Here is a 283945-nt window from a genome sequence, read left to right on the forward strand (position 1 = left end):
CCGGGTGAACCGCCCTGGTTCCCTCGCGTTTCTCATGCCAGGCCCATCGAACTCGAATCGACTACGGTCCTTCCTCGACTACCGGTTCCACCTATCTACCGATTCTCTACCGCTTTATCTTTATCACTCCTGGTCCCACGTCCTTACAAACGTGTCGTTTCACTCAACAATTACCTAGCACGCGTTCCACGGTTAATCGGATTAGCCAGTTTAGAGAAATCAGTCGCGTTCATGATTCCTCCGCAACGTCCAGCTGCGATTCGTTAAGTGGTTTAAATAGATACGCATTCGCGTTGTGAGACCAATTTTTATCTCGTTCACTGAATAAAATAAGAGCAATTAGAAATTGTCTAGAGTGGAGAAAGTGAATTTCATACGAGTTACGTTTCCAAAAGGATCGATTTAATTCAGCTACGCCAATTCGCCACGGTTGGTTATTTCCGCGGATAACAATCGAAGCTTTTCCCCGACCGCATAGTTGCATCGAGTTTCCAAAGTTGCATACCGAATACTTTCGCCGGTGATCACGTTCTCTCCGTTCGAACGCGGTGGTACGCGCGTTTAGAAAACGAGATCGCGATATTGTAACAGGAAGATCGCGATGTTTTCCATGCGCTAGCGATGCATCGCGAAACTTTCGCCGTCCTCGGCTCGGCACGCGAACTCCCGGGTACCTCGATCCGCATTATCCGTTCGGACAGGTACCGTTTGTTCGCTTGTTTGCAAAACGCTTTTCATTAGCGTTCAACGGACGATATTCTGGTTGTTTCGAGACAAAGCGCCGGGATGTAATGCATATCGTATTCGAGAACGCTCGGCTCGTTTTCAACGGTTGGACATCTGCTAACACAATCGGCGGTGGTTGCGCGAAAATCAACCCCCTCGAACAACGATAACGCGTTAAAAGCTGAACTCGAAAGTTTAGCCGGGCGAAATCCACCGCGGAATGGCCACGTGTGTTAAAGCATTCCCATTGTGCTGGAGCCACAGGTAGAGAAGGCCACAATTTAAAGCGTTCCTCTGCCATTGTCCAAAGCGGTATAATTCGCTTCCGCGGAACGTCCGTGATAAAAGCAAGCGCACCCTTTCTTTCAACCGGTACTACTCCGTTATACGACTTCCAGATGTCTCCGTAACGATACTGCCGTAGGTTCGCGAACACGTTGGCAAAGTTGACGTGAAACGAACGACAGGGAAAGAGAGAAAAAACGGTGCTTTTTCCTTGGGAATACTCTGCTTATCGCGTAACAGGGGGTGGTTATTGCGCGACACAATTAAAACACGAACGGCTTCCCACGTGAAACGACGTACTTTTTTCTCTGCAAGGGACGATGCATCTTGTTCGAACAAATAACCGAGCGGAAAGGCAACGGGGGTTGGCGAAGTTTAACCTCGGCTACGGGAAAGTTTAAATTCGCCTCCATGGTATATAAATACGGTTCGGCGACGAGAAACCGATATAAACGGGCATAACCGTGAACACTGGTTGCTGCCAAAACTTTGTCCATTACTTTCTCGATCCCGAGTTTCTCCTGGACTCGATTATCGCGCGATATCAATCTCATATATCGCGTCCGGTGCCTCGACCCAAAAGCCACGGTCGAACCTCCCTTATCGTGTCGACGGATCGATTGATTCAACAAAACTAAAAAAAAAAAAAAGGGGGAGAAAAATATTGAAACTCACGTTCGAACGTTATCAAAAGTGATATCGAAAATCGTTAAATATCCAATAGGCAAAAAGCTGCGAGAAAACGATGTACACACTCGCGCGATAGCCTGGCCTGCAACGGACGCAAGGGTTTCTTCCGGCGATCGTTAATCTCACTCAAGCCGGGACAATGACAAATAGAGATGGTCCATGAGGGACACTATATAAGTGCGTTTAGATGAGATCAGGGGGACCTGTCCTCCTTTTACTTGCCACGATCTAAACGTTCCACTATATTGTTCCATCCGCGCGATTTTCAAGTAAACGCCTTAAGAAACAGCAGATTTGATCGCAGCTAACTCGCGATACGTACCAGCTACGTGTATACAACGATCTCGCGGTCCATCGTCTCACAGAAGGACCAACGAGCGGACATAATTCCCCATTATTATTCGAGTCCAGACAGGCGAGAAAGTACCATCCAAACTTTGCGTGTCCCTTCGCTCTCGACCGCAATTCAAATCCCATCGCAGCAGAGCGGAATACGTTTAATCGATTTACCAGGCGACATCGGTTTCGTCGACATTACCAGACCGAATTCACGCGGTTTTATTATTCGCTGGTCTCTCTATGCAAGCCAGCGATCCAAGGGCCGATTGTTCACCCCGCGGTATTGCACCCTGGTCGCGTTTCCCGCCGTCTTGTTCGTTCCTTCGAGATCCATCGATCGGAATTGCATCCACGGAATCGCTGGCCTCTATGGCCGGGCATTAACGCGTGGATAAAAGGCCGCGAACGAAGTCGAGCATCGATTTTCACCCCCTAACTGCGTGACAATGGCGAAACGATAAGAGGGATGAATAACCATCGCGAGCATCTACGAGCGAGCACGAGCGTATTTCAATGCTAATCCTCGCGCAATTTTCTCGATTATTTTTAACGACGATTCGAACGGATTCCCCAGATCGGGGTAAAAATCTCCGTCGAAAGTGGAGCGACGATTACGTAGCTGCGATTCCAGCAAATTTCCATTCGTTCGCTGATATCGATGATCCTCGCACGACTACCGATCGATCGACCGATTTTTCACGTCCGATATCACGTTCGACTTCGAAAGGAAACTTCGTTGCGATGCGTAATTCGAACGGGAAACGATAGAGTCGGCGCTTCGATGAAAAGAGTGCCTCTCTCTCTCTGTCGAGGCTAGACGCGTCTTCTGATCCCACGTCGATATCGGTTCAATCGGCCAACCTTATCGCGACTCGGATAAAAAAAAAAGAGGAAAAAGGGAGAGACAGGAAAAATATCTGGTACACACTCCCGTTCGGATAAATTCAGCCAGATAAACTTGATCATTTCACCCTTTGAATTCGCGAGAGCTTCTCTTGCGATTCAATTCCCATCCACGTAAGATCACCTGTTTACTGATATCCTTGGGGTTGCCGCGTTAACAATAGGCTACAAATTACAGAGGGAATACGTAGGATGCAAACAGCTGCGTCCTATTTCCCTGGGACGAGGATCACGCGCGTCTCAAACGAATCAATCCGTCTCCATTGCAGCTGCACCGGCGGGATGCACCGACCGAGGACTAGGTGTAACGAACGATCGCGTTGCTACGTGGAAGTCGTTTAACCTGTAACGAGACGCCTATAAAGGGGTACTTTGATTCGGTGAAGAGAGAGGTCTCCTATCGAGAGACAACGCGTTTCCATGCGAGATTTCTCGGGGCTAGTTTCACGGCTCGACGCTGGGGCCGACTTCGAGAACCCTGTTGCTGAACGTGTCGCGCAAATTTCATTCCTTCGAGCCAATTTCAAAGAAACAAAAAATTTCCCTTCGTTCGAGAAATTTAATAAACCTGTTCCACCTTCTACGTGGATCGCGTAATTCGTTCGCGAGACGACTGGGTTGGTCCTTCGGAGCGTAATGAATTGCTGCTTCCTCGAAAAACCAAGTTCAGAGCGAGTCGCGTTTGGCAAAGAAGAACGACTTTTCGAATCGTCACTGTCGACGCTGTGCGTCTATTGAGTCTTCTTCAAAGCTCGATAAACATTTCGCAAAGAAATTTCTCGAACCTCCTGGAGCACGGGAAGGTTTTCCACGGAAAGGTACACTCTAACCTTTTACGAAGCCGAAATTCAGTTGACCCGATGCCACCCTCTTTCCGGAGATAAATAGAGAGCGCGCGTACACGTTTGCTTCCACACCCCTTTCCACGCAAAAGTGTCTCCGTAGACGCGAATTTATTTCCTCGAGCTCGTTTCTTTCCCCGCTAACTTCGTATTATTGCACAGCCATCGGTTCGCTCTTGCCTTCTCCTTATTTCTCCCTTGCCGCCCGCTATACGGTCCTCCACTTTGCTGCGCTCTGCCCGTCCATTTAACGCGAGTCGACCGCTCGATACTTCGAAAACAGTCTTTCGAGACCTCTACTTTCGTAATTACGAAACGGGACAAATTTCATTTGGAGAGCGATCAAACGAGTGGCGTTGCTAATGTTCACTGGAAAAAGGCGCGCCACCCCTTTAACGCGCGCCATGCGAGAAAGGCAACCGGCGGAACGTTTTAAGGGAGGCGAACAAAGTTCGCTACTTCAGAAAACGTTCAAACGATATGAATGTTCGAGTCGCAGATAATGCAGAGACTGTGACAGCCGTGGAATTCCAACGAAACTCCATGGAGAACGACGAGGATCCGTTTCTTAGTATTTCCGCAGGAACGAGCCGGAATGCACAGGTCGTATCGGCCATTCCTCGCCTATCAATCGCAGACTGCACACCGGTGGCCACGTGTGCAACACGGTTACGACTCGCGAGTGGGTCGTCCGTAGAAAACAATGAAACACTCGTGTCTTCTTAAATCGTAGTAGACCCGTCGCGTTCTGCCCTCCCCGCTTAAGTGGGAACCAAGTGGCCCGGAAACGGCGCGGTTCGCGCTGACACGAAAACAGACCCTAGGCCAAGAATCCACTCCCCGTCCTCTTGGTAACTCGGGAAACGTTCGTTACCGTGCCACGAGGAAGCAAATTGCGGACGTCGCCGTCGCGGTGTACATACGCGAGTGGAACCTTATAATTACGTCGACTTAATTGGGTACCAGGAGGAACGGGGCGATTCCACGGCGAAGGGGGATGGTATAAAAATTCATGGGACAGTCCGGTGGGTTTCATGAATGTTTGATCAGGGGTGAAAGTTTACGAGTCGAGGCGAGGCCGTCTAAGACGTTCCAGGACGGTTTCGTGGGACGATCCTCGCGGTGCGGAATCAAAGCGTTCTGGCGCGCGTCGAATTTAATTGCGGGTAGCAGCCGATTATCCGGGAAGCCCTGCAACTCGGCCGTTAATTGGATTCGACAAGGGGCCCGGCAAATTGAATTAGCGGACGATTCTCGGTTATTTACCTGTGCGTCGGACAATTCCCCGTCAGACGCGTCAAAGGCGGTTTCAACTTCAGCCACCTGGACTAGCCCCCATGCATCGCGACAATAGTAATCCCACGTTTCATACGTTCCATGGCCGTGAAGCAGAACGTCGAACACTCGACGGATGTTTTCCTTTACTTCTTTCGCTTCCAGGCCACGGTAGATATATCTCGCGACAGCAACGTCTGAGGTAATACGCGAAACAATCGACGAGCAGGTTCGATTGTACGGTCCCCAAAAAATTTCCACGAGATTTTAATGGGACTCGCAATTAGCGATACGCATCGTGTCTCGCGGCGTGTGTGCGACGCGCGAGAAAGAATCGTTCTCAAGAATGTCCCGGTTACAAAAGAAAACGACCTTTGGTGGCAGAATGGTCGGAAACGTCCTGGGACCCTTCCCAGGATGATGTGTAATTAAAGAAAGGCAACGCGAATCGCGCAACACCCGGAGATTCATCTTCCCAAAGCGACGGGAACGAATGATAACCAACACGGACGTTCTCGTCGCCGTTACCGAGGTGGATCGACGAACGTGTCGCGAACCGCTGCAAAATCGTCTGCTGCTAGACTTCCTCTTAGAGATTTCCTCCAGAAAACGAGAGATCGCGAGACGCGTCTCTCTCGCGATTTATTATTCCGAAAGTCGATCTCGGTCGACGCAAAGAACTCGTATCTGAAAGACGTTAAATAGGTCTCCGGTTCACCTGGGGCGATGAAACATTCATCTGGTTCAGGGAAAACGTACAGATAAGGTTCGCGCGATAAGGTTACGCCAGGCGGTCTCTGTTGGTCCCTGTTTTAAATGTCACGATCCTCTGTACAGGTATAAACTCGCGGCAACGGCTCTTATTACCTCGCGTTACGCCTCTGTTATCGTGAACCGTGTCGCGCTGGGGGTGAACTCAACTATTCCACCAGCCCATTTTTCCCTACCGCGCCCCTGCTTCCTTCTCACCCCCGGAATTTAACACTTTCACGTTTCTCCGAATAGTTTCCCCTCGCTGGTCCACCTTTTTCTCTTGGTCATGCACGGTACGCGGAACGGTATGCGCGAACCTTTTCCACGGTGCGACGTGAAAAATTCGAGCGTAACACGCGAGCGAGTCAACCGTGCTCGTTTCCGCGCGCGGAACAAAAACATTAAGGAATCGGTGCACTCGTTACGCGAGTACTCGATTTGCTCGCTGTGCGCTAGCCAGCGTGCGAAGGGTGGCGATTAAAAATTGTCCCCTTTTTCTTTCTATTTTCCCAGCTGGACGAAAATGTTTGCGCGACCCGTGAAAATGCGCGACGTAGCCCGGCTACCAGGAACGGAAACGGTTTTTCCGACCGTACCTCCGGCGTTCCTGTTTCAATTTAACTAACAATGGGGACGCCAAAAGAGGAAGAAAAGGAGAATCGAAGAGGAGACAGCGAGCTGCCGTTTGTATAGGTCAGTTACACAATAAGACCGCGGGGCTAGTTAAAATTAGTCGAGCGACTATTTAAAAAAAGTAAACCGAGCGCAACGGAGGCCGTTGTCCGACCTGTTGTGTACCAGGGGATCCTTTTTTTTCCCCCCTCGGCCCTCGTCGACGAAATTCTCTCTGCTCGTAGCACGGATCGGCGTTTCACCGCGCCACCCCCAGGGCTCGACCACCGGCCGCGTGGTTTCCGGCTAGCTTGATAATCGAGACAAGCCTGCGTGTCGCGTATAAAAATCGATATTAATTAAAATGCAATTTATTAGAGCAGTCGCGATGCGGGACGGGGGGACGTTGTACGCAATTATTTAAATTAGTGGTCCCAGTTATTTTTCGAATCAATATTCCCCGTCGTGCAGCTGGCGCGCGCGGCTCGTTGATTCCGCGAACGACCGATGCGTTTACGTGTATGCACGGGGCAAACATTCGATGCTATTCGTTTTTTTATCAGCCGAACGTTATGTCGTTTATGGAGTTTACGGAGATTGTTCAATCATTTCGTTAACGTGCGCTTTTGCATGCGCCACGGAACGAAGGTAAACGCGTACGGTATACGTTCGCGATCAAAGCGGATAAAATTATAGAGCAGCTTAATTATAGCTGGTACCCGCTGTAATTACTTAATTCCTTTGGCGTTGCTATTGTTGTATTCATACAACGGGGGACATTTTAATGAAACATAATACCGCGAGAATTAAATGAATCTAGCCCAAACGTGGAACAAATGTTATTGTTCTGCTAATGGAAGTTTAACAAACAGTGAACGTGGAATTAACCAGGCTTGTTTTACTTGGAAGTTGTAGAGGACACACGACTTATAGGTGTCAGCACTATGCGAATGAATTTCGTTCGTTCCCACTGTAGGAAATGTCCTCAGCGTGCGATCAACAGTCGATACGAAGACTTTGTTTATGAATGAGTAAACAGCTGTGTTGCTCTCCATTTGGGCACTGTGCGTCGGACACACGTTTTCTGCTACGATTATTAAATGGATGCGCCGATCAACATGCTTAGACCTGAAGAAATAAAAGAAAAATTGAGGAGCTTGTTGACATTGAAACAAAATGGTGAACTAGACACGGAAGAGAAAAAGGGACATGATTCTATATCGTACGATTGTTTGCGAAGCTATGTGTACCATCAGGACGAAGAAGTATTTACACGTGCAGTGTTTTTTTCTTAAATAACGCTACGTTTCTGTATTACAATTTTAACGTGTTCCAGATAAAATTAAACACGCTTGCCCTTGTGGTAGAATCGAAGAAGAGTACCCTGAAATTCACATCCGAAGAACTCGATATAATTTACTTATTTTTATGTGCCAATTTTAAGGAGAAAATAGAGTTTGTGCCTCTAATAAAAAAGGTGATTGTCGCGAATAAATTCCAAATTTTCCCTGCATCATAATACCTTTGTTTATAGGCTTTGAAGCGTATGAAAGATAGTTTGGCTGTTATGAGACGACAGTGTGTGCAAGAAGAAAGAATGAGGAATCATTACAAGAAGAATTGCAGTCCATCGGAGATGAAACAAGAAATACTAGATGAATCTTATAGAATATCTTGCAATTTAGAAAGCGACATAAACATGTATCGCGATACTTTCCAATCGTTACGAAATTTATGTATATGTGGTCCTGATGCTACGTACAATAGAAGAAGATGTTCCCTACAGATATTACTTTTAATGAAAGATTTACTAGATAATGAATTTGAACAAGTTACATGGAAGGCTGAACAAGTGGAAGCATTGTTTAACTTAATGTTATTGGATACATACGAGGGAAACAAAGAAATGTCTTTCAAACTAATAAAGTCAGTAGACCCTAGTCTGTTGCAATTGGATGACAAAAATTGTGTTCGCGATATTATCATGATTGCTATTGAGTTGGGTAATAGTATTAGGCCTATTGATAGTATCACAGCTGCATACATGCTGAAAGTGAGCATACTGTCTCCTATTGTACAGGATGTACTTGAAGATCAATTTGATCTAACAAAGTGGACCAAAGATGTACCAAGGATGACAGTGTTGCAACTGATACTAATTTTACTGAAAAAATTTAAGGTATTTAGCTCTGTGTATATGGTAACTCTGGGGTTTGAATTACTGCACAAAAATGGCTACACATAACTTATTATTGCAGAAATCTTTGGTTCTTGCAAAACAAAATATAGTTAAAACTATAACGAAACATTCCTTGTATGGATATCTTTTCTGCATCAGAAGTTTGTTACTCGAGTGCAACTTGAAAGATTTAGGGAAAGAGCCTGTTTGGCAAAACACTGTAGCAGAATTGGTATCTATATGTTTTGAGCTCAGCAATGCAGTTTCTTTGATAGTAAATAATTCTTCCCCTGAAGGGCATATACCGATGGATCTGAACTTGCAAGCTATCAGTGAAATATGTGGTTCAATACCTGATAAAGAAATAGTAACACCACAAATGGTGTTGCTTTGTTCTTGGCGTACCATAAAGGAAGTTAGTTTATTGTTTGGACTGCTTGTCACTGAAGCATCTATATGCAAAGATAATCCTTCTACAGGATTATTAAATGAAGAACAAGTAAAACTTCCCGATTTATACTAAAAAATTACTTAGTCCAAGACAGTTAAAAGAGAGTGCTTTTTCGATAGATTACCAAAATTGGAGAACATTTGGTTTCATTGCTTACTGAAACGAAACACAGAGGAGCATTTGAACAGGCACATGTGGGCTTTAGTCAATTATGTTCTCGTTTATGGCGTTTGAATGATACAAGCCTAAACCAATGGCCCAAGGTATGGTTGCATCAAATTTTTTGTGCCATTATTGGAATAAAAGAGAACTCTAAATTATGTGCAACAAGAAGAAGTGCAGGTGTACCTTTTATGATACAAGTAGGTAGGATTAAATGTTATAATTCATATAACACAACATTTTCATGCAGAATGAATCATAAGATCTTTACTCAAAAAACAGGCCATACTATCTACAGAACCTCGCAAACAGAAAAATATGCAGACTACAACTTTTGATTCTGTGATGAAAATTTTGTTAGGTCTCACACAGTTTGAAAGTGGAAACTTATTGGAGAAATTGCAATTGATGTACTCAAACACTGTATTTACACAGTATGAGAATCTACTTGAATTATCAAAGTGTAATATGAGTGAAAACAGTGCTCATGTTACGGAAATCAAAACTCATGCTCTAAATATTCTGAGAGTAATATTTAGACACTCCCACCTTGCAGAAGTAGTAAATAACTACATTGAAGATGGTTTAATAGCGGCGATCAGAAGTTACGATGGATCAACGTGGGCGGTAAATTATCAGAATATACTTTCATTTCATTATAACTTTATCTTCTAAATAAGTTCACTTTTACAGGAAAGGAATGCAGCAACATTACTTTTTAGTGCCCTTATCATTAGAATTTTTGGTGTTCAAAGGACAAAAGACCATATTAATCTTACTACAGACAATAAAATGAACTACAGGATGTTTTTTCAGAAATATCCCAACTTATTACCCTTCATCTTAAATGAGCTACAAACATTTGTGGCAATGGATAATACTCTTATAAAATCTAATGTACAGCCAATTTTATTGTTACTGTCACGGCTATATGTTAGTTATAATTTGGAACCCAGAGATACTGAACTGAAGGTAAACAGTTTAAAGTTACCTTGTCTAGTTTAATGATATACAAGTCATACATCTATTTCAGATTTTTGATCTTATAGACTTAGTTATGCAATGTGCAAGAAGTCCTATATTTGAAACACGTAAATTGGCTGCTAGAGCATTTGTATCCCTATTGACATCACAAACCATAGGGCAAATTTCCACAGTCATTGAGAAAATGTATACAGTATTTGCAAAGAATACTTATTCATCTTTGAATTTAATACATGGTTATATGTTACAAGTGAGTATAATACATCACTTTTATAAAATACTTATAATATCTTTAAGCAAATACTTTTTATACTATAGGTGTACGAGGTACTAAAACACATGAACTTTGACACTTTGCCTAATGTAGCTTGGGACAAATTTGTGAAGGAAACTACATGGATTTTAGAGAATTTAGAGCACAAAAATTCTAAGCCTCCATCTTTCTTACTGGCAACAGTTTATATAAATATTTGCAATGAACTATATCGAATAGAATGTCAAAATACGAACGAGTGGATATATCCTCCAATGATACATACCATTATTTCTCATCTACTATGGGAGAAACTAAAGCAAGGACCAGGACGAGAACTGTATAAATTAACAGTCATTAAATTCATTCGTTCTATGACAAGAGAAACTGTATTGCTCGAAAAATCCCTACCTATTGCGCTATATCTACACAATTTAAGAGTTCCCGAAACTCAAACTGTTGCATGGTTAACTGTTACTGAAATTATTGATGAAATAAACTACATGGATGAATCAACATGGTTACTGAATCATGCCATCAGTGAAACCCGTAACATGATACAACATTATTATAGATACAGTCCAGAACTACAAGATGCAATATTTGATTTCCTATATAACAGCTTAATGAGCAAGTCATTTGGTTTCTCGACAAAAATAGACATTTGTAAATTTGTATTAAATGAGATGCGAGTAAACGATAATAAGAGTGGCTATTGTGAAAGAGATTGTTACTTAAGATTATTAGGGAAATCGTACGTGACTTTATTCCCCATTAGTGAGGATGAGAAGGCTATTAATTTGGAATGTACAAGTGATGTACATAATAACTTTTGTGATTATCTATGGATTACAAGTCTAAGTGGACCTTTTAGAAAATCAGTGTTTGAAATCATGAAAGATCTCTTTTTAATGTGCTACAAATACGAGAAGTATCGATGTAAGTTTTAAAATGTTATTGAAATATTTGTATCACAGTCTAACAGAATATTTTACAGATGTACAGGTTCAATGGTGGACCACAGTCCTACAGTTGTTACTGGATAATAATCCTGAAGTACGATACGAGGCATATTTAATACTTAAATATGTACCAGTGAATTGTACAATGATTTTGCCCCATACAAATTTATTACTATCTAAATTTTCTAAAATAAATAGTAATCATCCTGAATTTGTTTGCGTAGTATACTTCTACTGGAGTATTGCGCTGCTAGATGATGCAGATTACGAAATGGATGAGACAGATGTAAGTAAATATAATTTTTAGTAAGTAGACGTCGTGAATGTAATATTGTTTCCTTTAAGGTTTTCAATAAGTGCACAAACTATGACTTTTTTGAACCTGTGGAGCTATCACGAATTTGTATCGAATTTTTACGGGAAAATATGCAACGTTACATAGACAATAGATTGCCGGACGATGTTATAGATTGGGTAAATTCCGTTTTGAACGTTGAATGTGGAAAGAATATTTCGTTCCGGACGTTCGTTGAAGACTATCAAAGCCGTATCCCCGTAATTGAATATAAATTACGTGACGTCTTAAATCCGACTTATAAAAATAAACTGCTGCAAATTTTGGCATACAAACAATTCAGAAACGGATTGTAACGTGTATTTTTATAATACGTTTGTACAAAATACACTCAAGTTTTTAACAAAGAAGACGACCACCATTTTTCTATTCAACCGGTATACAAATCTAAGCATTCGGTTTCGAGCGCTTCTTTATTCTAACGTATCTTACGTATACGAAAAAATGTTGGTTGTAAAGAAAGAATCTTACCGGAAATCCATTCCGCGTGATTAAGTTGTTCCACGCGCGCGAAGGAAAACACGCACAAGGTGAAAGAAACAGCGTTTAATCGAGAAGAAAAGATTTAGCCGTAAAAACGAGGTCCCACGAAATTTGAAATCCACAGATCGTAGGAGTAGTGGGGGGGTGGGCGTCGAGTGGGGGAATATCCCCAGGTGTGCGTGGCTAGAGACTTTAGTTGGACCGCTTGGCGTAGGTAGACGCCACTGTCGCGGCTCGACGTTCGCCGACTCGGTACGTATTTCGTGACATTGGACCGCGGATCCGTCGGATTTTCGCGTTTTTCGCGCCTCTGCGTCGTGACCGTCGAGTATTAGTGTGCGCCGACGATCTTTATCCGCGTCGAACGAAAGGCAGCATGTTCACGAGTGGACGGGCAGATTAAAACCGCAGTAAAAGCAGCTGAGAAGACAGTGGCCGTGCGTGTACCAGGCATGGAGTGGACTCAGTGCGCTCGTTTCAAATCGTTACGAGCCGTTACCGCAGTCCCAGTCGAGCCGAGGTGAGTTCCGGCGACGTAAACACGCGTGATCGGGCTTCGTGCACGTTGCTTCACACTCGTCACGAACTGTTAGTTCGTTACCGGTGAACACCGCCGTTCCCCTTCGGTTTTCCATCGTGTATGACCTACTTGTTGTACAAGCTGTCATCCCTCGATTAGAATATTCCCGTCCGAGACGTCGAGGTATCCTGCGAGCGAACCCTCCTTCGCTAGTGCCGCGCCACACGACAGCCTTTCTCGGGTAGGTTTTCATACAAAAAAAAAAAAAAAAACAGACCGTCGGAGAAAGGAGAGGCGGAGAGAACGGGGAACGAGCACGAAACGGAAAGATCAAGCGAGAGCAGCGAGAACAAGTTTGAAAACTAGCACTGCCAGTCCGTTGAACATCTGCGATTCCTAAAGTGCGTCCTTCCAAACACGGAATGTTAAATAGCCTTCGCACTTGATCAACTAACGGAGCCTTCTCGAATGATCTCTCTTGACCTGTCTCTCTCTCTCTCTCGTTCTCTCACTCTCTCTTTCTCTCTCCTCTCCTCTCCTCTCCTCTCCTCTCTCGTCCCTACTGCTTCTCTCCCTCTCTTTCTTTCTTTCTCTCGTTCTCTCTCTTTCTCTCTCTTTCTCTGCTTCTCCTCGAGGAGAAAGGTCATCGGTCTCAAATTCATCTTTTGTCCACGCCTTAGGCATACAAGTAGTAATGCGCTGCGACATATTTTCCGTTTCCTGCTCAAACTCGTTTTAAATTACCATAAGTAGTACGATACCTCTTGTCCCGACACCGATTGATTCTTTTTCGTGATCGGTCAAATATCTCAATGTCAAGTTGACTACCCGTTACATCCTCTCGTGTTCGATTCAACCACGGTCCCTGTCCGTCTTCGTTTCTTCGTTCCGTGGATAGGAAAATTGCTAATTCGCCTCGCCTTTTAATAATCTCCACGACACTTTTAACCATTCGCTGTAAGATGTTTATCGCAGGCCGTGGTGCGTTTCATTTCGAGCTACGATATTTGTTCATTAACATGTTACGTGTTGTAACATGCACTTACGTATGCATCTAAATTGCATAGTAATCGGAAAATGTCTGCAGTGAACGTTTTTTCCCTTTTCCTTTTTTACCGCAATTAACGATCATTTATTAGATTTGTAAATATCGTAAGTTTGTCTCCATTGAAATTTACAATTCTCGTACTATCGTGACTAGTTGAAGAATGTTTTTTGGCGCGTTTTTACGAGTCTCTCACTTGAGTCGTCGATCGCGACAGTTGTTTTTCAAACGTTATCCGTAAGGATTACGTAGAAAGAGCGCATTTAATAACGAGATCCATTTGCCATGTTCCGCTTACCTGGCGCTTTTAATAAATGATGATAAGGAAAACGACAGCGCGTTCGGTAGAGTCTACCATTTGCATTCTTTCTACGCGTACTTTTTCTCCCCGTTTTTCTTCGGGCATCCTACCGCGGGAGATACACGCTCACTTCCTTACTACAAAATTACGCGTATTAACTCTTTCCGTGGAATGCACTCGAAACGTTTCAATGGAAACCTAGCTCGGCGTTTCTTCCGTGTTTGTCAAACGAACGAACATCAATTACGCGAGAACGATGAAAATGAAAAAGCGACGCGTACGTCATTCTCGTAACGACGTATATAAATTTTAATCACGAACTTGCATACATCGTGAAAATCGTACGTATATGGACTCATAAAAACTGCTACCACCAATCGTATCAATTTCATACGCTGCATATTTTATACGGCGAAACTACACGCGACCAACGATTCAGCAAAATCGGTTTCTTAATTTCTTTACCATCTTAATTTTCATCCTTCTTTCGTTTCAGTTTTTCTATGGCGACGCGTGTTTAACGTCCCGCGATATCGTCTTACTTCGCATCGGAAATGTAGTCCAACCCTTCTTCTTTTCTGCTGTTTAATCCCGCGATCACGGGAGACAATTGGCCGTTCGTAGAGCAGGGGAAAGGTCGAATATATCTGCGACTCACGTGTCCGGGGTCTATTTGTTTTATCAAGCCCGCAGCGGCAACCTGCTCCTGCATTATTTTGACAATAACGCCGAGCAACCACGCGAACCAGACTCAACAATATAAGTAATTTATGCAAAATGCAAGCCGCGCGCTCGCCTACGGCCGCGCTCCGTGAGCGGCGTCCATTACATTATAACAAAACAATGTTTAACGACTATAATTGACCGTAACCGCGGCCCGTATCCGATAAAAATGAAAAATTCAAATTGCGCGGGATGCGTCGATTTGCATGTATCACGCCTCTCGTCCCGATTCGATTGCCAACGTGGCACCGTACAGATTCGCTAAGTACCGTAATGGCGACCCGTGGGAATTCATCACGCACCTGGAAAAAATACACAAATTTCTGATTTCAGGCAGGAAATTACTTCGTTAGTGAAATTTCATTTACTCGAGCGATTACATTGGATTTCATTTCTCGCCGCCATCATTTTCCCTTAGACCCCGAAACGATATCATCGGAGAGCGCGTTCGTTACAGTTTCCACGCTTTCAATTGGGAAATCATTAATTCAACGGCGCGTCCGTTCGATAATCATCGTTTCCCGCGTTTCTTGCGATTTACGGTGTCGAAATTCAGTTTTCGCGATGCGCGCCGTGGCTGCGCGGAACGCGAACCTGTTACGGGGCGATCGCGGATGTCAGTTTCGATTCGGCGGCGATCAAACGCGTTAATTGTCCATCGTCGAGCGCCGTTTATAAACCAGCATCCGTATCGCGCCGCGGAACCCCGCGTTCCCTTTCGTCTTCCGGTTGTCATTCGAACTGCGCGAGTCTGGTTTCCGATTTTACGACAGTACGCTACCGCGCGTTTTATCTCTGGTCATTGAACCTTCTCTACTTCAGGGAGCATAGCGCGAGTCTATTGCTCGATGCCGTTTTCTGTCTCCTTTTTTTTTTTTTACACGCCAGTGCTCGACAGTTGCCTGTATTCGAAATATCGCGACAGTGTCATCGTTGTGCGAAACGTTGCTCGCGCGTCTCGCGATCAGCGTTGGTCACCTAACCTAACTTCACGAGGTGAGAGCTTACACTTTTGCTTGTTTCGTAACCTTTTTCTTCTTTTGCAGCGACGATTTTCGATGTTCTCTTGCGTCGAGTAAGAAAATTCGAGTCATCTAGGTTAAGTATTCGATCGTTACCGTTCCATTGTTCGACGAACGATATTTCACCATTTCGAACCCGTTTCGCTATCATCGTGCCAACGAGCCGAGGCATCGGCGACGTGCCGACAAGCCGAAACCGCATCGAAAACATTGCTTTTTACCAGCCGTGTATCTGGTTACGGAAATCCAGGCATTGTTACCGAACAATGGAATATTCCGGTGGCTAAGAAAAAGGCGGCCATGTTCGTTATGCCGAACATAGGATAGACGAACGGTGGAATCGAATCGCGCGGCTCGGTACACGAGCAGCCCCGCGGTACGTGACAGATATCTTGAGGGACGTGTTCAAATTCCATCGGATGATTCACGGCTACGTGAATACAAGAAAACGTAGCCGAGATTTTTGTCTGGATGCTTGGTTAGGCTCGAGTACATTGGATATTCGATATCGCCGAGGAAGATATTCGAGCGAGATATCCCTGGAAAATCTAACGATCGCTAATTCCCTTGGTAACCTTTCCGTCTCCGTGTGAAATTAATTTCCATAGGAGAATCCAAGCCGTTCAGTCTAGAAACTCGATAGCCGTGCTCTCGTTTCCGGCGTAACCCTTGGAGTATATTGTTCTCATCGCCGTCTAATCGACTTACCTAGTCTAATGGTTTCGAGTGATTACCATGCTTCTTTACCTGCACCGGAAACGGTTGAGTGCCTTCCTAACGATTATTAATGTCTCTTAATGGCGCTTAGCTCGCTCGGTAGCTAGATCACCGCGATTAACTTCGGTAATTGTACTCGTCGTTGAAGTTTAACTCGTTCCAATGTATCTATCTGGACGCGGATGGTTTCCCTGTGATTTCGATGACAATGCCTCCGCATATTTTCTACCGCGGTAACATTTCTATTTCTCGTTGATTACCATTTAACCGCTGTTCCGATAGTGTACACCGTGTTAATGGTTATAATTTACGAGCTGCTGTTTGCAGTACCGTCCCACTGTTACACTTCGGAAGTAAACATGTATCTTTATGACTCATGTTCCCGTTTAACTGTCGGTACGTGCCAAGGACAGCGTGGAGTCGCGGGACGTCCTTGCCAATTTTGGAATCCCGATAAGCAAGTCTGTCGCCGGTGACAAATCATTCTAACGAGCGAGACTGTTTCGAGATATCGGTGACGTGGTTCCTCGGTCTCGTAACCGGCGACCTGGCCCTTGTCCATTTGGAAAATGCCACGAACCGTTGAAAAGTCAAGGTCTCCTCTTCTTCTCCTACTTTTAAATTGCTTCCCCTCTGCTCCATCTTTCTCTTAACCTCATTTAGCATTAGTCAGATTAATTTATTGCTCGGAATTCTTTGCTGTACTTTCTCGACTTCTAAATGTCTGTAAATTAGGTATATTCGTGGACACGTGCCACTGATACCGCGAAGAGGTCTCGTGTCGTCCTCCTTCGTACCATTTCTACGGAGACTTCCGTTCTCTCGTCGCTCGTAAAATTCATACCGTTTTCGAAAACGAAAAGTCGAACGATATTTCCAACCGATTTGTTCAGTGATGCGGGTTCGATTATTAGGAGATTCTGGTTAGTAGCTCATGGTTGGAACCGTGAAACGTCGGGTCACTCGACGACCCGCCGCCCATAAAATCGAATCTGACGTGCTCGCAATCTGGTAAACATTTGCCAGCTGTATTCAAACGCGTCTGGAAGTTCGGGATCGCGTATTGCCCGACACACGAGAAAGGGTCGCGAAACTTTCGCCGAGTCACCCGATGGCGAATCGCCCAAGTTTCCCTTGGCTCTACAGAGAATTTCAACTGTACCATATGCAATGATTCCCCGTGAAATTTATGCCCCTTTACTTCTAGCGGGAACTTCCAGTTCCGAGGATTAACTTTTGCCTCCATAAAACCTACTTCACCACAAAATTTCGCGGATTCACTCCTCGAATCGTGGTAAACTCGACGCATCGAACGATCTACTTTCTTCTTCACGCGCGATACCTTCTATTTTCGAAAACCAACCCTCGCACGACGCAGTCCACCGCTTTGCACTCGTCGAATGCCACGTAAATTTCCTCTCTCCCATTGTCCTTCGCGAAGGCTGCTCCTTGACCAAATGAAGGGATCTGGTAATTGCGTCGTAGGACGCGAAAGGGTTCGCCATGTTTTTCGGTTCGAGCCTTTCGTCCCTCGCGAGGCTGGATTATTTCCCGTGGCGTTTTCGAGGCGGGGCCCCGGTGCACGGCCTTTCTACCCGCAATTAGCATCGGCGATGTATTCGCGTCACGTATCCGCGGGATAGTTTCTTCGCACGCGACTCCACGCGAGACGTCCTTTATTTCGCTTCGTGTACGCGAACGGCCGCCGTTGAAATTGCACGGGAAGCAACACGACCAGCGGATAGAATGAGAAATAGAAAGATCTACCGCTCTTCTTGCTCGTACGCTTGATCTTGAAAATTCGTCCCGTTGCGTTCCTTAACCGGGTAGTCACTCGATCGTTCCCTCTCTGCTGGGTGTTCGAACGCGACTCCTCGATGACCCGTTATTTCTGACCCGTTCGAAGGTCCAACTTCGAACAGCTTAAAAGCTCCAAAGCGATTCTATGGAACAGATACGTTCGCGGTGTAGTGGAAAGTCTCCATCGATTCTGACGAGATTCCTGGGGATTCAGAATCTGACCGTGTATCCCATAAGTCAGTGGGATCGCGGTGGGACGACTCGCGGGCAAACAAGGAATAGAATCGGCCGGAGAGATTTATGGAAAGAGGCGTAACGCGACGGTGTCACGTAATCGAAGCCAGTGTTTTTCGGTGGAGCACAGGCGAGATCGTGGCTGGCTGGTCTCCACCGGAATTCAAAGAAGCTATCGGGATCCGGCGTTTGCATACAGGGTGTCGAATAAATTATCTCGTCCGCTCGCGTCTTGGAAGAAATCGGTTTCGTTCCGCGGGGATCCGTCGAGCCATAAATAATACATAACCGGGATACGGGCGGTTTGGCGCGCGCTGAAAAAAAAATAAAATGGGGATGGAACGTCGAGGGAAATGGAGCGTCGCGAACTAGAAAAGACGCGAGCCTTATCGACGCGAGCACAAGCTGTGACGAAAATCTTATCCGCTCGACATTCTCTTTCTCTCCTCAGAATTCGAGATCTTTCGCTAGCTTTATATTAGAATTCGCAAAAGAAAGTGAAATTTCAATTGTTCTCGAAGAAAGGTTTACTGGTTCTCTCGAACTCGTTCGAAGCTCGAACGCGAGGGTCTTACGAGGCTTCAAAAACCGCGCGTTCTCCACCGAACGACCGTTTGTTTCGAGGAAGAAGAATAAGAAGAGGCGTTCGACGTTTCCCTCGAATCGATGACTGGCTCCCTTGTGCCGCTCCTTTTTCCCGGAGAACCCTCGTCCCTCGTTTCGGCCGCGGTTTCCTCGTAACGACGATGCACGTAACAGTAATCGCGCGTGCAAGCGCCAGCCGGCATTACAGTTTGTTACGACCCGTTGGAATTGCACGAGGACGGGGAACACCGCACCGATAAACATCTCGCTTTTCCAGTACCCTGCCGAGGAAGGAAACCTTCCGTTCGCTTTCGAATCGAGCGAGGCAACGCCACGAGCCTGGCTCTCTTTCCAAACGCGAGAAGAATCAACGAACGGCCACTTGTTAAACACCAACTGAGTTCGAATGCCCGTGATTTATGGCGGCACAGTGGGAAGAAGGCGCGGTTAAGGCGGTTCGGTTATAGATGGGCTCCGTTTCTGAATTGCCTTCGATTAATTCGGAGGCGCTTCATTAGTCTTTTATATCAGGCTGGAAGTTCGAACCTTAAACTGTGCGAGGTTCCTCGAATGAAAACAGATCGGGGAGTCTTACTCTGGGGTAGGAATAATCCTGAGATCCCTCTGCAAACTCGTAATTAGTCGTTTCTGTACGATGAAAATACAGTAGCCCAAGAGTTGGTTATTTAATGCGAATTCTCGATCCAGAATAGAAGAGGGAGAGGTACATTGGGCCTTTGTGCTGGGAGAAGGGCGCGAGCGAGTGCGCCATCGACATTAGAACCGATGCCACCAAGGAGTCGCGGGCAGATTGAAGAGGACTTCCGTCGCGGCTCGTGTAACGCGAAAACCGTTCGAAAGTTAATTCGAAATTTATTCATGGACTCTGCGGGACCACTAGCTGGCTACGTAACGCGGGTACATGTGGCAGGATCGCTTATGCTCCTCTTGGTAGGCCTACGCGCGACGAAACGAGGGGTGAAGCGGCTCGGAACGAGAACAAACCGGCCTCCTCTATGAATACGTAATTTTATTGCGATTAAGAATTAAGTCCTGTCCGCGTCGATCGACCCGTCGCGTTTCCACGTTGCTGTCGTTCCGGCAGCGGCTTTTTTTCTTTTTTTTTTCTTCTTTTCATTAAAAATGGGTCACCTTCGAGTAGAGAAACAGGCTCCAATTTATGGCGTCGCGTTCGCCCGTTGCTCCAGATTCGATAAGTTCGCGGTGGTCCAGGAAAGTAAATGTTACCCCAGAGTTGGGCGGCGTGAACACAAGAAGGTGAAAGGGGGGAGGCCCCGCGGATTTTATCGGCGAGATTTAGGTATTTCGAGTAGGTATTCAGATTTATACGCGGAACACGCCGTTATTGCGGCCGTATATCTCGTGTATATCCGGAGAGGGCCACGGCCGCCACCGGCCGAGGAGCGTTTCTTTCATGAAAACGACAATCCCAAAAGTACACCGTATCGCGTGGAAAAAGATATCGCTTGCTCGTAAAACCGGCGATATTACGTGGCCGCGTCAAAGAGAGAGAGAAAGCAAGAGCGAGAGAGAAAGAGAGAGTACGTACACATGTGTGTGTGTATGTATACGTCGAACTTTCGATGAAAGAGACGAGTATAAATGCGAGTTTGCAGAGAGAACCGTGGAAACGCGGAGAGAGCGAGAGAAGGCGCATAAAATCAAGCTATGCCCGATACACACCGTTCGATAGATTTACAGCGTTGTAATAATAAAACTGGTAGAATACGAGGGTTGCATGGGGCTTTATTAAAACGTAGCGGTTTATGGAAGTTCGACCGGGATCGATACTCGCGCGGCGCTCGCGAATTCGTCGGCTGTTCCCTCGTCTCGTTCGGCTTCTCAGGCTCAGGAACGGCTCTGGATCCGTCGATTCGCATTGCTCGGAAAGCTGGATGAATAAAAATACGCTGACGTAACGAGGTAACGCGAGCGTGGGTCTGGAATCGAGAGGATCGTTGTCGATTACGACTGGGATTGCGTAACGTCTGTCAGCAGCTCGAAGGATGCTGCTCGGAGACGCAATTCTCTCTAAAACTATATCTGTAGAGAACTTGATAGCAGGTCTCTTAGCATTAGAAAATCGAGCGTCCGTTCGTTTCGAGTTGTTTATCGACGTCTCGAGGAAACGCTACAGGTAGTTTCCACGGAGGCGTCCCTCTCGTCGAGCGTCGTTCGCGGCACTCGCGATAAGACGAGCAAGCGAGTCGAGGGAAAAGAGCAAAGGCGAGAGAAAAAAGAAGTTAAGCAAACATAGACAAGAGAGAAGAGAGGGCGAGCAAAGGGCTCGCGACTTGGGGCGAAACCGCGGGAGCCCCCCGAGCGTTATTTCTGGAGGAAGATTCGGTTTCCGGCCCGCGGCACCAATTTGTATAATTGCTGTTTTCTCTGAAAGCAGCTTCGCCACGCTCCCTTGTGTCCAGAAAAAACCTGCCACCCCTTTCGCCCGTCGAAAAACGCCGAAAGACGCTCCTTTGAGTCGACGCTGGCGTCGATGCCTCGTCGCTTACGCGCCGCCCTCCTATCTCCTCCGCATCTCTCCCCTTTGTGATTCTCATCGGTCCATTATCGTAATTGGCAGACGAATCGATGGCTGATCGCTCCTAGTTTCGAGATACGCACGAAACTCTATGCACAATGGCAAAGTGAAGCGACGAATGATGTTTTTCGAAGAACTCAACGACTGATCTTCTACTGTCGTCTGCGGCGCGAGGGGTTGTGAAACAGGGGTTAAGGTTGTCGAATACGAAGGCGCGACTTAATCCAGAGTATATTCAGGGTCGCGCGCGAAACGCGTTTACGTATGTTCGTTACACAGGTAACGCGGTATCAGGTTCGTGAATCGACTGGCTATCTAAGTGAATAGGAGGCTGATTAGGAGTTCTGGCGCATCCCCCGAACTGGTAGCTAAGGGAAAGGAAGGCGGCTTCTCGTTATTCGTTATTTGACTCCGCGAGTCGGCTGATCCTATCGGATCCCGAATGCCGTCTGCATGGTTATATTATTCGCCAGCACCGATTTGACATTCGCTCCGCGAGCGTACGTAGCCGTTTTTCCCTTCAGGAATTCTATCTTCCCCAGCTCTCTCGTTTGGTGTTATCGGAGAGTTGAGCTTCGCGGCGAATTGAATTCGAGGGTAAATTGTACGGTACGTGGCGCAGAGTGGTGAGCGGCGGGGTAAATTGCTCGTCAAAAGGACGCAGAAAAGGTGGAGGACGGGACAATTTGGTAGGTCATAGTTGGGAGCTCTCTTCCTGTTCGCTGGTTGTCTCTTTGCGAGTGGCGGGCAGCGCTCAGACGTTTCGCTCGCGGTAATTGCAGAACGGAACGTTACACGGTCCACCCCTCCATCCGGTTTTTCATTTGGCCCCTTTTAGTGTCGACCTTAAAATAAACTTTGTAGCCCTGCGTCGTCGTCCTCATCGTCGTCTTCGTTGTCGTCTTCGTCGTCGTGGTCGTCGCCGTCGTTGGTCGTCGCTGGTCGTCGTTGGTCGTCGTCAGCGTCGACGTCTCCCTCCTCTGCTCTTCCTCTCCCTCTCGCTCTCACTTTCTCTGTATGCTTTCTCATTCTCCTCCGCAATCTCCTCTCCGCTCCGTTTGGTCTGTGCGTGTATGTGTGTGCGCGCGCGGTCCCGTCACGGCAAGTCAGCCAAAGAAGCGCGGCCGAAGGAAATGAAAGAGGGAGGGAACCGTCGGAACCGAGGGAAGAAAGAGGAGCGCGGAGCGCGGTTCGAGAGACATCCCAAAGAGTTACAGCTTTCAATTTAGTACTGCAAACACTCGCCGCGAGTTAATATCTGCCTTCCATTTCCTGGTCTAACCGAGTCAGCCTAGCCCGCGAAAACGAGTCCGTGAAACTTGTCACCGGGTTGTTCCCGCGAGAGGCGAGGCCTAGCCGGGCTGCTCTCCACGGTACGTCGTTCCCCCGAGTAAGACGATTACGCGGTCTCGATTAAATGTCGAGCGCAAATTTCCCTGGGATACTCTGAGTCCCGTAAAAATGTCAGACGCTCCTAGATACCGCTTGGTAATGGCGTAGAATCGCGGGTAATCGAACGCGAGCTCGCTGTAAGAGAGAAACTGTTCAGGAATTATCCGCAATGACACGGTAAATAACGACGCGGCGTCGCGTTATGAGAGCGTGGCACGCGAGGACGCGGTGCTCGTAGCTAAACGGTCTTCTGGTGCGTGTTGCAGGTCGCAGTGCAGCCGCGAGGATGTGAGGAAGGATGCACGCAGGACCGCGTGAGATCATCGTGATCGCCGGGAGATGGCCGCGACGCCCGTATCGACGTGATCCCTCGAGCGAAGAAGGGAACGCGAGGGACCGGGCACGACGTCGAGCGATGCACTGAGGGCCTCGGCTAACCGCGGTGGCACACGAAGCGAGGCGCAGCTAAGGAGTAGAGCAACGAGCCAAACCGCGAGGATGGAGGAGGTGCGCGGCTCCCCGGCGCGGCGGCTTTCGCAGATCCTCGACCCGATCGCGCGGCTCGCGACCGATTTCGGCTCGAACTCGGCCCCGTGCAGCCCGAGGCTAGGCGTGCGGGGCCACGAGGCGAGCACTGGCATCGTTCAGACGGGCCCGTCGGCAGAGCCTGGGACGCGCAGACAGCAGCAAACCGAGACGAGCCGCAGCGGGCTTACCAGCGGCCCGGAGAGTCCTCGACTATGGCCAAGGCAGTTCCGTCAGGCGCCGGCACCGCCGCCGCGACCCAGACACGGGAACAACGCGAACAACAACCACGCCGCGGGCAACCTCGCCGCCGGAAGTATACCGGCCCCGGTGCACGCCAGGGACTCGCCTTACGTGAACGTGCCGAATCTGTTGTTCCAAAAGGAGAAGGGGTTCGCGGAGACTGCGAGGAGCGCCGGCTACGTCGAGCTCAGGGACGCGAAGCCAAAGTGCACCCCGTACGACTTCACCTCGGAGCCGAGCGGACACGTGGAGTACGCGGACAAACGGACGTTCGCCGCGCAGACCGACTTCGACGGGACGTCCGGTTGCTACGACGCGAAGGATCTGGCCGCGTTCGCCAGAGCGAGGTCGAACTTTGACCCTGGACCGGCGCAACCCCGCGGTGGACACTTCGATAGAGCGTACTCGTTTTCCGGTAGACAGCCGGAGCATAGCGCAAGGATGTTCGCGGAGAATCGACTGTACGTGGAGCAGAGGAACGTGGCGGCGGCGGCGGCGGCGGCAGCGGCAGCAGCGGCGGCAGCGGCTACCTCCGAGGCGAAGAAGGAGAAGCTGGAGAGCAGACCCGCTTACGGCTCCTCCAAGAGCTTCGATGGATACTCGGCTGCGGTGGAGGAGCTTAATTGGCAGGAGAGGTGCCTCGAGCTGCAACTCGAGCTGCACAGAAGCAGAAGCCAGGCCACCAGGGTGCGAGACATGCTTCGCGAAAAGGTCAGTGTCTATTTGCCTTGCTCTTCTTCCTCTACTTCTCTCCGATCCTCTAGCTCCATCTCTTTGGCCACCGTCTCTAACTGTAGTCGCTCGACTTCGCGGCGCGCAACTCCAGGATCGAAGTTCGTTTTAGCTTGAACGGGAAAACCAACTCGTTACTCTCTGCAGTCACCCCACGCCACGGCTGAACCTTTAGAACCGGAACGCGCGTAAGCTCCGTTCGAACCGGAAAAGGTCGGGAGACCACCCTGAAAGCAGTCCCATAGATCGTTGACTAATTCCTCGAGAAATTCCCCTCGCTCTATCGAATACCTATCGAATGCTTCCCAGGCGGTTCGTAAAGTTACTCGATTACATCAGCAGGCGTGAACGGGTCTTTGAATCCCTTCCTGGCCGCGTGTCGCCACGGTTCGATTCGAGAACGAGACTGAACCGGTCCTCGTTACGATCCTCGAACAATTTATACCGTTCACGGCCGGTTTTATCCGACGCTCGACATACGTCAAACGAATCGCAGAAGGGTGAACCGGTCGACGAAGAGAGAAAGAGAGATAGAGAGGAAGAACGTCGGTTGGGTACATATGTCTTTAGTATGCATGGTCACGCGTTGCGATTTAACGCGGCCACCCTAGATAAGGCACATAGCCGCCGCTATGGAGGGCCGTGGAATGGTCTCTTCGCTTCTTGAAAACCCCTCGTGCCTCTTAGACCGAATTGAATCACTTGCCGGATGAGGAGGCTCCACCGGTTCAGGTTTAGGCTCTTCCCGGTCGGAAAGTCACACGGACGGTAAAATACCGAACGATTAGCTTCGAACTCGACTGGTATCGCACTCGTAGCAGCTATAAAATCAGCTGACGAAGCGGAGAGCCACGGCTACAGTTCCTTATCGGTTTGGTATCGCGCCTCCGAGGTGAAGCCCGTTGCGCGTTGCTTGCATCACTACCGGATCGTTGTCCTGATTGACGTAACGTTTGTTTACAGCACGCTTTGCTCGCGGCATGATTCGAGATTACTCCGCCACTCGAACCTCTCGTTCGATTCCATCCCGCGTCTTCGCGTTCCACGCTGCATCCAGCTGGATGCTGGCTCTATTATCAGCTGGAATCACCAAATTGGTATCCACATGCTCGCGTACGGCAGTCCGCGTTCCTTCGTTAATATGCGAACATTCGTAAATTTCTTGGGTGATACCTACGAATGCGCGAGTACGAGGATTAGATTATCTACCTCGAGGGCGCATTGCTTCCCGCGGGGCGCAATTTCATACGACGCCATACCCCGGGCAAGAATCCCTTCGGTTAGCCGAATCGATAAATAGCCCAGCTTAATTGCAATCCCACCGCGTTCTAACAAGCAGAAGTTACGACAAAGCGCGTAATCCGCGTCTACCTCTCGCGGAGAGCCTCCTCCACTTCCCGTGAAGAGGGGCTCCGAAACGAATTTCGCCAGCTCGACGGTGGTTCGCGAACGGATCGATGGCGTAGCCGCGTCGCGCGTACACACGCGGTGCAGTTTCCTGGAAATTGCTCACGTGCTCCGAGAGTTGACCTTTCGTCGCGTGACAAGAGCCCACATTCCGGTTTCACGGTCGCGCCACGGAAATAGTTCGGCTAGTTATAGGAACGGTAGCGGGTGGGTGGCGGAAGATAGCGGGAGCGGGGCAAGCCTAGGCCAACTCCTCGGCTATCCGCGTATCGCGCTCTTTAAAGCCTCTTCAAAGGGCACTGACGAGTAACGGCCTCGTAAAAAAATTAACAGCACTCGCGTGCTTCCGCCGCGATACGATTTCCCTCGCAAGTTAAAAGCCCTTCGAGTAACGTCGTTTACGCCGCCTCTACGGCGACCCCCGTGGAAAAACGGTAGCGGTAGGGTAGCGACGAGACGGCATCGAATGGCCGACGCGAAAATCCGCGCAGGCCAGTGCCGCGCCGCGGAATATTCGGTTTTCCGCGCGTCGAATTTTCCCCAGGCTTTCACGCTTCCTCCTTTGCTGACGTTTCCGCCGGGCGCGTCGAACGGTCGCGCGGCTGAGCGTTAATGCAGACAAACTGCGGCCGAAAAAGGGTGAGAACGGGCGAGCGCGTGTGTGCCTCTGTCGTGGGGGATGAAAACGTTGACGAGAATTCGGCGAGCGGTGCGCTCGCTCGGAAATTATACCGTCGCCTCCACGGGACCGCCATATTCCGAGGTTTTTGCCTGGCCTGTCCCTCGCGTTCCACCCTCCTTCCTTCCGGCTACGGTTTTATTCCTGCCCGCTGAAAACATCCAGTTAAACGGGAAATCGGTAAATATCGCGACGCTGATCGGACGCGTTCGTACGTGTCGATGGCCAGTGCTTTCGACGCCCGTTTTCGTCTCTCTTTCTCTCTTTCTCGTCTTTTTTTCTTTATTTCACAGCGCACGGGTGAAATTTTGACGCGCGTTGTTTGCGAATATTGATTTAGGGCGTCGGGATGATCGTAGCTAACCGTGCCAGCGGCAATTTGCAAGGGAAAGTGCGGAGGAAATGTTGTTGTACAGTGGGTGATGCGTTACTTTCGATGAATAAATTACACGGGTAACCTTTTCGAGGCGGCGGATCCAAAATGGCCGGCACTCGTCTGCGGAGCATGATGTTAAAACCGTCGAGCATTATGCTCCGTGGGAAATACGACATCGTTCAAGTTGATGCAATCTTCGTAAGAACGTCTTTCCCGGGCTTCTTTACGCGAGCGTATCTCTCGTGTTCGCCTTAAGTACCGTCTTGCCGTGGATTCCGGCCGACTGGCCCGAGTCCCGTCTTAAATCTTCGTTAGAATTTCTAATTTACCCACCGTCGTCGTCGTCCGAACTTGGCGATCCGTCGAAAGAAACGGTCCCCCAGCCAGTCGTTATTTTCCACCAAGCTTTTCCACCCCTTCTATCTGGTTCCCTTTGTCCGCAGCCCGTGCCTCTCGTTATTATCTCGTTCCACATCGCGGCGCAGCCCCTCTCCAGCTCTCCTCCGCCGTCATCTTTGTTCAACGAGTGGCGATGCGCTTGTTTCCGCAACGACGAGCGAAACTGCCGCGGCGGATGCAGAATCGCGGACCCGACGCCTGCCATCCGAGTTTCTGAACTGTGTCACGTCTACCACGCGCGCACTCGCCCCGTTCCACGTTCCACCGTCGCACCACGTTCAACGGTAGGAGACCCTCGAGCTAATAATTCAGACCAGTTGTTCGTATCGATTCAATTAATCTTGCCGGGCGCAACTATTGGGATTTAGCCGGAGTCGCACCGCGTGATACATCGCGTCAAACGCCAAACAAGACATCTATCGCCGGTACGAACACGCGAGCCAAGCGGTTTAACCGTGTTCGCCCCGTTCCATACCGTCCCGTCATCGATCTGAAAAACAGGTTCCCCCCGTCCCCGTTCCACGAACGGACGTAAATTTCGCTAATTTCCGCGGTCCGTTTCTTTCCTATCGGCAATTGACGTCGTTGCGTGTCCCCGCTCGACCTCGTTAGCGGCTCGCCGGCCGGAAATCTCCTCTCTCGCGCGGCTATTTCCCGTCCTCGCTACCGTTAAAAGGGTTAATTCGCGAAGGAACACGGAAACAGTCGGAAACGACGCCACGCGACAGTCTGTCTAACCGGCGACAGCTCGTTATCTGAGCGACGATGACAGCTCGAACCGGGCCGCGCCTAAGCAAACGTCGTACACGGACAGACACAGTGGCACGTAACTGGTACCGCGAGGGGATATTGTTCACCAGTCCTATTAATATTGCATTCCATCGGTAGCAGTAGCGCGCGGAACGGCCGCGTTCCACATATATAAAGGCCCCGTATCAATATTGATTCGGCAAGCGACGCCGTGAATGGAGGCTCCCGTGCAAACAGACGAGGCCTTCCGCCGCGCCGCGCGGATTTCTAAAGGCCGCCTCCTCGGCACGGGGTTGCCTCCTTTTCCACCGTTTTCAAGACCTATTTACGGATGAAACGGATGTTAACTCGCAGTCTCGCCTCCTCCGCCCTGTCACCCGTCAACGGAAAGGATATTGAAAGCCGAACGAGCGACCGAGCGAGCTCTGATCGGCCGCATCTCACGCGTTGCAATGGAATATTGAAAATTCAGGGCTCCCACGACGAGTATCTCTCTTCCTCCCCCTCGCTTTGTCGCCGCGGTTTCCATTGCCACGAGTCTTCTTCTTGTTTTCCACCTCGATCGGCTGAGAGGAGCGGCAGAGCGGGAGAGATATTGGTTTTATGGGCTGTATTTAAAGAGCGGACAGATGAATGGAGTGCATTTATACGGGGTGCAATTGTCGTTTCGATAAATTTATTCGACGAACGGCCCCGCGTCGCGAACGGGGACGTGATCCGCAGGGCAATGGTTCTAATGAAATGATTCGCGTCGCGGAACGCTTGGTGTCGTTGGATTTTCGGTGATCCTTCGCGAACTTAACGAGCCGTTTTGTGTGCGTCCCGACACCTTCGATGTTTGCGTTTGCGGCCCCATTGACGCGCGACCGCGGACAAAATTGCCCGATGGAATCCGCGCGCGAGCCGTTCGACGGCCCACAACTTTTCATTAAAATCGTCGCTGATGCGTTCACGCGCGAAACACCGTTTAACAATCGATGGTCGCGACTGTACGTTTCTCTTAAAAAAAAATATATATATATATCCGCGAGCCCGTTGCCACGCGTCTCCTTTTCTTGGAACGAACCGTTTTACGTAACGCGGTGGACGTCATCGGTAGCGAATAATCGTCGCTCTCGTGACCAGCGGTCGGGGAACGAATTTCAACGCCAAACTGGAAGACAAACGGAGGGGAATAATTGCATGACTCGCACGAATTCCGCCCACGAATCGAGGACGACGACGGTTTAATATCGATCACGACGTCCGCGCTTCCTACGTTTCCTCCGTTTTTCCTTTCTATCGGTTTTCACGTCCGTCTGCCTTCGAGAATCGCCTCCTCCTGCGACTTCCCTCTACTTCCCTCGATAGCACACCGCGAGCTGACTTATCGATGCCCATTGCGTTATGCAACAGAGTGAGAAAGAGAGAAGTGGAGAGAGAGAGAGAGATCCTCTATTGATACAGACGATGGTCCTGTGTATAACCCAATGCTCGCGGGACCTATACGACTCAGCCACCCGTTACATTACCGTGAAATATTCGCCATTACCTTGATTTGTATGCCTCCTGAACGGGTCCCCGCAGCGTGTCCGTCAGCCGGTTGATTCGCCAGCGCTCCGCGTTCATTAATGTTTCATCGTAATGGATCGGCCGATTATCTCGCGCGCGATCGCTCGCGTCACTTTCGATTTCGTCGCCGTGACAGGCGCGCACGGGCCAACAACGCGTTCCTTGCCAACGTCCCGTTCGCAGGCTAGAACCGATTAGCCCCTGGTAATCCGTCTCTCCTGTTTTTCTCTCGCACCCTCGGTTCGCCGGGGTTTCCGGGCAAATCCGACGTGCGCAAACAGACTGGTTGATCACGGGTCGAGGAAAACTCGCGTACGGGGCTTCAGGGTATTAAGAATCGTTCGTTCTCCGGCTACCCTCCACCCGGTACAAACAGACCACCACCCTTGGCGATCGATCGAAAGTCGCCGCGACTCGTCGTTCCCTCGAAGCTAGCGTTTCGTCGAATCGAAACGGCCACGAAATTTCCGTAGGACCGTTTATCGGTCCTCCTCGGCTCATTTTCTTCCGGCGCTCTTTGTTTCCTGTTTCGCGTCGGCTCAGACCTCGCTGGCCGTGCCCGCAGGGCATCAAGCCAAACGCGCGTCGCACCGAACGACGACTGCCAGCGTCGAGAAGGGTGCCTCTAATTGGTCCCCATCTAGGAGGCCGTCTCAAAGAGAGAAGAACCGTTCTCCCCCGTGGCTCCTCCGTTTCCGCGTGCATCGCCTCGTCGTCCCACCTTGGCCGCGCGCGTACGAACGAGGCGTGTATCTCTGGCTCGTTTTCAAACGGCCAGGCCCTTTATCTCGTTCCGTATCGTTTCCGGCGCCGCCTCATGGCGAACGCGCGATTATATTCATCGCCGCGAGCAACTTTTCGAAATTAATATCGGCGACGGCCCGTTCGCGTTCGACTTTGCCCCCGCCGTTTCTATTTTCGTGCCCCGTCCGCTCTCTGCTCGTTTTCCCGCGGACCGCCACCAGAAATGTCTTCCAGCTTCGCGAGGGACGCTCCTCGAGCCGTGCTGGCCAAACGATCCGGATATTAACCGAACGAGATCTCTGCGCGAGTTAGCAGGCGAGTCTCTCGAAAGTGGATCCACGGTGCGATTCAATTTTCACGCCTCGCGACCAACCCCCTTTCACGTTGCGCGTACAGCAGACCCGCTCGTGTCTTGGACGTAACCAGCCGTATCGCTCGAAACGAATGCACCGGTGGCTAATGAAACCGGAGAGGGTGGAAGAGATCGGAATCGTCGTGGAAACTGTTCCCAGGTCTGTAGTTTCGCGCGCTGATAACCGAGCAGCGTCTCCACCGTGTCGCATCCGCGCGACTCATTAGAGCCTCGGTCACCTGTATGCGTCGTGTAATATTTTTCACGGTTTACGTCTACGTGCCTTGTCCCCGTGGTTCCCCGCCGCCAGTCAAGCATCCCTCTTTCGCTTTGAGGCAGACAGGAAGGCGCGCACACCAAGAGCCGCTCGACTCTCGGTTCCTTTCGTGGCACGAAGCCCTCAAAAGTCTCTCCCTCGGCCCTCTCGTCGCGGCCACTCCGACGACAGAGGGATGAGTGCCGCGCGTACACACGTACACCTCACAGGGTGTCTCCTTTCAATCCGCTCCGCGGCGCGTCTGTCGTGGAAAGCTGCCTGGAAAATTGCTTTCTTGAGTGCTCGCGGGATTTGCGACCACTGTTTTACATGGCCTACAATCTTTTCCAGCATCCGCGTCGGCGTGCCAGTTTCTCCTCGAATCCGATGCGTCACCGAAAAATTTACTCCGTCAACTGGCAAGCTTTTTCTATTAATTACAATTTTGGTATCTACGCGCGCATGGATAGTTTGGTACGGGTAACGAGAGCGGTTATCGGTTCGAAGTTATCAGACACTCCGTATATACGGACACACGATTCGTACGAAGGGTCGAGGAACGTCGCGAGGGTAGGAGGAGCGAAACGGAAAATTACAATCTGCGAACTCCTCGTTGTAACCGACGACTACGTCGGGTTGCACGGCACCGGGAAGCCCGGACATCGTGTCCAATTAGTAGCCAAGGCAGCGGGAAACTTTAACGAAATTCGAGTTCGGAGAATTTGCGTCTCAATTAAAACTTCGCGTCCCACGACACGACGGGATCGTTCTCCACCGGGCCATGAAATCGGCCCGTCCCGAAGACATTCAACCCAAAACTTTCGCCACGATTTTTAGATCCGCATCACGGCTCGAGTCACCGTCCCTTGTACCGCGTCTCTCTCGAAATAATCGCTCGCTGACACCGGTGCCAAATCGCCCGACCCACCCTCCCACGCGGGTCACGCGCGAGCCACTCGAAAGTCCTCGAGGCGGCGTAATTTTCCACTATTTTCGACTGCCATCGATAACCTCTGCCAAAATGCTTTCTCAGACTTTCCGAATTTCCAATCCACCCAGTTCCACCCCTGTCTCGCAACCGGTTAACTCGTAACGGCCTCGCGTCGCAACTTATCAGTGCGAGAACGAGCTGGGTGCCGTTAATGCCGGTTACGCGGCCCGTGGTAAACGTAACCGTTTATCTTTCACGCGGGGTGGCGATCCGTCCTCTTAAACCCTAACCAGAGATAGGAGCGGGCTGCTTATTATCGCGGAACACCTCGCGCGTGTCTTCTACACGCGTACGATATTTCATTTCGAATGAGATACGAGTCGTGTGCGCGCCCACCGTCCCTGTTTCCCCCGGTTTCCCCCGATTTACCCCGGTTTCCCGTCTGCCGAGGATGACGAGAGCACGGGCTCCGGCCTCGAGACGGCTGGAATCGGAGTTGGATCGATAATCGACCAGCCTCGGGTGTCAACCGGAAGAATACGATGGGACGTGAAACGAGCACGAATCCGAGGGCACCCTACCCGCTGGTTTATGTATATTTTTGCATCGAAATCGGTGTCCCTTCGAAAAAATAGAGCCGTGAGATCCGTTTCCACGTGACTACGGCATCCGTTTCGTTCTCGCATCGTGGAATTGTCAAGCGTCGATCATTTCTGTCGGACTTGGAGAAAGTAGTTGGATTTCTGTTGCTCGCAGGAACAGAGTCGCGTCTTCCGTTCGCTGCCAGGTTCTCCTCGGAGTCGCGTTCGAGGTTGCAACCGGAAGTCCATCGAATTCGACCCTTTATTTGCGGAGCGGCACGCGAAGAACGGAGGACTCCAACGCGACTTCTCGATTCTCTCCCGTTGCCAGCGTCTACCAGAGCCGGCGCCACGACGCCGGGCGTCTCGTCTGCCTGGGAAAAGTTCCACGCCAATAAGCGACCGCGTCTGAATAAATCGAGCCCCTCTCCTTCGCTCTCTCTCTCTTTCTCTCTCGAACTGGACCACCCTCTGGCTTTTCCGCGCTGCACAATGCTGCATCGACGAAACGAGCGGACCTTGTATCGATTTAGAATAGATTTCTACTCGTTGTTTTCGTTTCGTCGTTCCTGTTTTGCTGCGACTCTGAGTCATCGAGTTTCCGAGAGCGCCGAAGTCATCAGGCAAGATTCTTTTCAACTTCGCCAGCGTGGAGAACGTCGCTCGTAAGATAGAGGTGACGCGAAACGGGGGCGTAAGGATCGGTTAAAATCGCTGGTACAGTCTCGTAAAGAGACGAAAGCTTCTCCTCGCCTGGTCTCTCTAGTAAATACGAATTAAGGGATGGGAAGTTTGCAAGTCGAGAAACTTGCGAGATGCGGAATCGTTTTTTACGGCTCCTGGATCTTCTCGACTCCTTAGGCAGTACGTTTTTATCACGAGCCCAGCGCCTCTCTCACGGTCGTTTACCGGGTATCTCGAGTCTTTTGATTATCGCTGGAGGTAAAGGGACCGCTGTCTGGTTTTTCGGGTTTCCTCAAGGAATTGTCGCGCATCACGTTGCACGCGATGTATACGCGTACTTTCAGAGTATTTTCTGAAAAGTCTGAGATTAAAGCCTCGCAGACGGCACGGTCTTCTTCTCAGAGGAATGATCAAAGCCCTGCTACGCTTCCTCTCGACGTCTCTTCCGGCTCCTGTCGGAGGAGAGTCCCTTTTGACCCAGTTCATACATCCGTTTGTAGTTCACCTCAAGAAACAGGTATCACTCCAATCTCAGTGTCCATTCGGTTCCTCGTTTGCGACGTGAACTCTGCCATCTGAATACTTCGCTAAATGCTCGTAAATCCCACTCGAGGGTTACGTTCAAATAACGAGCATTTTTTGTCACGCGACTCGAAACTCTGAATCGCGTAATATTTCTCCTGGAGAACACGCGACCAATGTCCCCAGTTTAAATGCCACCCATTTAATGTCCATATAAAACTCTCGTACAGTATCAAAGCCCTCGTGAATAATTCCTGGCGACGACTTTTACCAACGTCGAAACGATTCGGCGAACGCGAACTTAGGAATCGCGAAGACGCCTGTTCGAGCCGCTGATTAAGTATCCACGAACCGCAGTCCGTGTACCGATACGTAACGAGGTGTGCCGGATACGGAGCCAGTCGATTCCGCACGTACGGTCCACCCTCGACGCCCGTGATAAAACCCTATCGAGAAACCTGTCCACGATATCCCCCGGATAGTACACGACTTCCCCTGGTCTTTTGCGGGGCGACGAACGAGCGGCGCCACCTTTTCTACCACGGCCGATGAATTTCGCCGGTGGTTACGGCCACGAGGACGAAATTGGAAAGCCCTGGGTTTCCGGGATGAGGTCCGTGTACGGTTCGAGTGCCGCGGCGCTATATACCAGGATGGATCCTTCTCTGACTAATTTCCCGGCTCTCCGCCGGGGCCCTTCGCCCGAATCGAATCACCGTGAAAACGCGACGGATGAAAGGGCAATGGGGATAATTCGATACTGACCTTTCCCGTCCAGAGGTATAATTACGTTTTAATCATTCAGCTGCGTACCGATTTATTCCCATTCGCGTGGATCGATCCGCCGTGCTGGCTGATTTCTGCTAATGTTTTCGTTAATTCGTGATACTTTATTGAAAAGAGTAGAAGAGTAGAGAGATATACAGGTGTATTCTTGATTGATAATTAAGCTATACAAGTAGCTGGGCTAGTTTCAGTGGAGCGTGTAGGGGTTTAGAAATTTTCCATATGCCGGTGAAAATCCACCCTGAACGCCGACAGTCTCGACGAGAATTGATTAAGCCCGGTTTAACCCTTCGTTTGAACCCTCTGGTGGCTCGTAATCGTAAATTGGGGTAGCTCTCGCCCCGTCCCCATACATCGCCAACCGAGAAGTGTCGCCCTACCTCCGAGTGTTCTCCTTTAATTCCAGCCTGTACGCACCTGTACACCCTCTTTCGGACACGCCTGCTTCCGGGTGTTGCCGCCGTTACACGTACCGATTCCTCGAGCTTAAAAAATTTACAACGCGACCACCCCCAACCGCGCACCCCAACCCCGGTTCGCGTGACCACTCAACGTCCCGTCTTTTTCCTCGAGCGATTTATTCTTGCCACGGCGTCTCTGTGTTTCTTCTCTGTTTGCTCCTCGAGCGTAATCGATATTCGCCCGCAGTGCAGTCGCCAGCCTCGTCGACCTTATGAATTTCATCTCGCTAGGATCGCGGACCAGGCACACCCTCCCGAATCCCTGTCATCAGGGACCGTTTCGTTTCGTTTCGAGTAATTCTCCTCGTCGTCTGTCTCTTTCGCCGTTCTGCTCCCATTGAAACGAGTCGGGACGATTAGGGGTGGCTTTGCAATGCCGGTGAATTTGCAAGGCTTTTCCGGTCGAACGATGTCCGGTGGAATTTCGGTCAGCTCTCCTATCGGACCGTGCTAAATCCGCGACGCTGAAACCGTACGAACAATGATCGTCCGCGTAGAAAATTCGCGATTCGATCGTTTCTTCGTTAAAAAAAAGGACGAAGTATCTCGTTCGTCGCGAGGGATAGTCTCGATCGATTTCACCAGCGACCTCGCGATATCATATTCAGACGAACGGAGCATCGTAACGCTCGTTCCATGCCTCGGGATAAAAAACCTCCCTCTGGCTGGGCTGGGTATACGTCTTCGGAACTCGTTTCCCAGGAAACTGCCACATGTAAGCACCGAGGAATAATCCAACCCCCGGACTTTTCCACGCGTTCCGCCCACCGTTGTTGGATGCGTAAATCTCGAGGAAAAGCGTACCTTGGAGGAGGCGAGGAACGGTTTCACAGTCCAGGGACGAGGAGCGTTCACGAAGGTCTCATTTGACCAGACGTACGATAAAGCTCGTGTCTAACGGGCCGAAGACCTACCCCGCCACGTTCCATCGGCGGTCCCCCTCGCCCTTTACGAGCGGATTCTTTGTATAAGGGTTGCTCGTACGTCCTACGACGCCCCAGATAGCGCGATTCAACAGGCAGCAAATTGTGCTTGCGCCCGCGACACGCCGGGGCGAGGCTGTAACGAGATCGCAAACGGACGCACCCCCTAATATACTCGCCCGCCGATACGCCAGCCTTTCTCTCTCTCTCTCTCTCTCTCTCTCTCTCTTTCTCTCTCTTTCGAGCTCCTCTTCGATATTGCTCGACGAGAGCGTCACGAAAACAGAGCGTATCCCGTTTCTAGACGGAACCGTGTGTATCGAGCTACTCAGCACGGGATGGCTCGATGATACGAGATATCGGTGATTCGAATGGGTTTCCAACTGCCTCGTTTCCGTTCATTCGAAGCCGTGTCTAGGTTTTGATAGCCCCCAGAGAGAGGTATGGAACAGCGAGAGGTTTAGAGCATCGATTTTTATCTTCCCTCGTTTCCAGCAACCCCCATCGCTCGCGTCTCCTCCCGTAAGATTGGACGGCGAGCGATGGACACGCGTCAGGTGCACAGGTGTTCCCAGCCGTGAATGGGAGGGCGGACAATTCCGGGGGTAATTCCTCGACAGGCGCAATGTAATCTACTTTTGACGGGGAGCACTCGTCGCGGACGTTCGTTCGATTCGCGAGCGGCTCGTAAAAGCTGTCGCAGCGCGACCGATCGGATCGATGCGAATTTTTTTGTTGGCATCGCCGTTAGAGCGGCCTGTATCTCTGTTCGTGCTCTATTCAATGGCACCGAATGGCTGTCGCGGGTCGTCCATCGAACGGATTCTCCGCTAGCGCGAGCGACGCGCGGTCATCGACGAGCGCATTGTCGCGCGGATACGATTACGACGGGTTACCAGCCGGAACGAGAAGAATTGATATCGCGATACCCTGGCGATACGTTACGTGGATTGCGAGGAACGCGTTCGTGGCGTTATCGCGTCTCGCGACGGCGCGACGCTTTTTCGCATTCGAAGCGATCCGACCGATCGATAAATCCTCTCGATCGCGTCCAATTGCCTCGTCCCGTTGATGTTCGCGTTATTACCGTCGTACGCGTCGACGAGAGAATCGAACGAGCCAATTCGCCGGCTATTTAGCTACACCGTGTCGGAATAGTTACCATTTATATCGAAAGACCCGATTACTAAGCGAGCACGGTTTCATCTCGAACCGTCAAAGTCACTTTCCAGTTTTACCACCACCGTGAGCGTTTCACTTATCATCGTGGAAACTTGGAACGCGGTAGATCTCGCCTGGAAGCCCCGTCGAGATCGCCTCGACGTCTCTCAGAATACAGCAATTACATTTCAATGAGAAAGCCGATAGTATCGGAATCCACCCGGAGTATAACAATACCACTCTTTGTCTCTCCCTCCTTTATCCCGTCGCGAGCTATTTCTTCGTATCCCCGGGATCCACTTTCGGAATTCAACGCGATTCAATCCCCAAACGAGAGTTCAGTAACGCGGCGGGCGAGTCGCGCGACTAATAATCTCGCGGCGGGGCGAATATCTCCACGGAGGTTCCGCGAACGTGATAACATCCCCGTGGCAGCCGGAGCGGGGATTTCGCGGCTCGAATTTCTAAATAACCTCACGTTCGATCGGTTCGCGCCGGTTGATTTTCCACCGGTTTCCACGGGCGTTGGCAAATTTCCCCGACGCGAACGCCGGGAGAAGTTCCAGCGGCCGAGCCATTGTCTCTCGCTCTCCGTTCTTGCCTCGTGATCGATCGCGGTCGTTCCACTTTTCGCGAAAGTTGCTCTTTGTCTCGCCTCCGCGCGGGAGAACGTAAAGTGAAATGGATCTTGGTGGAAACCGTTCCTCCGCGTACGTGCGCCGCCCGTACACATCCGTCCGGCCGTCTCTCTACGTGTCTTTCAATGGACTGGTACTTGTTGAATTGTTAGACGTACCGTGTGCCCTCTCATAATTGAAGCGATTACCTCTCGTGGAAACGAGCACGCTATTCTTCTCGTCTCGCGTAACACTCTCTCAATCGCGTATCCGATAAATTTGTAATTAAAAAAAAAAAAAAAAAGGAGACCGCGGTCGTTCAAACCGCCGCTCCCACGTACCGTGGAAATTATGGACCCCAGCTTTCCAACGAGACTAGAGAAACTAGCTGGTAGCGCGATAGAAATATCAGAATCCGTTGATTCGATAAACGGATTCGAGTACTCCCAAACGGCAGGTTTCCACAGTAACAGGTGATTTTTCATTACGCGGGACCTGGGCCCGGTGTTCTTCCGGTCGGTGAGAGTAATGGAAAACCGGCGAGGGTAAACCCGTGAACTTTTCGACGGCTGGAGAGAGGGACGACGCGGAAATAAAAAGATCCTGGCCCGTGATTAAAAGCCCTTGGGCAACAATTGATTTTTCCCCCGTGTCCATTACACGCAGACACGCAAGCGCGCGCGGGCAAACAGCAGGTACCGAGGGACACGCAGGTAGACGGGAACCGCGGGCCTCGAGTGTCCGTCCCGTCGGCTCCACGGCATCGAGGCATCGACCGCCGGGTAAGTAAAGAGGGGCGAGAGTTTTCCACGAATTTGTACGAGGCCGTCGCCCACGATTCACCGTGGGAAGAGAGAGGACGTCGCCCGATCCGCGTCCGCGAATTGAAACGATTTTACTCGATACCAGTCGCCAGGCCGAGCGGGGACGTGCGCGGAATAGAGCCAGCCAATTTTTACGCCCGTCGAGCCGAGGACTTCGCCCCCGAAAAACCGAGATACTTCCGGAATTTGTTCCCCGGACCCGGTTCCCGATCAATTTCTGCGTGCTCCGTGAAATTTGCGTGTCTGGCGTCGATGTATATTTCGGTTGAACGGCGGTACCTCCTCGCGCGCGATTTCACCCTGCTCTATTTACACTTCTGTCTGGCTCTAAATTTCAGAAGCAAGTTGCGCGTGAACTTTGCAAGCTCCGCGTCTGAACTTTTCCCGCGGACGCGATACGATTCGGCTGGGGAAAGATTTCAGGTCGCGCTCCTCCGGTTCCGCCCTCGAGTCCGGGGTGTTGGCCAGGAACGGCAGAAACGCATTACGACCCGCTGTTCATCACGGGAAAACTGGGTTACCATTAGGCGGAAACAATGGCCGCGGCGATGGAGGGTCTTTTTGCGCACCGGTTCCCGCCAGGATGGAACGGTTCGATGCACGTGTCGCTAACTCGTTACAAGATAGCTGCTCCGCGGGCGCAGCTGTGCCTACGCGCGGACGCGACTCCATTCGACGTGGCCCGGACGCTTTTGACGCCGAACGGCGTCGCGCGATTGGCAGATCTCTCTTTCTCTCTCTCTCTCTCTTTCTATCCCCCTTTGCGCACCGCGGGGCCTAAAGCTCACGTCCGCCCGATCCATTTATCCCCGCGAGGGGAAAAAAAAAGGGCCAAGGAAAAAGCCCGCTTTTATTGGACGTCCGCCGTTCCAGCGACAGTTACATATTGCACCGCCTATAAAGCTTTTTCTCCTGCCGGCCGCGTTACGCGCGCCTTTTCCACCACGGACGCGATCATTCGCGGTTCCGGACGAACCTGGATCCCTGGCGAAGTCGAGCCAGTAATGGGTTTTCGCTACGTATGATGGAACGCTTTCGGACGGTTTAATCGCCGTGGTTTGCACGCGACTATTTCCGCTACCTGGACGCAACGTCTCGCGTTTACACCGATAGCTTTTACTCGAGCAAACTTACAGACGTCGAGGGACGCGAAGGATCCGATGCTGTATCCCGTTAAATCTCCTCCTCGATCTTCCCCATCTGAAGAAGTCGCAAATCCGCTGGTCTTGCATAAAATTTCGACAACCATCCCCTGGGTCCCCGATATTATCCCAGAGATCAAACTTGTTACCTCATCCTAAAGTCGTCGATGATCGATAACCGCGATCCTCCCCATCAACCGCAAATCCCTTAAATTCGGAATGGAATACGAGGAATACGGGGCTCGTCTTTACACGCTGGCGTTCAAGTGTTGGTAGCGATGAAAATTCGCCTTCTAGATGACTGTGGTCGCGAAAATTCCGAGGGTTCGCGAGATAAAGCTGGACGCCTCGACGCGAGATATTATTCAAGCGATATAAAATGCGCGGGTATAGGCGTGTCAGGGTTCTCGACGACCCCGCGCGACATCAACGCGGCGTTGGTTTTGTTCGCCGCGTTCTCCGCGGCAAAGGTATCGCGATGGCCTGCCAAGAGAAAACGTCGCGTCACCCGGCGCGGCGCGTTGCCTCTTGGGTTTCAAAGTGAAGTTTCCAGGCAGTCGCATGGAAACCACGAAAATAGGAACTGCGCCGACACGCGCTGTTTTCCAACGGGGCGAAGATTCGGCACAAAGCGGTGGTTACTCGTCGCAATGCGCGTTTCCCTTTCGCTTGGCGAGCTTGTTTCCAGCGCGCTCGTTACCTGGACTTTCTCATTTTCCGCGCGGGTTCATTAAACAATTCGATGCGGCCTCGGGAGCTCGCGCAGCACACCCCTCTCTCCCCTCGTGTGTTGATGGAACTTAAATTACGTTCTCTTGTTCAAATTCACCTCTGATGGATCCCGTAGACCAAGCATTATATTATCTTCCGAACTTGGAGAGTCTGTCTCTCGAGGCTACGCGTGACAGGTAACGCAGAAAAGTCACCGCGGGACTGCGAGAGGGGTGGTTTCCGCGGAACAAAAGGGCGCGGCGAAAGGAGAACGCGGCGCGTGTCCCGCGGGACTTTAACTAACCCTGAAATTAGAGATGCTCGCTCGCGGAGCGAAAGGGTCGGGTGAGCACGTATTCGCCCGGACGAAGGAGAGGCACCTGCGAGGGGCGAGCGTCGAACGCCGCGACAGAGCTAATTTTACAAAACGTCGCGTTTCGCCCAGGTAAATTATTATCGTACCGCCTGCTTCCGTTCCGGTTTCTACGAGCCGGGTCGATAGATTCAACGGCTCTGCCTCGCGTAGTCTAGGTCGGAGCGTGACCAAAACGCCGCGGGGGTGTTCGTGAAAGTTTCGCCCTCGGCCGCCTCGAGGGCTAAGCCGCGCCTGGGGGAATACAGGAGCAAGGTATTACGCGAGGGCCTGCTTTCTCCGCGTGATTCGTGAAAAGCTCGCAATAAAGTCCACCGACATTATTTATTAATTTCGTGCGTGCCTAACGGAAAAAGCCGCGACGCGACCCTCGCCCTTCGTTACGCGGAGAATGCGCCTGGGGGGGTTGAAGTGGCCGCGCTGGTTGCTGGATCCGCTGGACCCCATACATTCGACCCTCCTCTCGGTGAATAGTTTCCAAAGACCAACCGTAATACAGGACACCGGAGAATAAGCATTATTGGCCTTGGATCGTTACACTGTTACCCCGTAGAAACTACTGTCGTTGCCCAGGATTTTCTTAATTATCAGTAGGATACGCGATACGGGGTGAAAATCCGGACAATCTCGCGAAATATCGCGCGCAGTCTGGCAGTTATTGAAGGATTTAGTAACGCGTAGCTGTAAATAATTAAACCATCGTTGAAACGAATAGCAGCTGATCCGATTCCGAATCGTGTCAAGCGGCGATGATCAATTAGCCGTGCACCGTCTAGCATCGATCCATCGAAGATACTCGGCCAGTAGTGCCACCCTCTTATCTCTATCTTATCCGTCTCGTCCGACCTCGCGGATCTTCTTGACCCAGTGCAACGGAAACAGAGGACAAAAGCCGCGGCGCCAGGTTTTCTGCATCGTCTCGCTGTTCGTCCTCTCGCTCGGCACTCCGTGAAAACTGGTAAAAGTGGAACGTAGCTTTTAATATTTCATCAGTCGCTCGTTCATCAGTTCGCTCGTTCGACTCGATGGAACCTTCAACCGATACGATCGTTCGTCGATTTTCAGCAGTTCGATCGCACCGTGGTCGCGCCGTTGGTCTCGTTGGTTTCGTTGGTTTCGAGCGTTTACCTCGCTCGCCATTTCCCACGGGATAATATCGTCGCAGACGTCGTCGCGGGGAATATCCTTTTCCCGCGCGTCGTCCATTTTTCGGGCGACGAAAGGCTCTCGCGGGCTCGAAATTGCGGCTGCCACAGGAGGCCGGCTTGAAATGCCCTGGAAGCAAAATCGATATTTAATTTTAACGAACCCGAGGCCGCACAAAAGAATATTCCACGGCAGTCGGTTCTGTAACGAGACCGAGTCCGCCCCGTACTCCGGCTTTCACCCGTTCCTCCACCCTGTGGCTTTCTCAGCGGCTCGGCTCTTCGTCTTTGTGTCTGGTGTCTGCGTCACGGTGCCTGAACTCTCTCCTCGAGCGACCACCCCGCGCCTAAGGGAGGCGACGAAACTTGAACAAGCCGCGAAACTTCTGCTTTCCTTTCCCCCTGTTACGCCTAGGATTTACTTAATCCCTCAACGCGTCGCTCGCGCCAAAAAAAAAAGATAAAAAGAAACGAACCACGCTCCGTCTTCTCGCATCGCAAGCTAAATTTGACCAAAATTTCTTCGAATTTTTCCCAAGTAGAACGACAGCCACACGCAGCGGTGGGACGCAGCGAGCAATTTCTGCTCGATTCGCGTCCACGTACGCCTCGAGACGACGCGCGAGGCTTAGCACGCGACAAAGGGTGACTCGCGTCACGCGGTGTGACAAAAGTACCGCTCTCTCTCCAATGGGATCGTGCATTTCCCAAGGATTTCCAGGAGAACGGCCTCGAAAATTACAGGAGAGAAAGAGGGCTTATCCGTTGGTCCTCATCCCCTTGGAGCTGGCCGAGAGAACACGGGGCGGAGAGTGGACGAGTCCGTTCAGGGTCCGCCGTGGAACGACGTTGAAAGATCGTACAGGCTTCTTTCCACTCGTCCGCCAGACCCTCCACCTTTGTCCGGACCCTACCGAATCCTCTTTTCCCCTTTTTGCCTTTCTTTCCTCGCCGAGATAGATTCGATCGCGATAGTCTATACAGCGCCGCTGCAAACTTGATGGGACTTGCTTTCGCTCGAAGCCTCCGGTCCACGGAATTTCGACGGAAATCTGTGAACTCGTCCGGCTATTTTCCTTTTTCTAATTAAACGAATTCCTTCGACGATGATTCGCGTCCGTCTTCCGTCTCGACGCTGGAGAGCCTTTCAACAGCCGAATCTCGCGTTATTACCGCACGCGTATTCAATTTCCACGAGAGAAGCACGGCCTCGTCAAAGGAACGATCGCGTTCGCTCGATGGCGAGCTACGCCAGGGAGATTGAGAATTCCACGAGCGACGACGAGACGGGAATTGATCGTCGACAATCGGTCGACGATAAGTCGAGAGCCGGGGTAGCGAAAGTGAGGGCGCGTCGCGAGTACCGCGCAATGGACCAACTTTAGAGAGGGGGCTCTTGTTCTCCACCCTCCGAGTCGTACGTGAAGACATTTTCGAGGTACCATTAAGCCCTCAAAGGCGACGCTCCGCCGCGGAGCCGGCGGAGTAATTAATTCCTCGCGCCTAGAAATTTCGTTAGAGGGTCAGCCTTTGGAGAACCGGAGGGCACGGTTTCACCCCCTCGTAACAGCGGCTCCGGTATATCGCTCGTTTCTACGCGAGGAGCTCTCCACGTTTCTAGTACCGTGAACTTCGTTGAACTTGAATTTTTCTCGGAATTAATAAACCTCTCTCCTATTTCTTTTCTTCTTTCGCGAAGAGAAACGGTATCGCGTGCATGATGGTTACCCCGAATATTTCTTCCTCCGAGGCTGGTAATTTCAAGAGTCCGCCGTGTCGAACGAGAGGGTTAACAGAGGATTTGAAGGAGCACTCGCTTTATTGCGCCCGTTGAAGCGAACGGGTGACTAGATAAATTAAACGGCGGCAAAGGAACGAGCTGTTCACCCTCTCGCGGAGCAACGAGCCAGAGGGCGAAGGCTTGAAATTGCGATGGACAAGCATTTTAATTGCTCCCCTTGAAAAGAGAGAAAAAAAGAGAAGGAAAAAGAAGACGGGAAGGGAAATCGAGAGGAAAGTAACGGGGAAGCGGGACCGGCCAGCAATTTTCCCTCGAAGAACCCCTTTCCTAATATTCTCTCGACGATAAACCATTTAGTTTCCAGCATTCCGCCCCGGGTAAATACCGGGTACGCAGCCGGCACGTGGCAAGGTATACTTACAATCACTGAACAGTTCGTTTCGGAAGCGAAACTCGATTCGATCGATCCCCATCGCCCGCGGGCTTCCACGCTCTTCGACTTCTCCGTCATACACGCGCGTACGTTATACACCAGCTACTGCGCGATCCTCTCCGTTGCAATCGAGAAAAGTTCGGTCAAGAAAGACCGTACTCGGCGAACCTGGGGAAACGGGCGAAATCTCCTCGCGAGAATTTATCACGGCCGTACGAATCTCTCGACTCGAATCCAATTTTCGAGATATACGAGGGTGCGCGTTACACCTTCCTCGCAGTTCCCCCGCTCGAAATCATACCTTCTTCTCCTTGTTTACCGGCCGTGTAGCCGCGGTATCCGCTTGTCAAAATGAGATATACTGGCCGGCGAGGTGGCAACTTTCCTTCCGCGCGAAAATACTTCTCTCTGGGAATCTTTGGACCGAGGAAGACTTGGGGGGGTGCGTTGGTTTGGACACGCGCGAGCAGAAAAATAGATTCTTGCGGAAACGAGGAACCAGCGAGGCGGAGTGAGAGAGGCGGGGGTGGATGCCTGGATAAGCAGTCAATATATCGTGAGCTCTCCTCGGTCCTCTTCCTTTTACGAGAGCCATGGAATACGCTGATGCCGCACTCCATCCGATTCGATTGCCCTGATGTATAGACGCTTTTGTTTCCCTCGTCTCTGCTCCTCCTTCCTCGCTCTCTTTCCTTACCTTTCTCTTGTTCCTCGATTTTTTCTCGCCCGTCCCGGTGTGTCTCTAATTTTCCCTGGCTACTTCCCTCGATTCCACCACCGCGATAAATAACTCGGCACCTCGATAGCCGCGCAGCTGTCGCAGTCAACCCTCCAAGGGAGGCCCCGCGAAGACGGCCTGGCTAAGTCACTTTAACGGGATTATCGGGCTTTCTTTGCGCGCCCGTCGAAGGTCGGGCTTCTTACCGATTATGTGATCGCTTCTTGACTCGCTGTTCAAAGGGAATCTCTGTTTCCTCGACTGTCTTCTATTTTCTACGTTTCGCGATCCTTCTCGCGGCCATGCGTGTCGATCCACTCGTTCGTCTGTGATTTACAACGCTCTTCGACCCTATAGACGTTACGTATAGACGGTATAGATATTCGAAAACCTATGTTTTTGCAAATATCGCGTTATTTCTTCGAGCACGTAAGAAGTTTAGAGGCTTCCAGTTTATCGGTCGAGCAGAGTAACAGAGGAAAGGGTATGGAGAGCCTGAAGATACGCGAAAGTAAAGTAGGGAGGAGAAAAAAGGGGGAAAAAGCTCGGTTACTACCGGCAATTGGCCAGGCGAGCAACCGGTGGTAAACGGCACGGAATATATTAATTAGCCCCGCGGAGCATCGGGCGAAAAACTGGCGGAACGCGAGTTACGACGCTGCGGGTGCCTCGCGTTCCTCGCGGGAAGAAACGGAAGAAAGCGGGGAAGGCTGGCCTCGAATGCCGGCGTGCACGAGCGGCAAGAACCAAGAAGAACAACAATAAAACCCCCGGGATGTAATTTGTCATGGGGGTACGCGGCGAGCGGATGTACCACTCGGTCTACGCCGCGGAACTTTCCCCATTATTATTAACGCTCTCGAGACACGCCTGTGCCGCGGCCAGGCGAGCGCCCCCGTCCTCGCGCACGCAACCACCATTTTTCTTTCATCGCCGTGAAACCAGGGAATCCCGGCGACTCGTTCACCGGGCCACGATTCCGCGCGATACGGCTGAAAATTTCATTTCGCGCTCGCCACCGTGTCGGTAAACGCCGCTACGTCCGTTTCAAATTTTCATTCCTTCGCGGAGACGAACGTTTCTGCTGCAGCGGTTGAACAAGAGTAAGATAAGCTCTTTTTACGAAGCGTGGATAGGAGTAAACGATCGTTCGAATACGTATCGACGAGGTTCGAGGGTGTTCGAGAGGCGATCCGATTCGATGCCACCGTGACTGTTTATATTTTATGAACCGCGTCGAAAGGGGAGGAAAAGATTCGCGCGTGTTCCAGCAACCTCTGAGCACACAAAAGCGTAGACGCTGGAGAGAAGAATAGGGTTCAGGATTTAATAGAGCGGGAAGAGGAAAGCAGGGTCCTTCGTTTGCCGGACAATTGTCCTGATCGATCGAGCCATCGGGGTAGATTCTACCCTCGAAGGTCTAATAGCCAAACGGTGGCTTCCTGCACTGGCTTCGTCCACTTCTAACCGATGTACTTCTCCTTTCCGTCTCGCGCTAAATTCCAGCCTGGGAATCACGGCGATCGCTAAGCGAGGTACATCCGCCAGCCAGTGGATCCGTTCGACGCGCGATGCAATTTATCTTTCTCGAGCGTCGCGGAGAAATAAGAGGCAAGGCTGGTTCGTATGGCGAATCGATAAACGCAATTACGAGTGCACACGGGGTTGGGCACGCTACTCGTCTTGCGAGTAAAAAAGAGGCAACCCAGCCCCGGTGATTACGCGGGGATTAGCCGGTGGAGAGTGCTTTAAAAGCTTCCGACAGATTCGATTAACGCGGCCTTTGGCTTTTTCGCGAGCGCGCACGTCCTCCCGTTGCTTTTCGAAAAAGTTGCCAGCTACTACGGGAAGCACCGCCGACGGCACACGAGGCGGGGCCATTTAGCCCCCGGAGAAGTTATCTCGGCGAACTTTATCGGTTCCGAAAGTACCCTCTCTGCACTTTGCCTGGCCGTCTCCGCGACAGCTGCTTGCTCCCTCGCCGCGCTCGATACTCGGGACTAATACGCCGATGAGAACGGAAACGTAACGTTATCGCGGAAAACAACCGCGCTGCAACAACTTTTCCACCCTTGCGCGGGCCATCGATTCGCTAAATCGAGCCACGAGCGTAAGTGGCTCCGCTTTCGTTCCTCCGCGTGTTTTATCACCGATCGCGACCCCCTCGCGTGATCCAGAAGTTTCGGGTGGAGTCGTAGCGGACGCGAGGCGAAGGAAAACGGGGAATGACACGTGGGAATATATTAATGGGACCCGTTCGAACGAGAAGTCATTTCGACGACGCCAAACAATGCTCGCCAGACGGACGACGATGAAAACAATGGGACAGGTCGGCGTGATTAAAAAAAAGGAACGTAGGGGACAAGGACGGCGGTGATCATCAGGATCCACTTCGTTCCAGTTTAGAGGACTCCTCGTTTGCCAGCGCCCCGTTGGCTGGTCGTAAAAAAACCTGCCGCTCGTTAATTATTTTTTTTCCCCGGGTATTAAACGTTAAACCGTAGCGAACTCGATAAATCGAGCAGCCTCGACCTCGAAAGCTCGAGGTGAAATATTTCACATCGCATTAGGCCGGGGAAGGTTCGGCCAGCTCGATAAACCGAGACGCCTCGACCTCGATGGCGAAGATACTCCGTCGCGAGAACTCTCGAAGCCCGGCGAGATAAACTCGGGTGTTATTTAACTCGCGATTAGAAACGATCGCGTCGTGGAACGCGATCGTTGCGATCCCTCGACGCTCCTCGCGGCGCGTCCACTCTCGTGGCCCTTCGACGGGGATATAATTCAATAAATCACCACGGACGAAGCTAAAGGAGGAATTGGCCAGCGTAATAGGACCCGCGGGTGCCCTGGATATAAGGACAGTTTTAAATCGAGACAAAGGCGGAGGAAACAGAATAAACTGCTCGATGGGCTTTTTATCGAGCGATTTCGCTCGAGCCGGTTCCCCTCGGAGCGATAAGGGTCGATCGCAGGACCTTCCGAGTCTCCGCGTACCGCTCGATCACCGTCGTACCCTTCTGTTCGGCTAGCCCTCCTCGCGGCGCGTGAAACCTTCCAATCTAATTGAAAAAAAAGGCTTCTCGGTTCGATTGGTCAATTTCTTGCCCGCTCGATCCTCCTCTTCGTCGAGCGCTCAATTATTCCGCAAGGATACCAATCAACGAATACAAGGGTTGCAACTGGTGCGCGATCCTCTCCCTCGTCGCGTCCGTTGCGCGGGCTTGAAACTCGCGTTACTCGATCCTGTAGCCGTTCGTTACCAAGCGAAAACATAAAATTGTTATTAAAAAGTGGAAGAAAATATTAAATCGCGCGCAGCACGGGAACTTCCGCAGGATCTGAACTCATGAGCGCGGTCATTACACCGCGCTACATAAAATTCTTACCTTCATTGATCGTACATTCCGTTTAACCCGCTTTAATGCCGCCAGCAGAAAGGGAACTTAAACTTCCCAGCCACCTCCGTTCCACACCGCTCGCCTTCGACAAAAAAGAAGGGTTAAAAGCTTCTAGATGGACGATAAAGCGTAACGCGGATCCGTTGCTTTCGCCGTGGACGGTGGCTCGCGTGGCCAGCCCGTTCTTTGACCGATCGTTTTAATTATTTCCACGGGTTTATCCCCCGGTGAACGTGGAAGCGCAAGAGGAGGGTTGTGCACCGCGCAGATACCGTCCGTAGCTACGAGGACGCCGGCTCGTTTCCCGACTTCCTAATCGGGGGGAATAGAAATTCGAAAGAGGGTCGGGCAACAACGACGCTCTCACGGTTAACGAGGGCGTCGTTCGAGGTGCGACGAGCACCGTAGTTTATACTAACGGCGAGATTAGAGCCTCGGAAAACCTCCCGAGGAAAATCTCAGCCCGATAGAGGCTGCTGGCCGAGCTACAAAATCTCTGTCCCATAGCGCCCTCCGTGATTCACGGAGATCGAGCATTATCTCCTTCCGGTGTTGTTCCCCGAATTTTCTTCACGAAACCCCGCCGGATCATCCCTTAGTCTCCATTGTCCTCGTGGCAACCAGACCGCAGACATTTTCTGATATCCGATTCCAGAAGAATTCTTTTAATAGAGGCAGACAGGGAATTATCTTTGGAATAGAACCACTTTCGACGTTCAATGAAATTGATTAAAACAGTCAGAGGACTACTGTAAGTACGTCGTGGACTGGATGGAAAGTTCCACGGGGGGTTGTTCGAAATCCGCAGTTTTTGGCGGTAAGTAGATCGAGGTACGATCGAGGTCGGACGAGGTGGAGAGAATCGTGGCGCAAGTCGGAAAGTAGCGAAACTTGGGTCGCACGCGAGATTGCCTGGGCGACTGAACTCGATGTCCCCGACTTCCGGAGACCTCTTCGACTCCTTCACCGCGGAGGAAATCACGTGGAATCGAATATTGTTCCCACGGACGAGGGCTTATGATCCACGAGTCTCGAGTGGCAGCAGCAAGTAGATAAACCTGGCGCTGGTCGGACAGGAACCGCGAATAGCCACGAAGCGCGTGTTACGAGCCGGAAAGATTAAAGAACATAATTCCACGGTGTTCCTCTTTGAACAGTGGACGAAAGAACGCGGCGTGGACCGGTCTGATAAGAGCAATATCAGCTAGAACGGAGAGGACGCGACGCGGTCTATTCGCCGTTGATTTCGAGGCGTTAAGTTCCTCTTTCTCTCCGCAGTCGAGGAGAAAGCGGATTCGAGGAACGTGAAACGCCAGCCATTTGAAACGTCTCGTCGAGAATCGTTTCCACCGTGGGATATGCCGCCCTTGCCTCGTCCTGATTCGCCAAGGGAAAATGGAACGACCTCCTCCCTCTCCCGTGCCAGAATTTGACCATGGAAAGAGAGAAAAAAAAAAAAAGGAAGCAAGGAAGACATCGAGGCTGGCCCGTGATAAACAAGAGCTTCATCGACCGTTAAATCACATCGAGCAGCGGGGGTGGGTGGCGTCGCCGGCCGGATTAAAGTACTAAATTCCGCGCGGTTCCGCTGCCGTTCACGTCTCGCGTGTTATCGCCGTTATAGCTCCGCTCTAATCCCACGGTTCGTTACTTACGTTTAATTGAACGTGGCCCGATTCAATGAGAGGCTATCGATACACCTATCTGGCCTGCCTCCAAGGTACACACCTTTAAAACATGCCCGCCGTCGCGTTCCACCGTTCAACCGGGCGAACGGAACAAAGCGGGTGGCCTCCCTTTCTCGTCCGCTTCCGTTTCGTTATCCAGGACCCGGTCGAAGGTATTTACGTGTTTCTTTGATCGACCGCCCTCTTTGTTTCCCGTAGCCAGCTTCGAGACGAACGCGATAACGCCACCAAATAATTCCCTTAGTTTCTCGCGAGGCGATTAGAACCGTGATAACGAGTTGGAATTTCGTGAGACGACCATTTTCTGATTATCCTTCGCGGATGCTGCACGATCTGGACAGCCAGGATCGGCTCGTGGAGAAATCTCACGCTCACGAAGCAGGACGAGGAAGGAGAGAGGTGGTCAGAGAAACAAACGTTAGGGGGTGGTTTCGAGCGAGCGTCGAGGACGGGGAGAAAGATTCTCCCGTGGAAAGAGGGCTGATAGCCCATCCAGGAGGGAGCCGAGGGGCGCTATTGTTTAACTTGATAAATGAAGTAGCCGAGCGCGGAAGCTCAACGCCGAGCCGGTACACAATGCCCGCGATATATTGTTTCGAGTTAATTCAATGCTGGAAACTCCGCCGTCCCGAACAGGTGCGAGGGAACGAGTCGACGATGGCCGCGAGACGCCTCGAATTGCTATCGACGGGATCCTTTTAGGTAGCGCGGGAAAAGTAGAAACCGCCCACCGAAGTAACGAAGTAGAATAACTCGTTGGCGCGCCGGTGAAGCTACGGGGAAATCGTATTTTGGTGAACTCTTGGGTAAATGGCTGGATAAATCGGATAATTTAAACCCGTTAACGAAACACGGAACCGTTGCGCCCTCGTATCGATTTCCTTCCTTCCTATCGTTTGCGAGAACGCGAAGGGCGAGCTGTTCTGAAAATTGTCGAAAATCGACGAATCATTTCCATGGACGAACCTTCTGAAGAAAATGAAACTATCGCCATTCGCCCCAGTAGAGCGTATTCGCAGCCAAGAGACGGAAGCCCAGCGGTACCCTCGCTCGCCAGCAGGGTTTCCGGCTGGCGGGCGCTCCGGTTTTCCTCTCGGATATATATTCAGCTTTTCATTTTTGCCACCACCCCCGTCTGTCCTTCTGTTTTATTCACGGCTAGAGCTCTCGCGCGGCTCTTTCTTCGCGAAAGAATTTTAATTAGTACGTTCTCGGGACGGTAACCCGGCTAGAATGAGAAATTGTCTGGCGATGGAAAAAAAATCTGATTTTACCAACCTAAAGCGTCAACTTGCCCTTATCCCGCGGTGCTGCTTTTCAGAATCTCGCCAAACAGCTCGTAAATACCCACGCGAATCGATTTCCACCCCCGCGGACCTTCGATGCTCTCACACGTAACGTTGATCTCGCGTCGATTCCGACGTGGTCTATCATCGTGGTCCGAAACCACGCGAGCATGGTCATCCCTCGTGTCATCAACGAAATTGATACGTATCGCGGACGGAGCGTGTTGTACGACACGAGTCCAGTACGCGTCGAACGACGTTTCATTAAGCGACGCCTCGCGTAAAACGCGGGGACGTAAACGGAGGAAACGAGCGGACCGTGAAACATCGGGAACTACGTGGCGAGTCTCCATTCCCGCTCGATCCTTCGGCCAAGACAATTCCGCAATTACGATGCAATAAAACCGGGGAGAAATATCGCGGCCACGACTTCCGCGCGCGATCTCTCCTTCTCGCAAACTCGATGCGAAACTAGAGAGAGAGAGAGAGAGAAAGAGAAGGCAGAAAAGAATAAACGAGGGGGTAGAAGAAACACAGGAACGGTTGGTACACAGAGACAGACGAACCGAGACCATCCAATCGTCGTACCCGTCACGAACGAACCGTCTCGCTTACGAGCGACCTTTACGCGGATTAGGTGAGAGAATCGTAAAGTGAAAATCCTCCGCTTCCCATCCCTTGTCGGTTAGCAGATCCCCCCGGCTACGGGGGTAGCTCGTGCCGTCGCGGAAACTTCTGGTAACCGAGTTTCGGCACCGAGCTGGCTCTTTAAATCGACAGGCACGAGCGTACGGTTCGAATCGATGCCTGAAAAATTCAGCGTCCTCGAGATTAGCTGGCCTGTTCTCCACGACGCGACCATCGCAGTTACAACCCCCTTTCCTCACGGTCCAGTGGAACGGAGTCAATTTTACGCGCGCGTACTTCCCAAGGAACGGGATAAGACGGAGGTACGAAATTGAAGCGGAGCCTGGGTTCCGCAAATGGATCCTAAACGGCGCTCCCGTTTCCGGCTGGACCGTGAGTGGAACCAGTTGTCTGCCGCTTCGGTAGAATGCGTCAGAGCCATTGTCAGACGCCCACCGTCTACCTATGTAGCTCCTTGATCCATCGTCGGTTGCTCGACGCGCCTGCCACTGTTTCACTTACTTAGCCGCGCCAAAGGAAGCGGACAATGGTAATCGTAACGATCGCGATGATTAGTAAAAGTCGATGGCGCGATGTCGATGCACGGACGATCCTCGTTCGCGGTTCGTGGCAAGTTCGAAGCAGGGGCTTATTAACTGCGAGCGTCCGTTCCCGGCGCAACGCTATTTATAAATTAAACTACCAGCCCGTCTCTCTTCGCTCTTCAAACGCGACTCTCCACCCCTCCGTCCGCCCCTCGGTGGTCTCCTTCTCCGCGCTCGTTTTTCCTTCGCTTTCGCTTTTCTTCCCGCTGTCGTTCGTCTTCACTTTTCACGGGGAACAACTCGCCACGGAAATTGTCGCATCGATATCCGTCGCTCTACCCACCGTATTTCACCACCCGTCTTCGTATCCGTTCTTTCCCTCCTTCTTTTGCTCGCGCGGACACCCTGGAGCGCTTGCGTAACGCGCGCTATTCTCGTATCCGCGGCCAATTAAACGTAAAACCTGTTCGCTCGCGATTCGTCCGACACGACGGACGTTTAGTCTGCCCTTAACGACGAGCAATTAAAATATCTGATGCCGCGTGGCATTTTTCTCGCCTCCACCTCGAGGAAGTCGCGTCGAGGGTGCTAAATGTGCGACGCGCCCTCGAATCGGTCGTACGACGGCGAGTACTCGAGCAGAAATCTTATTAGCGGCGCGTCGAATAAGCAACGATGATAACTTTAATCATCGCCAGAACGGAGCACCCAGCGTTCTCGCGCCGTAAACCTGCCCGCCTCTCCGCCACCCTCCGTTGTTTCCATCTGGCATTATTATTCGGCCCGTTACGCGCGACACGGGAACTTTTACGACGGACCGTTGACGCGGTCGAAATTACGAGTCCGAACGCGTCGCCTCGCGGAATGCCCGCTGACGAGTGCGTTAACGTGTTAATTAAAAACTTGCCGTATCCACCGCGGCTTACGACGCACCGGGGGTAAACGGCACGCTTATTACGCGAGCCACTGTGAAATACGGTCCAATTCCGAGCTTTCCCGCCCCGATTATTGGATTACCTGCTTTATTAATTTACAAAGTATCCTCAGCGCCTCTGCACGACGTCTTGGAAATATTTCCCTCGCGTATCATCGCGTCGTCGTCCCAGCCGTCGTTCAAAATCGCCTCGATCGAGCGAAGAGCGATCGAGCTCGACCGTCAGGGTAAACAGACGGCGCTTATCGGTCGCTCGCAGCGAGGCTCCTCCGCGTCGAACGGGGGTGCACGAATAAAAAGCCTGGCGAACGTTGGTGGCCGTAGTCGCGGCGAAAAATACAACGTAACGATGATAGGGAGGACCGCTGGCTGCACTTACCGGGATGACACGATAATAAAAGCACGCCCACGCTGCTCGCTGCGTTTCTACGTACGCGCGTGTTTCCACTTGTCTGCCCGCTGATTCACCGTGGAGCCCGCCCGCCGGAAACGACCACGGGACGGCGAAAATAGCGGCGAGAGTAACGAAGATCGCGACCACGACGACGGTTTTATAGATATATCGTCGTCGGTTACCTGGCTCGCGGATAACGTCGCCTCGATATGAATTATCGTTCCTTAGAGCGAGGTCTCGAGGTCCGAGCGAGCGAGAGCCGCGCGCGCGCTCGTCGATTCCTCGTTTCGACCGCGGAGTTATGCAAAAGGAACACCCATTGCCGGGGATTTACAAGTTTCCGTAAAACCGGGCTTGTTCGCGAGATCGAAGTTGTCTCATAAAATATGTAGAATGGAGATTGAGTTCGTTACAGGATCCGATGGTTCTCTCGAGCCGGCGTGTAACATCGCTCGTGTATAACAAGCGTGGCGCCACGACCGCGTCCAACCGGGGTTGATCTATAATTTATGGTGTCACGATCGCGACGCGATGCAATAAATATCATTAAAACTTTTTAATTCGCACGAAAACTTTCGCCCTGCCAAGTTCCCACATGCGCTGCAATTCTTCTGCCGTTCTCGAAATCGCACTCGTCCAAGCGATAACCAACAAGCATCGCACCGGTGGAATAGAAAACGGCGTCGCTTATTTAGTCGTTACGGTCGGATGAACGAAGCTGGAGCACGGCGAAATCGGACGATAATACTTAACAGACTGGCAGCACCAGCCTGGGGTTATTATTGGAAGGTGCCGGTAATTATCTTAGCGAGAGGCCGCCTGCAGCTCGGGGTTGCTCCCCGGAACGGCGATCTTCGCGCTGTTTATGACAATGATGGATGGTTCCCGCGGCAATTCATCATCCCCCATCGCGATCCCCTCTCGTTGTCCCCGGGTCGCTCGTTCTTCCGCGATCGGCTAACCGTCTTCGTTCGACCGGACGAAAATTCCTCGCGGATTTTTCCACGCTCTCGCTGGCTCGATCGACCGGCTGAGAACCAGCCAGCACGCACCCCTTCGCCCCCTCGACGCGACCGATCGCTTCCCGTTCGGATCCCGCACGCTACCCGCGCGATAAACCGCGCGTCTGGCTCTCCGCGGATGGAATTCGACGCGGCGAATTAGCCCCGTCGCGCGTTCATCATCCTTGACCTCCGACCACTTAACGCTCCGTATCGATCGGCCATATTTTTAGAGACGGGATCGTAAACAGGTAGAACCGAGCCGCTCTCTCGTCTCGTCTCGAGTCGGTTCTCGGCGTTCGAAGCATCTCCGTCGTGGGTGCTTCTCGAAATCCGCGTTCAGTTACCAACGCAAGAGCGCAGAGGGCAAGCGGTCGATCGTGGTGGATATTCCAGTGGATATTCCTCGAGGATCGAACCTTTCGACCCCGTACGGTGAAGGTACAGTTTACACTTGGCAGGCGTAACCGCGGTGCTCTCTTTAGAAAAATTAAGGAGGCCACTCGTCGGGGCTGGAGACAAAAGGGGGTTGACGAGAACGATCGTGGGTGGTGGTGGTGGTTGTTTCGTCAGCCGTGATCCTCGATCCGGCGACGCGTTCGATGGTCCTCGAGCGGTAAGGGCGCGAGGCTAGACGGGACGGGAGACGTCGATAAACAGGGGTAAACGGGGGCAAACGGGGGTGGAAAAGCGGAATTGTTTGCGGTGGCCGGGCTACTCGCCACGAGGGGTGGCTTGAATTAATGGCCACGATCCTATATTCAACCTCCTTAGTCCGGATTAGTACTGACACGAATGGCGTGTCATTGGGAGCAGAGATTCCCGGGGACGGGCTGGCGCTAAGCAGCGGCCAGGAATTCCCTGGAGGTGCACGGGGAATAGAGTTTCCAGAGAGCTCTGCCCGGCGTAACCGCGGATTTCGTCCCGGGATCGTCGTTTACACGCGATACACGGTCACGATCCTCGAGATTCCGGCTGGTAAATAGTGCAACGCGACACGGTACGATGCAATTTTTATTAGCCACGCTCCGTCGTGCTCTCCGGCTGGAACCAGCGCTCGTGCGTTCTTCTTCAGGGAGGGAGAGGACGAAAAGCGAATCGGCACGCGGGCCGTGTAAGCTCGTCCTCTAAATATTGGATCGCGACGAAAAAATGGTCGATTCTAGTGCCATCTTTGCAAACGTTGTCTCGTTCGCGAACATCGACCAGCGGTTGGTGGTCCGTTTCTATACAGGGTGACGTGGAAAGAATTTATTCGCGCTTATATCACGCGTGCCTTCGTACACGCGGTTCCATTCCGCGAGAGTGGAATAGTTTCGTAATGCTCGGACCGTCCTCGATCAGACGGCGCTCGTAATCCGCTTGGTCGTTTAATTTCCCGGTCGATCGCGCGATACCGCTTTACACGGGCGGTACGTATTTAATTTCCGCGCATTAAGTCGTTCGTATCAGCGGCAATAAAGCGTGCGCGAGCGCGCGCGGGCTTCTTCGTTGGCCGTTAATGGTCCCCGGGATGCTCGCGATACAGCGCAATCGGTGGAACAGTCGGCGAACGAAAACGGGTAAATGGAAACAGCCCCTCGTCCGCCACCTGCCACCCCCGTTCGTTCGACTCTCGTCGACCATCGCGCGAACGACGAGCAATGGTACCTGCAGCGGGAACAATGACGATCATCCGGTGGCTGGGAGAGCATCAGCGTTCCCGTTATTTACACGTCGCTTTTGTTTCCTACGCTCGTCTGCCCCTGTGCGCCACATTCTCGCTCGAGAAATATAAATTACCGCGGCGCATTCTTCCGCGACGGAATCGGCGCTGCTCTCGAACACCAGTGTCGAATGTAACGCGTTGATTACACCGCGTCTCTCATCACCGATGGCGACCGAGTTTTCCTCTCTTTTTTCCCTCTTTTTTCCCTTCTTTTTCTTTCCCCTTCCTTTCTCTCGCCTCTGTTCTTGCTCGCGGTGTTCGAAGGATTGATGCGTCGGAAGATTTTCATCGCCGCGATGCGATCTCCAGCGAGTTCCAGCGTTAATCACCGATCCCTTGGAACGGGCTCCTCCAAGGCACGGGACTGATGAGTTCGCCTATACATGCTTCCCTCTTACGTTCGTCAGGTGTCTCGCGTTTCTTCGTTTGTTGCTCGTCTCTAGTGCTCGAGCATCGATCTCTTCGGGGATGCTGTCATTTTTTAAATCGGTAATCCGTTCCATTAGAACGTTCGCAGATGTTTGCACTGTTTGTTCTAAGCTCTGATCGTCTGCAAACGATCTTATGGAGCGTAACCTTTGGATAGTTGGCGGCGAAAGGGGTGGAAGCGCGCGAGGTTCTCGAGGAATCGTCAAGGAGGATCGATCGAGCGGAAGTCGGACGGGAATAACAAGCCCGTGGAAACGCGCGCGGTCCTCCGGCTCGACTACGCGGAGGGGATAATATTACGCGCCTGTATAGCCGCGGAGTCATTAATTCTATCGATTTCGCAGTCCTCCGCGCTGGTTCCTCGTTATTCCCGTTCAAACCTCTCGCGGAGATTACAACGAGCGAAAGGACTCGCTCGAGGAGCCGGCTAACGAGCTACTCAGACCCAGTCGCATCGAAATTCTAAACACTTTGGGTAATTAGAACCCGTTCCCGACGACGTTCCCTCTTCGTCTCGCGCCGTTTCTTTCTCGAAGATCCTACCCTTATCACGGCTAAGGGGGTGCTGTTACTTTGACAATTTTCGAACCGCTTCAAGCAGAGACTGCGCTTCTGGAATGTAAAACAGTACGTAAAATTGGCCCGTTCGCGACTGTTCGAAGCGTTAGCGCGTCTACGAAAGGGGTTCGAGCAGGGGATGGTAGTCTGACGTTAAGATAATACGTTAGAGCCAAGATCGTCGACGAGTAAACGAGCCACGCGAGGCCCGCCAAGTCCGCGCCGTCAAAATTAGTTGAACAACCAACGAGGTCGTAAGTTGGGATTGCGGAGCACTGCATTAGCCGAGACCTCGCTCGAGGGATGCTTAAACCATTAGCCTACGTAATCTGGCTGATTTCAATCAATCAGACAATGAGTCAGTCCGTCCTCCACAGGCATACCAGCCTGGAAACGAGTCGAACTCTAAGGTTAACTCGTTACTACTCGAACCTTTCGCGCGAGATACCAGGATACTTCGAAAACATCGACCAGCAACAACAACCGCGTGAACCTCGAGATCCACCCTTGGACGCATAAAATTGCTCGCAATTGTAGCCGATGCGAACGCGAATTCCCGCGGAGTCCAACGATCGCCAGGCCCGACAGAGCAATAACGGTCGCGATAAATCGCGAGATGCAACCGGTGCGCGGGTGTCGGCGCCAGGAAATCAATGGCCGCTTGTACGCTGCCGATCCAACGACCGATGATTTATCGCCGCGTCATTGGTTGCCCTGCACGCGAACTGCGGACCATTTACCCGCCTCCAGGAGCCTGTCTATCGCCCGTGAACGCCGACAAATGCCCGATACGAGGCGTATCGCGTCCGAATTTTCCACGACGCTTACCCCCTCGCCTCGCACGGGGTGCGACTCCGCTAACTTCGAACCGATCCAGCTTATCTTCGTCGCGGGAAAAAAAAAAAATCGCCGTCGCGTTATCAGCGCCCCTTTATCGACCGTCTCCGCACCCTCTGTTCGACTCGTTAGATTTGCGTTCGCTTAGACGCCGGGTAAACCGAACCCTCGGCAGACGCTCATCGCTTTCGTCCTGCCCGTTACCGATCGCTGTCACGATTACGCTTATCCGAGGAATTAATCGAGCTCGTTTGTAAGACGGACACGGGGCGTTATTAAATTTCATCGCGCGCGAGCCTATCGGCTCGTGGGACTTGTTTGATCGCGCCAAGGGGTGGCTTCGCCGCCCTCGACCGCTCGCGCTTTCACCCGGGTATATCGTTCCTCTTCCTTACTGGCGATTTATGGCTGCCTTCGGACCTGTTCCATCCGCCCAGCCACGGGATTCTTCGCGAAACGTTTCCCCAGAATCGTTGGAGGGGGTGCCAACCACCCCTCGGCTCGAATTCCGTTTCCTTCTGTCGCGATCGCGATTATCGCCGCGATAACGAAAAGATAACGAATCCCACCGTGGCGCGAAGTATCGATCACCCGCTCGTTCCCATCGTTCTTCCGTTTTTCCAATTACTCGTAGGCACACACGCACCCGTCGGTGTACACGCGAGAATTACGTGAACGCTGGAACCCCCGCGCGAAGTCAGGGGCCACCCTCTGGCTCGCGTTTCGTAATTTCGATGAAAATTAACTGCCCGCCCACGCAAACACATCAAGAACGAGGGTTGTCAAGCCGCTCGCCGGACATTTTTACTTCGCCCAGGGCGTAGAGCGCGTCGCTACCCCATCCGCTACCTTCGTCCGGGGCTAGGCGAAAATTTAATTAAACCAGCCGCGAGGCCGGGCGCCGGGGCCGTTGCTGCATTTACCAATTATCGAACTAAATGGACGTACATTATGCACCATTTACATTCCGATAATTATGCCGCGAGATTTTCAAATCACGCCCCGCCTCGTTTCGCGGCCGGCGTTAAACATTCACCGACGCCCGGTGCAAAGGTTATTGGCGCTCGGCTAATTGCGTCCGCCACCCGTCGTTCCGACCAGCTCTCGTTGTTATTTTAAACGTTCGCCTGACTCTTTTCCTACGAACAACCCCTTCTCTCGCGTCTCTCGTTCCGTGTGCAGAAAAATTGTTGCGAATCTCAACGAGGAATGTCTCGACCGAACGACTACCCCAACAGAGATGCTGGGTGAAAAATAAACGCCAGACTTTCGATACTCCGGAGAAAGAATCCTTGGCCACGCGTGGAGACGCAGAACGATGGAATGCGATGCTCGAGAATCCCCAACAGTCTGTTTTCGGTATGCCTTATCGAGTTCCAAAGATTCAGAAGAAGCTTTCGCAACCCCGCTGGTTTCCTTCCTCTACTTCCTGTTCGCGGCTCCATTCTTCGTTCGTCCGGCACAGCCACGCGGCGGTGAAAGTAGACAGAATTAAATATCGATCTCGAGCCGGCTGGAAGCTAGCAGGGGCTAACCAGGGACAAGTTTATCGGTGAATCTTGCCGAAAATCCACTTGGATAGAGTTTAAAAGGCCTCGACGTGACGGCGGGAACGATTTAGCCTCTATTTGCGTGCGGCGTGCGCCCTCGGAACCAGAGTGAATCGGAACTTATTGCTCCCTCTCGCCTTTTGTCGCTCGACTCGAGCTCCATCCGAAGCGGCGCTGCGAAAAGCTTCGAGGGACCCGGTGTAAAAGCAGCCTGGGAAGGTTCGCTGAAAGGCCTCGGGTTCGCCTATTCGCGCGGATGGCAGACGTTGACGCCATTTCGCCCGCTCGCCCTCCATCAATCCTCGTTCCTCCGCTTCGAGTTCCACCCCGCCTCCTGGGATCGATCGCTCGATAGAGATCCGTTCGATGCGACCACGGGACCGTCGCAAGTCCTAAGCTTCGTTAAAGTAGCCTCGCTGACGAGTCTCTTAACGTCGACCCGCGGCTTACTCTCTCCCGGGACGAGAGCCACCCCTTTCGAGCGACGTCGAAAACTTTGGGGCAAAACTTGCCATTAGCGGTGGCAGATTCTCGGGACGAAACGATTCGAGACGGCGACTTCATCGAGAGTCGTGGCTCAGACCGGTAGCGCGGCTGAACGGAATTCTCCGTCGTCCAACGCAGAAATTCCTTCGCCAGCGACTCGCGCCGCGCAAGGAGAATGTCGTCGGCTCTCCGCGGATTAAACGGCGGTCCTGACCCAGTTCGCAATGTTGCCGGTGATAATTACGACGTCGCCTGGGCGTTGGGTAATCGAGAAAAGAGACGGCCGTCGTTGACGCGGACGACGAAGCGCGTGGGCGCGGTCGCGTCTCGAAATTCACTGCACGAGCTGTGCGAGGGAATTTCGCGAAAATTCCCAGCGTGGCCCACCGCGAGGGGTCATCGCAGGGACCCCTCTAATGAAACCGCGTCGATTAATTAACCCATCGCATCGATTAATCATCTTTAGAGCGGCTCGAGCACGCTCCCGTCGAGTCTGGCTAGAACGGATTCTAGAGACCCTCTATTCCTCGTCCGAGTAGAAGAAAGGGTATTATAGTTCCGCGCGGTGATGGACGGACATTTTTCTGCGCGACAAGCATCGAGGATCTAAGTATTAGGAGGAAATTGATGGAAGAAAATCCACCGTCCACTGATGGTACAGAATACCATCTTTCATCGTGCTTCTTGGATCTCTATCTTCGTCTGTCGCTTGGATCTACGTGTGACTAGAAGCTGAGTCGTAGAGACTATCTAATTAATCTACATATAAATGTCGAAGACTTTGTAGCCGTGGTATTCGGTAGACTCGAGCGCAGGGGGATTAAGGAAGAAAAGAACCGTGCGGATCGATCGATGGATACGTCGTTCCGCGGACGAAGGGTACCAAAACACCAGTCACGGTCCACTGATCCGAATGATCGAACGTCTGTGCCCCGTGTCCGATCGGAAATGATCGCGCACTCGGTCCGAATTCGTCTCGGACGCGATCACGGTCGAGAGGACAGCCGCGTAGAACGCGAGTGCCACGATGGACGCCGTGACCCGAGCCCATTATACGCGGGACTTAATTTTCCACCGGCGTAATGGACGCTTCCGGTCCAGTTGCCGCGTGCCACGGGCTGCCAAGACGCTCGCGGGCAGAAAATATTGTCGGCGGTCAGTTTCGCGCGCGCGCGCGCGCGGACACGCGCCCGGTTTTCGCCCCTCGCGCAAATAAAAGCACGCGTTAATTTGGAAATAACGGAGAATTTACGACGTCTGCGGATCTCGTTAAACCTTTCCGCGATTAAGAGATTCGCACGTATTTCATCCGTTCAGTCAGGGCCGAGGGAAATTAAATCGGTTATCCGAGTTAAGCCGAGCCAACCGACGCGTCTTATTCTCGGACCCTGTGCACGCGTTTAGAAATCGTCCGTCTTCGACGTCGACCAACCGGGAGACAATGAATCCTCTTCGACGGTAGCCTCTCCAGGTGATTAACAATACCAGTCGATTTCAGTCGCAGTCATTGTTCCTCTTGAATAGCGTTCGACAAGTACGATAAAACGTTCGAAGAAAGTTACTCCGGAAGTTACTCAGGCTTAATCCATTATCTGGTAATTAATTAACACCCATCTCTGCGACTTGGGACAACGTTTAGAATCGCTTGGAATTAAAACTCAGCCTAACTCTCCCTCCAGAGCAAATAAAAAGTTGCCAAAAACCATCATAACCAGACCGCGAACCATCTCGAATCAATTTACCCTCCTTTATGGCGCTCGGCTGGTCCCCTCCGCGAAACCGCTGATGGGGACCAGCATCGTTAAGGTCCGGGGCTTCGAGAGCGCGCGTGCGCGCCACAGGAAATCGCCTCGCTGCGAACGATTATGGTTCACATCGAAATGCAATCGGCTTCGTTCGAGAACGCGTTTCCTGCATTCCACGGTTCCAGACGGAGGAGCACGTCGAATCGTAACCGGGTTTACGCGCGCGCGTCCCATCGGCCGCTGTCAGTTGTACGGCTCGACGAGCCCGCGGTGACACGCGAGATTCCAGGCTTCCACTCGGCCGGCTCCGCATCCTGGCCACGTTTCCGTGGCTGTCTAGCCCGCGCGCCGAATATCAAGCGCTTCCGCTATCGCTTTCTCGCGGTGACGCGCCCCGTCAGGACAATAACGTTACCGGTCCCGTCGCCCACGGGGAACCCCTGCGTGTTTCACGCGCGCGCCACTGTTTCAAAAGCGACCTCATCCACCTCTAAACGTTCGTTCGATTCTAATAACGCGAGTCTCGTTTTTTCTTTCTGTTACAGGTGAGTGTGCCAAAAGCTGTGGTGAACTGTTCGCGCCGTGCTTTGCCTCGATGATATCAGCTGTGCGAGGTAATAGCCACGAGTTCCATTAGAAAAAAAAAAATATATACCCCTCGATACTGAGGTTAACGTCGAACGATCGCCGACTATTTACGATCCTCCGCTCCACACGGCGACCCCAAAGCGGAACGATACTTGTTACAACTTCCCTATCTCAAACAATCTCACCCCTATCGGGGGCGGAAAAAAAAACACACACTCGGGCACATAGACGCATTACGCAATCGCTCGATCCGATCCCCATCCACCCCCGTACGGTTCTCGATAGTCAGTCACCCTCGACGGTGTTCGTTACGTAACCCCTGGCAGGAACAGGGGACGTGGGTAGCAGAGAAGCGGGGCCAGCGGAGGCAAGCGAGCAAGAGTTGCCGCAGTCGCGCGAAAAAGGTGATTACGGGCGGCTGTCGGCGCGAAACAAGAGGGAAAGAGGGACACCGGAATAGTCTGGCTGAGAGGGTGGCCCGTGGGTGGGAGAGGTTGCGGGTGCAGTTTGGCAGAACTCCCGATTCCGTATTCTGCAGTGATCCGCTGCATCCCCGTGCGGCGCGCGTGCCGTTGTTATTGTTGTTCACGGTGTAGGAGAGTAACGGGTAGGGCGAGGGGTAGGGTAGAAGCGGGCTGGAGAAAGGGGAGAACCGTGTTGAACGAGGACAGCCGGGCATTTTTGTTTGGGATTACAGCGCGCATGTGACGTACGGCACGTTCTCTACGCGGGTCTCTGTCGCTCCCTCTGTCTCTTGGTGGCTCGAGCACAACTCCGAGGCTAGAACACAAGTTCCCTCTCAGTGGCCCGTGAACCGCGACCGGAGCACCACGCTCTCTCCCTTCTCGTTACGATCGATCATCGCCAGCAGCGAGACACGCGATCGTCAACCCTCCGCTTCCGACCTCGTTCCCCCTACGGCTGGCTGACACTTCCGTGATCCGCGATGGACGTTTCCGGTTATTCCCGCGACGCGTCCCGCTAACGCGGAACACTCGCCCGTGGCAATCCTTCCCCTCGCTGTCGATCGTACGGTGGTGTGCTTTGCCGAGAGTCGTCGAAAGGATCTCGTCGATCCCATCGATCATCGCTCTTGACCGTCGCGGACCGTTCTTCGATCAGCTGGTAAAATGACGCGGACGGACGCGCTCGCTCGCGACGAGTATCGGTGAAGGAACTTTGAAGTGGCTGGTTTTTCGCGAGTCGAACAAGGGTGAACACTCTGTTCCCTCGAACGTTCAGTGGAATTTGTGAAACGAGGGACCTCCGTATCGGTCGATAAGAGGCACTCGACGCCGTTATCGAGCCAAGTGCCCGCGGATTTCATACCGTTTTATTCGTCCGCGCGACTTAATCGGCCCGTGAAATGACGATCGCAAGACACCGGCTGTGAGGGTAATTAAATCGCGTGGCACGATTCCCTCGTTGTTGCTCGCACGCGCCCCATTCGGATCGATCAGACGGAGTTTTTAATTAAAAATCGCTGTCCACCGGCATAATTAAACCGGTCCCCGTTAAACGGCCGGTTTAATAAAGTTACGATAACGAGGACGGGGCGCTGTTACCAGCGCATGGATCCGCGTCGCGTTCGAGGCGCGAAACAGCGGACGAAGAGCGGGCGCACGCGACCAGTGTAATAACGAGCGAATCGCGCCGAGAGGAGGAACGACTGTTCGAGCGTACGCGTTACGACGCCCTCTTCCTATCCGGCACTTTTCTCGATCATTTATTCACCGGTTCGCCAGGTTTACGGGACGCTACCAGCGATTCGATGAATTATTCGCGTCCAAAGTATGCTCAGTCGTTACGAGCGTGCGGGACGCCTTCGTAACCGCTCGTAGCGGGAACATCCGAAGAGCTTGTCTTCGCGAAAGTTACATATTTTTATGGGGGGATCCATTACAGGGGGTATACGTGGATGGTATTGTGCATGGGATCGGGTTTGTTCCGTATCGATGCAATTCGGGGGCGGATAAGCTGGTTCTCGATCCACGGAGCGTCTTTGCAGTTATCGTTTATGGAGCCGTTTAAGTTTTGTTTCGCGATGCCGATGGTGATGGGATGCTGTTAGTTTCCTCGTGTTTCGCGTTACCTTTCTTCCCTTTTTTTTTTTATGGGAACGTCTACGTAAACTGTTTCGAGTGAACTTTTTCCGCCGCGTTCCGAGTCAGACGTACCATAATCGTTGACGGCGGTATCGTTGTATCAGAGCTTCGCTCGCCTTTCTTGTTTCAATTGTCGTAGCTAACGATACGAATCGCCACGTGTGCGATCCTGGGACTTGGGACCATTTCGTGTCCGTTTTGAATGGAAAAGAAAAGGAAAAAACAATTTGTAGGCGGGACGAAAGAGTCAAGTGCCATCGAGCGGAATCGAATCACAGGTGGCAGACGAGAATCAGGCTCGCTCGTAATTGCGACACGCGACGCGTCAGGCGCCGCTAAGATAATTAGCAGCCCTGCGACCGGCGATACTAATTAGCAGGTAAACGGCTCACGGGCGAGCGCGAAAAATCAGTGGATCCTTTCTGCGCTGGTAATTAATCGGCCTCGGCTCAAGTTCCTGGGGGCCAATTAGCAGGGTGCTCGATCGAGGGTGTGTGCACCGAGCCCACGATTCTTTCGAGGGCCCCGGGCCCCGTTTTATCCCGTTTCTGTCGCCGTTGTCCTTTGGAATGCGTTTCACGGACGGATGAGTCGGGTGTCGCGCGCGATTCGATTCGTGACAGACTGGAAGGGTCGTGGAGTGCCGCGATTTAAAGGCCCGCGAAGGGAACATCGAGGCGTCACCTCGTTATCCCCCCCCCCCCCCCCCCCCAAGTAAATTGTTCGCGTTTCAGTGGAGAGTCAGAGGATTAAAGGATTACGGGATTAATGGAAAGAGCAATCGAAGTAAATGCAATCGTAACGCGCGCTAAAACGACACGTATCTTCGGGTGTATACCGTAATACCGTAGCCGTACAAGTACCGATAATTCGACGCGTATAGCCTATCGTCGAGGTTCCTGCTACGTAAATACCAACGGTGCACGCGTGCACAACAATGAAACCGAGCAACAACGCGTATCCCGGCCGTTCATTCTCGTGGCTAAACGAGCCGTAATTGTAGTAGAATAGGTACGAACCAAAGGTTCGACCCGGGTCCATCGTCCCACGTGAGGAATTGAGATGACATCAGAGGTCCGCGCGCGGTCTCCGTTGAGAATTACCTTGGACGTGGTTGCGCAACCGTTCTCCATTTCCTCGTCGCGTCCCCTGTTCTCTCTTTCTCTCTCTCTCTCTCTTTTTACCCGCAGCTTTTAATCTGTCGATTTAACCGGGTATGGCTCGCGAATACCAGCGTAGCCTCTGTGCGAGCCTGTACACGGTGGAACGGAGGTAAAAGGGTGGTGTATCGTCGATGGTATTCGGCCTGGTATCAGTTTCCATTCGGCGGTGGCTGGCAGGGGTGGCACAGCTGGGCCCAGCCCTTTTTCAATTAAGCTTTGATCACAAAGTCGAGATAAAACGCGGCAGGTTCGCCTCGCGTCGAGTATCCCGGACGAGCGTCACTCGATCGACCGAGGACGCTCGGCTCAGGTTGGGAAAAAGGTTGGGAAAAGCATCGGGCCACCCTTAGTTCGCGATGTACGCGTCGAAATCACCGATCTGCCGCGCGTTCCCATCGCTTTTGATCGCGTCTGTCCGCTTATTGTACTCGTCGAAGCTGTCGAATCGACGGAAGCCTGGCGATTGTTTGCGATTAATGGACCGAAACGCGCGGGTTGCCGACCTTTTTAACGCGATTCTCTCTTTATCCGTCGATGCCCGCCCGCCAACGATGGAGAACGTTCGCGCGATACGCGTTCGAGCGGAGTAGAGAATTCGCAAGGTGTGCGATTAGACGATGGAGAAGCTTCGAAGCCTTCGCGGAGGAAGCTCGAATACATTTACGCCGTCGGTTGGAAAATAAACGAAAGCCCGGCGAACGGGCCGCGTATTTACGTGTTTGCGGAGCACCCTGTCGAGCTGCCGTTCGGTAATTAAATGCCCCTGGCAGCGACTCCGCTTTGACCCGCGCTCTGCCCATTCGCGAATTAACGAGCCCTCCTCAAACATCGAGCACCACAGTTGGAGAACGCTCGATATCGAAACTCCGTGGGAAATTCTTTCCTCCGTCGAGTCCCCGATCTATGGAGAAGAACGGTTCCCAGTGTGCTTGGAATATTTCCGGTGAAACCGAGCGAAAAATAAACGCGACGGGACCTTTTCGAGCAGCTTCCGCGAAAGCAGCCGAGCGTTTGCGTACGGGTACGAAGCAGAGACGCGGAATCGTTCTCCGCGATCTTCGTCCCGGTCGGACGTGGCGTTCTGAAAAATTAAATCGATCGTGTCGCGGTGCGAGCCGAGCGGGGCAACAGTCTCGCGGGAAATTAACCGAGCCGAGGCGGGCGAGCCGCGTCTTCGTTGTCGCGTTCCCGTAGTAATTAACGAAACCGCGGGATCACGGATCGGGAAGCGTCTTCCCGCCGATATCGCCGCCACGCTCGAGAGAGAGAGAGAGAGAGAGAGAGAATTGATAACGGCGTCGAGGCCGTTCCAGTTTACGAGTCGAACCGTACTTTTATTAAATCAGCTTTACGATCAAACTTTTCCTTTTTTTCTCTCCTTTTTCATCGGTGCTTCGCGCGCGCGAAGAACGTGACAACGCTTCGCGACTACGATCCACCGGTAGGCGGACGGTAAACCAACCCCTCGACGGGGGTGCGCGACGATATTTCTCGGCAGTAAAAACGCCGAAAGTACCCGGAACTCGTATAACTGTAGAGAAGAGCAGGGCGCGTCGGACAATACGAGTAGATAACTGCCTTTCGATTCGCGTTTCGCGCGCGCCACCCCCGTCAACCCCCCGCGTTCGCTCCAACTTGGAAACGGTCGCCCGTAGAAGGGGTTAACGCCTCTCGATCGCTGACTCGTGTTTAATCTTCTCGAATGGAGCCGTGAAAATTGTCGCTAGACTAAGCGGCTCTTAAATTAGAATTCCCCGCGTCTTCGCAGCGACTCGAACGGCAGAATCGATACTCGTCGCTTCTATAACGGGAGGCGAACGCATTAGCTGCTAAGGGAAAGAAATTACGAGGGATCGCGGTAGAGTCTGAGAGAGGGGAAACACGAGGGACGGTGTGCGTAAGAAAATTCCGTGGCGTGGTTTTTCAGTGGGCAGGCTCGATTATCTGGGGAGCAGCGCGGGGTCCTCGGGGGTTGCAGGGAGGACGTGGAAGCGAAAGAAGCGCGGCGCACCCGGTGCGGTTTCCTTCTCGATCGGTCCGTTCAGGGAAAGGAGGCACGGGGACAGGAAACGCGCGAAGCGGGCTTCTTTCTCCTGGAAATCGGTCGTTCGTGCTTCCAAACGGAGCTTAAAAATATCCAACCGACCGAAAATAGTCGATTCGTGCGAGCAAACACCCTCGACGCCGCGTTTCTCGACATCTTCGCCGCGTCGCGATACTTGTGCCGCTCTCGTCGTTCATCCCACCCCCCAGCCGCGGTTTTTCTCTCGTCGTTTTGTCCCGTTCCCACGTGTCCTCTCCGGTTCGTTCCGCCGAAAAGTTCGAAAGCACCGCCAAAAAGACGAGCGGCCGAGGAGAGACTGTTCGCCGCGTGTCTGCGTCGACTCGCCAGACGTAATTTATACGTCGGTTAAAATAGGAGGCCGGCTCGAAACCATGCGTACACGCGTCTCGTCGCCCCCTTCGACTACCCGCGTTTCTCTTAAATTGGTCCTGAGAGAAAACGCGCAGGACCTCGTTTCTCGAGTCGCTAGGAAATGAAGTTCCGATACGTTTCGAAACGCGATGGTCAAGAGTGAGTTTCCTTCGAAGGGACGGGAGCGACGCGCGAGTGAACAGTGCTATCAGGAAACGACCCAGCTGCGACGAGAAACTGTGACAAATGGTGCAGCCCGTACGCACGGAGAACAACAACTCCGCCCTGGACATGGAGTCGCTCGAGGAGATGCTGCGCAAGGTAAACGAGTCTCAGCTACCGTCCGTTCCTCCGCGTTTACGCCGTTCGAACGCGTGCCATCGTTAGCCGGATTAAGTAGACACGGGATAACCGGGCTGTGGAACGAGCAGGAATCGGGTCCACGTCCCGTGGGTCCGAAGACGAACTGGCTGCGTGGGGCACCGTCAGGGGAGAAGCAGTTTTTTAACTGCTACTTCCTGTAATGTATTCCGTCAGGCAACGTTGAATGGACCACTTAGCGAGCATCCCGCACGCACACGTCTGCCACCGCGTACAGAGAGCGACGGAGAGAAACCCTCTCGCGTTGTAAGCGCTTTAACCGCGCTCAAAAGCCTTCCTCCTGCCGCGTATGTGTACGTACGCGTCCCTCTCGCTCCTCCTAATAACGCGCTAATGGTCAATTCAGCAGAAGCTCCCCCTCGCCCATCGAGGACTATCGAGGACTCTCGTGCCCCGTTTTTTTCCACCGCGACCCGCCGTACGATTCCACCCCTGGCCGAAAAGAACAGCGACCGAACGTCCTCGCTGAAAACGATACGCCCTTCGCTTTCTTTCGTCGACCATGGTGGCCAAAAGGGGACGCGTACCATTCTGTGCTCGAGCGTGGACAAATAAGCGATCGTTCGATCACGTTTCGAACGAGAACGAGGAAGTACCATTTAGGAATTATTGATTCAGGAAGCTAGGCTCGAGGAACGAGCGGCCACGAACTTTCTCCCGCTAAATCGTTCCACCTGGGAAATTTCTTTTCTAACCAGCGACGGCGTTCAACCTACCGTGGTACCGTGTACGCCTTCGAGAGTGAAACGGTAGCGTCTTCCGTGGGAGGGTGGCTTGGCTTCCTCTCTGGCTGACTCGTGGCTCAACTTTATCGAGAGGCTGATGAACGCTAATATTGATGGAGGGATGTTCATAATGTACGAGTGTATACTAAGAAAACAGTGGCTGATATCAGCCGCTTCTTGGGGAAACAACAGGAGTTACCTGCGACGTTGGTCGTTCCATTATCCATTTGATGGAAAGTGTTCATCATATTTTATCTTTACCATCGATTAATCTTACGGCAACTTTTGGTAATATCGTCGACGAAATTAAAAGCGATAGATACTCGAAAGCCTTCCATCCCTTCTCGATCGATTCCAGAGTCCATCGAAGCACTTGGAATCGGGAACGCGAATTTACCGATAGCAAAGAGCAGCGCGAGCGTCTGCCGTGCTGAAAAAGCTCGCGCTGAACGAGTCGCGTTCTCTTTCCTTCGCTTTCCACAAGCTTTTCGCGAACGCGTTTCACACGCGAACCTCTTCAACGACTCTCGTTCTAGCTTTGGGCTTTACTCGATGCGATAGAGGACAAGAGAGCGGGACGAAGTCAGAGGAAAAGCTCGGTCCGCGTAGCTGCAGTAATGTAGCTTTAATGCGCCGCGCGGGGGAAACCTCGTCGTCCCCCTTTGACGATTTTCCGCGTCAAACGGCCGCGCTGATTTTCACGTGCCCGTTCCCCGTCTGCGTATTAGCGTCTTCGCCAACCCCCCTCTGTCCTTCTTCAACGTTCCTCTGCTTTCAACCAGGCGAAAAAGCGGAGGAGCTACCAATGATCGAGCAGAGCTTTTCGCGCGACAAATTTTCCTGGAAGATGGAACGTTTGTCGAACGATAAAACTCTGTCGCCTTCCCAACTTGCTGAATACAATTTACCCTCGCCTGTTCCTCGACTTCCTCTTTTCGCGATCTGCACTTCCGCGTCGCTCTAATGTACCACGCGAGAGTTAAGAAACAGAGACGGTATTCCTGTCTGAAATGAAAAGAGGAGACGTCTTAGCTCTAATCGTCGAACAGATTCCACGCTCTCTTATCTTTTATTCGCGCTATCGTAGTTTGGGGGCTCGCGACACGGTTAGTCTTTTCCACGCTGGCAGCTGTTTCTTATTCGAACGTTTTCAACGCGGCTCATGAAACATTCATGCCCGATGGCCGCGGAAAAGCACGGTGAAATTATAAACGGCCCTCTCCCGAGCTGGCCCGGTTTATTCCGCCGAAGTTGCCCGCGCCGCGCCGCGGCTATTTTCATTTTAATTGGCGTTTGTTAGGCCGCGGCCCTCGCCTCTATTTCATTACTTCGATGCCCGTGGAATTCATCGCTGTCCGTCCAACGACGGCCCCCAAAAAAAAAATCCCCCGCGGCTGAGTAATTGCCCCTGAAAGGGCCGAATTAACCGCCACCCTCGCTACACTTTTCACCGTCCTCCGTTTTTAACTGCGAGCGTACATTCCAAGCGCAGAGAGTTTTCATCAGAGTCCCTTCGTATTCGAACAAGAGCGCGTAACACGAGAGACACGTGTTTTTCTTTTTCCTCTCTTTCTTTTCTCTCTTCTATCCAACTTGATCTCTGATCGAAGAGCACGTTCCGTCCTCCGTTTTTAACTGCAAGCGTACATTCGATGCGCGGAGAGTTTTCGTCAGAGTCTCCTCGTATTCGAACAAGATCGCGTAAAACAAGAGACACGCGTTTTTCTTTCTCTTTTCTCTCTTCCTTCTCTTCTATCCAGCTTGATCTCCGATCGAAGAGCACTGTACCGTCAAACTTGTGTTTCTGGGTACTCGATAGCCGCCAATTAAGAACAACTATCTGTTTCAATTTTTGTAACGTATATTTAACTTCTAAATTACAACTATGTACAAGTATCTCGTGGTAAAATTGATGTGTGTGCTGATGCGTCGTGGAATGAATGATTTTGTAGAACTAACTGAGGGCGAAGATCTGTCTGGTTATATAGAGTCGTCGAGGGTGGTTGGACTGGTGGAAATGGAAGTTGTGGATCAGTGATTGGTGAGGTCCTTGGTGTGAGGGTGTGTCGAGGTAAAGGAAAAGTAAAGAGTGGGAAAAGGCGGAAAAATGCTAAAAAACATGCGGGTAGGTATAGAAACAAGAGGTAAAGGTAAGTGCAGGTCTGTCGAATCTGTTGGAGCTGTCCATGTGGTCACAGTCTGTTTGGGTGATTTCGAGGGTTGTGGAAGGTGAGGAGATTTACGACACGGTGCATGCTATTGAGATAAGTTAGGGCCAGGAATTGCAAAATGTGTGTAAAGTCACGTACCATCTGAATTTGGCACCCAGATGGCGAAGGAAAACTAAAGACCCTTCTCAAAAATAGCAGCCATTCCGACCGTGGCATAAATCTCGTAATGAATTATGGGATGAGTTTTGAAGTATATGGTTTTCGGGAACCGAACAAGCACGTTTGCAACGAGACTGTTGCCAGTCGCCGCGAAGATAACACTTTTACTACCGTAGCCTATTTGTTCTCTTAATACCGTCTACAAACTTGTACAGAGATGTTCGCGATTGCGTCACTGTAACAGCTCTCCCGCCGATAAGACCGTACGTACCACCTATGTCGGACGTGTTCGCGGAACTTTCCACGCGAAAAGTTACCACCGAAAGCGTTCCCCTACGCGAGGCTGGGAACAAGGCGCGGGCATGTTCGACGAGCCGAACGTTTCACGTGTCGCGTTTATAATTTATACATGGAATGCATAATCCGGCAGCCCCGCCCCGGATTTGCATAGTCGAGGCTGACCCGCGTAAAATAACGGTTAAATAACCCCGCGTCCAGCGGAGACCAACGCTCTTCCGTAAACCCCTTCGCGTTCGTGTGTTTAGTCTGCAGAAGCCGCGCTCTGTTAATGCGCCGGGCCATTTGTCCGCGCGAATGGACCAGTTAATTGTCCCCCCGTTACCGTGCAATTACGTTTGTCATGCGAGACAGCAGCCACCGGTATTCGCCGTCTTCGCAATTAGTCGCGCAATTAGCGTTTTCTTTGCCACGGCCCCGATATCGAGGCCCGCCCGCCGGACGAAGATTCGCGAGCGGATAACAGGGCTGAGCTTGGTGAACGAGATATCCGCGCGCGTGCGGTTAAGAATATATACCGGATTTCCCGGGCGACCCAGCTAATTTCCAACGATCCGGATCTCGCTTCGAAGCACTTCGATAACTCCTCTCCGGATAGGAAATTTGCTTCGAGCGGATTCGACGCCGGTTGCAGGTGGAACCGGTCGCAGTCGCTGTGCAAAAAGTTCCCGAGGAAATTAGAATCCGTTATTGGAACTTGGTGCTTTCGATTCGTGTTCCGGAAAGGATGTCCTTACGCGCGAAAACAAGCTCGCCTTTCGATGAGTTCTATCGTTTCGTAGCTTTCGCGATGGTAACCGGAATGGTGGAAAGTAGCATCGAAAATCGTGATACTTTTAAGAGGAGAAAACGAAGAGATCGTATTAGGGAGGTTACGTCTTAAGGGATGAAAAATTCAGCGTTCTACGAGCACTTGTATCACTTAACGGGGTAAACGTCCAGCTGCTCGAAATTGCGCTGTCGGAGACGCTGAGAACGCCAACTTCCTCTCCCGTGACCGTCGAGGTGCGCAACCGTCATCCTTCTTCGTTGGTCGAAAACGTTTAACTTAACTCCTACTCGAGACTTCCAGCGAGAGGAAATTTGGCAGGAAATACGAAGAGTTCGTCCAACCCTTAACTGGGCTCGGGAAATTCTCGTGGAAGTTAAACACCGGAAGGAGTATCGCGTCGAAAGTATCCAGAAGTTCGCCCCCCTTAAGGAGACGGGTGGAAACGTTTGCGTAGCTCGTTAATCGGGATCGATTTCAATTTTCTACCGTAGCTGAACCGCGAATAAATGACCAACTAACGAGGGAGAACCGCTACGAGCAAGTTTCGCGAACCGTCGAGAGCAAACACTCTGGCCGGCTGGCTCTCCCCCGTGTTGGTTCTCGTTCGTTTTCGTCGTGGAACGGAAACCAGCGAGGCAACGTAGACACGGGGACGGCGACAGACGTAACGAATCGCGAACCTCGATTCGTAGGAATCACCCGGCCGGAGAACGGAAACAAATATCGCTCGTACACCGGTTAACCGTCTCGCGTCCCCCGCTCCGCTTCTTCTTCGGTAAATAGACTCTCTGGAATCGGATTCCGTGCCCTCAGCGACGGGTGAAGCGTGTTTCTTAGCCGTCTCGTCTAACCGGAAGCGCCGTCGGATCCTCCGGCGTCTGAGACGCTTATAGGTTTCGAATCACGCCGCTGAGCGAAGCGATTCGCGATCGCGAGGCGAACTGTTTCTCTTCCGAGGAGAACGGACGTCGAATCGATCAGAATCGAAACGCTCGATAGAGATTCGTTGCGTTTCGACTGGGAAAAAATGCGGACGATCAGGGTTGCGCACCCCTGGCCGGAAGAACGGTCGCTGCGAATAGCGGCACCCTCCCTCCTGGCGCCCCTGTTAAAAATGAGACTATTCGCGAGCACTTTGGCGCGAGCCGACGGAACGGTTTGTCGGAAAATCGTGAAAATATTTCAGCAGCTTTTCCGGGCCGGCTTGATGCCATCGATATAATAAGAGCAGTGCTGCCGCGGCGGCGGCGGCTCCTTCCAGCCCCGGCTCTAAGCGCGGAGACTCATCCGGCCCGATAACTTCTCCGAGAAGCAGAAAATAGAAATGGATAGAGTAGGGTGGCTTACGTACCCCTCTCCGTCCTCTCTCGGATATATCCTACCTTTCTTTTCCCTTCCCCCCCAGCGCCTCGTACGCCTTTTCTACTCCCCTCGGTGGAGACTTATCCCGGCATTACCCTCGGCCGCGATCCGAGAATCATTAACGCTGTCCTTCGCGCGTATGCTTCGCGGAAATTTACGAGCCTCGAGCCGTAATTACAGGCCGGTTCAAAGGCGAAATTCTCAGGACGATTCGCGGTAAACGATATCCTCGAACGTTTTACTCGCGGTGGTGCTCGCGGCTACAGCGTAATCTCGATTCCGCGTTGTTTGCGCGAGATTCGTCCGCAAATATTTCCCAGCTCGACGATGTTGCTTTATTCAAATATTGATCGGAGAAGACACCGAGACCGCGGCGCGGGAACGATAAGGCTCGTTACTTAGCTGGATCGAAGGTGGCTGTCCTTTATTTCGATGCTTCCTGATCCCCTGCCGACGCTTCGCGTTTACCCTCCCATTTTTACGTGTCCAACGCGGTTCCATCTTAATCCGTCAAGCGGGGCGACAACGTTCGCGAGGAGAGCAGAGAGAACGCACGCTTTCTAATTCAATCTCGCCCACGAACGAAACGTCCGATTCGATTATTCGCCAGCCGTGATATCCCCAAGCCTGGCGGAGGACGGAAACCGCAAACGTGGCTCGATCTTTGCTCCGAAATCGAATCCCCCTTGACTCGCCGCCCTGTCGCCTTCCCTCCGTTCGCAAGGATAACGGACGTGGTTGCTCGGTAACTCCAACAGCCTATCCTAATCCTGCTAGGCGCAAATTTTCGAAGGCGACGCAATTCGACGCGCAACAACCCTCGATCGTTTAGAATTCGTTCCAATTAGACGGTGTTCGAGTTCCAATTTTAAAGGCTTCGTTGAGCCTGGCCCAGTTCCTCTCTCTAATTAATCCAAACTCCGTCGAAAGCCTCGTAATTAGCCGTAGTTTATCCGCTGGCAAAAATTTAAAACGGCCACTTTCACGGTAGACTTTTTTCGTATCCCTTTGCCGGATGCAGGAGCCTCGATTAGACGAGCGAGTGGCTGAATCGAAGGATCCATTTCTACTTTTGACGATCGTGTTGGAAACAGGCCTGGCTCGTCCCGCAAAAAGCCGCTTAGCCGCGTCCGTTACCAAGGGTGGAAAAGCTCCGAAGCCCCCGTCTGCGCTCGCCGATTTCCCTGCAGGGATAAACGGCAAAGTTGAAAGGCATGTTTCCCTGGTTTTTCGCTGTCTCCATCGAGGCGATCCCTCCCTCGTGGACAGGGTCACCGACGAAACTCGCGACGCGCCGTGGAAAAACACACCGTGGGGGTTGCGTCCGATGGAAGAGCCGGTGAAACTCTACCCGCGTGCTCGCGCGAACTTTCGACGCACCCTTGTTCCCGTTTGAAATTTTATAGCCAGTCAGAGTTCGCGTAACGTCCGCGGAACTGCGAAGGAAACTGGTTTGCGAATTTTCTTTCCTCCCCTCGCGTCGAACGTCGTCCGCTTAATCGTGATTCAGCGAACAGCCTCTCGACGGACACCGGGAAATGGCAGGTAACTGACCATAAAAGGGGCGCGCGAGACGGGCTTGTTAAACTTTGGCCTCGGGGGCAGGTTTTTGATGCGTCGCACGATGCGGGTAGGAATTAACGCGCGGCGCCTCGTTCGCTTGAGCGATGAAAAGAGAAAGAGAGGAGAAAGCGGGGACGAGGGAAGGAAGAGAGGACGGGCAGCGGGGTGGGTTAGGGTCGCGAACGGAAGTCAAGGGCAGCACGCTCGCGGCGGACGCTCGCCCCGTTGAAAAATGCATAACGAGGCGAGCACGCTCGGTCGGCGCGGTGCGTGCGGGCACAATATCAGCCGGGGAAACGGAGAAAGTGCCTGGGCAGGTTGCTAACCAGCCGGCATGCGGCCCAACGGACAGGTGCCGGTGACCTTGAGATCGTGCACCTTCCGCGTTGGTGAAACAGTCCACCGTGCGCTTGCTGTACGCTTCGCGCTGCGAGAGCGATTTGTATTATCTGAGGGCTCGTTTCCGCGGTGTACAGCGCGTCCAACTTATCCGTAGATCCCAGAAAAGTTTGCAAACTACGGAAGTGTTAATCGAAAGTGTCTTCGTTGATCTTAACTTCCTCATCGTAGTTAAAACTCGTTGGAATTGTATGTTCGAGCGTTCAACGCGTTCCTCGACGACGATCGTCGAATACGAACGAACCCACCCCTTCGAACGATCATCTCGATTCGCGATCGGGTGGTTCCACGAGGAACGCGAAGCATCCGTACTCGATTAAGCAGAATTTCAACGGCGGTAGGGGAAAAATCGTAGGGTCGGAGGGAATTTATGCGAGCTGGAGGGCCTACTCGGATTTCTGGGGTCCAGGAGGAGCGCGCGAACCATCCAGGCTCGCCTGGCCGTCTAACGGGGCAATAAAACACGGCGTCGGGACGCATCTGGGTTACGAGCCGCTGCCACGTTTCTTTATCTCGCGCCCCGGACGATCCTCTCCGGGTTTCTTCCACCCTGCGGAGGCGGCGAACCCTTCTTTCCCACCCTCGAGCCGACTCGCGCGACCATCCTCGCGCACCGATAAGCGTTTAACTCCCGCGCACTCGTGCGTGCCTTAAGAGGTGTACTCTTTCTTCTGCACACGGGGAAAACGAGCAAGTAAAGGCCTGCTCGGAAGCCGAGGGTCGTTCCAGGAAACGTTCGCGTGCATTTCGCTTACGGATACTTTAAGGATCGCGATCAGTTTTACAGAGGGGAAATGTTTCGATTGCGAAGTTGAGATGGAGGAACGCTGGTTCCGGTTTTTTTTTTTATATCCAGCTGTTGTACAACAGATAAATCAAAAGCTGAAAAAGGAGTGCTGTCGCGAACCTTCGATCTGGTGCGCGATTCGCGACAATTCGGTGTTGCGTTTCAGAACGCGAAGGGGTTGATGGAATTATATAGCGTGCTCTATGGAAATGGATACGTTTCCATAAAGCCTAGCGAGCGCAGTTCGCAGCCCCGCATTAGTATTCGAAATTCTGGTCGGATGCAAACCAACCAGCCTATCCGATGATCCCGCGAGGTTCCTCCACCGATGCCCTCTGACCTTTCCGGATATCTGACCCGCGCCGATCTGTGGTTTATGGAAAAGGCTATCGAACACCGGTACGCGTATACAAGGAGGAGCCCGCAAACGGGTATTATTCACGCGAGCCGGCATGCTCGACCGATTTCTCCGATCGAAAGGCCGCTTCACGTTCGAGTTATCGCGGCACAAAGAGCCGCTTATCAACTGGAACACGCTCCGCTCCGTTTCGTCTCGAATATTTTCACAACTGGTAGCACGAGCCGGTCGATCCGGCCGTCCGAGGCTATTCAGGGACTTTGTTACCCGCGCGTATTAACTTCCAGGCAATAAAAGTCCGGATAATAACGTATAGCCGCTTGCAATAGTCACCGCAAGCCAACCTAAGGGAAAACATTCGTTTTTCCGCGCGTTACTCTTCTACGCTCCCCGGCATTTCCTTTCCCCGGTCGCTACTCTCCGCCAGGATTTATTTCACCCGCTTCCACTTACTCCCTAGCCCCGAATTTATTCCGCGCGCGACCGAAAAGCCGATCCAGCCACCCTCCTCGGAAATACCTACCGGCGAGGCTGCCCCACGGATTTACTTTAATTGGCACACGTGGCGAGAAATTAAATATACGATGCGCGAGAAACGACCGTCCGTTCGACCTCTCGTCGAGACACCCTCTCGCCACCCTTTCGCTCGCGCGACAATTTTCCCGTTCGCCACGCGAATTCTCGCGGTCTTGCCTTGCGGTCCTCGTCGGAAGCGTTTAATTACTGTTACAATCGCGTTTCAGAGGCGCGCAGCACCCGCAGCGAGGGGGCGGGAAAAAAAGTAACACGAAGAATTCCTAACCGAAGGAACGAGCCGCGCGGCCGGACGAATTATAGCCGCAAATTATCGTAAAACTCGCTGCGCCACGGCCAGGTTACGACCAGCAGGGTGTAATTAAAAATTTCAAGCGTTAAGTGCACGCGTATATAAACGCGGGTGACTATGCGACGTTCTCTCCGAACAGAGCAACCACCCGCCTACCCTCGTTTCCGATATCGATGCTAAGGGTGGTTGGTTACCCGCTGCGGCTAACTCGCCACCGTCACTTGGAGGTCCCACAATTTTTGCTCGAATCGCTCGAAAAGAAGAAAGGAAACGCGCGATATCGACGAGTGGAACAGCGACGATGAACGTTCGAGGGGGTAGAAAACGATACTCAAACGAGACAATCTCGAAAGCTTCCTAATCGATGCTCAGTTTCGAAGGGTTGCGCGCGAACCTGAGAATGGCTCGAACGGGTTCGATTCGATTTCACCGCGTCTGTTTACCTTTCGTCCTGGTAACGAGCACCCGAAACGCTCGGAGGTATTTCAAGGAATACGATTATGACACCGCAGAGCGAGCACCGCCCCCGCCTGTTCTGGAGCAGGTTGCGCGCAGCTGATTTTATCGGTACACAGGGAAACGCGTGTAAATATGCAGATAGCTACTTGGCAACTCGTGTATACCCACGCTTAATGCGACCAGCTCGAGTCGTAGCCGCCCGCGGGAAAGCACGGACAGAGCTGGGGAACGTGTTCGGCTAAAGGGGAGTAATACGGTATCGAGGCCAGTCCGTGGTTCGCTGCTTTATTAATTGGACGCGTTTGTGGAACGACGATGCTGGAAGCACCTGACGCGTTAATCCCTTTTCCGAATCTTTGGACCAACGCAGCTCCCGTTGAACGTCGTCTAATTAATTAGCAGAACCGTTCGCGATAATCTACGGTGACTTTTACGCGAACGACGGTTCGTCGAGTGACGTTTGGGGTTGGTTACAAGTTCCTCTGCCGAGAGAAAGATACACGCGTCTCAGTGGCGAAAGTTCGCTAACAATGCCCAGCCGATGGAACATCTGTTGACAACGGCCGATATCGAGGGACCGTGATCGGCCAGCCCTGACAACTATCGCTTCTATACTCGCGAGACCCAATTAGAACGTCGAGCCTATCGCGATCCGACCGCTCGATCGAGGGACAACGAAATAACACCCCGGTCCAATAAACCCGCGCCAGATGTAACATCGATCGCGTCTTTATTTGATACGCGGCCGGTTCAACGAATAAATACCTTGGTAACGAGAGGTGCAATCAAATTTTCATCGCGCCAACTCTCTGTTGTACAGAGTCGTCCTCCGTGTTTTCTCATAGTTTCCCAACAAGTCTGTCGCAACCAGACGATGGTTAAGGTCGGATCCACGGATTGCTCCCGCACCCAGGAGACCTAATTACAGGAAGCTCGAGCCATCACGCGAATCCACGGGAACACACGCATCCAAGCTTCTCCGACGGAAGTAGCTCGCGCGTTTCAATTTGCGCGGGAGTTCACCAAAAATCTCTCCCGCCTACGGTGATTCCAGCCCAGAAGTTACCCATTAATTCGTCGTGATCGCTGTTAATTTACTATTAATTTGTCCGTGTAATCGCCCAATCAAATGCATTATGGGCGTAACGCTTCGAACGAGTCACTGGTTTAATCGTTGTAATCGAATAGGGTTGAATTTAAATTGAGCATTTACTGTACACAGCGTGCTGATAGAATCGATCGCGGTCCTATCGAAAATGGTAGATAACGGGGTTTGGGGGACGAAGGCGGAGAGATAGCTGGAAAACAGTGAGGTGGGATTAAAAAAAATTGGTGTAAAATAATATCTAATTTCGAAGGGGACACGAGCGAGGCGTTTTCGAGGCACCTCTTTGAAAAATTCATGATCGCGTCGTGCAGGAGGCGAGCGGCGGGCAAACAAAATGCACGCGCGCCCACCCCGACCGCGACAGCCTTTTCAATATGCAAAATAAATCGAGCTAACCGCGCGACCGGCGATAAATAAAGCAAATATAATGCGTGCTCCCATCGAACAGGCGTTTTTCCTCGCGGCCCGTCGCGAAAAATCGAATTGGCCGTCCCGCAAATTAAGCGCCGGTCAAACAGCCTTTCAATACGGCCTATGAAAATTAAATCCCTCGGGCATTGTTGAAAAGCGACGCGTGTGCACAGAGGCCTGCGCCAGCGAACGGGAGGGAAAAATAGAGGCGAAGCTACACATTGTTGCTCCTCTCTGTGTTTGTAACGCAAAATCATTCGAAATGATTGGCTAGATTTTACAACCAGATGAGTTCGAGCATTGAATTCGAATTGTTTAAAATCCGCCACTCTCCAATTCAATTCTTGGCGATCCGATCGATTCGCGTTCGCATCTCCAATTGAAATAAGACAGTTAAAAGATGTTCGAACCCAATTCGAATATCGATATCGAACAAATCCACTTATTCCCCCAATTCCTCGACACTTTCGCAGGTGCGCGAGAAGGGTCTAAAAGCCATCTAGGCGGATCGTCGTCGAGCAATCGAGTACCGCCGCGACGAAATCGTTGCAGGCAACGCGTGTGTCGCATCTCGTCCTATTCTCCACCCCCTCGTTCCTCCGCACAGGATTCGATCGTCCCGCGAACGTCGCTTCGCTATCGACGCGGTAACCGCCATCGTCGTCGCCCTCGCGATTGTTAGTACGAATCGTCGTTATCGTTATTGCACCGCGGCGAGGGATGACGCGCGAGTTGCGGTCCTCGCTCGTTTCCCGCCTCTCGACTGCCTACGTGCCCAATTCCCATCGCAATCCCGGATTGCGGATGCCCGCTGGAATTATTTCGCCGGGCAGCTTTTAGACGCCACCCCTCTTTGACCGTCACCCTCGTAGCGAGAGGCTCGATGGTGCTCGTCGCTTCGCGCGTGGCTCGATGGACCGTTTTCTTCCTGAAATCGAATCGAACACGCACGCTGGTCGTTCGAGCGGTTGGCAAAGGCTTCGAGTGATACAACTGTCCGAGATTTCAGATCGACCAACGGAAGACGATCAATCGAATCGTTAATCGCGCGATCCGGTCGTTAGGCCGGTGTAATTGATTGGTCCGCGGCGCTAATGGGCACGCGATGAATTATATCATCGTGGCTGTCCTCCTCGACATTGCCCGGTGACCGCGAATATGACCGACGTAGAGGGGGTCGCTAATGAAATTTGCATCGTCGGAAATTAATTCGCGCGCAGACCACCATTCCCGTCGATGGTCATCCTCCGGACGGAAAATCGAGTTATCGATTTTAATGGGAAACGGAGGCCGTCTCGCGTTCACGCCCGAAATCGGGACGCGAGGGGATTCACGAGGGGTAGTAAAGAAAGTTCCCGCGTGCCCGCCTCGAAATCAGACAGCCGTAGAGAGAAATCTGACTTTATCTTTCGCAGCCTATTTTTACGATTCTCGGCCGAGAGATATTCAGACGGCGTGGCCTGTTTTGAATAAGTAATACGCCCTGGAAAAGTCGATCCCACGGCGTTCCCGTCGTTTCGCATCGATCTCGCACCCCCGTTACCGGTCTCTGATTTTTCCGTGAACACCTCGCGCGATTAAATGCGTCATCGAAACGGTGGAGAACACTTTCGAACAAACGCGATGGTTCTGGCGATGAAACACGCCCGAATGAGAGCGGTAAAGAATGAAATTAGCCTGGGACAGAATGGTTAAAGCGAACAGAAGCCATTCGGGGGTTGGCGCTGCTCGGTTGTTGGTTCTTAAACGAACAATTAATGCGAAGAAAAGACCTCGACGTGGTCAGGGTCGAGGGTGAACTCTAAGTAGGTTTCATTGCGATAATTTCGACGATAATAACCGTAATAATGGCAACAGGAGCGAGAAGAAATTTCGCCCGGGGCAGGGTACAACAGGTAGCATCCCTCTCGAAGACACTTTTCAGTAATTTCAATGGAAGACGGATGAGGGGGGGAAAAATGTAGGTAACTTCGGTTCTTCTCGCTCGAACATAACCGTCGTCCCGTCCCATACCCATCGATGCATCTTTTCGTCAATTTTCTCACGGACGATCGATTTGCTCGAATAAAAGGTGAAAAACGGGGGGTGGGGCCGGGAAGTGGATTAAAGCAATTTTCTGTTTCGCAGCGCGTACAGTTCCTCGACTTGTCCGCGGTAGCCTGGCTGCTCGTTGAACGAAAATTGTGGAAGTTGAGATTGGAAGTTGAATTAGATTTAACTTTGAAAGTCCATCCGGCGGCAAGTCAGCGCGGCAAAATAGCCGAAAGTGACAATTTCCTGCTTTCGGTCACGAGCCGTGAAACACCGTGGAACTAGTTCCCATCTTGTTTCCTTAATCCCGCCTTTTCTTTGAACCCCTTCCCACGGTCTGTCACTCTAACCGGGGTATCCTGCGTGACACAGCTCGCGCAACTGTTGCATGTAAAACTTGCTCCGAAACTATAATTGTCTCGGATGAAATTTCAACAAATCTTATTAAGCACGAGACACCCTTAACGAAGACAAAACGCTACGTAGTCTCTATCCATTAATTACATCCTCCGTAGTCAGATTCAACCGCAAGGTGGTGTAACTACCCGTTCGAGGAGTATGCAGACAGTTATTCTTAGCAGCCTGCATTATTAACGCTCGTTCGACTCGCGTCGTTCATTTTCCATAAGCTCCGTGAAAGTCATAGCCGATCGTCGAGCTAAAAACAACCCCTTCCGATCCAACGACGAGAGTGTCGCCGATCTTGGGAGATAAATCTCGAGCGAGTCACGTCCGTGAATCCGTGCGATATTAATTAATGAAATCGATCAGGGAGAAACGACAACGTTGAACGTGACGAATCTGGGTCAACGGTGCGCGAGGTGTCGGTCGGTCGTATCCACGTAATTTTCTTGCCCGTCCCGGCCTCGAGGGAGCCAGGACCGGCCGTGTCGTACCCTTTTCCGCTCGAAATAATTAATATACAAGGCACGGGAGAGTGATCCGTAGGCGGTGGGATTTCGGTCCAAGGAAAGCTCTTTCCGAGGGAGGCCAGGCGAAGCCCATGAAGTGCTAATGTGCTTCCGTAAAGACCTGCACGCCGCCGCGGCTCCGACGACCGGTTCATAAAAAATGTACGGGGCTACGCGAGCTTGCCAGGCGAACCGTTTCCTGCTGCTCCGGGGTGAACTCGCGATTTTAACTAAAAGGAACGATAAGGGGACCTGCGCGATGTAATTTAAAGCGCGGATATGTAGAGCGGAATATACGTGCAGGGTGACTCGAGGGCGGAAAGTACTCGCGGCGATTCCGTGGTTGAAAGCCAAGCCGTGTCAGTTCTCGAAACGGTTTACTTTCCTAGCTATCGATGCACGCCCACTTGTACGGTAATTTCTCGATGAATCGAGAGTTGGATTACGACGAAGCGAAGGGAGGCTAGCTTCCGACACTGGACGGAACCCTCAAAGAAACGGAAGTACACATCGCGTACCGTTATCAGGCGACGCGTGTCACCCTTGAGAAAGCAAAAAACGGACTCGCGTGACGATTTTTCCAAGAGAGAACGGAATTAATGTAACACGGCGGCGGGGCCGGTGTATCACGGGGGTGGTTCTGTCCGACGTTCTTTTTCGCTCACGCGACACGCTCGAGCCCGCCATAAATTCACCGCGGCAAAGAGAAACGAAACCCAAGAAGGCGCGCGATGCTTTATGTCCCGCATCACGCGACCCACCGATAAACATTAACGAACCAATCCCAACCCCCCGTGCCTTTCCGCGTTTTCCACCCTCCACGGGTAACCGCGCCGAGGGTGAAAGTTATCGTTTCGGCCGGCTGCTCTCTCGCATTCTTCCACCAACCCGCCTCCTTTCCTCCTGAACCATCGCACCCTCCCCCTTTTCCCTTTCGCCGCTTCTTCAACTGGAGCTTGGCCCTCTTCGACCCTGTTTGGCCCACTTTTCTCTGTCGCGTGGCGATCGCTCGTCCTCGTTGGACACGCTCCGATTTTCGCGACGAGTAGTTTCCGTCGAGTGATAGTCGCGTTCTTAATCATCCCTGCGTCCTCCCTTGGGAAACGCGATCCGCTCTTCAAGGCGAACGGGTAACCTTTTCGCGAGGAAAAATGGATCCGTTTCGTGACGAATCAGTGGATTGCCCGCCGTAGTCAGACACGATTCGTAAATGTCGGGGGGTGCCGAAGAAACGATCTATCGGCGGTTTGCCGGCTCTAGAAAAAGCTCGACGATATCGCGTGGGTTAGATTAATTTACGGGAGCGGTGGGAGGCGAACTAGGTTAAATTGTAATTCTCGTAGAACGGGCGATTCGTAGAGAACCTATCCAGTCTTCTGCTCGACGTATCCCTCGTTCGATACCGATTCGAATTTGAATTCCAACGGCGCCCACGGCGCACTTGACGTCGAATACCCACGCGCACAGACGTTTTCATTTAGCCGTCGAGCCGGTCCCTCTTTCTTTCCCGCCTTAATTCCCCGCCCCTATTCGCAACCCTCTGTGCTCGCGCCACCTGTTCACTTCCATCGAGACCTGAAGTACGCGCGAGACCCCGTAACGAATGCGTTCCCGGTTCTACCCGTGTGAGACGGCTCGATAACGATCGACGCTCGCATCGCGAATAACCCCGCCTTTTCATACAACCGCGTATCATCGTCGACGACGTCACCCCATTCTCTCTCACCTGAAGCCTTCTCCAGCGGAACTTGAAAACCCTTTCACCAACCAGTCAAGTTCAATCGCGTCCGCGACAATTCGAAACGTTCTATAATGCTTTAACGCGGCGATTGCGAACAACCCCTATAAGTGTGGGTTCGTTGCGCGACACATCCATGGTGAAAGCACACGCGGTACCAACGCGTGGGCGGAAGCCACGATTTTCATAAACCCTTATTGCCATGTTCGTTGCCGAATCACGAAAGAATCGCTAGGCGACGGAGGGAGAGGCGAGGAGCTTAAGCGTTGACGACAGTTTGAGAGATCCAGCGGGTATCCCGTTTGCGGCTAATGTACAACCCTCAACCCTCGTAGCGGACGTCCTTTCCTCTCGAGTAGAGCCGCGACTCGAACGTCAGAGGAAATCCGCGCCTACCCCGTTTCGAGGAACGTTTCCTTCGCTACCTCTCTCGTTCTTCCTCCAGTTCCCCTCGCCTGCTATCCGTTCCTTTCATACGTCCACCCTCCCGACTCGTCCCTCCCTTTTTTCGCTCCCTCTCAAACGCCAGATGCTGCTAACTGCACCCTCCTGACGAGATCCTCCTGCACGCTGCCTGTTCAGCTTCTTTCCATCGAGCCTTCTTCGCGAGCCGTGGCTGAATTCTCACGCACGCGGCTCCGTCCAACCCGCAGACCAACCCTGTATCGAACGTCTCGCGGTCGTTCGACGCCCTTTGCCCTCTCTACCACCCCCATCACCAGCGTTTTGCGGTTGTTCGCGCCGCCAGCCACCCGACCAACCCCTCTCTCCATCTTTCATCACTGCGATTGGCCCACGAGCGTTGTTGTATCCGCGGAAAAATTGCTCCGAGTAATTGAAGGGCTTTCGTCTTACACTCTGATTATTCCCTGGCCTTCGCTCCAACGAACCGGTTCCGTCGAGAGGGGGTTGAAGTGTCCATTCGAAACAGTGAAACGCTACCGTCCCATTAATCGCCGATCGTTTATCAATCAGCATCGACGCATCGATCGCTCTCTTCGACACTCGTGCAGCTCGCGTCGATACACGTGTACGCTAAACTGTACGGCACGTTCGATCGCGCGGTAACAATGGCCTCGCACTCCCAGCGTATGGTCTCTCGCGCGTTTCACCGCGTCAATTACCAGCTACGATGAATCGTTCTCTCGTTAATGGCTGGCGGAGGGACGCGTCGCGATAAATGCGCCGGTTATTTGATCGGCGCCCGGCCCTTATTGCATAAACAGTTTCGCCGTGGCATAAATTTCTGGCAGAGCGAGAGGAGGAAGAGGCGGAGGGGTGGCCTGGTCGAACGAACGAGGGAATTCCAACGATACGGCGCAAGCGAGAATTCGCCCAAGTTTCGCGAAACGACGCGGACGCCGGGCAACTCGGTGCTGCTCGGGCACGCTCGGTGATTAATTAAAACGGAGGTTAATATACGGGTCGGGGCGCGGCTTTAAGAGCAATTCATACTGTCCCGGGGGTCAACCACGGAATACTTTTAAGCCGGTTCCACGGTGGAAAGAGTCAACGAGCCGGCCTGATTCCACGGCTGACTTAATGGGCTACCCTGCTAATTCCGTGGAGACTTAAATCACGCCTGCGTATCGAATGAATTACCCACTAGTTTCCACGAATAGTTCCTGTCCGCGCGCCAGAAAAACGCCGGCTCCTTTCGCGCGGCCGCCAGCGCTCTGGAACGCTGACCAAGAGGGTTAGCTCGCTCTTCCCACGGAGGTGACTTCGCGGCGGAAAATAGAGTTTATCGGTGAAAGATGAAATGAAAATGTTCGACTCGTCGAGGGAAACGCGCGGGGCGTCTCGTATCGCGATGAAATCAATTCTCGGGGCGGAAATGTCGGATGCTCGAGAGGGTGACCGTATCAATCTTTGACGGATCAAGGGGGCTTCGCGGCGCCGCTCGAGTCCGTGGCATCCATTAAACTCTCGTCAGCCGGGCATCGAGGCGTTGGGCAATGGACTTAAGCAAGTTGGATGAAAGTTTCCCCGCTGGAAGGAAAATTAGATGACGCGAGATATCGCGGCCCCTTTCTTCCCCTTTCTGTTCGTCGACGATGCTTCGTGCCTGCTGACGCTGGATTATGAATATTTCATTTTTTCTTTTTTTTTTTGGCGAGAACATCGTGGTAGAACCCGTACACGCTCCCTGAATCCCGACATGCGTGCCGATGGACGCCAGCCGTTCATTGTTCGAGGACAATATACGCGCCCCCGAGTAACCTTATCAACGTCTCTTCTATTTGGACTCTATGTCGATGGTTATTCAATGTTCGAGCATCGTGCAATATTTTACCAAACTGCTGCGTATTTACTATCGAACTGACTGCCGTATTTAATGGACCAGGATGATCGCAGTCAGAAATTGTAGCGAGTAGCATTGTCCATTTGCAACCACGTACGCAGAACCGATAATAGGCGTGGGCGACGTGGCATCCAAGGCATTAAAATAATGGAAGAGAGAGAGTTTGATTATAGCGATGCCGAGCGTCTAACACAGAAGTACTAAGTAACTAATCCTGTTCTTTCTCTTTCTCTGTTTCAGCTCTCGGAGCTCGAGCAGCGGGTGTTGGAAGCGGAGGGCCGGGCCGACGAGGCGGAGGACAAGGTGAGAATAAATTACAATCGCCATTTCGTTTCGTCATCGACGGGAAAACCTCTTCTCCTCCGCGTTTTTCATCCTCTCGATTCCCGTCTCGTTGCCCGTTTCCTTGAGCCCGTGAACAACCCATTCAGGCCACCGAGAGAAATCGAAACACGTCCCGTTAAATCGGTTTCGCGCTAGCGCCTCCGCCGCCTGCCAATGTCCAATCGATCCGATGTAAATAATTAAGCCACCTCGTAATTTAACGGGACGCGATTGTCTTTGATTAACGCGCGATCGACTAGCCCGAAGGCATCAAGGATAAATTATTTATTTACCGAGTGGTAACGACGTTTCCTTTAATCATTCACCTCGAGGACACTGTGCACCTGGTGTTCCGTTGCAATTTCATCGCGGTGAATCTCGCGATTCCGCTTCGAAGATCGTATTAACATCAACAATCCGGTTTCACCATTTAGCGAAACGAAAGGACTCGCGTTATTTTGACTAATCAATAGAGTGGCATAGCGAAACGTTGCATTGCAGCTCTACGCGCACTTTGACCTTTTCTAGGAACCTTGCCCCTGATTTCCACCTGGCTATTTCAACTTCCAGTTAGACCGTGAAACATTAAGATTCAGTAATCCAGGTTAATTACCAGTTCGTGCATAAGTTGGCGGCGTGGAATATGGAAAGTGGATACGTTAATAAACGCTCGAGAACATGTAAACCTCCTGTTCGACACTCCATCTACGGAACGATAACGTAACACCGGCTGGGACACTACATCATTTTTCTTCGTTCGAATATTCATGCATCGCACGAAGTGTTAGCAGCTGTTTATTTCCGTCGAACTTCACGGCGAAGAGAAAAGAAAAATACAACTCTCAAGTTCCACGTGAAAATACCGATACTGCGTTACCGACCAGAGGAAGGCTGGCGTCGACTTGGAGGGTGCAGCTGGGTGCCCGTATACTGTCGTCTCCACCGAGTTCCTCATCGATTTTCTCGCTCGACCTTCTACCCCCGTTGCCTGGGCCCTTACCGACGGACACTCGAATTTCCATAAACGATTTCCTGCCACCGTACTGTACCAACTGTGGGCAATTACCGTTCTGAAACGACCATTTTCCGACCTTCCACCTGGTATCTCTTTAATTGATACAATCGACCCTTCGAGGTACCGACGAACACTTTCATCGATCCGTTTCGCGTGTCCACTTCGATCGACGTCGATGCTCCTTTCGTACACGGAACAGTGCACAATGATCGCCACGAAACCATCCATTCGTAGAGCAGGAAAAGCATTCTTGACCCAGTTTCACTCCACAGTCATCGCGTACCGTAACAACCCCCTAAGTTACCAATATCCTCAGAATTCTCTCAATCTCGATGCGTGTCCATTTAAAAGTCGAAGTCTTCCGTTTATCCCGACGGAAGAACCAAGTAGTAGCTCCAGAGAGATGAGTTCAGTCGGTATTCCCGTAGGATCCGGGGTATCAGGGCGCATGTGTTACGGTCTCATTGATTTTCCCATTCTATGAGAAAGACGGAGGCCACCGGGACGGGTGGAAGGCGACCAGCTGGAACCGCCGATGGACGGAACGCGGGGTGCCGCGAGGTGGCGAAACCGCGGGGGCGGGAGGGTGACAGAGGCCGCGACAATATGGCCGTGCGACCGGCGGGCAAGACCGTCGTTTTGTTGTGACCTCGAAATCCGGTTGAGAAGAACGGGCGTTCGCGTAACCACGTGCATCCGCGGTCCCCCGATCGTCCATCCGCGGCCACCCTTCGATCACGCAGGGGAGGATCGACCGTGGCCAGTCTCGTCGACGAACCACCGCGTTCTTGAGAACTATGGAGCACGGCAGGTGACATCGATGAAAGGTAAACCAACCAGTCCACCCCGTCACCGGCCAGGCCGCAACTTCGCGCCTCCGTGTTTCGGGTCTTCCATCGATTTCTCGAGGAGTCGTCTTCGGTGTTTAGCCTTTTGGGTCGAGTGGTTTTTGAGGTCACGGGTGACGAAGCCATTCCTCTTTGCGGTTATTCCGTTCGAGTAAACTGTTAGTCTTGGTTGGTTCAAGGGGCTCGTGTTAACCCTCTCGACACTTGACTCGCTTGCTTTCTTTACGTTCGCGTACTTCCCTCGGATGCGTTGTTTAACTATCGACGAAGCAGACGCGTAGTTGGGAAGAGGAACCAAGGTGCGTCGAGGTAATTTTTCGAGTTTAATGGAAGTTGACGAGTGTCAGTGCGTTTGATCGCGATTAAAGCGAGCGGGATCGAGGAGTGCGACGACACGAAGTGTCGCGAGGCTAGGGAGAAGAGCCGAGGGAGAAACTTAGGGAGACGTTGGTTCGACTTAACGACCCGCTTTGACGGGACGTGTCGCGTATAGAATTGGCGTACGGCCAATTCGTGAGTAATCCCCGTTTCCCGTGAGCACCCGCACCGGCGAACAAAATAAAGGTGCGCGCAGACGTTCCCCGCGCGCACACGCACGCACACAGTTCCTTTAAATATTTCAAAGCAACCGTGGCGCCGGACTGTTTCCAATGTTACTGTTTCGCCTCGTTTCAGACCCCTTGCGCGGATAGATTCTTCGAGGCTACCCTTTGAACCGAGTTCTACGAGAGCCGTCGTCGGATCGTAGCTCTCCATCGTTTAACCTCCGCGGAGTTTGCGTTCCTTACGTAACCTTCGAGAAAATCTGCAACCATTTTCCTTATCACGCTCGTTGCCAAGAGTGCAGCGTTCTTTGAAACGATTCTCGTTTAACTTATTTCCACTCGACGAATCTCGATCTCTCTGGTCCCCGACAATTCCTCGTTAACGTTAAAACTTGCGCAACTCACGCGATACAGCGGACAATGTCGAGCCCTTCAGTCGACGACGCGTTTCTCACGCGTTCGTCGGTCGTTGATCCATTTAGTCAGCCGCACTCTTTCCCTCCCTCTCTCTCTCTCTTCTTTTTCGTTTCCCTGCTCTTTTTTTTCGCGGCTCGTTCCCTCGACGATCGCGACTGAATGAATGTTTCTGCATGTACAGCGCGCGCTAACGGGCCTGCTTTTGGCGGGAAGCCAGCAGCGATTCGACGCCGCACCCCTCGCGAGGTGATACCGTTTAGTCGCGTGCACGCGCACGTGCGCTGGACCAGCATCGAAAGATAAGGGGACCAGCCAGTCTTCCGCTCGTCCAGTCGAACCCTCTCGTTCCCCGCTGTAAATCCATCCACCCTATTCGACGGGCAAACAAAGTGGCCCTCCCTTGCCATGCGATCATCCGCAAGTTCCGAGACCCCGTATGCGTACGGGATTTTTAAAACGCTTCGAATATGAAACGCTTGTAATATCTGCTTTGAATTCATTAATACAGACAGCTTGAGAAATATCGTAGTTTCGAATAAATGTATTGGTAGCTGGTCTTCCAAGAAGAGGAAGTTTTGTTTCCCAGAGAGCACTCGAACGACCGTTCTCGTAGATCAACGATAGGATAGGATTCGATTATTCCAACGCGGTGCTATTTCTAGTTTCGCAGCGTTTGGCTTTCAGGTCCGCGCCTCCTCGGGCGCGCAAGACGAATCGATAAATCTTCGGATAGTCGCTCGATCGAGTGATGAACTCGGCGTACCTCGGTCGTTGCCTGTGAATTAAACAGCACCGACGACCGATGCCAAGTCCGTCCTCTTCCTTCATCTTCCCCACCCCTGAAATTCAGTGAACCTGTGGTACGTTGAAAATTCCCGATTCCGTCGTACGATAATTACCAGATTAAAAAGAATCTCTCGGTTTCTCCCTGTTTAATTTCGCAGGAGCCCGGTGAACCCCACCAACAGCTACTCCCACGATCCTCCTCGGCGAATCTACTTCAACACCCACCAATCCTCACTCGGAATGCTCATCCCTCCCATGCAGCAATCAGCATCGCCATAAGGCACCCCGTGAACGATCGTTCATCGCAGAGCGTGTCGCGTGTCGTCGACGGGCGCAGGCCTGCGAGATAGAAACGCGGCGCGGGTCGATAAATCTGAAGACGCTCGACGGTCAGTGTTCGAGCCGAGATCGCAATCGTCCAGCCCGATTTTCCATCCGTAAACCGGGACGGTGGCGGGCTGTGCGGATCGTCCGACGACTGCTCTTGAACCGAGGCTGGACTGTCTGTCGTCGGCTGTCAGGCCTCGGCTGCTACTCACCCCTGGCGTGCCGCGTCTGTGTACACGAGGACCGCTACGAATTTTGCCATTGGCCGACAGCCAACGTGACTCATCGGCCGTAGGAAAGGCCGAAGAGTTTACGTGCATCGGTTCCTTTCAGTTCGGTTCGATCACCGGCAACGTGCGCACCCCTTCTCGCCCTTGCGAGAGCCCTGTTCCGCTGGTGGTGGTTTACGAGCCAGGGGAGATCCCGTGCCCCGGTTCTCTCTGTGCGGGAGTGTCCTCCAGGCGAGAAACAAAAGGTTTTAAAGGGTCCTCGGTTGGTTCTGATTAGCTCCCTATCGGCTATCATGGCCACTCGTAGCCTTGGTAAGGAATCGCATCTCGATGCAGTGTTTCTTTTCTTGTTTCTTTACTTGAGATTCTCTTTTCTGTGTATATATATATATATATGTAGAAGGTAGAGAGAGAGGGAGAGGGTTGCGCGGGGGTTGGATGTAGGTGAACGAGGTGCATTTAGAGTCGAAGGTGTGATCACGCGTGGTGGGTTATATATCGTAGAGCGGGTGGGAATAGGGTCGCGGCACGTGACTCGATGTGATTTGCAGTGAAATAGGCTAGTGCGATGCGGTGGACTGGAAGAGTGCTCGGATATCTGGAAAGATAATTCTGAGTGAAGTGACGGTGCTATTAATACTGCTCTGCCAGAGTCGATTCATGTGGCGTCCCGGCTTTGTTACTCATCGCGCAGGAATACCGTAGCTTTCTCCAATTATCCCTCGGATCGCGTCGTACGAGTTTCCGTCTCAATCCTCTCGAGAACACCCCCGCGACTGAATCCGCAAAACTCTCGCCGTGTCGATAAAAAAAAAAAGATAAACGATCTGCAGTAAAATAAAATAAAATGAAGTAATAAAATGAGAGGAAGAAAAAGAAGGGTGGTTGTAATCACGCGATTCTCGTTTCGTAGGAAAGGACGACAATGAACGTGAAAACGTACAGGGTGATCGATGCGGCCTCGCGAACCGCATTCGCACACACGCGGCCGCCATAAGGAAAACATTCGGCCGGAGGATTTCCCCGCTGACGTATTGATTTTCTCGATACCTCTCTCTCTCTCTCTCTCTCTCTCTCTCTCTCTCTCTCTCTCTCTCTCTTTCTCTCTCTCTCCCCTTTTGCCGCTTTAGTGGACGCTTGGCTTGGTGCGCTCACGTATCCGTTCTGCGTAGAACGCGATATCGATTTTTGACAGCTGCTGCGAAACGAGCGACTGTCGCCACCGTACCAGAAAAGGGGTGCACGAGGTCCACACGCAACGCGAAACCGTTCGTTCACCCTCATCCCTTCTCGCTCTATCCATTCCCATTTCCCTCTCCCTCTTTCTATCTTCCTCTCTCTTGTTTCTCCCCGCTGCTCCCTCCCTCTTTCTCTTTATCCCCCCGCACGTTTTGTCACCGCTGTTTACTCGACGATCCCACGCCACGAGTCTCAGGGCTGGCATGCTTCTTCGGCCGCACCGGAAACGTGTCACGCTCGCGTGACGCTTTTCAAACCGACGAAATTCACGATAGCCGCAGTTTTTCGTGGCCGTAAAGTAGGTTGTTCGGTGGTCTCGTCCAGGAGGGATTCCATGGGAAACGTTCAGTGAGTTTGGTGGTCCGTATCGGGTTGTTTTTGGATGGTGATGAACCGAATGATAAGGATAATTGTTCGACGTTGGATCCGGGTTTTTGTGACAACTGTTGGAAGAATACGTGTCGATCTGTTGCAGGTACGGATGATGGAGGAGCGGCTAGTGAAGGGTGAATACTGCTTGAGCACATCAGGCGTTGGTTCTCCACCGCACTCGCTGCCGTCGACTTCCGGTACGCAGAATGAGAAGATCGAGGATGTCCGCTGTGCCTGCATCTCGAAGCTAGAGACACAGGTCGAAGAACAGGTGATAGAAATAACCGCGACAAATATTCCTAAATCCTGAAACTCACATCGACGGTGAATCACAGTTACGGATTGTTCGAAGCTGTTTAAAGTTTCCAAGAATTTTCCGCGGGGAAAGCATTCTGTTTCATAAACGATTTTATAGAATCGGTGTACCGGTATATCTGACGCGTCAGGCGTCGCGAAAAATGCGATAATACGATTCTTCGTATCAAGAGTCGGATCTCTAGATAAACCGACGATTCACGAGCGATTATCAATTGCTTGCGCAGAAACAGTTGCGGCTTCAAGACGCGAGGCAGGTCGAGGCGAAAGCCGCGAGAATAAAGGAATGGGTGACCAATAAGCTGAGGGAACTAGAACAGCAGAACCAGCACCTGAGGGAACAGAATAACAAGTGCAACCAGCAACTGGAACTGCTCAGGAATCACATAACCAACATCGGCCTGAAACCACCTGTAAGTTCTCAAATTATCTTTCTCTGTTTTGGAATTACTCTCGTTTTAAATTGGATTCGCTGAACTAAATCGAATCGTTTCGCTCTTCAGGCACCGACGAGGGCATCTCTGTCCCTGGAGGTGGACACCACGTTACGCAGGCGATCGGAGAGCCTGGAGGGGACCCCACAAGCGGTACCGGAAAGCGTGCAAAGCGCCGTAGCGGAACCGCAAGCCGGCACCAAGCATCGAAGACATCTGTCCGCCTGTGGGACCATACAGCGAGGGATCGCTACCACCAACATGGACTCTAGGTAGAATCTCGTGTTGCGCAGAAAAAAAGAAAAAAAAAAGGAAAATTCCGTTCGTCGAGCGACGCTTGTTGGCTTGTTCTCTCGCAAAACGATCGCTTCTTTTTCCGCTTCTGGCTGTAGCGTCGCGCGTAGATGTGTCTCGATTCTCCTTGGGAGGTCTCACGACGTGATAGCGGCGCCCGACTCTCGAAACTGTGGTACCCTGTAACGTCCTGAGACTTCCTGCGGGGATCTGTCGACCCGTGTGCCGTACACTTCCCTCTCCGTTGCCTTCGGACGAGACCGAGCGATTATTTTTCATTATTTTCACGTCCGTTCTTTCTTTTTCCCTTCTTATATTGGCACGAACGATTGTCACGGGGCTGTTTCGCTAATTGCACTCGTATCCGTCGAAGCGATTATCAAATGCGTACGCTGGCACGATTAGTTCCGTGTTTTACGCTTGCTGTTCTTTTTTCCGCTCTAGCCTGCTATCGGAGGAGCTCGCGGCGGCGGTCGAGAACCTGGTGATGCTACCGAACATACCCGGTGTCTCGGAGACGAGCAGAGACAGCGGCAGCTCGGAGGCTGTACACGATTACGCGGAGATCTACACGCCGAGTAGAGAGGGGATGAATTGGGCACAGGGGGCACAGGGCCCGCGACCGCCCACACCGCCGTTGCATCGATTTCCAAGCTGGGAGGCCAAGATATATCAGGTAGAGCTCGTTGATCCATTGCAGCCCACACGAAACCGCGTTCAACGCGTACCCGCGACCAGCTGTTGCTATTTGTAAGGAAACAAACTCACATTTCTCAATTCCATAGGTAGCGGACGGCGGGCTTGGCATCGGTCCACCGACGAACGAGGAATCCGCGCCTTCCACGATGACCAACACGACCAGCTCGTCGAAACATTCCCAGGCGACAGGACACAACTTGATGGCGCACAACTCCCAAGGCTACTGCGACATTTCCGTTCCAGTCTACGCTACGGTCAAGGGTAAGCCCACGCTATCTTCTCCAAATATCGACTTTGAACCTCGCGTTTCTATCGTTGATAACCGTTAGACGTACAGTCACGATCGCCCCCTTGCTGTTGCGCAGGACGCGCCAGTCAAATCAGGTCCATGCCCTTTGGCGACAGTTCCGACGACAGCTCGGACGGCGAGGAGCACCCGAATCAGACGGAGACCAACACCAGAATCACCAACAGCTCGTCGGACAACACGGACTCGTCGCTCGGCAGCGGTAGCAGCCCGTCGAAGAGCGTTAAAACCACCAGCAGCCTTAGCCCCGCCAAAAGGAGCTCCAGCGGCTCTCCCAGTAAAAGCGTGAAACGTGGTGAGCATTTCAAACGTCGATACGTATCTAAAATCGCGTGCACTCGTCAACTTCAATTTCTCGTCCAATTCCCAGACACGTCCCTGGAGTCTGGCCTGTCGGAAGACTACGCGATACCTCCGGACGCGCTCAGCTCGACCTCCCTCGAATCTAGTATGCCTAGCTTGCTGATGCGCGTCTCCGGTGAAAGCCCGAAGCGGCAGGAGTCCTTGGAGAAAACTGGCCACCTGGCGAAACTCGGTGGTAAATTGAAGACCTGGAGAAAGAGGTGGTTCGTGTTGAAGAACGGTGTGCTCACCTACTGGAAGAGTCAGAACGACGTAAACCGAAAACCTCAAGGGCAAATCGTGTTGGACGAAGTGTGCAGGTAAGCGTCCAGCAACTTAACATTCCCCTGCCTCTTTCGAAATCGCCAAGACTCCGGTCTTTCTCGACAGGATAAACAGGGCAGAGGGCGCTGCCACGTTCGAGATCGCGACCGGAAAGAAAACGTACTATTTAACGGCGGACTGTATCGCGACGATGGAGGAATGGATAAGGGTTCTACAGAACGTACAAAGGCGGAACGCGACGAAACTTTTGCTCAGCAAGGAGGACAACAAGCCGACGATACAGGGATGGCTGACGAAAGTGAAGAACGGGCACGCGAAGAAGTGCTGGTGCGTCCTTATCGGAAAAATGTTCCTTTACTTTAAGTGCCCTAACGATACGGTAAGTCGTCGATCCTCGAACGCGTCGATATCTATTACACGAACCGTGTGAATCTTACAAAACTTTGCATCGTGCCTTCCCAGAATCCTATCGGTCAAATAAATATGAGAGACGCTAGAGTAGAAGAGGTCGAGCATGTGTCCGACAGCGACAGCGAGGAGAGAGACACCGAGTGTCCTCACGAGAGAACGATCGGCATCTTTCCTACTCATCAAGGTCCTACGTACTTGTTGATGCCCCACAAGCAAGAGAAAGATAATTGGCTGTACCATCTGACAGTGGTTTCCGGAGGTGGACCCAGCGCGGGGACTCAGTACGAGCAGCTGGTGCAACGATTAATGGAAACCGACGGGGACCCCAGTTGTGTCCTCTGGAGACACCCGCTGTTGCTCCACACGAAAGAGAACATCACTAGCCCACTGACCAGCTTGACATCCGAAGCCCTGCAGACCGAGGCCATCAAGCTTTTCAAGGTAGCTTGAATACATATAGCTTAAAGGATATCAGATGTTCGGGTGTTTATCTCGACATTGTTTCGTTAGCATCGCAGTCAGCTTCGTCAGAGGTCGAATGACATACCGATAATTACGTGTACCTCACAGTGATTCATTATTTGAATAATGAGTTGACGACTATTTACCGTGGACGAAACTAACTGCAGTACTTACGAAACAATACCCGAAAGAAATGTGGCCGGCGAATATCGTTTTTTAACCAGTATTATCGTTTCCATCCGCACAGGCTTGTCAATTGTTCATGTCGGTGGCAGTGGAGCAAGCAGGCATAGACTATCATGTGGTACTAGCGCAAAACGCGTTGCAGCAATGCCTAGACCAGCCTGAACTACAATCTGAATTCATATGCGCCTTGGTAAAGCAGACAAGTCGTCACACTCAACACCGTTTGGGCGTACAGGTAAAAAAGGCCGCCAGACTTGTGTCGCTGGGTACTGCGCGCGTTGTAAGTCCTGCTTATTGTTTAACAAACACTCTGAGACCCTGTACCATTTTTACAGTCAACGTACTGTCGCGTAATTTAAAAAAAAACACGCTGTCGCTCGCGCGACAGATCTGACAGCCGCGATACAATTGAGAAGCGAAAAATTGTGAAACGAGGCATAAATCTCGTTTTATTCTGCTCAAAAGAAATGGTACATTGGGTACGCTTAGTCAAGTATTATACAAAATAATCTCGTCGAACCGTAGCGGTGAACTGTTTAGTTGTCTTTTCCCTTTTTTTCCTTTTCTCGAGGTAACTAATCACTAATAAATTAACTGGCTGCCGTTTGTTTGTGAAAACAATATGCGTATAATAACAGCAACAGTAATAGTAATAATAATAATAATAGCAGTAATAATACTTGACGAAGTCTTTAACAAGAAAAGATTTTAGTTTTAACATTCATTCACATTTCATTTTCATTTGCTGCTTTACGTGTGCTGTTCCTAGGCTACTTCTAAAATCGCATGCGTTTTATTTTTCGATTCTTATTTTGGTTTTTTTTCTCTCTTCATAGAACATCGTCGTGTTCAGTTTGTCTTATTTTTATTGTGTACTTTTTGATATCTATACATGAATACCCGATCACCTGTACCCTGATGCCCTGATCATGTGAGCCGAACATATTTCGACAATTCATTTCACCACCGTAGGAATTATCACTGTAGAATCACTCTGTCGCGCTGTCTGTTCCATTGATCACGCTTCATCGTTGCCGATCCATCGTCGATCGATTGTCCGTTCGTCTTTTTAATGAAACGACCGGTGAAAACGAATCCGCGATCCCGCGACTTTTTGTCAAAATACGTTCTGCGGCACACACACTTGCAGAATGGTATGTTGGTGTACATAAGAAACCACACACAGAAAAACATCTTTTTTACTAGATTGGTTTTTTGTTTCTGTTTCCGTACGTTTTTTTGCTCGATAGCTCATTACAATATATTCTCTGTTTTTTGAATGCTGCTTAGAAAAATTAGTCTCTGATTATCCGGTCATAGACGGTTAATTGAGAAAAATGATTTAGAAAAAAAAGTACGAGGGGGGTGGGTGCGGGAAAAAAAAAAGAGGAAGAACAGCAACAGCTAGAAGCACCTTACAGATTCGAACGTCCATTGTAGAATACCATTGGTTCCGAAGAACTCCCGAAGAGAGCTTCGCATCGTTGCGAGAGTACAATTTTTCTAAAGTATCGCTGAGAAAGAGCGTGCTCGATTCGTTCGTAGCAGAAGAAACGAACGAGAGAAAACATGCCTTCGAGCTGTAAGGTAGACTCACATGGCCCAAAAGAAAAAAAAAAGTACAAAAGCGCTTCTCTCATCCACATTTCTCTTAATTCATTCGATTTATTACGGTCCATGCGTTTTATGTGATTAACACACATAGAGTTTATGCGTTAATCAGTCCGATTTCGATTGCTTACATACTAACAGGCATTACATTATGACGACGTGTAACGAATCGTGAGCGTCCCATCCGATCCGAGGGACATTCGAACTTTCTTCTAATCCTAAAGTATCCCTTGAACAGTCTAAGAGACAATTCAATCCGTAGACGACCAGAAAAACTCCAATAAGCTCTTTTGAATCGTGTAATTCCTTTGACCGTACCGACGAGGTAAAGACGCTAGAGAAAGGATAAAGCAACGGACGAGGACAGTGGAGCGCGGTTCTTTATTTGAGAAACGAGAATTGAATGAAAAAGAAACGAATAGATAAGAATAAAAAAATGAAAAAAAAATGAAAGTAGTAGATTAGGTCTGGTTCAATCCAGGGATCTAGTAGTATGCCAGCATACCATTGCAGCAGCTCCTCCTCTGCGCCACGCAATCGCTGTTCACCTGCGATACGCAAAGTCCCGCGGCAAATGGCAGCGGTGAAAATGCGGACGCGCAATCGACGGCCTCCACTTCTCACAGTCCTCCGCTCATGCAGGGCCACTCGACCTCAACGATTCTGGACTGCAAAACTAATCCCGCGCAGTACGTTCTTATCCAGGGATGGCAGCTGCTCGCGCTCGCTGTCTCTCTATTCCTGCCAAGGAACAATCGGCTACTGTGGTACCTGAAGTTGCACCTGCAAAGAAACGCGGACACCAAGTAAGTCCTTCGCCTTTGGATCTGAAGCTTAATCATACGATTCACGCGCTTCACCGGATTCTCTGCGATTTTTAACGAAATTTTCCATTCTCCATTAGAACTGAATGCGGTAAATACGCGGCGTACTGCGAGAGAGCTTTGGAGAGGACGTTGCAGAACGGCGGGAGGGAGGTGAAACCCTCCAGGATGGAAGTACTCTCGATTCTGATGAAGAATCCTTACCATCATTCCCTGCCTCATGCGATACCGGTTCACTTTTTGAACGGCACGTACCAGGTTGTAAGCTTCGACGGTAGCACGACGATAGAAGAGTTTCTGAATACCCTGAACCAGGAGATCGGCTGCCGGGACGTTCATCAATCGGGCTTCACGTTATTCAGCGACGACCCGATCGAGAAGGATCTCGAGCACTTCATCGATCTTCAAGCGAAGGTACGTGCGTCTAGAAAAGACTCGAGTGGCGTTAAAAAAACCGAGGAGGTGGCTCTGATACTGTTGTTGTTTTCCGTTCGTTCCAGCTTTGCGATATAATCTCAAAATGGGAAACCGCGTTGAGGGAGAAGGGTTCAGGGAAGTTCGAGAACACCAGAGTGATACAATTAACGTACAAGTCGCGGTGTTACTGGAGACAGGCGGCCAAAATGGAAACGGACAGGGAGAGGCTGCTTCTGTGCTACCAAGTGAATCAACAGGTCGTGCAAGGCAAATTTCCTGTGAATCGAGAGCTCGCGTTTGAACTTGCCTCGTTAATGGCGCAGGTAAGACTTCTCGCCGCTGAAAACCGTTGATAAGCGAGGATTATTAATAGAAAGGTATCGTAGATCGATTTCGGAGAGTACAATAACGACAAAGCACGTGGCAGCGGGCCAGGAAGCAATCCGCATCACTTGGTTCTTCAAGCTTTGGACAAATTTTATCCCATACGATATCGGACGAACATCACTACCGATCAATTGAGGCAAGCTTCGCTAATTACAGCGAGATCGTTCAACGCACGTGGTAGTTGTATTTAAAGCTCGTGATTCCCCCTTACAGAGACCTGCAGGAAAAGCTGCAAGAGAAATGGATCGCGTTAAAAGGCCGCAGCGTATTAGACTGTGTTCGCATATACCTAACTTGCACCAGAAAGTGGCCTTTCTTCGGAGCTACGCTGTATCAAGCGAAGGTTAACAAACCGAACCATTTCTTTACAGATAGGGAAATTAAATGCGAAGCTGTTTAACCGTTTACGTATTCTGTCCGACAGCTGAAACAAGCCGAACCGATAACCGTATGGATAGCCGTTTCTGAGGATAGCGTAACGCTGCTAGAGCTACAAACGATGGCGGTAATGTGCCGTTACAATTACGCAAATATAGTTACGTTCGGAGGATGCTTAGATGATTTCATGCTGGTCGCTTGCCCCGACGAAGGCGCTGCTGAACAAAAGCTTCTGTTCGCGCTTTCGAAGCCTAAAGTAAGTATCATCCAGCTTCCTTAAAGCAACGCGATTAAGACCACCATGGATCCTCGAGTATTAACGTGTTCGCGTCTGCACAGATTCTGGAGATAACATTGCTGATCGCCGATTACATGAATGCCTTGGGACATACTTTACCTGGTACCCCACAGATGAACACGCTGACCCGCAATGGGTCTCACAGATCCATAAAGTCGACGTTAAGACCCACAACTGGTTTGTAGACACGCGTACAATCGTATTCGCGTGTTACTCCCCTCTTTTACTGATCGAACAAAAAATTAAATCAGGTTCAAGCTGTCTTCCAACGCAACCGGATATCTTGAAATCGACGCCAGACCACCAAAGACCTTAAAGAGAAGAAAGAAAGCAAGACTGGTCGAATCGAATTGGGGGAAAAAAGCAGGGGAATTACGGCACTTGGTTCACGAAAGTCTGATCCTGCCAAGGCACTAACTTTATACTCAAAGGTACTACAGGCTGTATTATAAAGATCCGCGTAACAGAACGGTGAATTGAGAAACGCGCCGAGCAGTGCGCGCGCTATAGTTAACTTTACTTGCGTTTCGTGTAAATTAGAGATGATGCTTGACAGACAACAATTTTCGTGTACATATACCTGACAGCGAACAGGAGGAACTCTGTGGTCCACGTTCAGCGATTTAAACGTGGGTGACTGAAATTAATCGAAAACGATCTGCAACACTGCCTAAAGTAAATTAGTATGTCTGAAATTACATCGAACAGTTTGATTGAAAGAAAAGGAAAAAAAGGAAAAAAAAGAAAAAAAAAGCTAAAGCATCGTGCTGAGACTTTTTTGCTACCGTATTTATATACCAAATTCAAAACGTTTAGCATAAGGTAAAGTAAACAGAAGTGGTCTATCACATACTATGTATATAATAACTAATCGGAGTTACTGGATGTTTAGAGGTCTAGTGAGCGATGCAGCGATACCTTTGTCTTTAAATGTGAGAGTACGTCGAAGAGAAAGAATTCTTATACTTCTTGCCAAATCAACCGCAACCACACACGTATATGATCGGCTGCAATTGGTTTCGCAGCGACAGAAACAAGAACGCGCACGTGAAAACGATTACGCTGGTTTTTTTTTCATTTACTCGAGTTTCGTTTGACACGCGAGACACGCGAAATACAGTAACTGTGCTTACTGTCGTTGCAATAAATGTTGCGAGAGGTTCTCACTTTCGATCATTCTGATGCGTTCCAACGATGAAAGTACCGTACACGACCGTTTTGATTGTAATCAGTTAATCGCATTTGATATATTTTATATTTTCTAATCGGAGAAATATATAGTCAATTTGAGGCAGTAAGTACAGACAGTATTAAATTTAAGTCCCATTGAATTAAAGCTCAATCGTAAGAGGAGACTCTTTATACGGGGAAAGTGACAAAACGGAAACTTATATATTATCGTGTTATTTTGATAACAGCTAGTCTCATATTTTCTATTTATTTAAATGTCTAAGCAAATAAGTTCGTTTTATATAAGGACACGACCAAATAGATGTAAATGGGAACGCGTTTTCTTTAACAATTAGTATATCGTTCCTGGCGATGAAATACATAACGTGCAACATTTTTGTACTAATTAAAAATACACGGCGATGATCCCGTCGCGTATAGAAGTTTTGTACTCGCTTGACGTGTCCTACGTAACTAGCAAATGTCTTCCTTCTCTTTAGTACCCAGAAATAAATAAAAAAATGTTGAAAAGTAGGGCTTTCGTGCAATAACGTACAAGACTTCTATAATTTTATAATTCCTGAGATAGGCCGAGTATGACTGTGCCTCTCTAAACAGTAATAGACAAAGTTAAAACTCTATGCACGGCTTTGTTTAGCGCATTGAAGGTTTATAGAAAAATAAAGTAAAATAAAAAAAAAAAAAAGAAAAGAGAGAGTAAAACGATCGAACCTCAGATTACTGGGAGCAGTACAAAGATATGCAAGAACGACATTTTGTCTTTAATTTTTATAATACGCAATGAAATGCTACTATTCAGGTGCTCTCGCACCTTTGTATCGTGATGCAGTGAAAAAAAAAAGAGAGAGAAAGAGAAGAGTCACCGATCTGTAAATATCACGTTAGCCTTAAGTTTCTAAATATAGTAGAGCGAGAGACGAGGGCAGCTCTGTTAAAGGCTAAGATCATCGTAGAAATCTCCTGCGATCCTCTGGCTGTCTACGGGATATTCTACTGAGCCTACCACCTTACGATTTCTATTTATTATTTATTCGCATAAAACGACGCATAAAGGCACGAGCGGTGTAAGCAAGAAGCATTGTACTATTGTACAGTAAAAAGAAAATAAACTGCTCGGATCTGCACTTTATAAAGCTGGTTGTTTATTTCATATATTAAATTTAGTCGATAATAATAATAGTGTATTTAATCGCAGATTCAATCTATCTCTTCGGGTCGTACAGGATGAGTTAGTGGTATTACTGATTTTTTCTTCACGTCCCTCGAAAGCGCCTTCCTCATATCTGAAACAAGAAACAAATTGTTGACTATTTTATTGTACTTTTGGAGACTTTCTTCAAACGTAACAACGGAGATCACCTACCAAAAGCATCCTCATCCGGATTTCCGCTATAATATTCCAGCACAGTCCTGTACACGATGTATCCTAATTGTTGGTACATTTTGATCGCCACTTTATTACTAACTCTTACAAAGAGATCCACAAAATACGCTTGTTTCCTGCAATGAATTAAAACATGTTAGAATAGAAAATACTCTATGTCGACTTATATTTTTATTTAACATACTTCTCTGAAACCTTCTCTAAAGAATCTATTAACATTGCGGCTAAACCCAATCGTCTGTACTTAGGGGAAACTGTAAGAGCCGTTATGTGACCATGCCAGTATTCTCCTTGTCCTTCTGCTTTTCCCATGACTGTAACATTTTTTTAAATACATGAAAACATTTGATTCTACATTAACTATGGCATTCCTATGTCTGAATCATTAGAAATCTATATGATTTAACAATGACAAGGTACGTATTGGCTTAAGAACATGTTACACGTACCAGTCCCATGTGCGTGTATATATGTAAGAATAACTTACTGTAACCCATAATTTCTCCACTCGGTGATTCTGCCACTTGAAAATACTCTGGCCAATGCGCCAGGTAGTGCGTGTAAAAGGAGAGTCCATACTATATGAAGCACAGAATTAAGAAAGATATATGTAAACATGATTCGACCAGTGTATTGTAACGAAATATAGTATTTAAAGGATACTGTCTCTGTGAGAGGGTCTAAGTTCCTACAAAAAGTAAACTTACTTAGAAAACATTTCCAAACAACGTGTCTCTTCAATTATAATTGCAAAGACCAGTTAAAGAGGTAGATGACAGGTAGACGTTTTAATACTTACACATTGTTAAACTTAAACAAATCGTTGCACGTGAAAGGTCTGAGAGTCGTCATGCTTCTAATATAGGACAACGAATCGGGTAAGATTTTTCTGAACGTGATTCAAGAGCACAATTTTGGTCACTTTTGTGTTAAAACTGATTTCGTACACACGATCTCAAACGAGATCAGTTAAAACATTGTTGTGCCATTAATCGGGCATTAATTTCACTACTCTCTGTAGAGATAGCGCTAGTAGTTCTTGAGTAGTTTACTTCGCTGCCGATAATTATGTGCGACCAGTTTGAGCACTTTTTACAGAGATAGCGCCAGGGTTTCAGAGTAGGGTCGGTAAAATCTGTTTCATTCTTTCTAATAGCATTCTTATATATCTTTCTCTCTCTCTCTCTCTCTCTCTCTCTCTCTGTCTTACCTCTAAAGCGGGAAATATACGAAAAATTGCAGTCAACCAAATATATTATAATCTATTGTATATATTATTAGTTTTATTATAATTTCTTGTATATTTCATTAGTTTTATTGTATTGTCATTTCTTAAAAAGGACATTAATTCTAAGAATTGGCGTATTTAAAAGTATTAAGCGCCGATATTCGAATTCGAAAATTATTTCAACGTGACCGGGACTATGTTTTACTTGCTTTTCTCCTGTAAAGGGTTGAAATCGATCATTTTAAGATTGCTGGATAGGTGAATGAATAATTAGACGGTTAATTAACAATGACTGGACGTTTATTGAGTTTTTCAACAATTTACAAACTACAGAAGTATTCTTACAATCTAATCATTATAAACTATACTTAGAAACTCATTTACAATACATCGTATAGCTAAAACTTATACAAATTTTTAATACAAACGCGGATTTAAACTATTTGTCAAAGTTCTTCCTCATTCCAGTTGTGAAGCTGGTGACCATTGTCCCAAAAATTGTTAGCTTTGGAATGATTACTTTAATAATAGCCAAATAAATAATTTCTCGTTTACCGATGTCATATCTCTTATGTTCCTGGTTTTTTAAGCTGGTTTATTAGTCGGTCTCGAAGGAAATCAAGTCGCTTTACAATGTTCTTGCGCGTCCACGCAAGTAAAAGGCACAAGAAATCTGCACACACAATCAAACGCATTAATAACTAATTATTAGACGTGTCGTCTGGTCACACCATATGATTTTTACCAATTGCGGCAACTGGAATTAATATAATTCCTAAATTCTTCGTTTTAAACAATAGAGAGCATAATCATTACAAACAATAATCTAAAAGCCTGTTGGTTTGACACGTTCGGTGTTACGGAATATGCGACACAATTACATATTTACCGCAAATTACGCCGCAATTGCATAAACATGGAAAAATATGCAAACTTTATTCTATTACGCATATCTACACATAATTTTCAAACTGTTCTACTAGTCTGATACTCCATCTATACATATGTATATGTATATTACCTTTTTAACAAAAGCTTCTATCACTATTTCATTAAACGATAAGCGAACAAATACATTGAATGATAAATTATACGAGAGAATTGTAATATGTAATAGTTCGAAAACAACAATTTTATTAAAGTTCTCATTAAGAAAAGAATACACAGAAGCAAGGTATTTTTTTCAGAAAATTTTTGAGAGCTTACGCTAAGTTACTCCTTCATTTACACCTGTTTCTCTATAATATCTGTGAACATTGATATGCGATCATGCTTAAGATGTAGTCGAAAACATGTCGAATTGTGCAAAACAGTTCTACAATAAAATATGAAGTGTAACATGCTTGTTTCGTGCGTCGCACGGAAACGATCCAGTGTTCTACGTTTTGAGCTTTACAAAGTTCCCTCGCGGTTACTAAAGGACCATCGTTTTACAATCTCGATTTGAAAAAATAGTTGAACCACTTTTTTTCTTTTTTTCTTAATATTTCGTTCACATTTTAAAAGTCGCTCGCAATGCGCAAATATAAAAAAAAGCTTTCAAGCACCTTTCATACAGAACACTAATGTTACAAATATCAGTATTGTAATAGCTTTAGTGTTTCTATCGTTTTTACATTACGTTTATTAAATATAGCATTGTATTTCTTAAATACTATAGTTATATCTTATACATATATATAATCTAAAAGTTCTTTAAATAAAACACAAGATATTATTCAAGTGTATAAGAAAACACATTTAACGACAGCAATAATGACAGCAATAAAGTTACTTTTTAAATGTAGTATACTTGAATAATACTGTTTCTTATAGAAATATATTTATAAAAGCAGTAAAAGCAATGAAACCGAAGCACAACCAACCACAACCAGCTTTTCATTCCTCCTGTAACTTACATATGCGATACTGATATTCTGCTAAAAAGTGTGCTGTATAAAATGTGTGCAAATTTCAACAGTACGCATTATAATAATTCAGCAGTTCGTACAGCACAGATAACGGATGCTTAATGCGGTAATCGTAGAATAGTAAATATATTTAACTGTAATAAATACAACATTCGGTTTCCCATTTCGGTTTCAATTACGCCGTTTCGTACGTTTCCATTACGAATGAAACTCGAGTGTTCAACATTTATTGTACCATGTGTTGTATTTGTTTTCGTTTTAAATCTAACACAGTTAAACATCTCAAAAATATTGGCCCTTATAACGAAGTAAACACGTTATTATGCAGCTAGCATTATGTTACATCATCTTGTTTACTTCGTATATTCTTATATATAAAGAAGAGCTCGGTTTTTACATTACTCACGATGCGGTATCAGTAAAACCTTAATGTATATGCTTTAACACTTTTTGATTAATCGTACAGTCGAATTCGTTCGGTTTAACTAAGTAAATTTAAGCGATGCGTTCCAGTTTTCGCAATGCGCGTAGTTAGTCTCGTAAGTAATTAGTCTCGTCATCGATACGATTAACAATATAATTAGAATGTTGCCTTTACCAGTTAAAAGATTTACAACCAAGACTAGAGGCATTTAGATCGGAGCATTCGTTCTTATCGAGTAAAAAGTTCATATACGATATAAATAAAGAATAGGAAATCATTGAATTCCCGATACATACATTTTGATTTAACATCTTTTTTCTGTCATCTAGTCGCAAAGCAGATAAATTGCATGCGTTCCATTATTTCCCTAATAAATGCACTGAAATGCAACAAACGTACGTACATTTCGATGACGCAGCGTTCTATCGTATAGATTGATATATTCGAAAGTTCCATGCCTTAATGCGATTATGTATTACAGAAACTTCATACTTTTTAACGCGCGGGCAATATCTATCGGTATCGTTCGATACCAACACGGACATTATCCGATTTTTTTTTAGCGTTATATCTTATCATGAAAATCATGTTCACGTATATTCTGAAACTCTTTTCATCGATCAAGAATCACAACACAAATTTTAACTGCTACAGTTATCCCATGATAATGGAATGAAAAATTTATGTGTACATCGACTAATTATTTCGTTAATTAATCAGTCTAGAATTGCTTTCGGTTTGGACTATACTTTTTACTTTACGATAACCAATTAGGCAGCATCGAGGACATGTGTTTAGTATTTGTATTATTTCTACATATACGTAATTATAAGTTGTTTCGTTTATAAAGTGAAGAATGAAGATCTTAAGAACTACTAACAATAGTAGGCGCTGGTTTAACTATGAAAATTATGCACGAAATCTGCATATGCGTATGTACAATTAACACTGAGGTTTTGTCCGTAGGAACAAGGCACGGCTGACGTATCGTCGTCTTTTTTCTACTGTGAACAGTGTTATTATTGGTTTTAGTTTAGCAATAAAGTACACACCTTATTTACTCTGACAGATTTTCCAAAGATATTACCTTTATTTCTGTCAAGCTTCCAAACAATTTTCGTCAAGTTGCACATCTACTTATTTTTTCATAGAATTATGAACTTATACAAATTTCCTAGTATGCGGTTTAAAAAATTATGTTTATATGATTGACTTCGCATTGAAAAATATTCTTTCCCCTATCGTGTATCACAAATAAATTGATATTACTTTGAAATGGTATTTGCTATCATCGCTTCCAAACAGCAGTAACAATTCCATTTCGGGATACTACTTGAGATATCGTTTTAGAAAACACACATGTAGGATGATACTATGAAAATCGCCTGAAATGCTGCCAAGTCCTCCAGACAGATAATCAAATATATAGACACATTTTTACAATTTGAACAGAAGAAAATAACGTTTATATCTATCATGCAACTGGTAGCATTAGATGTTCTAACCGAATCAAGAAATATGAAATTAGTTATTACATATGTGTAATGCGAATATTGACGTGTCACTTTCCAAGTAATTTTTCTATAAAAAGCTCAAGGGAGATCGAGATTGCGAAAGAAATTGTGTTAACCATGTTCCGGTTTCCGCGCTTATGGCTCTCTTAAACTTCTTTTTTTTCAGCACTTTTCTCATATGGTTACATTTTGATCAAAATATAGTCCGTCATATGAGAAAAATATGGAAGGATCCCGATAAAAGAACAAAATTTTAATAACCGAAACGTAATTAACACGCACTATTGCAGTCTCTGCCTCTCCCCCTTAAATATTTTCTAGAAAAAAGTAATATTTCATTCAATATATTATATTTCTGGTGGCGTTCAAGCATTAATATTTAATAGAGTTTTGAGTACAATAAAATTGCAATCAATTTACTGATTAATATAGTAAAAACAACTTTCTTAGTTATTCTGTTTGTCCTGTTTCCTTTATCTTTCGTATCTTAATTGTAACATGAGAAATTGCTCAAATTATACTTGCATGTCTACTAATGTAAACAAATGATGATAAACTAATCTCTAGAACAACAAAAATAATAACTGCCAATTCACTGTCTTTATAGTAATTAAATTATAAATATTCATTTCAAAATGAAAATTCATGTACTTCGTTAGTTTTGTTAGTTAACGTCAAGAATAATATTTGAGGCAGGAATATTTTTTACTTTACTAGATTATAATTTTTACTTATATTTGAACGCAATTTTTTGTATAGCGTAAAAACTGCTTTTTACCAGAAGCAAGATAGCACATATGCAAACATATTATAATGTATATAACTAGATGTTATAAAAAACAAATGAAGGACTAGGAATCTCAATGGATCCTGATGGATCTTGGAACCTTCATTGGCAGGCGCTTGTGTGCCAAGAAATGTTCCATACTTGTAAAAGTTTTCCAAAAGTGCTTCCTTCTCAACCCACCTATCATACAACCATTTAGACAATAGTTCAGGTTCTCGTGGAACCTAAAATGATATCAGCATATAGTATTTCTATAAATGAAAAATATAAATCGATCAACGACTTATATTATAAAACTTACCACTGAACTGGGGAAAACTCGGTAAAATAATACCGTTTCACACGGTGGTCGTGAACCAGTTATAATTGTTGGTAAGTCGATCGGTTTACCTTGAGGATATGCTATTGTTATATCAAGAATCCAATTAATTTCTGGTTTTGCTACCGTCATATCTAAAAGGAATTCATCATCGGTATGTATCAACAAGAACGTAATATAATGTAAAACACTATCATTTATTTGATCTATATGATTATATTTACTTGATCTATTGTTCATTACTCGTTCCGATGTATTACTTTCCAATGATGGACCAACTATATCGAATATAGTCTGCATTGCCCCTACTCGCGGTAACGTTACATTTTCAAGAATTGGTAAATTATTCTTTTTAGCATATTTTTGCGATGTCTCCCGTCTTTTACATAAAAAGCCACCCTCTGGAAATAGCACCATCCATTTTCTGTTCAATGGGATATACGACTCTTTCAGATGTTTCTCTAACTGCTTTAGACTTTCTTCCCTTTTCTTACGACCCTAATAAAAACATAAAAAAAGTTTTTTTAAATCCACTAAACACAAATACGATAACGTAAATTATCGGTAATAAGTTAATGAACGTATGTTAACTTACAGATATAATAAAGAAATCCTGATGTAAAATGGAAACTATACCAAAGTTGGTAAATTTAAAAATCCTATCCATAATCCACATCACATTAGGTAACACATTTGGTTTAGCATTAAATGTTGCCATTAGCATAGGAACATCACCAGTACTTTGATGATTTGCTATCACTAATGTCCTTTCGCTAATAAGCTTTTCTATGTCATCGCCTTGCTCTATTACTAGAAATTAAAAATCATTTGTTACTTATTATATTAATATACCTATCATAAATTCTATGTATTAGTTTCTCTTATATATTATTTCTGTACTTACTATCATAGCCTGCGGACCAAGACCATGTCGATACCATCGCTAAGAGCCAATGAAAAAATAATCCTTCGATCCTCCAATATACTTGTGGGTGATAAACTTTTACAGGAAACAATAATGTCATCCATACTACATATGTAGGTATACAATAAACATTATTGAGTATCACAAAACTTGTTCTAGCTATATATTTTATGAAAGTCAACACATTACTGATTATTCTGAAAGATTAAAAGTGCGATAAAATATATAGTTATAAAAAACATAGAGTGTATTAATTACAATAATTTAGTTTTAAATGCTTTACATTAGAAATTATAATTATTTTACATTTTGCGTCATCATCTAAAAATCTACTACAGTCTTGTATTTTGATCTAAAAAATGTTCCACTTTTAAAGTATTCATATATAATACGAAACCAATGTAATATGTGTTTGTTGCCTTATTTTTAAACATAAATAAATAACGTATATGTCCCGACGGTATTGGTACTTATACTTGCATCTTATAAAGTAATTATAATTTTTAGACTAATATCTTTCTTTTAATTCCACTTGCCAAGAATATGTATGACTTATACCCATTTGATGCTAATCATGGACATTGACAATGCAGTAAAACAAAAATTTTCGCATTAATCAAATATGACATAATGGTAAACATACGTTACAATGATCGGAAATAATAATTGATCGAAAACAGGAAGATTACAGCAAGTGAAAACTGTTTGATTGTTTCATTTGATCGGGTATAATGTTACTCGGGGACATGAGGCCCGGCACTAGTTGAATTGTAGGTTAAGGGTAAAAGAATCGACTTTTATCGAGTGAAAACACGCGAAACGTGTTGTTTGTAAATAAAATAATTGAGAATGGCAACGAAATATTTTGGTTATCAAGATAAAAAGTGGAAATAAATTAGGATCGTGGTACGATAGAGGACGGTTTCAGGCTTACCTCGTAAAAGTAGAAGAGGACGAGAGGTCGGTCATTTTCGACAAACACCACTTGCAATGCGGACTCGGGCAAATTTTATACACAATTTTTTAAGCATAGCATAATCCTCGTACATAAATTACATAATAAGGACCATTAAATGAAATGACACGTAAGAACCGAGTACTGTTTACATGAAATCGTTTGTATCTTAGTAAAATTTTGAATTAATGGTATTTAATAACCAATCAAATAACCATTTACTTCAATTGTTTAATAATTGTCTACGATTACACGATATCCCAAATGACGCACGGTTAGCAAGATAAATATATATTGAAAAAAATTTATCGGCTTATTATCAACTGGTATTAAGGTTGTGTATTCTCGATAATAAATCACAGTTTTGTAATTTTTACTAAATGCAAAATCATCACAGAACACGTAACATAAATTCAATGGCGGCGAAAGTTAATAGGTTGGTTAAAATCTTCCACTAATTTTATCAACAGTCAACGTATTACTAATTTGTCATCGTCATATATATACTGATGACTGAAAGTAGAATAAATTAAAAAGACAAAAATGCCATACTTGTGTTTATGAAGTATGTTTGAAAGTGCATGTTTTTGGAAACCACGTCGCGACGGTAGCTCTCCAATTAAAAACTTGAAATACCAACATGTCAACTTTTTTTTACCTCGTCTCGCGCAACCGTTACTTAATTTAACAAATTTTTAGACGCCTTCTAAGGGCAACACATTTTCCAAATACCCAAGTGAAACTGTTGCAATGTGATACGTAATCCCTTTTTGCGGTATACGAGCAACGAAAAATGAAGTGGACGCAATTTCTAAAATTATGTATAAGCCAATCGTAGTCACATTTATTCGCGCGCAGTGTCGGCTGTTTTTTGTCTGCAACTTCAGTAAAATTAGTACTCGCATTTGGCCCACTCGAAATCTATCTAACTACAGCATGCTTTATGCCTAGTTTTCAAGTTGCTCGCGGATCTACTCCCGTTTCTCTATCAATCGCGATACCATTTATTCATTCGGTTTAATTCTTTTAACATTCTAAAGAGGACTGTTGAAAGAAGTAAACGTAGAAAGATATTAAAATGTCGTTAAATCTATTAAGACGTTCGCTTAACAATCATGGAATACTGGAATTAAAGAAATCATCTACGTTTCTAACATTAAAGCTGTCATTGAACACATCGGCGGTTTATAAAGGCAGTAGCAAGGTATACCCTTACGTATCGTATAAAATACATATTATGACTTAAAAATGTAACATTTTCAATGACAACTTCCTAAATTCTTAATCAATAAATGTACAATCAATTTCTGATATTCACCTCTTTCCAATTTTCTTGTTCGCAAACTCAAATTGAATCGTACAGTATTTTTACATAATCAATCGGGGGAAGTCGTTCTCAAAATAATATTTAAGAAATATCGCAAGGGAAAGAAAAATACTTTTTTTACTCTAATTAATTTTGCCGGTATATTTTTCAACTGTCCTTATGTCATTTGTTATACAACAACTGAACATTAATGCCTAATCGTATTAATCACTATTTGAACGGAATATTTTCTTTTCTTCTTCTTTCAATCATCTCGCGAAGTTGAAACGAAAATGGTACTAAACAAATTATTTCTTGTAATAAAACGTTAATTAAATAATAGCATTTACATTCACAACAACTTATATTACGACCTATATGTATTTACTTTATTTTCTTCACAAACATATAAATCTCTTAGTGTGTGCAGCATACATATTCGTGCACAGATGTTATCCCAACTGCCTTCATTTGATAGGCTTCTAGTTTTCCTTGTTCAAGCTATTGTATCACTCACTTTAAAGTTACATACCCATTCGGTTGTGTTATATAATTTAATCTTTCATTATGGTATATGATGAGCAAAGATTTTTTTTCTCTATAAATATTATATACCTTCCATATTGTTATTATTTTTTAATATTACAATTTTAGGACTCAGAAGGTGAATTTCGGATTGAGAGGGATACTTTTGGAGAGCTGAAGGTCCCTGCTAGCAAATACTATGGAGCACAAACAATGCGATCAATGATGAATTTTCCAATAGGTGATAGTTCTGAACGCATGCCTGTAAGGAGAACAGATACTTTCATCTCAATTAATCTTTTATAATATATATGTGTGTATGTGTGAGTCCATACTGTGGATCAAGAAAAGTCAGCATGAAAAGATATCTAGTATAATATCAATGATATTTATTTAACATGAAGTTTAATCAATGTTAGGTTGTTCTTGCATGAAAAATGTGACCATATAACTGTTATGAATAGAATTATTCACTTTAGCCAATTTTTGGCAATAGGTATTAGAAAGTTTCTCAGCTTATACTTCATATGTTTATCCAGTACAGTGTCATTGTTGCAATGGGTATATTAAAGAAAGCTGCAGCATTGGTAAATAAAGAATTAGGAATGGATGCGAAAGTAGCAGAAGCAATCAGCAAAGCTGCAGATGATGTTATATCTGGCAAACTTTATAATGAACATTTTCCACTGGTGATTTGGCAAACAGGCTCTGGTACACAAACCAACATGAATACAAATGAAGTATTTATTAACGTGTAATGAATCAATTTAATCGTATTAAACTTTTAACTGATTTGTCTATAATTAACCTCATTTAGGTACTTTCGAATCGTGCAATTGAGATACTTGGTGGAAAGCTTGGATCGAAAACTCCTGTTCACCCAAATGATCATGTGAATAAATCACAAAGCAGTAATGATACATTTCCGACTGCCATGCACGTAGCAGTTGCTTTGGAAATCAACAGAGTATTAATTCCTGGTTTAGAAAAATTGCATGCAGCATTAGATGAAAAAGCTAACGCATGGAAAGATATTATAAAAATTGGTAGAACTCATACTCAAGATGCTGTTCCCTTGACTTTAGGACAAGAGTTTTCAGGTTGATATTGATACATTTTTACATTCATAATTATAATAAAACTTTCACTATTTCTATCAATAAATTATTTAAATACAGGCTATGCGTCTCAAGTTTGCAATGGTATTCGAAGAGTAAAAGATACTCTTCCAAGACTATATGAATTAGCACTTGGTGGTACTGCTGTAGGTACTGGTTTAAATGCACCAAAAGGTTTCGCAGAAAAATCGGCTGCAAAGATCGCCGAACTTACTGGTTTACCATTTGTAACTGCCCCTAATAAGTTCGAATCATTAGCTTGTAAAGACACTATGGTCGAAGTATCAGGTGCACTTAATACAGTAGCAGTTTCGCTTATGAAGGTACATTTAAATATATGATATAAAAGAAAATTTAATTTTTAACATGATTTGACTGTGCATTATAAGGAATTCCTATTCAGATAGCTAATGATATCCGATTTTTGGGAAGCGGACCACGTTGCGGATTAGGAGAATTAGCTCTTCCTGAAAATGAACCAGGAAGCTCCATTATGCCCGGTAAAGTTAATCCAACGCAATGCGAAGCTCTGACTATGGTTTGTTGCCAAGTAATGGGCAACCATGTTGCGGTAACTATCGGTGGAAGTAATGGCCATTTCGAGCTCAATGTGTTTAAGCCTATGATTGTTGCGAACACCTTAAGATCTGCGAGATTATTGGGCGATGCCGCTGCAACATTTACAAAGAATTGTGTTGTCGGCATTAAACCAAACGTGGACCGTATTGAAAAACTTTTGAACGAGAGCTTAATGCTTGTTACAGCGTTAAACCCTCACATTGGTTACGATAAGGTATTAGAATTGTTCAACTTAGAAAAGTATGAATTATTTATGATTTTTTAATATTAAAAGAAAACATCTATGTTTTACTTCAGGCTGCTGCAATTGCCAAACAGGCACACAAAGAAAATCTCACGTTAAAAGAATCAGCACTCAAAAATGGTATAACTGCAGAGCAGTTTGATCAATGGGTAAAACCAGAAAATATGATTGGACCCAAATAAGTGTATTTGAATAGAACGAAATGCAGAATACAAATTTTGTATTAATTGGTTCTAAATAAATTTCTTTTAGTATTCATAATTATTATATTATTAATGATATTAAAATTGTTATTGGATATTAAAAATATTTTTGTCATTTGTTAATTGTATATCATAATAATTTATATAATTTATACCAATAAATGTTAATATGTATTATACTAAATAGTAATTATTCACTTTTGTACAAATAATACTCTATAAGCATTGCTTTAATGTTATGTGGTTACATTAAAATATGTATTACATGCCTCGTTTGTTATCTGTATTGCAACATTCTTAGGGCATAGGTCAGCAAACAGCTACTTTACTAAATACTAAATTAAAACGACAGATATAAAATGAATACAGTCAGAAAAATACAAAGTATTATTATTAAATGTGGAAATCGTAATTATGGTAAAGTTGGAATAATTGGGGTACCATTTGAAAAGGGACAGGTATGTATAGAAGAAAAGAGAATGAAGTAGTACTGCATGAAGTAATAATAAAATATTACTGTATAAATGCAGCGTAAAGAGGGTGTAGCATATGGTCCAGAGGTGATTAGGGCAGCTGGATTAGTACGAGAATTAGAATCATTAGGTAACTATTATTCTACTGGTTTGAAATATCATTAAAAACTGCAATCCTAATCATGATAAATATTTTTAAACTGAACAAGGGTTAAATGTGAAAGATTATGGTGACATTTCATATAAAGCAAAGAATATAGATGGGGTAAATAACATGTCACACTTAGGCGATGTTGCTGGTTGTACTAGCTGCCTATCTGAACAAGTTCAACAGGTTTTAAAAGAAGGTCGAAGGGTATTAACTGTTGGCGGTGATCACAGTTTAGGAATTGGAACTATAGATGGCCACGTTAAGGTATAATATAGAAAAAAGTAGTATTTGTTCTATTGCAATTATACAAGTCTACACACTATGACATTTTTAAGGAAAGACAAAACGTGGGTGTTATATGGGTCGATGCTCATGCAGATCTGAATACAAATAAAACTAGTGAAAGTGGAAACGTTCATGGAATGCCTGTAGCATTATTAACTTCTGAATTGGCAGATTACTGGCCACATCTTCCAGGGATGGATTGGCAGCAACCAATGTAATTTAAAATTATAGTGCACGATCTCCAAAACATGATAAACAGAATAACATTAAATGTGTTATAATTGGTTTCAGGTTATCTATTAGAAATGTAGCTTATATTGGATTAAGATCTGTAGATCGTTATGAAAGATTAGTTATTGAAAAATTTGGTATTACTGCTTTTGGTATGGAAGATGTTGAAAGATATGGTAACTATTTTAAATTTGATACATCCGGAATACATATTAATCACACTCTACTTTGTGATTTTTCCATAGGTATTCACGATGTTGTTTACATGGCTTTAAACAAGATAGATCCTAATGAGTCAAAATCGTTGCACGTTAGCTTCGATATTGATTCATTAGATCCATTAGAAGCACCCTGTACAGGAACTCCTGGTAAATTTACTATTTATATCTAAATTATTTGCACTCCATTTCTTTGAGACTTATAAATGTTATTTACATCAGTACGTGGTGGACTATCACTTAGAGAAGCTGTCCATTTAATGGAAATACTTTATAGAACTAACAGACTGAATGCACTAGATCTCGTAGAAGTAAATCCTCGTATTGGAAATCAACATGATACTCAATTGACTGTTCAAGCTGCTATACATATAATTCAAGCTGGATTTGGTTATACCAGAAGAGGTCTTAAAGTTCCAGAAGGTATTACCGATATGCCTTTACAGACGTTTCGATAAACTATTGACATTTATTTATTTATGGCTTTTATTCTACTACTAAATATAATTAAGTTACCATGTCCGGCCTCCTTTGAAGTTTATACAATAACAAACTTTTGTACACTTTCAAACAGTACCACAAAAATATAAGAGAAAAACAAAACAAAACAATATATTTCATTACTGCGTTCATTAAACTTCATGAATCACAAAAGTTTTATCAGGAAGATCATCATACTTAATTTCTAACTTCCTTATTGTTGTTTTATGATCTGGTTCAATATTATATTCACAATCTAATGTTCCTTTGGTATTAGATCCCTTCAGATTAACACTTAACTTTCTACTGGTATCATCAATGGAAATCACTTTTATTCTTCCTTCTTTTACTGGTTCTCCTAAATATTTAACTGCATTTTCCTTATTGTGAAATAATTCAAGTGCCCTTTTGTAAGTCACTGTTCGTCGAAGTCTTTTCTCAATAAGAATGGTTGTGAACATATAAGTACCTAGAACTCCAATACTTCCATAAAAAGCTGCTGTTGCTAAACTCTTAAGAGGTGCTGTCTACATGCGAAAAAGTAAAAAGAAGTTGTTTTTAGTTTATATACAAACCATAGAGGTTAGTTTTTTATTCACAGAAACATCAAAGAAGTCAATTTTCGAATACTAATTTTAAAAAGAACACTGAATTTATTCCATTATATGCACTAAATACGCACCCTTATTTTATTCATATTTTGATTATGTAATTAGTTTGTAAGGAAATATTTTCTACATTTATACGAGTACGTTTTTCTCGCAACCTTGCCATACACCAGACTGCTTCGTTTCAAAGTTCTCAGCCATCTTTTTATTTACACCTATAATTATACACGAATATTGTTGATTATTAATAATAATCATTTTAAAAAAGTAGTAAAATAATAGTGAAATGGTATCCTATTACACAACAGTAAAATCTATAAATGCATTATACGATGCATAAAAATAGAATGCATTTGTCACGTGACCAAATAGTAAAATTCAAAATTGTATTATTTTCTAATTTATCGAAATGTTTAAACAAAACGAAATGCACATACTAATACTAGGAAACGAGATAACATTCATCATACATAAAGAATACAAGTTTTCCATAGTAAGGATGTTCGATTTATTTCTTTATTTCAACAAACACAATATTTTTAATATGTGAAGAACAACTGTACTCTTGTACGCAAAGTGTTTAATGACATTTTGCATGTAATTAATAAACAGATTTTAAGTGTACATTCGTGAGGTTATTCCAGCAACAAGACGTTTTTATTTTTGCGCGACACGTTATTAGATTATTCTAGGTACATGGGCGTTACAACAATATACACTAAAATCCATAAATTTATACGTTGTAATCTACAAGCTAATAGGTTTAGTTCCCTACATAAATAAGTATTCTCCGGTAATATAGTAAAATTTGTCCACGTATTTCGATAAGATCTTTATGTACAAAAAATTACAAAAAACTGAATTGTGTTGTCACGGAATCCATGATGACGTATACAAAAATGAAGATTTTTATAAGACATACACGATTAAGAGGTATTTCATAGAGCGCATACATAGATTATTAGAAATGTATCTTACGTAAAATAATATACACGTGGTAATATATAAAGTAAGACTAGATGCGAGTGTCAAGGACCCTACCTATAAATCTACAGTCGTTACAGTGTAGTCCGAGACACAATTTAGAAGCAAAATCACCTGCCTTAACGCAAGAATATGCGGCACAACAACGGCTGAAAGCGTACTGGCAAGAAGAGAGCAAATTGCATTTGTCAATAATTCATATCTTTCTTTCCAATTTTTACCAATCTCTTCGAGAAATTTACGATATGCTCACTAAGTTGGACACAATACTGAAAAAAAAAATCATTTTTATACACATACCGCATCGATAAACTTATACGAAAAAAACTCGAGCTCTAATTACCTTTAAGTATATAATCTGTTAACAATGTAGGTACAGTTGGGCTATCTTCACTAATTGCTTTCAGTACTGCAATATAAAATGTCACAATCAATATCATTAATTATAAGCACGTTAATCGTTTAGCGATACTCACTTTTTATGAGAACTTGTAAGGCCTGATTGTCTGGTGGGCCGTTGTCCGTGTGGTACGGAATTACAGTAGTTAAATACTGAAAATAATCAATGTGAGAATGACAGATGTTCCATTTCGTCGTCCGTTAAACAGTTCCAATACGGAATTACCTTTGATTCCTGAAGCGATCTATGTTGCGGTAAAGGACTAGTACCATTTTGCATTTGATTTCTTTTCTTTGTGACATGATGCTGTCTTCGTCGATTTTGTACTGCTAACAATAACGAGATAAACTGATTTTTCAGTTCCTTCTCGTACTCGAGTTCGTCGCGTAATGCGAGTTCCGCGATGAGAGTCTCGCTCAGGGCTCCCACCAAGGATTCCATTTCCCCGAGCAACTCCGTCAGCTGGCTGGAGGTAAGTTGTTTTAGCTCTAAAATAAACGATCGTGATTCAGGATTATGAGGCCAATTCTGATACGGTTTATTGTTCCGGGTCTGATTACGAAAATATACTTTTCTCATGGAGCGGAGAGCCTAGAACTTCTCTGCTTCTCTCCAACGCTTCGTCGCTATCCAATAAAGATCCATCGGAATCCGGAGATCTTTCCATCGACGGACTCTCCTATGCAGAACACAGATTATTTACTCATCTTCCCTAATCTCTACAATTATTCTTTATCGACAACTTTCACCCTTACCTGCATTATATCGTCTATTTCACGGAGTACTTCTTCGGCAGTCTTCAACGGTTCCTCTGGGCTATGAGTATCGGTACTACTGGACAAGATCAAAGCATGCATGTCCAAATCAGTCGCGACAGCCTCGTCTTCGCTACTTAAATCCTCTAGTTCTGGTCTATAGCAAACAAAACGGAAGCGTCCAATTGTTGCGAACATTTTGTAGGTGTTTCGAAACTTTTTGAAAAATGTTTCTTATCGTTTCGTAGCGTTGTATTTTTGTCGAAAGAAAAGCAGCGAATAAGGTGCGAGAAAAATTGCTTGAAACGCTACTTATTGTCAGGAAGGGCTCACCTTTCGTGCGAGACCGGTGCCTCGTTCAAATTAAGCGCAGGCATATGCATTTTTCTGGCGTACGATTTGCTCCAATCGATCGGTAATATGTTACCGAACGTACCAGTAATCGTCCACCACATTCTGAAACGAGAAGAAGGGTTAAAAATTTGATTGGCACGTCGGTGATAATTAGAGGGAGCGGATGAAATTTTTTTCCACGAAATACATTGAACCTCATCTGCGGGTGTGTTACTAATTATGTGTACACCACACCAGCTGACTCATATCCTCTTGCTGAATTGTCCTCTGGCGTTTTAAAACGCCATGAATCGAGCAAGCAGCTGCTATTTTTAATCCGTAACGCTTAACGTCTTCTAAGAATTTACCACGAAATTAAGTGCTACGTGATCCCACCGGGCAACATGCTCGATAGAGGACTGGTACGCGTCTTAAAATTCGGAGCAAGGATGTCCCTGGGAAAATAGTGTTGCCACATTTCTAACCGCGGGCCGTTCTATCTTTAAACCGGGCAAGTAACCGGCAACATGTTGCAAACGGATTGTTCCAGCGTAGTCGGTCAAAGGAATAAATTACGAGAGCGATAAGCCTGCGAATATTGGGTTGTAATCTAAATTCCACAACAACTCGTACATCATCGTCGATTCCCAGAGTACTGTTATCGCGTTAAACGGCTGTTGAGAGGCGCGATAAGATTCCGCGACAGAGACAGAGATACGTTTTCTGACGAGGTCTCCGTTTTCTAGGAGACCGTGTGAATCATTCAGCTGTCGTAGGCGTTCCCTGACCCGTACACACGTCTACGCGAACCGTACAGATAAGCCTTCCGATCTGCTGGAAACGGAGTGTAACTCGTTCCAACAACAATGCATCCATTCTAAGGAAATGAATTTCCGCGTGGAATCGGTGTGTTCGTGAACGAGATTCTATCAATGGGCCTTTCTCACACCTCCGATTGAATAAACTCCGTCTACGATCGAGCAAGGGAGCGGGAGGGTGCGGGGTGTCTGGTTACTAGTTCGTTCAATTAAATTTTTTCCCGTCGCGATTACCGGATAATCGACGGAACCGAACTTTGAACGAATTGATTAGGTCTAATTGGCAGTGAAGCACGAGTTTCATGGTCCGCTGGTATCCTTCAAATTTTTTCTCGTAATTACTCTTATCGATCGTACTCGACTCTTTTAGTCCTATTATAGTTCTTGTCTCTTTCTCTTTTTTTTTCCTTAGGCGTACGCGATATAAGTACACGCCTGAGAGGTTCTCGGAAATAAAGGGAGCATACAGGCACATACGACGTACTGGTCGATGGTGTTGGATTAACAAATGGAGGTCAATTCGACCCACTTGAGTTTCTCATTAATGTTAAGTGCATTAAAGCAGTGACTTCATCCTGCACGCATGCTGATCCCATCATTCAGAACGAACGTCTAAACATCCGACCCGGCTGGATCATGTGGCGAAGGAATCATTGCAGCGGAGATAGTTTCAAATTTATTTGAAATTCGTATCGACGCGCAGGACAGGATTCATAAATTATTGAACAGAAGTTTTAATGGGCTACGATCGATGCTAGAACAAGTATTCCAATTGTACTGAAAGGAAGCAGAGTGCTTTTCTTCGTAGCTGTCATTCTTGAACCAGTCTATATATCTTTCTTCACTTACTGGAACGAGAAAAATGCAGTGAAATTGAATTCCCCGAAAGGCGAGTGTGTATCCCCTTGCTTATTAATTCATTCTTCGGTTCAACGATCCGCGACGAGGTCTATGCAGTTCTCGTGCACTATCTCTTGCGTAATACGAACAGCTTGGAAGGAAAAACAGCAGGTCTTTGTCGATATACAATACCCCAATAAATCGTAACGATTCAATCAAGAAAATCTGTTCCACCTAATTTGATAGAAAATGAACGAAACTGCCCCTGACCAAAATCTTCAATGGACGACCAAATGACCTCCTGATAGGGTACCGTTTTCTAGAAAATAAGAGACTAATTACGATAAGGAGGGACTGGATCATTTCCGTTGGATCTTTCTACCGTATCAATGCTACCAGTTTCGTCCTCTTTCCTGCGACATGGATAAATAAAATGAACCCTGAGAAACGGAGCACGAAGGAGAGCGATGGTCGAGAAACATCGGGCCGATACGGGTGGTACAGCGCGTGCGCTGTTTTATTGACGTTCGTCCATCCGGAGGGTGGCTCGATACGAACGACGGAACAAAACACAGAGATCAAATTTTCATGGGACACCCCCTTCTTTGATTCGATCATGCACGATTTCGCGCTGCCCCGAACGCGTTACTGACCCTTCGGAGCTACTGGATTTCAGGGTGTCCCTTCGCTTCCTCGCCGCGAAATTTTTCCACTCTGTGAAACCATTTCAAGGGAAACTCGTAACTTTACGCAAAATGAATAAATAGTCCGGCTATTCGGAGCATAATTAATGAGTTGGCGTAATCGTTGACTGAACGTGCACGAAAATGTTTTGTTACGTTCAGACTGCGCGTCTCTTTGAAATTCAAAGGAATACTTAAGCAAGTATAAGCACGTTCGTACAGCTGCATACCTAATCGACAATTCTGCAACTTTTGACGCAGCACCGTCGCGAATAGAATTGAGGATGGTGTACACCGAGTCTTGCCAGAGAGTGCACGGGTCGTGGTCTGAAAAGGGGGCCGTGGAAAAAGGAAAAAAAATATTAAAAAAAAAAGGAGAAAAGGAAGTTACGTGTTGCGGGGCGAGAAAGTCTTTCGAGAGGTGAAAAGAAGGCTACGGTTGCGCGTTCAAAGGCGAACGTCCATTGGAGTCACCGCGACCTTGGGCTCCGAAGAAGGGAGACGCGTTTGATTCGTGGAACACCGCGATCCGTGTGCGAGGAACTTTGTCTGGTGACAAATTGGATTAGAAACAATGGGCAGGATACGCGCACGCACGGATGCGTTTATTCTTTCCGGCTTGATGCATGCATATGAAAGCGGCGCCGATGCCGAATGAGACACGTGCGACAACACGTGTCCGATCTATGCGAACTTCGGCCACTGACCTCCCCCGACTTCTCGCCGATGCTTCGATTCTCGATACCTCGTCGGGTTTCAACATTTTTCCGTTCGCGTTTCATACGCTATTTCTAGAAGAAAGAAAGAACCAAGCTTTAGTTAGATTTTAGCTCTGATCAGGACAAAGTATTGGGGTGTAATGTGTTACGTAACCGGAAGGGTGGAGTCGTCATCACTTCTCTTGAAGGCATTGGATCCGCGTGGCCATCCTATCAATATTGTCATTTAACTCCATAATATAATAAAATGTTCCTCGACATTTCATCGTAACTAAAACATTATTCTCTCGATATATAGGTATTTGGTACACGGTCTTTAAAAGTATACAAGAACGATTAGAATTCCATTAGCGAAAAAGGATCGGAAAGTAACCCGGAAGAATGAAATTTGTTGCCTCGCTGGTAAACTACGATGGCAACCGAATAAAAGGAGGAAGCGGTTTCAGGTAGATGTTCGTGCAGCAGGTATGCAGCTCCGAAAGAGCTACGTGTTGGTCGGTCTGACCTCCCTTAGCGGGCGGGAGTTAATTCTTCGTTGTTGATGCAATCTCAAAGAGGTTTTTCCTTTATATAACAGCAGCTCCGGTCCCTAGCCCTAAAAAGATTCTTCTACAGGTTCGTTGCCTTCTTTCTTTCTTTTTCTCTCCACCGATCGACTCGACGGAAGGCAACGGGACGTCTAGACGGATTTCAAGAAAGGTGCGACTTCAAAGAAATTTATGCACAACCGGTGGAGTTTGAAACGAGTTTAAGAGCCACGGGCCGGCGCGTTACTTTACACCGAAGAAGATACAATTTTGCGCTTCGTTGAGCTTCACCTGCGCCAGCTCGTTACGCCCTGGAGTGTACATTCAACCGGTCACCTGCACTGCGGACAACACCGTGAATTTTTCATGGGGAATATTCGCAGGAAACTTCTAAACGTCTCCCTTATCGGGCATATTTAAATTGTCTTTAATTAAGTCTAACTTTCACGTTGCAGGACGTTCCACAAGTTTTTCTCGACCTCGCATTTAATTGCGAGACTATTTTTGGAACAATTTCAAGGCAAGAACTGCAACGGATGGATATGCGAGTAAAAAAGGTTGAAAGATGAAAGAAGGTATTGTTGAAATGTTCTTGAGAATTACGTTATTATCGCAGTTGATGCCCCGATTATATCCTTATCTAATTATGCATTCCTACTATAGTGCGATCGAGGATGAAACGCCGAAAGCGTAACAGAAAAAATGTTAGACGCACTCATTAATTATGCAAAACATAGAAATCAAGCTAGAATCGATTGATTAGCCATCTATTTGCTCTCAGTGCACGACGATAGTCTAATTAGAAGGTGAGTTACTTTCTTGTTACGCTGGCTGTCCACTCCACGCGGAGAGAAAGCTGCAGAACGCGCCGCAAACGTCATGTAGAGAGTACTCATGGCGGCACACTTTTCTGCTGGAAAATCGATATGGTGATCTTAAGAGGGAGGATCGGGCTTGCAATGAATAGCTACTCCTCCATTTAAAAAAAAGGAAGAGAAATAGCCTTTTGTCAGAATGAATTTTAAAGTCTCTATACCGTCATTAAGAAACCCTACCCTATACCTCTCTCCTGGGCGTTATATTCAACTAAATAAAACATGCATTTTCCAATAAGGCGATATAAAATCATGTACCGTCGACAGAGGCAAAGGGATAATACCCGTTGAACCGTATCAATCTGCAGATTTAGCGCAAGCAGCGTGACATCACTTCTTGATGAAACCATACAAGTAACGTTCAACCGATATTGGTTCAGACCTAGTCATCGAGTGAAACTGTTTGCGCGTCTTAACGAGAGTCGAAGAAAGCGTTAGCACGAGATTACCTAAACGGGATATAATATATTACCGGCGGAACAACCGATAAAGCCGTAATTGCTACAGCGTTTACATCTCGTTTATAAACTCTGTTCATAAACCTACATGATCATTTCCATGAAACCCGTGCACAGTACCAACATTCAGAATTATGTTATTGAAAGAGGGAGCGATGGGAGAGATAATTATTATTCGCGTGCGAATAATATCGTAACGGTGATGACCGTAAACGATTGCTTCCGTTCGACGGGAACCGGCACAACTATGTATCATTATCTACGTTTATTGGGGAGGATCGAAGAGTTGCGCCGTTTAATAAAGATATCTCAAGGTGAACGCGACAATTTGAATGCGATAACTCCGGCAATCGTCGGGGGTGTTTATTTACCCGGCGAGCCGCCGTGCTGCGCCGGCAGTTTTACTTTTTTAATCGTTGAACGTGGCCGTATAAACCGGTATAACTGTACCGGAGATATCGCGTGACCCAAGGGTAATAGAAACTTCTCAATCGTGCACGTACTAACGTAATTGCACGCGTCTTTTCTTTTTTTCTTTTTTCATCTATTTGTCGGCGCCCCGTTAAAAATAGGTCGTTCGATGACGATAAATGAAACGGAGGAAAAGGTGGAAAGTGAAGGAACCGTTACGGTTAACCGATCGATTTACATTGCACCAACTGATATTCCCGTACGTATACTCCGATTGATTTATTGCGGTAATATATCTTTGAGAAATATGTAGCATCGACGTTCCAGAAACTTACTGGCACTCGTTCATAATTTCCTCCTGGGTCCGCACTTGCACGGGTGCCAAAGACTCGACGTCCGTACCGTAATCACGGAAGCAGGATGTTATCTTCTCGTCGAAGGTGTTAACAAGGTCCTCGAGACTGCCGCTGAAGGGGCTGAATGTCCCCTCTTGGAGAATATCCGTGCCATTTTCGTGCGTGGTAGCCGGCTCGTTCGCGTTGCAATTTTCCCCATAACCGGTGTTCAAACTCGTATCCAACAATTGTTCTAAATGTAACAGAGAACGGTCTTCATCAGTATCCATAATTTCTTTATTATTTACTCGAAGTTTTACCACGCGTCGGCCTATCGTCAGTCACCGTTTTTAAATAGAACCGAGAGACAGAAGTAAACACGATAGCCCGATGGAATGGAACGCAATAATGGGTTATCGTTTGTGTACAGAGTTGTATCACGGGGTAGGGTATATCGAAAAAGTTATCGATGGAACAACGCGTTAGCATATTTAACTTAAAAGCAACCGGGTATTAATTTACGTTTACCGCGGGTGTATTATTAGTTACATAAACGCGATGGATCGTACTTTCGCGTAGACGGCTGTGACGCATAGCGGATCGAATGTTTTTAGGATTAAATGTCCGTCATTTTTCTGCAAGGGGGACCGGAGATCGTAAGCGAGTACACATACGTGTGTTTTGCGTATCGCCACGCACGAGCCTGCCGGCGTTTCGAGGACAGATTTCCAACGATGTATGTTCTACGATGTCGTGAAAAGTGATACGAGAGTTAAAGCGTACACGAAGGATATTAGACACCAATTGTACGCATGACGTAGCCTTTTGTCGCGCGTTCGTCGCCCGAAGGTCGCTTCTTCACCGCTGCCCATACCGAGAGCCACCCTCGTTATTTAATTTGCACGTCCGCAAAATGAGCGTGACCACGCGTGCACGCGTGTTTCACGCATTTACACAGACGGGCAAAACCTGTTCCTGCCACCGGGAAACTCTTTCGATTTCGAAATTTCCGCTTATAGTATAGTACCGGCGGTGTACTGGAACGCCTTTTTTAGCCAAAGTAAAAGAGAACATCGCGAACACCGTAGAAATCACACGTACGCTTGTCCTCGTATCGTTTTCATTTCATAACCGAACGATCCTCACCCACTTTCCAACAAGTACCGAATCGATTGCGACGAGAATAGAGGTGAAACAGGGATTATCGAGTCTACTTCTGACTCTCGGTTTCACGAGCCGACCCTATTACATTTCCAATTTTGCCACTTGACACTACGCCGTAACGCTCCTAACAAAGAGACATTTCCGATTCGAGAGCATCGCGATAAACTTTGATCCGTGACGAGATCAACGCGAATCCGTGACGTTATGCACACCGGGATGCACCAGGTGTGAATGAAAAAGCAGAGAAACAGAGGAGGAAAAGGCAACGCGTGTTCGCGTTTCGCACCTGTCAATAAATTCATGTTCTTCAAGCTGGCCGTGTCCTCCTCCTCGAATCGTGCAAGGGGTGCCTCGAACTTCAACTCGGCGATCTTGCCCGCCATGTCCCTCATTATTGACCGTGTAGAGAAGAACCGGGAGCGGAGTCAATCACCGTGATGAAATTCGGCACCGTATACTTGCGGCAGCGCCCCCGAGGCGCACCGTTTGCTTTGTTCGTTTTATAATTTTTTTACAAAGGGGTAGGAAAGGAAAGGATAACAGACATCCGAACGAACCGACCAACAACGTACTATCCGTTGTCTGCGAGGCTTCGCGAACGACTGACGCAGAGGGGGCTCGTTCGGTAGTAGTGGGGGAAGATGATTGCTCGTCGCCATGACAACCGATAGCTGAGCGCGCCGATGGTACGAAGCGTCGGCAGTGACGTACACGAAAAATTAAACACCCCATTGATTACGAAAAAACGTAGTTTTCAAAGCTTTCATTCCTAGTAAACGATTTTCTGTAACGTACAACTCTTCGAACGCCCGAGATCGAGTGAAAAGTTATCGTAGAGAAGATAAGTTGACGTATTTTTATCACAGGCGATTTGAGGGCGCTACAGTTCTTTTACCGCTTCGAAGCAACTTCCGACGTTACCGATTCACCATAGAATAAGATCGCAACATCTGATGTGGTCGGAATTTGAACAACGTGCGAGAAAAATGATGTTCTCCGGACGTCGACTCTATATATGACCTACGTTTTTATGTTAGACCTTTTCTCTACAATTATCATCAAGTGGTAAAGATATTTTTGCGAAGAGAATTCAATTATTTGATGTTGTAGCGCTGTTGTATGCACTTACGCACCACAATCGAATTCGAGAGAGGGCACAAATATATAGAATGGTATGTTAAGATATTTAAATGTACAACGGTGTGATACAATTAGAACTCCTTCATACAGAGCATTTTTTTCTCGCATATATTTTGCATAACGTATTTTTTTTCGTTTCGCAGCGTCGTAATTGGATTCAATTCAGTGGAAAAGAACTACGGCATAAGTTCTAATTGCTTTGATAGCCACACCCCGATCACTTTCAAGAAATTAATGTAGCGTTTTTTAGCTTAATATTTATAATAATATAGCGTAGTCTTGCTAACATAGAAAGCAATTACGCGTAGGCAGAATTCGTCTCTTGATGGTCTATCGTTTTTGACATTTTCTGTACGGTTTGCTCTTTCGAGGACGTCAAGAAAGGCTAAAACGAATATCTTCACGCACGATAAAATAACTTGTAAAAGGACAACCGTTGATAGTACATATCTCTCTTGTTGGCTTTTTTGCAATATCATATCATGTATTGTAAAGCAGTTAATCGACACTTGTAACGTTTCGATGCAAAATTCAGATACAGATCCAGCGTACATGCAAAATAACTGGCGTGCCAGTAGGTCACGTAAAAAATATAAAAAGATCACTACAACAGCGGACTGTAGTTATCCTTGATAAGATCGTAAATTGCATTGTCAGCAAAAGGTGGTGATTAATAGAGACACCAAATAAGACTCAGGTATGCAATTTAGATGCCACCAACAATGAGTAGGACGTTGCTATCGCCGTGTGTCTGAGAAATACACGATGTAGCATGTGTCGTTAAGATGTCGATTTGATAATGAACTCTCTTAAAGATATTCCATCATTATTGAGTCCAGAAAAGTCTAATATCATTAAAAAATGACTAGCAAGAATTTAGATACTAGCAATTCCCTGATATCTATCTGCTGAAGGTATCGATATTTATTGATAGTATGATCGTTTTAAAATTGCAGATACCATCGTTTGCAATTCAAAAAATGAATCTTGACATGAAACATTCATTAGCCGCGGTACATAACAGAAAAAAATACTGCTCGCTGCGTTGGTGAATTTGCGCATTATCATAAGATAACGTTACTCTTCTGTAAATTGATATAAGTTAATGCAGCATTTGTTGGGCAGCACTGTGAAATACGATAGGAAGAATGTAGAATAATGTAGTTGAATTAACAGAGGGCCATTCATAAATGCCATTACGTGTAACAAACATTGTTGACAAGGTATCGCGTTACATAAATATGTAACATCCATGTAACGTTATGCTAGTCACGTAGCACACGAAGAGAAGCAACCATGTTAAAATTCAATTAATTCGCTGCCACAATTTGTTCGCGCTTATCTGCGTTGCAGTATGGATTTATCAATATAAAGTGGATGCGTTTGATATCGAGTCATCGATAATGTCTTTGGCGATGCACACAAATTGCAGGTCCTGTACGACTAGATATGTAAATTACTTTGTAATTATAGACGTGGAAATATTGATTATAACCGTTAATCATACATGGCGAGTGGCTATCATTAGTTAGCCATCCGCGATGTCTTATATACATAGCTATCCAATTACGTTCGATTTGTATTTTGTAGAATATAATTCACGAAGGCGATCAGGGTTGGCAGCGATAAATGAATCGATATCAGGAGTAGTTGGCTGGATTAAGATATTAAACCGTAACCAGGCTATCCTGCGATAATGCAACGCGGGTTAATTAAAATTTCCGGAGGAAAATTTATCTGGTAGACACTGATTTAATGCTCGAACGCTGAAATACAATGGACGGTTAAGTTGCTTAATTTCGTTATGGCTAGATGGACGTTGGGGAGCGTTTTCTATGATCGGTCGCGACTCGTCGAATTGAGGACCCAATTGCGAATAGTTCGACATCTTGCAACCTAATCAAATTCAATGGAAAAATGGGTAGCCGGGGCTACCCTTTCCATGGGTTGTTGTCGAAGGGATATTACGTGCCGGATGGTAATGACCCTCCCTATTGCTCGAACTATGTTCTCACGTTGGCAGTGTGTAGTTGACGATAGACTGAAGGGGACGCGTGCGTTTCGAAACGATGAAAAGTTGCCTAGAAAGTTCGACAGAATCCGAGGTAAGTAAGAGACACGTTACTTTGGTAAAATAGATAATTTTATCGAAAGCTATTCGTCGCTCGCGATGGAAAGATCAAAAGGGGAAAGAGTTTCCATAAATGTTGAAGTTTAACGAGACTAACGCTACCGTTCACGTTTATTTGATAAAAATATCAGTATTCCTTGAAGAAATGTGTAATATGAATTCAACGTTATTGAAAACATGTCCAGGTGGACTGATTCATCCGAGAACTTTGTTGCTCGTAACAATAAATCGATTTTCTCACGTGTTAGAGTAATCCGATCATCGGATTTATTGGACAGAGAAAGGGTAGCGGAGTTCAAAGACGAATGTTTCACTGACCGGAGATACACATTACCCCATGAGTAAAAAACAGTGCGTATCATGGATAATCTAAAGGTTATCTCATTAAAAACTCTCCATTGCGTAGAAATAGTCGGCGACATTGGCAGTGTTCTCCTCGATCCTTTGGCATCTATTCTCGGACGAATCCACGGTGCATCTTGTTGCACGGACAGAAATAACTGCAAGTATTTTCTCTCGGCTTAGAAAATTTCATTGAATCGCATAGAAAATTAATCGAAGCGGTGCGCGTAAAATACTTACTCTAATATACCGGATTTTGCTTCTTCGTTCCCTTAAACTATTTCTAACATACGCTACCATTATCGAATTGTGGTTACATCACAACTGCGTTTATCCTGTTATCTTACATACTCGTACTTGATAAATACGAAAATAAGTGGTGGCAATGCCAAACTGTAACAAGCGATGCGATACTATCGATGACTGAACCGAGGCGTACAGACCTGCACAAGACGACCTGTGTACAAGAATTATTTCTTCCCGGCGGTGTCAGCTGTAATTCGATTATACGCCTCGCTTTCGGAACGGTGCACGTGTCACAAGTACAAAATATCCTAATACCACGTCTGGTGTACTTGCATCAATCGGTGAAGCTCCGGTATCTAGAGCTCTGGCCGAAGCATATTTGAAGAAGAGTGTCACGTATCAAGAACGAGTCGAGGTAAGCCGGAAGGCCACCGGAAGTGGAGACCTGATAATTGGTCGAATACCTAGCTTGATTTCTTTCTGTTTGTTGCGTGTGTCCGTTCTCGCGGCACGGTAAGTGCGAACTCGCTACCTGTACGCCAGGTGTTGGCTACTTTCCGATCATGCATATCACGTATCCGAGACTCGATGTGGCAAAGGGGTAACGATCACTGGGTGAATAGGAGGCGAGACGTCGATCGAGGCATCGCGCTGAAACAATCACATCGTCGTTCACTGGACAACCGTGGCACGGAGAGCTAAATTTTTCGATCAAGTTTGAATTGTTTTGATAACAACGTTCGAGAACGACTTGGAAATGCATACGAATGGGCGTTGACTGAACTTTAAACGAGATTAGTCCCGATCGCAACAGTACCGCGCGATTGGATCGCGTACGGAGCTTGAACGGCGATTTTCATCGCTTCGCGATTACTCTCGTTGCATTTCACGCGTTTACTGCGCAGTAAGAACTCGCGGTATGCCTTTTGTTCGGCGAGCGTATTGATACTTGACGAAATCTGCAAAGAATGCATACTTATGCGGAGATAAACAGAAAACGCGGTCACTGTTTAAATGGTGAGACGATTTACATAAATTGCCTGGCTGAACTGACAGTACGCGTGATTTATTTGCCGGCTTTTTTTTATGAACATGAGTGATTGTTATGCATCAAACGGTGGCATGGTTGTTGCGGACCCAGTCGAGTGCAACGTGTTGAAAAATATGATCCAATCGCAACGAGGATTACTCAACATTATAATTAAACAACCTTAATACGTAACTATAACGGCGCAAGATAAAGTTATATAAATTTCGTTGCTCGAATACAAGTTTCAGACTGATTAAACTCCCGTAGCCAGATTTCTTTTGCGCAACGAATCGATAGCACTCAGGATACGCGCCGTTATAAAGGGTTAAAAGGTTAACTAATTGCGAGAATCGACGGTCACACGTATAAACGATGCATTCGTGTCAAGCGAGTCACGTGAAAGATTGCGAAATAAAAATCGCAAGTTGAGCAGGTATTTAAACGGGACGCGAGTCTACCTCCTGCTTCGAAAATAAGCATATCACGGCGCACAGATCATTCTGAAGGCGTATCCTGTACTATGACTTCCCGCGTAAATCACAATTAATTTCAAGGCACGACAAAGACTTTGATGGTAATTAATACATTTATATGTCAATTAATAGATTTATTACAAAGAGCACGTTACGCTCTGGCGGTTCCAAGGCAATCCAGAATACTCGAACTTTCATGATATGTTAACCGATATTTTATATCACGTGCCAATTGGTTCAACGATGCATCGAAATCGCTTCTTGCACGGACGTTAACTAAGTATATAAAACATACTACAAGTTAGTTATGATGAAATATAATATATCCAGACGAATTCCGTTTAGATACAATCGCGAACTATTATTGAAACGTGCTTCGCGTTTGCAGTAGAAACAGAACGATAGTGGTCAGACAGGCGGATAGATCGGAGGGAAAAGGAAAGAAAGCTGTACTATCCGATAATGCAATGCAACTTTTTGTAAAGCAGGTGTTATATTCTCGAGGTAATGTTATGCGTATTTACTACTTTAGCGCGGTTTTAATGCGAGAGAAGGTGTACCTTATTCCGATTGGCTCGCCTCTTACGGATCTGGCACCGCCTCTGCCGCTCGATTAAGAATCATTTACGTATACATGCAATATATATCGCCATTTTTTATTCGATAAATGATTACGTCACGATATAATATATTCCATTGATCAAATAATGCTAAGAAGAGATTTTATTAATGGGTACGAAAAATGCTTCACATCCACCGGATATTGCGTCTAACAATGCGATCGATAATTAAATGGAACTTTTTTGAAAGGTAGCATAAAATGATCTCTTTACCTTTGTGGTAGTAGAAGGTTTAAACAATGTTCTTCAAGAAAGAGCGCCAATTTTTTCGTAACCTATCGGTAGAGCTTACGTTACTCGGTGTCCTGAATAACGGTACATTCGATACACGGTATCCTTCTAGGCCTTTCAAGCGATTCAGGTTCTGGTTGAATAAAGAAACCTGAAATAAGAAACGCCAACGATGAATAATTGAATAATCTATAACTGGAAAAACGACTGAACATCAAAGCATAGTGACGAGTTTGTATAAGTGCCTCTGACAATGCTAAATCTAAGCTAAAATTAATCAATTCAATTCCACGAACCTTTTACACGCGATTTTTCATATCTCCACCTTTGTTGTTCCTCATCGTTCTTTCTTCCTTCCTAGAGATCACGCGATGCAAATACTGCGCTTGCTGGGGGGACTTGTTCGCATTGTTATCCGTTCCATCTATGATAGAGACGATTTGTAACAAATTTGCTCACGAAAGCGAGAGACGAGTGATGAAAAATCACGATAGAGAACACGAGACGAAAGGAACAGTGGAAAAGGTTCGCGTCGCTCGATCACGGAAATCATCCGTAACCTGACATCTTCCATTGTATCCGGTTCGAAAGGATTCCGGGCAGAAACGAGTGATTGTTATATTTCATTGTCACCGCGCTTATCGAGCCTCGCGATCAAAGGTTGCAGAGATTGGTTATTGCATTAGCATTGCGCACGTTTGCCATAAAGAGCTTGGCAATGTCTATCGGTGCTCCGTTCGAAAGATTACCAAACGATAGACAGGATGTCTATGTAACCGCGTGGAAGAAGAATAAACGAGAAATTGGTCAAGATCTTGGAAACGAACTTGATTTTATAACAAGGATCTCTACTATCACGAGACAATATTTTTTTATTTCCTTATTTCGTCTGTTCTTTTTTTTTTTTTTTTATAAGGCCAATCTCTAGAATCGTAGTAGGGTATAGAAGGATACCCGACGTTCGAAAACTGAATAACGACGTCATTGAATACTACAAAAGGTATAGCCGCGGTTCTATTCGGTGACCTTCGTGGGCTCCAATCGACAATAGTTCCGTGACCGGTCCAGAGGCTCGTTTCGCGTTTCGTACATTTCAGCGGTATTGCATAATTCACGGGTAAACAACCTTTGTTAGTTTCGAATCCGGTTTGTGCCTCATGGCAGATTTCTTTTATCGAACCGAGACAACAGGGAATTACATGTCGGGGCATTCCTCGAAGCGGAAAGACAAAATACTTGATAAACTAAACTACTTTTTGAAAGTTTCAACAACGGCCAGTATTATGCGATCAATCAATCGATAGGGAAGGGAAGCAAGTAACGTAACATGCGAGTCAGTTTTCAGTTTCCAAAGAGAGTATTAAAGATCGTGCTATCCGATATCGGCGCGTACAAGTCTTTCGCTTTCCGCTTGAGACATAGCACGAAGTCTTCGCAATGTATACATCGTGAACGTCATAATTCGAAGCGACGTGAAGGCACTTCACGATTTATCGATAATTTTCAAAAAGGAATACTTTTAGATAGTATCTTGATAATATATCGATAAAGAAAATCGCCGGTTGTATACACTGAACTTGTACGAAATACTTTTAAGCTCCATTAAAGCAAAGTGTTGGTAGCTTGCCGACGCAAATATTGAAAGGACTTTACACATTTCTTATGCGCATGAAATTAATATATTTCTATGTCACGTTGCAACATTTGCGGAACAAGCGATGAGCAAACGTGACACGATATGCGATTCTATTCCATTAACGGAACATTCGTGACGATTTCGAGAATAAGCAAGTTAGTTAATACCGTCTACTCCTGTACAGAATCCTAAGCATGCACCAGGGTCTTAGAATATGCCGTAAAGTGATCGACGCAACCAGTAATTTTGCTCTTTTTTTAGATTCTATTAAACACCGATCGCGTGTCTCCGAAACGAACCGTAACGTAACGTTTTTAGCGGACACTTTTCTCCCCTTATTTTTTTTCTCTGCATTTGCATTAAGTGATATTAAATGATATAGCGTGTGTATCTGAAATATTAGATCTTCCCTCGGCACTATTCTGTCTGCGAAGTGAATTACGCGTAGCAAAAACCGGCGGTAATCAAGGAGCTCGAAAGAGGAGCTCACGCGATTAATTATTAACAGAAAGAACGGAAAGACGTCGCGAAAGATGAACGAACGTGTACGCGAGCGTTACATAAACTATTCTTTCCGGTTCGGAAAGAGATACATATCTATTCCGTTTGGATAACCGTTGCTTCCGTTAGCTAAAAAAAAAAAAAAAGAAAAAGAAATTGACCGCACCCTAGAAGAAGGGACTCGATCAGCAGAAAAAAGTGAAAAAAGGGAAAGGGTGCAGTCACCGGAACGATTAATTCCCAATGTCTCTAACTGCAAACATCCTAAACTATATTCGCTTGTCCCTGAACCTGTGAGAATGGCTTTTGCTTGTACTGAGCGTATATAAGACTGACGGCGTCCTATCAGAAAGCGCAGTGTTAAATTACCACCTCGACGACAACAACGAGCATCGTATGAGTGGCGAACTCGCCGGTGTTACAACAGTACAGTGGTCCATTGAATGAGCCATCGTAATAGCATCGATACTGTCGTTGAAATTTAAAAGATCAGTGTCCAGCAGAGAACAAATTCAGATTGTTTCGTTACTCGCCATGGAAACCGCGTTGCTTACGGATTTGAATGCTTCTGAGCATTACGATGCCGGCAAAAGTCAGACAAACTTCGCAAAAGATGTGCCGAAAATTGCCAAATACACGGTAAGCTCGTAAATTTATAGAGCTTTTTGGTTGCATTTAACTCGCGGCTGGGCGATGGGTTACCGCAAAAGACTGATAATTATAGAATTTACTGTATCTAGTGATGTAAGAAAAACCATAAACATAATAAGCACCGCGGTATCGGTAGGAAATTACTAGCAACGTGTAATTTTCTCCGAGTTGATTGTATATTGATGACTGAATTATCCAAATGTGTCAGCTGAAATATTTAAGCCATCACGTGAAAATAATGTATGATAATAACAGTACGTACCCTATTCGCGATAAACGGGAATAATAACAGATTTCTTATTTTATTTTAAACGCTATTTTTACATTTAATGGGGTGAGTTCTTTTTCAGCGAATTAGACGCAATTGCGATTCTCGAAATCAAAATGTGGACACTATCCATCATTGCTATTAACTGTTGTGAATCATTGCATGAAAGTAGAACAGTTATAATTCATTCCCCCGATTATGCTGGGCATTAATCATCGAGATAAAACATTGGAGAAACGGGAACGTATCCGCGATTTGTGGTACCGACCAATTCGATGGGTCACGTTAATTGTCACGTGTGAAAGCGTTAATTCAATTCCTGGTGTCGCATAAACGAATTGTTATCGTACCGGTTGCATTCAGTTACATACACTTATATGCACGGTGTTGCATTGTATGTTCAGAATTTATAAGATCAGATATCCCATTGTTTGTTTGCGCCACAATGTTCAGTACGAATGGCTCGTATAAATTTACTATCTACCCACATCTTAAGCGAATTCTGATCAATTTTATCTAATCTGAATTATGAATTTTGCAATCCCTACAACGTTTGCTAATTCCTTGCATGATACTTTAGCTGGCGGATTCGGCGAACGAGGAAAGGACTGATATGGATTATCATATGCAAGTAGTTACCAAAGATGATAAGGCTAGAGTACTTCAATTCCTCAGAAGGTTCTTCTTTAGAGACGAACCGTTAAATCAGTCCATCGAACTGATACCAGAAGGCGAAGACAGCACCTGCATCGAGTTGGAGCAATATTGCAGTAAATCCTCGCTTGAAAATAATCTTAGTTTGATGGCAGTCTCGACGAGCGGTGCTATAGTAGGTGTTTTGTTAAATGGTAAGAATTTCATCTAAGCCTATCAAAGGTTCTTCATTGTTTTCCCTGCTCATTTAGCTGTTTACGTAAAAACTTGTAAGGCTACGATCCGTTTACGCAGTTCGCGATATATCTGGGTTAATAACAGTCTGCGGACTATTCTCGTTGTTAGTGAAAAAACAATTACGGTGTAAGTTAAAAATTCTACGAATGCAAATTGATGACAAGCTTACAGCGGAGTATAATAATTATTGCTTAGACTAGGATAGCGGGCCGAGTAGATAGTTCAACATATTGTATAAAATATTTGCGTATAACACAAGGAGGTCACTGTTTTATTTTTGAGACGTATCTTGTTTGAGTATTAAGATAAGTTTCTCCCGGAGAAATCCACTATTTGACTGTGACTAGAGGACTACGGAATATAAGGAGAATTACATTGGAAGACTTATATCGAAAAATATTCCGTTTAGAACTTGTTAAATAATCTGTACAAATAATTGCCGCAATCTTTGCTTGTAATTAAGTAAATGAAACAGAAAAAATCAGTAAGGAAAATAATCATCGAAGAGAAGACACACGTATTTCAAAACGGTACTATTCTACGTTACATAAATTGTTATGCGAATACCAAGCAGGCGTGAGACTTATTAATTGCTACCGGTTGTCGCAACCATAATAATTGCATTACTGTATCGACAGATCAAGTTGGTCGCATGCTATTCAGATCAGAAAAAAATTTAATTAATGACGTACAAAAGGACAATATTGCATAAAACGTAAATTTGCTTCGATATTTTTCATTCCTAATCCGACTAATTTATTACTATTTATATTATGATTCATTCAATGAAAACCAGCTATTTATGATTTTGTTTTTATTGCTCGGAGTATTTCGTAATTTTTTTCTTTTTTTTGAATGAATGGTAAACAGCTACAAAGCTTTATTTTAAAAAACGGAAAATCAATTCGTATCGTATCGCTAATTACCACATCAAATGCAAAGTAGATGTAAATAAGTACGGTTGATTGCTGACTGCTGTATACCAACAATTCTATGAATTTAAAGTACTTCATGGATTAATTTTTACTAATAGCATTCAGTTTATGTCTGATCGTTAAGTAAATATCCGCTAATTTAAAATCCTAATCCATCTTACGTACAATTATGAATCACCAATCTAGATTGAACGATAAAATTTATTAGTCGCCAACGGCTAAGATTTGCAATACTCTGTTTTGTGCAAATTAGAGACCTTTAGAATAGAATGTATATACATATTTTGTATGGTAACGTATTCAAAACAATATTTTTTAACAACTATATGTAATTCATTATTCGAATGCTATCAATACATTTCAACGAATTATGCGGAATCTATTCACATCATTGAATACTTCGCCTTGCAAATTATAAATAAGCATGTATGTTATACGTTTAATTATAGGTATAGACATGCATTGAAATTATTTTAAATTAAGCATCTTAATTAATTAATTAATTAATTACGCTTACTTGTTATGTGCAGGAAAAGTCGAACCCCCGAGCGACGACGATTCAGAGTTTATAACCACGTGCAAAAACCCGAAATTCAGAAAAATTGTCAGGCTATTGAGATACGTGGATAGAAACGTGAACCACAACGGGAAGTTCCAGGGATTGAACGTTTTGGAAATCAGAATAATCTCCGTAGACTCTAACTGGAGGGGTAAAGGGATTGCCAGAGCCCTTATAGAGAAAGCACTGTAACTGACTCCATTAATTAAAACACAGATTGATGCTAATCGTGTACGAATGTATAATAAACTATACTTACGGGAATATTTACTTTGCAGCGAAATTGCGAAAGAGAAAGGCTTCCACTTCGCACGTGCCGACTGCTCATCCTATTTCTCTGGAAAACTTTGCTCGCGACTGGGCTTCGAACCGATATACAAGCTCAAATATGCGGATTATGTAGATGATGATGGAAATCCCATATTTTCTCCTGCATTTCCGCATAAAGCAATGATTTCGTACATTAAGAAACTATGAATAGCGACACGATACATGTTCGAAATCGAGTACCTGTTGTTTAGAATCGCGGAGGTAACTGTTAAAAACGCACTCCTATATTTACATTATATTTCTCTTTTTACAGGATATTCGAACAAATTTTCTTTTCTAAATACTTCTTTTATTTATTGATTAATTTTTTACGAATTAATATAACATTTACTGTTACGTAGAAATGGATTATCAATTATGCCGTCAATGTCATACCAGTAACATTTAATAAATAACACGCATGTTAATAATTACATTAAGAAACCGAATTATAAATAAATATCGTATTATTAGCCAAGTAAACGTATGTTCTAACGAATTTATACGTCCAAATAAAAATAAGTTTTCGTAATAATTTTTAAACAATAAAAGTATAGTGATTGCCTTTATTGTATATAAATAAAATTAATTTCAAATATTTTATGTATTACTTAAATTATATCAATAATATATTTTTACATAGAATACAACCTTCATAAAAGTATTTAGTTATCTAGAAAAGTAATATTTTATAATTAATTTATTACTTTTGCGCATTACAATTTTTGCAAGTGCAAAAATATAAATACACAAAAGGTAATTATTAAAAATCTTAATACATATAAAACCAATGTATAAAACAAATTTGTACTACGCGTTACTTATCACTGATTATCATTTATCTCCTTTTCTCAGCTCGTCAAATATTTGCAACCGTTCCTCCAATGTTTTACCTTCGTACCTTTTTCTAATGTATTCATAATTCTTCTGAATTTCTGCACTTCTTTTGAGAGCTACATCTCTGTTATGATCTGACCATCTTTTAATCATTATTATGTGTAAAAGTATACCTGCAATTATAGTCATTGCACATAATTTAATCGCTCTCTGTCTATCTTCTCTAAGAACTTTTCTTTTCTGTTGCGAATGATACACGTTGTACATCTTCCTCTGTTTATAATAATCATTGTGTCTAAAAACAAAAAGTAACATGAAAATAACAAATTCATTAGAACACATATGATTTCTTTATAAAAATGTACTCAGTGTGTTGATAAGAATTATTTCTATAAATGGTATGAGACTTTAATTGAGCATCGTAAAGATCTCTAGTCTCTTTTTTACTAAGAACAGTATAGGCTTCATTTATCTTCACAAAATCAGCATGACACCCTTTAGTACCACTATCAGGATGCATCTAAAAAATATTATAACATATAAAGTATTATATGTTAAACTTTAAAAAAGAATGACTCACTTCTTTCGATAATTTAATATATGCAGCTTTTATTTCTTTTTGAGTGGCATTTGGAGAAATACGCAATATTTCATAATAACTGTATTCACATCTTTAAAAATATATTTCATTTTAACGTTTGTATACTTTTAGTAGAGTTGTAATGTTATTTTTAGTCTCTAACCTTTGACAGTGAAAACCTTTGCAAAGAACGCGAATTAACATAGGCACTTCGAACTTATACGCACGAGAAATTTGTGCCATACTCTAAAAATTCTATGTACAACAGTAAATTTAAGATCAACTTAATAGAATTTCATGTTAAGACACTACTAAGATTTTGCACTATTATTAAATTGAAGTCAAGGATGATTGAAATAATATTACATTAAATTTTACTGTTGTTAAAGTTGCACAAAAATTCTGACTACAATTTTAAGCTAATTTCCATCAAAGTTTTTTTTGACAAGAATATAAATAATAGTAAGGGATAATTTTCATAACCATAATTGTAAATATTGTTGCACATTTGACTAACTTCCTCCCTTGCAACATTACAGGAGAGAGAGAAAGCGATAGTTCCTTAAATTAAAGTGTACAAGAGAAATTTCAGAGTCAAAAGATAGTGTAATTAATATATTCTTAATGATAGTTCACATTCCACTTTTGAAATGAGGTATTTACTGAAAGGTTCTCTTTTTCGTGAATTAAATATTTATTAAAAACCAAACTCAGATTTTATAATATAATAACAATTCTCATTTGTGTTTGGTGTATAGTATAAAATATATTACAATATGTATACAGGAAACATTCTTAATTATATAAGATAGGCCTCAAGCCCAGCTCGATGTCTATGCATTCCATGCTTATCATGTGTAATTTATGCAATATTTGTTATGCGTTTTATATAAGCTCTAGTATTATCAAAAAATTATTATTTATGTAGTTTATATTGCATATCATATGTACAAATTGTACGTTACGACAATGAACTATAATGCAAGCCTTTATCAAGAGATGTGAGATTAACTAATAGTAAACATAAAAACTCTACGATTGTAACAATCGACGTATTACACGGTATTTTATTTAAATATTGGCTTGACATTTTATGAATAATACTTCAGGAATTAAATGCATTGGCACAAATAATTTTTATCAAGATCGCGTATGAATTAAAAGTTTCAGATCGTTTTTATGTGTCACATGCATTAGGTAAAAGAAATACTTTCAATTTGCTAAAGAGTTGTTAATGTAATACATTAATATAGTCACATCCTAATAAAATCTCTTATTAAAATAACGATTACAAAATTTTTAACTTCAATCAAAATATATAAAAATTTTAATTATATCACTACGCGTTACTGCTTTTAATGTTTTTAAACATTTACTCGTATTCATAGTTCAATTTGTAAGAAGATCGTAAACTAATTAAAAATTATCTACAATATTTTTTTTATAAGTATGTATATACGGTCTTCTCAAAATTCAACATATAGATTTGCATAGGCAATAGGATAACTGACTTTTTCGTCTCACAACTCGTGATAGTTTTAATTTGTGACAATTAAATTTGTTACTTGCTAGTAGTAAAATATATACGTGTTTATGAGGCTTTTTACTGTTTTCAACAATTTAAATATGAAGGCAAGTTGTATTTTTTTTTCTTTTTCAAGCAATTTCAATGTTTTCAAGGTCACTACATTTTTAGAGTTATCTACTCGTTTTTGCTTTCTCGTAAAGGGACGTTTGGATATTTTGGAAAGTCTACAGCGTCCACTGGATTTTTCACTTTAAAACTAGGATATAATCCTGTCATGCTAGTTCTAGTATTGTATCCTTTAGAATAACCATCCCAATGATTTCCGTAAACTTCAATTAAATCTCCTACTTTTAACTCGATTTCACCGCTCTTTCGTGGCTTATGATCCAAAATAGCTTGATGAGGGTGTGGATTTTGACCACCATAATAATAAATATCATCTAACGATGCAAAACGATTATAAGCATCCGGATAATACGTTTGCATTAACTCATATGCTACACGGCATACTTGAGAGCTGAATGTGCATACCAAATAATCACATTCAGACAAGAGATGTATATCGATTATTATTCCTTGTAAAGAAGAATCGGAATATCTCTTTGCAACTGATGCTGTCTCTGCGATATCTGGATCACCTATTATTTCATAATTTGGATAACGATTTCTTGCCGTTGTAATTACTTTTGGATCATCACTCGCTAGAAATACCCTTTTCACTTCTGGTTTTGTTTCAAGTTCATCGAAATACTGTTCGACTTTGACCATATACTCGTCTATGTCATGATATGCTGCCTCAGTACCAACTTTATCTGTTCTTCGTACATGAACACCAACAATTGGTTTCTTGAAACCAAGCCGCTCTTTGGCATAATCTAGTGTTCTCTTCACATGTTCTTGAGGTTGCATTAAATACTTTAAAACCTGACCAACCCACCACACTAAAGGATGTCCATGAAGTTTTTCTAATCTTGGAGCTAAATCAGCTGGTACGCTTGGTGGTTGAAATCTTGGTTTTGGATAAACATTATCTACGATAGGTAGAGAGATAACTTGCTTAGAGGAGTCACCAGGCCAATTGGCATGCGATACCCCATTCGTAGATACACATGTGTCACTAAGCGGTTTAAAAACTGATTCCCAGCCATCCTTGTGGTACCTCCAACCCTTAGATCTAATTATTAATGTCCGTTCTGTACCATAAGCAACTAAGAAACAATATGTAATATGGTGAATCTGGAAAACGTAAGAATTTTATTCACAAGCTTTTGTACATCTTCCTATTTTTATGTATAACACATTTTTACCTGACATCCAAATCCGCAACCTTTGTTTAAACTGCAAACCAATTTCCTTGCTTTACTGCAATCACTAGGATTTTGTAAATACCTAAATCTCCTTTGTACAAGATCAGATAATTCTTTTGCCTCTTTTTTACGCCATTCATCATAGCCATCTGCTTTTGTTAATCTATCAATGTCCATTATGAGAGATCTTTTATGATCCCAAACATTTTTTGCTGTGTCCTGGATTCTCTTTTCTCTTTGATCAAAACTAAGTTTGTCAATAGTCTTTTGAAATTTGTTTAACTCTGCATTAATATAATACCTGTTGAAAAGAATGAGGTATTAGTATAACATTGATACCTTGTTTTTTTAAGTTGTAAAACTACATCTTATATATTATACCTACCAGGTTTCTTGTATATTATTTCTTATCCTTCGCCGTAACTCTTCATATTCAGATGAAGGAACACCATGCTTGACGTTATCCTGATGATCCAATAAATCATCGTATAAAGAAACCTTTTCAAGTTTCTCTTGTATTGAACCTAAATGGTCTCCTTGAACAGATTTTGACCTTTCTCTGGAAATTATGTTATCCTGTACAACGAAAAGATCACAATGCTCTTTGCTTTAAACTTTAAATAAATCTGTCATCTTTTGTGATTTTTATTATAGACTTACCCCAAAACTATATTTTTTAGTGCCTCATTTTGCCTCTTTAGTATTTCAAAATCGTTAACCATTTGGGCTAAACGTTGAGCATTTTCTTTGTTTGTAGGACTCTCGTTATTAGACGATAAATTACTAGTCTTAAAGATATGTGATACTGATACTATTAGTACCAAAAGCCATGTTGCTAATAACACTATTCCTACTTTCCCTAACCAACCTGGTCTTCCTGACCAAAATGTTGCCATTTTATGTTATAGTAATAGTATTATTATATTTAATGAGTTGCATTACTGTATCTATAAATGTAAATTTTTTATATCTTTAAATTTTACAATACAACAATTATTACATAATAAACATAGAGTAGAAAGATTAGATTATAGCACACTATTTTATAAACACAAAAAGAAATCAGGTCTTCTTATTAATCAATTAAGAAATGTATCATATAGGTATAACTTCACCATAACACAACAGGAATTATTTATCACAGAACCATTTCATTGCTACAGAGAAAAGAATGCACAAGGTAGTACATAATAAAAAGAAGATAAAGTTAGAAAAGCAATATAGAGTAGAATAAGATTATTAAATCATTAGATCGAGTTGACATTAACAATAAATACAAATAATGCAATATGGAAGAATTAAACAATAATAAATCTTACCGAATGCTTCAGCATCTTTATAAAAATATTTTAAATATATGATAAGATACATTCATTATTGTTAATGTAGTCATAGGAACCAGATATTTTCATTAAATTGTCAAGTTGACTTCTTTCATGTGCGATTACAGTCATTAAACACTGTTTCATGTGGCAAGCACCAATAGCGTGAGTTACAAGTCTACGTATACATTATGAAGAGTTTGCACTGAAATAGAGATAAGTAATCACAACAATAAATACATTCGTTTAAAAATATCGAAACATGATTCTGGCGAATAAAATTAATATTATACCATTATCTGTTTGTTAAAAAAAAGTCAACATGAAAATGAACTATACGTACTATAGTATTGTACCGATGGTATCACACGTACACATTTTTTAATTATATTTTATGAAGTAGACAATTTTTTTATTAACATTGAAGAACTAAATAATATGTAGGCAAAATATTCTTCGAGTAAATTATTAATTTTAGAATGCGACTATTATATCAGATGGCGGTAAAAATGGTACGTATGATTCTAACATGAAACATCGCTATCTATTCGTTCCATGTGTAATTTTGTCATATAACCTAAAATCTTGACACTCTCGACACGGTGTTGTGCGAACGTGAACGGACGATTAACGCCGGACAAAATCTACGAACATCTAGTTAGAACATTGTTTCAGTGTCATTGATAAACGAATTTAGTCGTGGTGAATGTAAAAATGATATCGGAACGTCGTGGACAAGGAAAAGCATGAAATTGTTAGGAATAACGTATTGGTTCGGTATCGTGTGGTGATATTTCTAAACGCGGGTTGGCTCTCTACCCCCTCCCGTCCTGCCCTTCAAATCACTTCCGAAAATCGCGCAGCATCCTTGCGCGCGAAACACGCGTATGCCGGTGGACGCACATTGTGTGCCTGTACTTCGATGTACATACCTGTGAATAGTGTATTTTAAGCCTTAGTTTTACGGGATGAGTGTGTGAAAAATCGGAGCGTTCATAGTAACCGTGAAATCACCGTATAACATAGAACAAAACGAACAATATTTGTCAATTGGCTGCGAGCATAGAATCGTAATCGAGGTAAAGCTTGCACGTAAACCGACAGAGGAAGCATCTCCATTATTGCAGTTGCCTATCGTTCCGAAGGAAGGGATTTGCAACATCAGTGAAATCAGAAATAATTACATTTTACAGATCTTTCGACTCTTCTCCCTCTCTACTTTCCTACCCCTAATTCCCTTTCGTTCGTCGATGAACAAGCAGTTGTCGTTTTTTGCATGTTTCACTTTTTTTTTTTTTTCTTCTTCGGCATCCCCCCAGTTTCGTTCGTCCGTCGCCGAAGCGGTTGTGTCGTTTTCGTAAAACCCCGAGAAGCCGTGTAGACTAAGTTACGTCCGTTCGACAATTCTCTTTGTGTTCTCGTTCTCCGTGCCCGGCAGTGTTGTCAAAATTCCGGCAGCACCGCTCGCCCAGCTGCCATTGCTGTACTGCCTGGCGTTCGCAACTTCATAAATACGATTCCCTTTGGCGATTATTCTCGTTGTCGTCGTCGTTCTCGTCGCCGTGGAAACAGTGAAGATGCCACACTGTTAAAAGTCACAGGTAGAACATGCTTACAGAACAGACGTAGCGGGTGATTCTACCTTTAGCTCCGGACGCCGGTTCTGAGTGAGCTAACCTTCACAGCGAGGGTTCCTCTTATCTGTTTGATCATCGTTCATCGGGCCTGAAGCAGTGGTACAGATTGACAGAACGATGAAGTGGCTCGGTGCGAGTAGCGCTGGTGCTGCGGGTGAACCGGCACCTTCTATGCAATTGCACCATCCTTCAGCGAACGGGCACATACCTACGGTATGCACTTATTCCGATTTTTTTTTTTCTTTACATTTTCCTATCTACCAATTAGTACGTGTTGCAAAACGACTTATCGTGACAAACTTTCAGCTGTGATCGAAATGTCATAACCTATCGCATCATGTGTTTTGGAGCTGAATTATATTAAACTGCCTAATCTGCAAATATACCATTGTACTCGTTTATACTTATTTCGATTTTATTTATTATGCTACTAGATACTGCAACAAGTTTTATTCTGTTGTTCAAACATCAGAGAAAATCCTTTTAACCCTCTCCTATTCTGCATATGAATAAATTTTGCATATGCTTGTGCTTTGTTTGATCCATGATGGTAGACTGTTATGTCAAAATGAGGATGTTTTGGTTGAATTTACGAATTTCTTTATTTATTTAAATCAGATTGGTGTCGCATATGGTGTTAATTATTCTGCGTGTACTATATATAAAATAAATTAGTCGACTATATATGTTTCGATGCTGGAACAACTTTGTCGAAGAGACATTTTGTGTCTTTTTATATCTCTGGTAACTTTTTAATGAAGCATATGAAAAATATTAATATATACGTATACAGGTATATACGAGCAATGTGATAATGTGATGGATCAAACAATTGTGATGTACTTTAAGGTGCATAAATTATTGTTTACTATCTGGTGATTGGTTTCAGGCCAATACATGTATTAATTTTATGTTTTCACATTATATGTATTCGGATGTATTTAGAAAGAATATCGAAACATCGAAATAATTTTTTATTAACAGGATGCAGAGCAATGCGGTCAAGTGATGGCTGGTGGCGATAGTATGCGTATACAGCCTGGTCAGACACATCAGATAGGTGTGAATAGAACTCAAGATGATGCTATGGTCAGTTATGTATTCCAGCGACCTACAGAAGCTGAATTTAATGCTCAGTCTTCAACTTTTCAAACAAAACAAGCACCACGTGCTTGGGCCCTTGCAGATGATGCTATTATTGATAATGTGAGTGTACCAAATGTCTAGTATCAGAGTACGTTATATATATACCTATATATATATACCTTTCGCAATGCAATCTTTGGACTTATACATTTGTATTTCGAAATGTAGTTTTATAGATAACTAGACTTGTATCTGTTTAAATGGTTTATAGAATCCAGAAAAGTGGAAATATCCCATTACTAAACTGAGTGTACCACAACAGAATCAACCCCAACAATTAAGTCTGCAAACTATGAACAATGTTCACCTACCATATGAAATCCATCCAATGCAACTTAAAGTAAGTAATAGATTGATATTATATTTGATAAAAAATATAATGTATTATTTTGATATTAATAGTTGCATTTTGTCTTCGTGTTTTACAGAGTGGAGCACCAGGTGCAGAACATTTAGTTTACCTTAATAATCAGATGACAGCACAGCAACAAGTTGCTCTTTTCCATCATCAACAGCAACAACAACAGCAGTTTAGAAATGGCCAGGTAAGCAAATTTACCCATAAATTATTTTAGTAGCCTGTAAATTTAGTAGGATTATGAACATGATATTTCGAGAATGTTGTCAATGGAAATCTGATTCGCTTTGTATCGAGGGTATATGCGTAAAAAGTATGGAAATACGAAAATATTATGAAAAATCCCTTCTATTAGCATTTAATTTCTGTAGCGTATATTTTTCGACTCCGGAATAAAAGAATATTTATTACAACATATTCAAAACAAAGGAAGTTCATTGAATTTTGTAGTAAGTATCGCAGTCCATTTGTTAGAACGTAAAATCTCCAATGTTCGTTTAATTAGGGAATGCTATTGGCATTGATAATTAACAATCGACTAAGTAGAAAGCTGAGTCGCGTCTAGGTAGTAAAGCGTGTCAGGGTCAAAATTTGGTGGTTCACTAAACTACAAGCAATGATTTTACAGTCATAGACGACGCCAATTACCCTGAAAAATCATAAAAACAATACAAATCATGATGACTGTTTATCTTTAATATTTATAAGAGTTCGTACGTTTATTGTCGTTTTCTTTACACCGATTTATTTCAGTTGAATGCAACTGATGCAGTCGATCGTTAGTATTTTATTTTATCTGGCAAATTGTATACATATTTATTCTTTTGTAGTTTTAATTTGGATAAGATATACGTCCGGTAAAGTAACTCAAAGAGGGATGTTATTCTTCTTGAGTTCTCGATTACTTTGATCTTAGATGCGTGAGGGTAATAATGCGATGGATTTTTATCATCTACATTATATGACATGTATAGATGTAGGTAGGTAATCCCTAAAAGCCTGACGGTACATACATATATTAGAATGCCGTACATTTTGCGTAAAATTGTCTTTCGTGTCGTCATTAATTCAGTCGGAGCAGATAAATTTATTAGGCAGGATGAAATTTTCATTCTACCGCCGTGAGAGGTCGTGTGATGTAAAGAGAACGGTGATTGGTCAGTAGTAACGTTCGTAAAGCAGAGCGTAACTGGTAAAGTACTTGGTAGAGGGCACTTCGTTCGAGCGTCGTTCTTTGTTTCGGTTAGGAGGGCAGTCTCTATCGAAGAGAGAGGCCGATTAACGAAAATTTGAGGAGAGACGAGTAAGAGCACCGCGACGCCGAGCGTTATTCGAACGGCTGATAATAACGCGTCTTACGATATGTCAGGACGGACGTGAATTTAGGCAACGAACGCGTAATCGACTTGCTCCCCCTGTAAATAAAACGCGTATCCGCGGAGTGAGTGTGTAAAGTGCGCGAGAGGAGAAAGGAGGTGGAGGAGGTGGCGGCGGCGGCGGTGGTGGCGGTGGCGGCGGAGGAGGAGGAGGACGAGGACGAGGAAGAAGAGAGCATAGGTAGCAGTGGCAGCATCGAGGCACCCGAGGTGTCGAACTGTTTGACAGGCGGCCGAACGCTTTTCTTTCTCTCTCACACTCCCGTCCGTGGTGCCGCGATTCGTATTGTTCGGCGGCGGTGTGGTGTGCTCAGTTTACGAGAGGTCTGTCCGTTCATAGAGGAAAAACGAACGTGAAAACAACCGGGAGTGGTGTGTATTCAGTGCCGGCTGAATCGGCGTCCGCGCCCCGACGCCGTGGTTGACGTACGATCCACTGATTTTTCTACAACGCGTCCTCGCCAGCAACGCGATTCTACGAATCGCCTCCAAGATAGCCTCGTCTGCTGGATAGTGCGTGCTAAAGAGTGTGTGTTCAATTTCTCGTTCACGTTGTTGGTGTACCACGGGGTTAACGGTGAATCTCTCGAAGGTGACGCGCCGTGCCGAGGGTACCTTGGAGACGGTGGAGAGTTTCGGTGTAGGGTACGGCCAGGGAGCAGGCACGAGCACAGGCGACTGGATGAAACCACCGGGGGATCTTTTCCTTTACTGCGACATGAAGGATTTGGGGGCCGACATGGTATTTATTCCCGTTCTATTTCTCCGCTTTTTAAACCGCGAACCGCGTTTCTCCTTTTTTCGAGCCGCGGCACGAGTCGCCGAACCTTGCCAATTTTTAGGTTAGGTTTCAACTAATTTTTATTCTTTGCTATACGGAAACCTCCATGTTTACGGAGTTCGAAAGGAAACGGAGTCGCTGCTTCGAATTGTTGACGTTAATCATCGTCTATTACGGCACTGTTCGAATGCATTTTATTTATGAAACACTGACCAATTTCTACGATTTATATTACTACGATGCCTTTTTTTATCATTATTATTAGTCACCTTACGTATCGATACAACGAATGTAATGAAATAGAGTATAACGAATGTCGTGGGTAAGAGTGTATTTTTATCTCATGATCCGTCTTTAAGTTGGCGTTGTGTTTATTTTTTATTCTCCTCAAAAAATACTGGAATCAAAGGCGTTAAATAGTGTTACGTTTCGTTACTTCTGCTCCGTTTGCGTACAGTGTAGTCAAAGTATTGTGTGTTTACGTTATTTGACAGCCCAAATACTTTCCTCATTTAATCTAGACAACTATGTTTACCTTGTTATTTATGCAGTTTTGCATTGACAGGTTTCTTAACGTTATGTACCTTAAATATTTATCTTCAATGTTTCTACAATTTGTTTACGTTATAATATAAAGATAAATCTTGGTGCTGACAGCTCAATCTCACAGTAGATCAAAAACATTTTATTCCGGAAAGTTTACTTTATGCATATATACATAACTTTTACGTTTACTTTGCTTTCATTTGAGAATAGAGTAGTTGCAACCAGTAAATAGTATTTAGAGTACTATCATTCCAACCTAAATAGTGTGTAATCATTAGGAAAGCATTTGTGTACATGACAGTGTGTTTTGAATTATATCAACATCCGTGGTCTGTGTGTTTTGTCTTCATTTTACATTGTTCACCATAATCAGAAATGTAAACGTATCGGAGCAACGCATACGGTGCATTTCGTATAATTATTTCGATGGTTGATGACACAAATGAAATTATATCTGCCATTAAGCACTATGAAAAAGGATGACCCGTACCACGATTAGAATATTCGTATGTATGCCTGTGCTCTCACACATGGAGCTGGCCGATAGTTATTCAGCCAATCGTGCCTCCGAATTCGCTTAACCTTGTAACACAACTACGATTCTGTTAGGAATACCTTGTACCATAACGATGAAAGGATGATAGATTTTCGGACCATTACTACTTACGTTATTTTGGTCGAAACTATGCGAAACGTTTGAATTTCGATCGGTGGCGTTGCAAAATGTGATTAAGTAATTCAAGACAGGGGGGAGAAAAGGTTGCTGTCGTTGGTAGGTAAGGGGGAAAAAGTTTCTCGAAACGGCAGCTGTACATTTGGATCCTTGGAGCGCTGCCGGCACGTTTTAACCATAGAAAAAATGTACGTAGACGTCCAAACTGAATCCTTGCAGCGCTCCGCTCCCTCGACTATCTCTTCATTGTTTACGTCCTCGAACTCTGACTACAATGAAACGGTCGGAGTTTTGTCCTTCCTCTCTCTCTCTCTGTCTCTCTCTCCCTCTCTCTCTCTCTCTCTCTCTCTCTCTCTCTCTCTCTCTCTCTCTTGTTCTCTCTCTTTGATACGTAAGGAGAAGTAACCGGAGGTACCAGATCGTGCTTTAGATTAATGTCACGAAAGTACGAATTAAAAATGCTCTTGGCGATGAATATTACGCATTCGTTATCTCGGAGCAATTCCTCTTCCTCATCTAATTAACCATGAATTTCGTACATGTACAATTGTTCACCGCTTCTGTTTTTTTTGCTTTACACGAAGGCCATGTTGTTTGGACCGGTGCCATTTAAATTTATACGGCTTTATATTTTGCATGTTTCCCCTTGCTCGTGGTTCCCCCTTCGGGTACACCTAATCGATTGAAACACTGTCAGGGTCCTCTCTCTGGATAGTCATGACACATGTTATGAACGATGCGCCAGCCGAAAACTCGTAGGAAATTTTTCCTTGCGACATTCATCGTCTACGATTTAGAATCCGCTAATGCATATTCGATGGTATCTTGTCGATTCCAGAATTTCGATTCACGTTGCACGAATATAATGATGCATTGTTTCGCATCGTTTCGTAATCAATTTTTCATTTTACGCCGGTGCAAAACGTTTTTCTTATTAGCCGTTTCCATTCCATTATTTACGCCGACTGCGAATTTCATCGTGAAACGTTTCGTTCGATTTCATTAGAATGTTCTTGTTGCGTTCACTGGTCGAGATGTGCCGCTACGAAGCTCACCTCAAAATCGTCTTTATCAACCAATACCGCATTGATAAAATCGTAAGAGATAAGTGTGCATATGTATCCGCGAACCAGATGCACTGTACTGCACTATTCTTGCGTCGATATAAACGGCAAATGTGCCTGGAGGGATATTGATTCGCGTGAGTCACTCTATCTCTTCTAGTTGGTTCGAGGTTCAGGGTTGACCTTACTTGCCGCAAAATGCTTTCAATTAGTTTTGTCATCCGACTTGGCAAGTTTTCGATCGCGAGTACACGCAGAATTCGTACACTCCCCCGACAAAAAAATTGGTCGTAAATGTTTTCTGAGATACAGATCACCCCGAAGAAAGTTGGGGCACGATCCTGCACACGTTGATACCGTATGCCGTAAAGTATTATACGTTATGTTACAACATAAAAATATCGGGTTGTCACCTCGTTGCAACGAACTTTCTCTTCTCTCAGCTCGACAGTAACAGATGGTTACGGATAGTTATGCAGTTAACGCCCACGATTCGCAAGCCTCTCTACGATAATCGTTACACAAGATCAGTGTCGCTCTTTGATTACGTTGCTTCTGTAATCCTTATCGACGGTACGTTAACGCTTCACCCTAAAAAGGTTACTAGCTTTCGCGATCCTTCGATTGCCTTCGATGAACAAGATGCATCTTCTTTCGTCGTTGTAAATACCCTCATCTAAGAGTCGCGTTTCCCGAGATTTCTGTCTAGACGCGATATTTCCTCCGAAAAAGCGGGAATTCCAGAAAAAAAGTAAACAACCGCCGACATAATATTGAAACTTGAATCACGGCCAGCGTTACAGTTGTGACTATGCTGACCGGTAAAGACGGGACTGGTAAGAAACTACTCCTACGCGGGCACGTTATCGTATTCTATTCGCGATAAAAGAAGAGTGAAACCCGTTTCCGGTTTCTTGAGTGACGTCAGCCCTCGAAAGAAATTTTCTGCGACGATGTATACGTGCAGAGGGAACATTTAAGGGATGGATAATCCGTCAGAAAGAGGCACCGTTAGAGAGGATCGAAAAAACGAAAAAGTTTGCGCTCCCGTACCATTAAGGGGAATGTTTATTGACATCAGCTTATATGTCAGTGAACTTACGCAAAGCGCTATCGATAATCGATAGTTTGTCACTGATTGGAGCTTCGAAGCGCGGCAACTTGCGTTCTCGTTATTATTTAGAAATAACGTATAAAGGGACGACACCGCACGTACACCGATTGCTTTCACTTTAATGGTGTGTTTCCTAATGATATTTCTCCTCATTAAAATTAAAAAATATTCAAGCATAATATTTACCTTTGGAACGTTTGACGTTTATTATTTAACGTCGATGTGATTATATTTGTTTTACAACTTGTCGACATTTGAGTAAATCGCTCTTTACCTTGGACATAATTCCCGAATTACTCAAACGCGTACCGCGCTGGCGAATTTTTACACCAATAATCGATACGATCCTTTCTTATCGCGTAAACGTTTTCTTTGATGCTGTTTAACTTTCACTCGGTAGATCTCGAAATGTAGATGAAAAGTAGCCCTTCGCGCAATCTTGATCAAACGAAAGTCGATCGAGCTTTCGCGGTTCCCCTTCGCTCGCTAGGGGTGAATAGCAGTGGTAGCTGAGGCTGTAGGAAATACGTCGTATAAATTCGCACTTAGACAGGGGACAGTTAATTTTACCGGTAACGGGCGCGAAACTCCGTACGGTGTTTCTTCTCGATTGTGCGAGATCGTGTGCCGTAAGTTACCATAGCGTACAATATTCCACCGTTTATGCCGTAAAGTGACGTATCGCGCGTCGTGACTTGTAGTGACGTGACGCGCATGTCGTTGAACCTAAACGCATCGGTTACGCTCGCAGATTCGTCATCAGGAATAGCAGCGTGTAGCAGTTACACGAAGAAGAAGAAGAAATTACGTTTCCGCGCACTACCACGACCGCGTTAGTCTCTATCGCGGCATAAACATCGATTCTTGCATTTCGTCTCCCGTTTCCCCGCGATTACATCTATCGCATACGTTTCTCTAATTTCTAGCTACCGGTGAACTATCGGCTATACCTTGCACGATCTAGAGAACGATATCAACAGTCGCGGTGGCACTAACCTCGAAACTTGAGCCGGACATCCATTTCGTATGAATCGAAAACCCGAGCCGGGGCAAGAAAATACGAAGTCACCCCTATCGCGCGTTCCTCCCGTAGTTGGTGCCTCCGTTGCGCAGCCATGCATACGCACAGACCGTTGGCGAAAGAGACGAGACGGAAAAAGGGGGTACAGAGAGGTGGTCGAGGAAGAGATGAAGAAAGAGAGGGAATAACAGGGTTCGCCTCCCTCGTGCTGCTGATTCTCCGCGAGGACAGTGGCCGTGACCCGAGGCCGAGGGGCCTGGGGAGGGGTCGGTGGCCCCGTGGCAGTTTAGCGACGACATCCACGCTGCCGTTCCAGTGGTGGGGGAACCTCGTGGGTGTGCGGGGTAGGGTAGGGAGTAGCTGGAGGGAGTTAGTCGTGTAGAGGTCTGGTGGGGTACAGCTTAGGAGTATATAGGCGAGCTATCGTTGGCTTTGTTCAATGAAAGAGAGATTCAGTACTCTTTCGTCTCGTCTCATTCTCCGTTTCTTCTCTCTTTCTCTCTTTCTTTCATGCGGTACCTCTTCTGTGCTCCATCTTTCGCTCGCTCACCCTCGTTTTTCGCCTCTCAGCCCCCCTCCCCGAGGTAGTTACGGGCAACGTGCAAAAGTGCCTCCGCTGCTGCTGCTGCTGCTGCTGGCCAGTTCGAATGGATAGAACGATATCGTCCTCGTCTAGCGAACGTGAGACGAGCACGGTGCATCGCTTTGCCTTTTCTCTTTCTCTCTCTCCTTTCCTCTGTTCTCCTTCTCCTTCTTTCTTCCCCTTTTTTATTTTCTCTTCTCCTCTGTCTTCGCTGAACGCGCAAAAGTTTTCGCTGACCGGTTTCAGGGTACGGAATGCTACCGTTTTCGCTCCGCTAACGAATAGAGCACGAATGTACCGGAGTTATAATTTCTCACCTTTTTCCTTTTGTTTTTGCATACACGTCTACTGCAAACACGCTACCAGCTTCTCATAGAGTGGAACCGCGAAGGCTCCTTTCAGAAGTTTCTCGTTCGAGGAACGGTAAAATCCTCGCGATGAGTTTCCTCTCTATCCTTCTCCTTCTTCTCTCCCTCTCCCTCGCTCTCTCGCTCGTTCGCTTTTTGACCTCTTGCCGTCTCTTTCTGCCTGTAGTCGAGCTTAACGTGCAAAAGCGTCTCTGCCGGCCGGCGACGCGGTCGATACTCACAGCGTATCGCCCCCGGTTGACCGAGCCTTACCCTTACTCTTACCCTTACTCTTACCCTTACCTTTACCTTACCGAACCTTTAGACATGTCCTCCCGTTCACCGTTCCATTCTCCGTAGCTCTGTTTTGCATCCCATTCGTGTACGTTAAGGGAAACCGGTCTCTCTACCGAACAGAGAGATATACGGGTATAATACCGCGGATTCGCCGCGACAGAGAGGAACGATGAGAATCACCGGCGTATCCAGCTGGCTCGAGCGCGTCTTCCTGGTGTGTAAACCTTTATATACAGGGTGACGCAAAAGTAACGCGATGTAAAGCCTCGTCGGATAATTGGAAGAAATCGCTAAGCGTGGTACGAAAGTTGCCGGACACGTAGCGGTGCAATTGATATCGACGGAAGTGTGTTGTCCACTCGTGGCGGGACTTTGAAATTTTCGTTTGCGTCACTTTTGCGACGTCCTGTATGCGAAGAAAGAGGTCGCAAATCCGGAGTATCGCGTGACGGCACGTGTCGCGCAATCTGGGAAATCAACGACGTAACATTAATACGCTCACGACTAAGCAGCGAACGCGTTCTAACGTCATCGATGCATACGAATCGAGTTTGCAGCCCGTAGGTCCCTTTAGTGGGCATTTTAACCACCGTTGCGGTCGCCAGCGATGACAACAGCAATGTCATTACGGAGTAACGAGAAAAATGGGAGAGGGAGAGAGTAGCCCTGTAACTCGTTGGAATGGAACGAAATGCTGGCTGAAAAAAAATGTGCCGTAAGGTGATGCAAACGAAGATTCGCTTTCCAACTTGACACACGCGAATCGTCAGTGTCGCGCTCGCACGCGCGTTCTTTCGATCGACGTTTTCTCCCGTGGGATTTCTAACCGGTTTCTAAACTCGTACGACCCGTTCGATTTTTGCTCTGTTCTCTTTTATCGGCCGATTTGTCGATCTAGGTGAAAAGACGTAGTATGTACGAGGCTCGTCAGGAATCGCGTCGCGAGATTCTTACGGTGAGACGATCGAGCTTGAATATTTCGCTCGTTAACACGTGTCGTTCCCGAATGTTTCCCCGGATTGCACGTTGTTTTTCTGACTTGCACGTTGAACAGTAGGCGCGGAGACAATAACGACACGTGCTCGCCTCTTCACGATGCGAGATATAATTAAAACGATTACCGGTACACCGCGAGCGATAAACAGCGTCGTTTGATATTTCGTGATTGATGTATTCAAGCTCGACGTATATATATATATATATATATATATATATATATATATATATATATATATATATATATATATATATATATATATATATATAACCACTCGCGTGCATGACGCACGTGGTATTGTGTGCGATATCGTTTGCGTGATCGATAAAATATAAATATCACGTGTATACGTGTGCTCCTGAAACGCTTTTGTCTTCGCGGTGGAAACGCGTACCCGTGTCTCGAACGGTCTCGTGTCCCTAACCCCCATTTTCCCTCCGAGGACGTATTTCCAAGGAGTCGCACGATTCGTCGCGGTACTCGCGCCGCGACATTTCGGTGCGCCGATTAAATAATCGCAAACGACGCGCGCGAATTGCCGTGGCAAGTGTGAAACGCTCGCCTGGAAGCATCGCCGATGCGGTAACGTTGCGATAACCACGCGTTGCGTGTGCACACACGATCCGTCGATATCGTTTTACCGGACTACTACGCGCATCAAAATCGAATTCACCGAGCGCTCATTGGCGAAACCGGTTAGCCGCGCTTACGTCCCCCTGGTGCTCGCGATTGCGGACGATTTTACTCCCTCCCTGTCGGTTTTCGTCATCGCCGTAGATCAGCTTGGCGACAGCAAGGGAAACGACAAAATCGTTCTTCTCGCGTTTTTCTCGAAAATTGCAGAATCTCGAGTTTCAATTATCGATGGTACTTATAGTTGGCTATTATTTAAACTCGAAGGGACGCAACCCTTGGCAACAGGAGGCACGTCCGTCTGGTCTTGCGCGTTTCACAATGCGAGTAACACTCGAGAAAGAGAACGGACAACGTGAGAGGAAAAAAGGGGAGCGGGGCAAGCCGTCAGGGCGAATATCTAGCAACCCTCGAGTACTTTCGTTTAACGATCCGGAGACTGGGCGCGAGTGACGATGCGGACGAAAATGCATCGAGATGGCCGCGCTCTTGAGCTGCACTGTCACCATCGCACGTGCAGTATACCTGCATCTAGGATCCCGCAATCTGCGGACGACGCTCTTCCCTCCATCCCCACCGCTTCTCCTCGTTACGTCACTGACCTCCAGTTAGGTGAGGTCGGGAACACTGTAACAGAGTTCAGGTCACGACGGAACGCTGCGACTTGCCTTTGTTTCCGATTCAAATCTTTCCGCTGCACCGTGTCGGAGTTGTCCTTTCGCGCGTAACTTCGCGATCCCGACGAACTCGTCGCCCGACGAAGAACGGTGTCAATATTTGCACTCCCCGGTAGGGGACCTAATTGCGTAACACTTTCCACCGTTCATTTTGCACAGAAGCATTTTCATAGCGTTCGTCGCCGATGGTCCACATACGAAATAAAATATGAAACTTCTGTAATGCTTATACGGAAAAAAAATAAATGGAAACTCGAAACCGAGAAGGTATTTTTCGCTTGTACAACGTTCCACTAATAAAGGTGGCATGTACGACGCGCCAAGCTTTGCGACCGGCTGTACACGCTGGATACGCTAATTTTAAGCGGATCTTGTATAGTTCGTTAGTGTAATTAATACGATCGTTCGCGTTTGTATTTTTTTCGCTGTACGAGGCATCGGCGAACTCTTGGGAGTTTCGTGTCAGCACTAGCTGACTCTTGGAAATGTGTTCACTGACCCCGTGGACTTACGACCCGTTTTCTCATATTGTTTCAGATCGCTCCCTCGGCAAAAAAGCTCTGGGGCGTGGACGAGGGCGGCTCCAAGGACGAAGGGGGTGTAAAAGGCGGTGGGATACTTCACCTGGGCGACCACCAGATGTGGCGAGATTCTACCTGGAGCACCTCAGGTAAGAATCCACCTTTACGTACGATCCTTTCGAATTCTGCTACACTTTTCCCCGAGATCCTACCTGTTTAGATTGGTTCGTACCTGCGTTCATCGTTGTTTGTAAGGAGGCGCTCGATTACGACTGTTCGCGCAAAACAGTCGAGCTTCGTCCTCGTGTTAGAATCTCACGCACTCGGCGCAAACTGTTTTTCATCGCTTCGGTCGGAAGATCCCTCGACTCGCTCAGGAGATCCTATCATTCCCACAACGAAAACACATGCGGAAACACTCGGCTCATTGACTGACCGTAGCCGAGTACACATTGCTGGGGTGCTATCGAGCGTACTGACACGCATCAAGGACAATAGGGCTGAGAATATTTGGAATAGGGTTTCGAAAAGGGGATAATCCATGAACGGGGTTAATCACGATCGATAATTCATGGATGGCGGGTATTAACGCCTGGCCAGTTCCGCGTCCGTGGGATTTTCCTTGCCCCGAACGATTTCCAGAAGAGTTCAGAGCCCTTTATCGCGTTCGTTAATCGTTGCCCGTTAACAGCGGACTATCCGTGGCTTTCGTCCAGCCGAAGTCTGAATGGTTACCCAGCTTGACCCAGCCCGAGCCGTACATAAAAGCGGACTTTAATCTCGCCGCGCGTTTACGCTCTTCCGGCCGATACCTCGTCGAAGCCCTTTAAATCCCTGGAAATATCCTCGGTCCCCGTCTCGTTCTCCTCTCGAGACATGAATTTAAGCCCGGACCTCTGATCGATATGCGTTCAGGTGACGCCATTCGCGTTTGATCGTTACATAATCTTAGAGGTAAGCCGGCTGCGCTGGATGCGCCAATTTCTTCGCGAAGGGGAGCCGTGTCTGCTTTTCAACGATACACGCACCGCACGCGTTCGCTGCGACATCGTTCGTATCGACGTGCATACATCGATGCTAATCTAGAAGGTATTGAGCTCATTAGACCAGGTAATATATAGAGCATTGGCTCCTTTGACCGCGGCCAATAACAGCCAACGACAGCGTGGAATTGAGATCCTATTATCTTTACCGTTATTCAAGTAAAGAACGTTTACTCGTAGCGTGGAAAAAGTAGGCGTGCAAAGGTGTCGGCGGCGGTTTCGAAAAATCATCTCGCTCGTTACACGGCTCCGTTTTTAGACGCGAGTGAATGAACAGGCCGATACGTTCGCATTATGTAAATCGCGTTTATTGTTTACGAGCGTCAGCGAGAGCCGCGACGTGTACGTACAAACAGCGAGATAATGAGCAGACTACGATTAACGGCGTATCCTTTTTCACTCAATGCGAAACGCTCGTTCGGTTGTCGCGGCTCTCGTCGAAGCTCCTCCTCGGCTGACGTAGAATTCCCCGAACGGCTCGATACGCGTTTCTGATCCCGGTTAAATTCGAGGGAACGATGAATCGTATAAAAAAAAAAGACAGAGACAAGTTAACGCGGTACGTCGAACGTCACGGTAGAGTCGCCCCATGGTGCCGGCGGATGCAACGAGATGCGAGCGAGATACCGTGTGTTTTACGTCGTGCCGCGTTTATTGATTGGTATACCACCGAAAGAACAATATATAGAGACGAAAGTAGAAATACTTGTGTCTCCGCGGGTTCGAGCGGAATGTCAATAATCTCGATACAGATCTCTGCCGAACTGTTTGCTTTTACGAAACCGAAGGAAATCCGCAAACCTTCTTTCCCTCTCTGTCGCTCCCCTTCGCCTCTTCTCTCTCTCGTTACCCTTCTCCGCGTTCTCTCTCTCTCCCTCTCTCTATCGTTTCCCTTGCTTTACGATCAATCGATACCACCACGACGGCTTCTGGTATTTTCGAATCGCGTTACACGAACTTTACCATCGTTTACCTCCTCAAAATCGTTCGAAATTCTTGTTATCCCGTAAGAATTTATTCGCACGTATCAATGACGTATCCGTTTCGAAACGTTTCAGCGTCGGCTAAACGAGCCACGTGCATTCGAATACGGATAGAACGATACCAGCTCCTACGCGATTTTCGAGAAACTATCGGACACGTCACCAGGAAATTTAATCGAAACGAATCGAGGATATTTGGGTTTCTCCAGCGATTATTTCGCGGCAGTCCCGGTGCTCGTTGGTAGTCATCAGAATTTCTCGTCAATTAAACGGATTACCGCGGTAATTGTAGGGTGGTGGTGGGTTGAGTCCGGGGGTTGGGAAAAGAGAGGTTAGAAAGGTCGCGCGAGGTTCTTTCTCGTTAAACAGTGGCTGAAGTCGTACGGGGTTGTTGCGCGAGGGCGATGGTACCGCGGCGCGGTGTGTTGTGCGTGCAGTTGTATGCACGGAACACCTGATTCTCGCGACGGCATGTACCGGCTTCCATGTGCACGCGGCCGGAGTTTGCATGTGTGCGTCACCTCGATGGGTGCAACGCGGCTGTTGCCATGGCGACAGACGCCCGGCATCAGCGGCGGTGGGGGCAACGTCCCAATGCCCAGGGTCGTACCTACTGATCCACCCTGAGCGCCGACACACACACCAACCCCCTACATACACCTGGACCCGACGAAATTGCGTCATATGGAACCGTAAAATTCACGCAAACCCCACCGAATCCTCGCGAACCGTTTCCCTTCCCTCTCCTCACCCTGCAACTTGCGAGTCCGTTTCTCTCTACCGAACGCGCGAAGGCTTTTTCAGCGAAATCGTCTTAGCCAGAGAATCAGCAACACCGTGCCGTACTGTCCACGATTTTTATGATAGAATTTGCGTTACACCTTTGCGGGTTTCTCGCCTCCACGCCTTTTATCGATTACCAGTTGATGCGACACGAATGCGATACGGTTTCGAGATGTCGTTAACGTTTCCTTTTGGAACCGTCAAGTTCTCCGTATCCAGGGGAATAATTGGTTTATTTCTACACGCGTAACCCTATTAGTCGGTAATTTTATATTTTCGTACGGGGATGGGTTCGAGTCGAAGATTTTCTGCAATGATGTAACGCGATCGATACTTTGATAATTAGCTGAAACCAAATATCCGTGCTACACGCGAGCGTTAGCAGTGATTTCTTGATGAGGCTGGGGGATTATTAATTAATGGTATTTTTGATACGTTTCAGATCATGCAGTCTCACAGCCAATTTCCATGGGAACAGGTAGACGCGTGGGCGTCGGGACTGGGTATCACCATCAAACATCAGAAGTTGGGACAGTCCTTAGCCCTAGAAGCAGGTTGGTATATTGCTTTTTTGCTTCTTTTTTTTTTTATTTATTCAGCTATTTTTATTCATCATAGTCGGAGCGTGGCATTGAATTAATTGTTGTTTGCAGTGAAACTGGTGGTCTGGGAGTTAAAATGGTCGAATACGTTCTTGGATCAAGTCCTACGACACCTAAAGATTTGGAACCCCGAATGGTTTCCCTGAGATTGGTAAGTGCAAGTATTATGTAGACCTGAAACAAGTTCGACGACTTCATTAAAATGTATTTATCTTTTTTACGCAGAACACCGATGCAGACAAGAAAGAAAAAGAGAAGGGCTCGGCAAGCCCTTTTGACAGTTCTAAAGATGATACAGGCCCGCAAAACAACGGATTAGCGTCCCAAAATGGTCTTGATGACGACAAAGGATTTAAGTAAGTATCCAAACACGTTGCCCTCAGTGAAATCAGCAATTGTATTGCGTACAAAGGATATTGCGGAAAGATACAGAGATATTTAGGACTGTGCTTCTATGTAAGGCGGAATGTACAAGAAATGCAGGTTTTGCGTAAACGGATTGAAAGAAAAAGCGCCTTGCTGTTTCTATCGTAGCTATATATGATTATTTTCGATTGGACGATGACTGTAAATGTGTCGCACATGTTGTTCGTGAACAATTGTCATTGCTGGGAGGAGAGCGCGATCGAGAACGTAACAGTGCTAACTGTCAAGGGCGTGCATGCTCCAGCCGGCGGGACGATGACATCATAAGCTTGCCTCTTTGATGCTTGTTAGCACCATCGCTGTACGCCATCTGGTGTTTCTCTCGTTCTTCACATTCCACACGATATTACCGACATTCCTCGTGCGGTTTACCTTTGTATATCTGCGGCTTCTTTTCTCCCGTTGTACAGTGATATAACATTCCCTACATTTTTATGCTAATTAACACACGGTCATCAATTTTATTATTCATGTAAATGCGGAAGATTATTAACGCGTTAGCGTGTTTGGTCTTGTGCCATCATCATTCTACGTGTTGCGTTTATGGAAATCGAACGTTAGAAATAAGTAGGTTAATAAACAGGGTAAATAAAGCGGAAAGCTGCAGCGGAACTTGCACAGTGGTCTTGTTGCTTCTGCTTAAGAATTCCATTATGGTAATGATGTTTGCTCATCATTGTTCACCGTCACGGTCTAGATGTCGTACTTCGTATCTTTTTTTTTGCGAGATCAAAGGTATAGGCCTATCAGCGTAGAACCTTACATTTTATTACGTCTTCATACGAAATCTGCATGGTATGACGCATTGTTAATCATACACGGGATCAGAGCCATTTCATAGACGATATTACTTAGAGTACTGGCCTACGTTACGATGACTTTAGAGGGAGACAGACGTTAAACACGTAACTCCACGTGTGACCTATATGATTAAGTCCATGACATTTGCGACTGTCATATTATAATGGTCAAGGAAAGCTACGTTACTTTCTTTATATAGAAAATGAGACTGACAGTCTAGTCGCAGCGCTAAACAATAGCTTTCTCACGTTGAAGTCGTCAGCCAGGTTTGAAAAAAAAAGTAGAGAGCCGCAACGTATTTCAATATTCATCATTTGCTTTATCATTGAAAACATTTAACAACGAACAAAGTATTTACGTTTCTACATCCAAGCGTGACATACAGTACAGCATAATAAGTAGCGTTTCGTGCATCAAGGCTAATTCATAGATGACTTATATTCCCACTCCTATATGCAAGTTCAGCGAAGCAGTTCGTATTTCCGTTTATTTTTATATCGAATGTATCGTAAGCCGCTTTCAGTCGAAATGAATCGACGAAATGCGAGAAACAGAGCATGAAAGGATGGAACGAAGTCAGTCGCATCATTTCCTTCATCCTACTTTTAATTCTCAACGTCGATACAATTTCACGATTAATCGTGTAGTACCATTGCAATGTACAGACGTTGCGATATCCTACATATGAATATAGTTCTTTTCCTTTGATTTACAGTCGTACACCTGGGAGTCGCCAACCTTCTCCAGGCGAGGAAGAGTTTCAGAAGAACGCTGCGGCGACTCTGGCCGTGAGCGCCGGCGGTGGCGGGGTCGTGTTGCTGAAACCTGGCGTCGATATGGTCGGCAGCGAGGAACATTTCATGGCGGCGTTCGCACCGGCCCCGCCGCATCATCTGCAACATCATCAAGCACCACCGACGCATCATCTTCAACATCCACATTCGCACGCGGCACAGCTCTTTGGCGCACAGGCTCCGCCGCCCCCACAGGGCCCGCCGCCCTCGCAACAACAGCAACAGCAACAGGGGCCACCGCAGCCGCAAGACACCACCACTCACTTTGATGTTCAGGTAAGTCCTCGACCTTACATTGTTCAACCCCCCTTTTCATTCGGCGAAACAAAGAAGAAAAGAGTCTTTCCCCATCGTTTCTCCCAGTGGACGGTGTGCGCGGGGAATATAACGAGCGAGCAAAAGTATCTCGCGAACGAAATCTACTCAACGCGGCCATGTAAAATCGTCTATCGGCCGGTTGTTGTTCTTGGACCCGGTTAAGGATGATTCTAGCGGATTATCGGAAGGTCGTCCTAGTTTCGCGTTAGCTCGGAGTATATTTTCGCCGAACGATTAATAAATCACATACGTACTCGTAAATTGTAAAAGCAATCGGTCCAATTTAAGCGTCCTACATAACCGCGCACCGTAAAGGTTCTGCTGATTATTATCATAGGCTGGTTGGTTAAGCCATCGAACTAAGCTATGCATTAACTGATTGGGACCACTATCGTGCACTTGATTACGCTCCTGTTGCTGGTTCGATTAAACGATACGAACGTAACGTTTCGTAACGGAAGGAAATATTCGAGTTTTTGGAAGGTTTGACTCCTGCTGTCCGTGGCCGACGTGGAGAGCATGCTAATGCCCTGTTTGTACTGTTGTAATATCTTCATTACTCAACGAACGTGCTCGTGGATCATACAGCCGGCTCGTCCACGGTTTCGTAAACGCTATCCGTCTTTGTCAACGTCATGCCGCGTAGCGGATTCTGTTTCGTGGAAGACCACCGTGGCCGACATGAAAGTCAGGGAATCTATAATAATTCCAGTTCGGCGCGCGGGGTATTTAAAGCCCGTAGATGATTCTCCACGCGAGGAGCGTGGCTGCCCGCGTTAATTTAGCGATTGTACTGGTGACTAGGAAGAGGCTATTTTTAAGCACCGAGCAGCTGATACTAACGAGGCGGTCCAACCACCGAGCAACCCTCTTGTACGGGTTCTCGACACGCTTCCTTCGCTTTTGAAGCCGCGTTTCATTCGAACGAGCCACTTCTCCATCGAGGGGCGAAGGTACACGTCCGCGCAACAATAGGATGGACAGAACCGTTCGCATGATTTACTAGCATCTTCATGGAATCAGAGATGCGCTGTCGTCAGAGTTGGGTCGCCTCTCGTAGCTAACGTTAATTATAGAAGGACCTGTCGTAAATTACCATCGCGCGCGGCACACCCTCGTAATTGCAAATCAAAGTACTAGCGATAGACGTTTATTTCATCCGCGACCACGTGAGTTGGCAAACCGTCGACGTTTATGATTTTCATCTGGTACGCGAGACCATTTTCCTCGGGGACCAGGCGGTGCTTCGAAGCGGATTGTAAAAAAATTCCAAGCATCATTTCTGTTCCCTGTTTTTCGAAAAATAGCTGACGGAAAAAAATAGACGCGTCAATTGTCGTGCCTGCGTCACTGTCGAGAGCTCATTTGCTTGGTCGCGTCTTCGAGCATATTTATAACGTATCCTCACCCCCTTTTTTTTATTCCACCTGTGTCGCTATCCGAGAATTTATCGAGCTGTTCCGTTACGAACGTCGGGATACGATTACACTTTGCATAATTTGGAAAATAAGAGTTCCGCTCCAATAAGTTAACCAGGCACGCTCGGAGCATCCTGCCGCAAACTTGGCTTCGAGATGCGGCCAACGATCGAATCTCCACCGCTGTCGGTAACCTTGGCTAGCTTTATCCTTGAGAAACCTAGCCTCGTAGGACGTGGCTGCCTTTTTTTTCCCCACCACCTTGCTCCTCTCTTTATTTCACTCGACGAAAAGTCCCTACCCGGTCGTATTGGACCTCGGTACGATCTGTCGGATGCTTAACAGACACGTAGAAGGGGAATAGAGAACGACCTCGTCCTCCGGCGCAGACAAATGTATAAATCACCGAGTGACAAGTTCTCGACGTCTACTTCGAATCCTATTCAGAAAATAGAACGGACGATGTATAGCCATTCGAGCACATATTCATATTTATGCAGGTTACATTGCCCGTCCGAACATTCTATCGGCGAATGCATCAAAGTGCCTTTCGTTACGAAACCATCCTCGTACTTCGTGCCCGACATCCAGCAATTCCGGTGTTACGTGACACAAGTCGGTGCTCTTAATCTCTATTACAACGTTTATGCTCGATACCAAGGCGATCGCTGGCTGCCGTGTTATTACTTCCTAATAGGCGCTCCTCCGACGGAGTATCCCTCTGATCAAGTACCCGGGCACCGTATCAGAAGTATAACGTTCTATTTAACCGGATGGATAACCGAGTTATCGAAGCTAAGCGGGTATTCGAAAGCGGTCGATTCGAAATTGGAACGAAGACCGGAAGCGGAGGACACCGACGCGTGCACACCGTTCCCGCCGCCACGCCGTCACGTTTCAAGTATAGGTGTATATACTCTCGGTCTACGTTCCACATTCTTCGCTGTTTACAGGCGAGCGTTCTTCCTATTCTAGAGGTGTAGCCAGTCCGGTCGCGTGAATTTCCGCTCCTCATTCGAGCAGAATCGCGCACTCTTGAAACCTCTGACGCGCGCGATTAAAACGCCTTCCAATCCTCTTGAAAAAATTCGATACATTCGCTCGACAATTCGATGGTACATCGTTAGGAGGGTCGAAATTCGTCGCGTAGCTTTGCACCGCGAGAAAATCGACTGTTTCGTTGCGAGGGCTCGGTCGTTTTCCCGCGAAATACCCGTGGTACCTACCGAGCCGGGCACAGACGCAAAGTGCTCTCTCGCCTGAAACTGTAACCATTTGAATGGGGGAATTTGTTCAGGGGTTAACGAATTACTCCACGTCTTTGTGCGGTTCGCACCAATGTTTATTAAGAAAGTCCTGCAGTGTGTCGTTTAGCTGGAGGCACGTGAATATACAATTCTGCTTGGAAAAGAGGAAATCGCAAATGAAAGGGGAGAAAATGTGGGGTGTACCAAGTCCTCGGGTCGTCCAACTCGTTTTCCGTCCTCTCTCTTCCCCTCTCACTCGCTACCGTTCCCTGGGTACGTGGCGCGCTCGCGCTCGCGCGAGTACGCGATCTCTCTCCTCTTCTACGGGAAATGGTGTACCCATCGTAGGCCAGCATTGTTCCCAGGGGTAGAGGCCATAGCTGCATTTTCCACGTGACGAACGAACCGCCGTATGCACAGGTTGCAGCGGCTCGACTCCCGTGGTTGCTCCTGTAATCTCTTTCTTTCTTCGTTGCACGTTCGTTCTACCTTTCCGTTTCCGCACGCCTCGATGAAAACGCAAAATGTCGCACAAAGCGTGCATCGAGCGGTGCGCGCACGGTCGCCGTGGAGGAGGAGGAGGAGGAGGGAAAGGAGGAAACTGGAAAAAAAGGAAAGAAGGGAGCAAAAAAAATTACGAACGCCGCGACGCCGGCTTGTATTTCGCCAACGAATTCGTTATAAATTTTTTCCTCCCTCCTCCCTTCCTTTTTTCCTTCTTCCCGTTTTCCCTTCCGCAATTAGTGCCGCATTATACGTCAAACCGGATCCCGTCGGTGGTTGTCGTATTAATTAACACGCAACACGTACCGTTCGTCTGGCGCGCGGACGCGTTTCAACGATTTCCATCGGACGTCGCGAGTTCTCGTAGGCGCACCGCGAACGGCTCCTCTCTCTACCCTCTGCCCTTATACCCTCTGCGCGCTCGTGCCGAATATTTTCGCGGGCAACGTCCGCCACCACTTCACTCGTCATCCCTCTGTTTTTGTCCCTCTCTTTGTCGCGTTTCGCGAATATTTCCGCCGCGGTTCCCTCCTCCCCCGCGGTTCTACGGTCGTTCGCGACGTAACACACATAAAAATAGAACGCTCGCGCGGCTTACGAGCGCATTACGCCCGTCGTTTATGCACGCGTGCTTGCCTACGGAACACGAGAGAGCGTGTGCGATGGTACGAGAGAAGTGCGTGCACGCATGAGACACGGCTGCCCTCTGATCGCGTTATTACGCGAAGGCTCGTGCTCGTCAGTGCATGAAGCGATTCCCAGACCTCGTCTCCGTTCTCCCCTTCTCTCTTCCTTTGCTCTCTCTTTCTCTCTCTCTCTACCCCTCTGTTCACCACTCTGCACGTTTTTCGCTTCTTCCTTCTCTCGCGCGCTACCACTCATCGCCTTCTCGTTTTTCCCTCTTCATCTCCTTCAGGATCTCCCCTCTTACTCCCCTGCCCCTCTGATTCTCTTGCCATTTTCTCCTCTCTTTCCTTCGTTTCAGCTCTTCTTTGGCCGTGCACACAGTTCTCGTCTTGTGATCACGCGAAAAGCAGGAAGAGGAACACGAGAAACGGAGAGGGAGAGAGGAGGTGGGGGGATAAAAGAGAGAAAGAGAGAATCCCTTTAAAGGTGTGTACACATGTAGACGCACACGTACGCGTATATGCGAACGTACACGGGCATCGGGTTGTTGACTCGGTGCCCATTCAGCATAAAGTGCAATGACTTCCTCCGATGAAAATCTGTATCATCGCTCGAAGGCTACCAGTCTTCGGGATAAAGGACGAGAGGAGTCCGCGGCGACGTTGGTCTGGAGTTCCGGTCAGAAATTCCAAGCCACTGTCCTATTCCCAGTGGCCTTCTTTGTCGTCGGAATATCGAGTTTCGCGGTGGCTTCGTTTTTCAGCCTTTCAGCTGGCCGCGTTTCCGTTTTAAACGCTTTGCAGCTCCTTTGACGAACTGACAAATATGCACGCGAGAGAGCCACCCTATCCACACGACCGTCCATTGTTGCTGCGAAACAGCATGTGCGGCTGTCTGCCGTCTCCGCTGAAGAAGTCGATACGATTGTTTAGCCCCCGAAATTCTTCGCGAGCAAAACTGGTTTCTTCTCTCTCCTTCTTCCCCTCTCTCTCTCTCTCTCTCTCTACATCTTTGCGTTCCTTCAAACGTTCAAGTTTTATGCGAAGTTACGGCCAAACGCTCGATGCTTTTAAATGTCAGTCGTTTCGATTTTCCTTGGACCTGCCCGGTATAGGTGGTTCGGACACGTTTTTGGCTGCTGAATCGATCCCGTTGTTTCGCCGTGCGGGCCACAGGTTTGCAAATAATCGCTACCGTGTCTCGAATCGCTTGACGATATTGCTCGAAGAAGCCAAGTGCTTGTCACTCATTCGCGGTTATTTTTGGTAAACGCTTACATAATATCGGCCATACTTACGCGGCGGACCTTCCTCTCCTTCGCCGGTGCCTTCGTCTATGCCTGTCCCTCAATTTTTCACGCTAGCTGACTCACTTTGGCATAGACGGCCGCGCGGAAGCCGCCGTGCTCCACATACACGCGTCTCTCGTCCGCACAAAGGGATTTGTCTGGTTTATTGCATTAAATTTTCTGTACTTCAACGTCATTGCTCTCATCTCATTATTCTGCTCTACGGTTTTTCTCAACCAGACCGGTAATTTTCACGGTTTTCCCCTCTACTCTTTCATTTCTATTTTCGCTCTTTTCCTGTTTTTTCATCGCAACGCCCGGTAATTTTTTTTTTCTTCTCATTATCTCGTCGTAACTCAACTTCAGGTTAATACTCGGCCGGCGTATTTATTTTTTTCCTAATTATCGATTGGATGCACGTTAAACTCTAGCCAAGCTTAGTTGGCCACGGAGTTCGCAGGTGGCAGCCAACGACGATCCAACGAGTAAATTCGCGACTACGCGGTTCTTGGCTAATCGGAAACAACGTGGATTAGCAAATCCAACGACGGAATAGCGTGATAGAGGCTGAAGCAATTAGGAACGGCAAGAATGTGCGCACCATTTCCTTACCTCGACCAATTACACCGTGCTTTCATCGGAAGGCTACACTCCAATTAGACGGCATAATCTATTTCGCGCGTTGCACACAATCTGTGTAAACTACCGTGCCCGACAGATTTATTAAACAACGATTAATTTGTCCGTCTCGGTATCCCTTCTTCCGCCGCGAGCTTCGCGTGGTAATCGAAAACTGATTTATCGAGTTTCCCGTAATTAAAAATACCGTACCGTTCGAGTTACCGACATTTTTCTTCGCGCGCGCCCTTGGATCCGGCAAACGAGAGACGCTCCAGGTCCTACCGTCGCTTCCGTTCGTTAAAGACGAACGCATCCTCCGCCATTTTTCCGGCGGCACCACCTGGTACCCAGGACCCGCGTCGAGGCTCCACCGTTCCGGAAGTTTATGCAAGTGTCTCGCACGTCGTGCTCGCCGACGCGGAAACCCAGCGAGCGGGTCAAAGGACCTCGCCACCTCCGGGACCAGTCTGCTGGAAGGCTACCGTCTCAGCAATTAAGTGGAAAGATCCGATCTTTCCGGACGCGTTGCACTCCCGCGAATTTTCCTCGCTCCCGTTCGACTGGCGAATCGAATCTCGAAAACAAGAGAGCCTTGTTTGCGTCTTTCCTCTTCGCTAGAACGTGATACATCGCTTACGACGTAGCTCTAGTTGTTGATCTTGATACAACGATACTTTATCGTAACCTTTTCTATTTTGCGGTAACCCCTGACCGAACGAGAGTATCGTAACTCTGGAATTGCCACGAGCCAATACTTTGCCTTCCTTTCGAGAGCCATTAACCCGTGTTTTTTCGCCGCCGTTATATTCTCAGCCCGCCTTGTTCATGGTATTCCGGTGTCAGACCGATTATTTCCCCAGAGGCCGAAATTACCACGTAATTCCACGCCGCGTTCTCGCTTCAGAGTCTGTTAATAGGTCGTAGGGAAAGGTCAGGGTTGATGTTCGTTGAAATTTGTCCGACTATCGTGCCGATCCCACCTCTTGCCTCGCTCTTTCTCCCTCTCTCTCTCTCTCTCTCTCTCTTTTCATCCCTCTCTCGCCTCGCGAAAAAGCTTTTTCGTTGATGACTCATTCGAATATCCCCGGAATGTTTACTTGAAACGCCGATTGGAAAAATGCCGAACATATTTCGTGTTCCGGCATCCCTCGTCACTAGATACGCGAGATAACATTTCCAATTAAAGGCTTCTCTTCGCCGCGTGGACAGAAGGAACGTTAATTAACCCAACAACCGCGAACGTCTGGAGTATCGCGATGCGAACGAATGTTAAGAATACAGGTTTTAATATTGCATTGTCGCTCGGGACACACGGCTTCATGACTAAAATGACACTTGGTCGTCCGGGTGTTATTAATGAAACGAGAGGGATCATTAGTCTTGGAAGAACAACGTCGTGGCTCGCGGTGAATCCTAATTAAAACCACGGATCACCCGCGGAGTCGAATCTAGGCTAGAAACCAACTTGAAGTAGCCTCTCCACCTTCACCTCCAACCCTTCTTCACCGTGGTGGCTCGCCTCTACCTCCCCCACCTTTCGTGCCAACATCTACCTCATCACGAGCGTGGAAACACAAAGCAAATGCCCTGAAATCGTGACCAAGTGCAAACTCTGGAACGAACGGTGCTCAAAACACTGCTCCTCCTCGCACCTGCATCCCCGACCCTCCACCGTTGGTTAATCATCGGGAAATGAACGAAAAACGATCAATGGGTTACGTAAGCAAAAGAGGGGAGCGAGCAGGATCGAACTGGAACACGGTCACCTCCTCGACCGTTCAGAAGAGCGAAGAGAATGCCTGTTCGCGAACGATCGAGGGTTTTCTTTCGCCTGCCGGCTGGTAATTTCAATGTTTACGTATTTCTTCGAGCACGTTTTATCGATTAATCGTTGAAGAATTTCAGTCGCCGGTTACACGCTCTGTGCCGTTGACAGACGGCGAGGCGGGAAGGAGAGGGGTAGAGGTAAAGGGTGGAAAATTCCGAGTGTCGCTTGATCGGCGTTTATCACCCTTTTTTTTTTTCCTCGGCGAAGGCTCTTTAAAAACCACTTGGTGGTACGGGTAGGAGCGCGTGGCGAACGTTTGTTGCACCGTCGTCACGGGTGCATGTGCACACAGGTAGCCGAGCGAGCTCGTTCTCTTCTCTAAGTGTACGCCGCGGTATCGCCGGCGGCGTAATGTATTTTTACACGTACGTCACCGTTCGGGTGGAAATTTTTTTCTTGTATTAAAAGATCCCGGGGTTGCGGCCAGCGTAGCCGTGTTCCGCAAGGGTTGGTAGGGGTCGACGAGAGAGAAAGACGGGGAGAGAACGATGAGGAGAGGTTCGCTTGGGCACTTAACACGCGAGCTCGCGTGCTCGTCCATCCCTTGGAATCTAGAGGTTCCCAACTTGGCCGTTCTCAGGATCGGGCTCGTCGGGTCGATCGATCCGCTGGCCGATATCCCTGCGGGGGGTCAAAGACATCGATCCGATCCGCTGCCGGAAGGAAGTGCCCTGTGAAAAGACCGGTTATCGCGCCGATCGTTCTGGGAACTTTCGATTCTTTTTTCCGTACTTTGAGAGCGCAAGAAACGCCGGGAAGAAAGGCCTAACTTTTCTCGGCTACTCGCCAGATATAGGATGGCAATATCGTGCTTTCACTGACCCCGTTCCTTATCGTATAATATCGCATAATATCGCACTCCATTTTGACGTGTATTAATTAAACCCGTGGTATATTGGTCGATCGCGGGGTGGGGGTGGTTCTGGCCGCGTTCGTTTTTTGATCGAAACCTCGGATTTGTCTGCGGGGGTTTGGTGGGGGAGTGGGTGAGAAAAAGAGAGACTGGAAATGCCGGGTCGAATGCGGAAAGCCTTCCGGTTCGACGACGCTTTTAACATTCTATCGTACCGTGGCATTGATTTCACGCAAATATACGATATCGCAGGTATGTAGAGGAGGCGTCGCGTCATAGTCCAGCGGTTGCAAGGTGAATTACCGTTGAGGCCTGATTTTAATTCGTCGCCGACGAAAAGGGACGACTCGTCGACCGTAGCTCCCTTCTCGCTCGAGCGTGTTTTCCATCGGAGCTCGAACGCGGCCGAGGCTCTCTTTTCAGAAATCAGGCTAGTTTAACGGATAGTAACCACCCTGACGGTTGGTACGTTCGTGCTCTCTGTGCAATGTCGCTCCGGTCCGCGCGCATTTGTACTCTCTGCATGCCTCCTCCCCTTCCATGGGGAGCTATATTCTCATGGGCAACCGTATTTGCGCGTTTATGTACATGGAAGCACGAAGTTGCTGATATGTAAATAATAGCTGCTGCAAGGTACGGTTGGATAGGGGGTATGAATAGCCCTCTCCCCTTTTCGATTGCCTCTCCTCCTTTTCCTCGCCGATACTTGGAGCCCTCCTCTCTTCCCTCCGCTCGCTGCCTTCTTTTTTCTTCTATAATTATTTCTTTTTATTTCCCTTTTACCCCCTCCCAACTACCGATAACTATCCATCGGTTTTCCTGCCCAGTTTCTGTTTCTCCCACACTCATCTTCGATCTACTCTACTAACCACTCTGCAAGCCCTCTTCTCTCCCTCTCTCTTCTTTTTTTAACTATTAACCACTGGCTTTTTTTCTCTGTCTGCCGAGCTTCCGTCTCGCTCCAGTCTCCTTTTTTCTCTCCGCTGCCCTCCTTCTCCGTCGTGTTGTGTATTTTCCTCCTTTTTTTCTTTTATAGCACTCCCCTTCCCTCTCTCCTGTGGCCGCTTCTGTGTCGGTGGTTCCCATCTCCCTCTTTGTCACTCCCCGCAGAAGCTTCCACACAGTGTGTCGTCGTATCGTTCCGTACGTGTACGTGTATGCACACACACACACACACCTATATAAATGTCTGTCTGCGTGTGTGTGTGGCCGCAAAAGGGAAAGGGGGAGAGCTCCCTGTAGACAATAGGCTGTTGGCTACGGGCGACGACAATGTGCCGGCTGTGCAAGAAAGAGGGCCTGCCTTCGCTCGTCTGCTTTCCTCTCCTGCGACGCTCTCGTTTCTTCTCCTCCGCGCTCTCTCTACTTCCTCTCATCCGCTCCCTTTCGGCTCTTCACCGGCCCTGAGAACCCTCGAGGTGGTACAGCGTACATCAAAATTAAGGCACGGCCAATTAAAGTCGCGCCAAACGCGCTCGAATCCTCTCCTCTCCAGCTGAGACCTCGACGCGGTCCGTGTGTACACCAGGCGCCCGGCCCTCCGACGCTTTCCTCGAGCGAACAAGGAAATTTCACGGGCCGAGACAGACCGGAAAGTCGCCGGGATTTTTAGCGCGCGTTGAAAAAAGATATTTCGGGATCCGGCGATATTTTCGACTTCCACGCAGGGAAGAGGAGAAAAAAAGTTCGCTCTCGGTGCCCGTAATAATACCGAGCTCCGCAACCGCAAAGGCAGTCTGCAGCTTTTCTAAACTCGTCAGGTCGACGTGGAAATCGATACACGCACGAGGAGAAAAGAGATGAGAAAGTGTACGCGAGAAAAAGAGAGAGAGAGAGACCCCCTTACGTTCCTACTAGTTCACAGTCAATTATTGGCGTTTAGGAGACTTATATATAGAACTGCATTTTAATCCTAACTCGGTGTTAACCCTTCCCCGGTGCGTCGGTTCGATCCATAGGGGAAAACAATACCAAGAGCATTGTAGGTCAATTGATTTTATTTTTTTCTTACCCCTTTTTTAAGGGATCACGCTCTCGCGCACATCGATGTACACGGTGTTACCACCCCTTCCTTTCTCTTCTTTTTTTTATCCTGCCCTCTGTTATCCGGGATACGATATCATCCGGGATATACCCTTCAGTTTCGTTCAGAGACTTGATTCATCATACAGTCAGCACATTCGTGTCACGAGCACGGTTTTCCCCGGGGGATGAAATTTTCGATCTTCGATTCTCTTTTTTTTTCCACCGCCCCACGACTTGCACATTCCGCGCGTACTCCCGGAGTCAACCGTGATACGGAGGCACCGATGATAAGACATCGAGACCATCGATTTCCACCGCTCCCGCGATTTTCTATCGGCTTGTACGCTAATGCCTCTAGTTACTTTTTTCACCTGCGAGCAAGTTTCTGATCCTCGTGCAAACCTCTCGACGGTGCAGAGCGGCGCGAGGCAGGGCCGTACTTTGGAGCGAGCCTTCTCCCTCTCGGGCTCTCTCGATGTCTACGTGTGTGTGTGTGTGTGCGTGCGTGCGTGCGTGCGCCAAGGGGGTAGTCGTCTTCTTTTGAATCTCGTGAAACTCGCGCGCGCGCGAGCCCGCCTTTGTCTCACCCTCGTCCAAGTGCAGGTGGTTAGGGCGACAGGGCCGTACGCTCAAAAGCACTTGGACGGGAAGAGAAAGAGAGAGAAGAAGCCGAGAGGACAGGGTGGAAGGGTGCCTCCGGGGACGTGGACTCAGGAACGTCTGTCAATATTGGAAATTACATGCGGAGTCTCGTGCTACTTTCACTGGGCAACTGAATTATTCAGAATAATCATAGTCGCGCCTCTTGTCATGCAGCGGCCGCGCCACCGGATCGAGGGGGTGCGATCGCACGTCGCGCAGAATCTCTTACCCCTCCGCGTATATCGGCTTCTATTACCGTGGAAATGTTCATCCCCGCGTTCATGCCACTGGCGTCGCGATGTTTGACCCTGTTCACCCAACTTCCAATTATACTTAACCTTGGAATTCGAACAACGAGGGGAGTCTCGTCCGTGACATTAGAATCAACCTCGCTTGGTACACGCGTGTTAGTTGTAGTACAGTTGTACGTCTCGCTCAACGGAGTATCCATCGAACTGTTGCTGCGAATTGTTCGAATGTCATTTCGATTAAAGTTCCCTCCGCGTCAGCGTCTCGGAAGCTAACGTTCTCCTCCTCGTCTGGCTGGTTTCATCGTTGGGCCGAGCTTCGAGACGACGTAAGTTCGTCAAAGTTTCATTTCGGTCGGTCGAGCAGCGGTATCGAAAAGAAAGAATCCGCCGTCCCGGCGTGCCTCGTCCCTCAGGAATTATTTACGCGGTCCTCCGCGTCGACGAGCACCACCTGTTTCGTCTTCGTCTGGCGGATCGAAACGGGCGCGATTAAAAACCGAAATTTATTCGCGTCGGCGGAACGCGCGGCCAGACACGATCAGACGCGCGCGGTGTATATCGACGCTCTTGAATGGAATCAATGAGTTCCGTTCACGGATGGTACGCGACCGTCGAATGTTTGAAGAGAGAAATGCCTCGATTCACCGCGAGTACCGGGTGGTATTCTCGTCAAAGAAGCGAATGAAAGGGAGCCGAAGGGCCTTCGAAATCGTCGAACTGCAGTCGGTCGGTCTGCGTTCTCTCCCTTTAAATCGCGGATGGAAGGAACGGGGAAGAAGAGGAGTCCGCGCGATCTGCTTGCCGAGTAACGACCCCGGACGGAATGTTCGCCGACGTGGAGAAAAACCGCGGAGAAACGTTACGCGGTAATGGAAAAAATGTGCGGCGGCGGCGGCTGGTCGGACTCGGACGAGCCCGATATATACGAAAACGACTCGTCGCGGCGATTAATCGGCCATTAAATCTCGTAGCGATCGGCGGGCGCACGGTGTATCGGTGAGAGAGATAGAGTATCGAAGGGAACTAAGACACGAGGTGAATCTTCCCGCGAAATCGTGGAAGCTCTCGCGCGGCTTTGTCGTGTCCTCGACGGAAGAGGAGAGTGGCCAGAAGGCGGCGGGGGAGCGAGCGAGACGGGAAGAGGGTGAAGGAGTTTCTGAGGGCGACAGGGCTGTATTCTCGTTGAGTCTTGCGCCGCGAGAGTAGAACGAACTGTCTACGCGTTGGCGCGACAGGGATCGTGGCAAATCGTGGCCAGAGAGAGGCGGAGAGGGAGAATTCGCGAAAGAGAGCGAGAGCTGAAGAGGGGAAAGAGCTGAAAGACGGAAAGAATGAAAAACCGAGCGAACGGGGAAGCGAGAGGGAACGAGATGGTTGCACGATGCGCGACAAAGAGGGAGCAGGGTGAATAAGTACGAAGGGTAAAGAGAGAGAGAGAGTGAGAGAGTGGGAGAGGGAGGCGGGGAGCTCGCGACGAGAAGGAAAGAGAAAGGAACGGGTTAGAGGGAGAGAAATGGAGAGCGGCGTAGAGGGAGCGAGAGAGAGAGAGAGGGGTGTACGCGTCACACCGGCCGCGTCGCGTCGCGTCACTCAAAGCTCGGGCCATGGGAGCGAGGAGGCTCGAGAGGAGGCAGTCAGTTCTCAACTGCCTTTCTATGCGGCAACCGTTGCGAGCGCGGCTTAAGCCCGGATCACGCTGGACTTAACGGCTCGCTACGGAGAACCGGCCTTCTTTGCACCGCTTTCCTCGAACCACGGTGGATGTTCGAAAGGAAGGTGGAACAACCTCTGAACGAGAACCCGTACCACTCGAACAGAAGGAACGTGTCGTCGTCTCGCGAGCGTGCTCCGTTCGCAATCGGGCTCGAATCACCGAATCGCGCTGTGACAGGGAAACTATCATGACTTATAGATCTACCTCGAGGGTGTACCGCCGCCTGGTCTTCCGTGTTTAAGCCGCATAATAAACCTCGTGCCTTCTGGGATCATTTTGTGAAGCAACGTCGCGCCCCAGTATTTTTGTTCCGTTAACGTTGTTTAGAGTAATCGAGCGTGCGAGTGTGTCGTCGTCGAAACACGATCTTCGTTTTACACAGTGTGCAATCCGGGAGTGTGTGCAACCAAAGGGAACGCCACGTGGTTCCGGGTAATTTCCGTTCGAGATTTTGACAGTGAGATCGATCGTACGCCCGTGGACAACCGATACGGAACGCGATGTTCGATTATCGAATCGTCCGGCAGATCGTTCGAACGGAACACTGATCGCCAGCAGACCGAAAGGGGGAATGCCTGCCTCTGGGTTCACCGCAAAGTTTCGCACCGATCTCGCGTTTTCCCTCTTCAACTTGGCGACCTCGTGGAACATGAATCCCGATTCTGGATTCTACTGAGACTACGCGACTCGTGCAGAGAGAGAGAAAGAGAGTGAAGCAAAAGAAAAGAAAAGAGCCAAAGTTTGAAGAAACGGAAAAGTTCCTTCGATCGCTCCGATCACTGGCGAATTTTTACGCCCGTGTGTGTGCATTCCCAACGTTATATTATACATTTTCGGAGGTACATATCATCGGAAAGTGGACGCGATAATAAATGCTAGCGTCTCGCGAAGCCTTGTCCGTCGGCTGAGCGGGAAGGATTAGGTGAAAGAGAAGAAGAGAGGAGGAGGAGGAGGAGGAGGAGGAAATCTCAAGCCCTGGGCCAGAAAATATGGTGGTTCTCGAGCTGGAGACCGTGTATGCCCAGGCCGCCCCCCATACGAAATTGCTGAACAAGCGTTTCGTCGGGGCACATCATTGGCTGGGCCCTTTGAAGGAGGCCCTGGTCGCTCGACTTGCGGCTGACAAGGTACGGACTCAATCTACTGCGCATTTACGCGCGATCTACCAGCGATGCGTTCCACTCGATAGATCTTTCTCTCTCTCCGTCTCACTCTTTCCCCATCGGGGTTGTGGTTGTGGCGCGCGGATCATCCCTTTAGAAACGTTCTACTCTATCCAGCTCGCTCACCAAGATCCCCGATCGTGCAAGAGTTTACCACGGTCGAGACGCGCCCGTATTTATCCAGATATCTGTTTTTGAACGTCGCCGCGAACGATATTTATAAGCGTGTAGGATTCCTGCCCGATGCACTCATCAGCTGGCATTAGACAAAAACGTTCATTGAGGATTTCGTCGGCGGGACTAGCCCGCGAGAGCCGCGCGAATGTTATTTATAATGCGTCGGGACCGCGATACGTTTCCTAATCTTGTTCAGGCAAGGGCAGAATCGTTCGGGAGAAAGGTGGAATTGTTTATGCAACTGTTGAACCGTCTAGCGCTCGCGCGCTTTACATAGATAGAAGGGAATTTTACCTTGCGCGAAGTTTTCAAGGTACGAACGCGGCCGTGTATCGCCGGCTTTAATCAACACCACCGGTACATGATTAATCTCGATCGATTTCTTTCCCCCCCGCCCCGCCGCCCGGTGGCTAATGAAACGAACGAGATCCGCTGCATCCACTTTCCGAACAATTTAACCAACCAATGAGGCCGTGCTGCCGCTATATCCGTTGGACGCGCAATAAAAAGTTGCCGCGCGCTATTAAATATTTAAACTTTTACCGTTAATAGGGCTGCGTGTGTGTATACGTATCCAGTGTACGGTAACTGTGTTAGGTCAGGAACGTGTATATGCGCGTACCGTGCCCCCTGCCGTACCCCCTCCACCCCCCTCCGCTCCCTACCCTCGATACATCCGAGCAGATATAATCGAGTAACCTGATTTAACCTCGAATAACACGCGTCCTGATTTAAGAACTGCATCTCCGATAAACAGAGGGGAATATAAATAATTCGTCCTGCGGTTACCGCTCTAACGTGAATTCCTCCGGTTGGTAATTTCACGGTGCATCGAGCTCTCGCGAAGGGGGAAACAACGGCTGGGAGGGAAACGCGGAGGATCGACGGTTCGCGAAACGGCCGGTTCTCGCGTTAACGGTCCCATTAAAACGTATCGGAGGTTAAATAAAAGGAAAACGGAGGAGAGCCGCGTAGACGCGGCCGCAAATCAGCCGGTGCGCAGCGACACGTTACGCCCGCGCAATCCCCGTCGAAAGATACTATTCACGTTCCGATTACCGGTTACACAGGACACCAACGGTATTTTTCTCTCGCCGAGAGGAACTTTTTCCCTGGGAAAATTGGTTCTCGGATGTCATCACGGTCGCGGTTCTTAATTCACCCTTGTGAAAGAAAGAGGAGAATGAGAGCGAGCGGGTGGCCGCGGGGGCGAGGAAAGGAAGAAGACGGAGGGACGGTTCAAAGCCGGAAGAGACCGTAAGACACTCGATAATTAAGAGAGAAAATGAATAGAGGGGCTGTGTTGTATCTACGTGGAGCAGAGTCGCGACAGGTTCGAACGGAGCTCGGAAGGAACGGTTGTTTCGCGTTCACCGGTTCCCTGATCCCTCGGCTGGCGTTACGCACGATTTTAACCATTTTTCGACGATCACAGCGGAATTCGATCTCCTCCTTCGTGAAATATTAATCGCGACTATGCGGCGGCAGACCTTTCGCGAGAAAAAGCTCGCGCAAAGGCTTCTCGTATTTTCGTTTTCCTCCTTTCCTTTTTTTTTTCTTTTTTTTTCATCGCGTTCCGGCACCGAGGACGTCGTTAAAAAGTCTTACGAGGCAGAAATCCGGTTGCGTATTGTTAGCGGAATTTAAGCGTGCAATTTTTCGGGCCACCTTCGACTAGCCAGAATTCGACGCCGCGAGGCGTTAATTCGATTCACCGTAAACGGTAATTAATAATACAAACCGCAGGAGAAGGTTGGGCTAGATTCATCCGGTGGTTGCCTTAATTAATGACCATTAATTAAGACAGACGTGACTCGATTGCGCGCGGATTTGAAACGCCGTTCCAGGCACCAGTGATTTCTCCGACTCGTTGCGTGTGTAATACATCAAGTTCATACTTACGCCGCACGTAAGAGTCGCGTTAAAGCCGATGTCGGGCGACTCGCCGATTCTATTAGAGGAGCCTTATGAAATGGAAATGTAGCTGGAGTCGATAATGCGCGGCGGTTGGTTAAATCCGTCTGTCCGTCCATCCGTTCGTCCGTCGATTCGATTCCATCGCGTTTACAGCTCGAGAATTTTCGCCTCGTTCCCTGGCATATTAAATTCGTTTATGCAATTTCGCTGGCTGGTGTCGAATACGCGCGCCTCCTTTATCGACCGGTACTTTTTCCATCGGCATTTTGATGGACTTCCAGCCCTCTTCGTGCACTTACGTACACGTGTCGCGGCAGGGAACAACCGAGTGTCTTTGATAACCCTGGTGAAAGCGCACACGATACGCTAATATCCGCGATACTTGCTCTCGATGCGGGCGAGCAGCGACGAAACAGCACTCGAAACGATCAACCGGTAGCTTCTCCGTTTTTCTTCGTGCTTCGTACATTTCACACCTGTGACGTCACCTTGAAAGTAAAACTCGCGAGTAACATTTTCCATTCGAACCTCCCCGATCTATCCTTCGTGTTTCTCAGCGTTACGTATCTCAGCGGCGTATTTATCACCGCCACGTATACGAAACCCAGGCAATTTACTGGCGAGGTATACCAGAGAAATGTGTTTTATTAACACGTAAATGTTTAAGCATCCGAGGCTGCCTCTAGCCGTGATTCATCGAGAGATATCGTCCGCGCGCGGTGCCGTGATGCTCAGCCACAACCACGCGCGTTATTATAACACCCCCGATATATCCGTTTTGCCCGTTGGTTTCTCGTCTTTGTGGCGATTCTCCCGCCCCATCGATCGACGATGCTTCCTCGTCCGTAACGCGTCGCAAAGAAGAGATCGCACCCCTCTCCGCCCCCGTTCTAAGGTGTTCCCGATTCGCCTCGCACGTTTTCCATCGATCGGATCGGTGTACACGCGAGCGATAATGATGTCAATTAGAATTTCCACCGAACTGTACCGGTAAATATTCGAGGCGGCCGCGTGGCGCGAGGTAATTGGAAATTTTTACCGGGCCCCGCTCGAATATTTTATATTCGAGAACGAAGAGAGGCCCTGATGGACGCGGATGCAGAACGTACGCAGCGTACCGTGGGTTAATTCGTAACGACGAAAGTCACCGGGGAGGAACATAGTTTACCATAATTCCACCTTTTACCCCGGGGTTTCCTATCCGCCAACACTGTTCCACCCTTTCCACCTTTTCACCCGCAGTCTTCGTCTATGGAAATTTAATTATCACGCCGGCTGGCTCTTTCTCTCAACGATGCACACGATAATGATTTTCCTCCGTGCCCTCCATAATCATTCCGCCACCGTCGCCCGTACGAACGGCAGAGAAAAGAAGGGGAGAAGGGGAACCAGGAACGTTGGACCGTCGCGAGACTCGTCGTCGTTGCCGCGGATTCGTATTCTTCCGCACCCACGCCTCTCGCGCGACCCCTTCACCTTCCTGTCGCGAACGCGAAACGCGAAACCTACTTCGTTCTTGGCTTCTTTCGTCCCTGAAAATCTAATTATCGCCCCACCTTGAGGCGACCGGTCGCTCGTGCTCGCCAGCACGCAAAGTAGTTCCCGATTCTAATCTGGACAAAAGAACCAGCCACCTCTCCACACGAGGAATACCAATCCGTTCGGAACGCGATCGTTCACGCGGCTCCTCCTCCCGCTCTGCCCCTCGGACACGTCGATCTGGCGCTCGAAATCCGATTTAAAGTTCCGCAGGGATCGAAGTTAGCGTATGCCAACGGGGATGAACAACAAATGAACCTAGCTGGAACGAAGTTAACGCGACGCCGCGCCTGGTCGCTCGATGCGCGCCGTGTCACGCTCGATTTACCTTTACCCCCATTGTGCGGAAAAGTTAAATTCTTCCTAATTGGTCGCGGGAGTCGCGTCTCTGCCGTTGTCGAGCCTTCCGCGCCTCTTTTCACCTTTCTTCGACGCTGGGAATTTAATTATCGTGTGCCGCCGCTGCTGGATCCGCACACGCGTACCACGGACCGCGGCTCGCCCGTCGAATAATTCGTTCCACCGGATTTTCCGCTCGTCTACTCTTTCTCTCTCTCTCTCTCTCTCTCCTCTTTCCCTTTTTCGCTCCCCCGGTGGTCTCTTAATCGCGTGCTAAAAATTACGCACTGATTTCGAGCCAGGTATTTCGTTGCGCGAGCGTGTAACAGCATTCTAAATGGGAGCATTGGGGAGCGCGGGTTTCTGCTGATGCAGTGAGCGGTATGGGAAGTAAATAGGGGAACGTCGGAAGGCGAGGAAGAGCGAGGTTTCCGCAGACGAAGACAACCGGGTACGGCTTAACGCGTCTAACCGACTTTGCAACCCTCGTTATTTCGCGGACAGATCCGAGTGCTCGGAGTCGCACAGTGCGCGACGTTCACGCGATTAGCCTGTTCCGCGAACGAGGACGTATCAATTGAGAAGTTTCATCAACGACGGTGCGTCTCGGTTGGACGCGGACAATCGTTCGATAACGAGATCACGAGCAGCCGTTCCGAGTGGACTCGATCGATCGAGGACCCGAGACGCGGGGGTTGCGCTACTCGGATAATCCGCGTTTAATGTCAATTGGATTTTGCGAATCGAGCGAAATCCATGGTCGCTTAGCGGCGTCAATGGCGCGTGCTGTATGGGCCGTCGACGGTTCAGCGCTCCTTTCGTCGTCTTTCAAAGCCCTCTTCTTCCATCGGCATACCATTTTGCTCGGTGGTTAGTCTAACCGCGAGCCATGATTCTCGATGGAATGCTAAGAACACAGTGGAGGGCTTCTCGAGCCCCTTTCCACCTCCTTTCGTCCCACTTCCCTCCCCGCCGTCTCTGTCTCTTCCTTCGATACCGTTGCACCGGCTATTGCATAAACCGCTTGCTTCTTGCCGAGGAGACCCGGAACTCGAGGAGTTCTCAAGACGAGCCTTTCAATTCCCAAGTATGCCAACAGGAAAAAAAAAGGAATCTGTTCCGATAAACCCCCGTTGTAATCGGTCTGGGATTATTAAACGTCTAGTGGTTGGGTAGCAGCGATTTAAAGTAATAAGCTCCGCCGCCCCCTCCCCAACTCGCCTCTTCTTCCTCTGCCTCATCCCCTTTCTTCTCCCTTACGCGAACGGATTATCCCTCGGTCGGCTAACGATGGTACACCGTCGCATAATCGTAATCCTGCCAGTTGCCGATTAAAATGTTACCTATGCGTATCGTTGCGCTTCGACGCGACCCAAATTCACCGGAGTCAGTCGAGCGAGGCGAGCCGCGGTTTCGCGCACTTTTCCGGTTAAGTCATCCACACCGCGTCCACCTTTCGAGCTTCATCGAGTGGCGAGCCTGCGACTACTCCGCGACGCGTTCAGTAACGACCTTTCCTTGGCGGAACGGGAGCTCCGTTTGCTGCAACGCCCCGGCTGGATTTATGCGCCGACTGCCAATGTCAACGTGCGTTCGATTGTCCGACGCGAAACGAACCACTTTCAACGCGTGATTACACGGCTTCCGCGAGAGTTCCGCACGGAAGCGTTAAATTTCCTGGCTTCGCGGAGGTTTAACGACGTTAACGTAACGGAGGAGTCGTCGTCGTCGTGTGTATGCAAAAAGGAAATCAAGAGTAAATAGTCGGCTGTGAATCGAGGAAACCGCGCAGAAGAAGCTTCTCCGGGAAATAAAAGGTGGAGAAGCAGAAGGCGAAACGCAACGGAACGATTAGATTGATTGTCAATGGCAAGGTGCAGCCTGGCACGTGAGCAGCATACGCAATTCCGCGAGCCAACGATAGGATGGCGTTCGATGCATTTCGATGTCATCGCCGCGCGTCCTCCTCCGGAACGGTAGCACTTGCAGATGCATCTGGCGATTTCTATGGTGCATTGTCTGCGCGGCGCGGCATTGACTAGCCAGAAAACCAGCAGCTGTCGAGGGCCGCGGGGGAGCCGGTTGCTCCGGTTATATTCGCGCCTTCCTTTTGACACGTTCACGTCCTTATCTGTTCCCGCGTCCTTTTCGCCGTGAAAATGTTTCGAGCACGATCGATCGCGTGCTCGCATTTCCATGCCTCCGCGCCTTCCCTCGTATTCTCGGTCGCCTCGACGATCCGTGGAAGAACGCCTCGCAGCCCTTCCGACGCCGAGATGTCCGCTCACGTGCGCGTGTCACGCGCAATTTATTCGTCACGGTAAATAATAATCACCAAGTTTCCGCGCGGTTCGATCAACGCGTTCAAACGCGAACAAAAGAGACGGGAACTCTTCGATCCAGTAGACGACAGCGCATCGATAAGGCGTATCGAAGTTCCTAAGCGATCGCTCGATATCAGCGATACGTATGTACGCTTCGTAGGTTGACCCGGGTTACCTTTCTCGCTGGCATGATCGTGCACGGGTGCCAAAAAGATATAGAGCGACGAAACGATGTCAGGCGATCGTTCGTTCCGTTGGAACGCGCGACAGGAAAGTGAAACAGCTAAAGAGCCAGGAGTGGAGAGAGAAGAGTTTTGCACAGCAGGCCGTTTTATTATGCATACGACAGATTCACCGTGAATTCGAGGCTGGACTTTTAGCCGTCCTGGCGTAACCTCGCTTCTAGAGAAAGAGAGATAGCCAGGCTTATACGCGTCAGCGGCGTTCACCTCGGATCTAGGATTCATCCTGCGGTGAAATCGGCGCGGTTCGCCGGGTCCCTTCTCGGCCGCGTTGAAAGTATGGACACAGGAGAGAACGGTCTTGCAGAGTTCCCGTAAAAGGGGCAGAACGCGAGGGCGGCGGGAACGCTCACGTGAAGCGTCGTGCAAACAGGGCGCGCGATGAGCGCGCGTAAGGGCAAGGGGGAAAAAAAAAAAGATAGGTGACTCTTGTTCGGGAATTTTAAAGTGAAACGAGACGATGAACTCTACCCCGGCAAGTACGCAGCGCTAATTAACATTATTTCCTTTTCGCTACGGTCTTGGCGAATCGAGGGAGTTGGCTCCTCGCTCGCGTTGTTTTTATTCGCTGGGAAACGGATTAAAATGTGTAACGTCCTTTGCGGATTGTTAAACTAACTTCTCGAAAAGAGCGAATCGTGCGCCGACTGCGACGCGCCCTTTCCACATTCAACAAAGTAAATCTGATTTTTCCGCCTTTTTTCTCGTTTCCTTTTGAAGTAAATTTTTTCGTACGGGAGAAGCTTATCGTCTCGCCGATGTTTCGAGCGTTGAGCGCGCGCACGCGCCCGCGGTCGCAACGAATATTTCATTCGCGCATCCGGCGTTCCTCGACGAGTTCCGCCCGATTTTATTCTCCCCGAGGAAGCGTGTTCCGCCCTTCGGTGTCGGTCGCGCGATAACAGCCGCGTCTCCACGCTTTGGCCTGATTCTCGAATTCCTGGAGGACAGGAAGAGGAGGGCGGACGGTTCTTTCCCGGTTCGGTAGACGAGTTTCCATTCGCAGCCTCAGGGTTACGCCGCCGCGTTCCTCTCGACGATCGAACCTCCTCACGGTTCGTTGCCCGCCGATCGCGCATTTCATTTCGCTTCCGGCCGTGAAATTATAACAGCATCGTTGCCAATTCCCCCTTCGATGCGCTTCCGACGCGCGACACCCCGGGAAACCGTTGTTGTCGACGATCCTCCTGCTGTCACGTTCCAACGATCGCGTGCGAATAATTTGCCGGTTATCAGACGAGCCGATATGTTAATACGATTAATCGGACGATATAAAACGGACGGGTCTTCTGGTAGCGCGTCGTCTAAGGACGCGATGGTTGACGTTCGCCTCGCACCGCGCGTCGCTTCCTACCGTCTCACGGTGAATCTACCTTAACGTACGTCTCGCGAAGGGAACGTAATAATTACCAGGGCAGCTCTTATTACCACAGAGGTTCTCGCATTACCGCTGAGCAGGCGGCCACGATGAGATAGCGCTCCTCTCCGCCTGTCGAGCTCTCACGTTAGCTGGCTTCTTGTTGGTCGAACCGAGGCAACGGGAGTGCAGAGATACACCGTGTTACCACGGCGGCTAGTTAGTCACTTAGCGGATAGTTCCCCGCGGGATCAACTTTATCCCCGAGATTGTCCTTCCTTTCAACGATATCCGCCCTGTTATCCTTCCTGGCGAAGATGGCGGCTGGATCGCGAAGAGGATTACTGCCGCGGGGTCGACTCCAGCCCTCGATCCATCAGAGGTATCCACGATAACGCGAACACGCTACTTAAGTTTTATGTTCGACGTCGATGGGGGCCGCAAAAAAGGGGTGGATCTCAATTGTCGGATGATTGTTCCCGATCGTTCCGAGGGCTCGCGTTCTCTCACGCAGTAGAGCGAACCAATTCGTTTGTTTCCAACCAATCAACCGCGTTTCTTCGTTCTGTTCTGATATTTCAGCGGCGTTTACCTCTCTGCCCGGGCAAATAAAAATGGAAACGGGAATACGAAGTGGCGGTACGCCCTCCTCGTCGTCGCCGTCGTCGACCCGCGCCCGTGTAATTGAATATTGTAGCTGGACAATTTTTAGCATGCGACCGCGGTTGAAATTCAATTCGAGATTACACGAAATGGAGGACAGACACTCGCGGCTGAAAACGGATTAAATAATAAAATTGATTCTCTAATTATTCCGCGGCGCGGGCTAATCAAATATCGCGTGACACGATGATAATTTCGCTAATCGTTTAATGGAGAAAATTTTCCAAATATTAATCATCTTAACCTCTACTGTACTTTGGATTACTCGAATTAATTAGCAAGATAACGAGTGATACACCGGCTGTTGCATGCGAGTAAACGAGAAACGATCCACCGTGTACTACGAATGCTTAAAGGTCTGATTAATTGCAGTCATGTTTAATTTCCTAACGAGCTCTGTTTTGCTTTCGAGGAATGGACTTCTGGACAATGGTTGGCGATAGCCGATTAATCATATCGCGACGAATTTCCGCTGCCAGCTCTTTTTTCACTCCGGAAGCCACCTCTTCCGCTCTTTCCTCCTCGCTCTCTTTCTCTCTGTCTTTTATTAGTCTGAAAATCATAAATACAAACGGTGGCTAATATGTTTCACGATGCCACGATTAATAATCGTTACAGTTCACGAGAGAGTCGTCGCTTTTATCGATTCCAACTGAATACGAAACGATCCCGCGCCGTTTTATTCGCCAACGTTCCGACGATAATTCAAATGGCACACTGGAAATGACGCTAATCTCGAATCAGCTGCTTTTCCAATCGGCCCGCGCAATCTATATGTTTACGAAAGGTACAGATGACGGCCATCAAGGTTTTCCCTTGTCCTCTCTGATGGCCACCGGCGATTTCCATTGCGACGCGCATCGCGGGGTCGCGGCACGTGAAATTCGATCGCATTTCACATCAGCCAGCAGCAGGACGTCACGCGTCGTTGGATGGACGCGTCGAAGAAGACGAGTTCGCACGACGATAGATATTACGCGATTCGGTGGTTGCGCCCAGCCAAGGGGTGAGCGCTCGCCGCGAAGAGCACGCGCCCATAAACTCGGATGGGCGGGGTGGCAAAAAAAAAAAAAAAAACTGGAATTTCTGACACGTCTCGCTACGATGTCTGCCTGCGCCCGCTGCTCTCGTTTACCATTCGCTCGCGGATCACGTATATTCGCGTGTTTTATTTAGTTCGGCATTGTTGCGGACGCGCGAAGAGCGCGCGCGGTGATTTTCAAAGTTGCACCACCGCCATCCTCGAGTGTCCGCCTCGAGCTTTTTATATTCCCGTTGCCTGCTACGATAACGCCACGGATTTCTTACCCGTCGAGCTATCAACGACCAACAGAAGAATTCCATTCGAAACTTGTTCGACGGAAGTTTAAACCGAGGTGTCCGAAAGTGAAGGAGGAGGGCAGAGGGGGGGGGGGGCAGGGAGGACAGGAGAAAGCCAGTCGCATGGAATGAGATAGAGGGCCACAGTTCGCCTTGAGAGCGAGGTAATAAGGCGGGAGGTTATTTCGTAAAAGGAAACAAAATTAAATTCTATCTCGCGGATGGTATATTGACTCGAACACGGTTGGAATATTGATGAGATTTTTAGGAGAACCACCGCCGCGCCTTCGGTTACGTAATCGCGCGGGTATCGGATCGGTAAATAGACCCAAGAATCGCGGCCTACGTGTTACGTGCTTTCACGTGGCCCCCCGATCGCTGACCGACCGGTTACGTCTCGTCGTTTATTTCCATTTCCACGATCTCCCGCCGTTATGAAAATAATTCCCGGTGGCTTTGCCGCGGCGTAGTGAGACACGGGAAAGGGAGAAGGAGAACAAGGCGGCCTGATGGAGACGAAAAGAGAGTCAACTTAACGGTCAAGCAGCGTTTATGACCGCGGAAGTACCGTTGTTTCGCAGCGGTGCTGCGCTGTTCGTCGTGTACGATATCCCTGCAATTTCCCCGCCGCTCCCTTTGCCCCCCTCTTCAATTCCTGTCTACGCTGATTACGGTCTCTTTTCCGCAAACGCTCGCTATCAGCCTCGATTTTTCATATCCCACGCGGCGACGAGCAGTCGAACCGCCTGGCGGCGCTAGATTCCAGGAATAACGAACGACTCGGCGACGTGTCTCTCGTCTCGTGTAGCTGTTGGTACCCGTCGAAGAAATTGGAACGGGCATTAACGATGTAGAACGGAAAAATCGGTTCGAGCTCGGCGATGCCTCGCGGCCCGTAATGAAATCTAACAGCAGCTACGCCGGCAAACTTTCCTCCCCGTGACGCTCGAACGAACTTGCGCGTACCAGCGGCAATTTCCGAACGAGAGAAGCCGGATCCCCGGGCGCATCGCGCGTTCCCGACAGGTCTCCAAGGTGGCCGCGTAAACTTCTCTAAACGTATGTAAACGTCACGTGGAGTAACATTTCCATCGATCGATGGCCCTTCTTCCCGTCTGCCGACGCGATGTACACGCGCGTCGTCGGCCTTTACAAGTATCTCTACCGCGTCGGAGGATGCTACCGTCGTTGGTTCCTCGCGATACAGACAGCGATACACCAGCGAGTGTACATAGTTGGAACAGCCATGTACGTTTGAAAAAACAATGGACCGTGTATACCTACGCGTAGCCAGACGGAGCTAAGACAGTGTTTAGGCCTGTTCCGTGCACGTACACGCGATCCACGTCGCGCTCGCGCTTTCGCGTAACCAGTTGTGGCTATGTGTGGGTGCGCGGTCGCGTCTGTGCGCAGGCTTCTCTCCGTATATGAAGAAGTGCAATCAGGGCTTACAAAGGTTGTAGCATTTCATAAAGGTCACATCCACAACCCCTCTTTCTCTCCCTCTCCTTCTCTCGCTTACTCCCTGGGGGGTATTAAAATCAACCCCCATACTTGCAGCTCGGCTGCCTCGACAAGGACCTCTTTTTTCTGCTCTACTCTTTTCCTCTTTCCCCTCCGTCTCTCTGCTGGCTTCTCTCTCCCTCCGTCTAGGTATTCCTGCCGATATCTTCCTGTATTAACGATTCTTCGGCGTGTTTATTCGTCGTTTATTTAGTTTTTCCGCGTCGCTGAACGGCGCTCGACAGTCTCCCGTTCCTCGCTTCTCACATCGAGCCCTCGATGTACTCTTACGATTACAGATTCATCGATTCCTGTTCGGTCGCGTTAACGAGCACCCCCTAGGCTCCACCGTGCTCGATTGATGTCTACGTGCTCCGTAGCCCCGCGATAATGGATCGCGAGATCCAATCGGTGACAAATGCTGGGAACGAAACAGTAGGAGAATTAAGAGAATTGGAAAAACATATGGACGCGGACGAGTTTCGTAGAACGATGGAGTGGAACGAAAAACAATGCCGTGGGCCTCCTCGAGGCGAATGTGGATGTTGCGCGTCGACTGCCATCCGACTAGTCCCGGATAAAACGTGTACGCGCTGTGCATATCGTCCACGCCTTTTTCATTCCATTCACCGTTCACCCGTTTAAGCCCGCTTATCCGGTCATCGATGGCCATTACCTGATAAATCCGATATCACCAGGCGCAACTCGACTTCGCGCGCGACCTTAACGGGTGGAAAAAAGTCGATCACGCGTGGAGGTGTGGGCGATCCATCGTGTGTGCACATGCATGCAACCGCGACGCGTTCGCGCCGCGTGTGCGCCGCAGAAGGTCGAACAAATGTGGCCGCGAACAATTGCGGCGCGATAAAGAGGCGAGAGACAAATATTCCGTCTGGTGCGCGATAACCGTCCAATAAAATCGGCGGCGCCGGTGCCTGCGAACACGGAGAAGACCTTCCTCGCTCGTCTAACGTTTGCCGCGCGACGCCCACGCCGATTTCTCTTCCCCCCTTAAATAAAACTAATTGGCTCGCCATGCTCTTTTCTCCGGCCTGTTTCCGTTAGCCAACAGCTCGATGGACTCCCGCCCGGGAACCCCACGGAACAAATTTGCTCGAAACGAATTTACGGAGAAAATCGCCGAGGGGGCGGCGTGTAGGGGTGGATCGTCAGGGCTAGGCCGGGAAACGACCGATGAATTAAAAACCGTTCGTTTCTCGATCGACTCAGCCTGGAGGCGAAGGGTTTAACCAACCAACTAACCGTGAAATATTTTCAGACACTCGTACGGTTTCGCCTAACGCGTCGATGCTTTAATCCCGTTCGATTTTCCAAATCTACTTTTGACGGGCTCTGCCTACAAACGGTGATCGGTTCGCGCGAAACGACCATCCGAGACGGGTAAATGCCTCCGCGTGCGAAATACCGAGGAATAACGATCTCGAACGCCGCTTTTTCTATTAATTAACCGTTTATTCACATCTACGTGTAACGCAGCGAACGGAAACTAATGGGAAATAGTTTTAGCGCGGCAAGTAGCGCACCGTTTTTTCCCCTGCGACTCGGTCCGACTGCAGAGGAGTTGCACGAACCCGTGCTCAAGTTGCACGGCAAACAATTCGGATATCTCCCGGGTAGAAATTAGTCGCGTCTTGATGACCAGCTTAGCTACTCGGCACGGTTTCCATCGGCGGCGACACGCTTTCTTTCGTACGCTTCCACGGTGGACTCCCGCTAATTCGTCCCAGAGTTTTCCATTACGACTTCGTTTGCGTTTCGACGGCAAAATCCATCTCGATCCGGGACTACTTTCAAATTTCTTCCAAGCGATCGATTTTTCTCTGCGGGAACAATTACACGGCATTGGTTTCGCCGGACACTTCCCATCGACACGCTTTCACGAGCGATCTTTCATGGATGCAGTTTTATCGAGACGCAGATCGAACGAAATCGCCGTTTTTCGCCGTGCTCCCGGACAAAGTTCGCGGGGTGCCTTTTAAACGGACCGCCGGCTTTTTCCTTCGCCGGGCGCGTTTTTACTTTCGTCGAGAGGGAATAATCGGGCAAAAGTTGAACTTCACTTTCGCGCGTATCATCGACCGGACTCCCTTTCCTTCTGCTGATGAAAAAGGAAAAAAAAGAACAGATTTACCTGCCGCGAGCCAATTCGCCATCCCTAATTTCGTCTCGTGTCGTCGTCTGCTACTTCTTTGTGGCACGTGAAATTCAGATTCGTATCGCTGGGAGGGTTCGTTCGTGATGGAAGAGAAAAAAAAAAAGAAAAGAGAACGAATCTCTTGCGAGGGGGTTCTTTTTTTCTCCTCCCCATACATTGTGGAGTCGCGTGTCGGAGGTCGATCCGCGGGTCTCCACGTGACGCATAACGGGTGTCGCGTGAAAAAAAAAAGAAGAAAAAATAAAAAGAATGCCAAGTGGAAGGTAGGGCTGGTTAACGGGCCATTAGACTGCGGCGGAGCAACCCGGCCGCACCCCTAAAGGCTATCCAATAATAAAATCCGCGTCATTTGGCTAAAAGCTACCGCGAAGGGGTATCTGGTATCAAGGTGTGGCTTCAACCCTTATCACGCGAGTTCTCCTCCATCGAGTTTGCCTTCGTCCCCTCTCCTGCCTCGCTCTCTCCCTCTTTCCTTTTTTAAAACTCTTTCGCCCGTCCCACCCTCTGTGGGATTGGCCGTCACCGAGAACAGGACGCGTGTTTCAACGAGAGAGTGTATTTTAATTGAATTTTGCAACTAGGCTAGCGCCTATAACGGGAAACGCGCTGCGTGCGAGACAAGACCGCGGATAAACGCTTACAATAGGCATTGTTTCGAGGCCCGCCGGTGTTGGATGTCTACGGATTACCTCGATAATTGTGAATCCGTTCCACATTCATTTTTCGTACCGCGGATAGTCCCACGAAACCACAGAGAGCCGGCCGGCAAAATACGTTCCATGAATGAATCACTTTAATCCCGAGGTTCGCCGTGTTTCAGCTAACGGTACGCCGGATCGTCGCTCGTCCGTGTCGACTCGAAAAATTGCCCGGTTTCGTTCCGTCCTGACCACGGAGATTTCGTCACCCAGTGTCATTCAACCTCTGTTCACCGGCCATTCGCTTCGACGCTCGTTAAAAACGGAGTCGCCAGCCTTAAATCTACTAAATTCAGACGTTTCCTACGTGTTCTCCAGCCCTTTTCATTTCCATTCGCGCGATTGGAATTTCTCATTGAAACGCGCGACGCATTCAACGCCGATAAGATTAGGTCCCTTTTCGATTATACTCGGGGATCGTAACGACGGAGACGAATCGGGTCAAGTTCACAGGTGGTTCCGAAGCGGTTCTTTTTATTCCTTCTGGCTCTCGCGCCCACGGTGGCACGGGAGCTCGAGCGACTCTTCCTGGATGACGTTGACGAAACACGCGAGGCGAAAACAGCGATTCATTCGGTGGCTGGTTTGGCGAACGGTACAAAGTCGAGGAGGGTGTTGCGCGTCGAGCGAGCGAGCTTCGGTCAATTCGATCGATTCCCGGTGTCGGTGGAACCGGTTTCTGCCGATGGAACATTAACACCCAGCGGTTCTCTGCAACCGGCACACGTACAGACCGTGATTTATACCGGGAACTGCGAAAAGAACGGGGGCCCTGCGCCACACGCTTAGAAAGTTACCATCGCTCTGAACGACGACGCGTTATCTGGAGCGAACGGTAGCCATTGTGAAACGACGCCTCGCTTTTCTTTCGTCTTTTCACCTCGCGTCGTGCCCAGAGCTGTACGCCCCGAGATAAGGCTCGTTTTCAACTTTCCCCGTACCCGCTTCGCAGCGACCATTTCGAACCGCGTGGAAAAGATCGTTGACGACCGGGTCGGTCGCGCCGTCTCCTTTGAGTCGAGCTGTATATCGCGGCGAACACGCGAACGTGTGTCCCGCCCCGATTAATTAGTCATTCCGTCGGGTTTAATCGTAACACGTCTGCACGCGATTCCACCTCGCGGAACGAACGCAGCCGCGTTACGGTCAATGGGAACCGGACTGGAATACTGGCCAAGTTCATGACTCGGTCAAATCTGCCGGCGAAAGATCGGACTCACCAACTATACGCTTGTACACGCGCACGCCTGCCGAGAGAGCGGCGGTAATTTCGCGAAACGATCGACGTTTCTCGGAAATCGGATACCCCCGACCCTTGACCCGTTTTCAGCGGAACGAATCCCTCGTGTTCGCCGTATTTTCGATCTTTCGCCATCGTCGTCGTCGTCGTCGTCGTCCTCGCGACTCCATCCACCATCTCCACGACGGCCTGGTCGCGCCTCTCTCAGACGAAGGAAACGCCTCGGGGTAACGAATAATTCCTTCGTCTCCTCTCCGCATTCAGAGAAGCGATCCTCGTTGTCCTTTTTTTTTCTTGTACCGTCTTAATTGTTGCGTCCTCGATTGTTCCCGATGGCCATCGAACCAGTTTCTCGAAGTGGACCGGAATCGAGCCGCTCGAGGAATATTCCTCCGTACGAAAGAGTTGTCGCCTCTTGGCCGATGATCCGCCTGGCTGGTTACCCGTGGTAACGAAAACGATCGATCTCCCCGGTGGAAAATTCGTGACGGTACGACGTTCGATTTAATTAACGAGCTGAGAAACGCGAGGCTCGCCCGGGCTTTTTGGTAATTAGTAGCGCGTGATACGGCTGGAACGATAATTAGAGAACGAGTTGCCGCGTCGATGGGTAGTTTAGATTTTCAGATTGTAAAATGTAGTACGGTGAACTGGCGCGCGCGCGTGGAAACGGTTTTCGGTGCGGGGCCAGACGGGTACGCGGCACGGGAATGCCGTGAGGACACCCTGTATATTCCGTACACGCAGTCAGGTGAGCTAACGGTGCCTCCGAAGCGGTTAAGTAACGGGCTCCTCCACTATTTGTCGTTGTACTTTTATTTCACGCAAACAGCCCAGGTTTCACGAATATGTATCCTGCTTCTGTTCGTCCCACCAGTTTCCCGTCCTACGTTTCACGCCGCGTCTCGCGCCTATGACGTTCCCCAGGAATCGATCGTCGATTCGCGAACATCGATCTCCGTTCGTCCCAACTTCCTCGACGCTAGGATCGTTCCGATCTGTCGATCGGATCGCCCTTGTCGCTGCGCTCATCTCTCCGCCTTCGCTTATGGCGTTCGCAACTTCTCCCCGTCCAACTTGGACTCGGAATTTCTCCGTAGAACGCTCGTTCGAGGTTTACGTTCGAGTCGCTGGCGATCGAAACGAGTTTAACTGCGTCGCTCGCCGCGAAATGTTAATAAATTTCATCAGCCACCACCCTCTCCGTTTGCGTTGTAATTCGTCTTTACGCCAAAGCGGTTTACCTGCTCGCGCCGCGTTGCCATCCAAGCGGAATGAAGTGACTTTGTGCTCGGCTCGAATCAATAATGCGCTCTCCTAGGAGATATGGTAATGTGCAGGCTGAAATCTAGATTCGGTTCAATTCAACCCGGTGGAAAGTTTCACCGGCTAGTTCCCCACCGTTCATTACCACTCGCAGATGCACGAACATTTCGGCTTCTGCCGCGCGTGCCACCGCGCCATCGAAAAGTTTCGCCGGCTGCGCCGTTTCACCGTGGGCGCACCGTGGTTAGCTATGGAATCCGAGGAGGGTACACGCGCGTCCAGACGTTTCGATATCTGATAATTACCGGCGATTTTTCGTCACTTAATCGTGGTGCGTTCGACGCGGACGTCTCGAGGTTAGAAGAAGAGAATGGCACGCAGCGTGATACGGCGACCATCGGCCATTAGGATACGCAATTCTCGAGACACGCGTGACATTACAAGGCCGACGTTAGCTCGCCTTGTCTATCGATACTCGCAACCCATTTTCAAGTTAGTTTCTTACGTCAGCGTCGATTTTGCGATAGAAAACTCGTTTGGTCTTTGAGAAAATTCGACCGCCAGTCGACGATTTTCCTGCGTTCCGAATTACAACCGCACACTGTCGGCGAACCGGCGATTGGGAAACAGAAAGAAAGTATCTTCGAGAGAAATCAGCGTTATTGTTTAATTTATCTGTTAACGAGCATAATTCGCTTCCAGATAACTTTATTCACGCGACTTTAGTTTCCTCAATGAAATTACGATACCTGGATGGTATCTAGCTAATGATTACCGCGTTTCCCCGCGTCGTTCGCAGATAACGGTAATTGCTAATTCGTAGTGCGTGACGTCAGGATTAAAATCGCGAACGGAGTGGTTGGAGAGTAAATCGGTGGTCGAAAGTATTGACCTTCCGATAGGGATAAGGATCGATCGGCGTGTCCTCGAATCGCGCGCATCAACCTCGGAATATAAACGTGTCAAACGCGTACCGGTCGATCAGCAAACCGTAACGCGTCGAGAGAATTGAATGTTTGCGGTGGCACTGTCAGCGAAACTAAAATGCGTTATCGAGCCACCGCCAGAACGATATTCGCGCGGTTATCAAAAGTTTCTCGCGATTGTGACAATGCCGAGCGATAAAAACGCTGCTGGCGGATGCATGCTCCGATTCGAGATCGTTTCATACCCGTATTACATCCATCTTTTTTCCTCCTCCCCTTCTCTCTCTCTCTCTCTCTCTCTCTTTTTTTTTTGTTGCCTCCACGCTGTGTTTACGCGTGCATCGCACTATTAACGACAAAAGTTATCGCAACGCCGCGTACCTACGAACGTTTTCTCTTCCACTCTCGTATCCACCTACGGCGGATGGTCGCGGCGTGGCAGGTTCTGAAAGCGCGCGGTGCCGGTGATTGTTTCACCGGCGAAAGAAAAGGAAAGAACGAAAGAAAGAAATATGGGAGAAGACAATGAAAGATGTCTCTTGGTTTTTATTCGAACCCCGCGACAACAATGCAACGGCAAGGCCGTAAAGTCGCGGTCGGGTTTACTTGGTCGGGTAGGTAACGCGGATCGAAATTTTTCGACGCCGCTGCTCGAAACGATCGCATCGATCGTTTCGGGATGGAGGGCCTAGCGGCGTTTGCCGCGAGGAACGCAGCGCGTGGTAAATGTTAAAGTTACCATTCGGAGCACGCCGTTTTGAAAGTCAAACGAGCGCCGCTCGAAAGTTCGTTGAACCACACCGTGTTCCATGCTAAACCCGTTTTCACGACCGCGTCGCGAGGGATTTAGCAACGAATATCTCTCGCTTAATGGTTCTTATATCACTGATTACGCCCGTTGCGGACCTCTTTCGGCGTTGGTATTCGAAGCTTCGGGCTTCTCGCCAATTCCACCGTGCCGCTGGATGCAATACCCACGGCACACTGGAGGCCGCTCGCCGCTTCTGCCAAACCTCGCCTTTTTAACACTCCCGATCTTCCCGCTACTTAACGCGGAATCAACTCTATACTTTATATCGCGGCGATCCTGGCTGTTTTTAAAGCACGGCTCTCCGCTGGCATGAAAATTTGCCGGATCGTCTCGTTTCTGCACGAGAACGCGCGCGAACCATCGAGGACAGCGTTCGAGAGAGAGTCGTTCAGGAAGGGAAAGGCGATGGATGCTTCGAGGGTGTCGTAAATTAGATCCTTCTCGCTATTGCGTCGTGGACCAGCGAGGATTGGCCGCGTCGCGAGTGGGACGAGAAGATGGGTTCCACTTGGTGTGGTAGACTCGTCGATGCTGACGCGTACACTCGCCGGTGTTTTAAATACACAATGCGTCGTCAACGTTTCGCCTAGATTTATGTAATTTAATTTAGTACGGGGAATAATCGCGCGAGCCGAAGCGGACGCGCGCCAGCTATATTCGATTAGGGCGGGCGTAGCCGGGAAATCGTGGCAGTGGGTTGGCGCGTAGGCCGGAAAACTCGGAATACCGTCGGCTATTAAGGACGGATAATGTCCGGAGGGTTTTCGAAAAATCTGGCAACGATTGTCACGGTCGACTCGTGCCAGATTCTCTCTTCAGAGCGTAGATACTCGAGCGTGTGCAAGAGAGCAGGAATCAATAGGCCCCTGGTATTGTAGGCGAGGATTTGTAAGCCGCCGGCGGAAACCTTACGTATTCAACAGTGAGTCACACTTCCAGGAACGTATCCCAGCCCTCTTCTCTCACCTACGACAATGTTCCAGGGCATTGTTTCCCACCCTTGCCGAAATCAAACGGTCCCCCAGCGGTTCTGTGTCGAGCTTCAACCCTATTTCTCTTTTTCTCTTCTTTTTTTCCCTCCTTTTTTCTCTTTTTTTTTTTCTTCCCACCCCTTTTCAAACGCAATCACCGTGATTTCCATTTAGGCGTTCGTTTTCACCTCTTCCCGTTCGAGGGCACTAATGACTTCTGCGGTAATGGCTGCCGCCTGCAACTTCCATTGAAAACTGTGCCGTGAATTGAGTGGCCTCTCAGCCGTTCTTTCCTACGCCATCGGCCCGTATCACACCCCGCGATAACGCGATCTCCGCCGATCCTTGCCTCCGTTCTCGACGGTTTCTCCTCTTGTAACCTATACCTGCCCGTTGTAATCACTGTAAATTACGAACGGAACCGATAGCACGATGAACGGTGGACGCGTTAAGTAATTGAAACCTAATCGCGTTCGATAAGATCGTCGTTGAACGTGTGCACCACCCCCTCCGAAACCGTATCCCCGATGAGGCATAGGTCGTGCTCGCGATGAGATAACGGTGCTGTTATTTAAACGTTGCACACAGTCGCGGTAAATATCGGGTGTGCAACGAGGCATCCATCATCCCCCTCCGCGAGGTTCAACGGGTATTACTGTGTCTTAGAGGAGCGAAGGATTAAGGCGATGACGACGATCCTTCCTCGAACGGGCTCGTAAAACGAGCTGGTTCTCGGGGGGCAAAACAAACAACTCGGCCAATCCTCTGGTTCTTAGCGCAGCAGCCGGATGGTTACGTTGCGCGTTCTCAGGAATTGGGTCAAACTCGATCGTAACTGGGTCCTTCACGGATTTTCAAATTTCCCGCCTGGAACGGAACGCGTTTGGATCGTCTTCGTCCTCGAAACGAGCTACCCTTGTATCGCGCTCGCGAACCAATCGATCTTCCTCGTCGACGGACGCGCAGCGCAAGGGACGATCCGAGTTAGTTTCCGTGGCGATAAAAGCCGAACGACCGTCCTAAAGAATTTTATTGGACAGCGTACGGAAACAGTCCTCCAAGTTCGTCGAACTTGGGACAGCGGGGAGAAAGAGCGACGTGTGCACCGAGTCGGTTAGGGAAAAAAGGAGTCCCGTGGGTTCGCGCATGGAATAATCATCGAACGTAACCATGGCCTTGGCTGAAGCTCGACGTCGCTTCCGGAAGAGGTTAATACCCGAAACGCATCGCTGCCTCGGAGGGCTAGAGCGTGTCGTGAATGGTTCAAGTTTCTACGCTCTCGCGGAGCAACAGTCTCCGCTCAAGAACAATGCCCGGTTTATTTAGACGCAGGTCGTTATGTTCGTTATGGGACTCGGGGAGGATCATTTTTATGGTCAAAGTTAATGACGGCCACGGGAAAAAAGTCGTAGGTGGTCCCCGCTCCGTAACGAGCCGGGCGTAATTGCCCGACGAAAGGTCGATGCGTTCCTCTTCTCGGCCAGATGAAACGTCGACGCGAAAGGCGGTTCGTTAACAGTCGTCTTTGTAACTTCTTTCGTAATCCTCGGGATTAGCGGTTAACGTAACGCTCGCCTCGGTCCAGGCTGGTTTATTCCCAAGATTTCCTTTCTTCTTCTTCTCCTTTTCTTTTTTTGTCTTTTCGTCCAAGCCTGCGAATTACACCGTACTCTCTAATCGTCGTCTAAGGTTACTCAACGCGGTACTCCGCGAGGTGAAAACAGCCGATAAAAAGATAGGGACAGAGCAACGAACGTCCCGCCAGTGTCAAACCCGTACCACGTTTGTCGGTCAATTAGAGTCCAGAGCGAGTACCGGTAAAATAGAGGCGAACGCTTGTCGGTGAACGTCCGCAGGGGGTCGTCGACCCAAGCCAGCCAGGCCTCAGTCGTCCATGGGTTTAACCGGCTCTTTTGCGTCGCCTATCCGTGGACAACCCCGCCTCGCGTCGTCAACCTTTTCCTCTCTCGCAGTCTCGACCTTGATCCGAAACTTTAAACCTGGCCCGGCTGGTCTCTCTACCAGGTAACAGGATGTCGTCATCGAGGCCACGAAGCGCCTCGATTACGTTACCGTCGGTTGGACTCGCACGCGCGATCAACGACTCGATCGAGCTCCTCTCTCGCCGCTTTTTCGCATCGCTTTTAATCTCTGTCGCGGCGATTGGAGTTTTGCCCGGACCGTTCAGAGAGATTTCACCGGTAGATGTTCGCCGCGCACTGTCGTATAAATTAAGAGGATAGGGGCAGTGTCGACGGTCGTTTGTAGTGCTCGGTACCAGGGAAAATTCACGATCGCGTGTCACCGCCGAATCTCTCCTTGGCAGCGCCTGCTAGAAGACAGTGGCAGATGCCTTTCAGCTGCGCTTCGATCTCACGATAATATAATTAACCGCGCGCTGGTCCCGTACGGAGGAGCCTCGTAAAAGAGAATAGACCGCGTAGAAACGCGAAATTACCGACGATTCCTACGAGCGGCGTTCTCGCGCGCGCACGTACGCCTACCAAGCGGAATCATTATGCCGACGGACACACGCGAGCCACGAAGAAACGCGGCCCGGTAATTATCCCAGACTAACGTACGGTTTCCGTCTTCCTGTTTCCAGCAACTGTTCCGAAGTCAGCCGCAAGGGGCCACGCCGCAGCAGCTTCAACTGCTGCAGCAGCAGCAGCAACAACAGCAGCAACAGTATCTGGCTGCCTCGCAGGCGCAGCAGCAACAGCAACAGCAACAACAACAGAATTTCCCGACGGCACCGTACACGGTGATCAGCGGCCAGGAGCCGTACGTCGGTGCGTTGATCGCAGGCGCGCCACCCCCAGTGGTACCGCAGTATTATGGAGTCGCGCCGTGGGTCTATCCAGCTGGGCTGCTGCCGCAGGCACCACCTCAAGCCGCGGCTCCACCACCGCCAAGGCGACCGCTAACACCATCCTCGGCCGCGGCCGCGGCAGCCGCCGCCCAAGACACTGCAAATAATCTGGCTCAGACTGTAAGCGAGCTAATTAGTCCGGTCTCGAACGAGAGACACGGGCCCGCGCACGTGTTTAGAAATAAATCCTATTGTCGCGTCCAGATTTCAGCTTGTTGCCGATATACTTCGTTCTCCCAAACGCGGCGCGCGCGCCAGTTGAACGTTTCTCGATTAACTTCGGCCGTGGGGATTAAATATAAACTTCGAGCGGCAATTTGCACGGTCCATTAACGTTTCTACGTTTCTGCGTTGTGTGCAAGATCGAGAGCGTAGAGAATTCACCGGTGGAATGTAGCGTCCCTCTATCTAGAATAATGCGAGTCGGTCCGCGGGGTTGCTTTTTCTCCTCACCCGTTGGCTCGTGGCAAACGTGAACGAAGGGCTGTTTCTTCGCAGGTCCAGGGCCAGTACCAGGTGATACCGGCTTATTACGATCAAAATGGCTCCATCGTGATGGGCGGTGTTCGCGGACTTAGTTCCGCTGCGACACCAATGAGATTGGTCAGCCCCGCGCCTGTTTTGGTGAACAGAGCCCCGTCGCAACCGCCACCGGGACCACCGGCTCCACCGCCGCCGAGTCTATACTCCCAACCAACCCCCACGTCTCACAATAACGCGACACCGGGAGAATGTTTGGGTAAGACGCGTTGCAATCGTAACGACTGTAATTAAAACATCCGGACTGCTCGTCAGCATTGTAGATACGTGTTACTATTTCATCCGACATATCGACTCTCCTCCACGTGATATACGAGCATATATATATTATATACATAGTTTGTATACATATTTACATGCATGGCACACAATTAAATATCGACGACTTATCCAAGAGAACAATTATACATATACATGCGTACAGTATCGCCTGTAATTATTCGAACGATTTCAAGCATTGACGTTTATTGCATTAACGATGTAAACTCAATTTACGTACCATCGAAGAACCCACCCCGTAGAAAAGTACGTATTTACGGTACAATTAAATTAGGGTATTCGCACAGCTTCTGTCGTTGGAATAATTACGAGCGGTACTGTATATCTATACATATACATATTAACGTCGAATAACTTCTCTGTTGTCTGTACATACGTGTATACACGCCACGTATTAACCTCGTGACTAAAAAAAGAAAAAAAAGAAAAGAAACGTTAGTACGAACTCGTTGTCGATAGCCGGAAGCGTGCGTGTGTATGTGTTGTTGTTGGAACGGTGTTGCCGCTAGGCTTCTAGACGGTATGAGGGTGTCGGTAAGGTACGGCAAATTAATTGACAACTAAGAGCGTGTGTGGGTTGCGGGCTTTTGGTGCAGGTCTGGCGGCGTGCAGTGCAGCAGCGGTGGTTGCACAAGCTCAGGCAGTCGCGGTGCAGCAGGCACAGCAGCAAGGATCAGGACTGGCCGCTGGTTTAGCGGCGCTAGGATACGGCGGCTCCCCTCTTGGGGCACTGGGCTCGCCAGCTCAGCTTCAGAGCACAGGTACACATTCCTAGCCAAGAGAACCAAGAGAATCCTTTTGAAACGGCTGTTTCAAATCAATTTCAGGCGTCGGACGGCGACCCTCGATTCTCTTTTGTACATAAAACGACCGCATTATGTTTGCATGCTTTGCGAAAGCGTATTACCGTTTGTCCGTCCATTTTTTTTTTTTTTTCTTTTCACACACTATTGTCGTATTTGAACGTATCCTCTTTCAGTGACGTGTTTATTTTAAAATCAAAGTTCGATGATCGTGCGTTTGTTGGCTTGATGTGGAACCGGACGTATTTTCTCAGTTTCCATTTTCTAAAACGTTGCGTCATCCCTTTCTTGTTCACAGGCCTAGGCCTTGGCGCCTCTTCGACCGCGCGAAGAGACTCGTTCGACAGGAACACGTCTGCTTTCAGCCCTAGCTTGGAATATAGTCGCGCGAAGTGGCCTCAGAGTTACGGAGCCCTGGGTGAGAACACGCTGCTACGTGTGCGCTACGTGTGTTACATCGCATGTTAAGTACGCGCCCCTAAAGCTCCATGATCTCATTTACAGGCACGGTAACGGCATCGCCAAGCCCATTAGGATTATCCTTAACACCACCGCCAACTTTGGGAGGATCTTTAGGAGGACTGGTCGGTGGGGCCAGTCGAGTCTCCGCTGCCCCCGGCGCGGAAGCCAAGTTCCGTGCCAGCGCGGTTCCAGCATTAACAGCTAACGGGGTGTTCGGTTCCAGCAGCTCCCTTTTCCCGAACTTGGTGAATAAATCTGGCCGCGGTGGTACCACCAGCATCGGAGACAAAAATGCCGGAGGACGATCACGCTTGCTGGAAGACTTCAGGAATAATCGGTACGTTTGTAGCCAAGAGAAATAGACGAGCAACTTATTACAATTTTTTCTATTAATTTATGGACCACGATCTGTACTTTGATTTTTTTAAAAAGTTCCCAAAGCGCGTTCGCTTCTTGATACATCTGGTATAGCAGTGGAGTAACGAAGTAAAGCTAAAAAGAATATCGCACACCGTCATAGATGGTTATCATTCGGGGACACGCGTATCGTGTTGCCTCGCGGCTACAGCTTATGTTACGAGACATATTCTCATGTGCTTCAGATTCCCGAGTCTTCAGCTACGAGACCTGGCCAATCACATAGTCGAATTCAGTCAAGATCAGCATGGCTCCCGTTTTATTCAGCAGAAATTAGAACGCGCCTCGGCTAGCGAGAAACAGCTTGTGTTCCAAGAGATCCTCACTTCTGCTTATTCATTGATGACTGATGTTTTTGGCAATTACGTTATTCAAAAATTCTTCGAATTTGGTACGCCGGAACAGAAATCGACTCTTGCCCAAAAGGTAATTACACGTTTCTTTATCCGTTTAGCGTATCAGATATTCAACGTGATGATCACTTTTGCGTGTCAACTGATTACGCTGATCGAGAATAAGAGGTGTATCTGAACGATTGAATCGATAGGATCGCCGGAGATTCTTTGGATGTTACTACTTTTTATGTGAAACGTTTGCGATAGGTTCGAGGACATGTACTGCCCCTGGCACTGCAGATGTACGGCTGTAGAGTGATTCAGAAAGCACTCGAATCGATCGGACCGGAACAGCAGCAAGAGATAGTTCGGGAACTGGACGGGCATGTTTTGAAGTGCGTCAAAGATCAAAATGGGAATCATGTCGTGCAAAAATGCATCGAGTGCGTCGAACCACGAGCATTGCAATTCGTAATCGGAGCGTTCGCGGGTCAAGTTTATTCTTTGAGTACTCATCCCTACGGTTGCAGAGTAATCCAACGTATTCTCGAGCACTGCACCGCTGAACAAACTCAGGGGATCCTTCAGGAGTTACACGCCGCCACTGACCAGCTCATTCAAGATCAATACGGCAACTACGTGATCCAGCACGTGCTTGGTAAGCGTTATTACTTAAAAATGTACACTTATCGTATCTCTGCTGTCGACAGCGGTGAACGGAATTCATTCGTACGCGTTTGCTTTAAAGAACACGGAAAGCCGGAAGACAAGGCACAATTGATCAGCAGTGTTAGGGGTAAAGTACTTACTCTCTCACAACACAAATTCGCGAGCAACGTTGTTGAAAAATGCGTGACCCATGCTACAAGACAAGAGCGTGCTGTACTCATTGAGGAAGTATGCGGATTTAACGACAAGTAAGTTTCGCGAGAGACAGCCTCTAATTGCTTTCAGCTACGATATTTCGTTAATTGTGCTCGGTCGATTGTATACTTGGTACTAATTACATCTTTTTTACGCTTGTCACGAAACAGCGCATTAAATGTCATGATGAAAGATCAGTATGCCAACTACGTGGTGCAGAAAATGATCGATGTAGCAGAACCGGCGCAACGTAAAATATTGATGCACAAGATCCGCCCACATTTAGGCAGCTTGCGCAAGTACACCTACGGCAAGCACATCATCGTCAAACTGGAGAAGTTCTTCATGAAAACTGCGTCCGCGATGGGGGTGGCGACGCCTGCTGGTGCTTCGAGCGGAGGCGGTGATCTTGGTCCTATCGGGCCTCCTGCTTCTGCTGCTGGTCCAGTATCCACGCCAGCTCAGCAGCCAACGCAGGTTTTATAAAGCGTACGGTTTCAGCAAAGTAACAGCTTGAAGATCTTTGTACGTTCAAGAAAACACGTACCAAGACCTACGTAATATTTATGCAACGTGTCTATATCGCCATTGAGATTTAATGGTTGAGAAAATGAAAAAAATGAAAGATGCATTTCGATGTGCCGTCTGTTGTCTCGTTGTCCTTTCTTGGAACTATTAAGCTGAAAGAAAAAAAAAAAGACGCGCGTATCAATTTAAAATGAAGAGAGAGAGAAAAAAAAAGAACTACCGAGACGATTTTTCTTATTTTTGCAAAACCGTAAAAAAAAAAAGAGAAACCAACAATTTGTACAGAACCAACAAGAATGGATAACGTGAATTCACGGCGTGAGAAAAAAAATTTCGAGGTCAAATGTGTGTCAGGAAAAATCAATTTGTAGAATAACGTTAGAGGTGCAGTGCATTTTTTCTAATAGTAATCCAACGTGCTGCCGAGTAATATATACATATATATTCATAGGCGATTTACACTGAAATATCGCGAAAGTTGCACCGATAACGTTCCAAGAACCGAGTTTCTTCGCAACGGCTGAACAAGCTTCGGGCAATGGTATATAAAAGAAACTGTAGTGCTGAGATGGCTGATTGTCTTTTTAAACACCGCGCGTTCGATCGACGAGTTTTAGAACAGTTACAACGGCACGATAGTTCGGGCAATTCACAAGAAACTTCCCCCTCATTTGGATAAAATTGTTACTCGACACGTTTATCCTTTTTAAACTCAGCACTCTTTCGAAAGAGCATAGCTCTGTCTCTGGCGAACACTTAAAAACACCTTATGGGGAGAAAAAGTAAAACGGTAAAAAAAAAAAAAAAAGACCAGGAGGAGAAGTTGGACGTAGCCGTGCATTCGGTTTGCCGTGATTAAAACTCGGTAAAGTAACAGCAAACAAAAAATTCGACGAAGAGAAAATTGTGTTTAGACAGCTAGGATAGATCTTAGAGCTGCATGCATTTATATCGAGTTGTAACGAGAGTGCGATGGCCGTAAACACCATGCACGTGAAGTTTTTGATCGCAAAGTGTACCGTACCACATCTTTGCACGCTGAAAGTAGTATTATCTTTGAGTGCGGTATACGTCCGATCAGTGGATATCAGTATCGGTTCAGATAGAGATTAGGAGCTACAGATATGTTGATTAAATCTAGCATAGCGTTTGACATGGGAATGAAGCTGAGTACCTCTGACCTGACCATTGATCTGCCCCTTGATTGCTTCAGATTGTTCGTGAAAGAAAAAAGGAAAAGGAAACGAAAGATAGGAAAATGGACTTTCACCATTCGTTTTACGTTTTATAAAGATTTCGAAGATGAATTAATCTACTATATATATATAATATATGTGCGTATTTTTTTTCTCGAAGACAGAATTTAGCAGAAGGAGATGGAAAGAATGAAACATGAAAAAGACAGAGACAAAACAATGAGGAGAGACATCAAGTCGTCAGCACGGTTCTCCTTTGTTCATTTTTATGTTTGCCGCCTTCGAGCGCGAAGCATTTTTTTTTCTACTCTTACGTCCTTTTTGCATCCCCCTTTCTCCCGATTCTTAGCCCCCACCCCACCCCACCCCACTTCCACCCCTTCTCCTATTCCCAACTTTTCCTGAGATCCTCGAATTTTGTAAATTGTGATATAAATAAATAACAAATGTGTATAGGTACGACGTGACAAACCCTATCGTGAGGAACCGTAAATTCAATGAATATTTTATTTTTCACGGGAATTCTCTCCTTTTTAACGAACTTTGTGAATATCGTGTATTATAATAATTACTAATTATATTAAATTTAAATATGATTTACGTTCTAATGCTGCTGACCCCCCAATCAATATACGTTGATATCCCCTTTCTCCTACCGTTTTCAAAATGGTTTTCTATCTCTCGTCCCACCCTCAATCGACCCCCCCAACCTGCCCCCCTCTCCACACGTACACACACAATCGCACACATTCACAACATACTTTCCAGTTGTAAAATATGAACATTTTGACAAAGGAGACGCTCTAAAGGAAAGAAATCGTTTATATTCGAATTCATTGAAAAATTCCATATTCCTTTCCCACCCCCCCCAACCTACCCGAAGATCCCTGTTCTCCTTTTGAATAATCGCAGCCATCGTGATTCTCGCGGTGTTTTTTGAACGTAACCGAGATCCATTGTACATTGTATAAATGATAACGCGTTCTTTAACAGAAGAAAAACGTCTGGAAATCAATGTTCCCAATGCGTGTGTATCTATATCTTTTCCGCGTCATTTACCCCTCTTGCTCCCCTTTACACGTTCAAACATTAGGAAACATGTAATTGTACACAACAAGCATTTCGATTGTATTATATATACCGATCCACCACCACACAAGACGGTTGGAAAAGAGCACCTCTCAGCTATTTTCAGCGAAAACGCACTTGTTCCTTTCTTTTTTTCTTTTCGTTATCGGAGTTACGAACTATATATATAATAGGAGGACACGCATAACTATGTTTTCTCGTGCATCGTTTACCCATTTCTGTGATTCACGAGCCCGCTCTGACCAAAATTAGCGCTCCTGATCCACCTTTTTACGTTCCTAACATTTGTAAATACGATGAAGCTGTTAAGCACGGTCAGGATCACCGGTTTCATCGCGTTCTTTCTCGACACGAATTCCCTTTTGTACGATTTATTAAATCCATTTTACTCATTCAGGACATATCCCCTCGGGGGTAGTAGAAATCTAAATCACGATCGAAGGTCAGGACAACCTGTCGTAGTTTCCCGTAAGAATTTCCGTTCTCCTCCGAGAGATTCTCGCGGACGAGGCATCATTTCCGTAGTAGAACGTTTTCATCCGAATCGCTTCACGGGCCGTCTGTATATAATTGTTCTTCATCGAGGGGTTCTCACCGACGATTGTACAAACGAAACGGAAATCAATCGCGCCAACTTTTTTAAATTCGACGTTCGTACGCGCGACACATCTCCCACGTTACACGTAATCTGTACACATTCGGTAAAAACAGTTCGTTGCGTGTGTTGCATTCTCGTAACCGATATAGGTAATTAAAGTAAGATTCGAGTTGTATCTCAACCGTGTACAATGTATAATATTTTGTTAACTTAGGTGTTAAATGTGTAGTATTCTAAAGAGAAAGAAAAAAAAGAGGAACAAGAAAAGAAAAGAAAGAAGGGAGAACCGTAAGCAACTCGAGGTCCGTCGCGCGATTTTGTACAGGGAACTGGATTAAGAAAAAAAAAAAGTAAAAGTGAAATGAAAAGGGAAACGAAACGAAAGGAGAGGAGCTAAAAATAAAGAGAAAAAAAAAGGAAAGAAGAGGAAGAACATAGCCGTTTTCTTTGTAACATATTGTAAATAACGATTTATTAACGAAAAATTGACAAATTCTTATATAGGTGCCCTTTCTCTCTTTCTCTTTCTTCTTCGCGGGTGGATTACTTAGAAACTTTGCAACGGTGACACGATCAGTTCACGAATAGCGAGAAAACGATCGAAAATGTTTAGATAACGGGAAGTTGCGCGAGACGCAGTACTTATCGGATTTCACGTGACGTTGTGTTATTATTTTTTTTTTTTTTCTCGTTCGCCCTGAGTATAACAATTGGATCGATCGGTATCGGTGTACGTTACTCGTTGAGGGAAATACGATAACGCGTCCAACGCGGGTTATCGTTCGTATATTTTCCGGAAATCGCTGAGAGGAGCCTGCTCGTTTTGGAGCCGCGAATAGGAAGCGAAACGCCGAGAGTAAAAAGTAAACGAAATGGAAAAACGAGACGGTGTCTTATGTACGATATAGAACGACACGGAAGAACGATGAACTCAACATAATACAGACAGAGACATTCCAACCGCCAACTCTTCACCCTCAGCCGACAGGATATATACTTCGTCGTTTTTAAAACGCGGATCATCGTAAAATAACGACGTTAATATGTTATATTAATATTTAATAAGGGATGATCATAGTTCCTTCATCCGTGTAAATCACGCGCATCATTTGTAAATTAAACGTCGGAATTCAACATCTCATTTGTAATAGTACCATCGATAATCACCCTGTCGAGTTAGGAAAAGAAACGCAAAAAGTGAATACCGTAGAGTCACATGAAACAAAAGCGAATGTTGAACGCAAAATCTCATGTCTTATCAGCTAAGGTTATTCATTACTCTTATACTTTTATTTTTATTTTTATTATTATTATTATTATTATTATTATTAATATTATTCTTATTATTATTATTATTATTATAATTCTTATTATTATTCCTATAATTATCAATATTGTTTGATTAACGACCTTCCCTCTACTGATTATTATTGCTATTACTAATGATTGCTAGATACACACTTCTATACAAATATAAATAAATAAATATATACATATACATACACATATATATATGTATATGTATATAAAAACACGAGTATATGAGAAGCTCACGTATGTAAACGCTTTATAAATATGGTACATAATAATGTGGACACATTTTTTTTACGCTCCGGCTATCTGATTTTTGTCTTTTCGAAGCAAAAGGAACAAATGGGGGAAAAAAAAGAATATTCTTTACTTTTAATTAAAAGAAAAGAGTTTAGTACGAACGTTTAGCGATAGGTTGACTACCTAATTGGTGTCGTGTTATATAAATATATATATATACATACATCTCTACTTAAGCTTCTGAGGAATGAAAAGAAAAATTCTTAATCGCCTTTTGATTATAAATAGTGTAAATTTTTTATATAGCGCGAGAATGATGGAATAATTATTATTGGTTGCGCGACTTCCACGAGGTACGCGTGCGCCATGTATAAAACAAAAAAAAGCGGAAAAAAGATGGAAAAACGGAAAACTACACGATTACGTTACACGGAACACCGATGATACACGCATCGCACACAGACGAACACACGGATACACACACGGTGAAACATGTACACGGACACGAACACAGACAACGGAGTCTTTCGATCTTTTTTTGACTTGAACTTTGTACCCTTTCGCTGTTCGTTCTTTTCCTGCATTACGGATTGTGCGATCTCAGATCCGTCTGCGAAATTTGTCTAGCTATAGCGAATCGTACTGTGTACATCCTGTTCCTTGAGAGAGCGTGTACTCTTTGTAAAATATATATGTAAAAGTGCGAGGACATTATTCAGTATTTACGTATAGAAACACGGTTTGGTATGCCTTTTTGTAAATTTCCGTGCGATCAAAATACGATTCGTCGCCGAGCAATGGGAAAACATTTTTTTTACTAATAAAGGATCCGAATCGCGGGATTTGTAACGCAAAACAAGCATCGAACTTTATTCTTGCCTGTAACGGAGAGCTGAACGAAAAAAAAAAAAAGAAAAGAAAAGCGAAGGCAAGGGAGGGACGATCGATCGTCTCGTGTCGTCTCTCCCGAGGACCGGAAAGGCGTGTCGGATTATCAAAATTCTCAACAACCGAATTAGACGCGAACCATCGAAATCTTATCGTTATCGGCATATTAGTTCGTATTTAGAGAAAGCACGCCGACACACATTATCAAAGGGGCATCCTCGTATCGTAATATCCCTGTATATAACGAATCGCGTGTGGGACAGCATTTTGGAGAACAGGTGTAGCAGTATCTACTGTTCTGATGGAATTTCGATTGAAGCGTCCTACCTTCGAATTCTTTTAACCAATTGTTCACCATGGGCGTTGAGGGGAAGGGGAGAGAATCGCCTAGAACAATCTGAGATTCATATGAAACGTAAATTTATTAAAATTTTCTACATTCTCCTTTCTCGCATTCTGTGAAACAGAACGCTCGATTCGACGTATACAGAGATAATATCGTACAAGTAGTAGGACAGCGTTCCCACGTTGCGTTACGTATATCTCTTTTTGCGCTCCCTTTAAACCTTTAATATTTGTACTTTAGATACAACCACCACACTTTCTCTCTCTATCTCTCTTCCTCTTTCACATTCACCTCTTCTTTACCCGGACACACGTTCACCCCCTTCTCTCGAGGGTTCTCTCTTGCGAGCATCCCGATAAAGGAAAAGAGTGAAAATAAGAGGAAACGGGAAATCAAGAAACGGCCCCAGGTGGGGAACGTAATACACGATACGAAAGAGGAAAACAATTAAGCAAACCCTATAAATAATTGATTATACATATATATACATATAAATATATATATATATATCTGTATATGTATACCTAAAAAACTTTGAAAAACTATCGGTATATGATATATATGTAATAAGTACTATTTAAATATTGTAACAATTGTATATGATTTTAATACTACATGCTAATTGTATTATATATATATGAAAGATCTGCGACCTCCCACTTGTAGAACACGCTCGATCGTACATACACGTATATACACACGCACACGACACAGAACCACGCTCGTCTACACACGCATACAGACACGAAGCACACCCGCGCGCGTATATTAACAGACGCAAAAATACGTATATCCTAAGCAAGTCGCTCGAGCTGGTACCGTATATCGCTGAACACCGATATACGCGTACCAAAGCATTCAACGAAGAAGAAGAAGATGAAGAGGAGGAGGAGGAGGAGGAGGAGGAGGAGGAAGAAAAGAAAAGAAACGAAACGGAGCTTCTCGTTTCGCTTCGTCGGATGCGAGCTTGCGAATTAAAAGTTCACGTTAAGTACACACACATACACAGACACATACACACACAGACCGGAAGCACGTAGAACTCAGAACACCGCGGTGCACCGCGCAACATCTCCGTTTTCACATCATCCCCGCACCCACCGGTATCAACTGCCATGGCGCTATTATTCGTGTACGAAGCAAACAGTTAGTCGAGCAACAGAGGAAAACGAGAAATAGATAAATTGACTCGCGACCACCTTGGCCCACCAAGGAAGGTAGCGAAGAGGACGTAGAGTTGAACATCCACGGGAATGGTGCGCCCTGATATTAAGACTGATGTACAGTAGCGCGCTATTCTCACCGCAGATATATTCGTCATTCTTTTTCATCTTCATCGCGCATCATCGAACACGAGATACACACCCACAACGTACACACCCTCCTAGACACGACGCTACACGAAGACAACCACGGATTCGCAGGGCTAATTGAACATATATATATAAAAAAAAATTATATATATATATACATCGTATATATTTGTCAAATATATGTCATATATGTACGCGTACACTCGTTCGCCACGCCACTGGCTCTTACACTTGCACGCGTGTGTCGACCGTGATCTTTCATTTCGGTATTTGATCGCGGTGCGTGTACATTATCGCGAATACAAGGATCGGATTGATTTCGGTGAAACGGACGAAAAGGAAGAAAGAAAAAAAAAGGGGGGGAACGGTGTCGTCGGCTAAATCGTAAGCTGTTTGTAATATATATATATGCGAAGGCGATGTATAAGCTTGTAATTTGTATAAAATTGTTTGACTCGTTTTGCGTTGCTCGGTACGCACGGACAGAAGAGCCGTGAAATTTTGTGATACGCGGTATTCGATAACTTCCGGAAGCTCTCTTCTTGTCTCCTCGCTCTTTGTTATAGCTGCTCGTTTTCACGGTATGCGTTTATGTTCACTCGTCGAACGGAACGGAATTATATATCGTTGGTCGCGTTCGAAACCCGCGCGAGCAATGTACGAGCCGGTGATGCTTCTGGGACACACGGTAGATGCAGATGGATATAAAGAGCAAGAAATGTATTCCATATTAGCGGATAATTAGATAAGTGGGACGGACAGGCATACGGATTAAAACAAAAAAAATTGCATAACTTGTATATTAGTGTATAGAACGTAGAAACGATGAAATAGCCACGAAAAGAATCATTTTCGACGATGTTTTTTACAAGCAGGCAGAACAGTGCGAGTAGATTAAAGAGACAAACAAAAAAAAAAAAAGAAAAAAATGATAAAAAATACGTCATTGTACCATTTAAGTAAAAACTACAAAAAAGGAAAAAAGTAACGAGAGAGAGCATGTCGGAAAGAAAACAGTTTATAAAAAATGCATTAGCGACTTGAAAAAGAGCCACTACATACCGCCACCTCGAAAGAAAACCATACGGAAGAAATAATAAGAATTGAGTAATACCTACCTACTCTTCGGTAATTGAAAAGAATAGAAGAAGGGCGCGGATTTTTTTAAAGTCACACATCGATGCTAGAATTCGATACACCGAAACTTTGGGAAAAGAAGGATAACAAAAACGCGAAACGATGCGCGCGAGATCATTTTTTACGAACATTTGGAAAGTTAAAAAAGACGAACGGTTTCTTGCAACAAGTTTTATGCTTCTCTCGATTATTCGTTGTTTTTTTTCTCTCGTTTAGAAAACGACACGCGTCCCGTGTTCGTTCGTTCACAAATATCCTTTTTCATTTTTGTTGATCGCTGTTCTTTCATTTGCGTGCGATTAGAAGCACAGTTTTTATTTTTTCGATACGCGGTGGTAGGCGGTTCTCAAGATTGCCCAGGTCCAAAGAGTTCCGTTTTGCGGCTTTACGTTGACGTTCCGTTCAGCCAACGATATTCGAAGCGTTTCCGCCGATATATACGTATTGTAAAACTATTTCCAGGAACGATGCACGATCGTTACGGTATTATTATATACTAATTAGCGTCTTTGTCGATTGTATTTCATATTTTCTAGAACGTTAAATAAAAAGGATTTTCGAATCTGAGTATAGTGTGGAAGGAGGATGTCGTGATAACTTATTACAATAAAACGAATAAAAACAAACACATGATATCTCGAGAAGAATTTCCACGTTCTCCTGTTCATTAAAATCGATTCAGCGTTTCAGCGCTATTGTAAGGGAGTCACCGTGCAAACTCTACTCTTTGGATCTAGCGCATTTCCGGTTGCTTCGACTCGAACGATTCACCCCCAACTTATCTCGTGGTTAGTGTTCAAGCTTCTCGCTTAACACTTTTGTTCCTCTGTTCGTTTGTTTCTTTTCTTTTCTGTACACACGCCCTTCCATTCGAACGTTTGACATTTTTCGTTCGTTAAAAAGACCACGTTAAAAATGAGAAACATCGGCTAAACCATATCGATGCGATTGTATTTTTGCGACTGCAAGTGCTCTCCTTTAACAAATCATCGCACGAAATATGAAATTATAAAATATATATTCGTCGAGTTACATATTCTCTTCAATGTATTTTTTAAATGGTATTTGTTCGTATTGTAAACTTTATAACTAGTAGATGCAATTAATTAACTATTATCGTAATTACATGTATGCTTTCTGTTGCTTGAGTTTTTGCCTTTTTTTTAATTTTTTTGTACGCAAAGAATACCTACCTTATATATATATAGGTCTTATTTATTATCATCTCCTACACCGATGATTCGAGACAATTTACGTGTAGGGCGATCTACGTTCTTCGCTTTCAATTTCAACGTTCGCTGTTTTCCGCAAATTTTCATTCTGATAACATTAAAAATAGCCGAACGGCTAATTTGTGATTGAAGTTCCGAAACCGCTACTCTTAAGAGGGGAAAAGAGAAATTAAAACGTAGGTAGCCGTACTGGTAGTTTGTCTTGATTATTAGCATTTTACTCATTAGTAGGCATACCTAATGCATCAGGTACACACGACACCTTTACACACTTACATACTTGAAAAAAAAAAATGGTAATGAATTAACGGTATTCTAAATGTAACGTGTATATGATGGCTGTACAAATGTAACATTTTTTTCCATTATGTATGATGATATTAATGATAATGAAACATGGGAAGATTTGATGCAAAAAAAAATGTGGTATAATTGAATTTACAAAAAAAAAAAGAGAGAACACGTGTGCGTATCGATCGATGCAAATCCGACTACACTGGTCGGCACGAGCATCGACCAATCGATTCACTCCCGAGTGATTTACCAGTAAACTACTATTTACTTTTAATTATTATAAAATACCATTTCTGTAATAACATTATGATATAAAACCATACATTGAATGGCAGATCCCAGTGGTTTTGGTGTCCCGTGTCCGGTTTTCTATATTCCCGTAGATACATCTGTCCAATTGTACTTGAAATAATCTGATACCGAGTACTGTGTGAGGGTTGTAATGAAATTTTCGAATCGTTAAAGATAAAGTTTATTGTTATTCTTCATATAATTGATTTTTTTTTTTAGCTAGAAATTGCAGATTTTGTACGAACGGCAATATCGGAGACAGCCAAGAGGCAATCTCCAAGATCTAGTGATTTTTGTCACATATTCCTTGTTAATTCGTAGGATAATTCTATCAACGTACATTTTTGGTGGTAACACGTGAAAAGTTACATTATTAAAAGATGCAGCATCTTGAATTCAGCGCGCCAATATGGCCGCAGACATTTGTAAATAACATTTTTATTTTTATTCGCTTTCTTCTTTAGAACGTTCCCTCTCGGAGCGTCTGGATTTCTTCTTACGTCGACTCGGACTTCTGGATCTCGATTTGTGCCTACGAGACCGCGACCTCGATCGATGCCGATGTCTAAAAGAAAGAGAAATGAAATATAGGAAACATTGTTAACGATCGGAATTTGATTATTAGATCTGGGTGGATGACAAAATCGCCGAGAAATAAAGCGATAAATAAATGAAGAAATAAACTGGGATAGAACACGATCGCAATAAACGAATGTTGTACGAAAGTTGCTCGGATATTAATTTTGTGTACCGACATCGCCTTATTTCTTAACTTTGCACCGCTTTATTACCGGTCTTTGTGTCGATACTGGGATCGAGACCTATCGCGATCTCTGTCTTCATCCCGCGACATGGAGTCCCTTTCTCTGTCCCGTTCTCTGATCATGGAATCCTTTTCTCTCTCGCGATCGCGATCTCGGTCTTTATCCCTTTCTCTGTCCCTACCCATCGAGTCTAATTCTCTGTCGCGATCTCTTTCTCTCTCACGATCTCTGTCACGGTCCCGGGAATCCCTGGGTGCCATTATAGGAGGGATATTCGTAGGAGGCACCATGGTTGGTATCGTTTTGGGACCGGTATCTTTTTCGTCCTCTCCTTCCGTCATTGGAATAGCTAAATTTGTCGGCTGCCATGTCTGAAAAATAAAAACGATAGTCGAGCTTTTTTTTCTAGACAATGGAGTACGAATTGTTGTACAATTCATCGTATATACCGGATCGTTGCCCCACTGATTATCTTGCGTAGGCTCGTAACTTTGATAATACGGGTCTGTTTCTGGCATGTAAAATGGAGCTGGCTCTCCGGGGTAACCAGGAGGAGGCATATCAAATGCAGGAGGCATTCCTGCTCCCGGAGGTGGCACGCTCATATCAGGGAAACCTGGTTTCCTTGAGTATTCTCTCCTATCTGCAGTCATTACTTGTATCACATTTCCTTTAGGTGGGGATTTGTCAAGGTTTCTTCTGGAAGCTAAACCCGAGCTTCCAATTACATCTATTGTTCCTGCCATTTTTCTGCCTGGTGGTGGCCCCGCTCTCTTTGGTCCCATTATACCGGAATATTTACTGTTGTCGTTAGTAATGGCAACCTGGGGTACCCTCATGCTACTGGCATTGCCACCGCCGCCGCCAGCGTTCAATATTAAACCTACACCTGATTCACTTCTCATTCTCTTTTGCCTTTCGCAATAAGCTCTCCATGTCTCTTCATTGAAACCGTAATTAAAGTAATCGGTGATGTCTGCACCGGGTTGTCTCCAGGGTTTATCCTCCAGCTGATCTAAATTGAACTCATGAGCGGGCATACCATTGATAACACCAATGGTCTCGAATTCATCTATACTGAATTTTCCTGGTTGCTTATTCAACTTATCAGGTACACCGGACGCGTTCGTGAGCAGTCCTCCTTTTTTGATATTGAGGCTGCCGTACGCGGGTGTCGATTTGATATCGCCAATAACGACGTGCACATCGTCGTCGGAATCGGAATCACTGGCAGCTTCTCCATCCTCTTGGCTGGAAGCTTCTCTCACTCCGTTTTTGTTTACCTCTGTACTATTCTCGTTTTGAGCATTGTTGGCCAAAGTAGAATCCTGTTCTGTTGATTCGGTCTCTTCTGGTGCCTGCACAGATTGAAATCAGTCCAAGATCGTGCTCCGCTCCACATCGTTTACATATCAAATAGGTTATGTTGTATCGGTAATAACTCCAAAATTTGATGTGATAAAATAAGCTACCTGCACTTCGCAGAATGAACAGTACAATCGGTATTAGAAAATCGTGCGTGTCTGATAGATCGCAGCTGTCTTTCGACGCTTTCCTTCAACAAAATCCGGTAAAAATAACCGGACGAACAGGTTAGAGGGAACCTACCTCTGTTGATGTGTCAGGGACACTTTCCGCCTTTTGATCTTCCGTCGTGTGTGACTTTTCTTGCGCCGCACTCGGAAGGGAATCATTCTCTTGGCTTTCTGGCTGAACGGACGTCGGTGTGTACTCTTTTCCGTCGGTCGAATCTCCGTACAACCACTGGTCCTCATTTTCATCCGCCATCTTTCCTCTCCTCTCACTTGACAACTAAAAAGAACCGCGCATCCTCTGAACACCGGTAAATGATCAAAATACAAACGCCTCGGGTCGCAGGCTAGCCAAGTTTCACTAGCGCAACAATTTACTCGACAGTCGAAGCGTACCACGTGCGAGATATATTTTCACTAATTTCCATTAAAAGTCGAGCGTCGTTGTTAATCGCAAGTGAACAAAAACAAACTTGGATAGTACGCGTGTATCGACCTTCGCGTAGTTTACGAAAGATCGCCGTGAGAGTGGTATGAATGTTTCGGAGCAGTTAATGATCTGACGTGTACAATACTGTACAGTGAAGTGTATAGTGTAGCTGCGGCTGTTTTGTTGCAAGAATTGCGGTTAAGATGGGTACCGATAAGAATGCAGAAAATCTTGTAAGTTCAATTGCATGACTTTAATGAATGGGATACTCGACTAATTGTACCTTCGAAATGTTCTATTGTCAGTATCGAGGATTCATTGCTACGTATCTTGATCGTAAACGTGCACTGGAGCACGCCACGTATGGCGTTTTCGGCAATATCAGATTCAGAATTTATTTTTGTATGCTCGTTAACCTGTTTGTTTAGTATAACAATGCGTATCTCTCGAAATCATTGTCGATTCATCTTATAAACGTGTCAGGTTCACGTTATATAAACGCATGCATCCGTGTGCCGACATTAGACCCGGGACGCCAGTGTTCACCAATACATTTTTAGAAACCTCCTTCTAACCAGTTATATTCTTTCAGGTAGTCAAGATCAATAAATGGGATGGTTCAGCGGTGAAGAATGCGTTGGACGATGCAGTTAAAGACGTACTTACAAAAAAGTACAATTACTTAGAGAACTATGCCTTGCTCGATGGGAGATTAGTTTTATGTGGAATTACTGTAACGGTGGCGATTGTCGCACTCCTCTGTGATTACATATATCCTTTTCCTGCATCTAAACCTGTTTTAGTTGCTTCCGTTTCGTTGTACTTCTTTTTGATGGCACTTTTAACATTGTACACAACATATAAAGAAAAGGGTATATTTGTTGTAGCTATTCAGAGGTAAGTTTCATCGCGCTCGTTGTTATATATTATTTATGCGATCAAACGATCGTTTGTACAAAATATTACAACTTACACATTTCAGAGATCCGGCAGGCTTTAATCCTGATCTTATTTGGGAGGCAAGCTCGTATTTAAAACGATACGATGATAAATATAATCTCATATTGTCTGTTAGGAATACAGCTACAGGAAGCGTAAATGGAACCAATGTCACAAAATCTATCGCAAATTTTATCGATATCAATGGTGTTGTTCTACCAGAGTTAATAGAAAATGTTGTGACAAACATGCACGATAGCTTGACTAGTCAGCGTAAAGAGAAATAGCAGCAAGAATGAGCATTTAAATGAACGCCGTTATTACTCCTTTTTTTATAATTCACGAATTCACAATTATTTGTTTCATATTCCGTGTATCTCATATTGGTGTAAATATATTTGAAGAATAAAAGTTCGGCGATTTTAAAATGACGTATGTATTATGTGATTCGTATTTAAATACAATAGAAAACAAATATAAAGTTTTACATAGCCATTAATAGAATAGAAATTTTCTGTACCCACTTATAATACTACTTTACATAACTATGTAATTCTTTATTTGACAATTTTTTTTTTTCTTCAACAATATCACAGCGGAACGTAAACGGATGGTAGCCATTAAAATGTGGTGTAGAAATAAGAAGAAATAAGAGCAAATGAAGTTAGAAGTATATATAAATAATGTACTGTGCAAGTTGTCAATGAGAAAACATTGTTCATTGTTGTACAAACAAGTACAGATGTTAGTTTCACAACAAGTGCCAGAACCCAAAAGACCATCTGTACATTAACATAAGGTGGTGTACCATACATGAGTAGAGTCAAAATGTTCTTTCTTCAACAAATTAAAAAGAAGAAATTTTTATCAAAATAAAAATGCATTTTTAGAAAAGTGTTGGTAAGAACGGTAAATAAACATTACAGTCCAACTAATTTACGTCCTTATTATAAAAAAAGTTATTTTTGGAAAAAACAACTGTCTCCAGACGTATGATAATTTATAAATAATCCACGTTTTATATTAACCATGCGTCATGTCGTCCTCCACAAAATCTGCCGCTTCTTCTCGCGTGACGCACACTACGTGAGAAACTTTATTTCTAAACTTAACGCCGTAAAATTTATTCGCATGCTGCAGCAACTCTGGTCTGTAAAAAACAATTAGTGGTTACATAAAAAATTATTTATTGTTCGGTAGCAAATAATGTTTGAAGTTACCTGAAAGTTGTCGTAATGAATTGGGCATCTGAACTAAGTTCGTGGATCATATCTGCGACAGCCTTCCTGTGTTGCGCATCTAAAGCTTGATCGATTTCATCGAACAAGTAAAACGGTGCTGGATCACATTTTTGAATGGCAAATATTAGCGCTAATGCTACCAATGATTTTTGTCCTCCGGATAACTGATTCATTTCTCTCATTTCAGCTCTATGACCAGTGAAAGAAACTCGTATACCTGTACAAAAGAAACAATTTTTTAAAGCTTTTAGTTATTTTTTATTTTGCTGTCCCGTCATGAAAGAAAGAATCTGCGTATTATATCTTACCAACACCAATAAACCTATCAGAATCAGCTGATTCAGTCGTCGTATCGTCCCCTTCATCTCCGTCTGCAGTTTTCATAACTAATTGTGCATGACCCGACGGGACCAATTTCTTGAACACCTCGCTGAAGTATTTGCTCACCTAAACAAAGGTGTTGAAATACTTTGGTTCATATCTGATCACTACGGAGCGATCAAAAAGCAAAGATCACAAAGTAAGTGTTTAACAATATTCCGTTTTACATACTTGTTTAAAAGTAAATTGAATCGCTTCGCATTTACGTTGTTCAAGCACTGACATTAATTCTTTAATTTTTTCATCACCTCTATCCAATTCTTCCTTCCTTTTTACCAATTTTTCTTTTTGATCGCTGAAGGACATAAACTGATCCAAAGCTTTTTTATTTACATGACTGAAATGAAAAGTTAACGATGAAAGTTTTTACATTAAGGTCTTTATATTTTTCTATGCGCTATTATATCGTAAAGGTGTACCTGTATTTTTTTAAATGATTGTTTGCTTTTTCCATTTCTTTAAATAACAGTTTTGTAGACATAGTGTTAAATTTGTTGTACAGTTCGTGACTAGGCAGTGCACCGAGTTCAGTAATCTTTTGCGTACATTCTACTATCTTCTGTTGGAAAATGTTTAGTTTGGTGGCTAGTTTTTCCAAATCTTTGGCATCGGCTTCTATCTTTTCCTGTGCTTCCTTCTCCTTTATCTTCCACTTTTCAACTTCCGAAGACTCGGCTTTTTGCTGTAAACATCTTAGTACGTATACCACATATAATAGACGTGATATAATTCTTTAATAACTTATATATCTACCTTTTTTATAGCATTAGTTACTCTTTCATTCTGGGCCTTGAAATCTGCATTTACTTTTACCAATCTTTTCTCGATGTCTGCTAATTGTGCTTTCGACGATTCTAATTGGCGTTGCCGATCTTCTACAGATATCTCTTGTAATGCTTGAACCAGTTCGTCTTTTCTTCTGACCAAATTATTTGTTAATAAGTTTTCTAATTTATTCTTCTCAGCTTCTAATCGCATTCGCTTAGCAAACGCCTCTTTGTTATCTTTCGTCAAACGTCTTATATCATCGTTCAATGTATCGACTTGACGTTGATCGGCAACAGACAATTGTGCCATTAGTTCCTGGTGCAATTCGCTTTCCAAGCCTTCTTTTGTCGCACGCATCGCTTCTAAGCTTGATGTACATTGTGCTAAACTCCTTTCTTTTGGTGTGCGATAACGTTCAATCGCGCTCAGTTCTTCCTTCATGAGCCGTATTTCTGCTTTCATTTTATCGTACACATCTCTAAAAGAAGAAAGAATATTAAATCACATTGAAAATGATATGTTTACGTTACGAATTTCAATATTTTAATAACTTACTTAGCTTTGCTGTTTTTAGTTTCCGTTCTTTGCATTTCGCTAACGTAGGAACTGATGTTTTGGTCCGCTTTTCTGATTTCTTCTTTAAGGGTTGCGAATTGAGCCTCCAGAGATGAAATTTGAGCCATTAACTCCGATCTGGTTTTCTGTATTTCCAAACGGGATCTTAATGTATTGAAATATCCGCCTGTTAAAGATCCCTTTGAAGATACTTGATCACCTTCAAGTGTTACGCAATCTAAACCGGATGTTCGGGCCAAGTTTGTCGCGGCTTCTAAATTACGGCAGATTAGCGTTTTTCCAAATATGAAGCTGCATTTGCAAATGAAATTTCCAAACGTTTTTATCCTTTATCGTCTATCGAAATTAATTATGAGACAAATAATTCTACTGTTCTTTTACCTCAAAGCTTTAGCATATTTCTGATCGTAATTCAACTGTGATATCATAGGTATAGCGTCGCTAGTTTCTGGATAATCTATTTCTTTTACATGCAGTCGATTCAAAGGCATAAACGTCACTTCCCCCGGGAGTCGTTGATTGTTCATTTCTTTCAAAATTTTCGTCCCGAATTTATCGGTCTCCACAATGTGATGGAACAATCGATTTCCAGCAGTTACCTCTACAGCCATATAAACACTTTTGTCGCAGCTAAAATTCTCAATCACTGGCCCATAATAGCTGATCACCTCGTGGGCCATATCTTTACGCGCTCTAGAAAATAAGTTTTTTTAACATTAACAAAGATGGTCCTTTATAATTAATTAAGTGACACTTACTTAAACGTATCCAACACTTTTCGTACACTATCTCGCCCATTCAAAATAGGTTTCCCTGCCATAGATCGTAAATTTTGATCTGCTTTGGCCAAATCTTCTTTTAGTCCCGATAAATTCAATTGTAATACACTTTCTTGTCGATACCTATAATATAAATTTAACTTAGTTTCTGTTGAAACCTTTTAGTACTAAAAAAAAATCACGTGATGAACAAACTGTTCTTTTCGAGTAGCTTGGCACTGATCCTTTGCTTTAGTAAGTTCATAATATTGTTTATTGTGCTCGTCTATCGAAGCTCGTTGCTGTTCCATTTCACGCGTATGCTCTTCAATCTTCTTTTCTAACATGACCTGCTTCTCCGCATCCCGCTTTAAATCTTCGCTAATTTTTCTTTGATGCTCTTCCTTATCTTTTATTTGTTTGGTAAGTTGTTTCAGCTCATTTTGTATCCATTTATCTCTTTCATCCTAATACGAAGGAATTATTAAAGGGTTTTTCCTATATTCCATCTTACATTTAATAAAGTTATATGTAGTACCCTGCTAGTAAATTGACTTCCACGTCCTTGCTTGGCGTATAATTCTTTTCGTTTCTGTTCTTTCAATTGTAACTCACGCGTACATTCTTCTTCTATACGCTTCATCTCTTCATACTAAAATGAAACTATCGTTTATGATCTCCGAATTTTAGTAGTACCAATAATGATGTAACTTACTTCCGGTTTTAGCTCTTCCAACTCCGCTTCTCTTGCTGCGATATTCACTTTTAATTTTTCTAGCTCCTGTTGAGCACGTTTCCTGCTGTCGTTGTCTCCTTTTACTTCCTCTAATAAATCGTTAATAGTTAATGTTAACTTCGTTTTTTCTTTTAACAATTGCTGTTGCTCAGCGCTGAAAATTGTACCTTTCAGTTACAACTAGCATACGCGATAGTTAAACATGTACTAGTATATAGATATACAAAGAAGTTACCTTAACGTATCTCGTTCTTCTTTCGCGGTTTGCACTTCTTTCTTCGCTTCCTTAAGACGTTTCGTCGCAGCTCGCACCATCTCCTGTGCAGTTTTTGCTTCTGAACACAATCTTGCTTGTTCAGCTCCACTATTGGCTCTAGATTTCTCCAGTTCTTCCAACTTTCTCTTATTCTCTTTGAGTTCACGTTCGTGAATCGTATATTCTAAACATCGACGCTGTTTGTCCCAACACTGATATTCTTTAAGCTCTTCTTTTTCTTCTTCTAACGTCTTCAAACGTTCCTCTTCAATGCAATTAAAAATTACCAACTAAGTTACAAGGAGTTATCATCAAATAAATGATTTACCTATGGTTCTTAAAAAATCTTGAATTTTTTCCAACTTTCCCTCAGTTTCTTTCAAAATAAATTTTGATTCTTCCCTTCTGTCATCGTACACCCTAGTACCAGCTACCTCTCTTAATAATTTAAGCCTCTGAGAATCAGGTGCTGTTGCCATTTGATTGATCTGCAGAATGAAATGTGTTTCTATTCTTTTACTTTCTTATAAAGTATATTAAAACATACCTTTCCTTGCTTTACTATATAATATGGATTTGATCTGGAAAATCCTGCCGATTCTAACAAGTTCATTACATCATTCCTGGTCACTATCCTTTTATTAAGAAAATACTGGTCTTTCTTCGAGCCAATTACTCTTCTTAAATATACCTCCTCTTTGTCAATCTATAAGAATAAACAACCAGCTAGCATTATACAGCAATTACCATCATAATTATGCGACAATAAATTCTGTACCGGTAATCTTCCATCGGAATTATCGAATATAATTTCCACGTGTGCAGAAATAACTCTTGGTCCTGTACCTTCGTGTAATAAAGCTTGTCTCTGTTCGGGTCTAAGGTGTGAAAATTCATCGCTCAAAACAAACTGGATCGCGTAAAAGAAATTACTCTTGCCAGAACCATTTCTTCCAACTGGACATAGAAACATCATTAATAGAAGACCAGTTCTGAGCGAAATCGCTTGTATTAATTAGAACGAAAGGAATATACGTACCTACTACATTGTGTCTAGGGTCAAAGGGTTCTACCACCGTTTGCTCACGATATGATTTAAACCCCTGTATTATCACCTAATTGCAGAAAAGTGTATTCGTGAATGTTTTCCTACGTTACAGTTACTTTTAACGAGTTCGATAAATTTGGCTGTTATGACAACATTTTTGTGAGGCGCGTGTCGAAATATGTAAACGCGTGACATCTCGTTTAACGTCGATATCGGCCAGTGTAAAGTGATCTGTGCTCATGCTAGCATAAAACAACAGTAGCCATATTTGTTTCCAACGAATAGCGTCCATCAAAGAGGAGTTATTGAAAGCGCGCAAAAACAGAGGCTTAGAAGACGGCTTAAACTTTTTAACGGTACCTGTTTGATGTACATGGTGCGATTAATGGTCACACGAGCGTTTCTCGTGTTAACACCCTATTATACAGCTATGAACGTAATTTCTCTGTCACTGAACGAAAGAGAAATGTTTAACCACGTATATAACCAACTTGTTGGCAGAGCGACATTTATAAAATAATCCGCAAGACGACGGTATGATAAAATCCCTAGATTTGGGCGGGAGACTTATTTCTATGACCACTACATAAATAAAAGAGTACTATGCTTTCATTTAATGCTCATTCTGTCTTTTATTACTGATAAATAAAATATACATGCCGATGATAAGGTCGATGACGATTCCATTTCTTACGAGAATGTGAGAAACATGTTAATTTTTATATCTTATCTTAACACTAAATGATGTTTAATGATGAATGCTGAGTGCATCACTTTGAACTTCATGGCTCAATTGTGTCTGTAGATTGGATAGCTTATTTTTTAATGCTGCAATGCCCATCATTACGATATTCTCGGGTTTCAAAGCTCCACTGCTTTCCACGTTGAAGTAATATTTGTTTGGCTTTGCCTCCCAATTGAACGGTGCCTCGTCTGGAACATTATAGACATTTAATCAGCGTGCTATCAATATTTAAAGTAACACGTTACGTACATTGATCCTCCTCCAATTCGCTGTACTCCGATTTTGGCCATTCATCAGGTTTTGGGAACAACGTGTGTCTCATAGAGTTGTCTGGATCGTATTCAAAGCTTACACCAGCAGTAGGGTTCCACTTTGCATGCTCCTTTCCAAAACCTTTCTTCGCATATGCTCTCAACTTCAATTCCTGCCCTTTCCTTAATTTCACTATTAGAATTTCTGTAAAAAGGAATAACATTGATTAGAAGTGCAGGCTGTATTATGCCTGCAGACATTGGTTATTCTAACAAATCCAAACCGTCTGTCTCTCCGTATTCGCTGGCATCATCTTCCCTGTGTCTGGATGTTACGGGCAGCACCCTCGGATCGCTGGATTTAAAATCTGCAGTGGTTACATGTCGCGTTTGATCCTCCGTGCATTTCACATCAAGCGTGAACTCTACACTGCACTCCGGACAGAAGTCCATGCACTGGCAATCCCTCGTGTACTGTATCCTATCGACAACCTAAGCAATTTTAATATGACCCCACCATTTTTACAAACGAATATTTAATGTATCGAGCGTGCAGTTTCTAGTTATTTACATCGTCGCTAATAAGCGGTATCATTCCAATCCTGTGCGCTAGAAATTCATCGCTTAGGACAGTCGAATTCGCCTCCAGTTGTATCCAGTCGATAGCCATGGTAGGTGTTTCGGCAATAAAGACACGCCTCATACTATTTGCTACGCTACAAATATTAAAAAATTACGAATATATTGAAATAATTGTCGCATAACCTGTCTTACCTCAATTCTGTGTCCTCAACTTGAAATTTTACGTTTTCTTCGGTCAAATCTGAGATATGAACCGACGGCTGATTCGCATACGGCATTTTATAAGTCTCTTGTATTAAAAGTTACACAGGAACGGTCTTATAATTAATATATTTCTCGTTAGTAAAAGACGTCAACTTTTTTGTTGGTGTTCTTTTTGTTCTTGCTTTGAGACCGCAGCGCCGTCGCAGAGTGTTTAAACCACGAACTCGCTTTGATTTAAGATGTGTCACTTAGGGTATAGTGTACTTTTTATTAAAAAAATTCATTACACATAATTCGTCGGATAATACGAAAGGTAGACAAAAATGCATTGCGAGAGTATGAGTTCAAGCATTGAACATAATCGTTTTGCGTATTTTTCATTTCTAACGAAACTAATTTGATTTAGGAACAAAAGTGATGATATAGAATAATTTATCTAACTGTAACGAAGATGCCGCGTTTACATTTGTATAAATATTGAACAGCAATTAGTTCAATCTAATACTTTAAATTACTATGTATACCTAAATTGCCACTTAGATTTGATCTCGTAAGTCTGCAAAAAGATGGTACTAATCTATGCGCGTTACATAGGTCACCTTACGTAATAAATAATGAAAATTAGATATAATATATAATCCTGGTAACTCTTAAAAGTAATACAAAACATAAACTATTACAGTATCGGCATTTGAATACGATGCCACTGTTTTTCTTTTTTATGGCACTGAACGTTTTGTAAAAATTGGAAGACTGTGGTGTGTGAGATGCTATTTTCTTCTTTCGAGTATTTTAAGTTTGTGCAACGTGATTTTATACTGACTTGAGTGTAAATGTATTCTAAATGCAGCATAAATAGGAATACCAAAACATATAAGAGCTGTGAGCATAGCATTGAGAAGTATTAAAAATATTTTCAGCCACGTAAATTTTTGGTAGTTATTACGAAAAGAGATGAAATTATTATACTAATGAACTTAGTATACGATTTTCAAAGTTCGTCGGTAAAACGTTCGATATCTTGCAAGTGGTCTCCATAGTCTGTAGCTTCGCTGCCCACAAAAGCATCGTGATGATCTAAAATCTCGTCAAACGACAGTCTGTTGTCGTGGTCGTCGTCGGATGCGGCGAACAGATGATCGACCTCGTCGCTCGCGATTTCCCTGAAATATTTACCGATGTGGAATATGTTTCTAACAAGCCAAGTGTATAAATTCTCAATGATTAATCGCTTACTCGTTACTTGGTACCAGCCAAGAAAGTATTTCATTTGAATCTAATTTTCCATCGCCATTCTTATCGTGTTCGTAATCAAATTTATCTTTTTCTATCAACAACCACTCTTTATCTTCCGCTTTAGCTCTTTTGCCAATAAATTCCTGAAAGCTAATGGACCCATCATTGTCCGTATCCTTGTCTTCTAAAGCTTGTTTCAATAGAAGAGGAAACATTCTTGGCGTTTCCTCCGGATGTGTATACGCTTTGAATTCGTCTGCATCCAGATAACCATCTTTATTTATATCAGCAGCTTCGAATGTTTGTTTGTCATCAGAGATGAGTCTATCATCCACAGCTAAGTCTTCTGGATCCATGCCATATGTATCTTGTAGCACTTCGTTCCAACTGACTTTGCCATCTTCATCTGTATCTGCATCTTCCAGTCGATCTTCAGATTCCTCAGCAGAAAGCATGCTATTTTGTTGTTTGAATATATTCATAATTATCGTCGGATCTATAGGAATAGAGGATAACTTAACGATTCATACCTGAAGGAGCGTAAGATCCAAGCTTTCAGCTCGTTCCTTTCTATGAACTTATCGTCGTTCAAGTCCATCTTAGTCAATAAAATAGCTAAACGCCTCTTAGATTCTTCCATCGGGAGTTTATCAAATTCTTCAGCTTCCTTTACGCTTCCTAGAAAAAGGTACGAAGCACGTCCGTCCAAGCATTTGGTCTCAACGTAACAAGAGCTCGTTTAATTAATAAAAAAAACAATGAAATACCAAGGATAGCTTCGTGATCAAACTCCTGATGATGCTCCCCCCCCGCGTAATGGTCCATGTCTCGTGGACTAAACGCGCCGTCCTCTGTTCTCTCATTGCTATTGGCTTTGTTATGGTGATGAGAGTGTATATGGGCGGATGCTGCGTTCCCGAATGCGAACAATCCGACGATCGTTACGGCGAAGAGAAGAAGAACGCCGACACGCGGTTCGTCTCTGCCCATTGTAACTTTTTTCGTGAGTTCTGTAAATGAAAATAAAGAAAAAAAGTTTAACCTTATCTCAGGGTAAGTTTGACAGGTACTCTGTTATGTACACCGAGTGCCATAACGACTTTTATCGATTGCTCGTCGCCACGCATGTCGTATAATCGTTCTCGAAAATCGATCGTTTAAAGATTCAAATCCGACAGCTTCTCGTGGATTATTTCATTTGTTTCTAAATTGTTACAGATTTATTTTTAACGTTGATATGAATTTGTACATCTGAATCATGCTCTCGAGTGCGATACGATCTTGTAAGTATCATCGACGATAATCGAGACTGATGCCAGGAAAATAATAATGATAGCAGCTGCTGCAGTGAATATTGAAAAATTATTCGGGTTAATGGCAGGAAGTAACGATGATTACATAAAACAGAAACGTAACAGTTTCCAATTATTCCTTTGCCTTTTATATATTAAATAGATCTCTACTTACTTATAGAAAAATCTTCGATTATTGTAATCCAATAGTCATCGCAACCAATTACTATTTTGTTTCTGTCGTAAACAGTGACTCAAATCTTTTCCAATCCCTGCGTTTCTTCTGCGCGTTCACCTTTTCAACGGTGAGGTTCGTGAAATGTCAGTAAAACGTGCGTGCGTCGCAATATCAAACGCTTGATGCGTCTCGTGGTGAAAAGAGGCGAAGGAGAAAAAAAAGTGTCAGGCCTGCCTTAGCCACGATCAGTATGTGCGGTCATGATTTTGTTCTAGGGTGCGCGTTCAAAAATAGGCTAACCGTACTAACACGCGTACAATTTATTTCTAACTTGAGTAACCATCCAGCGAGCGACACGCAGAGGAAGAGAACGAGCGGGTGCAAGAGTAAAGTATCATAGGAACGTCTTTTTTTAACTCAGGACAGTGATTAGAGAAACTACGAAGATAGAAAACGGAAATACGCTCTCCCAGAGATATCGTTCGGAAATATTCTTATCTTAGAATACACGTAATACGTTCGCTTCTTTCTTTTTCCAGTATAATATGATAATCGTAAAATTCTTTAAACCTACAAACATTTTTCTACGACAATCTATAATAGATGGAAAAGAGGCACGTGTTTTATAACTATTTACTTCTACAAACTAATTTTAATACTAACCAGCGTATTGATTTTGTTATAATAGAAGGATAAATTTATCGAAGGTCGTATGAAAATGTTCCTTGAATATTTCAAAGCCATTTGTATTATTGCTATTATACGCCTGCACGAGGAAACAATTCTATAGGCACAGTATAATTTTAAATACACTTGTGATACGTAGAAGAGGGTGTAAGGTTTGCGAAATAATTAAGAATTTATTTTATCGTCGATAACGATGTGTGACTAGTTTCAGCACCTTTCGAAGAGATGGCGCCACCAGTCGTTCGGTAGTTACCTTCACTGTCGATAATGCTGTGCGACCAGTTTGAGCACTTTTTGAAGAGATGGCGCCACCACAGCTGGACAGTATGCGGTCCAGTGTACGCGGTATGTTTAAAATAATTCAGATTACATATTACTGTGCTATATTATTAAATATATTATTAATTATACTTTAAATTATGATTCTTTCTGTCACAGGTGTTGCAAGAGAAGAGCTGTACGGAGGATTTAGAAGAGGCGATAATATTTAAGGACCCCTTCCAATCTGCCGGCATCAGTTTTAATTTTAAGTACTATTTCATTATATATTTCATACAATTTACATAGTTTAAGCATATTGTTATGTTATTAAAAGAATATATATATTTAGAGATAAGAAATATATTATACTATTATATATTATAAGTATCATTATAGAATGAAATTAAATTGTAATTTATTGTATATTTCATTGGATTTCCTAAACAAATAAATTTATTTAAGTGAAATATAACAAGTTTTATCATTTTCCCTATGATATAGCCATTTCCAATCCCTTTCCTTGTCATTCTCATAAACTAGGATAAGAAAGTTGCTATAAGAGTAGGATTTGGATAGAGTTCCTGGAAATGACGTCATTTTCCAGGAACAGCCGAAATTCCTGGAATTCTCGATGACGTCATTTCCAAGAAGTAGCACTATTCGAATACCTCCTATGACGTCATGTTCTCCTGATACAAAGTCAGATTTTCGGGGTCTCGATCGAAAAAAATCGACAATGTATCAGGAGAACATGACGTCATAGGAGGTATCGGCAATTCCTGGAATTCTTGATGACGTCATTTCCAAGAAGTGGCACTATTCGGATACCTCCTATGACGTCATGTTCTCCTGATACAAAGTCGGATTTTCAAGATTTTGTTCCAAAAATCGGAAATGTATCAGGAGAACATGACGTCATAGGAGGTATCCGAGTTTTGCCATTTCCTGGAAATGACGTCATCGAGAATTCCAGGAATTTCGGCGATTCCTGGAAGTGACGTCATTTTCCTAGAAGTGGCTCGCATACCTCCTCACCATTTATATTCTCCTGATACATTTCCGATTTTTCGACCAAAATCTTGAAAATCCGACTTTGTAACAGGAGAACATAAGTAGTGAGGAGGTATGCGCGCCACTTCTAGGAAAATGACGTCACTTCCAGGAATCGCCGAAATTCCTGGAATTCTCGATGACGTCATTTCCAGGAAATGGCACTATTCGGATACCTCCTCATATGTTATGTTCTCCTGTTACAAAGTCGGATTTTCAAGATTTTGGTCGAAAAATCGGAAATGTATCAGGAGAACATGACGTCATAGGAGGTATCCGAATAGTGCCACTTCTTGGAAATGACGTCATCGAGAATTCCAGGAATTTCGGCGATTCCAGGAAGTGACGTCATTTTCTAGGAATCGCCAAGATTCGGATTTTTCGATCGGTACCCCGATTTTTCGAGTTAGTATCAGGAGAACATAATATGCGAGGAGGTATTCGAATCGTGCCATTTCCAGGAAAATGACGTCACTTCCGGGAATTCGTGCAGTTTTTAAAAATCGAGCGGGGATATTCGAATTTAAAGGGTTTAGGATGAGGATTGGTTCTTCTAGGATAGATCAGCAGGTCATTGAATGATTAAACAGTTTTTTAAAGGTAATTAAACGTTTATTGAAACTCTAAAACGATGTACAAGCTACAGAATCTATTTTACAAGCTAATTGTTATAAACTATTCTTATAAACTAAAGAATAACACTATTAATATGCGTCTTCAAGTTCTACTTTGGTCGTGTATTCGTTTCCCAAAGAAATCCAGCTGTATGGCAATGTCTCGGTTCGTCCACGCTCGCAAATAGCGCAGAAAGCCTGTACGCACTATTAAATTCATTAATAATTAATAATTACAGTAGATTATACTACATAATATACTTTTCTGTACTGAGATTTAAGAGTTCTAGCTCTGGAGTCAGTGGTTACCGAGTCTACGTGAAATTGAACGTCGGATAAAGCAAGAATTCCACTGCCCTTTCAGATAAAAAGCAGGGAAACTAATTATTTTCAATATCGGTCTTAAATCTCGTACGGCACGCTGGTGACAGGAACGATGGAATTATGCCGTAATTATTATCATAATGTCGCGCGATTCCATACGATCGCACAATGGTACTATGATTTATGGATGAACACGACGAGCCGATAACTTATCCCTTCAGCGTGGACCACGGATCTCGTATGATAAACTCGATGATTCATTACCTCTGGCTAATAACGAAGGGACTCGTTCGTACGCGGACAATTTTGCCCGCACCCTATAACACCCGCCAAAAACGGGAAGGTGTTAACAATTAATTTCGCTTTGCCGAAAATTTATTCCGTTCTCGTTATGCTTTCCGACGCGCGCTCTTCCTTTTATGATGCTAATTGTCAGAACGTTATTGTTCGCCGGCTGTAAAATACAGTCGAACGATAAAATTTGTTAAACATCGCCGGTCGGCGAAATATTTCAATTTTCTCCGCGTGTAACGCGGATGCTGTGAAATATCATCGCGGAGAACCGCGACTTCCCACCGCTACCGTATTTTTCCAATTCGCGCGTGTCGTCGGCCTTTTTTCATTCGAGCGTTCAATTCTCGGCCACCGTCCACCTGGGCTAACAATTGCACAGCGGCCGTGAAACGAGGACGAACCTGGAACCGGTCCACGGTTCACCACGATCGCCTCTCGACTTCTTTCCCCGCTTCGAGGAAATCGTATGGTGATTGCTGGAACGCCGTTCGCTGGTCAGAACTGATTGGCGAAACGGAAATGTGACTGTTTTGCATCGATGACCGTAACATCGAGCTCCGTTTGATTCCGAGATCAAAGTCAGAGACGAATCTCGCAAGGGATAGTCGAACATTTCCGACGGAACGTCCCTTGCCTGGCTGTATCTTCTCGACTTACGTTAAATCGTTCCAGTTCTGCTTTAACGTCTCCGATAAATGAAGAACTCGATCAATCCAACGTCGCCTCTACCCCTTAGGAACGATGTAATACCCAAAGGAGAAGCGGTTGAATTCGATATTCGACTCTAACGAATCCGTCGTCGGCCAGTTCCGCGGGATATTTCCGGATTCTCCGTTGGAATATTCCACCGTCGGCGAACGCAGACGCTTGTAATTTTTCCCGATGGCTGGTAGGTTCCAGGGCGAAGGGGGATGCGAGGAGCTAGCATTCCTTCTGACATTCAAATGCCCGGTTGCGGCGAACGCGAAAGGATACGCAGAGCCCGACGGCCGCCTATTCATCGCTCAAAGGCATCATTTATCAACATATTTGATATGCTCCTGGGCCCCGCGGGTTACCCCCGCGAGAGGCGGTGGAACCTTCCATAGAAATAATATGCTAATCGCGCGAAGGCGGAGTTTAAAAGGAGCTCCGATAAATTTCTCCGGACTTTTTGACGTAATTTCGCCCCCGCGCGCCGCGAAAGATTCTTTTTCCCGCGGCTTCCGCCGTTTTTAGAGGAACTTCGCCACCGTTTCAGCCGCGGCGCCCCTCTCAGCCAGAGGAATACATTTTTTCCGTGGATCCCGACCGGATGCCGCGACCTGCTTCGCGAGGAAAGGATTCCAACCCGACTTCCTCCGCGGTTCCACCGCGGTAACCGCAATCGGACGTGTCGAGGGGTTGGAGAAAGGGTTTTGGACGGCTAGCATCGCTCGAGAGACTCGGGAACGGCGTAAGTGATTGACGCGAGGCGTTAAGATCGTTTACAAATCCCCCTCATCGGCACTTATGCGCGCGGTGACGCACACGCACCTATTTATGCACCCCTGCGCTCTGTGCGCTCTGTGCCCTCATACATACATCGATGATATTAGCCGCGAACCACGATATTTCCAAAGGTTCCGTTTGTTCAAGCCTGCTTCTCGATGTGTTACGCGAGGCTCTGTATACGTTTCCATTTTTACCTTTCAAGGGGTTGAAAAATTGTACTTACTGTAGGGGTTGAGTCGAATAATCGGAGAGCTCGAAATAATAAACGGAAATTGGCTGAACCAGCTTCTGGCGGAGTCGCTCTAATTAAACGATATCGTGGATATATCGTTGATAAAGCGTATCCCTTATTCTCCTCTTTCAGCGAGCGTTTCCATTCGTCCCTTTATTTCATCCAGCGCCGCGTATCGTCAACGCGATGACGTAGGACCAATCCCCCGGACATTCAATTCCGTAATGCCACGTCAGCGGGACAGTTTCAAGCATATTGAGGCTGGATCGTGTAGCCGGTCGCCGTTTGCTTTAAGCCCCTCTTTTCCATATTTATCTTGGCCTCCTTCATTACGGGGCCACTCGAAGATTCCTTCCTCTCTCCTCGTTCCCTTTTTATCGTCCGGTATCCGCGGGATTACCGCTCTCTTCGGGAACGAACACGCAGATTGGTTCGCGCGCGGAGGCGGCCAGAGGGGGTGGAAATTTACGAGCGCCGATGATAAACTCTTAGAAAGCATAATCTCGAATGGTTCTTCTAATAATTTCCATGGAACGTCGCTCGAACGAATCCTCCTCTCTCCTCTCCGTGCGGATGTAGCGAAAGGGGGTGGGTGAAGTCTTGGAATTTTATTTCCAGAAACGGCGAAACCGCGCTCAGCGCGATCTTCTTTAAGAACAAGAAGCTCTCGCGGGTAGACGGATCCCCCGGTTCCGTTTTATCATCGCGGCGGTAGCGGAACGGAAACGGCGATGGTACACGTCGAAATATTTCGAGGCGCTTCGCGGGCTCGTAAGGGTGGTTCGACGTTTCCGTGGCGCGGCCGTCTTCAGCGTGGGGCCATACGCCCCGCGATTTAAGTCGTCAACTTTTATGGGGGTAGTTCACCGCGGAGACGGTCCGCGGCGAGGCACATAAAAGGGGGTGGAAGTTTCTGGTAATATGGCGGCTTCCCGAGGAATATGGCGGCAACTGTATACAAGAGATAGCGACAATATTGAGGCGGCGGGAAGAAAACCGCAACTGGATCCTCCGGCTCGTGTCGATTTCGGGTCGTTGGCCTCCCTTTTCTTCTCGCGTTCTCGCCCACCACCGTTCTTGGCTCGTTTCGCTAACGAAACGTCTCGCTGTCGACCACTTCTGGCACACCTTGCCTCCGCCCCGCTAATAAAGAAGCGTCTTTGCATCGACTTAAAGGCAGTCGAGATCTCTCGATGCGTCGATTAAAGGGAAGCCAGAGAACCATTTAATCGAAACCCAGCGTGCGAACGCGAGAAGGAACACCCCGCACTCGCGTTCTCCGTTTCTCAAAGTAGACACACAGATTCTCCAGGGGGTGGCTAAGCGGCTGCGGACGACGCGGATTAAACGGGGAAGACTGCAACTCTCGGTGGCGTCGTTCGAGTCCGGCGCTGATTGCATCTGGCATTTGTGTCACGCCCTTGAGTGCCCAGTCGATATGCCCGTACAAATTGGGAATTGGTATTCCGCTCGTGGCCGCCGCGACCGCCAGACGGATTTGCGAAGGAGAGCACCTCGGGCAACAGTTCTCCGGGCAAGGCTGACCCGTGCGGATCCGTTAAACTTGGTCAAATCGCTTCCCGACGATCACCTCGCACCGGAATACTAACGACTGGCAAAAGAGGAGCGTACGTTGCCAAGCGTTCTTTCTTCTGACGGATCGTTAACCGGATCGCGGCGTCTGGGAACAGGAGGAACTCGACCATCGCCGTACGGGCATTTAAAAGTGAAATTCGCCGTTTAAGTGAACGATCGCAGGCGATTAGGAGAAGCCTCGAGACCTACTCGCATCGCGACGAAGCTCTCGTCCCGTCGCGGGTGTTTGAAGGCCCGGTTTCTTCAAACGAAACGTCTCGCCAGGACCTTTTTGTTATCAGCAGGCCACAGTTCGCAGCTTGCACCGCCGGTGGGTACCCTCGCGGTATCGATATCCCCTCCGGCTCGATTACTCTGCTCCTTTTCGGGAATATGGCCAACCAGGCGGCGGTGTAAAAAGTTACAGGCCGTATCTCGAGCTGTCGCGACGAAAGGTTTCGCCCGTCCTCCGCGCTGGACGTCCACGAGCACATGCGGACGCCCGCGGAAGCCGATTGGACCGCAGGGACCGCGATCCGTGAAAATACTGCGCGATATATACGGGAATTCTGCCTCGACCCCTTTAAATCTCGCCGTTCGAATCGTCTTTAAATTAAGCGAGAGATACGGATGGTTTGGAGAACGGAACGGTTCTCGAGACGTTCGCGGCTGGAAAAAAAGAGGATGAACGGGGGTTTGTTTGCGCGATCGCGGGGTGGATCGAGCATCGTGAAACGCTCTTCCATCGACGCGGCATGACAATACATGCATCTTGGTGAAATTACGAGGACGCCACGAGTTTCGTCGGGGACTGTACTCTGATTTACTTCCGACCGATTCGCCAGGAAATCGAGTTACCTCCGCGGCGAAACCACGAATTAAGAAAGACTGAGAGCTGCGGAAAATACCGAGCCGATATAAATCAAGGCCTCCTGGAAACCTTCTTTTTCTCGTCCCGGAACTCGCATTCATTATCGCCGCTTGTTAACAAACAAGAACCGATCCGGGAGACCCGGATAAGACCTGTCCATTAACGTAAAAAGAAATTAACAGCAACGATTGCGCGAGGGTTGCAACACGCTTTGTCGAATGCTCTTCTGGTAGACACGCGGACGTTTCCGTGGACTTTATGTCCCGGAAAGGAGGAGCGCATCTAGACGGTCGAAAACTTTGTTCGATTACCCATAAAGCGTATTCGCGTTCGGCATTCTGTTCGCGAGGTACTTAGGTAGATTTTATTTCGTCTGTTTTACGATCCCCATACTTCTGTCCTGTAACTCGTACGCGGACAGGGCGAAATCCTCGTGCATACGTCTCTGCGAGACGTAATCGCGAGCAACCGTGGAACCACTTTGGCCGTTTGAACGAAGTATTAAAAAGTTCGCGACGAAAATCTCTCTTAATCGTTCGAACGATCGACGGAAGGATAATCGATGGGTTCTTTAAGCGACAACGCGATGAGGAAGAAGATTCTTCTCTGACGCGTTGGAGGGACACGCGAGGGCTCTTCGGACCCGTAAAATCGTGGCACGATAAGCGATCAAGTGTGGCGTGGCTCTCTGTAGCCGCCAAACCGATCTCTTTTACCTCTTAGCAGGTTCAAAGAGGCGGGCATCCGCGGCCGTGCCAAGTTGGTAGAAAGTACGCGCGGCCCGTCCTTCGCTCTGGATCCTGTGCTTAATGGTGCTGAATCACAGATTGCGCGCACCCCTAAATTTGAATTTATTATCAACCCTTGCCCGAGGAACGAGCACGCTGCCGTTGGATGGCGATCGTACGGTCGAAAGAATAATTCCCCTTCCTCGATCAAGCCGCGTTTCCTTGTCCCTCTTCGACGGGAGGGACCGCTCTTCGAGGTTAACCGTTCGAGATCCGCTCATTTCCGCTAAAGGGTGAACCAGTAGAGCTCGAGGAGACGAAGCCTTCCCACGAAGAAGAACCAAGGGAAACGGAACACTGCGCGATTCGATGCAATATTCCGCGCGTTCACGCCTCTGTTCGATCAGCGGGCACACCGCGGTGTGCAACGGGTAATTGCATAAGCGAACGCGCGGCCTCGCGTTCGAACGAATGCACCGGACACGGTCTATCGTCGTCCGTCGTTCCGTGCGATCGCGTCCGCGGCGCAGAGCGGAGTGGAACCGAGCAGAACGACGGCCCCGCCGCGCTGCAATAAATCAATTATAATATTTCACGGTTGGCTTCGGCTATCGATTACGGCCGATAATAAATGCCCGGCGAACTTTCCCGCCCGCGGAGGCCCTAAGCGTCCGTGCTCGCGGTTCTCGCGGCACGAAATCGTCGCGGTGCGGTGCACGCGCGGCCGAATAAACACGGCTCGCGTTGACGTATCAGAAAGGACGCGCGGAATGAATGCGGCTGACGGTACCGCGAGCGGACCGGACGCGGTCTATCGTCGGCCGGCGTTCCGTTCGATCGCGTCCGCGGGCCGCGACGCGAAGAGCAGAAATTGAACCGAGGCGCTGATAAATCCGACTCCCGTCGTTCACCGCGATAAATCAATTATAATATTCCACGGTTCGCTTCGGGTATCGGTTATTAGTAAAACCCGTCGCCGCTGCGGAAGGCGGCCATATATTCACCGCCTCTGCGTTTCTCGCGATTACAAATCTCGCGTTTCCCGGACGGCTCTCCTCGCCGCTGGCTAGGGTAACGCGCTCTGTCTGACCAGCGCGCTTCCCGTTTCCCTTACGCGCGCGTTTCGTCCATTTTCCGCTTCGCCACTTCCACACCGCGCGGCGTCTCCTCGAATCGACGCTGAATTTCAGGTTAGCAAGCGCGTGGCAGCTCGTCGCTCGTTTCCTCGCTGTTTTCGCCCTGTTCTCTCGTCGTCATCTTCCGCGAGCGGTCTCGCATCGAGAGATCGAGGGGATCCCGCGTTCGACACCGCCGCGTCATTATTCACCCTTTATTGGATTCGCCGATTTTTCGCCGGCGCGATACACGATGCGCGGCCCACCGTGACGGATCATGCGACTTGTAACGCGCGTTCGAATCGTTACGACACCGAACGCGATCATAAATCGTTCGATCCGACCTCTTCTCTCGTGAACCACGACTGATACCACGATCATGCGAGGAAACGAGCCTCGGGGATCCTCGATAATGGGTTCTGCACGGTTTCTCCGTTATTTTCGCTCGGCGGATTTATCGTTTCTCGATTCTACCTTCTGAAGGAACCGCGTGAATGTTACGCGAAAGTAAGTAACCGAATTAGGTAAAGTCGAGGGAAGCGACGACGAAACGGTGAACAGCGGCTTCGTAACGAGCATACGCGCGTTTCCATCGATGCGAGAGTCACGACGTTCGAATTATGCGTACTTTCAGGACTGGATGGCCCTCTGGCTCTCTTGTTGGTCTCGATATGGACAAGCGAAGAGACTCGCTTCGCCACTTCCGCGTTATTCGTCCAGATCTGAAGATTTGGAACGCACCGAGGCGCTTTATTTGCATACTCCGCCGATTCCGATGCGTTCCTCGCCTTTATTCAGTTGTCCGCCCCCGACTAGAACTCGGTTCTTTCTATCGTCTCCGATGGAAATTACAATATTCCCTTGCTGTTCGTTTGGATACGAAAATGTATGCGTCTGCCCATGAAAATAACGCTCGTTCCCTTCGCACGTGCTTTCCCTTTGATGCACCTGCGCTACTCGAGAGACTCGTGCAATTTTTTCTGCCAATTTCTGTATCTGTTCAGAACAGAGAAAGATTATAGTTTATAAAAATAGTTGCGCATCCTCTGCGGCTCTTCCGTGGTCTCTTTCCAGGTTAATTCATAATCGCGGAATTAGACGAACCCGAGAAATCGGAGCAGAGATCGTGGCCCCCGTATTGCAAATCCGGTTACGTTTCACGAGGGGTGAAGGGCTCGCGTAGGGTGAGTCTCATTATGGTCAGAAATAATATCCCCATAGGGCCACTCGGCGAGGCTCGTGTAAGCTGTTCTCGACGCCGTGCTCTATTCGATTCTTATTTTTTCTAATAGAATATCTCGTTCGAATCGCAATGGCCGCGAGGTGTCGATCGACGAACGGATATCCACGAAGGATCGCGCGAGCCGTTACCTCGACGGCTGATTAATCTACTTTGTTTAGCATAAGCGAAACAGCAGATACGTGGCGGAGGAATGAAAATTTCGCTCGCGCAATCGGTTCGCAGCGATAGGGATCGTGGCTGGCCGAGAGTAATGTTTCCCACGCGGCCGATACGAACGCGCTCGCCGCGGAACTTGCTTCCTTTTTTCTTCTATAGCAATATTTAGATAAACCGCGGTACGTGCGCCGACTAGGAAACACTTGCGTGATAGATACACCGGAGAAACATGCCGCGTTTTATTGCCGATTCCTTTCCCGTCCCGTCGTACAGTTTGCATTCGATTACTCGCCGCGAAACGATAGGGCGTCTCTGTTCGCGGGCCAAAAATCGCTGTCGCGTTTGGATAAAAATCGATCGAATGTTCGGGGTCGTTTAATAATTTTGACTGATTCGCAACCGATCGCTGGAAGGCGCGCGTAAAAAACCTGCCCCAACGAAAGAACCGCCTCTCCCGAGTGATCGACGATCTAATTACTTTCAGTCTTTCCTCGTTAGCTTCCTCAACCCCCGTTTGGAAGGGTGGGTGGCACAAATCGTTCCTTTTGTAGCGGCTGCGCGTTATCTAAATCGCGTCGAATATTTCCACGGTAGCACGCTTAGAGATTCCGGTCCGCCCCCGGGGTCGGTGCTCCCCCTCCCCCCGTTAAAAAGCAACTCGCGTATCAATTTCACGGGACAACGCGGTGCATCGCGGGTAATCCGGCGTGGTGGATCGTCTTTTTGTTCCTGGCCGCTTAATATTGCTTGTCCTGCCGTAATCTCCACCCCCGACACCCTGTTTCACCCCGAGCACCGCCGCCCACCGCGTTTCGCTCCACTACTCCGGCCGCCGCCACCCCTCGACGCCGGCGTCCTACCCCGCAGTAGCGTAGACCGAGAGATTTTCTTCGAGTCCACCGTTTCCACCCGTTACTCTTCGCGATGAAAGGACGGTCTTTTAACCCGGCCCATATATTCCGCCACTCGAGCTCTTCGCTCCTCGAGATCGATATTTAACTACCACTTTCTCGTTATTTCGCTACGTACCTTATAGAGGCGAAAGATTCTTCGAAACTCGAGCTTCGGCCTTCTCCTCGCAATATCTATCACCGATGGCGATGGAGAATCTCCAGCGAGTAAATTTCCTTGGTACGGATTTAAGAACGTAGGGGGTGGAAAGGAAGTTTCGTCCCCCGATCGGTAGCGCCAATGGCGCTTCCTTTCGGTGTTTCGCAACCGGTTCGCCATCGCGGAACTGCGTGCTCCCGTAGTACTTAACGTAAGTACGTCGGAGTTCGCTCGCCGAGAAAATAAAGAAACCTCTCGAGTTTTCGCCTCGTCCGGCTTTTTTCCTGCCGCTCGTCGACCGTCCTCGTCTCGCCCCTCTCTCTCTCTCTCTCTCTCTCTCTTTCTCTTTCTATCTGCCTCTCCGCACCGGGACAATGTTATTTTACGGCACGATGAGTTTGAGCCTCTTTCATCCGGCGACACGGTGGACTCGCGGCGCGATTCCGACGGTAATGGTCGCGCCTGTCGACGACATCGCCGCTCTGCTGGTTCCTCTACCGGAGCCGCCACACCCTCGTGGCTCTCGCCCTCTGCGCGCCGTTTAATCTGATCAACGACGGATTATATCGGACAGGAGCCTCTGACGAGCAGCAGGAAAAAATCGACGGCTGCGACGTTCCTTCCATCGCTGCGGTTCTACGTAAACGGGTTGGAAGGGGTGGTTTGTGCCGCGTGCTCGCGCCATGCAGTACGCGCGACGCGCTGCCATTTGCGCAGAGGCTTGCAATTTTAGCGCCGAATCGTCGAACGAAGCTGAAGCCGGAAACCTGCGAGCGAAGATGGATGGTGGTGGTTGGCAATTTCATCGGTGGGTAAAAAGAGACGGTCGGGCATCGCACGTCGGTGGAACTGGAGCACACTTTCGGCTCGGGGAATTGCAGAAGGATAGAGAAGAGTCTTGCCTTTTTATTAGATCAAACCGAGTGTGACCAAGCTGTACGTTCGAGTTGACTCGGTCACTCGGCTCTTGTCCGACCGGATAAACGTCTCCGCGCCTTATTCCAGGCCTTCCCCTTTTTCCAGCCGCCATCCCCGGGGCACTTTTTTACGTCATCGAGAGACCCTGCTGTCCCGACAGCATTTTATCGGGCAACGTGCTCGTCCGGGTTCTCAATTTCACTTCTCTCCCTCGTACATCTTCCCATTTCGCGTAGAGTCGATACATTTTTCGATTCGTAGCCACTGAAACGACACATAGTCCCGATATAAAGTATCGCGAGGCACAGAACCAAGAATGGTCGACCATAGTGAACGATTAAGCTCTAATTTTACGCTAAGATCCCAAGTGATCCAGTGTATCTATAGTACGAACTGCCCATCAAAGAACACCGGTTCAAATAGGGTCCGTAATAGCCCATCGTTCGATATATCGCCCGGGCACCTTTTCTCCGTCACTTATCGCAACGACGATGGCGTCGGTGTAACTCGATTTTGCGTTCCATCTGAGACGTTGAAGGTCCCTGCGGTCCGTTCCTCAATAAGGCAATTCGCTGACCCGAATTGGCTCCTATTGCCGCAGAAAGAATGACTTTCGAGGCGATATTTCGCTCGTTGCTCGCTCGAAAGGGTCCTCGGCATCGGAAAAATCTTTATCCTCGCGGCGGGACCGAGGGGGTGGACTTCTGTTCCTGACCCCACTGTCGCATCCGCGAACGAGAAAGATCGTTCTTGATTGAATATTCGCGCGGACGGAGTCAGGGATCACGGTTAATCGTTACGATTCCCTCGAAGGGGGAGCGAGCGCCCTGCGAGGACGGTCGTCGATCCCAGATTCAGGATCCTTATCTATCCGCAAAGCTTAATCCCTCCGATGCGAAGGCGGTGGCGCGCTAAAAAGTATTTTACGAGCTGCTTATACGTTTCAGCGGTCACCCTGACACCGAATCCAATTTTCCAGATACGATCTTTAGTAGGGATCAGGTGTCGAAGGACCCCGCGGCCTCCCAGTGCTATGTGTTCCCCGTTTGTACCGTCATTCGACCATCGTAATGACTCCCTCGCGTTCCGCGTGGCTCTTTCTCATCGTTACTCGATCCCGTGTATCCTCCGCGTTCCGTCTTTCGAATTTCAGGAACGAGCGTTCACGGTTCGCGTTTCTGTTTGCCGGTGTATCGGTGGATTTTAATATTACCCGCAGCAGCCAAGGGAGCCGGGGCCAGATAAAATGCTTTACGACGCCGAGGAATTAACCCTTGATTTCCGGGCGTTACTCTCGCCGCGGAGTCTGGCGAGATAAAGGGGTGGCTCCTTCCTTACTATCTCCGTGGCATAATGGCCGACGAAGAAGGGCACCGTTCATCGCGAGAGATATATAATGGAGCCACGCCGCGGATCCACCACGGGCCCGTACACTCGCGATTTATGGTTTCTTTTATTTAGGGAAATAATGGGACAAGGTTACCAGTCTCTGCCGGGGCATTGAGACGTTGGACGAGCCTGGTCGCGAACTTATTACATGTCTCGCCCTTAAAACGGAGGACGATGGTTGCGCCTGCGACCCTCGAGGTGTCTTCGACGATGCGCGTAGGCGATGCACACGCGACACCTTGCGTTTCTCAGCCATGGCGGATGCGGAAGAAGAGCATCGAGGGGGGGTGGCTGCGAGGTCCGTCGTTTCTGTATCAATATTCATCAGCGTCCTATGTTCGGCTGGCTCAAATTCGTAGGATTAGCCGGAAACTTCGCGTCGCTCCCTCCGCTTCTATGCAGGCAGTGTTCGTGCGAACGAGAGAGAGTAGACCTAGCGAAGAAGGACGAAGACGGTCAAAGGGTTCAGATGAAGAGTGAGAGAGAGAGAGAGAGAGAGAGAGAGTGAGAGAGAGGTAGCAGCAGATATTGCGGTGGGACGAGGGAGAGATCGTGGCAGTCGCCGTGACGCTCCACCGCGGGATTCTAATCCTGGTAGGCGGGCGTGTGTGACGTCATATTGCATAACAATTAATCAACGGGCGATAACAGCTAGCCGGGTCGACGGAGTGGGAAGCCCTGATAATCATTTCACCGGGCAGCTTAAAGTGCCACTAGTTAACGCTAAGCCGATTTAAAAGCGATTTAATATCCGGAATATTATACCTAGGTTTCTCTCTCACTCTCTCTCACTCTCTCTCTCTTCCTCTCTCTCCCTTTCTCTCTTTCTCTCGTGCCTATCCCGATGTAGACACGCGGCTCTGCTATTCCGACCAATACGATCCTCGTTGCCGGATTCTTAGGAGATGTTTCTCTTCGTTTTCTCGCGAGCCACGTGCAGATTTCGAAATCCGGAAGATTCTACCACGATGGTGGCTGAGGAATGCCAAGCCGATGGCTGGAAGCCAGACACACGGTTCTATTTCCCCGTTCCCCCTGCTTTTTGGACGAGAGCTGTGTAAAAAGGTGTGCAGGGATTTCCACTGTGCGATGGAGATAGAATTTTCACGGAAAATTCAGGAACAGGTCCTCGGTAATTTTTTCCCCGCTCGACTGTGCGCCACTAGTAAGTAACGCGTTTCCACCGACACCATACCGCTAATAAGCAGTGGCACCAGCCACATGCTAATGTATAATGCCGATCAAACAACTGTTTAAGCAGCCCCGAGTTAAGTGCGTCCCATTCTTCCGCGAGCGCCCCTTCACCCCGTCTTTAGTCTTCCATCGTCGACAGACGGGGTTGTTTTTGTCCACCAGAACCAGGAGCCAAGCGTACCCTGTCGCTTGTGATTCCCGTCACTTTCGAATTCCATGAACTTCCTTCTACCGGAAGAAGAAACCGCGACAAGATAATGATATCTCCGTCTAAGATCCCAATTGTCACCAATGTTTCCTCTACAACTCGTTTCACGCACCGTTTTCCCTCTTTTTAAGCTATTTTGTCTAGTTATCTAGTTGTCTAGGAGATCGTGCAAGTTGCATTCTTCTATTCTTTCCCTTTCGTTCAATGTTCGCGCGAGATTGCTTCAAGAGGATACCTCGGAGATGCTGGTGGCCAATAGTTTCGCCGCGTCGTGGTCGCATATATCCCATTTTCGTGGGCCGCTGATTGAGGACAGATGCACGAGCAGGGGAAGTGCGTTGTGCAGTATGGATGAGGGTACAGTCGATCACAATGACCCCCCGAGAGTACAATGGCGCACTGGCTCTCTTCACCAGGACCATTGCAGGCCCGAAAATCACTCGGCTATGACAAAGAGCTGTGTTCGCGCTCCCGCAAATATGTTGTAAATACAGGAATAGCCAGAGTGCGCCTGGTTGGGACCGGACACCAACTAGATGCTGCGTCTTCTGGTCCAGATAGCACTTGGATGTCTTCGCCAAGGCTATGCAAACATGTCGCTACTGAAACGTTCCCAATTAAATTTATACAAATCGAGAGAAGATTCAGTTTTAAATATCAGTCCTTACCGCCGCGTGATCGTCGCCATGAAGGATCATGTGGCATTTGGCAAAAGCGGATGGACGAAAAAACAAGTGACGCGATCGATCCGCGTCCGCGGACGTGGCGGTTCGTTTCCATAAAATCTGTTGCTCGCGTTGCCGTGCGAAATCCTAATTAAACGGCAGATTCGAGTTCGCCGGTGGTCCACGTACAAGCTTAATCCCGGGAAAGCGCCGATAATATCGATCGATGCGGCGAGTTAATTAAATTAAAATACTCGTATAATAGCGCGCCAGATGGCACGGCCAGAACATACAACCTGGTATTGAGTACCAGCTCACCCCTCGGCTACACCCCCCGCCGTAATACGTAACTCGTTTAGTCTTGCAGGTTGACAAAAAAAGAAAAGAGAGAAGAAGTAAGGAGGGCGGAACTGCCGCGGGATTTCGCTTGGCCAAAGCATTTAACGCGCCCCCGTCGCAGTTTTTTTTTTGCTGATGTGTGACGTGAGAAATCGCGGACCTTTCATTTCTATCGTCGTGTGCCACGTTCGAATAAAAAACTAATTACCATTTTTCGTTCTTCAAGTTGCAACGATGATGGAATATGTTTAAATATAGTGGAATTTTTACCTGAATGTTACCTAGGATTTTTTACCAGGACGAGGGCGGACAGATACACGCGGTAGCTGGTCGTGACTGGTGGATCCGAGATGATGCTGCTCTGATTACCTATTTACCAATGACAATCGAATGGTTATTTAGTTTCATGGGGTGAGAATCGAACCGCAGTTTAGCATTACGGAGGCCGAAGGCAGGTCGTTAGCGGCGTTGTCGCAACATATGCGCTCGGCAGGCTCCATATGGGCCATCATGGACCCAAATACGTAGCCCCCGGAGCCCAAGTGCCGTACCCCATCACGAGGGATCGATACCGTTTCGCTCTTTAATCGGTCAGCTTTTTGCGGTTGTCCGCAATGTTTTCCTTGGAGTTTTCAGAGTTAACTGCGAACGTTAAACATCACCGCTCACAAAACCTACGACACCCTTCTTATCAGCTTAATATACCCTATGGTATATCGAAATAGAACACGAGAATTCAGCAGTCGCCTTTAATCAATTTAACCAACGCACGAGTACTTGGAAAAAAGGTAACTTCGTTCTAGACTGTTCGAAGAAATGCAAAAGAGAACACGACGAACAAGGAACTAAGAGCAAAGATACATAGTCGTCGTAGGGGTTTCTCGAAAGTTTCCCAGGATTCCCGCAAGCATTGCGGTCGTCGGCGACTTTAAATGCGACCATATGATGAGGGCGGCTAAAAACCTGGTATTTTCTCCAACCATCGCGCGACCGTAGACAGGGGCCACGGAGGAGTTTGTGCGGCAAGTGCACGCACGGTGCCGTACACCACGAAGCAGAAGAGACCCCCGTGGAGAGTGTACGGGCAGTGAGCAGGTTGACTAGCTTTGTCCGTGTTCGATGATGACGATGGGGTCGGTCTCCGCACAGATGGGCCGCTAATCTCATTGAAAACTCATGAGGACTCTCCTGAGTGGGGGGTGGTCCGACGAGGGGGGTAGGTGAGCCAAGGGCTGAACCCTGCCCTGGAAGTCTCTCTGTAAGTCTTTGCATGGGGGGCCAAGCACCGTGCCAACCACCATATGTCCTACGTATATGCGTGCCCGTCTAAACGCGTGATGCATGCTTACGAGAATATGTCGCCGTGCTTTTTTTCCACCGTTCGCCACGGGGATCAGTGTCACGATACACGGCTATGCAACACGCTGGCCTCGATACGAATAGTTGTGGCCATGGTATCGCGTATTTCCGTGCGTTTTGCACCAAAAACGGCGTTCCTTTGATCGACATCCATCGAAAGGATCGTCCCTTGGCCTCCTTGTCCAGGGGCGCGGGGCTGGTATACATATTTAAGGTCCTGACCACCGTTAAGATCAGCGTAGCATAACTCCGCGCCGGCTGGCTCTCTCATGCATATTCCTCCGGTTTAACAAACACTCCGCGGAGACGTGGACAAGAGGAAGGGAGAAGGGTCGAGGCGGAAGTACAGGAATAGCGAGTGCAACAGGGAAAGGGACTACAGAGACGAAGGTAGAGAGAGGCACGCACTCCCGGGGCATACGGGGTTGCTTTACGAGCGGACAACTAAGGTATGCTGCCGGTTTCAACCCCTACCCACCCACCCCCTACCGCCTTCTACTCCTTCTGCGGTATAATCGCGCTTTTCGTAACGCGGTCGGTGCCGCAACGGGCCAGAGATTTTATACCCCGGTTTCTCTGGCCGGAGCCGGTGTATCCACCGTGACCGAGTCCGTCGCACTAGCTGCCCTCGCGGAATACGCTGCGCGTAAACTTTCAGGACTCGAACCGTATACGGAGTGCCTGACGGCTCTCTCTCTTTCTCTTCCTCGCGTTTTCTTCCAGATCGAGCTTGTTTCTTCTCATTTGTTAGTCAAAGAATACAGTCCTGGTGGTCTGAGCAAGACGCGTTTCGAGTTTGCACTTTGTTTAACCTGTTGCTTTGGATGTCTCAACGGTTCGCGACGGATCTAAGGATCCATCTTCGGTATTTGCACGAGATTCGTCTCTGCAGAGGTCGAACGATCAGGTAGGGAAAAAGCGGATAGAGGGTCGATCTTGTCGGATTCGCAGTGATTGCTTCTGACAGCGCAGTTAGGGGCAATGGACGGACGATTGGCGGATGGAAAGATAGCGAAACTAGATACCTCGCACATATGCTTCGGTCCAGCGGTGACTACGTAAACGTGTTGCTCGATACCTTATCGCGTAGATCGCCCCCGTCTCGGATCGAAGATCCAATTAACACTTTTCCGCTCCGTCGAATCGCCGATACGATGAACGTAACCGATTTAAATGAACGGGATCGAACGCAACGAGGTTGCCGTCAATTTTCATCGGGATACCCAGGTGCGCGGTGGATTCCTGCGGACCAGGGCGCGTTGTGACGGCTCTGGAATCACGACTCGGACAAATTACACGCGGGACAGACTTAATCTAGCTTCGTTTCTCCGGGGAATACCGAAAGAGAATCAAAGTCACATCTGTGACGTCCAGAACGACGCCACGGTCGTCCCGGGTCTTTTCGCTCCAAGATTGATGACACCGCCCATGCTTTCTCACCGTTTCCAGTATTCTCTTTTCCGGCCGTAGCCGCCGGGAGACAGGAGGAGAAAGGAAGATGCGATTTCTCTGTGCAAATGAGACGTCTCCGACGCGGGTAGCTCGTCTCCGTATCAACGGGCCCCGCTGACAAATGTTCCGTGACATCGCGCCTGAAACGATCTTTGTCATACTCACCTGTCGGGGGATAATTAAATAGTTTACCCTGAGAAACTGACGGTGGTTCTCGACAATGAAAAATAACGCACCGTTGGTAGGGAGAACGGTTGGCGAAGTGCGAGAAACTATCCGTCGACGTCGCGAGTAATCTTGAAAATTTGTTTGCAAAGCAACCGCTTGATTCACGGAATGCTCTTGCCGCGCCATTCTCATCTTGGGGGTTGTTCAGGAAGACTTTACATCCTCGACGAGGATCCTCGGAAGCTTCGAAGCTTCGGCTCGTTTAAGAAACCGTCGTCTACTCTCGGTTTCAACGCAAATGGCACCGATACCGTCTCGGTTAGCTGTTCAGGAAGCGAGCCCTCGAAGGGGGTGGTGCCGGAGGGTCCGCGGCAGGGTCGCGGCGGGTTTGCGCGTCGTCCATCATTCGCTGGAACGACGAAACGCTCGGTAGGTTCGGGTTTTCAGAGAGCGGAGATCTGCATAGCGAGTCGGCATCTCGGGACGAGCGAGCTAAGTGCGGGATTATGCAAAGCAGCGGCCATACAGTATAAAAATACGGAGCGACTCCGCGCCATCTTTTCCGGACCATTCTAATAACTCCCTACCATCGAGCTTCCTCCAAAGCCGCCAACCTACCTCCTCGGCCTCCAACCCTCGGTTCCCTGGCTCTGTTCGGCCCGCGTCGACGACCACGGGGGGAACCTCGAACCCGTGCACGCGTAACGGTCGCCCCTCTTCCAAGATTTCGGCAAATATAATCGTAAACCCGTCGACAAAGCCGTCGCGACGCCTCCGTGCATTTGCGTCTACGCGAATTCTTCGGCTACCAGAAATTCCTCGGCTCTCCCTCCGTGTTGGCTCGCGTGTCGACTTTCGTCTGACGGATGGATACGCGACAGAGAGTGCCTCCTGATGCCCGCGCGATCAATCGTCGCGATTAAATCGGCGTTAAGGGGTGCGCTCTTAGGAGAGCGCGTCCTGTCCGCGCGACGATGCCAGTCACGACGATGATTAATGATCCATGAATATTTACGCGTGCCGTTAATTTGTACCGTTTGATCGGCCGCTTCCTGCACCCGCCGGATCATAACTCGTCAGCATCCCGACGGAATTTACAAGCCGTTCTCTTCGATTCGAGTCGAGCTGCTCGTTATCGAATACGCGGCACCACCCACCCGTCGTTGGAAACGATCGGGTCGATCTCGAGATCCGTGCGAGTCGCGTACGTTCCGTGGCGTTTCGCCACTTATATTACGAAACTTCTCGCCTAGGCGACTCACGTTTTCCGCGGTGGAGGCGCGAGATAGCGGCGTCCGATAGCGCCCGGTTGGAAGTCGCATTAATTTCCCTCGGTCGGATCTCCTCTCTCTCTGTATGTTCATCTGTGTGTGTATGTGCGTGTGTGTGCCAGCGGCAGAAACGCGAGTTGTCGGTGGCGCGGACCGTGGGGAGGTAAAACGGCACGCAGAAACGCTACCCTGCCCCGAGCGTTTAGGTAAGGTATTCACGTAACACATAAGCAACCGGCACGCGCAGCCCACCGTGTGCACAGAGATAAGAGGCGAAGGTGGCATCTTAGGCGGCACTTCGAATAGAATTAAATTCCCCGGAGCAACCGCGGAGCAAGCCGATATCGTCTGCGGATGATATCAACAAGAGAGCCGTCAGGGGAGAGAGAGGACAAACTTCTCCGCCACCCTGTAAATGCGGTAACTGAATTCAAATTCCGTCGGCGAGGTTCGACTGTTGCGACGCGGTGGATGCGCGAGTTCGAGACGGGAGTCTGATCGCTGTTCTGGCTAGAAGATGCTCTGGAGTGAAGTCTGATCGATGATCGTTTCGAGGAACAATCGAAGTTCGCAACAGTACGAGAGAAACAGCACGGTTCGTGTAGATCTGCGCGGAGTTATTGGCGAAGGGAAAGGGAAAGAGATAGTTCGGCTGAGGAGTAAGAAGAATCGACGGTTACCTCTGGTGATAAAGTCTGAGGAGTTCCACGTCAGTTTTTCGAGGGTGGCTCGAGGAATTAAGACGGTCAGAAACATTTGATGGCCCGCTTGGTATGCATGGTCCCGGTTATAAGTCAGGAAATTGCTCAAGCGCCCGTAAAATCTAAATCTCTGGCACTTGTCGCGCGCCTCTTCCCCTTTCGCGGACGTACACCGGTGCCGGTTATTTCAAGATTCCTCCCGAACTCATCACACATTCAATTTATCAGCGACTCAAGACGCCGCCACCCTGTTTCTTCGAGCCACGCGGACTGCCTCCTTTAAATTTCAAAGCTCGCGTACAAATTGAACCTTACAGCCATCCATTTCCCTGAAACACTTCCTCCGTCTGAACGCTATAAACTCCCATAGATTCCTCGAAGATTTCTGGAGTTTGTCCATCGATCGATCGTTGCTTGCAAGCTTCAACCATCGATCGACTCGAACTTTTTCGTTAGTTCGTCGCGATCCAATCCACGGATTATGGACTAGGATTTCAGCAAAGTTCAACTGAGGCACTATTGTCCTAGAATCTGTATCAGAATGGAATATTTCCTTGAAGCGCGACGTGTTCACGCGCGACCAATGTGGACGCTGGATTTTAATGGAAAATCGACTGTGCCCGGGGAAGCCCGGTGGAAGAGAATCACGATGATTCCGTGAAATATGGAGGCAGGAGCGAGCAGGTTTTCGACGGAGCCGGCAAAGCTGCACAGCGCGCTGGGGCCGCGTTAATGGGTGATTGATAAACGACCTTCTCTCATCAACTGCATCGGCTGCATATTTATCATCGGACAGACTCAGCAGTCCTTGCGTTAGCACCAGCCAACCGGAAAGTATCGCAAGATATTGCTTGAAAGTACCACCGAATATCATCCCCCTTTACGAAAAAAAAAAGAAAGAGAAAAAGGAAATAAATCGAGCACCCATTGTAATACGCGCGCAATTCCTGTCTGTTTGCCGATCGATTCTGATAAATGAAAATTAATTCGTGTATTCTCCCAGAAATTCTCGCATAATTCAACGTAACAGTGGGTGTCGAGCACTGGCGGACAGCTTTCTGCAAGGTGTCCCTCGTGGCAAGGCAGCGTCAGTGTTAACATCCCTCGGTAGGATTCAGCGTTAACAGCTCACGCGTGTCAGCCACGTGCCGGTCGAGCTGCGACCCTCTGCTCGTTTAACTTCGCCGAATTGGGCGTCGCGAAGCTGTCCTTTCTGCCCGATTTGCAAGATAACAAGGACAGATGCCGAAATTAGACCTGAACGGATTCTCACGGACCCGAGCCTCTCCTCACCCTTTCCCCTCAAACAATTTTGCACTCACTTTTTCGCCGCGGAGATGATAAAAGTAAGTCGACGCTGCACGAACGATAGCAGTCGGCTGGCGAGGCATAAAGTGGAATTAAGGATCGGGTATATCGCCATCGGGAATCTGAAGGGACAGGAGGATGCCGGGATCGGTAATAAATATGGTTCGTAAGCCAGGAATGGCTGGTGAAAGATACAGAAACGTTCCTGGACGTCCTGCCGCGAGACGCGTGTCACGCATTACGTCGCGGAAACGACCCTGTCGACTTTACGACCGCGAATTAGGATTAGACTCGGTCCGGTCCGCTTGGCATCATCCGCTTCGCTGGTAGACGAACGACTTAATTTATTCCGGCCACCGATAACCCGCTCGTTTTCATCTTTGCGTAACAATAATGGGGGGATGTTCGTAACAACTGTTCGCCGCTTTTAAATCTCGTTCCGGTAAATAATTTCGTGATGCAGAGGCGGGAGGGGAGGGGGGTAAAAACTTGAACGCGCTTTGGGTCGCTTCATCTTCCGCGGCTCTCCGCGAATCTCCGCTGAGGTCGGCGAGCCCAATCGAAAAGTCATTACAACTTTTTGTCGACTCAATCAAGAAGTTAATGTCCTTTAACCTCTAGGCGTTCCCGGTAGAGTTCGCGGAGTCCCCGGGAACCGCGGGCGTAAGAACTCGACGGCTCTCACATGCCGGGCGAAATAGATCACCAGCTTTATGATTGATCGCCTATTGGCTCCGCGATTCGGCCAGCCTTTTTCCTTCCTTTCTTCAGCGATAGCGGGAATTATTGCTTCGGCATAAAATTCCAATCTCGCTCTACCACCATCCCCCGATCTCTACACTTTTATCGCTGGCCGCTAGAAATAACTGGTTTCCACTTTGATGCCTTAACATTTTGCGATTAAACATCGATCGTGTCTATGTCTCTGAATAATAACGATATTTGGTTGGAGTAATGCCGAAGGGGTGGTTGTGTTCAAGGAGCGATAAAAAAATACTGGTTATCAGGTGGATAACGGTTTTCGTAGGAGCCGTATGTCACCTGGAGGGATCGTGGTATTTATCGAAGTACCGAGGAACGGGGGAGAATTCATCAGGAAGATAATCCGTAAAATGATGATCGTGGCTCTGCTGGTACCTTCTGTCCAGAGCGGTCGATCTAATACGCCTCATTTCTCTTCAGCAACGTTGCGTTCGCAAGATGACCACTGGCGAGAGGTCTGAAATCTCAGAGTTACCAACGAAACCTTGGCCGAGTTAAAAGGGACAATTTTTTTAATGGAAACTACCCTCTAGCATCGTCGAATATTCGCTTCGAGTCGTAGATATCGGGGCAAGAATGAAAGGGTTGAAAAAGAGAGGAGATGATTCCTTCCCAATGGAAAACGTTTCGACGAATGCCTCGAGAAGTCAGAGCGAATGATTATTGGCGGGATAATCGGGAACGGTGGAGGTCCATCGGCGGATTCGACGAGTCTGCCGAACGTCCAATATCCAAGAGGTCGACCATAAAAAAGGCGTCGAGGCTGGTGCGGGCGTTAAAAATATTCAAGATCGTTTGTCAGTCTGAATTATAGCTACGCCGTCTCTTTCCCCCCTTAGATCCCAGGGCTAACAGGGTAACGGAATCCTGCGGAACGCGTTGCGCAACGCGGAGAGAAGGCACAAGAGGAAAGAGTCGACGAGGACGGGCACGAGGATGACGACGAAGACGACGGCGACGACGACGACGACGACGACGATCCCAGGCACATGTGTCGAACCTGAAATATGTAGGCGTGGTCTGGACGGGACTAGCAGACGCGTCCCGACGACCGAATATGTTCACCCCGTTCATACGCTCCACCCCCGTCTAACGCTGGGAAGATCGCCATTGGCTGGAGCCACCCTCGTTGCGCCTCCACCTGCCACGTCGAGCTACCCTCCGCGGGATTCTACCCCTAAATACAAGGGATGCGCGGACGGTTCCCTCATTTTAACGTGGTCCGCCGACGCACACTGTACCCTCGTCGTTCACTGTGTTTCTTCATCTTTGTGTTTATTGCGATCGTATCGCTGATTTGTGCCGGTGCGATCGCCGACGCTTGTGGTTCAGATTGACGTTTGTTGTTCGACGGGAAGAGGCGATTGTGTGGACTGATGTCTTAGATCGAAGAGGATCGACACCCGGACGGGGGTGAGCAGCGTGGCCTCCTCGAAGCGCGCACGGTGATCGGCCGAGACAGAATTCTCCGTTGGACGCGTGGTCCGGTAAGTTCATTTATCCCTTATGTGTGAACGTGATTTAATGGTTTCCTCATTGTTTCGCAAGAACTTGCGAGTTTTGAGCATCTCGTTTGTAAACGCATTCAATACTCGTTATCACGTGGAAATCATCTTGGCTGTACGCGTCGTCGATCGTTCGCAAACCGTACGAGGTGTCAATTTCCGCGGGTATTCAATCGCACGCGTTTCCACTTATTCGAACGCAGCTACGAAATCACTCGCTTGTCGATTCTCATTGACCCAGTTTCCCTTTGACTCGAGCGTGATTGTAGCACCTGGTGTCCGGGTGCCGAGGCGCTATTCTCATCCATCATTTCCGTGCGCCCCGATAAATTGACCATCGGCCCGTCATTGTCACAGGTCGATCATCCGGAACGAGCAGGATGACAATGGAAGATCGCACGGGTGGCATCGACCGTGCCGCCCCCGCGTCGTCAACGACGGCTACGACGGCGCTTACGTCGTCCAGTCTATCATCCGTCAACGATGTAACATCCGACGCCTCGTACCCTCTTCAGCGCGCCAGTAAGCGTTCCTTCGACGTGGCGTTTCTCGTTGCGCCGGACGAGAACCTCGCCCGTCGCCAGAACGAGAAGATGAGGCTGGTGTCCACCAGGAAGGACCGTCTTCGAGAGGAAATTTCAACGGAGAACATCGTAGACTCGGACAGATTGCCGCAGAATCTGACCATCAAGAACTACGACAACGATACCGGCGGTTCCGACAGACGGAGGATCATGCAGTGCACGGAGAACTCCCTAAGTCCTCCGTATATATCTCCAAGAACACTGACTCCAACTCTACCAGGTTTGTCACCTGACACGGATGTGCGAAGATACGTTTCCGGCACTCGTCTTCAGAAAACACCTAGTCCACCCGCGTTCGCCAGCCACCAGTCGATACTAACTACATGTCCCGAGGCCGTCGAGCCGAATCTAACTTGCAACAAGGTCTACGACGCTGGTATACCCTGTGCAACAGACAGACACGGAGAATCTCGCAGCGCGTTCACGAAGGTGAGCTTGCAAACTCAGAGGAACGGATTCAACGACGACGGACAGACTTCGCCGAGGTCCTCCATATCGCCAGATGATCGCACCAGCTACCAGAGCAGCGTCAGTCCGCCGGTGGTACCATTGACAGCTACTACTGGCTACAAGTACGCGCCATTCCCCACCAAAATGACGTACCCCTTCCTGGTCAGTCCTGAAACCGGACAGCCTGGCCTGTTGGAGAACCTGAAGATACCTCAGATCGCCCAGCCGCCCAAAGTACCAAGTCCAAAGATGCCCGGCTTCCGGCCAGACCTGCCACCAGTTTACCCTAATCTGTCGTACAATCCGATCTCCGTGTTTCCACCGATGGCGGAGGCGTTGACCAGGCCAAGATTCCTAGCGACGGCCGCGGGGGTTGCTGGCCTTCTACCCCCGTCGTTCGCTGCGCTGACCCTTCCCGCGCAAAACGTCTGCGCCAAGTGCAATCTGTCCTTCCGGATGACCTCCGACCTGGTCTATCATATGAGGTCGCATCACAAGAACGAGAACACTGGGGAAGCCGCGAGAAGAAGGCGAGAGGAGAAGCTCAGGTGTCCTGTTTGCGACGAGAGTTTCAGAGAGAGGCACCACCTTACGAGGCACATGACCGCGCACCAGGACAAGGAGAGCGACGCGATCGTCGACCAGGTCGAGGTGAAGAGGAGGGCCACCACGGTTCATAGCAAGTGACGACGGAAATCGTCGAGCGAGGACGCGATCCTGACCAGTGGCTATTCTTTCGAAAATTGAGAGGATCCTCCTCGCAGGAAGAATAGGTATTGGCGGGCTTTCAAATTTTAAGTACTTTAGATAGAACGAGTGACAACGGCGACGATTTCGGAGGGGTAGGATAATAGAATTCGTTTTCGATTTCGTCTATGGGGGTTGATAGTCGTTGCGCGAGACGAAAGACACAATGCTCTTCCAGTTTTTTAAGATATCTCTTAGCGTACGTAGCTCGACACGCAGGATAACGATCATGCTTACTCTATGGTTAACCGAATGTCCGCGAGTTTTTTGCACTTGTCCCTTTTAACGGAACTACTTAACGAGATGAATCGATTACGACATTTTACGTGCTAATACGTGTATAATAAACGAACTAACCGTTAGAAATTTAATCGACTAATCTAAGAGATCTGACTTCTTGCGATCCGCGATAAGGTGCATTCCCTCTCTAGTCAATATTAGGTAGGAGAAATTTGTAAATAATTCGATTAATAAGCGATCAATCGAACTCTATCGTAGCTTTAAGAATACTATAGAACACTCGAACGTTCCTCGATACGCGAAACTAATTTTCTATTACACCACACGCTCCTGAAGTACCGTGCACCATTCTTTTTCCGACAGAAGGGCGAAATATTTCGTTTCACTGACGGACAGGTGTGTCGAGGGGTTGGTGACACAGGTGGGGCTGGTAACGTGCACAGGCGGGGGCAGAACGCGACGTAAGCCGCGTTCATTTGTGTGTCGGGGGTGGCGCGGCAATAAATAGATCGTAAACCGTACCCTGGCTAACACACAAACCGGCGGAGCGCGCATAATGGTAGGAAACAATGAATGCCGTAATCGGAAACAGTGCCGGTTTGTTATCTGCCATTTACACTCCATTTAACTTCAAACAGTGAATCGGCTGGCGCGCATTCGCGTTTTAAATACACGCGACCTCCACCGCCGACTCCACCCCCGGCTGAACCGCCCCCGCACCGCCGATCCCCCGCCCGTTTGGTCGACGTACGGCTTAACATAGGGTTAACCTGCCGGTCAGAGTGGCTTAATATTGCCCGGAATTGCTTGACTTATCGCCACCTCCATTACGGGCTTAATGCTTGCTTATTTCACCCCTCTGCTAAACGATGCCTCGCTCACCTGTATTCGTACCGCGTTCCTCCCTTTGGTTTCCCGTTTGCGATCGCAGATACGGCTATTGAATTTAATACGAATTTGAAAAAGCAGAGTAAAAAAGGGGACGGGTGGAGTAAATATTTTTAAGGATAAGAATAATAAAATTCTACAGTATTCTGTACAGCAATAATAACAGTAGTGTGTATATATTCGCTCGAAGATTTTTCTCCATTTTAAAAATAGGAGAACGATTCTTTCCACGTACCATGATAATTTATCGAATAACCAGTTTGCGTGGAGATTCGTCGTTATGAGATAACGGTACTATATCGATCCACGGATTCATTATGATACGACGTTGTTCTAGCTATGCGTGTATGATGTAAGTCCGGATGTAAATGGCTCGTCATTTAGAGGTAAGAGTGTCATCGACATTTTGTTTCGTTTTGTAAGAATTATTTATCACGACGTGCGTCACGTTGTATCGGTTCGATGTAAATATCACTCTGTATATAAGCACTGTATGTACCCGGAAATCGTTGTTAATGAATAAAAAAGGTATCCGTGAATAGAACTCTAAAAAGTTGCACTTTTCTTCCATCGTCCATCGTAGTTCCCTTTTACGAAATGTTTTCTTCACAGCAGAAGTTCGATATTATTTTTCATCGGCTCCTCTTAATTCGATAATAATTCTCTCGCACAGAGAAGGTATTAAGGTTACTTTTTTAACGCGTTCCTCCCTTGTGCGACTGTCTGCGTACCATGAAAAGCCGATTACGCGGCAATAGATTAATTTCTAGCCACTCGAACGACCCTTCGTTCCCGTAGACTCGCGACCACCTAATCGATCGTTGTTTTCTAACAAGATTAGCTCGTACGACGTTTCGTAACAAATGGAAAGTGTTCTAAAAAAATTATGGACAGAAGGATGAGAGGAAATAAGGGATGGAAGGTATCTAGAACGGATACTGACGTGCGACGTGCGCAAACATCGACTTGTTGAATACGACATCCACACCAGAAGACTCCCCGAAGACTATCGGAAGAGGTTCTATTGGGCTCTCTAAAGAAAAACCACAGCGAAATCCCCTAAACGGGTAACGTTAAGCCTGTCGAAACCGCAGCCAATACGACAAACAATCTCTTACCGCCCTCGTTCGAGCTTAACTTCGCCCCTTAACCCCCTACCCCGGGAGTAAGTGTACTTACCCTCTGCCCGAGGTCCATAAAGATAAATAACACGAAGCAGCCCACGGGGCTCCGGTAGTAGTCGTATCCCTTATAAAACTAGGAGGAACCCCCGTCGGAAATTCCCATCATCCCCTGCGCTCGCCGTGGCCTGCTTCTGTCTTCCCTTTAACGAGTAAATCCGTCTCTCGACGCTTCCGTATCATCCACGCTTCCGTCTTATCGTCCTCGTCCTTCTTACCGCGGCTTGAATATTGAATTTCTGGGAAGACGTTCTCGCAAAGCATTTTTCCACCCCTAATTCTTGGGGAATATTTGTAAAATCTATTAATCCACGAATCGATGACCAGAACGATTGAATAAGAATCGACGCGACGGAGGGGTGGAAGTAGATTTGAAAGAGATCCACGCAGGCCATTATGCTCGGTGGTTCGATTTAAAAGGAGCATCGGCCAGCGATCCCCTTTGGCCCCGATCAGACAGTCCGGTCTTCCCACCCTTGTTAGCGATACTTCTCCGTGGAGAATCGCGCGCATGCTTGTTCTGTCAGTGAAATAATGACAATGTCATAGCTCCGGGCCGATTCGCCACGGCCGCCTTGCCACGTGGGCGACGATTGGACACGGATATGCTAATACGGCGTCCGTTCCGAGACATTAAGTTCTCGGTTTGCCGATTCTTGCCAGACGAGTCACGTCTTGGGCAAGAGAGCACTTATGCCACGTCGATCACCGGATACCTTCCATTCCAGGCTTCCTGCGACAGATCGCGTAGAACGTGACTCATGTCTCGATGCTCGATCTTTGAGTCGACTTGTTTAAGTACAGAATCTAACATTTAAACATTGATACAGTACGTTTTTTTATTTTTATACGAAAATGTTCGCGCGCTATTCAGATGGAGCGTCCACGAAATCGGGACGGTTAGAAAGATGGGCCCCAATCTGATCGGTCACCCCGATTCTCGATTAGCCACGGTATTTCGTCGCGATTATGTAACTTGACTGCGAACACGCAGCTTACATCGGTCTCACGATGATCCCCGGTTCGACGTTTCGATCTCAACCAGGCGTCGCTAAACGATTTTCAGGTCGACACTTTTCCAGGACATATGCTTCGATTGCGTGCACGCTTTTTCACACGCGGTACCAGCAGCAATTACAGCTGGTATAATTTATTCCTTCGGCTCTCAGGAACGCCTATACCTATCGAGAAGTTTTTGCAATTACTGTCGATTTCAAAGGCACTACACCAAAATTTCTTGAACCGCGCGAATAAACAGCAGCGAGCGGAGGTCTCGGTCCAGCATATCGCCTACATCGGTGAAATCCTTCTGCCCTGTGGGCAGCGACGGTAAATCCGCGGGGCGAGCGGGCGGCCGCCGAATTCGAAGCGGATACCTGCGCCGGCCGCGTATAGTTCGTGGCTCAACAAAGAGCTGTCTGGATGGAAAAAAAAAGGGCGAACCGTAGCGGTGTCGTGCGGTGGAGGCAGAAATAGAAAGGACCGGCCAGGCGGGCAATAATTCGAAACAAAATGTCATGCGACCACCATTGTCGGGTGCGGTGGTGCGGTAGGCGCCAACTAGCGCCGACGAGAAAATATCGCCGACAGTAAATCAAGGTGTAGAAGAGAATCCACCACCTTCTCCCATCCCCCGGCACCCACGCTCTGTTCCCTCCTACGCCCTCCCTCCTCGGAAGCCTGTTTCATCCCTCTGCGGATGGTCAAGCCGCGCGATCGTCCTCTCTCACCTGCCTGCCTCCACTTCTCGTCACTGCTAAGCTCGTAAACTGCCGTGCACTAGCTGTAGAATGCGTGGATTTTTCAAGGTTGCGCGCACGGACGGGAGGAGAGAGGCATTTTGCGAATCTCGCTGTTTAAAGTAGCTGAAATATGCCAGAGGTAGAATATTTTGATACGGAGGGGGTGAGTTAGATCGAAGCAAAACGGAGGGAAATGATTTTTCACCCTGCTTAAATATGTCCGACCGCAAACCAATAAAATATCTTTATCTTACTCGTGCCATTACTCCCTTGATTCGGTGGGGTTCAATTTACATTCCTATCGGGGCTTTGGAAAGATAAGTCCATTTAAATAAATTAGTAATGCTATCTCTTGGTCGGATTCAGCCGGGGTGGGGTTTAATAATATTTTATCAATTTTCGCGGCGATTCGTTACGCGGTGACGCCGTTCACCATTGTTCCGACGTACAATTGCTCGAGTTTTAAACTTTACGCCTCGATGAATCATCTTTCGCAATGCGATCCGCCGCTTGATAAGTTGCTGAAAAAGTTCTAGGCTGCCTGAAAAAACGTTTCTCGCATCGACGAATATCCATAATGTTCTCATATTTGCAAAGAGGAGTGTGTGTGTCTTGCTTCCTTTCGAAGTTTCCATTAAAAATTGTCTACGTAAATCGAGTAGAGGAGACAGGGTGAGATTTTTGGAAACAGTCCTATTCTGCGTGTCGTCTGTGCACAGTTGCCTTTTCCCCTTTCTGGCTGGCGTGTAGGTAGGACAATATAATGGGGCATAACAACGGCGTTAACACGCACTGGCCGACCCCGGATGCGACCCGCGACCCTCCCCGGGTGAATTACACCTCTGATAATTACTAGAAATTAATGTTCGAGCCTTACACCGGTCATTGTGACCCGCGTCGTTTAACCAACCCCCTGTTTACCTGCTTTTACGCTGTTGATCGCGACACCTTTATCATTCTCCCTGATCCTTCTCCACCTACGCGATCAACCCTTATCCTGCGACAAGAACCAATTGCAACTCTGTCTACGCGTAACTTAAGGTAACGGAAGATACGAAGGTTCGAATGACGCGTAGAGTGGATGGAGGGAGAGGAAGGCGGGGTGAAATTGGAAAATTAAAATCGGCGCCGACAACGGCGCGGAGCAGCGGCCGATCGAGGGGGCGGGTAGGCCGTTGGGATGTATTAAAGCTGCGGCCGGGGCCACACCAGCAGATAGGTTAATGTGAATTTATTGCGATCGAGATATCGCGTCGGCCAGGAACCAGAGACGCGTGCTACGCGCCCCGTCAAACCGATAGCCATTGTGCGCCCCGAACCGCTCTGAAATCGCTCCGAGGAGCCGGTCGAGACCGCGGCCAAAGGGGACCCCGCTGTTTTAAACCGGCCACCCATTTTCCAGGGGTCGATCTCCTTATCTGAGCGCATCTGGAACTGCCACGCGCGCAGCTTCTTCCTCGGATAACCGAATTGGCAGCGATAGCGTGACTCCTCGATCGCTAAACTATTTCACCGCAACCCTAAACGCGGTAGAGACGGTTTCATTTCCCGTGAAAAAAACTGGATAACAATGAGAACGATTCCAAGATCAGCTCTGAAAGGCAAGACGTCCGCATCGGGCCCGCCGCGAGATCGCTTCCGGTATCAGGCTGCCCTCCTCGGCTGTCGTCCCGTGCGTCTTTTTCAAGCCTCGCCACCGCCTCCGGATAGTCCCCGTGACCGTATATCACATTACTTTAATTCATATGGTAATCACGCGCGGCGCAGCCACTACGCGGCTCCGGCGAAAACTTTCGGAACAATGCGAGGTACAATGGCGAGGGGTGCTGTGGGGGTGCGCGTGGAGGGAGGACGCGGTGTGCACGGACGGCGGTGGAAGAGGCCGGAGAGGAGGGCGCACCGTAGCCCGCAGAGGGGATGGAACAACGCCAGGGTGGAAAATGGGGGTAGTAAGAGAGGGGAGGGGGTGGAAACGGTGGAGTTGGATGAGAACGGTGCGAATGCGATATTGAATTCGCCCCTGGCGACGTGCCTGTTATCGACAATGTCCGACCGCTGGACCGGAAGCCATTTGCTCGCTCTGTGACGAAATTTATGAAAGTTTCGCGGACCTCGCGCGGTATAATTGGGAAGGCCGCCGCATGTGTGGCAGCGCGAAGGTGGACCGGCCGACCTGTGCCTGGTCCGTTGTGAACATGTTCGCCTCGCCCGCTGCGGAAACGGAAGCACCGACCGACGACACCCCTCCTCTATTTTTTGGACGCGTCGACACGTTGGTTCATCCGTCAGGGAGGACTTGACGCGAGGGATGTTTGGCGATGCTAGAGAGTAGTTTTTCCGCGAGTGTCCCGCTTTTGATAACGGGTTAAAGATATTTTCAGGTGACGGAGGGTACGCGTGCACCGCGTGCAAGTTCGCCGGGGGTTCGATTTGTAAAAAAAGGAAGACTCGATGACTCTTTCGATTCCACTGGCAGCCGTCCGAATGAAATTCCCATTTCACGATGAAAACCGCGGGTCAATCCGCGACGAATCCATATGCCGAGGAGCGCGCCATCCAATCTGAAAGTGGCCGGTTAACGCGAACAGCTTATGCGCCATACGTTACGGTCGCGTGTTCTCGTGTACGTGATTCCGTCCAGAAGCAACGGAAACCACCGATGAAAACGAATACTGCTTCGTTCTCGGCTGTCTCCATTCCAACGGAATCCTTTCCATCCCCGTACGTCCATGCAAAAATAGAAATGAAATTAACGAACGTAATGTACTTCATTGCTTTTCGTTCCAAAATGCTAGGTAATCGCTACGCGAAGGAAGCCTCTGAAGCTGCATAGCTTAGAACACGCAACGTTGGACGCATTAGAGCTTTGGTAATCATCGAAAGTATCCAAAAAAATTGGTCAGTTTCAGCATCGAGGTCTCGATTGAAGCGCGCGATGGAAATTGGACGGTCGGCCATATGCGCCGGCTCTCTGGTTCTGCGCGCAGAAAAGCTGGACGGGCGACAGGGGGTGAAGGGCGGAGGGAAGCCGGTGGGGGCGGTGGGCCGCATTACAAATTTAATCTTACAAATGGATCCGAAAACTTGGAAACAATGGAATATATGAAATGCGGCCGCGTATATCATGACGGTAGACACGGGGTGGTTCCAGCGGCAATATTGTCAGGGCCGATCCATATTCTCGGTGAACGTGCGAGGGGTTGGGAGGGGGAGGGCTGGCTAGATCGAGTGGACGGGGGAATATCGAAGGAAGAGCGAAAGGAAAGGCAAAACACGCTGTTGGCAACGCAAGAAGTCGCGAGAGACACGCACGGTTCCTGTCGCGTCTCAGCCAGCACGCGTAGACCCACGATCTTGGCAGCACGTGGATCTCTCCAAGTTATCGGACGTATCGAAGTCGAGATACGCCGCGAACAATTTATAACCACCCTGCTAGACGCGATCCCTCGTCGACTATACCCAATGTCGAAGATCTCGAACTTTGGAGAACCGTCAGACCGAATTGACGCTACGTAGTTCTCATCTTCGATTCTCAACGCGAGGATTGATTAATAAATAGAAGAGTTTGACGGTGAAAGTTGACGAATCGTTTACAGTGAATCTGTTTTATCGTGAAATGGTAGGGAACGAAATGGTGGACGATTCGATCGAGAATTCGCGGCGACGGCGGCGGTGACGAGGGGTGTGCGAGCAGACGCGCACGGAGAGAGGGCGAAAAGGAAAGGGGGAAAGCCAGAGTCTACCCGGGTAGATTAGCATAAATATGGCGTCTTAGAGCGGGGCAGTTTGTCATCGTTAGCAAAGCACACGCTTCCTGGGACTCGTCGAGTCACACTCCTCTGAATCGTCGGTGGCCGTTTCTATTCCCCACGGGGTACCGGCGAGCGTCCCGCAGGAAGGAAACCACCGATGTAGGTTGCTGGATACACGAGGTACGACCCGTGCGAGTTGGCTAGTCGAGCTCGTATACACCAGCCACCATCTACGAGTCGCGCTCGCCTCGTTTCCTGGCTTTGCCAGTCGGAGACAGGTACTTCGGTAGCCGAACTTCCCGAACGCAGATTTCGCGCTGGTTCAAGGATAACGTGATTTATACCTTGTTCCAGGTGCTAGCTGGAGTTAAATCGCCTCCATCCCACGCGAACCTACTTGATAGGGTACATTGCGAGGATCGCATAGAAGCCATTTTCAAGTGCGTAAAATTTAAAGTCCGACGCATCGAAAAAAATTGAGTCCTTACCAGAGAAACGTGAGAAAAGTAGAATTCTTTGGCGAAAAGTTTTTAAGACGCGAATTGAATTAGTTTTTTATTACAATTACGTAAAAGCATCGAGCCATCAGGCTGATGCGTGAAGCTTTCGCAACTTTTCGCCGATTCATTTGACCGGCCGGCGTTATTACGATCTCGCCCTAGTATCGTCACCAATCTGCTAAAGCGCATCGCCATACTTCATAAAGACCCCTGCAAGCCCGCAAGACGTACTAGCCCCGAGATGCGGCTGCGAGTGGGGTCGACATTACTTTTCTATTAGACCGATTGAACGAAAGGAAGAATCGATATTCCACGCTCGACGTATCCGTTCGCTTTCCGTTCCACCGAAGTGTCTACTGCCCTTGAAAACCGTGTTACATCGCCGCCGTCGAATTTCCATTCTCCGAGCTAATATTGAAAGAACTCCCCGAGTGGCTGGGGACAAACGCGCTTTGAAATTCGCGAATCAATCACGGTTTTCACCGAAATCTTCGACCAGATTCGCCGATGACTTTTACCCACCTACGAACCCCCCCGAACTTCCGTCCTCGAGGGAGCGTTTACCGCGGATAATTCATATTTATGACCGAACGCTTTATCAACCCCACTTGCCTCGTATACATTTAATTGAGACGTCCGTGTCGGAGGCAATAGGGTGCGAACCCCGTTGTCTCAGGGGGTCGGGGACACAATGGGCCCAACACTCGACGGTCGCCCTGTTCCGTTCCTCTGGATTGTCCTCGATTGTCGTTAACGATCCGCGTGGATCTCCTAGATATTCCACCGCGTGTCCGGTCCGATCATTCTTCTCGCTCATCCTGTGATTCGCCGCGACTGACTCGTGGCTAATCGGCAACCGCTTCTCTCCTTGATTCGTTTCAGAAGATTCACGTTTGCAACCATCCTTGCGTCTCCAAAATTGTCCACGAGTTTCAACTACTTCTATCGCTTCGTAGGACGTTACAGCGAAGACTTTCAAACTGCTTCAGGACCCAACAGATCGACCATCGGTGACAATGAAATCGTTGTACGTTTCGCGAGCTCTCTCGATTTACTATGTGCTCCCACGAAACGAACGATTACGCGCTCGTAAAGAAGCTCGTAAGTGGATACGTCCCCGCGGCGCGTTCTCACGATCGACTCGTCCGATCGCCATCGAAGGCGCGTAGAGCCTTTTAGCGATTGCGCCCGTGTATCTGGCCGCTCGATTGAGTTATCGCGCGATAGCCCCGACGCCAACGGACCAAGTAATTGAACCAAACTTTCTCGCCGCCGGTTACCGATCTCCTCTCCTACCTTTGCTCCCCTTCTTTCGTCGTTCTCCTCCTTTCGACACGCGGAGCACGCCGGAGGATAAAGGGCGAGAAAAGAAGGGGAGGAAGTTGCGAAGTGTCCGCGAGAAGTTCTCGACAGTCGACCACTCTTATTATCGGCCGACGCAGGCCGACCCGCGCGATCGGCTTCTAATCTTCGATCGTCGATCGGCCTATTAGCCGGGGCCAGGCGAATGGTCCGTAATTGAAACTCCGTTATCGCGGCCTTCTACGTGATTGCATCGGTACCGCGCGCGGTACCGAATCGTTCGCGTTTATCTGCCGGCAAGAAGTTCTCGCGCGATCGTCGCGGCTCGTCGATGAGCCCGGCAAACGGTGCCTTTTTAGCCGATCGCCCACCTCCGCAGCAGAGGAACTTAATGAAATCGTGTCTGCGAGTATCTACGGGACGAATTTTCGGGCTCCCCGGTGGTATTAGCCGTAAATTAGCTCCCACCTACGCTTTTGGAATATGTCGATCGTGATCGCGGAAGAATCGTTTGATTTTGAGCGACCGCTTCGAGTACTTAGATACCTAGGAAACGTGGAGTGTATTTTTCTTTTCACTGAAAGATCGATCCTCTGCCATGAGGACCAGCTTCCATACTTTTCGTTATAGCGAGGGTCCGCTCCGAATCCATAAGTATTTTCTCAGATTGAAAAGCTTTCGGCATGAAATATGGGTCAGAGATATGGACCCGCGGCGCAACCCTTCTACTGTTTTAATGGAATTAGTATTTAATACTCGGTGGCCGTTGGGGCCGCGAAAGGGGACGTCCGGAAAGGGGGAAAAAAACTAAGTGGTTCTGTCCTGTTAGGAGCTCCCGGCTCCCGTTTACCGGTATTGCCTTTGCTGGAAATTTACTACTCGTTAGAGGCCTCGAATTAAAAGCCTTCCGCGCGAAGAGCACGGACAACGTTCGGAAGAAAAAATACTGCCCTCCGCGATTCCATTTGCGCCGTCCGCGAACCCTCAGAGGGGCGCACTGGTTCGCTTGAAGAAATACAGGCGATCGCGGGCGAGGAACAAACAAGGAATCGAACGCAATCTGTCACCGACGACAACCGAGCGAATGGTAACGCGATAGCTCCAAGTATTCCACGGAATGCTCGTCCCTTCGGTGTACTTGATTTTCCCGAGGAGGTACCCAAGTGCCCTGCGAGCGACGTTAGCGATTGAATATCAGACGATTCCCGGGAAACTCAGCTCCCGAGACTTGTTCACCGAAGAGCCTTCCATATTGGCGAGGCCAAACGGTCGCGAACGTCGAACGAGCCAACGCGAAACCGCCAACAGCGATTTTAACGCGAACACTTCTGCTCGGTGGGTTCGGTCAATAAGCGCAATAAACTCATTCAGCGGTTTACTGCGAATCGCTTTACAGCCCGTCTCGGTTACGACGTTACCTATTCCGCTCCTCTGACCTTCCAACAACACCCTCCACCTACCGCCCACCCCCGGCCGTTTCACCCTTCGATCGTTCCATCGTTTTCTTTGTCGTTGAAAGTCCAACCGGGACGGGAGAGAGAGAACTAGTTACCGAAACTGCGCTAGTTTAAATTACGAGCAAGCGGCGCCTTCGCGATTTATTTTTCAGGGGTGCCACCCCCGCAGCGTCACCCCCGCGGGCATATATCCGTAAAACTGCTCCGAGTGTCACCGTCTACTTTATTTCACGAGGCTCGTTTCACCGCCCTAACCCTCTACCCCTTCGCCGCGCCTCGTACGGGTAAGTTTCTTTCCGCGCGGAACTCCCGACGTTAACGGGGTGAAAAGTTCCCGAACGTTTTGAAGACGCCGGGATATCTACACCGCTCATTGGTCCAAGATGATATAAAACGTTCGCCGCGGACCGGGACGCGAGCTCCTGTTTTATATCGTTATCGGGACCAACTGGAGAAGGAGGCTGGGACGGGGTATCAGAATTTCCGACTGGGCTCGGGAAAAGATTTAAAGCGGCCTTTCCGCTTCACCGCGACGACTTCCGTGCCAGTGTTTGCGAACTTCTTCCGATCTCCCGGCGATGGGTGCTGCGTTGTCGATGCGCCGTCTTGACTCGCTCGAACTTCGCGTCAGCGTTTGTGGCCTGTAAGGTATCCCTCGATACTTTTTAGAATCGTACACGAAGAAATCGTTGTATCTGTTTTGCATATTATAATATTCATCCGACGAACGCAGGAGGCCCTAGAATTTTGCTAACCGCTTCTATAAAGAGTCTCTCATTACGAACCACCATCAATTTTTATCTATACATCCCAGTCGTTTAAAAAAGTCCACGTTAAATTCCGCGTTAATTTCGTATCCGCGCGAGTTGGCTCGATCGAGGCGATTCATTGGAAATTTTCGGTGGGAAACGAAAAAAAAAAAAAAAAAATAAAAATGAAAGAGTGGATGCCACCGGGATCGGTAGCTAGGTCTCGTCCCTCGTATCAATCTCCGCCGGTTTCGTTCCCTCTCTCGCTCTCTCGGACATTTACATGGCAATAGCTGATGTACCTACACACCGGGCCGGGTTGTTCCCCGAGGCCAGAATTGAAACCACCTCATTACCAGCCGCTGGCTCGGGGGTTGCGCGGAAGGGGTTACTCGGGGGGCGTAGGGGGACGGGCGAAGGCTGCTGCCGCCAGAGAATCCGTTTTGCGAATATTGGAGGTAATGTCGCGAGCGGTTTTATACAACACCCGTTCCGCCTTTTTCAGACCTACCCCCTCTACACCGGCAGCCTTGTTTCAGCCCGTATTACGGCCAGCCTGATGAAAAATGGAAATAGCTATCCTTCGGCCCTCCCGTCGACGCCGCTTTACATTTAACGCCGTCCAAGGACCCGCGTTTACCTATAAAAATGCACCGTGATCTATAATCGCAAACGAATTATGCAATTTCCTAGGGAATTTCTCATCGTCCCTCAAAACGCGTACATTTGCATTTCTCAGACTCTGTTCCTTTTCATTCTTTTAGTGTATTCCGTAATACGAAGGGAACGATCGTCGAGAGAGCGTGGAAATAAGAGAGCGATCGAGCGAAGGCATAGGTGCGCGAAGAACAGTCTCCGAGCAGATGACACGTTCGCTAGGGCGGAGATAAGGAGACGACGCTCGTAACACGAACACGAAGATGCCAGCATTACGAAACACGAACCGGGAGAGTCGCCTTTACGACGCCGCGATACGGCTGAACGGGGTTGGATCACGCCCCGCGCATAACAACACCAACCCCTTTCGAGGCCAGGCCCTGGAACGCGGCAACTTTACAAGTTTAATTAAACGTTTGCCCGTAACAGCGCCGCTAAAGGCCGGCGAAGAAAGGCTGGATCCTTCCAGTTCTTGTAGCAACCCCACGGTAACACCCACTGTTACCTCGTGGCCACGGAAACCGCTTGGAAATGTTCGATCGCGAAGAGAAATTTGGGGGCTCCGCGAGTTTCTCCTCGATTTCTATGTCAAATGGAACGCGTACATTCACATCCGTACATTTTCCACGAAAATGCAACACGTAATCGATTTCCACCGGGCGCCAAACTCGGTGAGAACGCTCCGCGAAAGTTTTCCAGTTTGAAAGCGGACACGAGGAAGAGAGTTTTGCGCGTACACGGGAAACGAGAAGTTTCGCCGCGATCGGTTCTCGGGAACTTCATCCCGCTTCCGTTCGCCGAGAAAGAATGGACTCGCCGTGTCGGGCGCATATTGGTAATCGCGGGGAGGAGGGGCGCGGAGAATATTTCTGCCAGCAGCGTTCCCATCCGGCCAACCTCCTGGACTTGCTCTATCGCGGTCAAGACTGCGGATTCTATACGTTCCGACTGCCATTTGCATGGAAATCCTCCATCCTGTGGATCTCAGGACCAACATTTCTCTTGGAGACTGTGACGATTTTTGATACTTCGCCTGGGACCAAGCGTTCTTTACGTATATCTGATTTTTCAGTTCCATTTCGCGCAACGAAGTTAAACAAATCTCTTGTCTCGTGTATATCTTTGCGGAAATAAACGAATTTAAAAAAGAATACGCGTTTTAGTGTAATAATAGAGATAATAGACGCTAAGGTTGCGTTGTAACGTTACAACGAGTACATCTTCCGGGGTGAATCGTCAAGACGTTCCGGGAGCGGTCAAGATGGCGTCCCGGCGCACAGTGTGCTCCACCTTATATTAGCATATAAACTCGTAGCCCCGAGCAAAGGCCACTCGCGCTTTGATTTATGTACTAAATATGGCTTACTCGCAAACCAAGCACCGTAGAAGCTCTCTGGAAGAGGAACACAGATTCTCGTTGCCTAGTTCCCGCCGCTGGTTTCTTGGAGGCATCCCCTTTTGTTTCACCTTCGGTACGCCGAGCTTCCGTCCACCGTGCCCCCTCGTCTCCCCCTTCGTTTTCCCTTGATTTTCCCCGAACATTTCTTACATTTACATATCCCGCCACTCGATCATTCCGTGAAAAGAAATTCCAAAGGAAACGCACTCTGAATTTTCGATAAAAGGAACTTAGCATAAAACGACTCCACAGGTTTTCGAGCGACCGTTTTTTAGGCATCGTTCCTCGAGGAAAAACGAGCGTGACAGAGGCGCGGCGTTGCGCGGAGCGGCGAATAGCTCGTACGCTACGATAAGTATGGTAATACGTTAGAATTAAAAGTCCGGTTAAGCCGGTAATAATTCAAGATCCGCGGGTGTATCAAGGCGAATAAGCATAAATGAATAATTGCGCGATAGATAATTTAACGTGCACGCTGCACGTCGCCCAACGTGGCGCACGATCCGCTCGTGTTTGTTATCCACCCAGCCCCTGACGTACCCTTAATTACCCCGATATTTACCCCGTGGAACCGTACAGGAGGCCGCGCGCGGCCACCGACCAACGAAAATCGCTCCTTATCGCGGAGGCGAAACGTCGATTCGACTCGAACCGTGTTCTCCGCGTCGATCGGATCGAATCGGACGCTTCGAACGTGTTCCTCCCTTTTTTTTCCCTCTTTTCCATCGCACGAACCGGAATGCAAATCGCGAAGATCGATCGCCAATAGCTGTAATTCTTCTTTCACCGTTCGTATTTCAATTGACGCCGTTCTAGCGGGGCGTTGCGACTTTTATTAAATTCCTCGGGATTATTTGTACCGTTCCGTGCATTCTAGGGAAACAGTTAAATATTTTTCCCGTGTCACCGTTCGGATACTTTTTACATTGCTAAAGAATAGATCCTGTAATCTATTGTTATGCATTGGATCGTTCGTTCCGTCATACCGAGGGTTCAATAGACCACCCACCGTGCGGGGAAAATTATGTGACTTGTCAGCGTTTCACCGGTGAACAATGGTATTTGTAAATCGAGGAATACGAGAGCAACTTTGCATCGCGAAACTTATAATACATTCCTCCATCGCTTACTGGGTGGTGTCGCGGTGAAAAGATCACCGTGGATTTCCGCGGGCAGGATTTTGGCCGTGGGCCCTTCGCGACGGAGTAACCTAGTTTGCGAAGTCGTTTATGCATATCACGCAATTTTCTTACGGTTTCGGCCGTGTTAAAATATGTATGGAATCGAGTTAAGCCGGCGTGCAGTCCGGCGGCGGGTACAGGAAGCCGCGGAAGCTGTTACCGAGCCATTTGCATGGCATCACGGCGATTTCGTTAAAACAACCCCTCCGTTCTCTCTTTCTCTCTCTCTGCCTCCTGGTTTCGTGGTGTCTGTCCGTGGTCCCCCTACTCGCCAACTCGATTTACCGAGCGCAATCTAAATACACGGTGTTCCATTACGCTGCCATTGCCGCGGTGCCCTGTCGCGGGATATTTCGTCGAATGTTGAAATTGATGTCGTCGCGATTTCATTTTTCGTTCGCTGGGACCGCGCGAACAATCGCAGCGGTTCGCGATGCCAATCTAGAGTTTGCATTCGCACCTTTCGTGAAAATATTTCGAGGGACGACAGCAGAGCGTTACCATTCGCGAGTGGAAAAATGCAAGGGATGTAATTGCTCGAGTGATTCGAAAGACGCGAGATGGATGTCGAAAGAATGAATCTTTGAAAGGGAAAATCGAACTAAAGGGGCAACGACGTTATGAGAATAGCTGCATCGTGACACGACCGATCTCCGCTGCAATATTTTCCATTTCCGGGAGACATATGCACGACGAGGCGAAGAGAACCATCGTAGACCACGGCACCCCCTTTTTCATCCTCCTGACAGAGGCACCATGCCAGAAGTAACGATGTCTCCGAAGCGGACCAGGCAACGAAAGGGAACAACAAACCGTAGAAAGAGAACCAGGAGGGTAGGAAAGAAAGATTGGCGCCGGCAGACTTTTGTTTCCGAAGGAGCATAAAAATCGTTTCTCTTGGGTGACTGTCGTCCCTCCGCCACCATTGTAGACAGTTTTATGTGTTTCACATTAATTTGCATAATCGAATAGAAAAATCTGAATAACGCGTCTTCGCGACCTCGTCCGTCACGTGGATCGAGTCATCCCCTCTAGAAATCTGCGTTTCCACCCCCGTAGCAGCACCCGCTTTAGAGTGATTACCTGATTGCCCAATCGTTACCTATTGGCAAACACTTTCAAAGATTCACGCAAACAGCGGTGCATGCAATTGACTTTTTTTAAAGTTAAAATAAGCTAAAGTTAGAGGCTCTTGAAACAGTCGATTATCATTTGTTCTCCAACCATTTTCTAGCAGAATTACCACTTTGTTACATGTTGATAATGTTGAAAATATTATCGGGAACTTATTTTACAGCGACTGGTAACTTTCACGATTTCTAGCTGAGGGAAGAATCTATATTCGGTGCCATTTTCAACGTTATCGACACAGCACATATATCGATTTGAATGAGAGTAAGAAGCGAACTTACAACGAAATAAAAGAGCAAGGCATTTGTTAATTATAGTTAAAGTACATACTTTTATGTTATTTAGTTATAATTTAGTTAAATTTAATACGTAGTCCTTAGCATGATATCGTTTTGAAGAGACCGGTCTCTCGAAAACGTTACCAAGTACCCAGGTCCACCCCGTGGAGGTGACTACGCAGGGACCCATCCCTAAAAAACCCTAGTCCCATCCACCCTCCATTACATCTGTGTGTTCTCGATACAGAAGGTATCGAGAACTGACTCTACTTGTGAATTTAAAACCGGAATCCATAATACAATTTCCAACATCTAACATAGATTTTAGAAATTGCAGTATGGACTTTTGCGAGAGGGATGACGAGAAATGCCATTTTCTCACCAGAAGTGAAATTTGTAAAGTGACTCTACTAACACTTTAGAATAATTAAAGTGTTTTGTAAAAGGGAATACGATACGATAAGCTAAACTCTACAATTTTATTATAAGAAAAATTGATAAGAATCTTGATAAAAATGGAAATAAAGTAAAGTTAAACTAATTTTGAGAAATGAAATTAAATTGAAGCAAAAATAGATAAAATTCACGACGCGACCAAAGCGAACAAGTACCAATGAACCTGCGTTAGATTCTCACGAGAGGATTCTAACCCGATGGTCCACTATTAGTCACTAGGTGAACCATACCCGACGCGAATCGCGAGCAAATTATATTTATGCCACGTCTTACAACGAAATAGCTGATACCACGCTCTCCCCAATGGTGAATGCGGCTACCATCAAGAATTCAGCGAGACTTAGCAGTAGGACGCATTGCCCACCGACAAGAACGAACTTCGTAGACCGCCCCAAGTCGTCTTACAGCAGGTCCGAAGACCCCAGCGACACGGGGTAGGAGCTACTCGGAACGAACCGCGATGAGCGCGTCCAATGTACTAAGCCTATACCCAAGTCGAGTACCCAACGGGCGTACCAATCGACAAGGGCTGCGAAATCTCAATGGGCTCCGAAAACCACATCAGTTTGATTGAGTATCGACTATTTCGCTGCGTGGAAATGAAAGTCTAAAACACGAACGAATAGAGGAAAAGAAAAATACGTGAAGCGATTTCACGTAACAGAAACTTAGAATACTCAAGGGAGAATGTAACGCATGTTTATCGGTACTGACTACATGCGATTGTAGAAAAGGCTATTTCTCACTTCGGATAAGAAAATGGATTCCTTTACAATTTTGTTACAATTGAGTTACAATTAAATTACTTAAATCTAAGTGCTTATAACTAAGGGCGCACGTATCCCACGGCGATTCAACGGTGATCCAGCTGTGATCCAGTGTTCGAATGTAGAAATTGAAGTGAAACGAAAAACAATCGTGAAACAAAATTGAGACAATCTGTTCACGTGAAACAGTTGGAAAGAATTTTGGAAAAGATGAAACTCCAGCGCTGTATTCATCGGAAATATCACTTTCTCATTTGCAAATATAAAGAGAATAATGATCCTGCTTTACGATCATAGAAGACAAAATCGTTGATCAACCCCACGACGATTTCAAGCGAGTTTTTGCCCATGTAGAAACATAGAAACGCAGAAATTAAAAGAAAGTAAAGATTAAGTCGATTTCCAATCGCCAAACAATCCTCCGTCGAGAACAAACATCGCAGAGAGATAGAAATAACTACAGATTATGCAGGATTGTTTTAAACGTCCCCAATTCCGACCAATAGTGTTTATAAAAATATAAAAGGGAATAATACCCAATGAACTGATTAACGTTGACCATAATTATGCTCGATTGAGATAAATTAGGGAAGTCAGGATAGAAGGGATTCAGGTTACACAGTTATAAAATTACATTATGTGAATGTACAGATATGTTCATTACAATTAACTTACATTATTTGCAATACAATTTAAACTTTCAAAGTCCTGAAAAGGACTTGAGAGATTTAAATTGTACTGCAAAAGACTCGATACTAAAAGTACCAGTGATTAACTTATCCTAATCTACTACAAAGTAAATGAACTAATAGTTAGATAACCAAATAAATAAATGAAATAATGATAGTAAGTCTATGAAATTTTTATACAAGACAGAATTTGTAAATCGTAATCTTTTAACTGATTCTGATACTTTTAGTATCGAGTTTACAACTATGCTTATATCTATGTGCGTAGTCCTTAGCTTGGTACCGTTTTCGAGAGACCGGTCTCTGGAAAACGGTACCAAGGGCCCAGGTCCACCCCGTGGAGGTGACTACGCAGGGACCCAATATTGGAACCTCGATTCCAATATACTTTAATACTGAATTAATGAATAAACCTTTTGAAGGTAACTATTTAGGATAAAATGTACTTAAAATTGTTCACTCACCAACCACCAGTTCTATCGCCCCAGGTGCCTCCACCATATGCTCCTCCACCCCTGGTTCGTCCATCAGAAGCGCCTTCACTCTTGGCTTATCCTCCAGAAATGCCTCCACCCTTGACCTCTCCACCAGAAGCGCCTCCACCCTTGGCTTGTCCACCAGAAGCACCTCCACCAGAAGCGTCTGCATCAGAAGCACCTCCACCAGGAACTTCTTCACGGTTAGTCACAGTCCCACTATCCAACCATAGACCCTTCTACCTTGACGTCCAGGCACACAAAGAACTTATGCTGGGGCTTGCGCGACCTTTTATACCCTGTCCCAATCTGTGTCTCCCACCCTTCATCCGTTTACGCAATCACATTATTTAACTATAATAGTTCGCAATTGATTAACTTTATCTTTTTTAAATTTATGCCGTAGCATCTCTGCATGACTGATTAATCACGTTCAAGCTTTCAAAGCTCTTGCAGACTATTCCAAGCTTTCGTGCCGATAGTTGATTTTTGCTTTGGAAAAGGGAGATTTATTGCAATTATTTCGTTTCTATGATAAGAATTCGAGCATCTCCGTTCACGATGTACTGCAATATTCGCAATTAACATCATATAGTTAATATTCCTTCCTTCCGATAGTTGAATTTTACTTCGAAAGAGATTTATTGCAATAACTTCGCTTTTACGAAAAGAATTCGAGCATTTCAGTACATAATGGACTGCAATATTCGCAATAAATATTGTATAGATAATAAAATAATATGTAGAGTGAAATATTATATATGTTATACGCGTTCCACACGTACTCTACACGTATAACATATATAATATTTTCCTGTGCAAATTATCTAGGACAGTACATACCACAACACAACAGCGCGCACATTTCTCAGAATAACAGGCACAAGAATTTTCCTGGAACTCGTATTTTCGAGACGAGTCTTCTGTGGTAGTTTCAATTAGCTGATTTGCTTACATTTGAAGCAGATAGCGAAATACCAAGGCTACGGTACGAAACGTAAAAGCGTAGTTGAGAAATTACGTTCGAGCGTCTTCGATCGCGTTCGAATGCCTTCGCGCTCGTTCGGACGTTCCCGCGACATACGCCGAGTGCCATCGTGCGTCAGTTCGTGTCATTCTCGACTGCTGGTAAGACGTATCGTTGTGTGTTCTCGACAAAATTTTCGAGGTACGCAGTATTCTTAACTACTATTCTATTATACTTTTGCTCTATTATAAACATTGTTTAATCATTGCACACTAGATTAATTATTTATTAAACTCTTTCATTATAAATATGAGTTTATCTTTGAATGTTCTTTCTGCTTTTCTTTTTATTATGCGTTTCATTGTTCGTAGTTGTTCATAGACTTTCTTTAACCTTGAAAATATGACTTATGAACTCGTTTACTATAAAATCTTAATATAATTAATTATACCTTTGTATATTTATACTAGTTGTTTTGTTTCGTTCTGTTACAGATTTGGCACGTTTAGTGCGAGCAACGATTCTTTGCAATCGTTGCTTGTCTGCGTGCACTCCAAGTTTTCGCGATTTATATTTTTATTTCACCTTTGTATGTTATTTTTTTGTTTGCGCTCAGGGAATCTCGAGCTTAGATATAAGTTTCAGGATTGATTCTGGGCTTCATGCCCGAAGAAAGAAGAGGCTATATGCCGAAGAGGCCCGGAGAAGAGGGCAACTACTAATGACTATGCATTCAGAGGCAGGCAAACCTCTCGATGCAAAGTCATTGCTTTTTACCACTTTGTCACTATGCTCATATTTGTGTAGTAGTATATTCTAGCCAGCAGAATGCTGGCTCATCGAATGCTGGGCAAAGCGCGATTTCCATTGTAGCGTTGCGAATAATTCAATACGGTTCCATTTAGAGTTGCGTATAAATCCAAATCGCGATTTTTCTTAACGTTGCGATTAGCTTCAGGTCTCGATTTTTACTAGAGTTGCGTATCAATTAATATATCGCGCTTTGAATTAGAGTTGCGATTACTTCCAGGTCGCGATTTTGATTAGAGTTGCGTATTAATTAATATATCGCGCTTTGAATTAGAGTTGCGTAAAAATGATAATCGTGTTACTCTTTTAGCGTTGCGAATCATGAGATCGCGATTGTTTGCTGTACTTATAATTATTGTTTGCTAATATTTGTTTCGCGAATAAGATTAAATTGTATTTACTATTTTAGTATGTGGTTTGTACTTTTCAACTAGTTTTATAGTTCAGTCTTCAATTCCAATTAGTGTTGCGATAATGAATGATCGCGGTTCTCACGATAGTGTTACGACTAATAAGATGCCCAAATGTTCCACTTATTCTGTGGAAATATCATCATCACCGTAGCCAAAGGAGCTACGTCGCACCAGGGTGCGATATCGTATCTATAAATTCTTCCATTTGTGCTATGGAAATGTAATCTTGCATAGAGTCACCACAGTAGCCAAAGGGCTACATCGCACCGTGGTGAAATTGCACCTATGCAGATCACTGTTTAAAAATCTCTTTTATTAGTGTTGCGTAGTTAAACGATGGGTGTATAAATTAGCATTACGAATTAAGAAAAGCGCCCTGAAATGGCTGCTCGCGTATTGCTTTTTTCTGACACACCCCGCGAATTAGTGTTGCGAATTATGAAGAGTGCCACAATATGACTGTTGTCGCGATTAATTTGACTAATGTCTGTTTCAATAAATTATTATTGCAAGTACATTGAAACATTTACCGCGATTAATTTTGAAGTATTCTTTGTTTGACGTTATAATAAACTGACACGAAAAAGAAAGAATACTTCATTAACGATATTTAATAACGATAATAGTGAGAAACGACGGAATGCTTTTGTCTCTTCAATTCCCTTTTTCGTATCTCTACTGATCGAACGTTTGTTATAAAATATTACAAAATGATATAGTTATTTTCTACAAATACATACTCTCTGGTTTTTACCTTTCATTTAATATTGATTTATGATTGATATTTAAACATTCCATTACGTGTTATGTGTATCAGAATGCATAAGCATTAAAATTCGCAAAGCACATTAGAATACGGATCACCTATAAAATCAAAGTTAATGACCAAATCAAAGTTAGAAAAATGTACATTATAAGCAAACATATTGCTTTTATCACATGTTACATACATCATTTTCATCGTGCTATTTCGATAAAATGATGCTTTCCTGTACCTGATTTATACTGTTTGTTCGCCAAATTTTTATAGGGTGTTACTAATCCATTGTATAAGTTTTTGTTGCAGCTTACAGTTTCACAGACGACGTACATTTGATCGAAGTAATATAACATCAGGAGAAATGTATATCGTGGAAGGATGATGATATACGTATAGTAAGTGATGCAATGAAGATTTTTTGTTGTTACTCATATGTTGTCTCGCATCTCGTAAATTCGATCGCCTCTGTTCATTTGTGCAAATCTTTTTTTCATTTGTGACAATCGTTCCTCGCGAAAATTCTTTACGAAACTCCTTTCATTGCGCGTTTGCATAGGGATCAAACATCGAACTTGTTGGAAATGTACATTGGAAGGAGGTTTTATTTAACAATATCTTGTATAAAAGGTGGGTGGATGGGACGCGGTTAGGGTGGGTCTCCATTGGCAGCAACCTCCACGTGGTGAGACCCGGGTTCTAATTATTTAATATCTGATTACTAATTGCATCATACGATACAATTAAAAATTATTGAGTAAATAATTAGAAGCCAATGGCTGCCATAGGTTAGTTTTATTTAAATTGATTTAGAATAGTTTTAATTAAATTGATTTCATTGCATCGATAGATAGAAGAAATATTATATTATAACTATTTGTATTATATAAAACATAAGCTTTATTGTAATTTATTATATGTTTCATTAGTTTTATTTTAATTTATTGTATATCTCACTAGCTTTATTGGAATCTTTTGTATATCTCCCGCTTCAGATGTAAGAAAGAGAAAGATATATAAGATAGTTATAAGAAAGAGTGAGACAGATATTACCTACCCTACTCTAGAATACCTGGCGCCATCTCTGTAAAAAGTGCTCAAACTGGTCGCTCACAATTATCGACAGCAAAGTGAACTACTCAAGAACTACTATTGCCATCTCTGTGGAAAGAATTGAAACTAATGACCGAGCTGTTTCAGCGTCTCTCCAAGAGATGGCGATAGTGCTTCACTAGTTCACTTCGCTGTCGATAATGCTGAGCGACCAGTTTGAGCACCTTTTGCAGAGATGGAGCCAAGGGTTCTAGAGTAGAGTCGCTATCATCTGTCTCACTCTTTCTAGTAGCTTTCATATATATCTTTCTCTCTCTTATTTCTAAAGCGGCAGATATAATTTTTCCTACTCTTTCAATTGAATAAAAATTAAGAAATTTCTTTATTTAATCGGCAGTACTCTAAAATTCTGTAATTAAGAGGAGAGAGAGAAGCAGAGAGGAGGAAATAGAAGCGAAAACGAAATCAAAAAGGGAATAGATGTGTGATATTTATTAATTTTGTTTCGGTATTCATCATTATACAACTGATTCATATAAATTTAGGTCTGATTTACAGAAATGGTAGAGGAAATTGGGATTTTTAATTTTTTGGAAGGAAAATCTAGAAAGATGTGATGATCTTTGTACTTTGAGATGCACAGATAAATTTGGTAATTGGTTCACCTTATAGCTCGATTGTGCCATCATCCTATGGGACTTCATATCGTATACTTAGATGTACAGGTATTCTTGTGCTCTCTACAATTCAGAGAAAGGAAAAACTATCAGTGTTACCTAGATAGAGAATCGCTATTCGTACACCATGTAAAGTTTCAAAGTCTTGCAAAGAGTTTAGGAAATTTTAAGTGAATCGTAAATAGCTTAAATCTAATACGTAGTTCTTAGCATGATATCGCTTTTGAGAAATTAATTAATTTCTCAAAAACGATACCAAGTATCCAGGTCCACCACGTGGAGGTGACTACGCAAGGACCCATCCCTAATTTCCCTAATCCCATCCACCCTCCATTACATTCGTGTGTTCTCGGTACAGAAGGTACCGAGGACTGACTCTACTTTAATAATTCAAACGCGGAATCCATAATACATTCTCCTAACATAGATGTTAGAGACTGCAGTATGGACTTTACGAAGGGGATAATAAGAAATGCCATTCTGTTAACCAAAGTGAAATTTGTTAAATGAATCTACAGACACTTTAGAAAATTTAAAGTGTTCTACGGTACGATATACAAGATCATGGAAGCAAAATGAAATTAAACTAAAGTTAAGAAAAAGAACTAATGTGAAGCAAAATGAAATTCGCGACGCGATCAAAGCGAACAAGTACCAACGAACCTGCGTTAGATTCTCGCGAGAGGATTCTAACCCGATGGTCCACTATTAGTCACTAGGTGAACCATACCCGACGCGAATCGCGAGCAAATTATACTTATGCCACGTCTTACAACGAAACAGCTGATACCACGCTCTCCCCAATGGTGAATGCGGCTACCATCAAGAATTCAGCGAGACTTAGCAGTAGGACGCATTGCCCACCGACAAGAACGAACTTCGTAGACCGCCCCAAGTCGTCTTACAGCAGGTCAGAAGACCCCAGCGACACGGGGTAGGAGCTACTCGGAACGAACCGCGATGAGCGCGTCCAATGTACTAAGCCTATACCCAAGTCGAGTACCCAACGGGCGTACCAATCGACAAGGGCTGCGAAATCTCAATGGGCTCCGAAAACCACATCAGTTTGATTGAGTATCGACTATTTCGCTGCGTGGAAATGGAAGTCTAAATCTCGAACGAATAAAAAAGAAAAGAAAAGAAAGCTATGTGAAGCGATTTCACGTAGTACAAACTTAGAATGCTCAAGGGAGAATGTAACGCATGTTTATTGGTACTGACTACACGCGATTGTAGAAAAGGCTATTTCTCACTTTGGATAAGAAAATGGTTTTCTTTACAATTGAGTTACAATTAAATTACTTAAATCTAAGTGCTTATAACTAAGGACGCACGCATCCCACGGCGATCCAACTGTGATCCAGCGTTGAACGTAGAAATTGAAATGAAGAAGGAACGAAATGGATATCAAATCATCAAATGACGAGAAAAACATAACATTTACGTGAAACAGTTGAAAAGAATCTTGGAAAAGGTGAAACTCCAACGCCTTATTCACCAGAAATACCATTTTCTCGTTTCCAAATGAAGAAAAGAATAGTGAAACTGCTTTACAGAACAACCCTCCGTCGAGAACAAACACCACAGAGAGAAAAATAATGTTAATGATACCGAATGAACAGATTAACGACCACCATAATTATACTTGATTGAGATAAATTAGGGAAGACAGGAGGGATTCAGGTTACATAGTTATTATATTATATTATGTGAATGTACAAATACGTTCGTTAGAACTAACTTATACTATTTGCAATCCAACTTGAATGTTTCAAAGTCCTGAAAAGGACTTGAAAGATTTAAGTTGTACTGCAGAAGACTCGATACTAAAAGTACCAGTGATTAAATTATTCTAATCTACTGCAAAATTAATGAAATAATAGTTGGATAATAAAATTAATCAATGAAATAATAATTAGATAATAAGATAAATCAATGAAATAATGAAAGTAAATCTATGAACCCTTTACACAAGACAGAAGTTATAAATAGGAATCTTTTAACTGATTCTGGTACTTTTAGTATCGAGTTTACAATTATACTTATGTCTACGTGCGTAGTCCTTAGCTTGGTACCGTTTTCGAGAGACCGGTCTCTGGAAAACGGTACCAAGGGCCCAGGTCCACCAACGAGGAGGTGACTACGCAGGGACCCATCCCTAGAACCCTAATCCCATCCACCCTCCATTACATTTATGTGTTCTCGGCACAGAAGGTACCGAGGACTGACTCTACTTTAATCATTTAAACGCGGAATCCATAATACATTTTCTAAAATCTACAAATGATTTTCAGAAACTGCAGTATGGACTTTGGAAGAGGGATAACAAGAAATGCCATTATCTTACCAGAAGTGAAATTTTTTTAAGTGAATCTACTGACACTTTAGCAAAATTAAAGTGTTCTACGGTACGATATTTAAGACGATGGCACTTAGTAAAAATAGGAACAAAATTAAGATAAGTTAAAGTTAAGAAAAGAAATTAATTTCAACTAAGAATTGAGATAAAATTCGCGACGCGATCAAAACGAACAAGTACCGATAAACCGGCGTTAGACTCTCGCGAGAGGATTCTAACCCGATGGTCCACTATTAGTCACTAGGTGAACCATACCCGACGCGAATCGCGAGCAAATTATACTTATGCCACGTCTTACAACGAAACAGCTGATACCACGCTCTCCCCAATGGTGAATGCGGCTACCATCAAGAATTCAGCGAGACTTAGCAGTAGGACGCATTGCCCACCGACAAGAACGAACTTCGTAGACCGCCCCAAGTCGTCTTACAGCAGGTCCGAAGACCCCAGCGACACGGGGTAGGAGCTACTCGGAACGAACCGCGATGAGCGCGTCCAATGTACTAAGCCTATACCCAAGTCGAGTACCCAACGGGCGTACCAATCGACAAGGGCTGCGAAATCTCAATGGGCTCCGAAAACCACATCAGTTTGATTGAGTATCGACTATTTCGCTGCGTGGAAATGAAAGTCTAAAACACGAACGAATAGAAAAGAAAAGAAAAATACGTGAAGCTATTTCAGGCAACAAAAACTTAGAATACTCAAGGGAAAATGTAACGCATGTTTATCGGTACTGACTACACGCGATTGTAGGAAAGGCTATTTTTCACTTCGGATAAGACAATGGATTTCTTTACAATTTTATTACAATTGAGTTACAATTAAATTACTTAAATCTAAGTGCTTATAACTAAGGGCGCACGCATCCCACGGCGATTCAACGGTGATCCAGCTGTGATCCAGTGTTCGAATGTAGAAATTGAAGTGAAACAAAATTGAGACAATCTGTTCACGTGAAACAGTTGGAAAGAATTTTGCAAAAGATGAAACTCCAGCGCTGTATTCATCGGAAATATCATTTTCTCATTTGCAAATATAAAGAGAATAATGATCCTGCTTTACGATCATAGAAGACAAAATCGTTGATCAACCCCACGACGATTTCAAGCGAGTTTTTTGCCCATGTAGAAATATAGAAACGCAGAAATTAAAAGAAAGTAAAGATTAAGTCGATTTCCAATCGCCAAACAATCCTCCGTCGAGAACAAACATCGCAGAGAGATAGAAATAACTACAGATTATGCAGGATTGTTTTAAACGTCCCCAATTCCGACCAATAGTGTTTATAAAAATATAAATGGGAATAATACCCAATGAACTGATTAACGTTGACCATAATTATGCTCGATTGAGATAAATTAGGGAAGTCAGGATAGAAGGGATTCAGGTTACACAGTTATAAAATTACATTATGTGAATGTACAGATATGTTCATTACAATTAACTTACATTATTTGCAATACAATTTAAACTTTCAAAGTACTGAAAAGGACTTGAGAGATTTAAATTGTACTGCAAAGGACTCGATACTAAAAGTACCAGTGATTAACTTATCCTAATCTACTACAAAGTAAATGAACTAATAGTTAGATAACCAAATAAATAAATGAAATAATAATAGTAAGTCTATGAAATTTTTATACAAGACAGAATTTGTAAATCGTAATCTTTTAACTGATTCTGATACTTTTAGTATCGAGTTTACAACTATGCTTATATCTATGTGCGTAGTCCTTAGCTTGGTACCGTTTTCGAGAGACCGGTCTCTGGAAAACGGTACCAAGGGCCCAGGTCCACCCCGTGGAGGTGACTACGCAGGGACCCAATATATATACACTTAGACTTAGGACTAGAGTATCCAAGTTCAATTATATTTGACCATCCAATTAATTTAGTGAAGTTATATAGAACATTTTAATTACTAGCATCAACCGACAGTAGCATTCGGTAACCCCCCTGCATCACGCACATCTCAAAACTACCAATACACTCATCACCGATCAGTAAAATATTAAATTTATTCACTCACCAATCGGTAAAGCAATGGCCAGTATCCACCGTCCACCATCCACCGTCCACCATCCACCAACCACCATCCACCGTCCACCATCCACCGTCCACCATCCACCATCCACCGTCCACCATCCACCGTCCACCGTGCACCGTCCACCGTGCACCGTCCACCGTGCACCAGCCACCAGACACCAGCCACCAGACACCAGCCACCAGACACCAGCCACCAGTCATTGGCCACCAGTCATTGGCCACCGGCCACCAGTCACCAGCCACCAGCCACCAGCCACCAGCCACCAGCCACCAGCCACCAGCCACTAGCCACTAGCCACTGTCCACTGGTCACCGGCCACCAACCACCAACCACTGACCATTGACCACTGACCATTGACCACTGTCCATCGTCCACTGTCCATCGACCACTGTCCATCGTCCACT

The 283945-nt window shown here is 46.9% G+C and overlaps 18 protein-coding genes across 34 annotated transcripts; 8 read left to right on the forward strand and 10 right to left on the reverse strand.

The window, feature by feature from the left end:
- Positions 1–7492: 7492 nt before the first annotated feature.
- Positions 7493–12115, forward strand: Thada (Thyroid adenoma-associated protein homolog). Its single transcript, XM_076896483.1, has 11 exons — positions 7493–7690; positions 7762–7902; positions 7960–8604; positions 8684–9103; positions 9175–9417; positions 9500–9844; positions 9911–10189; positions 10251–10451; positions 10520–11393; positions 11452–11702; positions 11762–12115. The coding sequence occupies exons 1-11, from the start codon at positions 7526–7528 to the stop codon at positions 12065–12067; spliced, it is 3870 nt and encodes a 1289-aa protein (XP_076752598.1). The 5' UTR covers positions 7493–7525; the 3' UTR covers positions 12068–12115.
- A 358-nt stretch (positions 12116–12473) lies between these two features.
- On the forward strand, positions 12474–101377 carry LOC143424221 (uncharacterized protein CG43867). Of its 7 annotated transcripts, none has more exons than XM_076896139.1 (21): positions 12474–12774; positions 23420–24632; positions 87385–87447; positions 93351–93518; positions 93790–93975; positions 94066–94268; positions 94735–94966; positions 95076–95250; positions 95355–95591; positions 95667–95958; positions 96029–96302; positions 96386–96775; positions 97044–97262; positions 99107–99399; positions 99498–99831; positions 99918–100157; positions 100221–100357; positions 100435–100564; positions 100646–100855; positions 100939–101074; positions 101149–101377. In XM_076896139.1, the coding sequence occupies exons 2-21, from the start codon at positions 23652–23654 to the stop codon at positions 101211–101213; spliced, it is 4965 nt and encodes a 1654-aa protein (XP_076752254.1). In that variant the 5' UTR covers positions 12474–12774; positions 23420–23651; the 3' UTR covers positions 101214–101377. The 7 variants fall into 7 exon arrangements, with proteins under 7 accessions (XP_076752254.1, XP_076752259.1, XP_076752258.1 ...); XM_076896144.1 differs by having other exon boundaries at positions 99236–99399; XM_076896143.1 differs by having other exon boundaries at positions 97044–97217; positions 99110–99399.
- Positions 101378–103236: 1859 nt separating this feature from the next.
- Naa20a (N-alpha-acetyltransferase 20 A) lies at positions 103237–104388 on the reverse strand. Its single transcript, XM_076896218.1, has 6 exons — positions 104272–104388; positions 104136–104160; positions 103960–104050; positions 103657–103786; positions 103452–103588; positions 103237–103371 (listed from the first exon to the last, which is right to left on the reverse strand). Exons 1-6 carry the CDS (start codon positions 104322–104324, stop codon positions 103286–103288), a joined length of 522 nt encoding a protein of 173 aa, XP_076752333.1. The 5' UTR covers positions 104325–104388; the 3' UTR covers positions 103237–103285.
- A 4732-nt stretch (positions 104389–109120) lies between these two features.
- Positions 109121–112070, reverse strand: LOC143424491 (acyl-CoA:lysophosphatidylglycerol acyltransferase 1). Its single transcript, XM_076896560.1, has 6 exons — positions 111514–112070; positions 110559–110776; positions 110250–110464; positions 109879–110152; positions 109637–109788; positions 109121–109559 (listed from the first exon to the last, which is right to left on the reverse strand). Exons 1-6 carry the CDS (start codon positions 111546–111548, stop codon positions 109323–109325), a joined length of 1131 nt encoding a protein of 376 aa, XP_076752675.1. The 5' UTR covers positions 111549–112070; the 3' UTR covers positions 109121–109322.
- A 413-nt stretch (positions 112071–112483) lies between these two features.
- On the forward strand, positions 112484–115693 carry LOC143424241 (fumarate hydratase, mitochondrial). Of its 4 annotated transcripts, none has more exons than XM_076896194.1 (7): positions 112484–112738; positions 113495–113629; positions 113905–114105; positions 114183–114465; positions 114544–114806; positions 114887–115276; positions 115360–115693. In XM_076896194.1, exons 1-7 carry the CDS (start codon positions 112613–112615, stop codon positions 115486–115488), a joined length of 1527 nt encoding a protein of 508 aa, XP_076752309.1. In that variant the 5' UTR covers positions 112484–112612; the 3' UTR covers positions 115489–115693. The 4 variants fall into 4 exon arrangements, with proteins under 4 accessions (XP_076752309.1, XP_076752311.1, XP_076752310.1 ...); XM_076896196.1 differs by lacking the exon at positions 112484–112738 and adding an exon at positions 113113–113136; XM_076896195.1 differs by lacking the exon at positions 112484–112738 and adding an exon at positions 113333–113410.
- Positions 115694–115801: 108 nt separating this feature from the next.
- Arg (arginase) lies at positions 115802–117325 on the forward strand. Its single transcript, XM_076896208.1, has 7 exons — positions 115802–115967; positions 116040–116112; positions 116192–116397; positions 116469–116632; positions 116710–116825; positions 116895–117017; positions 117090–117325. The coding sequence occupies exons 1-7, from the start codon at positions 115869–115871 to the stop codon at positions 117323–117325; spliced, it is 1017 nt and encodes a 338-aa protein (XP_076752323.1). The 5' UTR covers positions 115802–115868.
- A 10-nt stretch (positions 117326–117335) lies between these two features.
- Positions 117336–118186, reverse strand: LOC143424259 (uncharacterized). The gene is made up of 2 exons (XM_076896220.1): positions 118030–118186; positions 117336–117874 (listed from the first exon to the last, which is right to left on the reverse strand). Exons 1-2 carry the CDS (start codon positions 118042–118044, stop codon positions 117500–117502), a joined length of 390 nt encoding a protein of 129 aa, XP_076752335.1. The 5' UTR covers positions 118045–118186; the 3' UTR covers positions 117336–117499.
- A 271-nt stretch (positions 118187–118457) lies between these two features.
- Positions 118458–127872, reverse strand: Unc-76 (fasciculation and elongation protein Unc-76). 2 transcript variants are annotated; one of them, XM_076896084.1, is made up of 9 exons: positions 127544–127872; positions 126094–126346; positions 120428–120550; positions 120095–120251; positions 119910–120018; positions 119565–119827; positions 119416–119491; positions 119283–119348; positions 118458–119208 (listed from the first exon to the last, which is right to left on the reverse strand). In XM_076896084.1, the coding sequence occupies exons 1-9, from the start codon at positions 127647–127649 to the stop codon at positions 119192–119194; spliced, it is 1170 nt and encodes a 389-aa protein (XP_076752199.1). In that variant the 5' UTR covers positions 127650–127872; the 3' UTR covers positions 118458–119191. The 2 variants fall into 2 exon arrangements, with proteins under 2 accessions (XP_076752199.1, XP_076752200.1); XM_076896085.1 differs by lacking the exons at positions 126094–126346; positions 127544–127872 and adding an exon at positions 120636–120823.
- Positions 127873–130419: 2547 nt separating this feature from the next.
- On the forward strand, positions 130420–139496 carry LOC143424277 (arylalkylamine N-acetyltransferase 1). 4 transcript variants are annotated; one of them, XM_076896241.1, is made up of 5 exons: positions 130452–130502; positions 130941–131030; positions 137107–137374; positions 138883–139099; positions 139190–139496. In XM_076896241.1, the coding sequence occupies exons 1-5, from the start codon at positions 130467–130469 to the stop codon at positions 139386–139388; spliced, it is 810 nt and encodes a 269-aa protein (XP_076752356.1). In that variant the 5' UTR covers positions 130452–130466; the 3' UTR covers positions 139389–139496. The 4 variants fall into 4 exon arrangements, with proteins under 4 accessions (XP_076752358.1, XP_076752356.1, XP_076752359.1 ...); XM_076896243.1 differs by lacking the exon at positions 130941–131030 and having other exon boundaries at positions 130420–130502; XM_076896244.1 differs by lacking the exons at positions 130452–130502; positions 130941–131030 and adding an exon at positions 131285–131531.
- A 485-nt stretch (positions 139497–139981) lies between these two features.
- On the reverse strand, positions 139982–141029 carry LOC143424894 (dnaJ homolog subfamily C member 4). The gene is made up of 4 exons (XM_076897255.1): positions 140801–141029; positions 140638–140728; positions 140396–140577; positions 139982–140352 (listed from the first exon to the last, which is right to left on the reverse strand). The coding sequence occupies exons 1-4, from the start codon at positions 140878–140880 to the stop codon at positions 140055–140057; spliced, it is 651 nt and encodes a 216-aa protein (XP_076753370.1). The 5' UTR covers positions 140881–141029; the 3' UTR covers positions 139982–140054.
- Positions 141030–141307: 278 nt separating this feature from the next.
- Positions 141308–145101, reverse strand: Fuct6 (alpha-(1,6)-fucosyltransferase 8). The gene is made up of 5 exons (XM_076896189.1): positions 144792–145101; positions 144133–144419; positions 143858–144031; positions 143473–143773; positions 141308–143401 (listed from the first exon to the last, which is right to left on the reverse strand). Exons 2-5 carry the CDS (start codon positions 144366–144368, stop codon positions 142340–142342), a joined length of 1773 nt encoding a protein of 590 aa, XP_076752304.1. The 5' UTR covers positions 144369–144419; positions 144792–145101; the 3' UTR covers positions 141308–142339.
- Positions 145102–145218: 117 nt separating this feature from the next.
- Positions 145219–206857, forward strand: Pum (pumilio). 3 transcript variants are annotated; one of them, XM_076896148.1, is made up of 18 exons: positions 145221–146644; positions 147416–147637; positions 147789–147917; positions 148006–148122; positions 158582–158714; positions 161817–161928; positions 162028–162127; positions 162202–162332; positions 163919–164273; positions 200571–200957; positions 201336–201576; positions 202253–202417; positions 202758–202877; positions 202964–203258; positions 203524–203764; positions 203941–204331; positions 204422–204590; positions 204708–206857. In XM_076896148.1, the coding sequence occupies exons 1-18, from the start codon at positions 146549–146551 to the stop codon at positions 205021–205023; spliced, it is 3720 nt and encodes a 1239-aa protein (XP_076752263.1). In that variant the 5' UTR covers positions 145221–146548; the 3' UTR covers positions 205024–206857. The 3 variants fall into 3 exon arrangements, with proteins under 3 accessions (XP_076752264.1, XP_076752263.1, XP_076752266.1); XM_076896149.1 differs by lacking the exon at positions 202253–202417 and having other exon boundaries at positions 145219–146644; XM_076896151.1 differs by lacking the exons at positions 145221–146644; positions 147416–147637; positions 147789–147917; positions 148006–148122 and adding an exon at positions 149454–150053.
- Positions 206858–215165: 8308 nt separating this feature from the next.
- Fip1 (Factor interacting with poly(A) polymerase 1) lies at positions 215166–217663 on the reverse strand. 2 transcript variants are annotated; one of them, XM_076896070.1, is made up of 4 exons: positions 217373–217663; positions 216214–217122; positions 215822–216135; positions 215166–215565 (listed from the first exon to the last, which is right to left on the reverse strand). In XM_076896070.1, the coding sequence occupies exons 1-4, from the start codon at positions 217550–217552 to the stop codon at positions 215445–215447; spliced, it is 1524 nt and encodes a 507-aa protein (XP_076752185.1). In that variant the 5' UTR covers positions 217553–217663; the 3' UTR covers positions 215166–215444. The 2 variants fall into 2 exon arrangements, with proteins under 2 accessions (XP_076752185.1, XP_076752184.1); XM_076896069.1 differs by having other exon boundaries at positions 215792–216135; positions 217373–217659.
- A 152-nt stretch (positions 217664–217815) lies between these two features.
- Spase25 (Signal peptidase complex subunit Spase25) lies at positions 217816–219096 on the forward strand. The gene is made up of 3 exons (XM_076897402.1): positions 217816–217963; positions 218323–218623; positions 218709–219096. Exons 1-3 carry the CDS (start codon positions 217930–217932, stop codon positions 218950–218952), a joined length of 579 nt encoding a protein of 192 aa, XP_076753517.1. The 5' UTR covers positions 217816–217929; the 3' UTR covers positions 218953–219096.
- Smc3 (structural maintenance of chromosomes 3) lies at positions 219086–224951 on the reverse strand. Its single transcript, XM_076897401.1, has 18 exons — positions 224790–224951; positions 224421–224496; positions 224160–224338; positions 223929–224087; positions 223710–223869; positions 223361–223646; positions 223105–223279; positions 222928–223041; positions 222606–222856; positions 222390–222533; positions 222013–222324; positions 221611–221922; positions 221041–221533; positions 220707–220969; positions 220459–220624; positions 220215–220353; positions 219886–220123; positions 219086–219815 (listed from the first exon to the last, which is right to left on the reverse strand). Exons 1-18 carry the CDS (start codon positions 224802–224804, stop codon positions 219689–219691), a joined length of 3609 nt encoding a protein of 1202 aa, XP_076753516.1. The 5' UTR covers positions 224805–224951; the 3' UTR covers positions 219086–219688.
- A 225-nt stretch (positions 224952–225176) lies between these two features.
- On the reverse strand, positions 225177–226379 carry Rpii33 (RNA polymerase III subunit RpII33). Its single transcript, XM_076896138.1, has 5 exons — positions 226200–226379; positions 225997–226141; positions 225710–225917; positions 225424–225630; positions 225177–225362 (listed from the first exon to the last, which is right to left on the reverse strand). Exons 1-5 carry the CDS (start codon positions 226283–226285, stop codon positions 225178–225180), a joined length of 831 nt encoding a protein of 276 aa, XP_076752253.1. The 5' UTR covers positions 226286–226379; the 3' UTR covers position 225177.
- An 80-nt stretch (positions 226380–226459) lies between these two features.
- LOC143424397 (reticulocalbin-2) lies at positions 226460–228485 on the reverse strand. The gene is made up of 4 exons (XM_076896423.1): positions 228215–228485; positions 227978–228125; positions 227448–227903; positions 226460–227374 (listed from the first exon to the last, which is right to left on the reverse strand). Exons 1-4 carry the CDS (start codon positions 228435–228437, stop codon positions 227203–227205), a joined length of 999 nt encoding a protein of 332 aa, XP_076752538.1. The 5' UTR covers positions 228438–228485; the 3' UTR covers positions 226460–227202.
- A 25264-nt stretch (positions 228486–253749) lies between these two features.
- Positions 253750–255550, forward strand: LOC143424652 (uncharacterized). The gene is made up of 2 exons (XM_076896849.1): positions 253750–253811; positions 254187–255550. Exon 2 carries the CDS (start codon positions 254210–254212, stop codon positions 255548–255550), a length of 1341 nt encoding a protein of 446 aa, XP_076752964.1. The 5' UTR covers positions 253750–253811; positions 254187–254209.
- The last annotated feature ends 28395 nt before the right edge of the window (positions 255551–283945 follow it).

This window comes from Xylocopa sonorina, chromosome 6 (assembly GCF_050948175.1).
Source record: "Xylocopa sonorina isolate GNS202 chromosome 6, iyXylSono1_principal, whole genome shotgun sequence".
Lineage (NCBI taxonomy): Eukaryota > Metazoa > Arthropoda > Insecta > Hymenoptera > Apidae > Xylocopa > Xylocopa sonorina.

What these genes read in the sequence shown, in the direction of transcription:
- LOC143424277 (XM_076896241.1), top strand. Translation starts at nt 130,467, where the DNA reads ATGAAAAGTTGCCTAGAAAGTTCGACAGAATCCGAG. An exon ending in AAAGTTCGACAGAATCCGAG is followed by an intron (nt 130,503 to 130,940) that starts GTAAGTAAGAGA and finishes GCGTAGAAATAG; the next exon opens with TCGGCGACATTGGCAGTGTT. An exon ending in TTGCACGGACAGAAATAACT is followed by an intron (nt 131,031 to 137,106) that starts GCAAGTATTTTC and finishes ATGATACTTTAG; the next exon opens with CTGGCGGATTCGGCGAACGA.
- LOC143424652 (XM_076896849.1), top strand. Translation starts at nt 254,210, where the DNA reads ATGACAATGGAAGATCGCACGGGTGGCATCGACCGTGCCGCCCCCGCG.
- Smc3 (XM_076897401.1), bottom strand. An exon ending in ATATAGTAAAGCAAGGAAAG is followed by an intron (nt 223,870 to 223,928) that starts GTATGTTTTAAT and finishes TTCATTCTGCAG; the next exon opens with ATCAATCAAATGGCAACAGC. An exon ending in TTCATTACGACAACTTTCAG is followed by an intron (nt 219,816 to 219,885) that starts GTAACTTCAAAC and finishes TGTTTTTTACAG; the next exon opens with ACCAGAGTTGCTGCAGCATG.
- LOC143424241 (XM_076896194.1), top strand. Translation starts at nt 112,613, where the DNA reads ATGTCGTTAAATCTATTAAGACGTTCGCTTAACAATCATGGAATACTG. An exon ending in TTTATAAAGGCAGTAGCAAG is followed by an intron (nt 112,739 to 113,494) that starts GTATACCCTTAC and finishes TTACAATTTTAG; the next exon opens with GACTCAGAAGGTGAATTTCG. An exon ending in TTTAGGACAAGAGTTTTCAG is followed by an intron (nt 114,466 to 114,543) that starts GTTGATATTGAT and finishes ATTTAAATACAG; the next exon opens with GCTATGCGTCTCAAGTTTGC.
- Arg (XM_076896208.1), top strand. Translation starts at nt 115,869, where the DNA reads ATGAATACAGTCAGAAAAATACAAAGTATTATTATTAAATGTGGAAAT. An exon ending in TACCATTTGAAAAGGGACAG is followed by an intron (nt 115,968 to 116,039) that starts GTATGTATAGAA and finishes GTATAAATGCAG; the next exon opens with CGTAAAGAGGGTGTAGCATA. An exon ending in ACCCTGTACAGGAACTCCTG is followed by an intron (nt 117,018 to 117,089) that starts GTAAATTTACTA and finishes TATTTACATCAG; the next exon opens with TACGTGGTGGACTATCACTT.
- Fip1 (XM_076896069.1), bottom strand. Translation starts at nt 217,552, where the DNA reads ATGGCGGATGAAAATGAGGACCAGTGGTTGTACGGAGATTCGACCGAC. An exon ending in ATCAGTGGGGCAACGATCCG is followed by an intron (nt 216,136 to 216,213) that starts GTATATACGATG and finishes TTTATTTTTCAG; the next exon opens with ACATGGCAGCCGACAAATTT. An exon ending in CAGTATCGACACAAAGACCG is followed by an intron (nt 215,566 to 215,791) that starts GTAATAAAGCGG and finishes TCTTTCTTTTAG; the next exon opens with ACATCGGCATCGATCGAGGT.
- Fuct6 (XM_076896189.1), bottom strand. Translation starts at nt 144,368, where the DNA reads ATGGCAACATTTTGGTCAGGAAGACCAGGTTGGTTAGGGAAAGTAGGA. An exon ending in CTAAAAAATATAGTTTTGGG is followed by an intron (nt 144,032 to 144,132) that starts GTAAGTCTATAA and finishes CATAATTTCCAG; the next exon opens with AGAAAGGTCAAAATCTGTTC. An exon ending in GTTGCGGATTTGGATGTCAG is followed by an intron (nt 143,402 to 143,472) that starts GTAAAAATGTGT and finishes TACGTTTTCCAG; the next exon opens with ATTCACCATATTACATATTG.
- Pum (XM_076896148.1), top strand. Translation starts at nt 146,549, where the DNA reads ATGAAGTGGCTCGGTGCGAGTAGCGCTGGTGCTGCGGGTGAACCGGCA. An exon ending in CCACTCACTTTGATGTTCAG is followed by an intron (nt 164,274 to 200,570) that starts GTAAGTCCTCGA and finishes TCCTGTTTCCAG; the next exon opens with CAACTGTTCCGAAGTCAGCC. An exon ending in GAAGACTTCAGGAATAATCG is followed by an intron (nt 203,259 to 203,523) that starts GTACGTTTGTAG and finishes CATGTGCTTCAG; the next exon opens with ATTCCCGAGTCTTCAGCTAC.
- Unc-76 (XM_076896084.1), bottom strand. Translation starts at nt 127,649, where the DNA reads ATGAGGGACATGGCGGGCAAGATCGCCGAGTTGAAGTTCGAGGCACCC. An exon ending in GAACATGAATTTATTGACAG is followed by an intron (nt 126,347 to 127,543) that starts GTGCGAAACGCG and finishes TGTTACATTTAG; the next exon opens with AACAATTGTTGGATACGAGT. An exon ending in GATCGCTTCAGGAATCAAAG is followed by an intron (nt 119,492 to 119,564) that starts GTAATTCCGTAT and finishes GATTATTTTCAG; the next exon opens with TATTTAACTACTGTAATTCC.
- Spase25 (XM_076897402.1), top strand. Translation starts at nt 217,930, where the DNA reads ATGGGTACCGATAAGAATGCAGAAAATCTTGTAA. An exon ending in GAATGCAGAAAATCTTGTAA is followed by an intron (nt 217,964 to 218,322) that starts GTTCAATTGCAT and finishes TCTTTCAGGTAG; the next exon opens with TCAAGATCAATAAATGGGAT. An exon ending in TTTGTTGTAGCTATTCAGAG is followed by an intron (nt 218,624 to 218,708) that starts GTAAGTTTCATC and finishes TACACATTTCAG; the next exon opens with AGATCCGGCAGGCTTTAATC.
- LOC143424491 (XM_076896560.1), bottom strand. Translation starts at nt 111,548, where the DNA reads ATGACCGACCTCTCGTCCTCTTCTACTTTTACGAG. An exon ending in AGGATTTCTTTATTATATCT is followed by an intron (nt 110,153 to 110,249) that starts GTAAGTTAACAT and finishes TGTTTTTATTAG; the next exon opens with GGTCGTAAGAAAAGGGAAGA. An exon ending in AGTAATGAACAATAGATCAA is followed by an intron (nt 109,789 to 109,878) that starts GTAAATATAATC and finishes AATTCCTTTTAG; the next exon opens with ATATGACGGTAGCAAAACCA.
- LOC143424894 (XM_076897255.1), bottom strand. Translation starts at nt 140,880, where the DNA reads ATGGCACAAATTTCTCGTGCGTATAAGTTCGAAGTGCCTATGTTAATT. An exon ending in ATATTAAATTATCGAAAGAA is followed by an intron (nt 140,578 to 140,637) that starts GTGAGTCATTCT and finishes AATATTTTTTAG; the next exon opens with ATGCATCCTGATAGTGGTAC. An exon ending in TTTATAAAGAAATCATATGT is followed by an intron (nt 140,353 to 140,395) that starts GTTCTAATGAAT and finishes TTTTGTTTTTAG; the next exon opens with ACACAATGATTATTATAAAC.
- LOC143424397 (XM_076896423.1), bottom strand. Translation starts at nt 228,437, where the DNA reads ATGGGCAGAGACGAACCGCGTGTCGGCGTTCTTCTTCTCTTCGCCGTA. An exon ending in TGGATCTTACGCTCCTTCAG is followed by an intron (nt 227,904 to 227,977) that starts GTATGAATCGTT and finishes ACAACAAAATAG; the next exon opens with CATGCTTTCTGCTGAGGAAT. An exon ending in TGGCTGGTACCAAGTAACGA is followed by an intron (nt 227,375 to 227,447) that starts GTAAGCGATTAA and finishes TAAATATTTCAG; the next exon opens with GGAAATCGCGAGCGACGAGG.
- Thada (XM_076896483.1), top strand. Translation starts at nt 7,526, where the DNA reads ATGGATGCGCCGATCAACATGCTTAGACCTGAAGAAATAAAAGAAAAA. An exon ending in CCAGAGATACTGAACTGAAG is followed by an intron (nt 10,190 to 10,250) that starts GTAAACAGTTTA and finishes CATCTATTTCAG; the next exon opens with ATTTTTGATCTTATAGACTT. An exon ending in TACATGGTTATATGTTACAA is followed by an intron (nt 10,452 to 10,519) that starts GTGAGTATAATA and finishes TTTATACTATAG; the next exon opens with GTGTACGAGGTACTAAAACA.
- Rpii33 (XM_076896138.1), bottom strand. Translation starts at nt 226,285, where the DNA reads ATGCCGTATGCGAATCAGCCGTCGGTTCATATCTCAGATTTGACCGAA. An exon ending in GTTGAGGACACAGAATTGAG is followed by an intron (nt 226,142 to 226,199) that starts GTAAGACAGGTT and finishes TAATATTTGTAG; the next exon opens with CGTAGCAAATAGTATGAGGC. An exon ending in CGAATTGGAGGAGGATCAAT is followed by an intron (nt 225,363 to 225,423) that starts GTACGTAACGTG and finishes ATAATGTTCCAG; the next exon opens with ACGAGGCACCGTTCAATTGG.
- LOC143424221 (XM_076896139.1), top strand. Translation starts at nt 23,652, where the DNA reads ATGGAGGAGGTGCGCGGCTCCCCGGCGCGGCGGCTTTCGCAGATCCTC. An exon ending in GTGTTGGACGAAGTGTGCAG is followed by an intron (nt 95,959 to 96,028) that starts GTAAGCGTCCAG and finishes CTTTCTCGACAG; the next exon opens with GATAAACAGGGCAGAGGGCG. An exon ending in TCATCGATCTTCAAGCGAAG is followed by an intron (nt 99,832 to 99,917) that starts GTACGTGCGTCT and finishes CGTTCGTTCCAG; the next exon opens with CTTTGCGATATAATCTCAAA.
- Naa20a (XM_076896218.1), bottom strand. Translation starts at nt 104,324, where the DNA reads ATGACGACTCTCAGACCTTTCACGTGCAACGATTTGTTTAAGTTTAAC. An exon ending in TTGTTTAAGTTTAACAATGT is followed by an intron (nt 104,161 to 104,271) that starts GTAAGTATTAAA and finishes TACTTTTTGTAG; the next exon opens with GAACTTAGACCCTCTCACAG. An exon ending in TGGAGAAATTATGGGTTACA is followed by an intron (nt 103,787 to 103,959) that starts GTAAGTTATTCT and finishes AAAATGTTACAG; the next exon opens with TCATGGGAAAAGCAGAAGGA.